This window comes from Saccopteryx bilineata, chromosome 1 (assembly GCF_036850765.1).
Source record: "Saccopteryx bilineata isolate mSacBil1 chromosome 1, mSacBil1_pri_phased_curated, whole genome shotgun sequence".
Lineage (NCBI taxonomy): Eukaryota > Metazoa > Chordata > Mammalia > Chiroptera > Emballonuridae > Saccopteryx > Saccopteryx bilineata.
In genome coordinates, this window is record NC_089490.1 from 228,473,349 (window position 1) to 228,761,706 (window position 288,358).

General features: G+C 46.9%; 4 protein-coding genes and 1 non-coding gene across 7 annotated transcripts; 3 read left to right on the forward strand and 2 right to left on the reverse strand.

The window, feature by feature from the left end:
* Positions 1-8,514: 8,514 nt before the first annotated feature.
* Positions 8,515-67,047, forward strand: CAPN8 (calpain 8). Its single transcript, XM_066252727.1, is given in 25 exon segments — positions 8,515-8,751; positions 12,671-12,740; positions 44,257-44,375; positions 44,889-45,022; positions 46,115-46,283; positions 47,294-47,377; positions 48,892-48,977; positions 51,334-51,408; positions 52,930-53,051; positions 53,054-53,094; positions 56,153-56,319; positions 57,341-57,356; positions 59,554-59,656; positions 59,659-59,764; positions 60,715-60,751; positions 61,645-61,713; positions 62,228-62,300; positions 63,052-63,091; positions 63,093-63,122; positions 64,443-64,509; positions 64,922-65,000; positions 65,548-65,664; positions 65,933-65,949; positions 65,951-65,992; positions 67,024-67,047. Coding segments are annotated over 25 exon segments (2,124 nt in total).
* Positions 67,048-129,356: 62,309 nt separating this feature from the next.
* Positions 129,357-131,192, reverse strand: CCDC185 (coiled-coil domain containing 185). Its single transcript, XM_066252728.1, has one exon. The coding sequence runs from the start codon at positions 131,190-131,192 to the stop codon at positions 129,357-129,359; it is 1,836 nt and encodes a 611-aa protein (XP_066108825.1).
* A 10,257-nt stretch (positions 131,193-141,449) lies between these two features.
* SUSD4 (sushi domain containing 4) lies at positions 141,450-239,542 on the forward strand. Its single transcript, XM_066237598.1, has 9 exons — positions 141,450-141,757; positions 142,367-142,555; positions 197,587-197,799; positions 209,724-209,897; positions 213,654-213,842; positions 233,448-233,639; positions 234,632-234,776; positions 237,156-237,538; positions 238,504-239,542. Exons 2-9 carry the CDS (start codon positions 142,402-142,404, stop codon positions 238,530-238,532), a joined length of 1,479 nt encoding a protein of 492 aa, XP_066093695.1. The 5' UTR covers positions 141,450-141,757; positions 142,367-142,401; the 3' UTR covers positions 238,533-239,542.
* Positions 187,247-187,353, reverse strand: LOC136321569 (U6 spliceosomal RNA). The gene has a single exon (XR_010728720.1). It is a non-coding gene; the product is annotated as a U6 spliceosomal RNA (small nuclear RNA).
* A 14,313-nt stretch (positions 239,543-253,855) lies between the features above and the next one.
* Positions 253,856-278,432, forward strand: TLR5 (toll like receptor 5). Of its 3 annotated transcripts, none has more exons than XR_010728306.1 (3): positions 253,856-253,920; positions 265,868-266,033; positions 277,478-278,432. XR_010728306.1 is itself a non-coding variant. In XM_066253507.1 (3 exons), exon 3 carries the CDS (start codon positions 269,694-269,696, stop codon positions 272,262-272,264), a length of 2,571 nt encoding a protein of 856 aa, XP_066109604.1. In that variant the 5' UTR covers positions 253,856-253,920; positions 265,868-266,033; positions 269,690-269,693; the 3' UTR covers positions 272,265-272,634. The 3 variants fall into 3 exon arrangements, 2 of the variants coding, with proteins under 2 accessions (XP_066109604.1, XP_066109605.1); XM_066253507.1 differs by lacking the exon at positions 277,478-278,432 and adding an exon at positions 269,690-272,634; XM_066253508.1 differs by lacking the exons at positions 253,856-253,920; positions 277,478-278,432 and adding exons at positions 254,342-254,447; positions 269,690-272,634.
* Positions 278,433-288,358: the final 9,926 nt, after the last annotated feature.

A 288,358-nucleotide genomic window follows, 5' to 3' on the forward strand; every position in this document is an offset into this window, starting at 1 on the left:
CCAGCTTGAGCCCAAGGTCACTAACTTGAGCCCAAGTTTGCTGGCTTGAGCAAAGGGTCACTCGCTCTGCTGTAGCCCCCTGAGGCACATATGAGAAAGCAATCAATGAACAACTAAGGAGCCGCAACAAAGAACTGATGCTTCTCATCTCTCTCCCTTCCTGTCTGTCTGTCCCTCTCTCTGTCTCTGTCATGAAAAAACAACAAACAAAAAAACCTCAGGACAAAAGATTCATTAAAATAGAAAGCTTTTTTTCCTTTAAAAATATTTTTTCTTGTAAGATGTAATAAGGGTAATAACAGTGGTCCAAGAGGACAACATAAACTTTTCTATTGCAAAAATATACTGTTTTTAGCATCATAACTATATAATACAATGCATGATATTTATTAATTTGATATTATGAATAATTATGAGAGTTTTTTGGCTCACTTTTTGGGAAATTCATATACGAGGTCATCAAAATGTCTACACTTTCACGATGGCGGTAGCAGAGCATTAAACTGAGCAGCTGTTGGTAGCGGGGCTCTCTGGAATTAGAAGCTGAGATATAGTTTGACATGCAGAGTGTTTATTGAGGACCAACATCTGAGAATAGAAGTAAGAGGAGGTAGTCTTTGTCAGAGGAAGAAGTCAAAATGTGATGCAGTTGTGACAAAATTTTGGCCAATCCTCTGGGGTGCTCTGGGCCATCCATGGCCCAGAGGCGATGCTAGGTTGGGCCACAATATCTTTATACTCTTGTCCCTGTCAGTCACTGAATGTGGGCTGCCCCAACTGGCTGATTGTATTATCATGGTATCATTTAAATTGTGTTTCTAACCCAGTGGCGTTTAATTGGGGTGATTTTGCCTCAGGGAACACTTGGCAATATCTGTAGGGGTGCTACTCACATCTGGTAAGTTGAAGCCGGGGATGCCGCTAAACATCCCATAATGCACAGAATATTCTCTCCCCTCTTCCCCCACAAAGAATTATCTGGCCCAAAATATCAATAGTACAGACATTGAGAAACCATGCTTAACCATTTATTTTCTCTAAAATGGCAGTTAGGTCTAGAAGTTCAATTCCATTCAAGTTCATTTTTTCAGAGAGGGTAGAAGGCTTCACAGGGACCCATGTTGTACATCCTATTGTGTCAGGTAAGAAGGCCATAGTATCCCATTTTTTTGTGATACACAGATTAATAAGTCTGTTCAGATGTTGTCAGCCTGATTAATTCATTATAAAATTCCTCATTAGCCTTTTAACTAATTAATAGGTTTATCATTAAGGGTTGGAAAGTGGTGACTTCTAATTATGTCACTTGTTTTCCTACTAGCTGCAGTTTTTCTATAAAGAAAAGCATTGCCTTATCAACCATTGACCCGAAATACAGTCCAAATGGGAAAGACAGGGTACACGCATGATTGTTTTTCCTTTATCAATTTTCAGAACACCCTAACCATGAAAAAATGTGTTTAAAATATTCTTTATAGGTGTTTTCACAAAACCATCCAGCAACCGCCCTCTGAGGTGAAAAACAGGAAAAATATACTGCTCGCAAAAATTAGGGGGTATTTTGAAATGAATATGAAGTGATAAAATATCCCCTAATTTTTGTGAGCAGTGTATTACTACACAACATACTGAACACTGCTTTGAGCCCACAAGGCCTGCTGGGAGGAAACAGGCCTATAGGGGGCAGCAGAGACCACTAGCTGCTGGAGCCAGGTCTCCTTGGGTTTTCAAAAAAAAAAAATTTTTTTTTCCCCCTGAAGTTGGAAACGGGGAGGCAGTCAGGCAGATTCCCGCATGCTCCTGACCGGGAGCCACCCGACATGCCCACCAGGGGGCGATGCTCTGCCCATCTGGGGCGTCACTCTGCGGCAATCAGAGCCATTCTAGCGCCTGAGGCAGAGGCCACAGAGCCATCCTCAGCGCCCGGGCACACTTTGCTCCAATGGAGCCTTGGCTGCAGGAGGGGAAGAAAGAGACAGAGAGGAAGGAGAGGAGGAGGGGTGTAGAAGCAGCTGGGTGCTTCTCCTGTGTGCCCTGGCCAGGAATTGAACCCAGGACTCCTGCATGCCAGGCCGACGCTCTACTACTGAGCTAACTGGCCAGGACCAAAAATATTTTTTTTTATTGTTTGATTTTTGAAAGAGAGGAACGGACAGAGAGAGAGAAAGAAAGAGAGAGAGAGAGAGAGAGAGAGAGAGAGAGAAACATGGATTTGTTGTTCCATTTAGTTATGCAGGAATCGGTTGATTCTTGTATGTGCCCTGACACTGGGATCAAACCCACAACCTTGGCATCTCAAGAAGATGCTCTAACCAACTGAGTTATCCTGCCAGGGCCACCTTGGCTTTGATAACTTTTTGGGGTTTGGGTTTTTTTTTCTGAATTTTTATAAGAGTTTATTTGCACTAAACTGATCATATATGCCAGGGAATAAAATCTAAAATGCTTCTTTGGCTTTGATACCTTTAAAAATTGCTTACTACTGACTGTTGCTGTCGGCAGCTTTAATGGCAGCTAGCTAGAATCTCAGCTGATCCCAGAGCCAACATCCGGGTTATGGTGGCAGGAAGGAGCAGGGCTCTTTCTGGTGCTCCTGGTCTTGGCTACCTGCTGCAGAAAGAGTGTCGTAGCAACCCTGTGGGGGTCTGTCTGTGACAAGAAAGCAGCCTCCACTGAGTTCAACTCCCAGGGTGTACTCTGTAGGATGATTTTTTCTCTTTTAAGATTTTATTTATTGGTTTTACAGGTGGTGGGGTGGGGTAGGGTAACGAGAGGTATCAACTCATAGTTGCTTCACTTTAGCTATTCATTGATTGCTTGTTGCATGTACGTTGATCAGTCAAGCCCAGCGTTTTGAACCAGCGACCTCAGCATTCTAGTCATGCTTTATCCACTGTGCCACCACAGGCCAGGCTCATTCTGTATGTCTTGAAGTGGTCATTTGTCTCTTTAAACAGAATCAACATGGTATCTTGGATAACAACATAGGCTTTCAAGTAAGACAAAATCCTTCTTCTACCACTTATGAAATGTGTGACGAAGCTCAGCTTTCGCATCTGTAAAACATGGGTGGTGATAGTTGCTATCACACAGGGTTGTCACTGCAGCAGCTTGATGGTTGGTGGGTGTGCGTGTGCGCACGCGCAGTAACCACAGAGGCGTGCCCCTCACCTTTGGGAGGTACTTGGCCCAGCTCCAGGGCTGATGGATACATTCAACTTGTCCAGGAGCTTGTCACCTCCAGGCAAATGTAGCTTCGTTGAGCGTATGACAGAGCTGTATTCGGGGCCTCCATGTCAGATGAGCAAAGGCAGACCTGTGGGAAAAATGACTTCTCCAGGTGACACGAGGATGGGACAGGGCGGAGGCTGGAATCTAGGTCTACTAGCTCTTGGGCTAGGGCTTTTAGTGGCTACTTCTAAATTATTATTTTCTCTTAGATACTATGAGCCCTTCTCAGAGCGTGAAATAAGAGCCCTTAGGATACACTAGTACTTAAAATCATATAATTATACCCACCTTGGGCTTAATTAGACTGTCTCTTGCCAATCCTGGGATGCAAGATACAAAGCTTGACTCGAACTCATGTTTAGCTAGTTATTTATTCATCAAATATGAACCTCTATTATGTGTCAGGTGTCCGGAAGTGGGACACAAAAAAGGGTTGGAGATAATGGAGGATAGAGGCGCATGCAAGTGATTTCAATTCTAATGGGAGAAGTGAAGGAGATACGGGCCCAGGAGGCAGACCAATGATTATAATTTGATGTGATGCACAGGATGACGTTGACCTTGGAAGCCTTTCTGGAGGAGTGTTATGTGAACTTGAACTAGGAAGGTGAGTCGTGGCAAAGCAGAAAAGAACAGGGTGAGTGGCATTTCAGTTAGAGGGAGCATGGGGTGTAAGTGGGTGTGGTGGATTTGGGGGCGTTTCTAATAGTTGCGCATGGAGGAAGCATGGGCAGGTAGGGTTGCTATGGTGATGGGGCTGGGGCAAGGCTAAGGGGATGAAGGTCATGGTATTGTGCCCTGGAGTTGGAATATCATCTTTAAGGCAAGATGAGAGGCACTGAAGTACTTTAAGTAGCAGAATCAGACAGGAGATGGCAAAGAGCTGAGAAATTTGGAAGGCTGGTGCCATGATCCAGGCTCGGAAGGATAAAGAATGGTATCGAAGCTATCTATGACTGTGGGATGGAGAGGAGAGCAGTAACTCCAGGGATATTTAGGAGAAACACTGGACAGGGCATGTGTTCAAACAGTCACCCTGGGAAGGCTCTACATCAATGTTTTGTAATCAACCTTGAGAAATTGCTGATGTGCCCCAGTAACCACCTGGCTATTACAGGGTCAGCTTGGGGGCATCCCTTTCAAGTTTGCAGGACACTAGAAGTCTAATAAGAACCTTTGCCTGCTCTTTGAGAACCCAGTAAAAAATTCAGTGTTTTCTTTATCCTAGTGATAGGGACAGCTGGGGAGGAGAAACTTGGCTGTTCCCTGCAGGGGTCTCCAAACTTTTTACACAGGGGGCCAGTTCACTGTCCCTCAGACCATTGGAGGGCTGCCAAATACAGTAGTCCTCTCACTGACCACCAATGAAAGAGGTGCCCCTTCCAGAAGTGCAGTGGGGGCTGGATAAATGGCCTCAGGGGGCCGCATTGCGGCCCATGGGCCGTAGTTTGGGGACGCCTGCCTAGAGTCTGCCAGGCAGAGATGATTGTGGTGCTGTGGACATTCCCCTCCCATCCCATTTGACTCTCAGGTCTGACAGGGCACCACAGTGATGAGATAGGAGTGACTTTGGGCAGGATTTTCAACCCATGAATAGCTCCCGCTCTGCCTGGTGTGGGAATTGTTTTCCCACTGTTCAAGTTCAAAATTGGATTAATTATAATCTTTGACTCAGGATAATTTCTCATCATTAGTCCATGCTTGGCTTTCATTAATTTCTTTGATTTATTGTTAATAGTATATGAACTCATATGTGTCTACCACCCCACCCAGGAATGAAACCATTACTTAAAACTTACATCTCTCTGGACTTCTCTCCCACCCCATCTACCCCTCTGCAAGATGGAAACGACAAGTATTCTGATCTTTTGTTTATCTTCCCTGTTTTGGTGTGTTTCTTTGTATTTGACCATTCTGCCTATCTTCTATAACCAAAACCATACAATATGTGGTCTTTTGTAACTGGCTTCTTTCACTCAGCATCATGATTTTAGGGTTCATCTATGTTACAGCAATGTTATCAGTACTTTGTTCCTTTTTATGGCTGCATAATATTCCATTGTATGGTTACACCACATTTTATTTATCCATTCATCCATTGATGGACATTTGTGTTGCTTTAGCTTTTTGGCTATTATAAATAACGCTGTTATGAGGCTTCGAGTTTTTATGTGGATCTTTAGTTTCAATTTTTATTTTTTCAATCCCCTGGAGTGGAATGCTACTTGGAGTTACAATTTTTAATAGATTTTTATATATTGATTTGAGAGAGACAGAGAGAGACACTAACCTGCTGTTCCACCTATCTATGCATTCATTGGTTGATTCTTGTACATGCCCTGACTGGGGATCGAACCTGCAACATTGGCATATGAGGATGATGATCCAATTTAACTGAACAAACTAGTCAAGGCCACATGGAGTTACATTTGAGGAGCTTCCAGAATGTTTCCAAAGCTGCTGCACCATTTTACCTTCCTACCAGCAATACGTGAGAACTGTGCAATACTCTTTTTTTTTTTTTTTTGTATTTTTCTGAAGCTGGAAATGGGGAGAAACAGTCAGACAGACTCCCGCATGCGCCCGACCGGGATCCACCTGGCACGCCCTCCAGGGGCGATGCTCTGCCCACCAGGGGGCAATGCTCTGCCCCTCCCGGGTGTCGCTCTGCCACGACCAGAGCCACTCTAGCACCTAGGGCAGAGGCCAAGGAGCCATCCCCAGCGCCCGGGCCATCTTTGCTCCAATGGAGCCTTGGCTGCGGGGGGGAAGAGAGAGACAGAGAGGAAGGAGAGGGGGAGGTGGAGAAGCAAATGGGCGCTTCTCCTGTGTGCCCTGGCCGGGAATCGAACCCGGGTCCCCCGCACGCCAGGCCGATGCTCTACCGCTGAGCCAACCGGCCAGGGCCCTGTGCGATACTCTTGAGGTGCTGTGGGTATCCCCTGCTTGCCTCAGAATTCCCAAATGAGAAGCCCAGGTGTGTGAAGGCTGATGGCCGCCTTCAGACCCCCTTGCTCAAAGTTACAGTTATGCATGGCTACAAGCCCTGGGAACTCTAAGTGTCTGAGATGCACACTTGGATTTGGGGGTGATTTCTCTTCCTTGCCGAGGGGATATGGCAGCCTTGCCAGGAGCAGGCGTCTGTGGACGGAGCTCAGCTGGTGGGCACACTAAAGAGAGACACGTTCACCTGCACTGTTTGCCAGAGAATTCTTGTTATGTACTTCGTTGGCCCTGGGCGCGTTTCTGCCCAGCCTCCTCAGCCTTTCTCATGGATCCTGGGCTTCCTGGAAGGGAGCTGGCATTGGTTCTATGGGTCTCTGGGGTGTGATGCTGGGGTGACATCTGTGGGTGCAAGCTGCTTCCTTCTGGGTGCCTGCCTACATGACAGGGAGATGTTGCGTTTTCTCAGGAGGGGTCGGGGAGCAGAAACCGGTCCTGACTCCGCTGGCTCTGGTCTTTGTGACTCGGTAGATGAGGGTTGTTTGCAGCATCTCAGACCTGCACCCCTCTGGAGAGAGGCTTGTTTGTGCAGCATCTGCGTGTGAGGAGCAAAGTAATATAGGCAGGTGGGGCGAGAGGGGGTCTAACCCTGGTAGAGTCCCTCTGAGATTGGATGGAGGAAGGACTGGTTCATTTTAGTCTAAGGGAATGTTTCTGGGAGTCATAGGGGAGAAATGGAGGCAGGGAAAATATCCCATGAGGTCTTTGCCAATTAACTAATGACCCTTCCTGGCTGTGTCAGGTCCCTTTACCCGGTGTGCATATATCCAACCGCAGAGCATCTCATACCCGTGGGTGTTCATTCAGCCAACAAATATTTATTCAGCCCCTGCTACATGTCTGGAGATTTCTAGGCTCACACTATACAGTGATGAGCAAAACAAACACAGACAATTGTCCTTGTGGAGCTCAGAGGCTGGTGGGGTGGAAGGACAGTATTTAAATCGTTGCTGGGCAGTGTGTGGCAGGCTGCTCTAAGAGAATGTAGGAGGGGATCGCTTCATATAGGGGGTCCAGAAAACTTTGCTAGGGGCACTCAGGGTCTGAAGGATGAGTGGGTGTGGGGGGTGGGGAGAAGAACATTTCTGGCAGAGGGCACAGCAGGTGCAAAACCCTGGAAATGGACAAGAGTTCCACATTTCAGGACCCACACGAGAGTCAGGAGATGGAGAGCAGAGAGGGAGGCGTGTGGGGGAGGGAGAGGGAAGGAAGGGCCAGTCTGCTTGGGTCTCATTGTCCTGCCGTCCTCCTGTGCGTACCCTCTCCCTGCTTCTTTCCCTAAGGGCAATGGTCAGCCGGGGTTTTAAGTTTAGAAGCGACAGTCAGATTTATGTTTGAAATAATCACTCTGGGTAGAATACCATGACTCATGGGAGTCAATCACAAGCTTCAGATAATTAGGCAGCAGATTCAAAGATAAAAATAAATACCGCTTCCTTTCCCACAGTGTTGCTAGATTTTTCTTGGAACCCAATGTGCATAGGAGGATTCTGTGTTCATCAAATGGAGCTGTGCTTCTGGTGTTAAAGGAGAATGGGCCACCAGGGTGAGACCAGGGTCAATGTTGGGGGCTGGTGAAAATGCAGCTGTGGACATTGGACAAACCTGATAGCGAGCGGGTGCAGACACTGAACCAAGGGAAATGGGTACCGAGGAGGGGTCCCCAGAGCATCCAGGGCCATAGCTAAGTCCTTCTGATGCATGCTTGGGCCTCTGAAGGTCACTCTGGCCTTGGCTTTCTGGTGCAATCTGGGAAACCATGTTTCATCCTGGATGCCTTCTCTCTATTTACCCAGATCTGCCCATCCAGCTAAGCTTTCTACATAGCAAGTGGAACCAAACTTTTCTGGAAGGAAAGGAGACCCACCGAACCCCTTGCCCTTATCCTGCTCAGAATCACTTCTCCAAACCTGGTGAACCCTTGTCTCACGCTACAAGACGGCTTCTATCTCAGCCCATGGGCCCCAGGGGTGGCTGGTAGGTTCTGCAAAGAGCTGGGGACAGCTGAGATCCTAATGAATTTCTTAGGGTAATGGCCTGGGAGGGGCCTAGGAAGTTTGTGGGGAAGGTGGGGTATATTCATTTGCACCTTGGGTACATATTTGCTCCTGGCCATGACTCATTTTCTTCAGGAGTAGCCTCAGGTGAAATGTTTACCTGCTCCACCTCCCCTCCATGCTGCCTTATAGCTCCCTTCCCAGTGGGGCAGACCTCAGAGAGCACAGAGCAGCCCTGCCCTCCTATCCTCCCCACAGAGCCCGCCCCAGCCCGCCCACAGCCATGGCAGCCTCGGCCGCCCGAGTCTCCAAGCAGCAAACCGCAGCTAAAGGTTTTGGCTCCAACCAGAAAGCCGTGAAGTATTTGAGCCAGGACTTCGAGACCCTCAGGCAGCAGTGCTTGGACTCCAGGGTCTTATTTAAGGACCCAGAGTTCCCAGCGTGCCCATCAGCCTTGGGCTACAAGGACCTTGGACCATACTCCTCGCAAACTCAAGGCATTGTCTGGAAGCGGCCTCCGGTAAGAAGACAGGCCTGTTGAAAGAGTGTCAGACAGTTGAGGGAAAAGGCCTGGCTCTGGATCCTCAATTCTTCGATCCTGTGTTTCGGAATACCTGTCTCCTTTTAGAGATCTTTTCAGAGACGGTGAGGTTAGAGGGAAGAGCATGCATTGGCTTTGGGACCCGACAAGTTAGATTTGGATCCTGACTCTGCCTGTGTGCACAGACTACATGGTAGACATTACATAGGCTCCGAGCAGGTGCACAAGGAACAGAGGTGCTAGAGGTGATGATTGATAAGGGGTAAATGGTGACCTCACTGCTGAAAGATGCAGGGTGATTTATAGTTGTGATGGTGTCATCGTTCCATCAGGGCTGGTGGGTGGGGATTTGAGGGCTGGGTCTGTGAATGCAGATGGATGCAGGGGCTCCTGGATACTGTCCCTGGTGCCACCCCAAACTCAAAGGCAGAGATTGAAGGACCATCCTCCCAGCACCTCTATTCATGACATGCTGCTGTGTGACCCTTGTCAAGTGATTAAACCTCAAGGACAGGAGCCCCCTCCGTGGAGTGGTTGTGAGAATTAAGATAACCTGCTCCAGGTCTGCCACATAAAAAGTCTCATGAGAGAATATGCTCAGTGGTCTTAGGCCAGGGAGCCATTGGACTTCCAGAACATGAGGGGAAAGTCAAGTCAAGGGACTACAGTGTGTCCGTAAAGTCATGGTGCACTTTTGACTGGTCACAGGAAAGCAACAAAAGACGATAGAAATGTGAAATCTGCACCAAATAAAAGGAAAACTCTCCCAGTTTCATACCTATTCAGTGCAGTTTGATGTGGGCTCATGCACAGATTTTTTAGGGCTCCTTAGGTAGCTATCCCATATAGCCCCTACAGACTTGTCACTTACTGAAGGCCTACCAGAACGGGGTTTCTCCACCAAACTGCCGGTTTTCTTTCACTGCTTATCCCACTGAGTAATGTTATTCCTATGTGGTGGCGCTTCATTATAAATGCGCCGATATTCACGTTGCACTTTGGTCACGGATTCGAATTTAGCGAGCCACAGAACACACTGAACTTTCCTCTGTACCATCCACATCTCGACTGTCATGGCTGTGGGCTGCTCTGCGGTATACACGGTGTTACGTCATCATCTGCGCATGCGAACATGCTGCCACATCATCCTACAGAAACTGGGAGGGTTTTCCTTTTATTTGGTGCAGAGTTCACATTTCTATTGTCTTTTGTTGCTTTCCTGTGAAGGGTCAAAAGTGTACCATGACTTTATGGACACACTGTATTTTCTTGGCCATGGTTGACAGGGAGGATGAGAAAATAATTCTTTGGATCCAGTCAAATCATCATTTAACTCCAGCTGTTTCTACCCCTTCATTTTCATTCCATCAGTTTTGCCCGGCAGTTTCTACCTCTGAGAGCAACTCCTCTGTCTGCCTCGCTCCTCCCAACCAGGCCCCTCTTCCCACCCCTCTGGAAACATATGGTGTTTCTCTGGGCGGCTGACAAAGTCAAGGTTGGGAATCATGGTTTTATAGTCTAATCTCAAGAGTTGGCAGCTATAATTCATTTCAACAGGCTTCTCTCTCTCTCTCTCTCTCTCTCTCTCTCTCTCTCTCTTTAGTGCGAGAGAGGGAGACAGGAAGGGAGAAAGATGAGAAGCATCAACTCATAGTTTCAGCACCTTAGCTGTTTATTGATTGCTTTCTTTCTTTCTTTTTTTTAATTTTTTTATTTTTCTGAAGCTGGAAACGGGGAGAGACAGTCAGACAGACTCCCGCATGCGCCCGACTGGGATCCACCTGGCATGCCCACCAGGGGCCGACGCTCTGCCCACCAGGGGGCAACGTTCTGCCCCTCCGGGACATCGCTCTGCCGCGACCAGAGCCACTCTAGCGCCTGGGGCAGAGGCCAAGGAGCCATCCCCAGCGCCCGGGCCATCTTTGCTCCAATGGAGCCTCAGCTGCGGGAGGGGAAGAGAGAGACAGAGAGGAAGGAGAGGGGGAGGGGTGGATAAGCAGATGGGCGCTTCTCCTGTGTGCCCTGGCCGGGAATCGAACCCGGGACCCCTGCACGCCAGGCCGACGCTCTACCACTGAGCCAACTGGCCAGGACCTATTGATTGCTTTCTCATATGTGCCTTGACCACGGGAGTCCAGCCAAGCCAGTGACCCCTCGCTCAAGCCATTGACTTTTGGGCTTAAGCCAGTGACACGGGGTCATGTCTATGATCCCATGCTCAAGCCAGTGACCCTGCTCTCAAGCTGGTGAGCCTGCACTCAAGCCAGCAACCTTGGGGTTTTGAACCTGGGTCCTCAGCATCCTAGACCTAGGCCAATGCTCTACCCACTGTGCACCGCCTGGTCAGGCACAACAGACACTTTCTTTAGACCTCTGTCTTGTGTCCAGTACTGGCCATGCACTGTTGGGGGGGTGACTGGAGCAGATGTATTGCTACAAACATGCACTTGGGGTTGGTGGAAGGAGAGGGGCATGGCAGAGACCAGGAAGGCACAGGTGTCAGCAGAGGCCCTGGCTTGTGAAAGTGTATTTAGAGCAAGAATTTTCAGAGAAAGGCAATAGTGCATCATGATTATGGGACAGAGAGCATTGTGGGAAACAGAGAAACAAGGCTGAAAATATCCAATGGGGCTGGATCCTGGAGGGATGGGGTGCTGGGATCAATGTGTGGCCATCTGGGTGGTGATGATGAAGAAGATGGTGGTGTCACCTGGTTTCCTGAATGCACAACCAAAGCTCCCAAAATGCCAAACATAGACTATCAGTTATGGTCTCTTGCTCTGTGAGCATGTTTCCAAGTTGCCATGGCCACCAAAAACATGCAGTTGAAGTCACCTCCTGCCTTGGATTCCTTACTGAGAGAGGGGGAAAGAGAAGCATCAATGCATTGGTTTATTTAGTTGTGCATTGATTGCATCTCATCTGTTCCTTGACTGGGGATCACCTGGCGACTTTGGAGTGGAGCCGGGTGACCTCAGGTTTCGAACCAGTCTGTGACCTCAGTATTCAAGGTTGGCTCTATCCACTGTGCCACTATGGGTCAGGCAGAGGTTGGCTTCTTTTAAACCTCTTTGGCTGCCAGATTACTGGGTATCTCTGACCTGAGTTCCAATAGAAAGTTAGCCATGGCGAGAAGGCTTTGGGGGTGCTCTTCCGGTATGATGCTGACATCTGTGGACATTCTGTGGCCCTTGAATGATTCATGACATATTAGTCATGGTATCTCTTGGTTGTTGTTTTTTTCCTAGGGGTAGGGGAGCATTCATTTTGAATTATGCGAAGAATAATATGTAGTAGAATGAACATTCCATCAATTTATAATCCTCTTAGCATCACCCTGGTTATAACACTTTAACTTGTTGCTGGCCTTTGCAAACCATCTGTCTTCCAAACCAAACTCAAAATTTTAGCAGAACTTGGTAATCTTATCCGATATGAATCTAAGGAGCTTATACCACACGAACAGTATGACGTGGGCAATTGACTATCCGGCTCAGGGGAGTGATTTGGGAAGAGTCAGCATATTCCATAGTTAGGAGTTGAAGCCACAGGTGTGGGTGATGTCACCAAGAGAGAATGCTTAGGGTAGGCAACTGCCATTGTCATGGGATCACTGCAGAGGGTTGAGGACCTGGCCCAGGGGCTCCCTGATTCTTAAGGGTGAGCAGAGTAGAGAAACCCTTGAAGATTGAGAAGGGGCATTTAGAGAGGTGAGGAGAAAGTCAAGGGTGAGTAAGGATACAGGAGCAGAGAGAAGAGTTTTAAGCAACAAGACAAGGGTATACAATAGGTGATTTAGGTCACTTTGAGGTCTGAATTCAATGACTCTAAAGTCATCTTTACCCTTGTTGCCACTGTCACTGGATATCTTACAAATTTTGTCCCAAATTGCTTTCAGGAGTTGTGCCCCAGCCCTCAGTTTATCGTTGGTGGAGCCACACGCACAGACATTTGTCAAGGTGGTCTAGGTGAGTAACTGGGGACAGTCCTATTTGTTTTGGGGCAGGGCAGGTGTGTATGTGTAATGAATAACGTCAGATTAAGCTGTAAGACTTGACCTACCATAGTTACCTTTAAGTGGACATAATTTCCTCTATAAAGTGGCACGTCTATACAATTAGGAACTGTCATAATAGGTGCTTTTATAATTAGTAAGAAAACAAGAATCCTATCTTTCTAACCAAGCTTTCTTTCATAGGCCTGGGATCCTGGAATTAAGGATCCAACTTTCCCAACCTTTCATACTCCCTCCAATCAGGTGCAGTGAATCTTCAAAAATGACTTATTTGTTTTTTTAAAAAATATTTTATTTATTCATTATAGAGAGGAGGGGGGGGAGGAGCAGGAAGCATCAACTCCCATATGTGCCTTGACCAGGCAAAGCCCAGGGTTTTGAACCGGCAACCGCAGTGTTTCCAGGTTGATGCTTTATCCACTGCACCACCACAGGTCAGGCTATTTGTTTTGTTTTGTAAGTTGCAGCCTCAGGGGTCAGAGACCCAGGTTCTCCATGGTAGCAGATTAACGCTCTTGGTACTAAGCCCTCCTTATTCCAGGACCTCAAAGTTGAGTTGTACAATACTGACATTTTAGGGGACAGCATGGCTCAGAATTGAATTCACTGGGCTTCCAAACCACCATCCAGTGTCAGCTGCAAAATAGGGACCTCCTGGATGCAATGAGGAGACAAATGCTACTTGGTAAAAATCAGTAAAACAAACAAAATCTCAGCATCCACACAGACCTGACAACCTTTATCTTTCAGAAGGTTTCCCCTGCTCCCCCTATTTCTCTCTTTGTTCTAGCCAGCAGAAATCTGTTTTTAACCTGCTGGAAACCTTTATGATTTTGAAAATCACTGGGCACTTATTTTAAGTGCCTCTCATGTTCTCTCCTTTAGTGAGAACAGCAAATATCCCCTTAGCCAGAGCTCATGGAGGGTGAGTACAGAGCAGTGAGAATGACTCAGGGTGCCACACACCAACATGTGTGCCAGTCCCTGAGACCACGGCCTCAGCAGTGGGGCTCACAGAGGGGGAGCGACCTGCCGTTTCCTGTCCCCATGAGTGCGGGGTGCCTCTGACTTCCTGCTAAATGTCCAACCAAATTTCACACATGTCTCCGGGAAGCATGACTTCCCGTCTCCATTTTTAGCAGCTCCTTGTTAGCAACGTTGTTACTTTGGAAAAGGTATTTAATAAGTGCCTTTTAACTGATCGCTTGGATAGGTCTTCCTGTGAACAGTTTTAAGCCAGGAGAAAAGAGGGTTTCCAAATAGAGGCCTGAGCGTTACCATGGTGAGTGAGGGCTGCTGACAGACAGAGGCAGTGGCTGGGAGCGCAGGAAGGGAACCTGTGCTCAGTTTTCTCAATTACAACCCACGGAGTCTGACTCCCACCCAAGTCCATGGGGCCTCGCTATGGGGGCCACCCACCCTGGGTCAGCTGAGCTGCGGAGGTGGTTTCTTCTTGTTTTTTTTTTTTTTTTTTTTTTTTTTTAAATCAGCATCATTGTAACCTCTTTTAAAATTTATCTATTATTTTAAAAAATTGTTTGACATTCAACATGATATTAGTTTTAAGTGTACAGCATAGTGGTTAGACATTCATGTAACTTACAAAGCGGTAAGTCTAGTACCCACCCGGCACCATACCTGGTTGTCACAATATCACTGATCATATGTTGTATTCTGAGGTGGTGGTAGTCCATGAATAGAGCTAAAGGGGCTGTTCAGTTCGACTTCTGGAAGGGGCCAGGCTCTTGGGATTGGCCCTCAGGGCTTGCTGACCAGAAGGAGTATGAACAAGTAGGAAGTGGGTGCCTCCTTGCACCAAGGAGCGAGCCGTGGCCGGGTCACAACAACCTGTGTGGCCGTGAGCTCTGAGCCGGAGGTGGCCCTGAATCATGGTGGGTGGTGGCATGATTGTGGGGAGAAATTCCTCACCCAAGAACAAGGCAGTGTCATGTAGTACTTGTGGAACCAGGGCGTGACGTGAACAAATGTTTGTTAAATGCTTTGTTGGTTTTTCAGAGTACAACGCAGGGCAGTGGGGTCTAGACTGGGGTAAAAATATTTTTAACAGTTGCTCTATGTAAATATGAAAATGATGCATTTTTATAGTTTTATGTTACTATATTTTATTCATGTGCTGAATGCACACCGTTTAAAAATCAAATGAATGGAAAGTTCACAGTGAAAATCCACTCCATTGCTCACTGACCTGCAACAACTTAAAAAGATTGTTTTAGTGTTCCTTTATGCAAAGTCAAGCCGATCTGAACACATATTCTAACTTTTACCCCTTTCTTGCATTGAGGGCAGCATGCTATAAACACTGTGTAGCACCTTGCCATTATTTACTATTATTTCATTTAAGAAAATATCTTGGTGATTTTCCCTTATCGATTGCTGAAGAGCTTCATTCTTTTCTAACCACAGAGAGTCCTGTATTTCAATGTGTGTGTTGGACCACAGTTGATTTATCCTATTTCCTACTGATGGACACAGGTTATTTTCTCAGTTACAAAAAATGTCACAGAGAATGTCCTTCTCTCTCTCTCCTATGGGACGTCAGCGGGTCCTAAGTGTGGCTGAGGCAGTCATAGTGGGTGCTCACTCTTCCTCCTTACTGTTTCCGCGAAGCCAGGCCTTCATCCTGAAAGTGTTAGCCTCTTGGCTCCCACCAGAGTTTGTGCTGACATAGAGTCCAGAAGCTGGAGACATAATTATAGGAAAATAAAGACAGAGAGGTCCCTACTGCTAAAGATTCAATTGACCCAATAATTCTTACTGTAGAATATAGCTTTTTGTTGGGTCGGTCAGCCTATTCAGGAGGGCAGTGTGGTTTGGCCACTATCCAGGTCACTGAATGGGCATCTTTTGATGAAATGGTCCACAAACCAAAGTCCTCCTTGTGGCTCTCTTCACCTTGGCACATTGAGGGGGAGTGTACCTTGCAGCTCTAGATGTTCCACACTCTGTCTTCTTGGTAAAACCCACATTCACCAGGTCTAGCAAGGGCCACACATACAGCGTCCCACTGGAGTGGGAAGAAATCTCAGGGCCACAGCACACGTAAGTGTGCAACTCCCTGTAGGATGCACCTGTGGGTGCCCGTTTCCAGAGTGTGTATGGTTGGCACACCACTTAGGACACTGCGGAGACCTTGCTGGTCCCTTTGCTGCTCCTTCCAGCACATTCTGTCTCTCCCTTGCACGTTGGCTCATGCATGTTCCCAGACTTCTTGAGACTTCGGTGGCCAGTGACACTGACTCTGTCCTGTGCATGAAATACACATTTCTGGCTTCGTACATCCCACACAGTAAGTCACACCTGTGCTGTCCGCCCACCTGCAGAGCAACACCGAGGCAGGTATTTGTTATCCCGATGGTTGTAAAAATGCGTGTGCACTGGACACTGCTTTAGTTATAAATGGGCCTAATGGATGCTACTCTACAACCATGGAAGACCTTGGTCTCCGAAAAATGAGTTTCGACTCTTGCTGCTTGCAGAAACAGGGAGCAGGTTTCCTTCTGTAACAAACGAGGAACAGAGACTTCCAGAATCTAGACAGCAATGTGGGGGGGGGGGTGTTTCTGAATAACAAATGCTACAACGTTTATCCAAAATTTTAATCTAGCAGTGGTTTATGGTTTATTTTCCACGCTGAGTGGGATTAGTAGCGAGATAAGCTTTCCTTTGAAGGGTTTGGTGGGTATTGGGGTTTCTCTCTCTGTGTCTGCCTTCCCCATCCATTTCCCCTCCTGTCTTGTTATCTCTACGGGCTCTGTGCTCCTGGGTGCTTCTCTCTTTCACCTTTTGTTCTGTCTTGATCTGATCTTTCTCTTCACCTCTGCAGACTTGATGTCTTTCTCATCTTTGTTGCCTTTACTGAACAGAGTTTTATATTCTGTACTCCTGTTTTGAAAAGGGAATGTTTGTCTATTTCACATGTCTTGACAGACAAAGAACAAGCGACGATGCCTTAAATTCAGGTGACTTCCCTGATGCATCCCTGGTATTGATTTTCCTCTGAGTCAGCGCAGCCCCTCTGAGAGGCCCGCCCTCCTGGAACAGGGGACGGAGCACATGGCTCTCAGCATCCGGTACTAGTGTTGGCATCTTTCAAAGCACTCTTCGGGAAGCTTTTGGTCTGTAGCCTCCTTCAAGGGCTGGTGCGAAATAAATCAATGAACTAGGACTGAGGAATTACTTTTAATGAGCAGTCAGGGGAAGCTTCAGTGAACTTGAAGGGCCAGACCCACTGTTTGATTCTGGAAAGCAGAGTCAGACCTCCAGGAAGCAGAAAAACAGCAGATGACAGTTCCTTGCTACCCAATCATATGTAACGTGCAGCAAGCTTGCTTTTGCTAACAGGGTCTTATCCTACTTGTGAGGGTTCCTCTTCTTTGTGGCATATATTTTTCTTCTATCTTGATCCTAAGTGTTTGGTGCCCTTATGTTTGATCCCACTATCACCACTGTCTTGTCTACTATGAGGAAAAAGTCCAAGGCAACCATTTACACTTTAGTATGAATTTGAGCCAGAGAGTTATGAGCATTGTTTCAAGAAGAGCTTGAAAAAATTCTACTTTTACATCTTTAGTAATACTACCCCTCACTAACTTATTTTCTTTGGCATGATGCAGGTAACAAAGCACAGTAATAGAAATGACAAATTATTTTTTTTATCACATTATAGTTGTTGCAAATATCTCAAAATATCACTTCTACTCATTGTTACCTCATAATTATATTATTTATGAGGCTCTACTCTAAATCCTTTATATAGAACATCAATAAAGGAGCAAAAATCTTACTATATTTTTCAAGATGTATTTTGATAACTGTTTCAATATAATTTTTCAATATAATTTTTATAGCCCTGTATTTTATTTTATGCATTTAGAAACATTATTCTGAGATCACCACACTGCCAAAGGGTCCACAGCCAGGAAAACTTAAGAACCCTGCATAACAGGAATGTTAGGTCTCTGTTGCCAGGGTGATGTTTTGTGTGTGCATGTGGAAAGGAAATTTTGCCAGCACTCTCCAATTTTACTTACTCAGAGGTGTCCTGACTGTTGCTTACTTTCTATGACAAATGCTTAAAGTACAGGTCAGCCTCCGAGTCCCCAGGGAGACTAACCCTTGTCCTTGAGGTTATAACCTTATACGGAGGTGGTAAGTAGTGCCAAGCCAGGGGGTGCTCTCTGAGCCCCACTCAGGCTGAGGTTTGGGTCTGGAGGCCAAGTCTCTGAGTGTGGCTGATTCCTACTCAGAGGGGCACTTGCTGAAATACTTCTGTCTTACGTTTTTAGAGGACAGTCATTTTTATTATGTTTATTGATTTTAGTAAGAAAGGAAGGTGGTGGTGGTGGGAAGAGAGAGAAACATTGATTTGTTCCATATGTGCCCTGACTGGGGCTCAAACTGGTAACCTCTGCACTTTGGGATGATGCTCTAACTAACTGAGCTATCCGACCAGGGCTAGAGGACAGTTATTCTAACATATTCCATGACCCAACAAGATTCCCTGCCATTAGGGACTGACTCCATGCCTAATAGCTCAGGGCCTGCCCACTGCTTAGGTTCCCACCTTGCAGGTATCACCGCGGGCCCCGGGGTGACTTCTCCAGCAAGGACAGGCTATGAGTCTTGGGCTACCCCAACCCTCTCTGACTGATTAGGGCACACTGCTGCCCTCACCTCAGCCAGCACATTCAGTCCAGCACACGTGGCTAATTAAAGGGCACAACTAAAGGAGACCAGGGGCCACCTGCCGACGGTGGTGTTGATGTAACGTCCCGGTCCCCAAGGCTGTGATGTAACCCTGTAGTCCCCACCACCCAGGGAATAGAAGCACAGCTCCTTCCTTCTCTTCCTCTGCCTCTCCTCCTCTCATGGGAGCCTGGTCCTCTTGGAAGCAGACACACGTCACCTGCTCACTGGATCCAGGACAGATGCCTCCTCTGTGCTAAGAGGTTGCACTGATTTGAAGAATGGAAACAAGCAAGGTCCTGGTTGCACCGGTTCAGGCCATTTTGTCAGCCTTTCTCAGACGCCACTTTCTTTCAGATACTTTCTCTTGGCTCTGTCAGTTCCTGTCGCCTCCCTCTGGCCTTCTCCACTGTCCTTGCAATCCCTCGCCAGCCAATAGAAATAGAAATGGTCTGTTCCCCAGTGTTGCTCTAACCCCACAGTCACCTTGTAAAATAACAGCTGGACTTTCTTTTTGGGTTAGAGCAGTGCTTTAAATTGGTGTGTCACAAGAATTTTTAAAACATGCTGTACCGGACTATTTAGTCAGGGACACTGACCTCTTTCCCCTTAGATTGTCAAATAAAAAAAATGACAATATCCAACACAACAATAGCTATCTGGTGTGAATGAATCAAAATTACACTATTTTTTTTTGTCAGATTGGCAAAAAATATATCTTTTGGTGCGCTGCAGAATTTTAGTAGTTTGTATGTGCCATGCAGTGAAAAAGGTTGAAAATTGCTGGGTTAGGGACTTGCATGAGGCTACTCATTCCCCTCCTCCCGCCCTGCTCCTTGGGGTGGGACCCTCTCCACTTTGCACATGGTTTTCCTTCCCACCTCCTGCTCTGAGAGTCTTCTTGTGCCTCACTGGGAGGTCCCACAGGATGGCTGTGCAGTGCTGGCTTTGTTCCTGGGCTTCGTGACCCAGCCCCTGATCCCTGCAGCCGGCATCCTTGCCTTAACTTTGGTCCTGACCTTCGGCTCCCTGGGCTCCCCAACCTCCTGCTATGTAGGAGAAAGGAGACTTGGGCTTCTTCAGAAAAACAGTGTTTCTCCATCACCTTCCAGACCAGTGACTGAGGAGCTGCCCCCAATCGCCTGGGCTTGGGGTGCCCAGGGTTACCCCCCTCAGTCTACACCATGGCCCTGCAGTGCCTGAGTTATGACACTGACCTTTTGGACAGTTTGTACTCTATTTGGCTGTCTTACCCTTCTGATCTGCATTGAACTACTGTGGGGTGTCCCTACTTTGGTCTTTGGAGAAATTATGTATTTTTGTTTTGATTTGCTTTTTGTCGCTGAGCCCCAGCCATGCCTGCACTGGCTGCTGGCTGAAATTGCTTTCTCTGTGGTTACTTGCCCACCGACCTGGCCAGGGCCCCTCTCCCTGAGTTTTTCTCCCTTCCTGTCTCCTTTTGCATCTTTCTGCTCTTAGGTGCTATACGGAGGGTGTTTCCCCAGCCTAAAAACACCTTGTTCTCAGTCTGCCGCCCTCTGCGGGTTCCCGTGCATTTTACATCTGCGTCCATGTCCCTTGTCTCTTGTTTGAGGCTGGGAACCCACCCTCCTCTTGCCAGGGAGAGCCTCCATCATCGTGTGTTTCATATTGGATGTCCTCTAAGGATCCTCGTGTACCTTGGGAAGCCTCAGGAGCCCCAGCTGTGATTCGGGAGTGCCAGACCATTTTCAGTCATTTTTGGAGGAGGTGTTTGCCAACATCCTGTGTAGCCTGCCCCATCACAAACAGAGAAGGACCACTATGTCTCTCACCATGTGGATTTGAACCTTGGCCAGAGTGAACGACAGGTCTTAGCACTCAACTTTTTTATTCCTTTCTCCATTAGACCTGGCTTCCAGCATTTTGTCTCATTTTTGCATCCAGAGGGCATTAGAATTAGACTCAGTCAGTATACCCCTTCCTTGAAACTGGCTCTCAGATGTTTTTACATGAGCCCCAAATATATTTGCTTACTGATATTTATTCTCTCAGTGAATCAATTCCATTTTTTAAAATCTAAGAAAATTTCCCTTCTTCATAGCATTAAAGGTCTCTTCTAGCCCTGGCTGGGTAGCTCAGTTGGTTAGAGTGCCATCCCAATATGCCAAAATTGCAGGTTTGATCCCCAGTCAGGGCACGTACAGGAATCAACCAATGAGTGCATAAATCTCTCTCTCTCTCTCTCTCTCTCTCTCTCTCTCTCTCTCTCACGCACACACACACACACACACATACACACACACACACACATCAGTTTTTAAAAAAACCAAACATGTCTGTTTTAAAGCCAAGGGGAATAAAGTAGAAAGTCTAGAGCAGTTTCATGCCATTGAGCCTTATTCCTTCAAAGTGGCAGAAGTTCGACCAGATGTGACCTGGGGCCTTCCTGAGAACCTGGAAGAGACTTGGAAGTCATTGGAACCAGTTCCGTCAGCTGTGGAGAGTTTTCTGTCTCCTCCCTCATTTTTCTCCTCATTAATAACTTAGAGGGAAAAGCAAGGCCGCCCCTGATTCAAAAGGTGATCTCTTTTTTTTTTTTAATAAATTTTTATTAATGGTAATGGGATGACATTAATAAATCAGGGTACATATATTCGAAGAAAACATGTCTAGGTTATTTTGTCATCAAATTATTTTGCAAACCCCTCGCCCAAAGTCAGATTGTCCTCCGTCACCCTCTATCTAGTTCTCTGTGCCCCTCCCCCTCCCCCTAACTCTCTCCCTCCCTCCCTCCCATGTCCTCCCTCCCCCCCCACCCTTGGTAACCACCACACTCTTGTCCATGTCTCTTAGTCTCATTTTTATGTTCCACCAATGTATGGAATCATGTAGTTCTTGTTTTTTTCTGATTTACTTATTTCACTATTTATAATGTTATCAAGATCCCACCATTTTGCTGTAAATGATCCGATGTCATCATTTCTTATGGCTGAGTAGTATTCCATAGTGTATATGTGCCACATCTTCTTTATCCAGTCTTCTATTGAAGGGCTTTTTGGTTGTTTCCATGTCTTGGCCACTGTGAACAGTGCTGCAATGAACATGGGGCTACATGTGTCTTCACGTATCAATGTTTCTGAGGTTTTGGGGTATATACCCAGTAGAGGGATTGCTGGGTCATAAGGTAGTTCTATTTGTAGTTTTTTGAGGAACCACCATACTTTCCTCCATAATGGTTGTACTACTTTACAGTCCCACCAACAGTGAATGAGGGTTCCTTTTTCTCCACAGCCTCTCCAACATTTGCTATTACCCGTCTTGTTGATAATAGCTAATCTAACAGGAGTGAGGTGGTATCTCATTGTAGTTTTGATTTGCATTTCTCTAATAACTAATGAAGCTGAGCATCTTTTCATATATCTGTTGGCCATTTGTATCTCTTCCTGGGAGAAGTGTCTGTTCATGTCCTCTTCCCATTTTTTTATTGGATTGTTTGTTTGTTTGTTGTTGAGTTTTATGAGTTCTTTGTAAATTTTGGATATTAGGCCCTTATCTGAGCTGTCGTTTGAAAATATCAGTTCCCATATAGTTGGCTGTCTGTTTATTTTGATATCAGTTTCTCTTGCTGAGCAAAAACTTTTAATTCTGATGTAGTCCCATTCATTTATCTTTGCCTTCACTTCTCTTGCTATTGGAGTCAAGTTCATAAAATGTTCTTTAAAACCCAGGTCCATGATTTTAGTACCTATGTCTTCTTCTATGTACTTTATTGTTTCAGGTCTTATATTTAGGTCTTTGATCCATTTTGAATTAATTTTAGTACATGGGGACAGGCTGTAGTCGAGTTTCATTCTTTTGCATGTGGCTTTCCAGTTTTCCCAACACCATTTGTTGAAGAGGCTTTCTTTTCTCCATTGTGTGTTGTTGGCCCCGTTATCAAAGATTATTTGACCATATATATGTGGTTTTATTTCTGGGCTTTCTATTCTGTTCCATTGGTCTGAGTGTCTATTTTTCTGCCAATACCATGCTGTTTTGATTATCGTGGCCCTATAATATAGTTTAAAGTCAGGTATTGTAATGCCCCCAGCTTCATTCTTTTTCCTTAGGATTGTTTTGGCTATTCGGGGTTTTTTATAGTTCCATATAAATCTGATGATTTTTTGTTCCATTTCTTTAAAAAATCTCATAGGGATTTTGATGGGAATTGCATTAAATTTGTATATTGCTTTGGGTAATATGGCCATTTTGATTATATTTATTCTTCCTATCCAAGAACAAGGAATATTTTTCCATCTCATTGTATCTTTTTCGATTTCCCTTAACAATGCTTTGTAATTTTCATTATATAAGTCCTTTACGTTCTTTGTTATGTTTATTCCTAGGTATTTTATTTTTTTTGTTGCAATCGTGAAGGGGATTATTTTTTTGAGTTCGTTTTCTAATATTTCATTGTTGGCATATAGAAAGGCTATGGACTTTTGTATGTTAATTTTGTATCCTGCGACCTTACTGTATTGGTTTATTGTTTCTAATAATCTTTTTGTGGAGTCCTTCGGGTTTTCGATGTATAGGATCATATCATCAGCAAAAAGTGATAGCTTTACTTCTTCTTTTCCGATATGGATGCCTTTTATTTCTTTGTCTTGTCTGATTGCTCTGGCCAGAACTTCTAGCACCACATTGAATAAGAGTGGAGAGAGTGGACAACCCTGTCTTGTTCCTGATTTAAGGTAGAAAGTCCTCAGTTTTATGCCGTTTAATAGGATGTTGGCTGATGGTTTATCATATATGGCCTTTATCATGTTGAGATATTTTCCTTCTATACCCATTTTGTTGAGAGTCTTAAACATAAAATTGTGTTGTATTTTATCAAAAGCCTTTTCTGTGTCTATTGATAAGATCATGTGGTTTTTGTTCTTTGTTTTGTTGATATGGTGTATTACGTTAACCGTTTTGCGTACGTTGAACCATCCTTGAGATTCTGGGATGAATCCCACTTGATCATGATGTATTATTTTTTTAATATGTTGTTGTATTCGGTTTGCCAGTATTTTGTTTAGTATTTTAGCATCTGTATTCATTAGAGATATTGGTCTGTAGTTTTCTTTTTTTGTGCCATCCTTGCCAGGTTTTGGTATGAGGGTTATGTTGGCCTCATAAAATGTGTTTGGAAGTATTGCTTCTTCTTCAATTTTTTGGAAGACTTTGAGTAGAATAGGAACCAAGTCTTCTTTGAATGTTTGATAGAATTCACTAGTATAACCATCTGGGCCTGGACTTTTATTTTTGGGGAGATTTTTAATAGTTTTTTTTATTTCCTCCCTGCTGATTGGTCTGTTTAGGCTTTCTGCTTCTTCATGACTCAGTCTAGGAAGGTTGTATTGTTCTAGGAATTTATCCATTTCTTCTAGATTGTTGTATTTGGTGGCATATAATTTTTCATAGTATTCTACAATAATTCTTTGTATATCTATGATGTCTGTGGTGATCTCTCCTCTTTCATTTTGGATTTTATTTATTTGAGTCGTGTGTCTTTTTTCCTTGGTGAGTCTTGCCAAGGGTTTGTCAATTTTGTTGATCTTTTCAAAGAACCAGCTCCTTGTTTTATTGATTTTTTCTATAGTTTTTCTGTTCTCTATTTCATTTATTTCTGCTCTGATTTTTATTATCTCCTTTCTTCGGCTGGTTTTGGGTTGTCTTTGTTCTTCTTTTTCTAGTTCCTTAAGGTGTGAAGTTAAGTGGTTTACTTCGGCTCTCTCTTGTTTGTTCATATAGGCCTGAAGTGATATGAACTTTCCTCTTATTACTGCTTTTTCTGCATCCCAGAGATTCTGATATGTCGTATTTTCATTTTCATTTGTCTGTATATATCTTTTGATCTCTGCGCTTATTTCTTCTTTGACCCATTCATTTTTTAGAAGTATGTTGTTTAGTTTCCACATTTTTGTGGGTTTTTCCCCCTCTTTTTTGCAGTTGAATTCTAGTTTCAAGGCTTTATGATCAGAAAATATGCTTGGTACAATTTTAATTTTTCTAAATTTGCTGATGTTGTCTTTGTGGCCCAACATATGGTCAATTCTTGAGAATGTTCCATGTACACTAGAGAAAAATGTATACTCTGTCGCTTTGGGATGAAGTGTCCTGTAGATGTCTATCATATCCAGGTGTTCTAGTATTTCGTTTAAGGCCACTGTATCTTTATTGATTCTCTGTTTGGATGACCGATCTAGAGCCGTCAGCGGTGTATTGAGGTCTCCAAGTATGATTGTATTTTTGTTAGTTTTTGTTTTAAGGTCAATAAGTAGCCGTCTTATATATTTTGGTGCTCCTTGGTTTGGTGCATATATATTAAGGATTGTTATGTCTTCTTGATTCAACTTCCCCTTAATCATTATGAAATGACCATTTTTGTCTCTGAGTACTTTTTCTGTCTTGTAGTCAGCATTATTAGATATGAGTATTGCTACGCCTGCTTTTTTTTGGGTGTTGTTTGCTTGGAGTATTGTTTTCCAGCCTTTCACTTTGAATTTGTTTTTATCCTTGTTGCTTAGATGTGTTTCTTGTAGGCAGCATATAGTTGGATTTTCTTTTTTAATCCATTCTGCTACTCTGTGTCTTTTTATTGGTAAGTTTAATCCATTTACATTTAGTGTAATTATTGACACTTGTGGGTTCCCTACTGCCATTTTATAAATTGCTTTCTGTTAGTTTTGTATCTAGTTTGATTCTTCTCTTTTGTTTTTCTATCATTTGTTTTTGTTTGTTTGTGTTCCATACTTCTTTCCTCTGTTGCTACCTTTTTTAAGTCAAGTGTTTTTGTGGTGGTTTTTTTAAGGGTGGTTACCATTAAGTAATGAAAAGGGTACCTACCATATTCATTGTAGTACCCTATCTTATAAGTATTTCTGCACTTCATCATCCTTTGCTACTGTTAATCTCCATCCTCTCCCCCCTTTTTTTCCTTTGTTGTCACAGTTTAAGTTTGGTTTTATTGTGTTCTTGGTGGAGCTGTTACTTGTGGTGTTGTTTTCTTTTGTTCTTTGAATCTGGTTGGAAAACCCCCTTTAGTATTTCCTGGAGTGGGGGCTTTCTGTTGATAAATTCTCTCATCTTTTCTGTATTTGTGAATGTTTTTATATCTCCTTCATACTTGAAGGATAGCTTTGATGGGTATAGTATTCTTGGCTGAAAGTTCCTCTCTTTCAGGGCTTTAAATATTGGGGTCCACTCTCTTCTAGCTTGTAGAGTTTCTGCTGAGAAATCTGATGATAATCTAATAGGCCTTCCTTTATATGTTGTACTCTTCTTTTCCCTGGCTGCCTTGAGAATTTTTCTTTGTCATTGGTTTGTGTCATTTTTATTATGATGTGCCTTGGAGTGGGTTTGTTGGGGTTAAGAAAACTTGGTGTTCTGTTTGCTTCTTGAATTTGAGGCTTTAGTTCCTTCCACAGGCTTGGGAAGTTCTCGTCTATTATTTGTTTGAGTATATTCTCCATTCCATTTTCTTTCTCTTCTCCCTCTGATATACCTATTATTCTTATGTTATTCTTTCTGATGGAGTCAGACAATTCCTGTAGGGCTTTCTCATTTTTTATTATTTTTGAGTCTCTTTCTTCTTCTCTCTGTTGTGCCTCAAGTTGTTTGTCTTCTATTTCACTAATCCTATCTTCAATCTGGGCTGTTCTGTTAGCTAAGCTTGTTACCTCATTTTTCAGCTCGTGAATTGAGTTTTTCATTTCTGTTTGATTTGTTTTTATAGTTTCAATTTCCTTGGTAATATATTCTTTGTGTTCATTGAGTTGTTTTCTGATCTCCCTATATTGCCTTTCTGTGTTTTCTTGTATATCTCTGAGTATTTTTAAGATTTCTATTTTAAATTCTCTGTCATTTAGCTCTAAGGCTTCCAATATGTTAAGTCTTTTCTCCATAGATTTTTCCACATCTATTTGTGTTACCTCTCTTTCTTTTGTATCCATAATATTCGATTTCCTCTTTCTTATCGGCATCTGAGGGTGGTCTTATTGATAGCACTAATTAGAATTAATAAAGAGTAAAAAGTAAAAAAAAAAAAAAAAAAAAAAAAAAGGTAAAACACCCCATAAAAAAAAAACAGTAATAATTTATTATTTCCCCCTTTTTTTCTCTCTTCTCTTTCCCTCCTCTCCCCTCCTCAGGGAAATATCGTGCCTATAATGGAGGGCCTGATTTGGGGTGAAGAGTTCAAGGGGCAAAAAAAGGGAGTAGGGACCTACTAAATGCAAAAAAAAAAAAAAAAAAAGGAAGAAAATCTTAGACAAGCATAAGATGATTTGCTTGTAAGTGATGGTCAACTAAGAGATATAATGAGAGGGATAAGAGGGAACCAGAAAAAAGGACCAAAAAAGAATAATAAAGAAGAAAAAGTAAAAATAATAAGTAAAAATCTGTTGTATTAAGTGGAGCGAAGACTAAATACAATGGAGACCTTGGGTTGGGAGGACCCAAAATGCCACAAAAATAAACAAACAAGAAAAAAAATAAAAACAAAAGCAAAAAGGAGAAATAAAGCCAAAAAAAAGCCTTGAGTCCCAAATTAACTAATTTGTTCGTGATTGAGGATTATATAGGAGGAAAGTAAAATGAGAAAAGAAAAAACGAATAGAAAGGAAAAAATAAGAAAAAGAGAAAAACGAAGGAAGAAATAAAATAGGAAGAGAAAAAAACAAAATAAAGCAAGACAAAAAAAACAAAAAACAAAAGAGGAGAGAGTGAGAGTTAAGTGTTTTGGAGTATAACCTTAAAGGAGGGTGAGGATGAAGAAGAAAAATAAAATGCAACACTCATGGGTAGTGTAGTTCAAGAAAGGGGAAGCATAAGATGGGCAGAGAATAGAAGGACCGAGGTGGAGGAAATAAAGGCAAAAAGATAGAAGAAACAAACAACAACAACAACAACAAAAAATTAGTGGATCAAGTTGTAAAGTCTGTGGGTTTTTCTTGATTTTGAGAGGTTAACTTCTTCCTTTTTCTTTTCTCTCCCTCTTCCTGGTTGGTGACTCTGTACCCCAGGCTCTGCCCCTGTGTCACTCTTAGGTAGGGATTTGCAGTTGATGGGATTCTATGGCAATGTCATATAATTGGCTTTAGTCTTGCTGGAAGTAAAGGCTTTTTGGCGTTTGCAGGGTCCAACAATGAGAGAGTTTGCTTTCCTGGATTCTCTCTCCTAGTCCCCCCTTTCTGAATTAGCAGCCTGGTGATCCAGCTATAAGGCTGCAACTGCTTCTGCCTGGGGAGTAAGAGGCTCAAAGAGCTGGGAAATCCCCACTCTATCCCCACTCAGTGCAAGGCTTTGGGAAAGGCTCTGAGAGTCAGGGCCTCCAGTGTAATCAGGCGGGGGTGGGAGTCAATTGTTGTCAAGGTGACTGTTCAGCGCCTATCATTTAGTTGGACCTCTCAACCCAGGCTTTCCACACTTTGTAGCCTGTTTTTGCAGGGAAGAAGAGGCACTAGTCTCTGCTTACGACTAGTGTAGTATAGACCTTATTATCTGCCAAGTCCTTCTTGTTAGCGTTTATCCCTGAATATGGAGGCTCTATCAATCAGAAGTTGCCCCCGCCCCTTTAGCGAGAGGCACTAAAAAATATCACGCCTCTTGTCTTGGATCGCTGAACTGAGAGAGATCTTATCAATTAGAACCGAGGGTGCGCAGATTTTATGGGTTAAGCTAATTTCAGTGATTGGGTCACAGCTGTGCTTCCGAAAGTATTTTAGGCTGCCTGCGCGCGCCCCTCCCCCAACGCTTGATTGTTAGCTTGAATGGCTGGGTGAGGTGCCCCGCCCACGGAGAGAATCTCCCAAGCCTCTCCCGCTCGCCCCGCCGCTGGCGGCTGGACCGCACCAGGCGCAGGATAATGGAGCCCCCTGGGTGTGCGGGCCAGCAGGGCGCCCTGGGCGCGTGGAATGCCCAAGGCACGCGCGTGAATGGGGCGCTCCGGGCACCGGTGGCCAGCGACCCCCACTCGCAGTGTGCGGGCCGCTGGGAACGTCAGCGGTGCTCAACTGGACCACGCGGCTGCTCGCGGCGGCTCGCGGTTCCCAAGTATATGGGCTGACTCACCACAGGCGCACTTCCTTGCAGTTTGAAAGAACGTCCCTGTGGTCGATTCCTCCACACCCTCGTCTCTCAGATTCAAGTGATAACAGTCCTTTCGCTATCAGTTTGTGTGGAACTCCGGAATGCTCCGAGGATAAATTTTTCTGTTTCTAGTTGATAAATTTGTTGTGATTTAGGGGAGAGCTGTCGGACGCGCTGCTCACGGCGCCATTTCCGTGACGTCCGGTGATCTCTTAAGAACTGTCCTCAGCCAAATGCTGCGATGTGTTCAAGTGCCGCGGCATCCAGCTGCCCCCTCACTGCTGTCAGGTCTGTGGGCAGTTTCTGTGTAACCATGGGAATTAGAAAGTGGAGATGTGAGCCGGTCTGTGGGGGACCACCAAAGTGGATTATTTAGTGTGCTTTATTATATGTAGTACAGCTGAAAATAAGTAATTTTGAGGGTATAAAAATTATAGTTGCCATAAGGAGTCATATCACCATTGCTTAGAAAATACCGGTAAGATTTGGGGCTAATCTTTGAAACTGTATTGGTAACACTTTTCCTAACTGACCCCAATATGCCATCCCCTGCTGAGAGTTTTGGGACCTCTGCCATGCCAGGGATTGATAGGGTCTGGGCTATTGCTTCTACAACAATAGTAGCTTGCTCTATGGCAACCACAACATGAGAGAGAGATTCCAGCGAGGTGTGTCAGAGTCTGAATTTTCAAATACCACAGGAAGTGGGGATCACGTAGTAGGTTCAGGGACAGCTTTGAACAAACCAGTCCTGTCTCTCCTCTCCTGGTAAAGAGAGTAGGGGGAAGGCTTGAGGCAGCAGAAAGAATTGAACAAAGGTCCTTCAGCAAGAAAGAGCAGGGCCCTGGGGAGGGGGCATGCAAGGAAGTGTCAGGGCTGGAGCACAGAGGGGTGGGAAGGGTTCACGAGGGCCTGATGCTGAGTGAGGAATTTTGGGCTTTACAGCTAAAGGCAATGTGGAAACATGGAAGGTGTGTCAGCAGGGCCATGTTCAGCCCAACTTGCTGCTGGGGTGGAGGGTGGGGATGGGGAGGAACGGAAACACCAGGCCTCAGACAATCACAACACAGAAATTCTCATTCTCTGAAGACAACTGGTGTTGGAAGAGGGCCGCTAGAAGCAAAACAGAGACCCAAGTTGTTCAGCAAACAGTTTCTAAAAATGTTTAGTTAGTGCAAGTCTCTGAAAAATGAAACCAAAAAATTATGATGTCATAATACTTATGTGATAGTTGCAGCTTTCTTAAAAAAGGATTTTGTTTATTTATTTTAGAGAGAATAGAGAGAGAGAGAGAAAGAGAGAGAGAGAGAAATGGGTGGGGATCGAGAAGAATAAGTCTTGAATAAGGAATGGACCGATGGTTGACTTTTTTGAGGGGTGCGCTTTTCCTGAAAAGGTTACAGGACAGAAGCATGCAACATCTCCCAATTCTCGCTTGACTTTCGAAGCAGAATCATGAAGATATTCAGATTTCATTACTTTTCCTCAAGGTCCTCTTCCCATACTTGGCTGCTCAAACCATTGCCAATCCTGCCGTGAGTTGGGCCAGTTTCTTTGTCCTTGGCTGTGATTGCTGTCATTCTGCCATGTGTCTCCTTGGGCAGGTATGCAACGTCACTTTCATCAGCTTCACGAAACCTTGCGAAGTTAGCCCCATGTTCAGTGTCACGTTGCATCGTTTTTGCATGGGCACGGCCACGATGGGAAGGGGCTCTTACTGGTGTGAAGCGGGAAGGATGTTCAAGTGCAAATGTGTGAATAGTTTCACATCATGGCGAGTTTGTTTCTTTCTGCGGCCTCCTAATTAGGGCTGTTGGATAATAAATATTTGGGGGAAGATGGTCCCTTATAGTCGGTGGGGGAGGGGGAGAAGGCAATGGCAGGGGTGTTGGAGTGGAGGGGATGGATTTGAGAGCTATTTAAGAGTAAAACCAAGACAGCATTTGGGAAGTAACTGGATGTGAGTAGAGTGAGGGGAAAGGAATTAAAATGACTCCCAGGCTGATGTAAGAGAGAGAAAACGGGGTTGGGGGTGGGGAATGGCAGGTGGGGGCATGTCCTACTTCATAGACCAAATATAGAGGGAAACGTACCAGCAAGTTCTTAGCGTGATTTCCATTTTAGTTTTCCCACAGAGTAGTAGACACTCAATAGATGTTTGCTGATTCACTTTGGGATCCCCTGTGTTTTTGGTTAATTTGTGTTGAGCAATAAGAGCTAATAATGAGGAGGTTTATTGAAAGCTTTCTGTGTGGCATGCACTCGGCTAAGCACTTTCCACATATTGTCTCATTTTTCATCTTCATAACAACTCCAAGAAGTAGAAACGATTTTACATTATTGCAACATAAGTAGATGCTTATTTTACGAGGTAGGTCCAAGGGTGAGCCAGATGTTAACAAGGGGGTGGGGTGGGAGGTGAAGGCCAATGGACAGTGAGGATGAGGAGGGGTTAATGAGAAGCCATGTGTGGTTTGAGGGGAGGATAGAAGGTTCCTGAAATTTCTGGTTCCTCTTGCCCCGGGGGTCTAGGGCTTGTATTTCAAATGGTAATAATTCTGTTTGTTTTGGCTTCTGTCTGAGTGGCTCTGGAGCTTATGAAAAAGATGCCAACCTTCTGATCTGACTAGTCCTGGCTCTGACACTAGTCCTGCCTGTCTGACCGTGGGAGGTTACTTAACTGCTCAGGGCCTCAGCTTTGCTCATCAGGGAAGTGGTGATTAAATACCTGCTTTACCTGGTGCAAAGCCTAAAAGACTCAAACACAGGAAGTCACTCTCTTGTGTTGTATGTAATTGAGGATGTGGCTAATGTGACCTCAGGGCATCTCTTGGAGGGTGAAGAGTTGAGCCTAGAATGCATTTTTTCCCCTCTCCTTTCCATTTTGTAAGAATTCACCCTGCCCAGAAACCACTGGATTAATTTACTTTAGGATTAGAAGGATTTATTGTGGGCCACTTCCAGATCGGCAAGGTATATTAACCTAGAGTACACCTGCAGGTTTGAAGTCATGCAGAACCCTGTGGAGGGTTCTGAAACAGTCTTTTTAGACATCACTCAGTCCTTTTTGGTAACCTGTTATTCTTCCAGAGTCTTCCCGTCAGCCTCTTTTCCTTTCCACGATGGTGCTGGAGGACTGGGTGGCTGTGTCCTTGCGTGCGTGCTGGCTGTGTCCACTCAGGTGCGATCCCTGGTTCCTCCCCTGGCCTTCTGCTGTGTCTCCTGCTGGCATCACGCTGGTGGCCTCTTGTCCTTTGTCTGTGGAGGTCACAAGGAACCTGAGGGGTTTTCTAGAGAGCCGATTAGGCACCCCTGTCCTCCGGGGCTCGCCACTCTCTTAATTCTGTGCAGGCTTCCCCTACAGGTGCAGAACTTCTCCACGGCATGGATTTTCAAATCACTCTTGTCAATTTCCTACCGACATTATTTCTTAAGTGAGCATTTCATGCGGGGTTCTGCGGGGAGTCTGGGGCCCACCGCCTGCCTCCAGTGAGCGTTGTCTCGCCAGAGATGGGAGTCGTCAGCAAAGCAAAAGTAGCTGCGAATGTGCATGGGGGTTTTAATATCTCAAAAAGGAGGACTTGTAAGCTGAGGCTGGAAAGGCATGTTCACCCATTCGCTGAAGGGAAGGGGAGAGGGAGGCTGGTGTGGTGATGGCTTCACACGAATGTGCAGAGCTGAAATCGCACCTGGGCATGAAGTCCCGGGAGCAGCCTTACACTGGAGAGCAGGTGAAGGACGCCTGCTCAGACGTCCTGCATCAGACATTGGAGACAGACTTTTACAAAACAGCTTTATATTAGCAGGGTCAAGATCTTTTTTTTTTTTCCACTTGACCAGTTGGAATTTTATTTTTATTTATTTTTAATTTTTTTAATAATTTTATTTTTAATGGGGCGACATCAATAAATCAGGATACATATATTCAAAGATAACAAGTCCAGGTTAGCTTGTTGTTCACTTATGTTGCATACCCATCACCCAAAGTCAGATTGTCCTCTGTCACCTTCTATCTAGTTTTCTTTGTGCCCCTCCCACTCCCCCTTTCCCTCTCCCTCTCCCCCCTCCCCCCATAACCACCACACTGTTATCAATCTCTCTTAGTTTCACTTTTATGTCCCACCTACGTATGGAATAATGCAGTTCCTGTTTTTTTCTGATTTAATTATTTCACTCCGTATCATGTTATCAAGATCCCACCATTTTGTTGTAAATGATCCGATGTCATCATTTCTTATGGCTGAGTAGTATTCCATAGTGTATATGTGCCACATCTTCTTTATCCAGTCATCTATTGATGGGCTTTTTGGTTGTTTCCATGTCCTGGCCACTGTGAACAATGCTGCAATGAACATGGGGCTGCATGTGTCTTTACGTATCAATGTTTCTGAGTTTTTGGGGTATATACCCAGTAGAGGGATTGCTGGGTCATCTATTTTCAGTTTTTTGAGGAACCACCATACTTTCTTCCATAATGGTTGTACTACTTTACATTCCCACCAACAGTGGATGAGGGTTCATTTTTCTCCACAGCCTCTCCAACATTTGCTATTACCTGTCTTGTTAATAATAGCTAATCTAACAGGTGTGAGGTGGTATCTCATTGCAGTTTTGATTTGCATTTCTCTAATAACTAATGAAGATGAGCATCTTTTCATATATCTGTTGGCCATTTGTATTTCTTCCTGGGAGAAGTGTCTGTTCATGTCCTCTTCCCATTTTTTTATTGGATTGTTTGTTGTTGAGTTTTATGAGTTCTTTGTATATTTTGGATATTAGGTCCTTATCTGAGCTGTTGTTTGAAAATATCATTTCCCATTTAGTTGGCTGTCTGTTTATTTTGTTGTCAATTTCTCTTGCTGAGCAAAAACTTCTTAGTCTGATGTAGTCCCATTCATTAATTTTTGCCTTCACTTCTCTTGCCTTTGGAGTCAAATTCATAAAAAGCTCTTTAAAACCCAGGTCCATGAGTTTAGTACCTATGTCTTCTTCTATGTACTTAATTGTTTCAGGTCTTATGTTTAGATCTTTGATCCATTTTGAGTTAATTTTAGTACAGGGGGACAGACTGTAGTCGAGTTTCATTCTTTTGCATGTGGCTTTCCAGTTTTCCCAGCACCATTTATTGAAGAGGCTTTCTTTTCTCCATTGTGTGTTGTTGGCCCCTTTATCAAAAGTTATTTGACTATATATATATGTGGTTTTATTTCTGGGCTTTCTATTCTGTTCCATTGGTCTGAGTGTCTATTTTTCTGCCAATACCATGCTGTTTTGATAGTTGTGGCCCTATAATATAGTTTGAAGTCAGGTATTGTAATGCCCCCAGCTTCATTCTTTTTCTTTAGGATTGCTTTGGCTATTCGGAATTTTTTATAGTTCCATATAAATCTGATGATTTTTTGCTCCATTTCTTTAAAAAATGTCATTGGAATTTTGATGGGAATTGCATTAAATTTGTATATTGCTTTGGGTAATATGGCCATCTTGATTATATTTATTCTTCCTAACCAAGAACAAGGTATATTGTTCCATCTCATTATATCTTTTTCGATTTCCCTTAACAATGGTTTATAGTTTTCATTATATAAGTCCTTTGCATTCTTTGTTATGTTTATTCCTAAGTATTATATTTTTTTTGTTGCAATCGTGAAGGGGATTATTCTTTTGAGTTCATTCTCAAATGTTTCATTGTTGGCATATAGAAAGGCTATTGACTTCTGTATGTTAATTTTGTATCCTGCGACCTTACTGTATTGGCTTATTGTCTCTAGTAGTCTTTTTGTGGAGTCTTTGGGGTTTTCGATGTATAGGATCATATCATCTGCAAAAAGTGATAACCTTTACTTCTTCTTTTCTGATATGGATGCCTTTTATTTCTTTGTCTTGTCTGATTGCTCTGGCTAGAACCTCTAGTACCACATTAAATAAGAGTGGAGAGAGTGGAAAACCCTGTCTTGTTCCTGATTTAAGGGGGAAAGCCTTCAGTTTAGTGCCATTTAATATGATGTTAGCTGATGGTTTATCATATATGGCCTTTATCATGTTGAGATATTTTCCTTCTATACCCATTTTGTTGAGAGTCTTAAACATAAAATTGTGTTGTATTTTATCGAAAGCCTTTTCTGTGTCTATTGATAAGATCATGTGGTTTTTGTTCTTTGTTTTGTTGATATGGTGTATTACGTTAACCGTTTTACATATGTTGAACCATCCTTGAGATTCTGGGATGAATCCCACTTGATCATGATGTATTATTTTTTTAATATGTGGTTGTATTTGATTTGCTAGTATTTTGTTTGGTATTTTAGCATCTGTATTCATTAGAGATATTGGTCTGTAGTTTTCTTTTTTTATGCCATCCTTGCCTGGTTTTGGTATGAGGGTTATATTGGCCTCATAAAATGTGTTTGGAAGTATTGCTTCTTCTTCAATTTTTTGGAAGACTTTGAGTAGAATAGGAACCAAGTCTTCTTTGAATGTTTGATAAAATTCGCTGGTATAGCCGTCAGGGCCTGGACTTTTATTTTTGGGGAGGTTTTTAATGGTTTTTTCTATTTCTTCTCTACTGATAGGTCTGTTTAGGCTTTCTGCTTCTTCTTGACTCAGTCTAGGAAGGCTGTATTGTTCTAGGAATTTATCCATTTCTTCTAGGTTGTTGAATTTAGTGGCATAAAGTTTTTCATAGTATTCTACAATAATTCTTTGTATATCTACGGTGTCCGTGGTGATTTCTCCTCTTTCATTTTGGATTTTGTTTATATGAGTTCTTTCTCTTTTTTCCTTGGTAAGTCTTGCCAAGGGTTTGTCAATTTTGTTGATCTTCTCAAAGAACCAGCTCCTTGTTCTATTAATTTTTTCTATAGTTTTTCTGTTCTCTTATTTCATTTATTTCTGCTCTGATTTTTATTATCTCCTTTCTTCGGCTGGTTTTGGGTTGTCTTTGTTCTTCTTTTTCTAGTTCCTTAAGGTGGGAAGTTAAGTGGTTCACTTGGGCTCTCTCTTGTTTGTTCATATAGGCCTGAAGTGATATGAACTTCCCTCTTATCACTGCTTTTGCTGCATCCCATAGATTCTGATATGTTGTATTGTCATTTTCATTACTCTGTATATATCTTTTGATCTCTGCACTTATTTCTTCTTTGACCCATTCATTTTTTAAAAGTATGTTGTTTAGTTTCCACATTTTTGTGGGATTTTTCCCCCTCTTTTTTGCAGTTGAATTCTAGTTTCAAGGCTTTATGATCAGAAAATATGCTTGGTACAACTTCGATTTTTCTGAATTTGCTGATGTTGTTTTTGTGGCCCAACATATGGTCAATTCTTGAGACTGATCCATGTACACTGGAGAAAAATGTATACTCAGTCAGTTTGGGATGTAATGTCCTGTAGATGTCTATCATATCTAGGTGCTCTAGTGTTTTGTTTAAGGCCTCTATATCTTTGTTGATTCTCTGTTTGGATGACCGAGCTAGAGCCATCAGCAGTGTATTGAGGTCTCCAAGTATGATTGTATTTTTGTCAGTTTTGTTTTAAGGTCAATAAGTAGCTGTCTTATGTATTTTGGTGCTCCTTGGTTTGGTTTGGTGCATATATATTAAGAATTGTTATGTCTTCTTGATTCAGTGTCCCCTTAGCCATTATGAAATGGCCATTTTTGTCTCTGAGTACTTTTGCTGTCTTGTAGTCAGCATTATCAGATATGAGTATTGCTACACCTGCTTTTTTTTGGATGTTATTTTCTTGGAGTATTGTTTTCCAGCCTTTCACTTTGAATTTGTTTTTATCCTTGTTACTTAGATGAGTTTCCTGTAGGCAGCATACAGTTGGATTTTCTTTTTTAATCCATTCTGCTACTCTGTGCCTTTTTATTGGTGAGTTTAATCCATTTACATTTAGTGTAATTATTGACACTTGTGAGTTCCCTATTACCATTTTATATCTTGCTTTCTGTTACTTTTGTGTCTTGTTTGATCCTTCTCTTTCACTTTTCTATCTTTTGTTTTTATTTGGTTGTATTCCATACATCTTTCCTCTGTTGCTGTCTTTTTTATCTCGTGTGCTTCTGTGGTGGTGTTTTCAATGGTGGTTACCTTTAAGTAATGAAAAGGGTTCCTACCCTGTTCATTGTAGCGCACTATTTTGTGAGTACTTTTGCACTCCATCGTCCTTTGCTACTGTTAATCTCCATCCTCTCCCCCCCTTTCTTTTTGTTGTTGTCACAGTTTAAATTTGGTTTTATTGTGTTCTTCTTGGAGCTTTTACTTGTGGCTTTGTTTTTTTTTGTTCTTTGTATCTGATTGGAGAACCCCCTTTAGTAATTCCTGGAGTGGGGGTTTTCTGATGATAAATTCCCTCATCTTTTCTGTATCTGTGAATGTTTTTATTTCTTCTTCATATTTGAAGGATAGCTTTGATGGGTATAGTATTCGTGGCTGAAAGTTCCTCTCTTTCACGACTTTAAATATTGGGGTCCACTCTCTTCTAGCTTGTAGAGTTTCTGCTGAGAAATATGATGATAATCTAATGGGCCTTCCTTTTTTTTGTTGTATTCTTCTTTTCCCTGGCTGCCTTGAGAATTTTTTCTTTGCCGTTGGTTTGTGCCAATTTTATTATGATGTGCCTTGGAGTAGGTTTGTTGGGGTTAAGAAAACTCGGAGTTCTGTTTGCTTCTTGAATTTGAGGCTTTAGTTCTTTCCACAGGCTTGGGAAGTTCTCATCTATTATTTGTTTGAGTATGTTCTCCATTCCATTTTCTCTCTCTTCTCCCTCTGATATACCTATTATTCTTATGTTATTCTTTTTGATGGAGTCAGATAATTCTTGTAGGGCTATCTCATTTTTTTTTAAAATTTTGAGTCTCTTTCTTCTTCTCTCTGTTGTGCCTCAAGTTGCTTGTCTTCTATTTCACTAATTCTCTCTTCTATCTGGCCTGTTCTATTAGCTAAGCTTGTTACCTCGTTTTTCAGCTCGTGAATTGAGTTTTTCATCTCTGTTTGATTTGTTTTTATAGTTTCAATTTCCTTGGAAACATATTCTTTGTGTTCATTGAGTTGTTTTCTGAGCTCCCTAAATTGCCTTTCTGTGTTTTCTTGTATATCTTGGAGGATTTTTAGGATTTCTATGTTAAATTCTCTGTCATTTAGCTCCAAGGTTTCCAATATATTAAATTTTTTCTCCATAGATTTTTCTTCATCTAGCTGTGTTACCTCTCTTTCTTTTGTATCCATGATATTCGATTTTCTCTTCCTTAATGGCATCTGAGGGTGGTTTTGTTGATAGTATTAATGAGATTTAATAAAGAATAAAAAGTTAAAAAATAAAAAATGGAAAAGAGTTGTTTTTTTAAAAACATTAACGAAATAAGGAAAAATAAAATAAAATAAAAATTTAAAAAAAGGAAATTATTTCCCCCCTCCTTTTTTCCTCTCCTCTCCTCTCCCCTCTTTCTTGAGAAAATCTTGTGGTGAACTGTGAATTATATTGTACTAAATAGAACAAACAGTGCCTGTAATGGAGGGCCTGAATTGGGGAGAAGTAATAAAGGGGGAAAAAAGGGGGGGTATGGACCCACAAAAAGCAAATAAGAAAAAAATTTGGGTCAAGAATAAAATTATTTGCTTTTAGGTGTTGGTTAAGAGTTATGATGAGAGGAATAAGAGGGAAACAGGAAAATGGGGGGACAAATTTAAAAATTACTATTGTATTTAGTGGAACAAGAACTAGATAAAATGGAGAGCCAGGGATGGGAGCACTGCTAGTGTGTTGAAAAGGTGAAGTAAAAACCCCCAAAATGCCATAAATGTAAGTTTGAGTCCCAGATAAGATATTGTTCGTTATTGAGGTTTGAATGAGAGGAGATGTAAAGGAGAAAGGAAGAAACTAATATGGAGGGAGAAAAGAAAGAGAGAGAGAGAGAGAAAAAAAAGAGGGAACCACTAAAAGAAGAAAAAAGAAAAAAGAGGAGAGAGAGAGAGAGAGAGTTAAGGGTTTTGGAGTGCAACCCTCATAGAGAGAAAGGAAGAGGAAAGAAAAGATAATGGGAGATGTAACACTTATGGGTAGTGTAGTTCAAGGAGAGGAGAGAGTAAGACCGGCAGAGAGTTAAACGACCAAATTGGAGGAGGAATAAAAAATATCAAGAATGAAGATAAGAGAAACAAACGAACAAATATAATAAAATGGGATAGGTTATAAAGTCTGTGTATTATTCTTGATTTTGAGAGGTTATCTTCTTGCTTTTTCTTTTCTCTCCCTCTTCCTGGTCGGTGACTCTGTCCCCCGGGTTCTGCCCCTTTGGCATGCTCAGGTAGAGGTTTGCAGTTGATAAGTCTCTATGGCGATGTCATGTATTGTGCTTTAGTCTCATTGGCAGTCGAGGCTCATTAGCATTTATAGGCTCTGCCAGTGAGAGAGTCCGTGTTCCTGGAGCCTCTCTCCTAGTCTTTCCTTCCTCAATTAGTAGCCTGATAATCCAGCTATGGGGTTGCTGCTGCCTCTGCCTGGATAGTAAGAGGCTCAAAGAGCTGGCAAGTCCCCACTCTATTCCCACTCAGCACAGGGCTCTGGGTAAGGCTCAGTCAGTCAGAGCTGCTAGCATAATCAGGCGGGGCTTCCGCCCACTCAAAGACCTCTGGCTCTGCCACTCTGTGGGATAACACAGGTGCGCACTGCTGAGGCACTTGGAGGAATCTCTCGCCCACTATCTGCATGCGCAGACCAGGATATCAGGCCAGCAGTCTCACACTCGGAGTGAAACCCCCACCCACACGGAAAAGTTCCAGCGTTGGAATTGGCTCTCGCTCCGTTCCTGTGCGTGGCTTTTCCAAGGCGCTGGGGCAGCCCGAGATTCCGCTTTTGGCCCACTCAAAGGCTCCTGACTCTGCTCCTCTGTGGGATAACATGGGCGCACACTGCCGAGGCACTCGGAGGAATCTCTCGCTCACTATCTGCGCGCGCCAACCAGGATATCAGGCCAGCCGCCTCACCCTCTGAGTGAAACCCCCACCCACAAGGATAAGTTCCAGCATTGGAATTAGTTCTCGTTCCCTCCCCATGCGCGGCTTTCCCAGGGCGCTGGGGCGGTCCGAAGATTCCGCCTTCGGCCCACGCAAAGGCCTCTGACTCTGCCTCTCTGTGGGACAACACGGGTGCCCACTCCTGGGGCTTTGGAAGGAATCTCTCGCCCACTATCTGCGCACGCTGACCAGGGGATTGGGGAAAATGGCTGCCCCACTTGTCTTTCTTTGTCTGGGTTTGGCGCGAGTGTTAGCTTGTATTGCCCAGGTTGCCACAGGAACAGTTTTTCCTTGGCTTGGATCTACATGCCACAGCCTGGTTTGGCCGTTTGTGCTGTGGCCTGGATCTATTCACCCCCTTTGCCCGCCTTAGTTTCTATATTCTCAGTTCCCAGTGAAAGCCGCCCTGTTTAGGTTAGTGAGGAAGGTGGAGCATTTCTTACTCCCTATTTCCTTCGGGGTTTGATTATATATTTAGCCAATTTTTCACTCAACCATACCTTCAGGTGTATTACGAAACATCTGGAGGCTCCAAGGATAGGTCTTTCTGTTTCTGGTTGAAGATCTTGTTGAGTTTTGGGGGAGATTTATCGGTATCGCTTCCTACCAAACCATTACTCTGACATCATCTCTTGGGTCATGATCTTTACATTACATTCAGCAGTGCCATCCACAAAGCATTCTTTATTCCCCATGACTGCTCAGTCAACTAGCCAATAAAGGGCATTTCTGCCTCTGCCTGTTTCAGGCTCTTGTCTCTTTTGGGTAAATGTCCCTCATTCAGTCACTCCATTTGATGGCGTCTTGCTTCTTAAAGGCCCCCTTCTGACCTCCCCAAGATAGTGCCTTGGAGATATAAGGAAGGGCATATGGCCTCTGGGATATGGGAGGAGGGTCCTTGGGTGAGCAGAGCTGTCCTCTAGGTCTTGGCCGGTCCAGGGGCCCTTTTCTTTTCTTTTTTTTTTTCTGTATTTTTCTGAAGCCAGAAATGGGGAGAGACAGTAAGATAGACTCCCGCATGCGCCTGACCAGGATCCACCCTGCACGCCTACCAGGGGGCGACGCTCTGCCCACCAGGGGGCGATGCTCTGCCCCTGTGGGGGGTCGCTCTGTTGTGACCAGAGCCACTCTAGCACCTGGAACAGAGGCTGAGGAGCCATCCCCAGCGCCCGGGCCATCTTTGCTCCAGTGGAGCCTCGGCTGTGGGAGGGGAAGAGAGAGACAGAGAGGAAGGAGAGGGGGAGGAGTGGAGAAGCAGATGGGCGCTTCTCCTGTGTGCCCCGGCCGGAAATCGAACCTGGGACTTCTGCACGCCAGGCCGACGCTCTACCACTGAGCCAACCGGCCAGGGCCCAGGGGCCCTTTTCTAGCTAACTGAGGTCCACCTCAGTGTTCACGGACACATCACACCCTCCATCCTGTTCCTGACCCCCACAGTGACCACAGCCTCTGCAGTGGGAAGACCTGCCTTTTCTCCTTGCCCTCCCACCCCCCCCACCCCAGGTTACCATCTGATGGCCAAGGGAACATTGGGGGGGCACTCTTTGCCATCTTCCCTCACCCCTCTGCCTAAGTGCTCAATGCCACCATTTTTTATTCTGCTCCGAGTCCCCACTGGGAAGCATAAGAGGAGTCCTCTCTGCTTTGGCTTCCTCTTAGAGTTGAAAACTATTGTTTCTGCTCTGGCTATTGTTCACCCTCAAGGTGGGGAAGGGGTTCCAATGTCTGGCATATTCTCTTTCTTTCCCTTCTCTCCATAGCCCAGAGCAACTCCACTTTCTCCCTTGGTGTATGGGAAATTCCCTTAAGTGACAGCCTGAGTTCTTGCTACCTGAGGCCTCTGATAACACTAGGGGTTCAGACCTCCAAGCTTTGATTGTAATATAGATAGGAAATGTTTTGAATGTGGAGATTTTTTTTCTGGCAAAGCCTGACTCAGGATTATTATGTCTTGGTTGACTTAAAACTTTCCCTGACAGAGCAGAGCACTGACTTCATTATTATGGTTGGGGTGCATCTCTGGTTTTCTGGAAGCCCTGAGCCGACTGATGCAATGGGTACAAGTTCTAGGGGATCATTGCTTGAGTAGAATAAAAAAATGTATGTAATTTTATTATTTTAGTACATATTAAACCCATTACACATGTAACCTAAATAAGGAGTAGGATGAACAAAGCTCAGGTGATTTCCCAATTTCCTGTGAAGTCAGTGACCCAGGAGACCACTCCCTGATTGGCCAAATCCCCAACCCGTGACCAGTCCATGTTGGAGGTGACTGCGGGGAGGGATTTGTCTATCAAGATTATTTCCCAGCATTTTTGTCCACCTTATTTACCACACGACTTGGTTCCAAAAGCCTCTTGGCTGCTTTTGAAAATTAAAACTATGCTCAAAGATCAAAGCTCTGTCCTCCACTGAGAAGAACCCAAGCCATGTGCCACAGGCTTCAAGGCAGATCCCCAAAACAAGCTCCTGGAATATTTTAAGCAACAGAATAAATGTTGATGCTCTCAAGAGGACTCTTTGAAGGGGAACACACTCATTTGGACGTGCTCCTTAGAAAAAGTACATTTGTCATAACAAACCATTCGCACCTCATATAGTCGCTGGCAGGGATCCAGGAGTGTGCGTGCCCGCTGCAGGTCCTGGGAGCTCTGTGCTCACTGTGAGAGCCAGGTGGGCGCTGGAAAGCCAGGGCTGAGGCAGATGAAGAGAAAATTAAAATCTCCTGCAGCTGGGCCGCTCCATTTGCTATCAGCAGCTGAGAGACTTTTTGTTGGTGTGCCTTGAATTGTAATGTATAAGGAGTGTTCTAGGCGGGCTGTTGGAAGCAGCTTGCACTGGCAGCAAGAATGTCTGTATCAGATGAGAGGCAGGCTGTGCCCAGTCATGAGGGCCATGTGGCTGCTTTTATCTCGGGGAGGGGGGGAGGCCACAGGCCTCAGAGAGCGTGACAGAGCAGTGGCCCCATTCATTCCCCAGAGACCTGGGTCTGCCATTGTCTTCCCTTGTTATCTCCCTCCGCCCAGAGCTTTGCAGGCAAAGGCCCCCAATGGTGGTAGAGGTGGACTCTCTCTGGTTCTTGTATATCCTGGCTGGGCTCCACCAGCAGCGAGATTCAGGTGTAAATGTGTCAGGTGCTGTTGGAGGTGTGCACAGGAACAAAATGAGTCTGTTGACTCATTGGGTCATTTGCTTATTTATTTTAGTTTTTTCTTAAGTTTTTTATTTATTGATTTTTAGAGAGAGAAAGGAGGGGGGAGAAAGAGAATGAATGAATGAATGAATGAATATGAGCTTGGTTGGGGAAAGGAATTAATTTGTGACCAAATCATGAATCTCTTTGCTGATAGAAGGGCAGATAGAGCAGAGGGCTTTCCGAGATGACCTGCTCATAGAGTTGTTCTGAGCAGATGACAGATACTTAGAGGTGGGTTTATGGGACTCAGTTTCCTTCCTGATTTCTCAGGCAACCTGAGGGTTCGCAACCCAGACTCTGTGCACAACTTAGGCCATTGTGTTAAAGAAAAATATGGAGCTAGATGAGGTCCTCAGAGGGTCTCTAAAAGGTGGAAGGGGCTTCCTTCTGAAGATATGTTGAATGATTCAGGTTTTGGGTTTGTTTGTTTTTTTAATCTGGAAAAAGAGACAGCTGAGACACACAGTTAGGATCTTGGAAGCATTTGGATAGAATGAGTGAGAGAAACTTGTTCATCACACCCCAAGCCCAGAGGCAGAACTCAGCAGGGCAACTAGAAAGAGGCCACTATTGGGCCAGTAAGAGGAAACACTCTCACACAGTGAGAAGCACACATAAGGACGATGAGATCTCAGAGTCAGTGTAGGACAAGCACTTACATGGAGGGAGGAAAGTCGACATCCATTCCAGGGTGATAGATGCATCCAGGGCAGGAAGGCAGGAAAGGGGCATCCTTGCATGTCAACCCTGGGAAGGGCATGACGCCTTCCAAGGAAACCCTGCTCAGTGGCACAGGTCGGGAAGGTCCCGCCTTGCACAGAAAGGACTTTTCTGTTTTCTTCTGCATTTACTTGGATCTTTAAGTGACCGTTATTCAATCCTCAGATTTGTAACCTCTCGACTTTTTATTTCTTCTGCCTCAATTTATGATGATGTGATGCTAATCGATATCTCAAGGCTGTGATGGGCAGTGAGGCATGGCAGCTGTCATGGCGAGCTCTGAAACACAAAGGGCAGACTTATAAACGAGCACGGAGAGCCAGCTTTCTGTCGTCTTCTATCATACAGGCAAGGAACACACACACGTTCACACCCACACATCCTGCGCTGGCAAATGGATTCAATGTTCCCTCAACCAAATGTTTTATCTGAGTAGCTAATAAGGAGCCAAAAATACTTTTCTTTTTCTTTCCATTTTTTCCTACTGGTTGAGTGCTTTGGAGATGTGAAATGGTCAGCATTCAGGACACAAGAGGGAGGAGCAGAGAAATCTCCATCCGAGGACACGGCTTCCAGGGAGGCAGCAGGAGCAGACGCTGCCTGTGACCTTGAGACTCGGGAGGAAGAGAGAGCCTCACCATCTGACTGAGAAGGGAGTGGTGTGAGGGTCAAGGAAATCAGGGGCCCTAAAGGCCTAGCCTGACCAGTGTGTGCCCCTTGACCCGGTGCAGGTGACTGCTGGCTTCTGGCGGCCATCGCTTCCCTCACCTTGAATGAAGAGTTGCTTTACCGGGTGGTGCCCAGGGATCAGGACTTCCACATGAACTATGCAGGGATCTTTCATTTTCAGGTATTGTGTGATGTTCACGGCCCTTGACCCTACTTTCCATACAGTCAGGTCCCACCCAGATCTACTGCATCGGAGCTGTGGGGTTGGAACTCCGAGCCTGTGATTTAACAGTTCATCCAGGTGGCTCTGATGCACACCTGAATTTGAGGACCACTGTCTTAATGCACCCATCCAATCACCTACACATCCACCTGCTGTCTCCCCTGTGTACTTGAGGAAAGTACTTTGGAGTGACTGTCAAAAGATGTGGGTCCGAGTCACATGGTGTCACCACTGCCTGATGCTGGGTGAATTTTCTTCCCCACAAACTCAGACCCTGGATTCAATGTTTCCTGACTTCTTCAGCACCTCCTGTATGCACGAAAGAGTAAGACACAAACCCTGCTCTTAAGGAGCTTAGGACTCACTAAAGGTCCAAGGCTTGCACATGGATCACCACAGAGGCTCCTTCTGGGGTACCCCAAAGAGGCTCGCTCCACCCATCAACCTATTCTCTGTGCTTTCCCATGGCAGTTCTGGCAGTATGGCGAGTGGGTGGAGGTGGTGGTGGATGACCGGCTGCCCACCAAGGACGGGGAACTGCTCTTCCTGCACTCCAAAGAAGGCAGCGAGTTCTGGAGCGCTCTCTTGGAGAAAGCCTATGCCAAGTGAGTGGGTACTGAGGCACTAGGAGATCCCACAGTCTTCCTGGAGGATCTCACCTGACCCCTCACCCTTCAAACTCAGTTTATCATGCCCAAGTCTTTCCCAGTACCTGGACCCCCTTGTGCTGTATCCCTCAGTAACCCAGTAACCAAGGCAAACAGAAATTGGAGCTAGGAGTTTAAAAGCTCAGCTCTGTCCCACATGAATGTGTGAATGGGGTCAAGCCATTTACCTACTTGGTTCCTTAGTTTTCTCTTCTTTGAAATCCCAAGGGCATTTCTTAGGTCCATGTGATTTTTAAGTGAATGATAAAGAAGAGGGAGAAGAAGAAGGAGAAGGAGAATAAGAAGAAAAAGAAGAAGAAGCAGCAGCAGAGGAGGAGAAGGGGGGAGAAGGATGGGGAAGGGGAGGGGAAAAGAGAGAGGAAGAGGGAGGAAGAGGAGGAGAGGAGAAGGAGAAGGAGAGGAAGAAGAATAAGAATAAGAATAAGAATAAGAAGGGGAAGAAGAAGAAGAAGAAGAAGAAGAAGAAGAAGAAGAAGAAGAAGAAGAAGAAGAAGAAGAAGAAGAAGAAGAAGAGGAAGAGGAAGAGGAAGAGGAAGAGGAAGAAGAAATACTTAGATACTAAACTCAACAGAGTCTACTGACCCTTTGTTTAAGAGCCATTCTGCTTCTCATTGGCATTCAGGGTTCAAAGCCTTTAACTAGTTTCATTTCCTGGCACCCTTTTCTGTAACTCCAGTTCCTTTCCCATCCTATTCCTATAGCAGGTCCCACAGGGTGCCTCTCAGCCTTGAGAAAGGATCCCCATCCCTATTCATGGCCCCCAATCTTCAGAAACCCATGGAGCTAGGGTCAGCGCTAGAAAGGTTATTCTAGAAGTGGGGGCCTGGTAGAAGGTGATCTGAGATTCGTTCCTGGCAAAGTACTGAGTTGGCCACCGAAGCTGTGGCCTGAGCACCTTCCTGTGCACAGCAACATCTGCAAAGGCTCCTCTTACACCTTCCAGACCACCCCATGTCCTAGCATCGTCCCTGTCCCCAACCCACGAGGTTGCTAATGTCTGTGGACAGTGCCTGTTTTCTTTTTCAACAGGCTCAATGGATCTTATGAGGCTCTTGCTGGAGGGTCCACCATGGAGGGGTTTGAGGATTTCACGGGTGGCATCTCTGAGTATTTTGACCTGAAGAAGCCACCAACCAACCTGTATCAGACCATCCGGAAGGCTCTTCGCGTGGGCTCTCTGCTCTCATGCTCCATTGATGTGAGCCAGGACAGCTTCTCTCTGTTCCCTTCCCCACATGGGGTAGGAGAGGGAGTGGGCAGGGGGGTGGGGAGCCCAGGAAGGTGTAGGGTCAGAGCAGAGCCTGGGACGTAATGGGAAAGTCCAGTGACATATTGGCCCCCAGCATATAGGAGCCAGTTAAGACCTAATAAGTGGGCGGGAACTGGGGCTGGTCTCATGGTAGGACCTCCAGTTTCTCCTAAGCAGTAGAGCCCCTTTGGTTCTGCAGGAATTGTCCTAGGAGCGTAACCCTGGTCCCTGCATCCTAGCCCTTACCTTTGCTGTGACTTTTTGCAAAGTAATTTTGGGATTTTGGAAAACAAATGTGATGACTGACAATACTTGATGGACTTTGAAAAAGCAAGAGGTTCTGAAGCCAGGGGCCACACCCTACCTGGGGGGGGGGGGGTTTGGCTGTAGGGAGTGCCGAGGTGGCATGGAGACCATCAACCCTGTGGTCTGTTATCACCTGCTATTTCCCTTTCTCCTGCCCATACCTGGTGCCCTCAGACCTGTGAATGGCGCATCTATGAAAATCCAGCAGGATGTGTGTAGTTTTGGTGGAAGAGTGACATGGGCATTGGGGGAGGGAGGCTGTGAACCAGGAAGGATGATTGGAAAGCTCGGTCAGTGAAAACAGTAGAGAACCAGCATTTGTCTGGGGCAGTCATCATGGATAATTAGTCTTCAGGCAGCATGAGGTCACTCTTGGAGAATAAATGACTTCCCAGTTTCCCGTGACGTTTTAAAGGCCAGCAATCATATTCTAGGCGTGGCAGTCACACAGCACCCTGCCTGGAACTATAGGCCTGATTAAAGAGGGGTCGAATGGTGAGGCTCCATCTACTTGAGGTCCATGGTCGCACCTGCACCCCCATCCCCACACTGAGGCCCCCATGGTTGTGTAGCATGTCTTTGGAAAGCCTTGTAGGACCAGTTCCAACAAGGTCAGGGGCAGCCACCCTGAGTGGACTTTCTTCTCAACCCAGGTCTCCAGTGCAGCCGAAACAGAAGCCATCACCAGCCAGAAGCTGGTTAAGAGTCATGCGTACTCCGTCACCGGAGTTGAGGAGGTACTATCGGGCTGGGGGAACGTGAGGGTAATAAGTCACGATATGACCCTAAGTCCAGGGCACCCAGGAGAGAAAGAGAAAGGGGATTACCACCAAGAGTTTTGCTGCCTGGCTGAGGCCTCTCTCTGGCTTCACAGAGCCCCTGACACCACACATGTGCAGTCATTTCTGCCTCATACTGATTTGTACCCACTCGTGATGGGGAGTGTGACCTGTTTGAGCTACAGCTAGATGAGTTCTCACTAAATGCAGGCTCTCCTCTGAGATGTGGCCAGAAAGAGGCAGAAGGCTATAGAGAAAGGTTGGAGAAATTGTCAATTAGATTCTACACTCATGCCAAGAAGTGTGTTTGTGGAGGTCAAGCAGTGGAAACCCACAGGTTCCCAAAGAGGAAAAAGGCAGTGATACCTGCTTTGACTGTCAGGATGGGGTATAGTAATGGGAATAAATACAGGTGTCCCTCACTTTCCAACCCAAGGGGAGCGGGTGGGCTGTACTTTTCATTATTTTTACTTACTGTATTTTGCCTATACCCCAGAAGGATTTGATGGGGCTTACAATGGAATCCTAGACACAGTAAGACCTTATAACTAAAGAAAAAGACACCAGACAATTCAGGCTAAAATCTAGGTTGAAAACTGCAGTAACACAAATGAACTTTGCTTTGGGTTTCCCAATGGCCAAGGCAAAAGGGAAAATGAGGAGGCATCTCAGCTCTTGGTATTTGTTAAAATGGCATGGATGTTCAATACATGTGTCTGTGTTTCATGAAGATGTTCTTTAATCAAGTCAATTCCCAAGTATGAATAGGTGTAAACACTGAGCTAGGGCATGAAAAAGACAATAAAGGTAAGTAAGACACTGAAGAGCCCACAACTCAAAATTTGTGTGGGGCTCATAGTGACAGTTCAGGCCAGCAATCATATTCTAGGCGTGGCAGTCACACAGCAGGGAGGGAGTATGTGTGAATTTATGAGTATGGGCTTTGGAGACAGAGGGTCTCAGTGCCTGTGCTCTGTTTCCCTCTTAGTAGCTGGGTAACTGTAGATGACTTAACCTCTCCGAGTCTCACACTTCTGAGCTGTAAAATGAAGGTAGTAACAGACCCAGCTCCCAGGATTGTCGTGAGGTTCAAATGAGGGAATAATGTATCTGAACTGCTTAGCCCCATGCTTAGTCCATAGTCTGTGCTCCATACCTGCTAACCGCTGTGTTATCGGTATTTATTGGAAAGGCAGAGATTATCATTATGTCTCATGCATTAAGGACCGAGTCAACTGTAAACTCTACACCCAAGTTGAAGCAGACATGAACTTGATTTTGTCAGTTTGCTCAACCGAATTGTGAGGAATGGAGCAGCTGGCCAAGGCTTGAGAACACACGTTAAAAGCAAATCAAAGTGTGGCAGTTGGGGGACATTTGAAAAACAAAATGGCAGCCTGAGGTGCAGACATGAATGCAGGGCAGCCGGGGGCCACGAGTGCCATTGTGTGTGTGCGTGCGTGCGCGCGCAGGTGGATTTCCGTGGCCATCCAGAGAAGCTGATCAGACTCAGGAATCCGTGGGGCGAGGTGGAGTGGACAGGAGCCTGGAGTGACAAGTAGGTGCTGTCCTCTCTCCCCCAGCCCTTGCCCCGTGGCGGGAAGGCATCACGCAAACACTCGGTCACAATGACAAGGATGGTGTAGTGAGCGTGGTAGTGCTCACTGTCCTCCAATTACACAGCCTGTTCTGAAAAGGGTAGTAAATGGCTTCAAGCTGGGAACAAAACCCACGTGGCCGGAGTCTTTGATTCCTGGTCCCCGCTTGGCATTTGCAAGTTCGGCAACTCTGTTGGACTTGGCTGCACGCTGCGGGGCTGTCTGTTCTCTGCCTGCCACACCATGGTGATCCAGAGGTGAAATCGATCAGTTATAATTGGGTTCTTCCCACTTCACAAACTCTGGTCACTTTGACAAAGGCTGAACCCCTCGGCGCCAACAGGAAATGACACTTAGAAAGTGGAACTCTATCCTGCAGCAGATGGCTGCAGCCGACAGTGATGAATGGGGTGGCATGCACTCTCCGGGAGCTCCTGATGGGGCAGGTGTTGATCTTGTCCAGCAAAGTCTTTAATGACCAGAGGCTCTGCCTGAGCAGGCCTCTCTGCTGGGGAGAAGAAGTCAGTATGAGATGGTGACTGGACACCAAGGCCTCCCCTGGTTTCCTTCTAGTTACCACTGCTGGCGGGAGGGAGGGGGCGTGGCAGGTAGTCACTGGGAAAGGAAATAGAATTCGTCAGTGTCATTGATGAAGAGCCATCAGAAATGGGAATAGTCATAATAATTCCCCCCTCCTAATGCATCCTTATGCCTGTGCATACCCCACATGCTGTCCTTCAAACCATGATACAGCTCGGGCTTCTGAAGGGAACTTGATTATATTTTATCACACGTTGTTACTGCCCAGAACTGTAATACTTCCCCTCAGGTTGGTGTCAATGAAGAAACATGTGTCTGGAAGGCCCAGGATCACCTCCTGTATTAAAGATTTCTTACTATATTGCCTAAGATTGAGCAAAACCCCAGACTCCAGTTCCACCAACTGCCCCAAAAGTGTCATGACCGAATGAAATTGAGACCTTGAACTTTGGCTACTCAAACCAACAGCTGTTTAATATATCATATTTTTTGCTCCATAAGATGCACCTGACCATAAGACACACCTAGGGTTTTAAGGAGGAAAATAAGAAAAAAAATATTCTGAACCAAATATTAAAATATTTAATAAAATACCGTATTTTTTGCTCTATAAGACACACGGGCAATTTCCCATCCACTTTTGGGAGAAAAAAAGTGAGTCTTATGGAGCAAAAAATATAGTAAGCCAAACTAAGCAAAAGGGCCCCCCTGAACAGGCTGGGACAGGTCCAAGGGTGGGAGGTGATGGCTGGCCTGGGGTATGTATGCATTGGCTGTTGGGGGTGGAGGGCGCTGTGTCACTAAAGTAACATCTCTAGGTTCAGCCCAATGTCTAGTTAAGATTAGAGGGAGACTTAAATCCGATCTAGAATTCTGCAAATTGTCCCCAAATCTTTGTGTATAGCAAGCACCTTCTGAGACTTGGATCTGATTCAATTCATGTTTCGATGAATTAAAGAGGCCCTAGCTCTCCTGCCTGGCCACTCGGGACTCCCAGAGGCTGCGCTTGGGTGTACCCCTGCTTTTATGAAGGAAAGGGAGGTGTTCACATTTTGCCAAAAGCATTCGGGAAAGAGATTTTTCATAGCAATGGAGTCTTGATATTGCTCCATCATTTAGGCATTGCATACATATTTCAGAAACCTCTAACTCTGTAAAGGTCAGGTAGCTGAAGATGGCATTTGAACAAAGTTTGTGGGTATTGTCACGGAAAGGCCATCAGCAGGTGGCTTCACAGGGTGACATTTCTTCAGGGATATTGCCATAAAACCTGGTTGTCATTCTTGCGGGCTCAGGAAGTGGACCAGAGCCATGTGCCCAGAGATGGTCAGAGCCTCCCACAATGTCTTATCCCCAGACCTATAGATAAGCCAGAATGACAGCTTGTTAATTGATACGGGCAGGCATGCCATTCTGGGGTGGGAGTTCTCACACCTCTCTCGGACTTCCCCACTTCTGTGATCAGGGGCCTGGGAGTCTTGTTAGAAATGTGAAGCTCACCTGGAGAGTGTAATTTGGGCAAAGCCAGGGCATGATATTCCTGCCACATGTGTGGGGTCACCCTGTTAGTGACCACGGAGTCCGTGTCCCTGGCCTGCGTCCTGTCCTCACACTGTGTGTTCCCCCTACATGGTCTGTCCTGCCATTTCCCCAAGATTCCCTCCCCCCCCATTTCTGGCCTTTTGGGGGAAGTTCAGCTGTAGCAAACAGGTTGTGCAGCAACAAACCCTTCAGGAACAAATTTTTTTAAAATTTATTTACCCCTCTTCCCCCCAGTGCACTGGAGTGGAATTACATAGATCCCAGGCAGAAAGAAGAGCTGGACAGGAGAACCGAGGATGGAGAGTTTTGGTGAGCAAGCTGGCCCGTAGCTGTGGGTTCACCCCTCTGTTCGGTGGGGCAGCGTATCTCTGGGTGTTCCAGAAATCTGACATGGCTCCTGGCCAGGGGGGCTTTCATTCCGCTCCCCCTTGTACCCTGGTATGATTCTGCCTCTATGCCAACACGTCCAAAGCCTGGGAATCATGAGATCCAGGCCCTGAACACAGGCTAGCTCCCACTTGTCCTTTTCACTTTCTGTATCTTAACAATGAAATAAGAGCGGTCCTTCTATGTCTTTGATCCGGGATGTAGCCTACCATCTAAATGAGATAACTTCCATTGTGGGTGGGCTAAGGAAGGTAATAAGGACACCCCTTGACTACGATGTGGCTTAGTGAACATCTCTCTGCTGGACATCGGTCAGAATGAAATAGGATGAAACCTCTTCTAGGTTTAGATGAGACTCACCCTAGAGGTAGGAGCTTTGTTCAGATTACCTCCTGGTGTCTCTTCTAGTTCACGGTTTCTTCTCTTTGCTGTGCTGTTTAGCCAGTTTGAAGGGCTCTCTGGTAAGCAGAGAAGCTATCAACAGTGAGAAAGTTAGACAATACCATATTTCCCCATGTATAAGACTCACCCTTTTCTGAAAAATTTGGGGTCTAAAAACTGGGTGCGTCTTATACAGTGATTATAGATTATTTTATTTGGATTTCTGGCTTTTTCATGCTGGTTTTTGCACTCATTGTTGAAGACAGTAACTCGTCATCAGACACAGATGAGGACAAGCTAATGGAAGGGAGTTCTGACAGTGATGGGGAGTTGTATGAATTTTATGATGAGTAAAAGTTGAGTTCAATAACTTTAGGTAATACATTTATTTTTAATTTTTTTAATTTTATTATTATTATTATTATTTTTTGTATTTTTTCGAAGCTGGAAACAGGGAGAGACAGTCAGACAGACTCCCACATGCGCCCGACCGGGATCCACCCGGCACACCCACCAGGTGGCGACGCTCTGCCCACCAGGGGGCAATGCTCTGCCCCTCCGGGGCGTCGCTCTATTGTGACCAGAGCCACTCTAGCAGCGCCTGGGGCAGAGGCCAAGGAGCCATCCCCAGCGCCCGGGCCATCTTTGCTCCAATGGAGCCTTGGCTGCGGGAGGGGAAGAGAGAGACAGAGAGGAAGGAGAGGGGGAGGGGTGGAAAAGCAGATGGGTGCTTCTCCTGTGTGCCCTGGCCGGGAATTGAACCCGGGACCCCTTGCACGCCAGGCCGACGCTCTACCACTGAGCCAACAGGCCAGGGCCGGTAATACATTTATTTTTTTTTTCAAATTTCAGGCCCCAAAATTAAGGTGCATCTTATACATGGGAGCGTCTTATACATGGGGAAATACGGTGGCTCCTATGTCTTTGTACACGTGGGTTGTAGCAAAGTGGAGCACCAGCCCATGGCCTTTTATTGTGCCCAGTAGGGATGCCTTCTGTCACCTTCTCAGCCCAGCTCTCATAACCGAGAGCCCCTCCCCCGCCCCATCCCTCTGCCCCCAGGATGTCTTTTTCGGATTTTTTGAGGCAGTTCTCTCGGCTGGAGATCTGCAACCTGTCCCCGGATTCCCTGAGCAGCGAGGAGGTACACAAATGGGACCTGGTCTTGTTCAATGGCTGCTGGACACGGGCTCCACTGCCAGTGGCTGCCAGAGTTACCCAGGTGAGGTGAGGGGCTGCCTGGGCCCGCCTCCTCTGACTTACCCTCATGAGCCGGGTGTCCTTAGAGGTTCACCTTTGGGCAGTGTCTGCGCACTCTGTTCTCTGGCTTCTGGAACCACTTGGAGGCCCACTGTCCCCTGGGGCTTGGAGGCCAGGGCAGCAAAAATGGGCAGTGCCTCTGCAGCCCCTCCCCTGAGGCCTGATCTCAAGTGATACCATTCTCCAGCTTCTCCAGCTTCTGTGTGTCCAAACTGGCCCTGCTTCACCCACCCACCCCCTACCTTCCAAGGATGTGCTTCTTAATACTAACCATGTCGTGGCACCTGGTGCTGAGGCCTCCATCCATTCCCACCTGACCTAGGTGGCAGGTCCCTGTCCCGCTGAGCTCTGGGACAGGCCAGCTAATGGCATGCTAGGGAAACACGGGCACCTCCTGTGCTGTCTCAATGGGCTGCACCCATCACAGCAGCGCCTGAGTCCGAGGTGGAGGGGCTGGACCTTGTGGGTCATGCATGACCACACCCAGGGCCCTTGAGTGGCCACTTCACACTCTCATGGTGGGAGTCTCGGAAGCTCCATCTCTAGTGGGGCTAGTCTGGTGCAAAACCATTGCTTCTGCACTAACCCTCGTCTTACTAAAAACAGGGGAAGCCTGCCCATTCACAAGAGATCACTAATACACTCATATATAGGCTCCTCCTAGGTCAAATCTGCTGAGGCAGCACCCCAGGAAGCAACTCCGAAAAAATCAACCCTCCATCTTTAAGGAGAATGAAGGAAGGCAAAATCCACCTTCTCCACCTTCTCCACCTTCTCCACCTTCTCCACCTTCCCCTTCCCGGCGCATGCTCCCTCCCGGCCTATGGTGATGTGTTGATTGACTTAGACCAGGGGTCCCCAAACTTTTTACACAGGGGGCCAGTTCACTGTCCCTCAGACCGTTGGAGGGCCGGACTATAAAAAAAACTATGAACAAATCCCTATGCACACTGCACATATCTTATTTCAAAGTAAAAAAACAAAACGGGAACAAATACAATATTTAAAATAAAGAACAAGTAAATTTAAATCAACAAACTGACCAGTATTTCAATGGGAACTATGCTCCTCTTGCTGACCACCAATGAAAGAGGTGCCCCTTCCGGAAGTGCGGTGGGGGCCAGATAAACGGCCTTAGGGGGCTGTAGTTTGGGGACCCCTGACTTAGACTATTCCCAGGGCGGGGTTGGCTGCTTTCTTCTTATGCTGAGCTCACTGTGGGGCTGTGCTATGGCAGCGGGTTGCCATGAAACCTCATGTGAGTGCAGGTCTGGGTCTAGACTGGTTGGACCCTGCATTCCCCATCTAACCCTGAGCTCCAACCTCTGGTGGCAGAGATGGGTGCTGAGCAGAGAGGTAGGAGGCGAGATCCTTTTCTGCTACTGTCACTCAGCCTGCCAGCTGTGCAAACCTGAAAGGGTTCCTTTCCCCAGCTTTTAGTTTCCTAGTCCTCGAAATGGCATGATAATACGCACCTTTGGAAACGCTCTGTAGATGAGGAGTGCTATCCAAATGGCATGCATTATCTTTATGGCCCATTCTCATCCTCCAGTTCTGTCGAGGAGTAAACAAAGAGTGCAGAGATGGCACTCATGTGGCATGTAGGAGACATTAAAATATGCTCACCATTAGCAAACTCTTAGAAAATGTGTAGGAAATTTGCATGGACCATTTTGGGAGCTCAGAGCCGCAGGGGGTACCTGATGTTCCACCTGTCGGCGCCAAATCACCAGCCCATCTGTGCCGCCAACTAGCTGCCGGGGAGAGATGGAGGGTCTGCTCTTTGCTAACCATGTGAATACAGAAGATTACAGAATCGTCTCTGCCTCCTCTGGACCCTGAACATATCTGGTTATAAAATACACACCCTTGTGCCTGAATCAGGAAGTGGAGGTTCTGGGCAGGTGAATCAGAATAAGCAACCTGATTGGTAAGAAAGAAATAATAATCAGTGGATCTTTGTCACCTGTGAATGCCTCATTATTTCATCAAGTCACACCCTTATTTCAAGGCTGTAAGAACTCCCAGTCTCTGCACCCCCCCACCCCCCCGCCGCACAGGGCACATCATTATTGAAATTAGTGAGGCCCCGTCTTTCACAATTAGGCTATGACACCTGACTCATAGAATGGCTGTGTGCTTGGGGATGACCCATCTGACCTCTCTATGCCTTGGCTAGTGTAGTCATTTATGTTGAGAGATTATAAAAAAAAATCTATTTGGATCAAAGCAGTCTTTTAAAATATCCTTGGGTGGTGTGACAGGCATCCTTCTTAAATGCCAATTATTACTTCTCTTGCATTATTCAGTGACTTACACCAGAAGGGAGTGTGTCTCATCAGTGGGCTGTGACACTGAAGCAATCAAGGGAGGTCCCCGGGCTGGGGGACAGAGGATGGGCAATTAGGACAGCTTCGAGCTGTGATCTGGAGCCGGGGCCTGTCTGAGAGAGAGCACGTGGCCTTTGGGTGGCAGTTTCTGGGGAGCGAGCGTAGTTGTCTTTAGAGCCTGTCTGCAGGGGCCTTTTAGTAGCTAGTCTCCTCCAGACTGTGTCCTCATCAGTCCCTGGGACATGCCAGCTACCCAGATGTCTCCCTTCCTCTAGAAGGTGAGTTTGTCTTCACAGACCAGGGGCTGAGACCAAGGAGATATGCACTATATTTCTGGGAAGACCTGGAAATTATTTCTTAGGGGGGTGGGCAATATAGCCTGGGATTGTGGGATACATTGACTATCCCTAGGAAAGCACGCCTGGGCTCCTGGTTGGTCAAATGGACATGTGCTAAGCTTCCAAATGCTATGAGGTGTGTCTGCAGGTGTGGGGTAGGGAGAGAGAAGAAAATGTCTCATCACCTTGTAAAAGAAACGCGCTGAGGCTGCAAACCAGACAGAGTTTGGTTAGAATTGTGCTTTTCTTGGGATGATCAAGGTTCTCCCCTTTCATTTTATTTTCCCCTGTCTCCTCACTCCCTGTGGGGAGAACCACCATCTCCTGGTGACTTCTACCCACTCCTGGGACTTCTAGACCAATCCCCAGTTCAAGATCCAATTGGTTGAGGTGGACAGCCACTGGATGGAAGGTGCTGGCAAACCCTGCTGCACCGTGCTGCTGGGGCTGATGCAGAAGAACCTCTGGCGTCAGAAGAGGCTGGGCGGGGGGCAAGCTGAGCATCAGCTACGCCTGTGTACAAGGTGCTCCCGAGCCGGGCCCAGCCTCTTACTGCACGCTCGATGTCTTGGGTTGGAATATTTTGGCCAGTAATTGGATCACATCTTTCTTATTGTTTGAATATTCCTCATCAAGCATTCTCCTTGCTCACCTAAATGCTTTTTCCAGTGGCCTTACTGTGGCTAAGTCTCTGCCATTAACATGGAGACACGTGATTCATTAAACTTCACCTGTCACTGAGGGCTCAGTGTCAAGGCGCTTATTAGATTCTTTCCCAATAGAGGCTTCACAGGGGACAGGAGCCAAGAGCATGGGGCACAAGGCATTTGAGGTAACATAAGGAATACGAGGGGGCAGCACAGAACAGGGGAAGGAAGGCTGGACATAGGAGTCAAAGACAAACACCCTTTCCTCCTCTGACAACCTTAGACAGTTGTTGGATCATGCAGGGCATAGGCAGAAGGGAGAAAAGCCGCATACCTGGCCATTTGCAGTTCTGATGTCTCTGGACTGGGGACCACGACTGACTCTGGTCTGAGGCTGCGGTGCCCGGCCCAAGATGCCAGTTGGCAGTGGTCATCACCCTTCCGTGGGGCTCATAGCCTCACAGATATGTTAAAGCAAGACCTCCGGGTCTGGACGAGCCTGGTCAGGAACAGATGGGAATCCACTTTTGTATATAGGCAGAGAGACTCCTTGTAACAAGTACTGGAGGGGTTCGTGGTGGTTGTTTTAATACAGTTTTGGTAAAAAGAACTTTCTTGGAAAAAATTCAATTCTAGTTAGGAAGGCCCAGAGCTGGCCAGAGGCCCGACATCTCAGTATAAATTACTGCAGTTGTTGATAGAAAAAGGACAGCCTTGCAATTCATCAATGGCTTTCCAGTTTCAGAATCGCTGGCTAGTGTCTCATGTTAGCACGGACCACGTCCCCAGTGGGCCAGGATCACACAGTCTGTCTGCAGGACGTGGGGAAGGACAGAAAGGCATGAAGGGGGGGGGCATGACACTCTCAGGTGACCTGCTGTTTTCCTCTGCCCTGTAGGTCCCCAAAGAGGTATGTGAGTGCCAACAAAGATTTCCTTCTTTTGGTTCAGACAGTGGCTGCCTTCACGACAGGCACCCAGCAGTCTGCACTTCCTCTGACTGCGGCCGGCTGCTGCTCCTACAAATAGACCACTTCCTGCAGGACCCGCTGAGCTGGTCACTCAGAGAGCCAGCGAAGATGCTCCCACCTGCCCGGCCACCATGGAAGGGGGGAGCAGTGGCCTCTGCCCACTCTGTGCCCGGTGGCCTCTGCCCACTCTGTGCCCGGTGGCCTGATCCGAATAAGATGATTATAGCACAGCTTGGGTTCCCCTTTATCTAGCCAACAGAGTAAATGCTCTGATCTATGATGAGAGAGGGAAGCACCTGCCTTATCTTTTGGGCTCCTGGCTTCTCCTGAGCCTCCTCATTGATTTATAACTAGGTAGGGGAGACATGTCATCACTGCCATACTTACATTCCCAGTGGAGGGGACTGGCATGGCTCAATAGCATCCAGTGCAATGTCAGGTCCCAGGTTGCGCTGGCCCCTGGAGCCTCCTCTCCTTGACTGCAAGCTGAGAACAGGAGAGAGCTTTCAGTGTGTGAGCAGGTGTGGGTGTACGTACACCCAGAGTGGGTCCTCCCTGGCACCCTGAACTTCCCAGGGCGGCTCCTCCAGCCACCCTGACCTTGAACTGGAATCAGAGGATTGGAAAATAATGGTCTCGCTTGCTTTTATTCATTCCTCTTTCTGAAATGTATACAGCGCTCACATTTATGCCAATATGTATTAGAAGAGATTTGGGTCTTTTTTTTTAACTGCTTTATTACTTCAACAAGAGAGTTTCATGGTTTATTTATTTATATTTTCATTGATCTGAGAGAGAGAGAGAGAGAGAGAGAGAGAGAGAGAGAGAGAGAGGCAGGAAGGGAGGGAGGGAAGATGGAGGGAACCTGGTCTTGCCTCTGTGTCCTTCAGTTCCCACTCTGGACTCCTGAACAGGCCTTCTCTAGTCTGTCCCATTCCTGGGTTGTTGCTAGAATTCACTTTGCCCCTTTCCTGGCCCAACCTGAATTAGTTTGCTTCCCTACCTCAGTTCCATGGGTACTTTCTCCTGCTGGCTCCCTGTTTCCTCCCCTTGCTGTCCTCAGGGATGGCAAGGTTGATGCCATGACACTTAGACTTTGGCCGTGGCCTTGCTGGCCACACCTAGCATTATCTGTCTGGTATGTCAACATTTTCAAGGGGATACCCAGAGCCGTGGCTGCCCCTGTACCCAGGTCTCAGCAGGGGCTGGGGATCTCCGTGGAGTCCTGACCAGGGCAGAGGGGCCAGGTGGCCCTAATTTCTTCCCTGCTTAGCAGGCTGGTACCCCAAAGAGGATCTAGTGATTATGAATGGACACTGTCTACTCCGGGGTGGTTATTCTGGCTCCGGGTCACAAAGAAGTTGCAGCCCTTGTGGCTTATTAGCACCTGCATTCTGTCACAGGCATCTTGATGAAGATTGGTCATAAAGATACAGTCCTCTGAGAGGCTTAATTACTGCAATAATGACATTGGCACCTGTGTTGTTGAATCACTCCGCAGTCCCTAATTAGCCTGTGCCACACACTGACAGCTTCCCTCCTCCTCCAGCAGACAGATAGGTCCTGGGGGACACCTCTCCCCCCCAGGACAGCAAAGGCCCTCCTGCCTCCTTAGGGGCTGCCTTGTTGCCCTCCCAGCCTGCTGGCCCTGGTCACCCTGCAGAGCAATTTTTCTAGATGGGCAAACCCCTCTGGTTGCTTTTGCTCCAGGACCAGAATTTAAAGTTACTTTTCTAGCCTTGGGACTGTACTGAGGTGCCCGATGCCACACCCCAGGCACAGCCACCGAATAGGAGCGTTGGATTCAGTGAGTGGGTGATTCATGCGGACAAATGCCCAGATCGAAGCTGAGCACTCCCTGGGGACCCTGCGGTCAGACTCTTCACTTCACCAGGGAGAGGGCATAGGGTCTGGCAGAGGTCACAGAGTCAAGGTCAGTGACCGAAACAGGGCCTGGCACCTAGAAGGTGCTCTAAATACACTTGAAAGGCTCCCTGTGAGTTCACGGCAGAACGCAGGTCCGCTGGCTCTTCACCCAGGGTCAACGACTACCCATCCCCAAAACAGGAGAGCAAAGCCGAGCCTCCGGCCCCTGTCTCGGGGCCTCAGTGGCACTGACTCTGACGTTACTCTCTCTGCAGCTGGAGGGTCACATGGGTGTGCGCCTGGACCAGCGCTTCTTCCTGGGCCACCAGCCCGTGACCTGTTCCAGCACCTATGTCAACCTGAGGGAGGTCTCCGCCCGGCCCGGCTGCCCCTGGGGGAGTACCTGGTGGCGCCGTCCACCTTCGAGCCCTTCCAGGAAGGCGACTTCTGCCTGCGGGTATTCTCAGAGAAGAAGGCCGGGGCCCTGTGTGTGCCCCCCACCCCGTGGTGTTGGGGTGGTCTGAATGCCTGGGTGAGGGAGGGACAGGCTCTGGGGCTATGTGTGACCCACCCTTGGCTCCCAGCTGATGCTTCCCAGAAGAACTGTGTAGAACACCATGGTTCTCACAGGCCGTCACTGGGTGCCCCCTCCTGCCCCTCTACTTTGGTCTGTAGAATGCTGTGGAATTTTCTTTAAAAAAACAGTCAAGGCAGGAGAGAAGACACATCAGTAACAACCTGGTTAGAGGGTGTTCCTCCTAGCAGGGCGGGCACCTGAGGCCCTTAGAGTGGGCTCTAGAGAGCACCACCTCCTCCCCTTACACACATACACATCACTCACACACCACACACACATATACACATGCACACACATACACATACATGTGTATACTCATACCATCCACCCACACCACACATACCACACCACATATACACACAGGCATGTATACACACCACCCACCCACGCCATGCGTACATGCATACAGCTTGCATACAGACACAACACTACATATCATGTATGTGTCTGCATGCACACTGGGATTTGATGGCTCATTCCCAGAGGCCCTTCAACAGAGATTCACAGAGTGGGTTCTCAAGAGAGAACAGTAGTAACTGGGGCAAAGAGGGAGAGAGTACTTCAGAAGGGTCGTCTACCAGGGAGAATATTCTAGATTCCATCAAGGTCCAACCAAACTTGGCAGTACTTGTCTATGGTAAAAACAAACAAAACCAAAAACCCCAACAACTCATGGTGAGGTGGGGAGGGATCCTGGCTAAATATTAGGTTTAAGCAGTTTGGTGCTGGTAGAAACAGAATGAGGGTCTTGTATAGGAAGACAATATCTCAGAAGGGTCAAAAACTTCCTAAAAGGACCTAGCCATTAGCTGTCATTTTACTTACTGATATTTGGTTTATTTCTTTTTTTATATGTCAGGGAAATTGGGGATGTGGTAGCTGGAAACCCATATGAGGTATGCAACCTTTTAGTATACTGAGCTCTGACACTGTTGCCTAGCAGTTATTCAGTGTTTCTCATTGATTTTGTGAGAGTTCTTTATATATGGAGGATGGTCCTTTATACTTTATACATTGAGGACCACATGGCTCTTCTTGATAAAGATGAGATAGAAGCAGTACTGGGACACATTCCTATCCTCTGAAGGGGGGGAATCTCAGTGTCCCCCCCATCCAGTCAGCTGGACCCTTAGCTAGAACACTGAGGCAGTTCATGCAGGCAGAGAAGGCAATGGGTGAAAGTGATCCAGTCCCTTGCTCTTAGTCTTTTAGGGGACAAATGATGGAAGTGTATTAAAAAGGTGACAGGATGCTCATGCAGAAGTGGATCTAAACCTGTGAGTGTACAGTCTAGGGGTGCTGCTCGAGTGAGTGCCTATTCTGGTCAGGATCCCTGGAGGAGGTGTTCAGGGCAGATTTTGGCAAAAGAAATGTACAGGGTTTGAAGTGTAGGTTCACTCACCTCACTTCTTGTCTTCCTCCCTCGTGTCCTCAATTTCCTGTCCTTTTCTTCAGATGATGTGCATTGAGGTGGCCATGTGGCTGCTCCCTGAGGGTAAGGTCATGTGGCCACATGGGCACTGGCTGGGGTGGCACAGGACTCCCTTTGCAGGGCACAGGTCCAGCTTTCACCATCCCATTCTGTCTACCCAAAGAGACTGAGGTATCTCTGCAGAGGCCACAGAGATTGGCAGTGGGGTACCCCCCGGCTGCCAGTCTTTGGCTGAATGGGTGGTGGGCAGACATATTGAATTGTTTTGCATATGTCCAGCTTGTAAGCTCCTCTTTCTGTGGATGCCCGAGCCAAATACGATTCCCACATTAACTACGCAATTGTCCTGCTTCTTAGCCACATCCCAGCAAGGGGGATCTGAATGATGGCCAGTTCCACCGCCTGCTGGAGAAGCTCACTGGGGAGGTGAGTGGATGAGTGGGAAAATGGCCAAGAACACTCAGGTGGGTACTCAGGGGTGAGACACTTGGGAACTGTGAACCCCAAGCAATTACATCCAATAGAAATGACAGATTACATTGCATATGCACAGGGTGCTCAGGAGTTTGCAAAATCACGGCTTATTTAACTCTAAAGTGAATGCAGAAGTATTTTGAAATTTTGAGGCTATTCTACATTGGGGTGTGGCCCACCACTGTTACTTCTATTATCAGAGACCCACTGAACTTGGTTGTCAGTTTAAGCAAGCTCCCCATGTGGCAGCATCTGCTTGGTGTGTTCCACACTCACATCACATCATTAATGCACACGTCCCCCCAGGCTGTGGGAACCCCAGACAAACAGAACTGAAGTTTTCAAAGATGTCACAGCCTTTTGAAATCACAGGGCCTGTGCACTGGGTGTCGGACTCTACATTAATTTAACATCTTGGAAAGCTTGTCAGGGCCTGACATGACATGCATTTGCGTTCTCTTTCTAGGATTCTGCGATCAGTGCCTATGAACTCAGGACTGGCATGAATGAGGTGTTTTCCAAACTTAATTTCTTTCTTGGTGCTTCTCAGAAAGTCCATGGGAGTCACAGAGATGCTGGGTTGGGGGTGAGTGTGAGGGTGGGTACTGGGTCAGGATCACTGCAGATGGGAAGAAGGGACCTTTGGCCTCTGACCCCAGGGGTCCAGGTTCCCTCTGGGCTGACAGAGCATCCAGCAAGTAGGAGGGGTTGGGAGGGGGTGCTGGAAATGTGGGGGGTGGGGCTGATGCTAGAGCCTCTGGGCCCTGTGGGATAGAATCTCGAGTCTTGGGAGAAAGCAAGCTGGGCTGAGAGTGACCTGTGTGAAATTCTCCCACAAAACTCATGACTTCGATGCCATGGAAAACTGCAGGTTGAAGATGGTGCTCTGTACTGTACCCTTGGGGAGGTGTGGAGGGATGCTCTGTCTGTCCTAGACAAGGTAGGTCCCCATCTCAGGCTTTGTTGCGAGTCCTCCTTCCACACCCAGGAGCAAAGCCTCGTTTCTCCCATCTGAACCCCAGTCCCACACGAGGTGGCATGGAGCAGGCTTCTTGTCTGGCCCAGCGATGGGCCAGGGGAAGTCTCCCAGCTGGCTGACTGTAGCTGGACCAGGAGTGAGAATGTAGGAGCAAAGCTGAGCAGCCAAGTTCAAGTTCCCCCGGAGCTGGGGTGGAGCAGCTCAGGGCTCAGAGCCCCAGCTGGATGGTTGCATGGCCTTCCCACCCTCCGCTCCTGCCTGTTACCTTGTCTTCAAATGATCCTCACCCCACCCCCCTTTCCTATTTACAGTTTTAGAAACCGACATAAAATTCGACGGATTCAACATCAACTTGCAGGGAGATGGTCAGCCTAATGGATATGTCCTTTCCATGACGGTATTTCCACCTTTCCCAGGGAGGAGGGGGGATGGGCAGAGAAAAGAAGGAAGGAGAAGGGAACCAGCACTTGCTGAATAGATGTCAGTGTCCTGCGTGAGTGCTAAAGAAAAATCTCATCTCACATTTGCTCCTCAATAGGCTGAAGATGATCTCCATTTTTATGGAAAAAACTGAGGTGGATAGTGTTTAAGTGACTTCTTTGAACACCTTAACTTTAGCAAATATGGAGCATCTGTGCCCAGCCTTCTGGTTAATCACGGTGCTCTTTCTTCTGGGGTGTGCTCCCACCTTCCTCCTTCTTCCCCTCCCCCTTCCCTATCTGGTCTTTGACACCAACTCTTAACACAGCCCTCCAATATTTCAGAATTATCACATGAGATAAAACCTGTTTGTTTCCTCTGGCCCAGTTTAACTCTCACTCCACACTGAAGGATACAGCCAGCATTTTCTAGGTGGACAGAGCAGCTTAAATAAAGGCACAGAGAAGAGTCCCGTGTCACTTCCTGAACACTTTACCTAGTGTAAGTTCAGGTCACCATGCTCCACAGCTCTGATGGCAAAGGCGGTTTCTTAAAAAATTGGAGCCTTGGCCTGACCTGTGGTGGCGCAGTGGATAAAGCATCGACCTGGAAATGCTGAGGTCGCCGGTTCGAAATCCTGGGCTTGCTTGGTCAAGGCACATATGGGAGTTGATGCTTCCAGCTCCTCTCCCCTTCTCTCCCTCTGTCTCTCCTCTCTCTCTCTCTCTGTCTCTGCCTCTCCCTCTCCTCTCTAAAAAATGAATAAATAAAATTTTTTTTAAAAAAATTGGAGCCTTGGAGGGCTCCCCTCAGTTCTTAGGGGCTCAATCATGATGCGCTCTAATGACCTTCGGGTGAGAGGGATGACTGATCTGTGTGGGGATACGCAGAGGGTTCTGGAGAGCCAGCACATGTATGTGGACCTCTGCTGTGGTTATCAGCAATGGGGCGATGATGCTATTCTTCTGGTTTCAGACCTTCAAATGCTGGGGCTCTTCAGCTGTGTCCTATTAGGCCTACATGGTAAACAATTTAATTTTGGATCCTGTGGGTCCACTCGGCTGCAAACGATTCCTTGATTGAATCATTCTTTTCAAACTTGCACCTAGACTCCCATTTACATTTGAGAGTGGCCTTGTGTCCCCACGTGTTGTTCCCAGTGGTCCTCCTTACTGCAGATATGGAAGTTCACTGAGGCCTTAGGACATTGTACAAGGCCACAAGAGAAAAAAATCTGTGTAGAATTTGGGTTCGATCATGTTGGTCTTTAACGTGTCTAGAGCAATAGCACGAGCACCTTGGGACTGGCAGAATTCAAGATGCTGCAGTCGAAGATTTAGAGATACCTGGTAACTCTTCTGTCCCTCTTGGGCATCCCCTGGGCTCTGGTCCCTCTCCCCTGTTCTGTGTCTTCTAGCCTCTCATCCTCCCTAATACTCTTTCCTAGTTTATTACATGCCCTCCTCTGAGTAGGTTCTTAATCATGGTCAAAACCAGCATAAAACCTGGATGCATTGTTCAGGAAGCACTAAGACTAGGCAATGAGAGACTGTGCCAATGCCTTCACTGGAAGCCCTACCATTCAGGCTTAAGGGGTGCATACCGGCCCTCAGCCCAAGGTCTTGTCTTTGCTCTGAACAGTTCTTGGAGGTGTCAGTGAGGTCTCCTCTTGAGTCTGTCCCAGCCTTCTAAGGAAGTGGTGGGTTGGAGTGAGATAATCCTGGAAGCAGCTACGAACAGCTGTTTTCTTTTTCTTTTTAGGAGATCTATCTGGAAACTGATCATAACCACTTGGGGACCATAGATGCCCACAAGATGAGGACAGCCCTCAAGAAGGCAAGTGAGGACACATACTGTAGACAAGGTCTCAGGACCTCGATGTGCCCATTTCAGTTTTTCTGTGACGATTGCTAGTGATCCTTGGTGGTGGTTACCTTATGCCGGACATCAGTGTGACAATGAGGTTTTGTTGAGCAGCTTCCCTGCAGAGGGAGAAGGGAATGTTGTGTGGTCTGTATAGTGAAACACTAGACATTTTCCACGGATGTTATCACTGGGGGTGACAGCAATCTTAGAGAGCTAGGCTGTGAAGGAGGAGGGCAGAAGACACAGTTCCTTCACCTCTACTTTGACCGCTGTGGCTAGTGTGATACCCAGCCAGTTAGTGTTGGAGCTACCGACTTCATCCTGGACCAGGGAAGAGGCTAATCCTTTGAGAATTCTGTCAAAAGAGACCAGTTGGACTCCTAGACCCATCTGGTGTCCCTTGAAGGAGGCAGACTCAGATATGGCCCCTGAAAGTTCAGCACCTTGAGTTTTAGTGGGGGCAGTGCTGAGCCCTCCGCGTCCCTTGTGACCAGCTGTGACCCAGGCTGCTCTGCCCACAGGTTTCACACTCAACAACCAGGTACAGCAGACCATTGCCATGCGGTATGCCTGCAGCAAACTCAGCATTGACTTTGATGGCTTCGTTGCTCATATGATCTGTCTGGAGACCCTGTTCAGTGAGTCACTCTCTCCTATGACCCCATCCTATTCCTCCCGAGGGGCAGGGAGGGGCAGGAGGCCCAACAGACAGGCTTTGGTAACTGTGGCACTTGTGGGCAGGGGGGGCAGAAACTGTAGGGGCTGAGGAAGTTTCCATTGGCCACGCCCAGCTATAGGGGAGGGAGAGGGTACCAGGTGGGTATGGGGTAGGCAGAGGCAGTTCTCTGACTGGACTGATGTCCAGGAACATTCCTATCAAATTTCATTCCTTTTCTGGTGTTTTAGAACTGTTCTGACTTCTAGGACAAGGACCAGAATGGCGTCGTCCGGCTCTCTCTGGCTGAAGTATGTGACTTGAGCTTTGATGAATTGCTTGCTGGCTGATGGTGCTTTGAAATTCTTGGACAGTATAGGTGCTGAGTGGTGTTTATTCATATTGACCCATCTTATTACCATGTGGGTACAACATATGTTCTAGGGCAGGCATTGCTGGGAAGATGATTGTCTGTCATGCAATCTTCTAAACATTTTTATTTACTTATTATTATTATAAACCTACACCTATATTTCAAATCATTTCAAGGCTGGAAGCCCTTGTTAATTTGAATGGAATTGTGGGTGGTGGGTAAATGGAAAGTGTGAGACTTCTAGGACCAGATGTCTTAGACTGACATATAGAAAGACATCAGAAACAAAAGTTTAATTGCAATGGAGTAGAATGCAAATGCAAAATAAAAGAGTGTCTTACTGTGTACAAGTTTCACAATGTCTTGTGCAAACCACACCATAGCACCTCCCCCGTGGGGGCTGCATCCTTATATGGGAGCAGCCTTGAACTGCCTGCAGGGATGCAGGTGAGGGGATGCCCTGAGGGTCCAGGCCAAGGGGGAGGCTTTGCCCTTGACCTGCTCTTGAGGCAGAGGAACTGGAGGATCAGGTTACTCTTGGCTCTGCCAAGTTGTGTGGATACTAGTTCTTCTCTAAAGTGTGAATGCCATTGACACCTTTCTAGTGATCTAGGGAAGGCCTTCCTAGAAACATATCTATGGGTGCCTGTAAGTACTGGACAATACTGTTGAACCTGACATTGTGTGTACATATGTACCATATATAGATGGCACACACACACACACACACACACACACACCTGGTTTTGAAAGTCCCTTTGTGTCTAAGGTTTTCCTAAGTCACTTTTCTACAGTGCTCTGGCTTAGGAGTTGGTGACTTAGTTAAGGACTGCCTATTATTGAGCAAGATGCTTACTAGGGGACAGAGATAGAGCAAGTTCATACTCACGAGGGGGCAGGAGAACAACTGGCAAAGTCACACCAGCTCCCAAAGGAGCAGCACGCTCACCTGGTGTTTTTCTTTTGCAGTGGCTGTGCTGTATGTTGGTCTGACCTAGGGTTTTGGACATCGGTGACACTCCCTGCCAGCCTGCCTGCCTCTTTTCTCCCCCATTTTTACAATTTTGTGGCTATTTATCCTCAAATGACATTCAGTGGTCATTCATATCTGCCTTGCCTTGTCATTGTCCCCTGAGATCCTGGCCAGTCCACCAGAGCATTTGAGGGACCTGGGACTCTTTCAGCAGCTTTGAAGTTGACCCTGAGGCCCAGTGGAGGAACAGAAATCGATTAAAGTTGGGAGCCAGAACCATTTCTGCCATTCTCTTGTGATAGACCATCTGGGCAGTGCCTTGGGCTTTTCGTACTTTAGGGAAGAAGATGTTCTTGAGAAATGATGTGTTCAAAGCTGCGGAAAGATGGAAAATGTGGGTGAATTTCTTGGAGGGGAGGTTCTTATAGACTGAGCTGCTTCTGGGGGCCGCCTTCTGGAAGGGTGTCCACTCCAGCCTTCCTGGGGAAGGGGGTGTAGGGGGCTGCCAGGAGAACAGGTTCGTCCTCACGTTCACACGGGAGAAACCGCTGTGCTATGTGCGTCAGCATCTGCTGAGTCTGAAGGAAAATTCTTGCCGAGGGGAATCCTTACCTGACAAATAGCTAGAGTGGAAATGCAATTCAGGTTCATTTTGCTCACAGCTGAACACAGGGATCTTCTTGTTGGTAAGAAAGTAGATGTCACAGCCTAGTGTCCTAATAGGTAAATAGGGACAGAGCTGGTGGTTCTCGTACGCAGACTTCCGAGCTGAAGTATGAAGGAAGATGAATGTCTTAGTCAGCTCGGACTGCTATAACAAAGTACAATAGACGGGGCGGCTCACAGAAAACAGACATTTATTTCTCACCATTCTGGAGGCTGGAAGTTTGAGGTCACGGTGCCAGCATGTTTGGGTTCTGGTGAGGACCCTCTTAAGTCACGGACAGCTGACTTCTCAGTTGTATTCTGACATGGATAGCAGAGAGAGGAGGTGAGCCCTTTCATGATTCTTATAAGGGCACTAATCCCATTTATGAGGGCCCCACCTTCATGAGTTCATCAAAGTCTCCCAAAGACCCTACCTCCTAATACTGTCACATGGGGTGTTTGTGTGTGGGTGTTCACCATATGAATTTGAGGGACACAACATTCTGTGCATAGCCCTGGCCAGTTGGCTCAGTGGTAGAGCATTTGCCTGGCGAGTGGATATCCTAGGTTTGATTCCGGGTCAGGGCACACAGGAGAAGTGCCCATCTGCTTCTCTGCCCCTCCCCCTCTTGCTTCTCTCTCTCTCTCTCTCTCCTCCTCCTCCTCCTCCTCCTCCTGCAGCCATGGCTCAATTGGAGCGAGTTGGACCTGGCTGCTGAGGATGGCTCTATGGCCTCACCTCAGGCTCTAAGAGGAATTTGGTTGCTGAGCAATGGAGCAACACCTCAGATGGGCAGAGCATGACCCCTTAGTGGGCTTGCCAGGTGGATCCCAGTCGAGGCACATTCAGGAGTCTGTCTCTGCCTCCCTTCTTCTCATTGAATAAAAAAAGAGAGCTACCAAAGAGAAAACATGCCATTTTACCCTGTATTTCACATGGCTAGGAAGAACATTTTATTACACCAGCATGATACTATTATCCAACCCAACAAAATTAATAATAATTCTTTAGTCACATCGAATAACAATTTATATTAAAATCTCCTTGATTGACTCCAAAATGTACTTTTAGAGTTGGTTTCTTTGAGTGGGCACTCCAGCAAGGTCCTCACCTTGCCCCTTTTGATTTAGAACAATCTTTTTTCTCTCATGCTTAATGGTTAATGAATAATTGGACTTTTAAGAAAGAACTGACAATATGAACCCGCTATGCATGCTTCCCAGTCTAATTGAATCTCACACAGAGTACCCGGCCGGCCAGCTCGGTTCCCCACCCCCATTCTAGGGTCATTCTGTAGGCAGGCCCGTTTACAGGGTACTGAATATGGGGGAAGGGTGTCTAATATCCCCTTCACTGTGGTTGTCATCCTAGGGCACTGTCCTTATAGGTAAAACTCTCGCTGGTGTCCTCTCAGCTCTGGGCGGGAACCGCCCCTCAGGCCACACCTGGGCTTTGCTCAGGCCGGTGCTTTCCTCTGAGCTGGAGCCTGGTCCTGGGAGGCAGGTCTCTGCTGGGAGCACTTCGCAGTCCTTTCTCCTTGCCACTCCGGGGAAAGCCCTGGAAAGAATTTCTGCTCTGGCTGCTGGTTTATCACAGAGAGCACTCAGTTTGGCCACTTGCTGATGACAGAGGGGAGGAGACTCCCCTGGAGAATAAATTTGAGGCCTTGGTGAGTTGTTCTGTGTGGAGGAAGCTACTCACTGGCTGGGAAAGGGAAAGGTGAGACAAAGGTGCCATTCCAGACCTTTCAGAAAGGGCTGGGGTCCTCTGGGCTGGAATGTCCTGTCGTTCACCCAGGTGAACGTGAATCACCACTCCCTCGCTCCATCTTCAAGCTTATTTCTATTGATTTCCTAGACGGTCAGGGTGTGACTCAGCTTCCTCATCTGTAGAGTGGGATAATAATGCACACAGACCTCATAGTGTTGTCGTAGGGATGAGTGAGGTAAATGAGAGCACACAGACCAGCACCCACACCTGCAGGAAGCATGCCATAAATATCAGCCATTATTATTGCTGTGCTTCTGACTAGAGGCAGAATTTGGGTCTCTTTTATGTATTTTGAGCTTTGCCTCCTGGGCTTCCCTTTGGTCCTGATTAATTTTAGGTCTAAGATAGAGGACCCTGAGATTCTGCAATATTTCCAGAAGCTTATAGTCTAATGGGGGAGACAGACTCATAAAGAAGTAAGGACAGCCTGATCAGGTGGTGGCACAGTGGATAGAGTGTCAAACTGGGACACAGAGGACCCAGGTTCAAAGCCCCAAGGTCCCCGGCTTGAGTGCGGGCTCATCTGGCTTGAGCGCTGGTTTGAGCGTGGGATCATAGGCATGACCCCATGGGTGCTGGCTTGAGCCCAAGGTTGCTGGCTTGAGCAAGGGGTCACTTGCTTTGCTTTAGCCCCCTGGTCTAGGCGCATATGAGAAAGCAATCATTGGACAACTAAGGTGCTGCAAGGAAGAATTGATGCTTCTCATCTCTCTCCCTTCCTGTCTGTCTGTCCCTATCTGTCCCTCTCTCTGACTCTCTCTGTGTCTCTGTGAAAAAAAAAAGTAAGAACAATTTGCAACAGTGAAACATCAAGAGAGGTACAGGAAGTCAGGTCATAAGAGGAAAGAGAGGTCAACGCTGTCTGAAGACAAGGAGCAGGCTTCGTGTACCTGGGAAGAAATATGAAGCTGGCACTTCATTCATTCATTCCTTTAGTAAATATTTGTTAAGCAGTAGTTGTATTCCAGGTATTGTGCAGACACTGATAAATGAGCGAGAAGTATGTTCTAGACCAGGGGTCCCCAAACTACGGCCCGCGGGCCACATGCGGCCCCCTGAGGCCATTTATCCGGCCCCCACCGCACTTCCGGAAGAGGCACCTCTTTCATTGGTGGTCAGTGAGAGGAGCATAGTTCCCATTGAAATACTGGACAGTTTGTTGATTTAAATTTACTTGTTCTTTATTTTAAATGTTATATTTGTTTTCATTTTGTTTTTTTACTTTAAAATAAGATATGTTCAGTGTGCATAGGGATTTGTTCATAGTTTTTTTTATAGTCCGGCCCTCCAATGGTCTGAGGGACAGTGAACTGGCCCCCTGTGTAAAAAGTTTGGGGACCCCTGTTCTAGACGGAGGGTACAACGTGAGAGAAGGCAAGTGCATAGGAAAAGATGCCAGAGCCTGTTTGGAGAAGCCCGGGCTCTTCTGTGGGATTCAGAGATGCACTGTGACTTTGAGGCCTTCACCGTAGCCCCACAGAACAGCCTGGGCAGGAAGCAGCTCTCTTTCTTGCTTATTTCTACTGTTTGTGTTATGATCCTGCATAAGGTGTTTTCTTTTTCTTTATCAGGGTAAAATCATTTGAGGCTCTTCCCCAGATAGGGCAACATCCTTGGGCTCCTGCGGTTCAGGCTGCTTGGTCATATCCCTCCCGCCCCACTCCATTCCCTGCGCTGGAGGGACCCCCAGGCACCCTCTCTTCTGGCAGCTGAGAGGCACCTTCCATGTCACTGCCCAGCAGTGGGCCCAGGCGCCTCCGTGCGGCTGGCTGTGGTCTCTGCAGCTGCCCTCAACCCCTAGGGCAGTGGTTCTCAAACTTTTGAAGTCAGGGCGCATTTAAAATCTTACAAATAATTATAGGTGCACTATATACAAATTTTTGAGAAATATGTTATAATAATTAAGTCAAATATTAAAGAAAAAATATAAAGTCCAAGCGTGCTTTTATGGTAATTAAACAAAATAAATATGACAAAATTAAATTTATTCTGACATTAAAGAACATTTTTATGTTACATTTTTGAGTTATGCTTTTTAGAATTTGTAAAAAAGAGGGGTTAAACAATAAAAAAACAACAAAAAGTTATCTTTTTATATATACAGATACATTCTTAGTAAGATTTAGTAAATTTGGCAGGTCCCGGTGTGAATGTGTTAAGTTTTTTCATTCTTGTGTTTATGAGAAACATGAGCTTGGTGTGTCCTAGAAATTTCTTCAATGTTTGGGCATATATTTGAAAGGCAAACTCTCATTTCCTCATCAATACATTGAAGAATTCCTCTCCTTTTACTCTTAATTGTGTTGAGGGTAGAAAATTCTAATTCACATAAATAGGATGTTGAAAATTGTAGTAAAATGTTCAAAACCTTTTTAGATATTGCCATGTATTCTTCTTTTATAGAAATCCAAAAGGCTTCAAGAGATAATTTCTTATGTTTAATCATCAGTCTACGATCAGTGGATATAGCTGCCAGTTCTTCTTCTTCTGTTAATGTTAAGCCAAAATCACTTGAAGCTTCCATGAATGAGTTTCTAATCCAATTGTATTGTTCAGTGTTAAGTGATGGAAAATGCTATAAATTAAATTCTGCCCATCAGCCTTCAAGTCCTAGTTTATTTACACTTAACTTTTTCTCACTTCCAGAATCGGATTCTTCAATATCACACTTCTTTTTGAGAAATCTACCCATTTTATTTGGGTGTATTTATCTAGAAATAATATAATGATGTGTTAATAATAAATATAATAAAGATGTATTAACAAAAAGAGTGGTATTTCCATAATGAAATGGTATAATAGAGTAACTATATTTATTTTTATATCTGGGTACATGCCACGAATCAGTGCAGCTAATAATTCCAGGTCCTGAGTGGGAACGGTGTGGAATTAAGAAAATACGTGGAATTAAGAAAATATGGGGTCAGGAGGGCCCTGTAATTGCTGCTGGCAAGAACAAAGCACGCCCCAACACCGCATCTTGTTTTATTTATAGGGCAAAGTGGGCCATTAGCAAACCAATGAGATCTTTGATCATATTTCCAAGGCAACCCAAGAATTTTACCAAGTACAGAAAACCCACACCATACATATCATCTTAACTTGACACCAAACAAAGGATAGAAGAAACTTGCCTCCAGTCTTTCTGGGGAAGATGGGGCGTAGTGTAAACAATCCAGCACCACAGCTTAACAGCCTTTTGCAACCTAATCAGGCAATTGAGGTGGGGAGTAGGGCAGACTGTCAGCTTACAGCCAATTCCCCACACCTCTGTCCCCTCAAAATCTAAACTCCAAAAACCCTGTTGGTTTTTTGGTCCCCAACAGGCACATATTTCTATGGAATACCATAGGGCACACCTAGAAATCTTCTAGGGTGCACCAGTGTGCCCTGGCACACACTTTGAGAACCACTGCCCTAGGGTGAAGAAGAAAGGGCCGCCCCCCAGGGTCACAGGTGGCCTTTTATGGACACCAGGTCATGGGGTGAACCCAGACATGTTCCCCTGGAGCTGAGAAGCAGTCCAGATGCATGGCTGATGGAGCACAGTAGGCCTCCACTTCCACCTGCATCCTTGAAACATTTACTACTAATTAATTTCTGAATCACATAACAGTGCACTTTCTAATTACACAGGGGGAGCACAAACAGCTCTAAAGGGGTCTTATCTATTGCACAAGAGACTCTAATAGACTGCTTTCCCAGAAATGAGAGAGGAAGAGAGGGGTTGATGCAGGGGGTAGGAGGAGGGGAAGGAGGGAGAGATGGAGAGATTGGGAACAGGAAGGACACTCTCCTGGTCTTGGAGGCTGGCTGTCACCAAGAGGAGCTTGGCTTCTGGGGACCTCAGCCACCCTTCCAGGAGACATATAGCTGTCTCTGGGCTCAGAGAGGAAAGGCTTCCTCGGGAACCCTGCCAACTGTGCAAACACCAACACGGAGATGTAAATAAAAACAGACAGGATGCAAACATAATTATAGCCTGCCATTATGAGCAGAGAGACTCACTGGGGACTGGTCCGTTTTCATCACTGAGTCCCGTTTGGCATTGTGGTGATTAAAGCAGTGGCTCTAGGTTCTCTCTTTCTCTTGTTTTCTGTTTTGTTTTGTTCTTACTGCCCGATGGATTTTTTTTTAATTTTTATTTTTTTTACTTTTACCAGGTTTTACACATTAAACCAAGAGGCTTTCGTATGGTGTTGGAATCTCTGGATTATCAAAAGTTTATTTGGGTCATGAAGCATTATTGAACACCTACTATATGCAAGGAAGTATGTGATAGGCAGAGGACTATAGACACAGTTGATCACAATATGATATATGATTATGATATGATATAATATGATCCCTGCCATTGGGTGGTGTGTCACTGTAGTCTGAGGAGAGGACAGGTGTAAGGACATGTGGCCTCAATCTGAGACAATGGGACAGCAGTGGAGACGGGCGTAGGAATCCAGGAGGGCCCTTGCTGCATCTTGGGGTTCAGGCAAGGCTATGTGGAAGAGAGTAGAAAGTGAAATAGGAATTTCCTCCAATCTTACCTAGATCCTGAGTGCCAGGGAGCCCTCCTCACCTAATATTCTGTGTTTGGGAAAATTATTACTGTTTATAGAAGGAGCAGCTTCTGCACTGGACCCCTTTCAGACTCCAGAGCAGGAAGCTACAGCCAGGAGGAGGCGGGTTTTACTATTGCAGGAGTAATTGTAAAGTGGATTGAACTGTTGCCAGCGCCCCCTGTTGGTAGAGCCTAATATGGAGCCAGATGATAACTAGTGATAACTAGACACAGCTAACAGATTCAGAGTGGGGTCATCCCAGTATTAGCGCTGGCTACCCCAGAGTTGTGCCCCTGGGGGAGCCTCCTGAGTGTCCATACAGCTCCAGCACTTGCCTGTTCTTGGGCTCATCTGTTTGTGACCTCTGGGTTTTCCAAGGTGATAATACCTTAAAGGGACAGCTCTGAACCTACAAGGGAGGCTTAGTGGCAATCCTGAGACCTCCCCCCTCCCTGGCCAGGGAAGGAAGCAAAGACACTTCAGCAGGGGTCGCAAGGCCGCTTTGCTGTGAAGGTGGCTGGCTTTGCGGGGCTGGGAGTCAGGAGATTGGCTGTGTCATTAACTATCCAGTGATCTTGGGGGCCCCAGTTCCCACAAAAGCTGCACTGGGAGCCCCTGTGTCCTAGACAGTCCTGAGGGCTGTTGTGGAGGGGCTTCTTCGGTGGCTATTTGTAGCAGCTTCCACCTGAGGGTGATGCCTCTCAGGGCAGAGTGGCTGTGCCCTGCACCGTGCCTGTCCTCACCAGCCTCTTCACCCCTTCCTCACAGCCTGGGGCTCTGCTGTGCATGTCAAGTGTGTCGGGTCGATTGTTAAGTTTGAATCCAGTGTCCACAAATTCTTTCATTTTGTTTACCTGCTGAGTCTCTGGAACCCAATATGCAAATATGGAAAGCTGCATGCAAATAAAGAGTGTAGGACATCAAACCTGCTGGAGAGGAACAGTCAGGGGACCCAGGCTCCCTGCGATGCCCTACTGCCATTGCCCCCCCCAGTGACTTTTCCAGGCCTCAGTTTCCTCATCTGCAATGTGAGAGTTAGGCTAGATTGCCACTTGGTTCCCTTTTCAGCTCTCCGAACCCACTGTTCTGTGTTTGGGAAAATTATTACAGCATCTGTGGAGGGAGGAGCTTCTGCAATGGATACCTTTCAGCAGGAAGGTCTTGGGCTACAGTGGGAAGCTAGGAACCTAGGGCAGTGGGGCCCCTTCCAATGGAACTTTTGGTCTTTCCTCTCTATCCCACTAAGGTGCAAAATTAACAGAATAACAACTAACAGTAGCTGAGTTTTTCTAGATGCCAGAATGTTTATGAACTGTTTTATGCACCATCTCATTTAATCAATCAGGCACTGGGGCTTAGAGCTGAATTGTGGCGGCGGCCACCTAACTGCAGGACCCACTTGTCACTCACTGGCTATGTGACCTCGAGCCATCTGTTCATTGGTTACCTTTCTGTCCCTAAATTTTCTCTCCTGAAAATGGGAATAATTAATGTACCCCCTAGCTACCACATTTAAGCCTGACTACAACCCTTGTGGTCAGGGTTAAATGAAATAGTCCATGTACTCAGCACATGGTAAGTACTCTATTAAAATCGAGCTATAAACACTGCACACAATAGCCCTCTCAACAGCCCTACCCAATAGGACTGTGGTTCTACTGGCCGCTGAGGAAATTGAGGCTTAGGGAGGTTAAGGGCAGGTGGCTGGCTGTCTTAGCTCGGGCTGCTATCCCAAAGTGTCACGGACCGAGTGGCTTATAAACAACAGACATCTGTGTCTCTCAGTTCTGGAGACTGGGAAGCCCGAGAGCAGGGTGCCACCATGGTCAGGTTCTGGGGAGGGCTCTCTTCTTGGTTGCAAACTGTCATCTTCTCATTGTGTCCTCACATGGTTGAAAAACTAAGATCTCTCCAGGATCCAGTTTATAAGGGCACTAATCCCATTCAGGAGGGCTTCACCCTCATGCCTAATTATCTCCTGATGCCCCACATCCAAACACCATCACATTGGGGGTTAGCTTTTAGCACATAAATATTGGGGGACACAAACATTAAGCCCATTGTAGAGGCCACAGTGGAACTGAAGTGTGTGACTGTCCATACGTGTCTACTCCATAACACTTGTGTTCCTGAAATGGCCTTCCCTGGCCTGTTCCACAGCACAGGGTCCAGGGCCAAAAAGTATGTGTCCCTGTCCCCTTCCCTCAGGGTTCCATCTGTCTGTTCTTTGAGACTCTTAAATTGAGAGGAAAGCGGTTGACATGTTAATTCACAGATTTTCTGACAGGACCAAAGGGAGAGGTGAAGGACAGAGCTAACCAGTGATGTAGCTTGATGTCACTCTCAGAGGCAAAGGGGGCTCAAGTTCATGACTGGAGTCAAGGGCTGTGGCCCTACGAGCAGTCACTGGTGGACCCGAGCATGCTGCCCAGCCACGGACTCCATCTCCCCATGGACTTGGGCTCCTGGCTCTGACCTACGTCTGCGTCGTGGGTTTGTCTATATCCAGTGTGGACGCGCAAGCACGTGCACACACACACACTCAAGTTTATCTCTAGGACTGATGAATTCTGCGAATGCGATAATCAGCAGGAATGGAAAAGCCAACCAGAGCTAATTCTTTCCAGAGTGCAATGTAACTAATTTAAAACAACTTATTTAGTAAAATGGTAATGATGAGGCTAATGTCATCTCCCCAAATGACAAAACCATTAGTTGTCTGGGGCCTCTGGCGGAAGCAGGGAAGCAGGTGGCCCCACAGAAGGATGGTCATCCTGCAGGCTGCCTCCTCAGCTCCCTGGCCTCTTTGCCTTGTCCTGTGGGATGCTAGTTCTGCTGCTTACCAGGACAGAGCAGTGGTGGGAGCCCATATCCCTCATTGCCACGGCCTGAAGGGACAAGCCCACAGAAGCCCAGGGATACCACTGTATCTGGAGGGAGGGCCACAGGTGGCTGATGGACCCTGCTTGTTCAGAAAGAAGTGCTGGCCCTAGAAGGGAATGATGGGAAACCCCCTTGATAATCTGTAGTTATAGCAAGCATCTTCTTTTTAGGCCTGGATTTAATCTTATCCCCACCTCTGGCCATGTGACTATGGACCAGTCACTCAACCTTCTGGTCTGTTTCCTCATGGTCAACTGGAAATTACTGCTCAGGGTCTCCTTCTCTCATTGACTGAGAGCAGGAGGTCTTAGAGATCAAGACTCTGGATAGCACACTTTGCCTTTTAATCTTGGTTTGTGTGCCCTGGTAGTTCTCTTTCTTCTTCTGTTTCTGCTTTTCATTTATACTAGTTGGTCTTTTATGAATAGTCTCATAAGATTTCTTAACCTATTTGTGGAATAAAGTAGAAGACAAATAAATTACGAGTAGTTGTGAGGATTAAGTGATAATTGCAAAGCGTCTATGCATCATGGGTGTTCCCTCTCTCTCTGTGATGGGATTCCATTGTCTGCTTCCCCTTCTCCCCACCCCCCTTTTCCTGGGCCACATGGAGGGCTGCACAGCTCCTAGGGGGACCCTGAGCCAAGGAGCAGACATGGGAATCAGTGTCTGAGGGGGCCAGGGTCTGAGCAGAACAGATGGTCCAAGAACTAGCTCACCATGAAGACAGATGGACTAAGCAGAGCCCAGGCATGAAGCAAGTAGGAGGGTGAGTTTAGGGGGCGCTGATGATAAGAAGGGTCAGTATGGGCAGTGCTTGGTGTTCACAACTATGGCAGCTCTTTTTGGAGTATGTAGGGAACTTTAAAGGAATTGAAGTAGGGGAGCCAGTTGGGACCCCACTCAGTGACTATGAGGTATGGAAGAATAAGCTGGGATGTTTCCGCATGCCCAGCAAGAATGAGGGAAGGCTGTTCTTGGGGAGACAGGGTAACGATTGAGCCCAGAGGGACAACCCCAGCACTGTAGCCTAGTGAGGGATTCTTCTGGACATAATCCAAGGGACCAGCCTAATTGAGTTTCAGCAAAGTCTTCTCAGCCAAACCAAACATGTTAGAGCAGAGTCTCAGGGTTGCATGACTTGTAGGGAGAGGTTGCCACCAAACCTTTAATCCTCAAGCCAGATGGAAGTTTAGCACATGGAGTTCCGATTCCCCTTGGCATAGAAACCGACATCAGGAAACTTGCACTCTGGCCCAGGAAATCAGTGAGCATCTCAATGGATAGGTGGTGTCTCTCTCTCTTTGGGCAGAAGTTTCGTTTTCTCAAGCCAGGTAAAAATAAAGTATTAGAAGCAGCCAACAGAGGACGTTGAGACAAAATTCCAGCAAAACGTCAGGATGTATATTGACTGAAAACTCGAGCTCTGACTCAGACACATTTTGAATCTCCATTTCCTAGCCACATGACCCTGGCCAAGCGACTGAGCCTCTCCAAGCCTCAGATTTCTCATCTGTGTTATCAATGCAGGGGAATTCATGGGGCGGGGCATAGTTTGGCCTTGAGCTGCTCTTGAAAATGACATCTACCTAATGCTAAACACCATGTTATTGGGGGAACAAACCCCCCTTTAAAAGGCCCCATGATGCTCATCAAGTAAAGAATGAGTAACCATAGATAAGATCACAAAGTAATGGTTATGTTTGATCGTCTCATATTTTTCCAGAAATTGAAGGCAATCCTCCATAGAATCGGTGTCCTTGTAAGTTTCATACCTTAGGGCTGCTTTAATATCTTAAGTGGCTGTTACTACGGTTGGCTTTTAAATTATACACGCACACACACATCTCCTGCTGTCTGCACGTGGCAGACAGGAAGTGAAGTCAGGGACAGTGTCTTTGCTGACATTTAATTCTCAGGGTCCTACGGGTACATCACTCCCAGAGACCTGCTTTCCTGACATGAATCTGGGTGTCTCTGCCCTTGGCAATCATTTTTTTTATTTTTTAAAATTTTATTATAATTATTATTTAGATTTTTATTTATTCATTTTAGAGAGGAGAGAAAGATAGAAGGGGGAGGAGCAGGAAGCATCAACTCCCATATGTGCCTTGACCAGGTAAGCCCAGGGTTTTGAACCAGCGACCTCAGCGTTGCAGGTCAATGCTTTATCCACTGCGCCACCACAGGCCAGGCCTTGGTGATCATTTTTTGGGGGCCACCATCTATAGCATTATATATATACAAGACAATCATTTACATGAAGAGTTCTTTACGTGGCACTTTGCAAAGTGTTTAAAGATACACCTTACGACGCCCTTGTGAGGGAGATCATGTCTACACGTCAAGCTTTAGAGCATCTGGAGTCACGATGCTTCTTGCTTAGGTCCCATAGAGGTCCTAAAGCAAGAATCCTGGCCGCCACCCAGGGCTGTCCATGGACTCTGAATATCTTCGTTGGTGTTGGAAGCTTCCTCTGCTAGAGACATTTCTGATTCAAATGTGAGACTCACAGGGATCAGAAGGACCATGGAAGCAGGTTGCTGGTGTTTGGCCAGCGCACAGTATTCAGGACATCCAGGGACACTCACCTGTGCCAGGGATCCAGGAACTTTGGGGCAGAAGAGCTCATCTCTGTGAATGATGACTCCCCTGAGGACACTTTTCTGAGATGGTCCATGGCGCTATTCTCATTTAGGTAATCACTGACTGCAGACATTGGGCTGCATACTGGGACATGAGTGGGTCCTCCCATCCAGGTAGTCCTGGGGAAAGTGGGTGAGAGATAGGTGGGGCTGGTGTCCTTGGTCCCTGAAGGCAAGAAGTGCTTCCACAGGTGGCTGCAGCTGAGGTGGGGACAGCAGCCTCCATGAGGACAAGCCCAGAGTGTGTGGTTTAGAAGGAGAAATGAGTGCAGATCCCACAGCAGGAGCTAGGCCCTGAGTCTCGGTGACTCTGTGGGGCCAAAAAGAAAGATGGCTACATGCAAGTGAGACAGAGGGAATTGTGCCTCTCTGGTTCCTCCAAGAACCACCCAGACTCTGGCTGATGCTTTGAGTGTGGGGACTCATGGTAGGATCCCCTGCCCACCTTCGTCCTCCCTCCCCAGCTGGCAATCGTGTTGGGGAAAGAGAAGAGTGTCTATGCTGTGACAGTGGTCAGCCTCTGGCTTCCCCCAGGGCCCCTGGGGCCGAGTGCGGGGAGGGTTAAGAAGAGAGATGGTTATGGAGACTTCCAGGTCTCGCTAGCACCACCACTACAGATCTCACTGTGTCTGGTGCTGGTCGCAGCCCTGTGCAGCCAACATCATTAACTCCATTTTCCAGATGAAGGAACGGATTTCAGAGTGGCTATGCACCTTGTCCAAGATCACACAACTCATTAGGAGTGAGCAGGGGCCATTAGCTTCTCTGATGAGCCACAGTGCCTGTGAGTCTCTCATGGGGCTGTAGTTTCCTTACATATAAAATGAACACGTCTGCATTCCTTCTGCCCCAACATGGCCTGTGGCCCTGTGGGCTGCACCTGATGGGAACAGGAAGAATGCTGGTAGAGCTGCTGAGATCACAAAGATTTTGTCACAACCGCAAATTGCAGAGGCTGTGCCATCTTAGTGAGTCCCAATTTGCATCTTGAGGAACAAGGGAGCGTCCTGCCCACAGGTTCCAGCTGGGGATGAGGCGCTCTGGGGGTCTGACTCTGTTCTCTTCAGACCTATTCTGCTTGTCCCTTGAAAGCTATTTGGTTTTAGCACTTCTAAAGGGTTGTGCATGAAGCATTTATTTTCCAGGACCGTGAACAAATCCTTCTATGTCCAGATCAGAGAGCAGGACCCCTTGAGGTCAAGCCTGGGACAGGCTCTCTCATGTCCCTGTCAGTCTGCAGGGTCTCCGGGCTTCCACCGCCTGGGCAGGTAAGGCTCTTGCATGAACAAAGTACTTACCTGAGCAAGATGATGTCACAGAAATGGCTCCTTCACTTGTGTCCTGGGTGGCTATTCCAGCCACATCCAGGACACAGGGGAGGAAGATGGGGCTGGCTCGTGGTGCCTGGGGGGAGGCTGCTGAGCCAAACTGATTGAGTTCAGTGAGCACTGGTCCCCACTATCTCCTGGATGTTTTATTGGGGGTGGCCACGGGGCACAGGTGTTGTAGGCTCACCCAGACTTGGGAAGTGGGCTCTGCACGCGCAGATTGAGGTGTGGCGCTGTCTGTTCCAAACACGCTCGCTGCTCTCTCTGGGCGGGAATCCAAGGGGGTTTAGCTTCTCCCCCAGCTTGTCAGCTCATGGTCTGATGCTGTGGCTCCCTCTTGAAGGAAATTCTTTCCATTTCGCTCACCCTCAACCCCTTGGGACCGTTTGTACGTCCCCAGTAAAACCAGGCCTGAAAGAAAGCATCGCTGGGCAGAGCTGACTCCAGGACCTGCCTCTGACTTGGTCACTTTGTCAAGGATTTGGTGTGTTACTTCAGCCCTATTTGTCCACATACCACATGTGGACGAATGTTCACTCACAGAGTGAGGTTCATCTGGATAGTAGCCCAACGATGGCGTAATTGGGAGTGTAACTCACAAAACCAGCCTAAGCGTCTTCCAGATAAGCAATGTCTGTGGTTTGGCGGTTACTCCTGGCCCCATCTCATCTGGGTGCTGCCTCCCATCTCAGCGCAGGTAACTGAGAACTGATGGGGGAGTCTTTCTGATCAGCTAATTGGTGATTATGGTTGACTTGAAAAGTGAATCAAAGCTTTGATGGAGAAGAGCCTGCAGGTGGGAGAGAGTGGCGGGGGGGGGGGGGTCGGAGCAGGCAGGCAGAGAAGAGGGGTGGGCAGGGAGTCGGAGCAGGCTGGCAGAGAAGAGGGGTGGGCAGGGGGTCGGAGCAGGCAGGCAGAGAAGAGGGGTGGGCAGGGAGTCGGAGCAGGCAGGCAGAGAAGAGGGGTGGGCAGGGAGTTGGAGCAGGCTGGCAGAGAAGAGGGGTGGGCAGGGAGTCGGAGCAGGCTGGCAGAGAAGAGGGGTGGGCAGGGAGTCGGAGCAGGCTGGCAGAGAAGAGGGGTGGGCAGGGAGTCGGAGCAGGCTGGCAGAGAAGAGGGGTGGGCAGGGTGGTGGGGCTTGCAAGGAGCAGACTGGGTCTCCCTGCAGTGTGTGTGGGCTGGACAGTGATGCCAGTGGAGGGCTGGGGTCCTTTCCAAAGGGGCCTAGGAACCTAGATAGGCATTGAGTTGGCCTTTTTGAGAAAGATTATACCCCATGGCATGTCCCCAGTGTGGTCCCAAGACCAAGCTAGCCCCAGAGAGGCTGCTGCTGGCTAGAGTTTCCAGCAGGACTGGGAGCCACCAGCCCAGACAGGCAGGAGCCCTCTCCTCCCCCACGTCTTGGACTGCCCCTTGGTCTGAGACCCCACCTCCGGCTACCTCCATCCCGAGAAAGGGTGACCCACTGTCTTATGGGAGTGGGACATCGCTCTCCCCAATGGACTTGCAGGTGCCCATGTCCCCTGCTGGCTGAGGGTGGGGCTGCATTAGACGGGAAAGGCAGAGGGACTCTACTGATGTCACATCCTCTCTGCTTCTCTATCTTTTTCACTTTGGGTAAAGATGGAGGCAAAGTCAATTAAATGAAAAAGTCAATATGGTTGGGCCGAGAAGTTAAATGGAGAACCAGACTGGGAAGCATAACAGTTCTTGTAGGAATCTGAATTGAACTTCATCATGGTCTTTGGGCTGGGTAGTGGGTCTGGGAATTTGGAGGCCTGCCAGGGTACCGAATTCTGAGTGTGATTTTCATCATTTCATATCAAAGGCATTCATAACAGTATGAGCCTTCTTGCCCAGGTCACTATCGTGAATGAGAAGTTACTCCCGAAGGATCTTATCTGGTACAATAAATGGATACAATTATTGAATTTATTAACATCTAAATTAAAAACTCCAAAAAATGGAGTTCTAATTAATCAGCCTGCAAACAGCTACCCGCAAGGATGAGATAACAGCCTCGTTAGCAACAGCCAGTGACTGCAGACATCTTTTATTTCAAAATAATAATAATACTTTCACAGCAGCGCCTATCTGAGGACTTCAAAGCTGTCCCATAAATGTTAATTATTTAAAGACTTTCTCAAACTGAAGCAGATAATTGCTGTCTTCTCAGGCTTTCTAATGAGGAGATGGCACTGAGGAGGGACGGGTGGGTGCCTTTGCCTAAGGTCATGGTGCTGGCTGTCGGGAAGAGGATCAGGAAACTTGCAGTTCTGTGACCTTGCTCCTCCTATGGCCTCGCGACCTCTGGCTTTCTGGTTCCTGCTCTGTGTTTGGTCACCAATCTCCCTCCCACCCACCCATTCACCTCTCACCCACTCATCCATCCACCATCTTGTATGACCACATGGGCCCTGCTGTAGGTTTCCCCAGCCCCCCACCGACCTGCCCCTGGACCCCAGCTTCCCCAGGTGCTCCTCAATGGCCTCCCACCTGTCAGGACACCTGCCAAGAGCCTCTGTGCAGTGCCAGGCTGGCCCTGCATCCTCCCCCAGGCTGGTGGGAATGCTCTGCCTTTGCCCACCTCTGGGAGCAGTGTTGGCCTTTGGAAAGGCTTTGCCCTCTTGTCTGGTCTGGTCTATCATTGTGCCGTGATAGCTGGTCTTCTGCGCTGTCTTCCTGGGGCCTCCTGCTCCCCCTAACCCCAGGGTACAGGGCCTGGTCCCTCCCTCTCCTGAGCTTTGCTAGGGGCTGGAGGTGGCTCAGTGGTCCCAGAAATGAGTGTTGCACTTTCCCTGTGAGAATGATGGAGGGGAAGCTGTGCTCTATGTAGGTAACAGTCAGAACATCTTCATATTTGATACCCCACCTCCCTGGCACCTGACCCCTTAGGGAGAGGCAGGCAGGACTAGTTCTATTTTATACATAGGAAGGAAACTAACAATTGCTGAATAATATTGTGTTGAGCAATTTATATATGAGATCCTGTTGCATTAGTTATGTTTTTCTACTTTTTAAAATAGGAAAACAGACGCTTAGAGTGCTTAAGAAATGCAGCCAAAGTCACACAGGTAATAAATGAAAAGGCCAAGATTTGAACTTAGATTCTCTTCCTGCGCACTTGAGCCCTTCCTGCTGACCTCCATCAATGGGGGAGGCAGGGTCATGTAACCTTAGAAAAAGCAACTAGTCAGAGTATACAGGCAATGGAGCAGGGATGAGAGGCCCAGGCTTCGCTGACACCCAACCTTCTCTATATTTCCCTGGTGGTGAGGTGAGGACCCATAAGAAAACTGCTGATGGTCACTGTGCAATCCAGCCAAGGCAGGGGGGTGGGGTGGGATGGGACAGGAGCAGCTTGGAGGGGGCTGGGTGGCAACTCTGGCTTCTGGGGGAAGAAGAGGCCCCAGCCTTTCTACCTGTGCAGGGGCAGAAGGACAGAACTTTCTGGGAGTGGGGCTTGTCTTTGTCACAAGTCAGTGGGAGTAATCAGACTCCTATTTGCCATGAGCTAATTAATTCTCCTGGCAAGCCATTCCCGAGGCGCTTTATCATCTAAAGGACTGTTGTGTCTGTGGTGGGAGGAGGTGACACAAGGAGCAGTCTCAATGATTCTGAATCCAGAGGGTCTGGGGCCCACACCCACCTGTGGCCATTGACCTCTGCTTCAGGCATGCCCCCTGCACCGCCCCCCTTTTTGCAAGGAAGGGATTGAAGTGACCTCCTGTTTTCATTGCTGTCTCAGTGCCCATTCATCTTCATTCATTTCCTTGGAGCATTCCTTCACTCTTTCTTGGTTCTCTTATCTCCAAAGTGGTATCTCATAGGGTTGTTGTGGGATTAAGCGGGATAATGTGTTAGGCCATTTAGACAATGCCTGGCACGTGGGCAGTGCTCAGTGAGAGTTTGCAATGGTTGGCATTGTTATTCTCAGCAGGATGGTTCATCATAACCTCCCTGAACTTCCTTTCCTGTTTCCTCCAAGGCCAGATGTGGATGAACATTCTTCTAGGGTTGTCGGGGGCATGAAAGACAATGTGAATAGGATACTTAATGTGACGTTTGACCAAAGTTGAGTCGTTCATTCACTCAGACACAGGAATATCGTGAGCTGCCTGTGATGGCTCGGGGAGGGGAAAGTAAAGGAAGTTTAGTTTCTCATTCATTCATTCATTCATTCACTCATTCATTAAAAAATTAATTGTTGAGAACCAACATGTTTCAAGCTCTCTACCATCCCCTGGACCAGCCAGTGTCTCTCAAGAGGTTTCAGGCATAAGAAATAAACCTGGACTCTGAGTTTGCCCGCCAAAAGGACCTGGCAGGCAGAAGTTCAAGTTTTCAGTGGCTTAAAAACATTTCATCCTCCTGAGGGATGCGGATCCCCCTTTCCCCACCCTTTGATTTAATTTCCACGAAAAAAAGTAGACTTTTCAGGTGAAAGAGAGAGCAATATAATGACTCATGAATTTTTTTTTTTTTTTTTTTTTGGTCAAAGTATCACCATGTGAATCAAGATAGGGTGATGGAGGACAGGGTGATGGGGTAGGAGGGCTGTCTGGGCACACGTGCAGTGTGGAGAGGACGGGGATCAGACTGGCTTCCACTCCAGGCCTGCCCTAAATGTCCTTCCTCCTCTTTGCTGTCTAAATGCTTTCCTTCCCCTCACTTCTCTCTTCCCTCTCTCATGGTGACTTCTTGGGTTTCTTGATATCTCCTTGCTTTGAAATTTTACTTCAGTTGGATTTAGGGCTACATTCTCTAAGGCAGTGGTCCCCAACCTTTCTTGGGCCACAGACCAGTTTAATGTCAGAAAATATTTTCATGGACCAGCCTTTAGGGTGGGACGGATAAATGTATCACGTGACCGAGACAAGCGTCAAGAGTGAGTCTTAGATGGATGTAACAGAGGGAATCTGGTCATTTTTTAAAAATAAAACATCATTCAGACTTAAATATAAATAAAACGGAAATAATGTAAGTTATTTATTCTTTCTCTGTGGACTGGTACCAAATGGCCCATGGACCGGTACTGGTCCGTGGCCCAGGGGGTTGGGGACCACTGCTCTAAGGCAATTGCTCTTTTTTTTTTTTTTTTTTTTTTTTTTTCTTCATTTTTCTGAAGCTGGAAACAGGGAGAGACAGTCAGACAGACTCCCGCATGCGCCCGACCGGGATCCACCCGGCACGCCCACCAGGGGCGACGCTCTGCCCACCAGGGGGCGATGCTCTGCCCATCCTGGGCGTCGCCATGTTGCGACCAGAGCCACTCTAGCGCATGAGGCAGAGGCCACAGAGCCATCCCCAGCGCCCGGGCCATCTTTGCTCAATGGAGCCTCGGCTGCGGGAGGGGAGGAGAGAGACAGAGAGGAAAGCGCGGCGGAGGGGTGGAGAAGCAAATGGGCGCTTCTCCTGTGTGCCCTGGCCGGAATCGAACCCGGGTCCTCCGCACGCTAGGCCGACGCTCTACCGCTGAGCCAACCGGCCAGGGCCGGCAATTGCTCTTCAATGGTTGGATGTCACGGACCTTATTTCCGCAGTTAGGTTAGAACCCCTCACGGGCAGGGCTATATCCTAACCCTCTCAGAACACTCACGGAGTTGCGCACAAACCACAGCCCCTCTCCAGTTGGAAAAGTCATGGCGGGCCCTGGAATCCCATCCTTATTCCCACGGCCCTGCCCTAATCCAGGCCCTCACAGCTTTCTCCCTGGACTCCAGCAGTTCCCTGATGAGCTCTCTGTCCCCTCCTCCTCCTCTTCCTCCTCCACGTCACTTCATTGTCCGGATCACCAGAACAGACTTTCCAAGTCATACCCCTGGTCCCCACCCCACCCCGCTTTACGAGCCCCCAACCCTCTCTCCTCGTGAACTGATATTCCAGCTCTCCCTGGCCTCTGGCTGTCCCGCCCAGGAGCCCAGACAAGTTGGGACACTGGTGCCCCTCTGCTCCCCTCCTTCCTGTTCTTCCTTCAGTCGGCCTGGAAAAATCCTACTCATCCTTCAAGGCTCAGCCGAAATGTCACATTGTCACATCAGAGAGGAAGCCCCAGGCAGAGTCAATTCCCTCCTTTGGGTTGGCTCTGTGGCACACCATCTGTTTTTACAACCCATTGCTAGGCTCGTTGGAGGGGTCAGTGGCTAAAGCCCTGTGTGTCCACGCAGCTCAGGGGGTCTTCTGGAGGCTTCAGTCCGCGGACCCCCAGCACCTTCGCACTCTGACATACATTCTTTTATAGATGTCACCTCTTTTTTACTATTTCTGTCAAATCTCCACCTTACAGAGATGCTGAGAAGACGAATGAGATAATATGTAAAACTGCCCCAAGCTCCGGAAAATGGACTGTATTATTATGGCTGTAAAGCTCTCTACTGGGGAATCAGAGTTGATGATGGTGAATGGGGTGGAAGGGAGAGAGGGAGGGAGGGAGATTCAGAAATAGAGGTAGAGATAGAGAGAGACAGAGAAAGAGATATGAGAGAGAGACACAGAAAGAGAGAGACAGAGAAAGAGAGATTGATAGAGAGAGGGTGCAGAAGGGCTGAGGTTGGCCATGCCAACTGTGTCCTAGACTTACTGACCAGAGAAATCTTATTCCAGGTTGAGGGGCAGAGCAGGGTCTGTGACAGGACATGACATGACTCTAGACAGGAGCCATCTCATCTCTAGAAGGGTCCACTGCTACCCGTTGCGTGTCTTGGCGAAAGCATCACTTTATATCCTTGATTTACAGTTATTACGGATATAAGTAGCTGAGGCCCATTACTTGCAGATCCACTTGGAGGTGAGCTCCTGTCCTCCAGCTGTGTGGGCGGACCCTGATCTCCCTGGAAACCACGGCTTGTAGAAACAAAGGCAGACAGGCTCAAGCTCCCGTCATGGATCATTTGGGGCCACCCTCTAGCCCTCTGTCTCTCTGTTGCAGCAGCTTTGCCCACAGATGATGCCAAGGACATGCTCTTCATTGCACAGGCGACTTGTTTCCCTTCAAGAGATCTTTCATATTCTTGTCACGTCAGTCTTAGTTGTGACTTATTTGGTGAATTCTTAAGTGGTGCGACTGGTCGGTTAGTGGGCTACACAGAGAGCTGCCCTGGCCTCAGCCAGGGGTACTGGGGGCACAGAGCCTCTGCATGGAGCATTTCTTTGGGAATATTCCTCCCTTGCCTTGGGAAGTGGCTGTTTGCAGAGGCCTGTTGGCCATACCACCCTGAACGCGCCCGATCTCGTCTGATCTCGGCAGAGGCCTGTAGAGGTCTCTCCTTTGCTCTGCAAAAAATGTCAAGCAAACATTTAAGGAATCAGAATCTTGTAATGATGAGAGTAAACACTGGGAAGAACAGCTGGAGGGAGCAGGGGCGGAGGAAAGGAGAAGTCAGTGGAAACCAGTGCCTTCACGGAGCCGGTCTCCTGGTGAATGGTGGCGTGTGAAGGAAGGGCATAGATCCGGACTTTTTTAAACTCCAAATTGCAGGCTACAGCCCCCCACCCCAAGCTTGCAGATGCCCCCAAGAGCCTCGATGCCCAGGTGTTTTCAGATCAAATGAGGACTTCCTCCTCCTGATTCTTAAAAATGCAGAGTAGATGGGACACTGAGACCAGAGAGGACCAGGTCTGTGGGCTCGAAACTGAATGGTCAGGCCAGCCTGTTCCCCTGAGAAAAAGATGAGGGGAGGGGCCAAGGAAAAGGAGATGGGGTCACCCTGGGGACAACCTCAGAGACTTTACTATAAAACAGGGAGTCTGAGCAGATGTCAAGGGCTGCCCACCAGGCATGGATGCTCTAATTCCTCCCCACTCCCCTCCTACACGTACACCACTGACCCTGTGCGGGCTAAGCCTAGTAGAAGGACCGTTTCTGAGTTCCCTGTCTGGTGGATCATTCGTTATTTTTCTCTGAGAATTGGTGCCTCCACCTCTCCTAAACAGTGAGGTTCAAATCCTAGTCCTGACACTTGTGGGCTGTTGGCCTGAGTTACTTCTCTGAGCCTTGGCTTTCTTATCTGGAAAGTGGGGTAATAGAGGACCTATCTCATAAGGTTGCTGTGAGGATTAAGTGAGGCAGAGCTTGGAAAGGGGTTGGCCTGGGGTGCAGTGCGCCTCAGTAAATGCTCTGTGTCTAATGACACTGATTGTTCCAGAAGGTTCGATGAACTCGTGCTGGGTGTAGACCTTGAACTAGCTGGAGGTGTTGGAAATATCTGGGCCTTTGGTTCCTTGGAGGAGCTGAGCTTGTGGAGACTTAACTTGGGAGGTAGCAGTTCATGGTGGAACTGCTTGGGAGACTTTTTAAAACACATCCTCCCCAGCGCCCTCCCTGCAGGGTGTTTGAGCATCTTGATTGGGGGCACATGTTGATGAAGCTCTCCAGGTAATTCTCATATACACCCTGCCCTTGACTGCAAACCACAGGCCTGCCAGGAACAGAGAATAAGCAGCAGGTAGTAATGACCCAGAGCATAGCTCCTGCTGGTAGACCACAATGCGAGAAAAGTGCACGGTCATGTAAGTGTCATTTCTGTTTACAAATGCTGTTCACAGACATGGCCTCACTGATGTCCAGTTGCACTCTGATGATCAAGCTGGCCTATCTCCATCTTTCCAGTGAGAAAGTTGAGGCCCAGATAAGATGGATACAAACAGTCAAAAAGAGAGAAGCCAGACCAAGAACCCAGCTGTTTTGACCCACAGTGTCGTGGAGAGGCCAGGAGAAGGGAGAGAGGTAAAGATACTTGTTTGTTGTAAGGAATTGGTTTGTAGAGGCTGGTGCGGCTAAAATCAGCAGGGTGGGCCTGCAGGCCGGAGCCCCAAGGGACAGCTGACGTTTCAGCTTAAGTCCTATGGGCATCTCAGGGGAGGTCACTCTTTTTCCTCTTAAGGCTTCAACTGGTTGGATGAGCTATAACCAGATTATGGAGGGTAATTGGCTTTTCTCAAAGTCTAACAATTTCCATGTTAATCTCATCTGAAATATACTGTCATAGCAGTATTCAGATGTGTTTAACCAAATATCTGGGCACTGTGGCCCAGCCAAGCTAATATAAAAATGAACCATCATAGCCCTTCATGTTGCACAATCTCTGTTCATTTTGGTCTAGGAAATGCATCCACATCCCATAATAAGCAGGCAGGGCGGCATCAGGTGAGAGGGGCTGTGAGCCCAGAAATGTAGTGTAATTGTCAATGGGAGACAGGTGTTCGCCCCCAGAGATTTACCTGTGTCATCATCTTTTCTTGTGAGTTTTGTACATTTTTATGATTGACAGCATTCATTTACCAGCGGCTGGCAAGCTGATCCTGTCAAAGGCTCAATATTTTAAGCTACGTGGGTCACATATGTCTCTGTTGCATAGTCTTTGTTTTGCAACTCTTTAAAAATATAAAAACCACTCTTAGCCTTCTAGCCACATAAAAGCAGGCTCAGGTCTGGACTGGCCTGTGGGCTATAGTTTTCCAACCTTTGACTTAAACTACGAACATTCCAGGTGCACCTGGATGCTTGTCATTCCAGACCACTTCCAGTCCTTAAGTGTACTCCTCCGACTGCTTCCAAATCTAGTTGTTCAACAGGAACCACGATGGCATTAAAGCTGCGAGGTTGACAGGAGCAGAAGGGCCTCCTCCCCTCTGAGCTCTAATGACCAGAACTCCCCCTAAAGATGGGGAAGGCTTCTCTGTCATCAAAGCTTTGTGCTGGGAGAACAAAGGGTCAGAGGAAGACCATGAAAAACACTGCCCACCCTCCCCCACCCAGCTGGTTCCCCAGCAGAGTCATCTCCATTCTGTGGTGCTTACCGGTCCCCAACAGGAAAGGCCACCCCAGTGGCCTGGAGGCGCCTCCCCCTGGCCCGGAGGAGGGTAGCCATGGGGGCATAGAAAGCTGCACGTGGCCAGAGCCCACTCCCCTGTATGCAGCTGGCCCTTCACCCTGGAGTGAGGCCACATCCAGGCAGTGAGGCCTGTCAGCCTCCCAGGTGCTCTTTAGTGACAAGGGTCACTGGATTATGAATCTTAGCTTTTTTGGGGGGTAGGCATGGGGATGGGGTGTTTTTTTATGAGTCACCCTGACCCTGTAAGGCTTGGGTATCTATCTCATTAGAGATGGAGAAGGATGTCATCAAGCAAGGTCAGAGAAAGGTCAGCTTTCTGTTTCACGTCCCCACAGGGCCAGCTCCGACACCATGTGCCTTCAGGCTTTTCCTGTTCTCCAACTCTGTGATGATTAAATCTCTGGCTTTGAACTCCCATAGCATTAGGTATATATCTCTCTCAAGCTGCACGGTGTTGTAAAGTCTAGCTGTAGACTCCTGAAGGCAGGAACCAGGCAGATCTGACAATTTTTGTATTCCCCCGCCATGGCCCAGGGAATAGAGTAGGAATTATTCACTCTTGGTTGATTTAAAAGCTCATAATATTAACCCACATCTATTGAAGCTGTTGCTATGTGACAAGCATTCTGAATAGCCTGTCTCATGTTGTCCTTCCAACACGGCCTCCTGGGCCAGCACTCTGATTAGTCTCCCTGACTAATCTTAAAGTGACACCCTGTGGTCATGCTCCCCTTTATTTATTTTTAGTTGTCATGGTAGAATATCTCTCATTTTAACCATTCTTAAGTGTACAGTTGAGTGGCATTAAGTACATTCACACCATTATGCAACCATCACCACCATCCATTTCCAGAACCTTCTCTTCATCCCAAACAGAAACTTCACCCCCACTAAAAGTGACTTCCTGTCCCCTGCTGACCGCCCTTGACAACCACCATTCTAGTTTCTGTCTCTGTGAATCTGATTATTCTAGCACCTCAATCTGAGTGGAATATGATAGTATTTGTCTTTGTGGCTGGCTTACTTCACTGAGCATAATGCCCTCAAGGTTCCTTTGTGTTGTTGCAGGAATCAGAGTTGCATTCCTTATTAAAGCTGAATAACATGCCATCCTATATTAATAAAGGGAAAATTATTCATGACAGTTGTTAAAGACAGCAAGGCAGAGTTTATTCAAGTTTATTCAGTGTCCTCACCTGTAAAGTGGGCACAGAGCCTGTGTCAAAATGCCCGTTGTAAGGATCATAGGACACTCCTGTCATTGAGCATGGCATTTTGTAAACGTTCTGTAAATGTTTCTCTCTCTCTGAATCCTTTTCTTTCTCTCCCTAATCTCAGAAGCCCTACCTTCCTGTGAAACAGATATATGCATGTAGGGAAAAAGTAAGAGAGACACAGCTGGAATCATGGGTCCGGGCCAATTAGAGAAGGCCTTGAATGCCACATAAGTAAGGTGACCAGTTGTCCTTTTTTAGAGAGGACAGTCTTTCTTTTGTAAGTTCTATCCTTCCTCGAAAAGTGTTCTCCTACATGTCCTCCTTTTTGATATTGGAAGACTAATCTATAAATGTCTGTATTCGATCGATGCAGAGTCGATCCATTATGTATGATGTGATGTATTTGTATCTAAATGAGTACTTTTTTTCTTACAGTTATTATTAAAAATTAATAGGCATGTAAGCATAATTACAATATAAAATATTACAAATGTTTTTATTATGCATTAATCATATTACAGTGTATTATTGCAGTGAATAAAATGTTTCTGTTATTTACAATATTGTTTTCTTCAATTTATTTTTTCCTCCTTTTCATTGTAAAAAAGTTGGTCACCTTAACATAAGGAATCTTAACTTTATTGTGTGGATGCCTGGGGTTGGGTTGAATTGCATCTCCCAAAATTCATCTGTCAAACTCTTAATGCCTAGTGCCTCAGAATGTGGTCTTATTTGAGAATGAGGTTGTATCAGATATCATTAGTTAAGTGAGAATGAGGTTGTTCTGAAATAGAGTGGACCCTAACCCCATATGACTAGTGTCCTTATAAAAAGGGATAATTTGGAGACAGAGATACATGCCATGTGAAGATGATGGCAGAGGTCAAGGTGATGCTTCTAGAAGCTAAGGAATGCCGAGACTGCCAGCAGCCCCCAGACTGCAGAAAGGCAAGGTACATATTCTCCCTCATGACCCTGAGAAGAAACCAACCCTTCTACACCTTGATCTCAGACTTCTAGCTTCCCGAACTGTGAGACAAGAGTTTTCTGTTGTGTCTAGCCTGTGGTGCTTTGTTAAATTCAACCTGTTGACCCCAAGGAGGAATAACCTGCCAAGAATGTCTCCTTGTAGGTAATTGGGCTCAAATCTCTAACCAGAGTCTAGTAGGCCTCGCCAGTGGAGGCCTCTCACCACACTGCACTTCAGGGGAAAAAGCCACAACCCAAGCTGCCAATAAAGGAGTTCCTGGAATTGTCCTTTAAACGATGAGCTGAAGCCCTGGCCCAGTAGCTCAGTTGGGTAGAGCATCGTCCTGATACATCAAGGTTGTGGGTTGATCCCAGCCAGGGCACATACAAGAATCAACCAATACTAAAAATACATAAATAAGTGGGACAACAAATCAATGTTTCTTTCTCTCTCTCCCTTTCTTTCTCTCTAAAATCAACGAATAAAAAATAAAACAAAATAAACAATGGGCTGAGACCTGCCCAGTCTAATTAGAACTGCATAGCTATATCCTCATTTGCATTTTTACTGGCCAATTAGAGCAGCTCCATAACGACCAATAAGAATGTGAAATTCTGACCAATCAGGGCAGTGCTATTCAGACCAATCAGGGTTCAGGGTAGGAACTTGATAAAAGTAGACTTTCCCTTTGTCTCAGTGCTCAAGAGCACTTTTGGTCTCCATCCAGAATGTTTGTAAAGTATTGAACCTGAATCAAGTTTCTCCTTTTACTGCACCCCAGATTGGGGGATGCCTGTGCATACTGGCCTGGTGGCAGCAAACTTCTGTTGACAAGCTCTAGCAAAAGAATCCAGCTGGGAACTTCTGCACAATGGAATATTTGAGGAAAAGAACCAAATGTAAAGGGAAGGTATGATTTATCTAGCCTTCCTGGAGTAACATCCCCACCGATTCAAGTCAAAGTCGAAACATTCAATAAGTACCTGCTATGAGCCACCTCCTGAAAAGGTGGACAGCTAAGGCCAGCTCACCACTGACTCTTAGAGGAAGAGCTTGAAGTAGGAGGAGCCCAGGGTGCTCCGAGCAGCAGGAGGTGGAGGGAAGTAGTCTCATTATCATCACTGCCACTTGTCATCATCAAAGGGTATTGATCAAGCACTTACTTGAGTCTGATCTTGTGCTTGTGTTTTCTTTTGCTTCTCAAAGCTCTTAATGACTAAATGATGTGCAAACAAGCAAAACGAAAATCCATATAAGACAAGTGATTTGTATCATTAATTTTTCTTTTCTCTCTTCTTTCTCTTCTAGCAGTTTCTGACTCACAGCTGGACTCTAATTACAGGTGGCTGGCTATCACTGAGCTCATGCTGACCTTCTTATAATGACCACCCCATACCTGTCCTTGTCCCCCCAACACACACAACCTTACAAACACACCACACTGCCCCACACACAAACATACCATACACATGTGCAGGTACACATATGGATGCCCCAAGCCAACACCCGCACAGGTGTCCCAGAGCATGCCCTGGCTCTAGGCTACCTTTCTTCCAGTTCTCTCTCTAGGATTCTACTTAGAAACTCTAACTGAAGGGGATGCCACACCTACCTGGAGGGTGTCCTCCAACCTCACCTTCTCCCAAGGACTTCATCCTTGAAGACATCCCCCATTCAAATGCCACCGTTTTCTTGAAGTTCTGTGAACCCCTTTGTGCAACCTTTCCTACGTCCTCTGAACTTGCATAGCTCATTGAACCTTCCTGTGGGACTGTAACCTTCAGTTTTGGGTTATAGATAGTTTCTATGTGGCCTGTACATGTATTTATTGGGTAAATAAATAAAATATGAATCACTCATTTTATTATTTTTTTGATTAAACAATGATGGAGCATAGAGTGTATCCCATTCATGGTGGCCAAGTGCTGGGGATACAGGGTTGAGAAGAATGGTCTCTGCTCTCGAGTAGCTTACAGTCTATGGAAGAGTCTAGAGAGTCAGTGATCATGGTGGCTTTCAGGAGCTGTATCCGTGCCTGTCTGGGTTAAATCAGACCCTGCATTTAGTCAATGCCAGGCTGCTACTGTGGACAGAGGTTGTTTAGAATCTGTGTGGTCCAGACCCAAAGATGCCAGGCAACTGTGGATCTGTTTAAGTAAAAAAAAGGTCTAAGGCTGGGGCATCTGGGTGCAGAGCTTACCCTGAGAGTCTACTTCCCCCTGTTCTCTCCCACGTTCAGCTCAATTTTTCCCACTTACTTATATATTCACAATTTTATCTCCATAAGTTCTCCAGGTTGGAGCATCATACTGCATTAGGACTATGCCTGCGATCCATGACCACCCTAATTCATCACACTGCTTTAAATGATGGGGGCTCAGAGCCCCATAAGTCAGCCTGCTCTTCCCAGCTCATGGCCTAATGAACAGGGAGCTGACTCTCTCTCTCTGCTCCCCTTGGCATTGTCTTCTCTAGGAAAGCTGACTTTCACCCTAACTTAGAAGCAAGGGTGAGTGCAGTGTGTGTGTGGGGATACTGTATTAGATTCCAGGTTCCCTCCCTCCTTCCTACCCTTCCTCCCCTCTGGTTTTTAACAACTATTTATTGAACATGTACTGCACAGCATTATAAGTACCCCTGAAATTCTAGTATCAAATACTTGGTTTTGGAATCTCATCCTTATACACTGCTCCATCCAAGGTCATTAGTCAATGCCGTCTCTGCTGAAGTACTAACCCCTGTTCACTGTGAGCACCTCAGCCCAGCATGAATTGGTTGACTTGATAAACCCTGGCACACCGGACTGGGATGTTCAGTGGAGGAGGGTGGCTGAAATGGTCATGGGTGACCCTGGCTCAGGAAGGTCAATATTGGGGGCTGGTCTCTGATCAGTAAGAAATGAAGGTCTCTGGCTTCTGGTAGACCAGAGAGGGGCTCTGAAAACATACCTTGTACCCTTTCTGGTAGTGCTAAGAGCTACCTCGTTAATGACCAATCTATGGCCATGGATGTTTGAGCACGCATTGAACTTTGGGCCCCAGAATTCACAGTCATCAGAAGAGGATGTTCTCAAGTATTTGAGCACATATATTATATATATGGATAGTGCATGTATATATGTGTGTGTGTGTGTGTGTATATATATATAGTATATATAAGGTCTACTGGAAAGTTCTGTCCGTTTTTGGAATAAAAGAAAATACAAATTTTTCTTACCGTCAATAAACTTTATTAAATAATATAATTGCATTATTAATGATTTTTTGCCAGCATGAGGGCAATTTGTATATCCCATTTTTGAAAAATGTTTTATCTTTTGATGCAAAAAATTGAACCAGTGCTTGTTTGATATCTTCTTCATTTTTGAATTTTTTGCCCTTCGAAAAATTTTGTAAGGACAAAAAACAAGTGATAGTCAGAGGGTGCTAAGTCCAGGGAATATGGTGGATGCGATAGACATGCTTCTGTAGCATTTCTTCCTTGTTGAAATTCGTAAAAATTACAGTGGTGTAAATGAACCTTATCAGTAGCCATGGGTACACTATCGCCTCACACATAAGACTAACATGAATCAACTTTGTTTTAGTTAATTTACTATGTCAGTATGTATACATTAAGTCAGGGGTCTCAAACTCGCGACCCGCGGGCTGCATGCGGCTCGCCAAACAATTTTGTGCGGCCCGCAGACTAATCCACGAAGTTCAAAATATTTTGGATAAAATTAAATAAGCCTAGGGACCTACTTGTATTTTTCATTTCTCTAGCATCCTAGCTAGATATTAGCTTAGTTAACAGCAGTTGTGATGCGAACTACAGTTTCTGGTCGTTTTGTGACACTGAGTAAACTGCATGTACGATTGTGCTTGTTGTACTGATTTTTTTTTGTTTTCAATTGCAGTGAGAAAAGTGTTGCATAACAGTTGCCTTTTGTAGACCTAGTGCAGCCCGCCTAACGGCTGTGATCTTGCTCTGCGGCCCACATGCTGAGTTGAGTTTGAGACCCCTGCATTAAGTGATAAAAATAGAAAGACACACATGCGCCAAATAAACATGTGCTTATGTGTCAAAACTTGTTGTGATAGAGATAGAAATGGACAGAACTTTCTGGTAGACTCTATATATATATATGGGTAGGATACCAAGACCAAGCATTTGAGACATGGAATTTCAGGGTTAGGTATAGTACTGGGCAGTATGGGCTCAATGAATATGATTCCTAAGGAATTTATCCTAAGAGAATAAACAAAAACTTATATATAAAGACTCAGCTATAAGGATGCATCACAGCATGGCTTATAATGGCCAAATATTGAAAATAAACAATAATACTAGGAAGCTAGCAAATTATAAGATGGTGCTTCTGATAATGGTACCTCCATAGAGTGAAGTTGAATGCAATCTTTGCAATCAGATAGCAGTATCTATATTGATATAAGTCTGCTTATCTACCTACCTACCTACCTACCTATCTATTTATATAGAGTGGGAGAGAAAGACGTGGAAATAATGGCGATGATAACACATATAAGTTTAAAGAGTTTCTAAACTTAATAGGTACTGTGTACTTCCATTGTGTTTACAAATATGTCTATGTGGATATCTAGGAAGAGAAAGGAAAAACCCGAAGAAGAGAGAGTGAGAATGCTTGGAAGGATAAATGCTGAATGTTAATAGGGTTGTCTCTCAGTTATAAGGTTAAGGCTTGTTTTGATGCTTTTGAATTTACTTGCATTTTCCAAACTTTCTACACTGAGCATAGGTTACCTGTGTAATATAATATTAAATTAAAAATGATAAGCACATAAACCAATGTGAATAGTGGCATTCTTCACAATTGCAAAAAGTAGAAGCAACCCAAATGTCTATCCACAGGAGCATAGAAAACAAAATGTGGTGTACTCATCCAGTGGAATGTTATTTAGCCTGAAAAGAAATGAAATTCTGACACATGGTACATCATAGACAAACCCTGAAGACAATACACAAGGTAAAATAAGCCAGATGCGAAAGGACAAATATTGTCTGACCTCTCTTATATGAGGGGCCTAGAATAGGTAACTTCATAGAGATGGAAAGTAGAATGGTGGAACAGGCTGGGGGAGAAGGTACAGGGAGTTATTCTTGAGTGGGTGTGAGTGTCTGCTTGAGAGGCTGCAAGGCTTGGAGGTGGATGGTGGTGACAGCTGCACAACAATGTGGATTTATTTAATGCCACTAAATTGTACACTTAAAATGGTTAAACCATAGACTTTATGTTTATTTATATTTCACCACGAGACAGACAAATAACTAAAGTGATAAAATGAGGGGTTCCACCAGGTGCTTCCTAACGGCCCTTTCAGGTCTAACTCCACAACGCTCTCCATCTCTGACCGTGATGTTGGAGATGAAAATGAGCAGCCAGCTCACATCCTCTGGCACCCAGTGGAGGGAGGTGGTGGCAGGCAGGACACCCCGAGCCCACTCTCCTCAGAGTGGCATCTCCAGGTGGCTGCGACTCAGTCTGCTGAGTTCAGGGACCTGCAAGCTGGAACCCAAGCAAGGAGCATTGTATTCACGAGGCTGATTAACCAGATGTCTTTTCCTCACGTGTGTCTGTGTTTTCACAGGTTTTGCTGCAAAGAGGATATCGCAGCTTTGGACAGATCTCTGAATAACCAGTGAGTTAGTGCTTATGGAAGTATACTGGTCAGCACTGCTACCCTTCACCCGAAAGCTTGCGGCTCTGCAGCCCACCAGGCACCAAGGCGCCCAGGAGAGATTTGTGGAGCTGACTGGAGATGTAATTCTAGAAATGTCTTCTCCTGCCTCAGAGAGACTTTATAGGCTCAACTCCAGTGCTTTCCATCATAGGACCATTGCCTCAGTTAGACCAGATTCCTTACTCTCCTCATCTATGCCCACCACCTCTTCTCGTCCCCTGCCTGACCTCATTGTAGGAGAACCTTCATTAGGGGCTTTCCCAGGGTGCCTTCCTTCCTCAGCACTGAGCTGCCTCTGATGTTCCCAAGGGTGGACCACTACAGCCACCTTCCTAAGTGGCCCTGACTCCCGGACACAGCCGATTGACCTTGGGGTCAACACGGATCCAGGAAAAGCCAGAGGTGAGGTCAAACCAGATTCTTTCTGCAGGGAGTCTGGAACAGAAACATAGAGAAAAGCTTTAGTTAGCTTCAGAATTCTTTTGGAACAATCTGACAGACTCTAACCCTGGCTCACTTAAGCAAAGATGTAGCAAGAATAAGAGTTTCAATCAACACAGGAATATGAGGACCTGGGACTGACTCAGACACAGAGCGGTCGGCTCTCCTGAGCTGCCACCAACGGGACTCTTCTCTACCTGCTCCAGTCACCACATCCCTCTTCTCTTAAGTTCAGATTTGCAGAAGAAACTGGCCAGCTCAGCGTGGTCAGGCATCTAGTGTTGGGACAATCAGTTCTGGGCAGTGGCAAGATTGGGGGGCAGAAATAGCTGTGGGGGGCTTACCTCTGAGTTTTAGGGATCTTCCCAGAGGAGATAGGCATTGTGGGCCAGAAAATCGCTTGAGAAGCATGTATGGAGGCAGCCATGGTGAAGGTGGGGTACAGAAAAGTAGTCCTCAGGGAGAGAGAGGGGACCCCAGTGCATGCAGAGAGGCAGATGCAGGAGATGACTCAACCCTTGATAAAACCATTCTGAATGTTATTTGATCACTTACTCTCTATGAGAAAACTTGGCTGCCTGTGAGTGTGAAGGCTCTTGTGAGACGTGGGCGGAAGGAAGGACTCACTCTTAATCACAACCATTTGCCTGGTTGTGTAGAGCTGTTATGCTGAATCAGTTCTGACGACAAGTGTGCCTGCCTGCCTCCCACCTCCTTCGGCTTCATCAGGCTCCTGGGAAGTAAATGTACAGAACTCTCTTCGACCCTGCTGAGACAGGTGGGGCGTCCCTACTGGACGTCCCAACCTCTTGAGAGCTCAGAATACCAAGTGCATAGCTGTTGCCACAGTTGGACACAACCAGGTTGTTCCAGGTACTTCTTGATATCTCTTATCATCTTGCCAGTTTCTGGATTCGAGGGCATGTCATTCCGCTTCTCAGCAAACTGCTTGCTGCTGTGATACCTTCCAACATCGACTAGAAGAATTTCTTCCGTGAGCATCTGAGATGGAGATAAAGGAGTTCTAGCCTTCACCTGGGTTGACTCCTTGAACAGAGCAGGATCAATGCTTCTGACATATGGCTGCATAGTGAGAATGCTACTTTGCAGAAAGAGTGAAGGGGAAGAACAGATAGAGAGACAGAGAGATGGGGGGGGGGCAGAGGCAAAGACACAAACCTAGGTAAAATAGTGATAAAATAGGAGGAGAGAAGTTGAGATGCTGACCTTTCTTGTTGTGGACCATTTCTGTCCCATGAGACCCCTCAAGAATGTCCTACATTCTCTTTTTTGTGTGTGTGACAAAGACAGAGAGAGATACAGAGAGAGGGACAGACAGACGGGAAGGGAGAAAGATGAGAAGCATCAATTCTTCATTGAGGCACCTTCACTGTTCATTGATTGCTTTCTCATATGTGTCTTGATCAGGGGGCTACAGCAGACTGAGTGACCCCTTGCTCAAGCCAGTGACCTTTGGGCTCAAGCCAGCAACCATGGGGTCATGTCTATTGTTCCACACTCAAGCCAGTGACCCTGTGCTCAAGCTGGTGAGCCCAGGCTCAAGCCAGATGAGCACATGCTCAAGCTAGTGACCTTGGGGTTTTGAACCTGGGTCCTCTGCATCCCAGTTGGACACTCTATCCACAGTGCGACTGCTTGCTCAGACAAGAATGTCCCACATTCTTAACAGGGGTGATATCACCCCTTAAAAGGCAAAATTAATTCTGTGAGGCAAAAAGCCCTAGATATTGCAATGACTTGGGGCCCTCCAAGGGCCATAGTGCGTATGGATACATAGTACATCTAAAGTATTAATATTTTATGGGGTCAGGGGACCTTGATTTTCACACAGAAATGTATGAAATGGCTCCTGAAGGTGGGTGATAATAATAATAAAAGATTGAGAAACATAGCTCTGAATCTCTGACTGTCTTTGATGTCACTGATTCTCTCCTCTGTCTGGCTAAACTTGCTAGTTTATTTTTCAGTTCATGTATTGAGTTCTTCATCTCTTTTTTTAAAGTTTTAGTCTCCTTGGTGAGGTATTCATTTTGTTTTCTGAGCTCATTAAGTTGCCTATGGTGTTTTCTTGCATCTTGTTGAGTATTTTCAGAACTTCAATTTTTGAATTCTCTATCATTTAACTCCAAGGCTTCCATGTGATTGAGATTGCTTTTTGGAGATTTTTCATTTTCTTTCTGAACTGTGTCTCTTTCTTGGGTAGTCATAGTATTTTTCTTTCTGCCTTGAGGGCATCTGAGAGTGGAATTGCTAAGAAATCAAGCAAAAAACAACAAAGAATAAAAATAAATTTAAAATAAAATAAAAATAAAAAACTAAAAAGAGAAAAATCACAAACATAAAAAAATAATTGAAAGCAAACAAAATAACACCAAAAAAACTAAAGAAAAACAAAAAATTAAAAGAAAATATTTCCAAGGGGTTTTTCTATATTTTTCCAGTAGGTGGCATGGATTACAAATTTTAGCTCTGTAAAATCCCAGGCAGAACTCTGCTGAGAAGCTGCTGTTGCAATGATGTAGGTGGGGCTGCAGTTGTGGTGATGGGCGGGGTGTGTTGTGAAGGGCTTTACTGCTTTAGCAATGGTGATCTCAGGCCTCTGGGCACTCCTCCCTGCATCCCTACAGAGCTGGGGACCAGACATAGAGCCCCTCTGTTCTCCAAGGGAGAGAGTGTGGCTCTGGAGAGCTAGCTGTGGGGTATAGACTCTGCTACTCTCTGTGCCCACAAGGGAAGGGAGGTGAGATCTGGAGGATGGGGGCCACAATTTGTATTTTTTATGTCTCTGTCCCAGTGCAGGCTGCCGGCAGACTGTGGGAACACTGGCAGTGACCCCACAGGGCTCTGCCGCTTTGGTTCAGTATCACACCAGATTCCTCCCAATCTCTCCTCTCCTCCCAGCAGAAGTAGACCCACTCACTTTGGGTCTCTCTCTTCTCTGGACCAGCCACAAGTGCATCTTGTCTTCCCCGCCCCCCTGCTATTTTTTACCTTTCCCACCTTTAGTCAATTGTGTGCACAGATCTTTCAGGCACACCTGTGAGCCCAGCTGGGGCTGAGTTATAGCTGTTCAATTTGTTGTAATTTCAAGGGGAGAGATCAAGGGTCTCTCACGCCATCATTACTCTGAATCTTCGGAATGAATTTTTCTCCCCACCTCTTTATTTTTTCTTTCTTTCTTTCTTTCTTTTTTTTTAATATTTTTCTGAAGCCAGAAACGGGGAGGCAGTCAGACAGACTCCCGCATGCGCCCGACTGTGATCCACCCGGCATGCCCACCAGGGGGTGATGCTTTGCCCATCCAGGGCGTTGCTCTGTCGCGACCAGAGCCACTCTAGTGCCTGAGGCAGAGGCCACAGAGCCAATCTCAGCGCCCGGGCCAACTTTGCTCCAATGGAGCCTTGGCTGCGGGAGGGGAAGAGAGAGACAGAGAAGAAGGTGAGGGGGAGGGGTGAAAAAGCAGATGGGCACTTCTCCTGTGTGCCCTGGCTGGGAATCGAACCCAGGACTCCTGCACACCAGGCCGATGCTCTACCACTGAGCCAACCGGCCAGGGCCTTTATTTTTTCTTTAGCCAGCTCAAGCCAAGTGTTGTGGCTTCTGTCACAGTAGCCCTGAGAAAAATGTCCTTGATCGGTGGCCATGCCAAAGGATTGGGGAGGAACAAGATCTCGGGGGGCCTGAGAGAACAGAGACTCCCTAAGTGGGGAGACCAGCATCAGTTAAGGGCTGGGCAAGGAATGCGTCCACCTGACCCTCAGGAGGCAGCTGGGACAGAGGGTATGACACCATAGGACACTGCTGAGGCATGTTCATTGGCAGCAGTTGTAAGAGCAGCTCCAACAGAAGAGGAACACGGACTCCGATGGCCCTCACCATCCTCATGGTCATGGAACCATGCCAGCTTTGTGTGCCTGTGTTTCCCGGTTGTGCCACACTTCTGAGCACTGAGGCTGGAGTCTGGTAGTGCTGGTCCCAAGTCCCCCTCCTACCCCAGGCACAAAGGGGGAGATGCAGCCCAGTTCAAGCCAGATGGAGCCCACAGAGACCCCAGTCTTGGCTCAGGCAGGTGTTGGCATCAGGGTCTGTTTTTTTTAAAGACTATTTATTGTTTTTTTCTTTTCTTTAGAGGGAGAGAGAGAGAGGGAGGGGGGAGTGATAGGTGAGAAACATCAAACTATAGTTGCTGCTTCACTTTAGTTGTTTATTGATTGCTTCTCATATGTGCCTTGACCCAGCAAGCCTGGGGTTTCAAACCAGCGAACTCGGTGTTTCAGGTTGATGCTCAATCCACTGTGATACCACAGGCCAGGCCAGTTGTTTACATTTATTTCTATTTATTATTTTTAAATTAAATTGAATGGGATGAAATTGATCAGTAAGAGTACATAAGTTTCAGGTGAATATCGCTATAGCATTTGAAATGTTGATTGTGTTGTGTGCCCTTCACCCAAATTCAAATCGTTTTCCAGTTAAAAAAAATTTTTTTTAAACAGTTTTATTGAAATATAATTCATATAACATACAATTTGCCAACTTAAAGTATTCACTTCAGTGACTTCTAGTATATTTGCAGAGTTATGTAACCATCACCACGGTCAATTTTAGAACATTTTCAGCACCTCAAAAAGAAAGCCTGTACAATTTAGTTATCAATCTTCCAACCCTTCATTCTCTTCCCAGCCCCAGGCAACCACTCATCTAATTTCTGTCTATAGATTTTTCTATTCTGGACTTTCATACAAATGGAATCACCCAATATGTGGTCTTTTCTGTCTGGCTTTTTTTAATTTAGCATAATGTTTTTAAGGTTCACCCACATTGTCATAGATGTCAGTACTTCCTTCTGATACCTGCTTCAGGTAGGCTAGAGAGGTACAGCTGAATACTCTCCCATTTATATTCTAAAATACAGAATAAACAATTTCATAGTTATAACTAAATAATATTCTGTTGTATGGACACACTACATTTTGCCTATCCATTCATCAGTTGATGGACATGTGAGTTATTTCTACCTTCTGGCTGTTATGAAGCATGCTGCTATAACCATTCATGTACAAATATTTACATGGGCATGTTTAATTTCTCTTGAGTATTTACTTAGGAGTGGAATTGCTCAATCAAATGGAAACCTGTGTGTAATTATTTGAGAAATTTCCAGACTATTTTCCAAAGTGGCTGCGCCATTTTGCATTCTCACCAGGCGGTGCATGAGGGTTCTGATCTCTGTACATCCTCGCTTACACTAGTCATTATCCGACTTTTTGGTTCTAGGTCTCCTAGTGGGTTTGCTCATTGTGACTTTGAACAAGTGCCCAGTGTTGCAGGTGGGAGGTGATAGCAGGAGGAGCTGAGCAAACCAAAATACTTGACAATGGCAGTCATGGTCCTAAGTGACCAGTCCACTGAGGGTGGGACCCAGCCAGGAGTGCAGGGGACAAGAAACTGGGTCGCTTTCCACTGCAAGGATGGAAGAGATTTGAGGCTCTAGTGATGAGGGCTAGAGATCAGGCCAGACTTTAGAGTCAACAGGGAATCAGAGCTTCTTAGGGAAACTGAGGCAGAAGCTCTGTCAAATGGATGGCACTCAAACACAATGTTCTGGGGAGTCGCTCCCAGTTGCTAGGGTTGGCACTGATTTGTCACTCCTAGACCAGAGCCACCAAAGGAGTGAAGAGAGGGAGACCATGACTCAGGAAACCCTTGGGGCTTAGGGCTGGAGTCTGGATGAATGCTGTAGCCCACTGGGGCTGGGGTGATGGCTAATGGACTCCAGATTTGGGCAGTAGAGCAGAGCAGGGGTGGGGGACAAGGAGAGGCTGAAACAGACTGCCCTCTTAGGTGCCCAAGGATGACCAGGAGGAGGCTGGTAAGATGATCACCTGAGGACGTGATGATCTTGCATGAGACGCCACTAGGCTTACGGGACCACATGACCTAGGGAGAAAGTTCACTCTATAGGAGTCTAGTGATGGGCATGGGCATGCCGCTGGGCAGTAAGAGAAACCAGCTGGGACAAGAGATCAATAGGCTCCATGGCCAGGCATCTCAGGCAATGCAGAACCAGGCCAGGAGGCTCCCTCTGGCCTCATTCAATGGAGGCAAGCACCTATCAGCGGGGACAGCAGGCAGTGAGGAGCACTAGGCTGGAAAGGGCTCGTGTACACAGAATAGCACCAATGCCCGAGAGAAAAATGGAGCTGGTCTAGGGGAAAGAAAGTTGTTGCAGAGGGAGTAAGTTTTACAAACACAGCTATCAAACCCAAGCAGAGGCTGAGTATTTCACCAGTCTCAATTCACAAAGCCACAGAGTGAATTTCTGGCCAGAAAAGTTCAGGTGAGGCTTATGAAATGCTCAGAGCTGGCATCCTCGGAACAACGGTAGAGGAGTTGGGATCTCCAGGTCTTTAAGTTGAAATGGCCATGGGGGAAGGGATTTTGTGAGCAGTTACTGTATTTTTAGTATCCTATTTTCCCTCCCAGGAATGTATTTGATAGATGTTCTGCTAATCCTTTCACAGAACTCATTAGACCTGAACACAATGAGGGTTTTGCTTGTGATATTATAGTCTTATCTGAAAAATAGTGTCTCAAGAAGCAAAACTAGAATCTAGAATCTCTGCTTTTATGAATTTATCCAGCAAACACAAGCTAAATTACCAACTGGGAATCTTAGAGGAGACAATGACCTCCAATCAGTGGCTTTTATTTTCCTTCTTGTACTGAAGTTCTGAACTAACTGAAAAATAAAACAAAGAATAAGGCAGAGGGAGGACAAACCATCACAATGAGTACTGATTGGTTGAGAGATGCAGCTTGGAGTAGGGGCAAATGGGCATGTTAACTGAATCTTCAAATTAGACAAGCTGACCCAGCCACAGAAGTGCTGCCCCCCCCCCCCCCCCCCGCTCCTCTCCACAGGGCGGGGCTGCTGACAGTAGCAGTGAGCAGTCTGGATCCCAAGAGGGAAAAAGGAAGAAATGGTGTCAAACCTAGGATGTCCAATGTATTCTTACCAAAACCTCTAATCAGACAAAGTCATGTCTCCTGCCCCAGGTGAAGCAAGTTAGAGGAAGAAAGGGGCAGTGACAAGGGTCTCACACCTCCACATGGAGAAACCTTCAGTAATAGGTAACAATTGTTTTCCACTAGACATTCCAGGGGATGGAAATAATAACATTAAAATAGGCTAGCATTTATTGAGTAATTAATATGTGCTAGGCATTATTTCAAGCACATTTATTTCTACTAAATAATTTAATCTTCAAAACAATTCTACAGGGTACTCACTTGTATTGTCCCTCATTTTACAGACGAGGAACTGAGGTGCACGAAGGGCTAGGAGCCCATCGAGGTCACACAGCCGGAAGGAGACGCAGCTGGGATTTCACTGTAGGAGACCTGACCCCAAAGGCAGCTCTTAGCTTCCCATACACAGAACATGGGTCTTGTGTCAGGATGGTGAGGAGATAATACTTGTTCATCAGTAGTTGCAACATAAGCTGGAGGATGAAGAGCTACAGGTATTCAGAGAAGGATGAGATCCCATTGGTGTAGTGGTCCAGGGGATCTATGCTATCCAAGGACAATCGGTTCTAAGAAAAGCCAGTTGGGATGGGGGCATTAACTAGTAAATACTGTGAAAGCAGTTCAATTGGGACTTCTACTTGAAACATCAGATAAAGAATTATGAATATGCCTGGCCTGTGGTGGCACAGTGGATAAAGCGTCGACCTAGAACACTGAGGTCGCCGGTTCAAAACCCTGGGCTTGCCTGGTCAAGGCACATATGGGAGTTGATGCTTCCTGCTCCTCCCTTCCCCTTCTCTCTCTCTCTCTCACTCTCTCTCCTCTCTAAAGATTAATAAAAAATAAATAAATAAATAAATAAATAATAAAAAAAAGAATTATGAATAGGCCCTGGCTGGTTGGCTCAGCAGTAGAGCGTCGGCCTGGCGTGCAGGAGTCCCGGGTTCTATTCCCGGCCAGGGCACACAGGAGAAGTGCCCATCTGCTTCTCCACCCCTCCCCTCTCCTTCCTCTCTGTCTCTCTCTTCCCCTCCCACAGCCGAGGCTCCATTGGAGCAAAGATGGCCCGGGTGCGTTGGGGATGACTCTATGGCCTCTGCCTCAGGTGCTAGAATGGCTCTGGATGCAACAGTGATGCCCCAGAGGGGCAGAACATCGCCCCCTGGTGGGCATGCCAGGTGGATCCCGGTCGGGCACATGCGGAGTCTGTCTGACTGCCTCCCCATTTCCAGCTTCAGAAAAATGAAAAAAAAAAAAAAAAGAATTATGAATAAAATGATTTTGACCTTTGATTTTACCCAATTTAAGTTCTAATCACAACTTCTCATTCATTGTTAGAATAAATGAAAACTGAATCCAGACTTGGCTTGAAAATTATTATTTTTTTGCACAATTGTCAGAACTGTATCATAGAAGACAATCCTCTTTCAACTTTCATAGACTAATCAGAAAGGTCCCCCAAAATGTTCAAAGCCTTTATTAATTTTTCCCAGAGGCCTCTCGTAGCTGTTTGGCATTCAAATCATTGTTTCTAAAGTCCCTTCAGAGCTATCCTCCTCTTTGATATTCTCTCCTTCCACTGTTACGTGTTGATGACTTGGTATAAGATTAGACTGTTCCCCAGCCTCCCTTTAATGGACTTCATGAAATTCACATCTTTCCAAAGAGTCCTGGCCGACCTCTGCAGTCAGCCTGCATTGTGTGTGCCTTGTGGGGTGGATGTTTACAACAGCTCCCATCAGGGACAGATTGAAGGGCACAGGCTGGGCAAAGTGAGTGCCGGTGTCCTCTGTGGTCATGGAGCACTCCTTTTCCTTTGTCACTCACTCTCTGCAAGAGGAGACGTCTTTACTGCCCCATGCCTGTGGGACACAGACATGAACACTCAGATAACACAGGTCTCCTGTGTAGGGGAAGGCCTTACAAAGGAGATGGCATTTGTGATGCGCCATAGGGAGCAAAGGATGGAGAAATGCAGAGACCCACGAGCAGGGCCTTCCAGCTGGGGGACACAGCATAGCGTCAGCAGAGGCAGAACTGGGCAAATACGGCATGTGTATCAGGGGCAACAGGTAGACCCAAAGGTGAACATAGAATGATGGAGACGATGTTGGGAAATGGAGGTTTGGAGCCAGATCACGGAGGACCCTGAAAAGCAGACTTTACGTCATAGGCGATTGGGAGCCACTGATGGCTCTGGTCCTGAGCTCAGGGTGGAGTTGGGCACATATTACAAGTTCAAAAACATTGTTTTGAAAAACTATTATTGGGGGTGATGGCTACTGAACTGAAGCATACACCAGTATAACAAAACCTGGATGTCAAAATTACCTACGTACAAACCCCAGTGGACTTGCTACTTAAGTGTTTGTCCGAAACCAAAGACTAGCTCTCCCCCTTGGAGTTTCTTGTGATGGGATTGAGTTCCATATTGGAGATGGTTCTTTTCAGAAGGGGCAATGGTATGTGTATTGTAGATAGAGGAGCTATTTTTTAAGCAAAGACTCAAATTGATTCAGCCCCTGCTGCCTCCTGGTGTGCTTTTTTGAGGCTGTTACTATAAAGTGTGAGCACCTGACCTCTCTGGTTTTGTGGGAGAGGACTGCAGGGCGTGGTCCTGCTTCCAGATCTAATTGAAACCATCTGTATTGCAAATTTCAGCTCCTTCTGATCTTTTCACAATAGTGCCCAGGTAGAAGTCCAAGTGTGGTTGAGCCCTCTCGTGCCAGCATGTGCCCGCAGATGCCCACCGGCATGTTAAGGAATCAAATATGAACACCAATGCTTAGGAGATAGCAAAGTCTTTTTGGGGAAAAGCAGGAGCCCCTCAAACTTTCTGAGGCAGGCAGACAGACAGACAGACACATGCAACTGCTGAACTTCACTGGGGAACTTAGCTTGGGATTAACAGATGATGTTTAGGCTTCTTCATCTCTGATTGTGATGATTCAAGACCTACACGCTCTCTTTTGGGTAACAAACCCAAAGGTATAGCAGGAAGAAAAAAAAAGCTAGAATTTGAAATATGCAATAGCCAATGCAAATGAATACTCCCTATGGTGACTTTTCAGGTGGGGAAGACGGAATAAAAAGCAATCAAAGCTAATTAGTTTACCTTTATCAAAATTATATCCAGCTCCTCCCCCCCACACCCCTTTCCACAGATCTTAAGAATTCAGAAGCAGGTTATTTCAATTTTACCCCTGTTTTTCAAAAATTAATAAGGGCTGTACATTACTGTAACATTCTGCCTGCTTCATAGAATATATTAGTAAAGGTTTTAATTACTGAAATTATACAGTCATAAAAAGATGATTTAATGAAAGCCATGATAACATTTGCATTCTGGACCTGCCTGCCTGCGGGCACCACGAGAAATGCTAAATGACTCTGAAGAGCAAACGCATGATTACGATGCTGTCATTCTGCCCGAGGACCCCGGCCCCAATGACTTCAGGTTCCCACTAAATACCTGCTCCAGGGACGTGGAAACCAGCACTGCGCAAGGAAGAGGATTAGAGATGACAATGGAGGCCTGAAACCCCTTTTCTTTCCCGATTCCCAGAGCTTGTCTTTCCTAGAAGAATCCATTATGACCTCCCGTCAGATAAGGGAAAATTAATTGGTGTGCTCTTTTGTTGAAGAGGGTTTTGTGGTGGTTAGGATCATTAGAGTCGAGTCTGGAAGTGATGGCTGAGGTATAAAAAAGACGGATTATTTTATTACCATTGTGCCCCTTCCCCCCGCATGCAACAGGACAACAGGTGGGTATGGGAAGTCGTGCACAGAGAAGGGTTGTGCCCATCCGCTTGCAAAGCCATATTCTATGTGTGGGCAGGTGGGTCTAGACCTGCCCCCAGGTCCTCCAGGGCTCTCCCCACAAAAGAGGGGGAAACACTGGTGAATGCCATTGAGGTCCCCACCAAGGGACCATCTGGAATTATTTAAGGTGTAGTGGTGGCAGCTAGTGGAAAGGGTCGGGGGCCTGAATGAATGGTTTATCCTCCTTAGATTTAGACCAACCTTCAGACGTGAATTCTGGTTTCGCAAGTTCAATTCTGCAAAGTCCCCTGCTACACACTCCTAATAAATTGTCCCCCACTCTCTGAACCCTAGAACGCCTCCTTTGAGATGCTCATAATGCCAGGACTTCAGAGATGAGGGTACACATAAGCCTTTTTTTCTTTTCTTCTGATCAAGTCCGCTGACAGTCATTGGAGACCTACTATGTGTAAGACCCTGTGCTGGGTCTTGGCCTAGGGTATAGGGGTGACATTGCCCCAGACCGTAATGCTTTTAATGCAAAGCACACATCCTTTGTACACCCAGAAAGGTAGAAAATCAGTGTGACAGTGACTTAATTATGAGGGAAAACCACATTTAGATGAGCTGAGGAGAGGTTTCTTGGAAAAGGATGCCTTGATGGGCAGGCAGGAGATAGGGTCAGAACATTGTTATTATTATTAAGCTGGGCCCATCATCTGTTCTTTGAAGATGCAAAAGTGAGGCTTAGAGGGATTTGTAGAGACCACGTGGCAAGAGCTGACAAGGCTGGAAGGAGCACTCACCTGTCTGCTGCCTGGGCTTCTGTGTTTCCTTCTCCCCAGCAACAAACAGCTGGAGACAGCCAAGGAAGGCGTGTGACTTAGCGCTCCTGTTTCAGCCATAAGTAAGCCGGCTGGGTCCTGAGAAGTGAGGTGACTTGGCCAAAGTTGGCCAGGGACAGAACCAGCGCTGAACTTTGGCAAGAGGATGGGAGTGGAGAGCAGTCCACAGAGGCCTCATTGTGTGTAGGAGGGGACTGCAGGCCAAACACGCTCTAAACTCCCAGCGGGGCGGGGGGGGGGGGGCACGCGTGGGCAGTGAGATACACGCTCCTTGCTCTGCTCCCGGTAATGATTAGAGAATGGGAAGGGGGATTGCAAAGAGAGATGTGACATTTCTGTGTTGCAACCTAGGGATAGATCAATAGAGACAACTCATGGGAGACTTGGGGTGCCTTCGTCGGCCTGGGAGGTCAGCAGTGCTGGAGGGGGCAGGGCTCCCTTGACACTAACTAGGTCAGAGGTGATTAGAGACCCAAAGACCTCAAGGATCCTGCCCCAAAACAAGTGAACCAGGTCTATTTGTTAGTGCCATGCGGTACAGGGTCCCAGTTGGGGCTTGCCCTGTGCCATCACTGGGGTCTGCATAGCAAGATGGAGAGGCAGGACAGTCATAAACCTGCTTGAGGACCTGAGGCGTCCCTGGAGAGAAAGCCCAAGGGCAGAGAGTCAGTTACCAAGCACGGGCTAGGGCTTGGAAGGGAGGGCAATTCTGAAAAGGAGTGACATTACTGAGTCTTCACTGTTCTGAGCATGGGACATACATTCATTTTTTAATTTTTCCCACCAACCCTCCGAAGGAGGAAGTATTGAAGCTCCACTTACTAGATAAGAAAATTGACACAGTTTAAGTAACTTGAGCTCAAGAACACATAGTAAATGGCCAAGCCAGGTTCCCAACGCGGAACCTGTGTTGTTAACCAGACCGTGCTTCTCCCAGGCACAGTGCAGTGGCTGTCACTTGGATCTGTCTCCCAGCCAAGTCTCCAGGCATGTCAGTCTGAGCCCAGTGGGGGAGCCAGGTGAGTAGGGAGCTGAGAATGAAGTTGTGAGGTTGTTTCCTTAGACGTTTCACAGGCTCTAAGCCTGGCTGCTTAAGTGCCTCTGTGACAAACCACAAAGAGGGAGAGAGGACAACATAAACCAGTCGTGGGAATTAATAATAGAAATTGAGGACACACACCAAAACCAACGACAGGAAACCACACAGTAAATGCCCCTGCAGTTCCTGTGGGGCTGAAGTTAAAATGATGACAGATCATCATTCAGAAAAAAAACCAGTCAAGAATTCTTTATGAGTTTATCTAAATCCTACCTTGATTGCCTCCCTGGGGAAGCCAGATAAAAGAACAAATTATTTGAAAGCAGAGATGTGTGTTGTCCTATGACTTTGGGCGGTTCCCTTCCCCTCCGTGACCCTCATCTGTGTGACAGAGGTGTACTCGCATGGCTGTTTCTGTGCTATGTTCCATGAAGCACTGGGGTCCCATAGACACGAGAAAAGTTCCATGATGAAGTTTGGGACAAGCTGCGTCCTGCAGTACCCTTTTGCATATACACAGTGCATATATGAAAGCACAGCTTCCGAGCATTTTTGACATTGCACATGTAGAAAATGGTGATCCTCTTATATGGCTCACTGGAGTAAACAAGCAGGGATTATATTTACATATATTACGTTTCCTTTCTAGTATATGCTTGCGATTGGGGAATAAAACACAAAGTCTTACTTTCCGGAAACAGTCTTTAATGAGAAACTGGAGCTTGCTTCCATGAACTTACTTTTTAATATCAGGTTTTATATTTGAAATGGCAGCATGTAAATCTTAATCAAAGTTTTAACAGTCCCCCTTGGGACACACGTTGTAGCAAATGGCAGACTAATATCTCAGTTCTCAGCAGGATAGAATTTCCCCCTCACCATTAGTCAAAATCTGTATAATTTGATTTCTTCAAATTGTACTTTAAGGGTGAGATGGTTCTCTCTAAATCCAGCTGCTTTATCTTTTTTTCTTTCATTGACAAATATAATATCTCACGATAATGTGGATAGATTTAGAATGCAATCAAACTTGATCAGATTGGGTATTTCTAGATAATAATGAAGCTTTCCCTTAAGCCTACACAGACGTTCTTCTATTGGTCTTCAATCACTTTTAGGATTCCTATATTAGTCCTGATTAATATCGCTGGTAAATCACATTAACCCCACTTATCCAAAGTGAGATTTTTTTTTTTGCTTTGAATTCATAAACTTTGTCCATACACATTCGTATGTTTTCTTGCTGCTTTTATACTTTTCAATTCATTTCCATCAGATAGATGCTCGACAACTGTTAATTAAATAAACCACTTAAAAAGTCATGAATTATTCTTTAATATATCTCCATACTATGAACAGTTTATAAACAAATATTTAATTCTTCCTTTTGTTCATAAATCCTGACACAATTCTTTCCCTGGCCAGCCAATACACATCAGTTTGGAGCAGCAGAAATGGGTATTATGCTACCATTTATTTAAAGCTTAAAACAGACGGGACTGTGTAGCTTGAATTTCATTAGATTCACCATGTTTATGGTATCATTCTGTATAAAATTCACATCTACAGGTAAACTACAGGTAAATAAAAGCCTTTGCCTTTTCCTGACTTTGCAGTTATACCAATAAGACACAAGCATGCATAGTATTTGGATAATATTTGTCTTAGTGCTTTCATTTGTCACTTTGACTATTTCATTGCCTATGCTTTGTTTTGGAACTTTTTTGCAATCAACATACAAAGATCAATTGCATTTCTAAACCCTAATAATAAACTATCAGGGGAAAAAATAAGAAAATCCCATTTACAATATCATCAAAACCAATAAAATGCTTAGGGATAAATTTTTTCTTTTTTTCCTGAAGCTGGAAATGGGGAGAGACAGTCAGACAGACTCCTGCATGCGCCCGACAGGGATCCACCCAGCACGCCCACCAGGGGGTGATGCTCTGCCCCTCCCGGGTGTCGCTCTGTTGCAACCAGAGCCACTCTAGCGCCTGGGGCAGAGGCCAAGGAGCCATCCCCAGCACCCGGGCCATCTTTGCTCCAATGGAGCCTCGACTGCGGGAGGGGAAGAGAGAGACAGAGAGGAAGGAGGGGGGGGAGTGGAGAAGCAAATGGGCGCTTCTCCTGTGTGCCCTGGCCGGGAATCGAACCCGGGACTTCTGCACGCCAGGCCAATGCTCTACCACTGAGCCAACCGGCCAGGGCTGCTTAGGGATAAATTTAATCAAGAAGGTGAAATATCTGTGCACTGAAAACTTTAAAACTTTGAAAAAATATTGAAAAAGACACAAATAAAAGGAAAGGTATTTTGCGTTCTTGATGAGAAGAATTAATATTAAAATGTCTCTACCACCCAAAGCAATCTACAGTGTCAACGCAATTCCTATCAAAATTACAATGACACTATTCACAGAAATAGAAAACCAATCCTAAAATTTGAAATCACTAAAGACCCCAAATAGTCAAAGCAATCTTGAGAAAGAAGAATGAAGCTGAATGCATCATATTTTTTTATTTTTTTTAAGATAAAAAAATTGTTGGCCCTGGCTGGTTGGCTCAGCGGTAGAGCGTCGGCCTGGCGTGCGGAGCACCCGGGTTCAATTCCCGGCCAGGGCACATAAGAGATGCACCCATTTGCTTCTCCATCCCCCTCCCTCATTCCTCTCTGTCTCTCTCTTCCCCTCCCGCAGCCAAGGCTCCACTGGAGCAGGGATGGCCCGGTCGCTGGGGATGGCTCCTTGGCCTCTGCCCCAGGCACTAGAGTGGCTCTGGTCTCGGCAGAGCGTTGCCCCTGGTGGGCGTGCCGGGTGGATCCCGGTCGGGCGCATGCGGGAGTCTGTCTGACTGTCTCTCCCCGTTTCCAGCTTCAGAAAAATACAAAAAAAAAAAATTGTTCATTTTAGAAAAGAGAGACAGAGAGAGAAAAGGGAGAGAGAAGGGGAGAGAGGAGTAGGAAGCATCAATTCCCATATGTGCCTTGACCAGGCAAGCCCAGGGTTTCAAATCGGCTATCTCAGTGTTCCAGGTCGATGCTTTATCCACTGTGCCACCACAGGTCAGGCCATTCCTTGATTTCAAACTGTGTTATGAGTTATAGTCATCAGAATAGTATGGAACCAACGTAAGAACAGATACATAGGCCAATGGAACAGAAGAGACCAAAAACAAACCCACACATTTATGGTCAACTACATCTTTACAAGGACTCGAACTCCCCTGGATTCCACATCAGTGAATGTTGTGGGGTTCTCTGCTCTGAAAACTGGGGGAAGTCTATGGCTACTTGGGGGCTGTTGAGGTCCTCTGCAGAGCAGACCACTGGGGACCACAGTGGCACCAACCACATGTCTGATACCTAATAGTGTCCCCTTTCTTCTTTGTTCCTAGCTATCTCCAGATGTTTCAGCCAAGCAATGCTGAACGATAGTCTCCATTTTTCACTCCCCTGTGTTACGATAAGTTCCTCAGTGGACTCTCAGGCCCTACAGAATTATTTTTATTGGTGGACTGCTATCTAATCACTTTTGTGGGGGAATGAAGTCTAGTACCTCCTACTCCACCATCTTGCTGATACTATTCTCTCATTTGCCCGTTTTTTAAAAGTTTGTTGTTGCTGAGTTGTAGAAGTTCTTTATATATTCAGATTATTAACCTCTGATCAGGTATATGTTTGACAATGTCCTGTGGGTTGCCTTTGGATTCTGTTGATTATGCCCTCGGATGGAAATTTTTAATTTTGATGTAATCCAATTTATCTATTTTTACTTAAAAAATTTTTTTATTTAGCAAGAGGATGGGAGGCAGAGACAGACTCCCACATGCACCCCGACCGGGATCCACCCAGCAACCCCACCAGGGACAATGCTTTGACCAGCTGGGGTCCTTGCTTTGTTGCAACCTGAACCATTTTTTAGTGCCTGAGGCGGAAACCATGGAGCCATCCTAAGGGCTTGGGGCCAACTGGCTCCAATCAAGCCATGGCTGCAGGAGGGGAGGAGAAGAGAGAGAAGGAGAGAGAGGAGAGAGGGGGAGGGGTGGAGAAGCAGATGGGCACTTTGGGAATCGAGCCCAGGACTTCCACATGCTGGGCCAACACTCTACCATTGAGCCAACCGGTCAGGGCAATATTTTTACTATTATTGTCTGTGTTTTAGTGTCATTGCTTCACTTTGAGAATGTGAATAGGACAAGACTGAGGAGAAAAATGAATGATCATATAATTTAATCCACATTTGAGGGAATTCACATTTTAGTGCCTCATATGTGACTTTAATATATATTTTTTAAACTACAGTTCTGCTTATAGATCTGATGGGCTCTGTCTGTCTGCACTGCAGGGGCACACTGATCAGACAGCTCTGTGTCAACGAGCTGAGGACACTAAGGGAAGAAGCAGTTTTGACTTTGTTTAACCGGGTTTCACCTAGAATTTTCTAAACATATTTATCATTTTATAGAACATTGTATGAGTTACTAAAGGTTCATGATAAAATCTGGAATCGTTGACTTTTCTACATTCCTGAGTTTAGAAATAACCCTTCGCTACAACAACGTTAAAAAAAAATTCTGCACAGACAACAGTATAGGGATAATAAGAAGGAAAGGGGAATTGGGGGGGGGAGAAGATGTTAAAAGAGGATAAATAGTGATAGAAGAGACGACTTGGGGGGGCGAACACCCAATACAATATACAGATGATATATTATAGAATTGTACACCTGTAATCTATATAATTTTATTAACCAATCTCACCCCAATAAATCCAATTAAAAATTTTAAAAAAAGAAAAAGAAAGAATTCTGATTTACACCTAGGCTCTGTGTCTGGCTCTGGATCACATGCAATTCATTGGGCCACATGCAGTAACCAATGAGACTGAGTTTAGTGGTTGTATCAATTAGCTGTTGCCACAGTTAATGCTACATAACAAACAAGTCATTTATCTTTATTAAATTTGTTCTGAATGCACACATAAAGATTTTGGCTCAGAGATAGATTTTTTTTTTTTTTTTTTTTTTTTTTTTTTTTTTTTTACAGAGAGAGAGTCAGAGAGAGGGATAGACAGGAACGGAGAGATGAGAAGCATCAATCATTAGTTTTTCGTTGCGCATTGCAAATGCCTTAGTTGTTCATTGATTGCTTTCTCATATGTGCCTTGACCGGGGGCCTTCAGCAGACTGAGTAACTCCTTGCTCGAGCCAGTCAGCTTGGGCTCAAATGGTGAACTTTTTTTTTTTTTTTTTTTTTTTTTTTTTACGGAGACAGAGAGAGAGTCAGAGAGAGGGATAGACAGACAGGAACAGAGAGATGAGAAGCATCAATCATTAGTTTTTCGTTGCTCGTTGCAACACCTTAGTTGTTCATTGATTGCTTTCTCATATGTGCCTTGACCGCGGGTCTTCAGCGGACTGAGTAATAACCCCTTGCTCGAGCCAGCAACCTTGGGTTGAAGCTGGTGAGCTTTTGCTCAAACCAGATGAGCCCGCGCTCAAGCTGGCGACCTCGGGGTCTCGAGCCTGGGCCCTTCCACATCCAGTCCAACGCTCTATCCACTGTGCCACCGCCTGGTCAGGCTCAGAGATAGATTTCTTACACTCACCACAAGATGATCACCAGCCAGAGAAAAAGTGTGGGCTGAGTCTCCAGGCCCAGCAACCCCACGCAGAGTGACACAGTGAGAGCTCTGTGTGGGTGGTTGTTTCCTTCTGTAGCCACAGGGTACAGAGAAATGAATCTTCGTGTCTATACACAGGAAAAATAAGCAGCTTTGTCCCCATTTCCTCCTGAGAAGGCCTCTTTAGAGTCTCAATGGAAGCGTCCTTACCCTAATCCTTTGATATGTAAAGAAATCTCTCTGAGGAAAAGATAAGCCTATTGTCTCCAAATTCCCAGACCTCAACTTCCCTTGAAATGTGCACATATCTCCAGAGTTAGGTAAATCTTTCCAGAATCCTCCCTCACCAGCTAATCTGTTGTAAATTGCCTTTCAGGGCTTGCTTTTAGCCCAGGAAACAAATCTCAATGAAATGTTTTTAGAAAGCACTACATGTGCAGAGCTTGGAACTGCTTTCTATACAACCATGCACCATCCCCAAAACTTAGCTTTAGAATGCTATTTATTATTTCTTGCAAGTGTACATGTCAGATGGGTGGTTCTGATCTGGGCTGTCTGAGCTTCTCAGTGGAGTTCATTGTGTAGTTGCAGTCACACGGCAGATTGGCTGGTGGTGGCCTCAGCAGGGATGTCTTGGCTCTCTGCTCTATGTAGCCTGTCATCCAGAGGTCCAGCCCAGCCTTATCTTCATAGCAAAAGCAAGGATCGGAGAAAAAGTGAAATACACAAGCCCTCTCGAAACCCAGGCTTGGATGAGGCATTCTCCCATCTGCCACGTTCTATCAGTCACAGTAAGTCCCAAGGGCAGTCCAGGCCCCAAGTGCAGAGACACAGACTTCAGCTCTTCCTGGGAGGGTCCGCAAGGGGATGGATACAGAAAGGAGTGCAGAAGTGGAGCCATTTTTACCATCCTTCTTCCACAGTGGCACTTGGGATGGCTTTCTAGTGAGACTCCAGCTGCCCGGCTTCAAAGCAGCGAGGCCACCCTGATTTCCATAATCCAGACAAGACACATTGACTCACTGCAGTCAGCATGGAACCTGGCCCCCAGCACTGCAGGGTGGGAGTGGATTATACTTCATACGTGACTCCCACTTTCCCCGTCGTAATCACGCTGCCTTCTCTCAACGTTTATGCTCCTGAAGGAAAATTAAAATGAACATCAAGGATAGCCCTAAAAGGCAAAAATAAATAAATAAAAATAAAAAAGTAAAAGGATCAAAGCTGACAAGTAGCATGAGAGAGATGTGACGCAGGAGTGGGGTGGGTGATCCGGGCCCATCCTTAATCCCTGCGGGTTTAAGGCAAGAATACAAATGGAGGCTTATGCACGAAATGTCCAAATATACAAGAGTTCTGAATTTAGCCAGAGCATTAAAGGAAATATGTTCTAGCCTCCTACCTGTTCAAATGTATCTTCATAATAGCTTGTGGTCCAGATTCGGATTTAAAACTCTCGAACACCTTGGAAGTCTATGCTGAGAGCAAGGGAGGAGTTGGCCCCAGGACCCCAGGTGCTGGCCATGGTCTGCCTCTTTCTCTTTTCACTTCTAAATGGAATCCATACTGCAGGGGGCCTTGTGTGCTAGTGTGTGCACACACATCTGTGCACACATATGAGGTTACCCTGTGAACACAGGCAAGCTCTGTTCACATCCTCTGCACACAGCTGTCCACCTTTGGCAGCTCAGATCTGGGGACATCCTATATGCAAGGTTGAGGTCACCTGGACAAGCAATGCCAGGGGCCCAGGTACTGAGAGTATGATCAAGGTCATGGTGATGGTAGCACAGGCATTGGGTGGGCTTCTTGTCCTATGGAGTGTGGTGTGGTTGGAGGCCTGGAGAGGGAACCTCTAATCACAGGGTTCAGGGCAGTGGTCCCTCTTTTCTGGTGTTAGGGTGGTCCCAGCTAGTGTGCTTAGAGTTGATTTCACTTCTTCTCTCCTTGATGACTATGTTCTCTAAGTTCTAGTCTAGTGACTAATTATGGCAGCAATGGAGTTTGGGGCAGGAAGGAGAGCAAAGCAGAAGCCAGGAAGGATCGCCTGAGTCAGAGCACCCCAGAGATGATGGTGACATTGACAGCAGCAAGCCAGCCTTGGCCAACTAGAGCTCTGGCATCTTGCTGGGACACTCACCCTTTAAAACATTCCTGTGGAGCCCGCATGCCCACACAGAAAATAAAGCCATTCCCACAAAACCAACACACCACAATCAAACCATGGACCTCATATCCAAACAAGGACTTTTACACAAATGTTTACAGCAGTTTTATTTATAATAGTTAGAAACTAAAAACAATCACTATCCATCAACCAGTGAATGAATAGACTGATCATGGCTAGTGGCATACTACCAATGGACTACTATTAAACAATAGTGATGGATAAAGTATTGATGTATACAATATCATAGGTGCATGTCAGTTACACTGAATGAAAAAAATCCAGACATAAAGAGCACATACTCAATGATTCCATATCTATAAAAGTCTAGAGAAAGCAAATTAATCCATAGTGACAGAACGCAGATTAGTAGTTGCCCAAGGATGGGGGTGGGGAATGGGGGAGGTAAGGAGTAGGAGGAAACTTTCCAGGGGTGATGGATAAGTTCATTATCTTGATTATGGTGATGGTTTCATAGTTGTGTACATGTCAACACTGATTGAATCACACACTTCAAATAAGTACAATTTATTATACCTCAATGAAGCTGTGCAAAAATAAAACTAGATAAAACAAACCATGTACCCCACACAACTTTTCCCTGAGAGTGGACCGTGATCACTTTGAGAGGAAGAAGTGAGATATTGTCATACCTGGTCTCAACTGTGTCCTTCTGAATAGGATGCTGTAGATAGATTGGGCTCCAAATGGTAGCATTTCTCCTCTCTGGGTTGAAGGAACCACTATGAGGGTTCAGGGCACCTTTGGATAGCTCAGATCCTCCTGTGACCTCCATTTTCCAGTAATCATCTCATCATCTCTTGGCAATGTTATGAAGGACTAATATAGTTCTGCTTAACTCTAATTGATGTGGCCCATTGGGAAGGCAGAGGCAAGCTTGTGTGACCTCCAGGCCATTCAGCTTTCCTCTTGGACCCCAAACCTGTCCGCAGACATGGGCTGGTGGGCCAGCACATCAGGTTAGGTAATATTTTCCCCTTGGCAAGAGTTCCCACTCAGCACGTGTTTATCTAGCTGACTGCTCCTGGCTGGTTTTGCTCTGAAACAAACATCAGTCCAGATCTAAGATGAAAACATCCAGAGTTGGCAGCCTAACGTGTCTACATCCACGTCAGCATCTCAGCTCCATTCATTGTTTCGAATAGGAAAATGAATTTCTGGTCCTGCGAATTACACCTGGCTGTATAGAGATAATGATGAATTATATGCCTTCAGAGAAGCAATCCTTTAGAGAGGGTATGCGTGTTTCATGGTATTTAAGTCACTATTTGAATGTCAAAGGAAGTGTATGTATGGGACTTTATCATAAATAATTTGACAGATTCTTATTTCTTACTCCTAAGATACCAAAGAGAGAAAAGAAATAATATGGATCCTTGGCCAGGTTGCTTCACCATATTTTTAAATCGCTACGTGGTGAGAAATGTGTGAAGGGAATGAGTTGGCAGAAAACCCCCATCAATTTTAAACGCATTGCTGTGTGGCATTTCTATGCAAAGAGGGCGCAGGGACACCCACAAATGGGCACCTGTCTTCCTGAGAATGGTAGGACAACCCTCCAAATTGTTCTGCTTGTAGAGTTGAGAATATTAGATGTGCACAGAGGGCTGAAACATGAGTGGACCTGCTGTTCGACCCACCTTTTAACCTGCCCTGTGGAGCCCAAGGCCCAGGTGTCCCACCCAGGCCTCAGTCGCCTATCCCATTTGCCCAGACAGATTTCCAGCCTTCTGTCGTGCTGGCCCTTCCCACCTGGCCTCTGTTTCTTTGTGGCCATGGAGGGTCTTCACTGGTGCCCATGAGCTTCTTCCTTTCTCCTTTGTGGTCTTGGCTACTATTTCCAATATTTCAATGAAACTCCCTCTCAGAGTGTACCGATGACTTGTTTGCGGAGCCCAGTGGTCCCTCTTGGTCCCTATCGTCCTTGGTCTGGCTGCAGCATTTGACATAAGGGTCACCACTCATTGACCTGCTATCCTCCCAACGTTTCGATAGCCCTGTACTTGGTTGGTCCACCAAAGAGAAATTTTCATCCCTGTTCTTTCTCAAACGTCCCTCACCATCTATATTGATTTATGGTGAGACTGACACAATACTATCACCTAATCTGCAGACCTTATACAGATTTCACCAGTTTTTCGGATCAAGTCCTTTAGAGCAAACATATTCAGTTCTTCTGATTCCTTAGTCTCTTTTATTTTCAAACAGTGATTGAGTGTGTCTTTCTATTCACAATATTGATATGTGTTCATAGTTTGGGCTGTTATTTTGTAGGATGTCCCACAATTTGTGTCTGCGTGATGTGTCCGCGTGACAGCGTCCAGGTCAGATGCTTGTTGGCGCTCCCTCACTCTGGGCAGCACCGTGTTCTCAGAGCCCAGAGCGGAAGGCGCGAGCTGTCATTCTGTGTCTTGACTGGGGATGTTAGCTTTGATCTTTGGGGAAGATGCAAATGAGCCATATTTCTTCAGGGCAGCTCCTTTTTCCCTTTTGGAGCGTTACTTTGTAATTAATAAGTATCTTCTGGGGAAAAACTTTGAGATTATAAATATACTCCAGATTCCACATGCTAGTTTGAGCATCTGCCAATAATTTTGGTCAGAATTCATGATAATGATGACAGCCACCAAATGCTGGTATTCTAAATCCACTGTTCCTTTTACGTGAATTTGTTGATTTCCTACTGGAAGGTAGTACTCTCTCATGCCCTCCCCCCCATTTCTGTATACATGCACGTGCGCATGGAGATATGCATGCATGCATGTATGTATGTATTCATCATCTCAGTTTTTTCCAAGAGAAACTGTCAGCATACAATTAGTCATGTTGACAAAAAATCCCAAAGTATTTCTGCTTGTAGGTGTTCTTCCTGGAGTTCTCGCTGAGAGTAAACATGTCTAGGCCTGTCTGGTGAGCTGGTGTCTGGCAGAAGGGGTCAGTTTGCAAGAACACAGGGCTCCAGTGTGGTTGGGGACTTGTGCCTGGCACCTGACAGCAAGCAGAGTGCAGAGGGTTGCAGGTGGTGGCTGAAGGAACTGTCTTGATTTATAAACAGTGAGTCTAAGAATGTGAACGACACATGTGTCTCAGTGACAAAGCAGGACTCACAGTGGGGGACAGGGTTGTTTACTTTACATATTCTGGGCTGCAGTGGCAGTATAAGGGAACAGGGACACTGCCAACCACTGTCACATAGATTTTCAGGAAGACAGGACAGAGATGAAACACCTCTGGGCTTGGTAGGAATCTCACATCTTATGTGAGCAGGTCTAGATATAAACCAATTGAAATGAAGGGGTAACTTGTGCTAGAAGCCGGCAAACAGTCCTTGGCAAATGGTCCCTGGAAAATTACACTAATTGCAGTGGAGGTGGGACTTGCTTGGATGCCAGCGCAGTGCCAAATTGGTGAGCTGTTCCATCTGCCAGCCTCCCAGGCTTGTCAACACAATTTGGTCATCTCCTGCTCTGTCATCGGTGTTTCCTGGGGGGTTTGAATGGCAGAGGAATAGCCATTCTCTCCCCTAGGTAGCCCCAAAGGACCTAACTCTGAGAGAGGCACATGCAAAGGGTGACAGATGCAGCAGAAGCTCTGTTCACAGGGGAACCCCCAGGCAGGAAGCAAAGGAGGCACACTTCCAGTAGGAGGTGTCTGCCCCAGGCCTCCCGGCTCGCTCCCAGGAAATATTCCATCCCACCTTTCAGTTTGCGGGAGTCATAGATATTATTCTGTCTGGCATATGAAGAAGTTATCGTAAAGAAAATGGGCAATGGCATTCATTTATCATCGACTCAAAGATAATGCAAGCTCCCTAAATTATACTTCAGTTGCATTTAAGTATCATGTCAAATCAAACCCCGTACGTCTGTCTTAAAGAATGAAGAAATAGGTTCTGGGTGAGGAAGCCTTAGTTTGAAATGCTGGATGCATTTCCCACTGTGGATGCTTTAGTAGTTTCCATCTGTAGGTGGCTGGTGGTGCAGGGTTTTCAACGATACAGTCTCCACGTCAGGCTTTTGAAAACATACCAAGATTTATAATGCCGGACAGCTATGCTTTTACAAATGTTACTTCTCAAGTGATTTGTTGGGGAACCTTTGAGACTATACTTCTATGGCAGGATTGGATGGTGCCCTTGGTGTCTCAGGTATCTGCCTGATCACCCAAAGGGTACCTGATCTGAGTCTCTCTTTACAGGGTGGGGACAGGGACAGTTGGCTTATCTGTGGTCCTTGTAAGCTGTATGTGTGACGGCCTCCAAACCCCGCTGTGCAGAGGTCATCCCACCTGGGTTGGGGACAGACATGGAGCTCATGGAACAGCTGTCAGAGCCCTGTCCTGACCAGCAGGGACCTTCCCACAGAATGGTTACAATTCAATTTCAGTAAATATTTATTGGCAGCCAACGGGAGAACAGATGCTTGCATATGTGAGTTCAGGAAATGCAAAACAGTACCGGCCTTCCAAAGATGGACAACCAACTTGGGCTCCAACCAACATTTTGAAAGGAAAAATGGGCCCTAGCCGGTTGGCTCAGTGGTAGAGCGTCGACCTGGCGTGCAGAAGTCCCGGGTTCGATTCCCGGCCAGGACACACAGGAGAAGTGCCCATCTGCTTCTCCACCCCTCCACCTCTCCTTCCTCTCTGTCTCTCTCTTCCCCTCCCGCAGCCAAGGCTCCATTGGAGCAAGGATGGCCCGGGCGCTGGGGATGGCTCCTTGGCCTCTGCCCCAGGCGCTAGAGTGGCTCTGGTCGCGACAGAGCGATGCCCTGGAGGGGCAGAGCATTGCCCCCTGGTGGGCAGAGTGTCGCCCCCTGGTGGGCGTGCTGGGTGGATCCTGGTCGGGCGCATGCGGGAGTCTGTCTGACTGTCTCTCCCCATTTCCAGCTTCAGAAAAATACAAAAAAAAAAAAAAAAAAAAAAAAAAGGAAAAATGGTTGAAAGTGAACAGAGCCTGGGGCTGGGATTACTTGATGTGTGTTTGGGCCTTGATCCTGTCACTTATGGGTTTTGAGGCCTCGGGCATGCTGCTTGACCTCTGAGCATGTCACAGCTTCCGTGTGTTCATCCTACACGGAGAATAAAAATTCCTATCGCACAGGTTTCTTGTGAAGATTGATGGGAGACTGGACACTAGCACTCAGGGTGGAACGTGGCCCACAATAAGAGCTCAGTGAACAATAGCTAGTTTGGAAGTTTTCCGGCGTACTGTGTACGTTACCTATGCAGCATCCCACCAAACTGTGAGCAGGGGGTTATTATACCCCATTTACAGATGTGGAAGCTCAAGGTAGAGAGACAAGGGGCTGGCTGGTAGTCAGCAGTTAATCAGAAGTGGGAATGCGCTTAACCAGCTACAGGTCTGACACTATCTCCATCCTGGCAAGATAGGTCCTTTTGTTGCCGTGACCATTGATGGAGAAGAAATATCCTGGCATCTTATCCAACACACCGCTGCTAACCATGGTTCCTCACCTTCGCATTATCCTTTTAGCTTTCCAAAGTGCTTTCACCTCTCTCACCATCAGCGCCCTGTGATCCCAAGAGAATCCTTTTTGTTCAACCTGCAACGTCACTTCCACTAGGACTTTTTCTGCCTGCAAGACTAAAGGACGGCAGAGTGGATGCTCTGGACCATGTCTTCTTTAGCCTGTGCACAGAGAGCATGGCTTTCTCCCAGTTTTATTGTGGGCTTCGTGCACCACTCCTAACCCAGTGCAACCCACTTCCAGTTCCTTCCTGCTTCATGTCAGGAACTAGGGGAGTGTTTCCTATTTTCCTCACTGCTGTAAATGCCTGAGACCCATGCTGGCATGCAGCATAAGTCACATTGTAGGATGCTTGGACCAATAGCTTCTTCCCGTGTCCTTTGAAGTGTGTTTATGTGTGGGTGTGTATGCTTGCTGCTTCCCCAAATGCCCTGTCAAATGAATGAAGCTTAGTGAACACTAATTGGTAGAGCTCTGCGGAGCTCTGGCAGTTCATGTTCATGGCCCCCTCCCAGAAGACCAGGTGTTGGTCCTCCCCGGTCCCCTCTCCATCTCTTTCAATGTGGCTCCAGGGTACTCCCATTTCTATAGTTTATATTAAATAGGCACATTATATTCCTTCTCTCTTTCAAACGCTGAGCACAACTAAGTATTCTAGAAACACTTTGCCAAAACAACCTTGTATAAAAACTGTACAATTCAAAATCTATTTTAGAGACTTTCATGAGCAGCAGGAAATTTAGGGGAGGGGGCTGTATTCTTCTCATGAGAGATGCCTGTCCACCCACGGGCTGGGGTAAGGTGGGAGGCTGCCTGATGATCCCCTAAGTGGTGTGAGAAGGCTTTCCAAACACAGCTGCTATCAGAATGCACGTCAATGCCCCAACTCTGATCATAAAGTCAAGAAGGAAGGGTCTGTCTGGCTGGTTCTGAGATTTGTAAGAAGCCCAGTAAAGCAAGCAGTTGAATTTGTATCTCAGGCCTTCCCCTTGCAGAATTTACTATTTGAAATCAGTGAGTGTGACCTTAGCAGGAGTTTCAGTGACAAAGCAACATCAGTGCGGGCTGAACGGGACATATCTGGGGTGTAGAAAGTCCCCAAAGCAGCTTTGGAGATAATGTCTTGCAATTTCAGCCATCTACTGAATGAAAACTCTATTTATTTTACCCCCTCCATCCCCAGGGAATCACTAGGCTCCTGGCGGACGGGTTATGAAGAGGTAACAACCATAATGCCCATTTTCCAGACCTTTCTGAGCCACAGAATTCACATACATGACCTTGTTCACAGCATTCCAGAAGGACAAGGACCATTATTATGCCCATTTTCCAGTGAAGGAAACTGAGTCTCACAGCTGGTGAATGGCAGAGCCAGAGTTTACGCTCAACACTGATTGACTCTACATCCCATGTTTTACTCCATGACTGCCTGCTGCGTCTCTGTACCCCTTCCAGCCATGAGCCCCCACCAAGGGAAACAAACCACTGTCCTGACTTACACAGCAGAGATTAGTCGTGCCTGTATTTGTACTTATATAAATGGAATCATGCAGTGTGTGCTTTTGGGTGCCTGGGTCCTTTCACTCAACATCAAGTTGGTGAGATTCACCCATTTTGTTAGTATGGCTGCTGAGCATTGGGTGACCAAGCCCTGATTTATTTATCCATTTTGCCATTGATGGATGTTGAATTGCTCTGGTTCTTGCCTATTACCAAAACAAACAAACAAACAAAATCTCTATTGTGAACATATAAGCTTTGATAGTGGTAATAAATACTCTATAAGAATGATCATTATCATCTGTGAATAGTGAGCGTTTTGAGGGCTTTCTCCCCTTTCCAAACTTTGTACCTTTTGTTTTTCTTTTTCCTTTCTGACACCGTTCCACCATTAAAAATAATGTTTGCTGTAGGTTTTTGGTAGACTCTCCTTATCAGATTAAGGAAATACCTTTCTATTCTGAGCTAGTTCAATTTAAAAAAATTATAAATAGGTATTTTGAATTTCATCAAATATGTTTTCTTCATCCATTGAAATAACCACATTGTTTTGCTCTTGTGATATGCAAATGTAGCAAATGATAATTACAGATCTTTTGAAGTTAAACTTTATATTTCTGGAATTAATCCAGCTTAGTCACGATATGTTACCTTTTTTCATAAAGTACAGGATTCATTTTGCTAATATTTGTGTAGCACAACTGCCTTTATGTTCATGAATGAGGTTTTCCTATGATTTTTCTTATAACATTTTTCGAGTTTTAGTATCAAAGGTAAAGTGAACTCAGAATAAGTTGGGAATTTTTTCTTCTTTTCTCAAATGATTTGTGTAAGAGAAATCATTTGTAGCAACAACATGGTTGGACCTTGAGAATATTATGCTAAACAAAAAAAATCAGAAAAAGCTGAAAATCATATGATTTTACTCATATGTGGTATGTAAAACAGAAACTCATAGACACAGACAACAGTACGGTGGTTACCAGAGAGAAGGGTGTGGGGGAGAGGTAGTAAAGGGTAAAGGGGGCTAAATATATGGTGATGGGAGATGTTTTGATTTTGGGTGGTGGGCACACAATGCATATACAGACCACGTATCATAGAAATGTACACTTGAAACCTATATGATCTTATTAACCAATGTCAAATGATTTGTGTAAGAAATGAATTTAATAAAGAAAAATATGAGAATGGGACTCTCACACTGACCTCTGGAAAAAATCCTTTGCTAGGTAACCTTTCATATCATTCCAAGAATACTAATGTGACAAAAATCTTCCAATGGGGCTTATGCTAGTTCTTTTTCTTTTAAAGGAAAATGTTATATTAGGGACGCTAAAAAAAAAAACCTTTAGGAGCTTTTGTTGGAGACTTTGAGATGTGACGAGTTAAATTCTACTTGGCTTGTGGCTCCTTATTTTAAAATGTCACAGTCCTGGATCATGTGTGCATAGTCATCATTCAGAGCCTAGTCAGGTTAATTAGACACAATGTTGGCAGATATAATGACATCACAGACCTCCAGCCAAAGAAAAAGAGGAGAAATGGGGGATGGGGTATAGAAGGATTCTAATAGATTTTTGTTCTGAAGGACTGGATAGTACTGACCAAAGGGGGGGGGGGAATAAAGAGCAAAAGACTGCAGTGAGCTCTCCAATAGTGTGTCCGTGGTAGAGTGGTCAAGCTGTAGTGCTAAAGAAATTATAAATATTTTCTGTCCATGCAGGGAGGGAAGACCAAAGAGGCTCACCATCTGGAAGGACCTAGAGAGAGCCATTTCCAAAAACATTTCACAGAACACCAATTCTATGGAATGATCTGAGAAAAAATAGAGGGGTCCATGATTTGTGAAAAACACTAGCTTGAACAGGTTCTTTCTTTCTTTCTTTCTTTCTTTCTTTCTTTCTTTCTTTCTTTCTTTCTTTCAAGTGAAAGTGGGGAGGCAGAGTGACAGACTCCTGCATGCGCCCTGACTGGGATCCATCGGGCAAGCCCCCTACATGGGCAATGCTCTGCCCATCTGGGGACGCTGCTCCATTGCTTGGCAACCGAGTTCTTCTAAGTGCATGAGGCTAGGCCATGGAGCCATCCTCAGTGCCCTGGGCCAGCTTGCTCCAAGCTAGCCATGGCTGTGGGAGGCAAAGAGAGAGATAGAGATAGAGATAGAGATAGAGATAGAGAGAAGGGAGAGGGGGAGGGGTGGAAAAGCAAATGGTCACTTCTCCTGTGTGCCCTGACCAGGAATCCAACTGGGACATCCATATGTGGGCTGATGCTCTACCAGTGAGCCAATGGGCCAGGACAAGTTAGTTTCTTTACTGCAGGCCTTTTCAGAGCCTTTAAAATTTTTGTGTGCATTATAAACTCCTAAGAGGGATGCAGTATGCAGGGTTCTCAAATCTGTTTAAAGAACATCCTTCCAAAAAACACACATACTTTTTTTTCTCCCTTGGGGATTTCTTATGACAGGTTCTTTACATTTCACCCTTTCATAAATTCTGGGAGAGGAAACAACATGACACAGAAATATTTCTCGTGCTGTAGAGTTTTCTCTGGTTCCTCCAAGATGTGCCTGATGGGTGCCTCTAAAATTACTTGAGAGCTAAATTAATATATTCTATTTAAATCAAAATTTACAAAAGCAAGTAATTCTCTTACAATCCCCAAACTTCTATTCCCAAGTTTCTCAGCTATCCAAATGAATCAATAAACTAGTCCATGAGAGGAAATTGCAGCTATTTTATAAGTTTTTAAAAATCAGTGCTCACTTATGATCAGATTATAAAATGATTCACGTCGCTACATCTCCCGCCTGGGCTGTAAGCTATTTGTTGTCGGGGTCTCAGTAGCTGGCTCTATGCTGACCGGCGTGGAGCTGGACCTCCCCCTCCAGCCCATCAAAGAAGCTGTTGGCAAGCTCTCTCGTGTTGTCTCTCCTGGAGGTCTTGGAGATCTTTTGGAAGTCCTCGAAGGTGGCCTCTTTCTCTCGGGACATCTGCTCCATCCTCTGCTCCTTTTTCCTAATAGCGTCCTTGATGCCCTCGATGTGGCACTTTTCCTCCTTCTCGGCTTTCAGCTTTAGGATATGATGGTTCTTCTCCCGCAGGATGTTGAGCTCTCGAACGTGCTGCACTTTGTCCCTGATGTTCTTATGCATGTTACTCCTGGCCTGCCGGATCTTCTGGTCTGTCAGCTCCATCAGCAGCTGCTTGTGCATCTTCCTCTGCTCCTCCGACTCTTCCGCTTGCAGCTTGACCTGCTGGTACTGCTCCCCCTCCCGCCGGGCCTTGTCCCTCAGCTCCCGCTGACGTTCCTTCATCAGGCCTCGCTGGATCTCTTGGGCTCGCTGGGAGCTCTGTTCCAAGGACAGCTTCCGGAGGAGCTCCTCAGCCTTTGTCTGGCAATCCTTGAGCATCTTCCGGGCCTCATAATTGACGACGGAGCTGAGACGGGCGTCCTGGACCTTCTTCTGGCCCTCCGTGGTGGACAGCTGCTTCTTGTGACAGGCCTGCTCCAGCCTCTGGTCCTGCAGCGTCTTCTCCTGCCCCTGCTCCGTCTCCTGCAGGCGCTGCACCTGGCCTTGCTTCCTAAGCTTGGCCTCGGGGCGAGTCCTCTCCAGTTTGTGCTGATACAGGGTCTCCAGGTCCTCCAGTGGCGCCTTCCCCTGGCTCTCCTGCTGGACCATGTCCTTGGCTTGGTTGTCCCGCGGCCGAGGGACACGCTGCTCCCGGCTTGGGCGAGGCTTGCGCTGCTCCTTCTCCGGCTGCCACTGGGCGCGGCTCTGCTGCAGGAGCAGCTTGCGCTCCCTCTCCAGGGTCATCTGCACCTTCTGGTCGGAGCGCTTGAGCTCCTCCCAGGCTACGGCGGCCTGCTGCTGCAGCTCCCGCATCCTCTGCGCCTTCTTGAGCCGGGTCAGCACCAGGGCTACAATCTTCTGGTCCCTGGAGGACATCACGGCCTCTTCCAGCTTGTTTTTGAGGAGCTGGGTGTGCTGGCTCTCCTTGCTGGAGACTGCCGGCTGAAAGTACTGGCTGGCTAACGGCTCCGCCATATCACTACAGTTCCATTTCGGGGTGTACACGCGAGCAGACAGCGTCCTGAACTCTTGGGAGGGTGACGATTTCTCCGTGGGAACTGAAGAGAGGGACCAGCGATCTAGGCTTCTGCAGATGGGCACTGCCCACGGGTCTCCGCTCTGCCCTTTTTCTGCCCCGATCGTTCCGCTTAGGGGGGTGTAAGCGCCCTCAGGGTACGGTGGGGGTGAGTCGCCCTGGGCTGGAGGGTAGTGCTGGCAGGCCGGGCTGTGCCGCCTGTCCCCCTGCGGTTGGGGCTGGGTCCTTGGCTCCCCCCAGGCATCTTTCAGGCGCCAGCTGCGGGGCCTGTGCTTCCTGGCGCTGTCCGAGGGCCTCTGGGCCACGTCGCTCAGGCTGCGACTTTCCCGCGGTGAGTCGGGGGACCGGTGCCGGCGAGGCCGCGCAATGGGAGAGCAGCGTGGGGGCCGCCAGGGAGCCGCGGCCTCGTTCCCCTCGCGGAGAGTCCCAGCCCAGGAGCCCCGCGACGGCTGGGTCTGCGCCCCGGGCCCGCGCAGCCGTGCGGAGCTTGCGCGCTCTCCGGGGGCTGGCAGGGGATTCCAGAAGTCCCGGTAGGGCCTAGAGGAGAAGCGGCTGCAGCTGTCCATGCTCCCTCCCCACGCACCCAGCGTCTGAATCAGGGTCCCGGGGCCTCCAGGGGGCGCTGCCGAGACCCGCTCTGTCTTCCGATCCCTGGGCGCTTGTGACGCTCCGGCTACTTCACAATGCTTCTGGCGCCACTCGGTCTTGCGGCTTTCGACCGTCACCCACCTCGGGCCCCCTAGAACTCAGCACCTCGAGGTGGGGGTAGTGGGGGGCAGGAGGCTGAGAGAGGGCTCAGGGGATAGGGGGGCTGTAGGAAATCAGGAGTGAACCGTAAAGCTGAGGTGCATAGTAAACCACCACCATTAATCTAGGCAGGGATTTGATCTTGTATGTGTACATCTGAAATGGCAGAGTCTTAAAAGAAAGTGGTGAAGGCATCACCTGCAGACTGGAAGGTGTGAGGAAGAGTCCAGGTGCAGTGGCAGGGAATGGGTGGAGTGAGGAGTCTTCTGAGCCATCCTTCAGTGACCTTGGGTCGCCATTCCCACCTCTGTGCTCTTCTACAGAGTATGCAAATTAAGTGGCCGGGGAAGCACATTCATGGAACACATCACACTTTTTGCCATTTTAAGCCCCAAGTATGTTTTGTTTACTTGTTTAAACTTTAAAACAGGAGAAAGACCAGTTTATTTCCCCCTTAATGTGGCAATTACTACTTTTGTTAAAATATGTATGAACATTTCTGAAACAGCATCATTGAACAACATGCTGGAACCATATTAATTGATTTTTGTCTTTTTTCTCCAATTTTGTGGGATTTTTTCCTTGTGGAGGAACCGTGGGCTAAAGGCAAAAGCATTAGATTGGAATCTCTGTCACTTTCCACCTATGTGGTCTTGGGCAAGTTACCTACCTCTCCAGACCCTCGTTCTGGAAAAGTAGAGTGGGGGAAGGGCTGTGGTCACCCCAGCGCTGCAGGGTTGTCCCAAAGGCCAGGTGAAATTATATATCAAGAGCTAGTCAGCTTATTGCATTTAACAAATATTTTGATGTTCTACGAAGCTTCAGTTAAAAATTTTAAGACTTGGCCTGACCTGTGGTGGCGCAGTGGATAAAGCGTCGACCTGGAAATGCTGAGGTCGCCGGTTCAAAACCCTGGGCTTGCCTGGTCAAGGCACATATGGGAGTTGATGCTTCCAGCTCCTCCCCCCTTCTCTCTCTGTCTCTTCTCTCTGCCTCTCTCTGTCTCTCCCTCTCCTCTCTAAAATGAATAAATTAAAAAAAAAAGAAAGAAAAAAATTTTAAGACTTAACACATGGGTTTATGAAAATTCCTATAGATTTCTAATTTAAGACAAAAAGAATGGAATTAAGGTAATCCTAAAACAGTTTGGGTAATGCGTAGCATGCTAGGGAGGGGCAATCTTCACACCCTGTCATGTTCTGTCCTATGGATCTTGGCTATATCTCTTCCCTTCTCTGAGGTGTAAGGTGGAAACAGTTCCAGATGACATTCTCCAAATAGGGTCACTCCTTAAAGAAGAAAAATAAGTATTTACTCACCCTGGTGGTCTTCAGTCACACCTCCTTGGAGAGCCATAGCTAGGGGGAACAGTACAATTGACAACATTTCCTTAGGGCAGATCTGACACTGGCCATGTTAACTGATTTTCCCTAAAGTCACTGGGTCAGTGACAGGACTTTTGACTTCAAATTCACTTCTCTTTCCATGACATCATGCCATCTCTCAGGAAAGCACTTAGTATTGACACATGTATATGGATTGAATGTTTGTGTGTCCCCCACCCTGCTAAGTTCATACGTTGAAACCTTACCCTCAATGCATTGGTGTTTGGAGGTGGAGCCTTTGGTGGGTAATTAGGTTTAGATGAGGTCATGATGAGATTAGTGTCCTTTTAGGAAGAGAAAGGGACCAGACTTCCCCTCTCTGCCATGTGAGGACACAACCATAATGTAGGTGGCTGTAAGCCAGTGAGCAGGCCCTTACCAGAACTGACTGTGCCAGCACCTTGACCTTGGACTTCCCAGCCTCCAGACTGAGAAATAAACATCTCTTGTTTAACCACCTAGTCTATGGTGTTTTGTTATAGCAGTCTGAGCTGCCTACAATGATATGCTTTTAAGAAAATTATGGCCAGATGTACACTGAAGGGTCATGGCAGCCATGTCCTTGAAGTCAGGTGGTAGCTCAGAGTGGCTGAGCCCACCCCAGGGCCCACTCTGCCTGGATGGAATTTCCTGTGCAGTCTTTGGCACATCTATAACTGAGGATAAGCGGTTTCTATCCTAGAGTCCTACTGGCACCACTCACACCATTCTTAGGGAAATTATTTTGTGATTTGTAATTTTTATGAGGAGGCACCGTTTTTGGGTTTTTTAAAATTAAATTTGGAATGGAATCATTTAACTTTAAGTTAGAAACTATCTAGGCATGAACTGAGTTGTGTTGTTCCCTGAGGATCGTATCTCAAATTACAGCTTTGTGAAACATTTTGCACATCCAAATGTGACTCTGGCCACTTCCTGTCACAGAGAAGCCTTTCCTGCCTCGGAGGAAGGCACATCCATCTGAGAGGAGTCCAGGTGTGTGCACAGCCAGGCTGTGGAATCAGAGGGGAGAGGGCCAAGCTGGAGTGGGCGGGGCTGGGGACTTCAGGGCAGGTTCTGAGGTCTCTGTCTCTCTCTGCTTCTGTCCCTGTCTCTCTGCCACCAGAACAGCTCAGATTTTATCTGTTTTATATCCTGGGGCTCCCAGTAACATCTCATTGAAAAAATTTGGGGTTCTACTTATAAAAACACAGAAATCTACTATGTAGACAGTGAGGGGTCAGGTCAATGAAAGTCTTGAAACCAAAAAAGTGACCTGATTGGATCTATATTTTAGAAAGCTAACCCTGGCAGCAGTATGGAGGATAAATTGGGGGAAAGAGGCAAGGGGGGCGGCAATTGGAAACAGTAGACCAGTTAGGAGGCTGGTTCAGTAATCCCTGCAGCAAGCAGGAAGTGTAAACCTGGACAGTGACAAGGGACTGGGAGAAGTAGATTCAATGGACAGTTCAAAGGTCAAGAGGCCAATGCTGAAGAGCTGGAGAAAGAGGGTTTCTAACCTGAGGATGGAGGCAGATGACGAGTGACCATAACAAGATGTCTCAATCTAGGTGACATTGAAAAGTAATCTTAGGAGTCAGGTGAAAGAAGCTATAATAACATGCAAAGGACTCACAGCACAGCAGACAGTCTCTGGAAGAGACTGAGAAACCAGAAAGAGACCCTCTGCCTCTGAAGGACTAGTTGGAGGAGGCTCCAGGTGAGCAGGGAAGGTCTTTGTCACCTGCATCTTAGCGTCTGATTAAGGCCCCTGGGAGGATTCCAGCTGGAAAGCCACATCAGCTCCCTCAGGAGGCAGATGAAAAAGATGTTTTGCAAATATAAACTGTGACTCATTCCCTTGATACTAAGCCTCCTTCTTATTTGGCAGAACAATCCTCAGTGTATTTCACTGGAGGCCCCAGAATTTGGGCCTTCTGCCAAATGAAGACCTGGGCCTCTTATCTTCATTCTGGAAACTTGGAAAAGATGGCAAAATGTGCCTTGCTTCCACAATTCAAATTAACCTGTGAAATAGGAATGTGCTCTGGGCTCTTCCTCAGGACGGCTGTCAGTTACCATAGTGACTTCCAATTCTGTCTCTTAGCAGAGCTCCTAGTTCTTGGATGGAGCAAAGAGCTGCCCTGTCCAATATGGCAGCCAGTGGCCACAGCTAGTTCCAACAGATATGAGCTGTAAGTATCAGGTACACCCTGGATTTCAAAAACTTATGATGGGAGAAAACAAGTAAAATGACCCAATGCCTTTTTTCTTTTTAATATTGGTTATTGTTGAGATGGTATTTTGAATACAATGGACTAAATAAAATATATTGTCAACATGAATTTCACATGTTACTTGTCACATCGTATGTTACAGAACGTGCAGCGAGCTTCCTTTGGATAGCAGTGCTGTAGAGAATTGAGTGTTCCCAGTGTTCGTGGGGTAGTGACAGCTTTCAACATGCAGGCAATTTTTTTATTTCATGTCAATATATTACTTTGAAACTATCCTTTTCTAAGAAAATAATATTTAGGTCCTAAGTCTTTTTTTTTCTTCTCTTAATGGCTAGATATAGGGTAAATTATTAGTTTTTGAAATTCAGCTTTGCAGGACAATTTTGTAGGAATTCACTTCTTTCATGCCCCATCTTTACAGGAAAAGTGATGCAGCCAAGTAACAGTATCTGAGAAGACAGAACAGGGCCCCTCTATACACGTGCCTATGATATATAGGGCCTCATTGAAAATAGCCGACACACAAAACAGTAAAAAAAACCCCAAAACATCTTACGTAAACACATCCAGGGCAGTAAATGAAAACACGTTAATATAGTGCTGAAGATGAAAATTGTGGATTATAAACTTCTTTTTTAGAAAAGCAGGAACTAGTGGGATAAGAGCCTAGAAATATGAAAGTTACGTTCCCATGGAAACAATCATTTACCCACAATGCAAATATTCCATGTGTGTGAGAGCTGGCGTGTGGAAAAATGATGGCATGATGGCTGACACATATTATGCACATGTTGGAGCGCTGCGCTAAGAGCTTTCTAGGTAAACGCCACCACAACAAGCTGAAGTGGGGACTGTCCTTTCCCGAGGTTCAGAGAGAGAATCCCAAGATCAGGTGGGCTGTGGAGCCAGGATCGAAGGCCGCCTCACCCCAGCCTCTCCTCCCCATGGTCTTCTGAGCTAGCGTTGCATAATAATAGCCAGACAAAGTCAGGGTGGACAGGGGAGCAGGAGAGGATTTTAAATCATTCTGGTTTGGTTGCAGCTTAAGATTTTAGTGTTTTACACCTTTGTGACCTTAAGTCCATCAACATTTGGAGAGAGTAATTAACCAATTCTTTCTTTATGAAGAAAGAAAGGATTGAGAGTAAGTACTTTCAGAGCCGAAAGTTAGTTCACTTCTGCCCTGAGATAACAGAATGTAATTACAGGATCACTCAACAGCGACACAGAAATACGGCACTGCACAATGAAGTTATTGATTTTTGAAATTTTATCACAAATAGTTTGTAATGTTAAACACATAAGAAGAGGCTTTCCTGTTGGAAAACTTGGGGAAATCATTGCACTGAATAATGTATCACATTTGGAGTTACTTCTTCGTCTTCAGTATTAGATACTTTTTAAAAAGAATGTGCTTTGGTGAAACTTTAAAAATAATGTGTGGATTTTTAAAAGTTCTGTGCTTTGTCTTGTTTTATTTTATTTTTATGATTTGGTAGAATTGAGTCTGGAGTTTTTAACTTCCGGGATTTGTTTTTTAGAAAGGTCTCAGTGAGGGAAGATCCTTTATAATGGTTTGGTGATGGGTGGTCTACTGTGACCGCTGACTCTCCGTGTACTGTGATACCCTGTGCATTGTGACTCCTTTGCCGATGTGATCATCAGTGTAGGCGCCCTCAGCCCACTAAAATTCCAGCCTCTGCATGCAGCAGGCTTATCCTACTTTAGAAAGATTTTCAGCAGGCATCTCACAGTGTTCTTTTCATTCAAAGCCATCCTCACATGGGGCTGGAGTAGGATGTTGACAACCATGGTAGCTATGTCTGCGAACTGCATGGCATGGGGCCCTTTCTTCAAGCCTCGGCTCAAGGAAAGGCTTCTCTGACCTCCCTGACCAGATGAAATCCCCCACGATCCACTCCTAGCTCCCCTGAGAGCACCAGCTTCTCTCCTAGGTGCTCTGTGTCCATTGCAGGGTTCCAGCGGAGGAGCTATGTGAAGACTTGAAGCATATGAGTGCATTGTGTACAAGATGGTGAAGTAAAATATATTTCTTACCACGAGTTGCTTAAAAGAGTTGTGTTTCTCTAGAACTTCCTACAGAGTTGAGAAGGCCAAGATAGATATCCCAGACAGATGTCCTCCAGCCCAAGTAAGTCCCCAAAGACCTGAAGGCTAGAGACTTACGAGGTTAAGTTTTGGGGTAGTGTGTTAGGTATCATGAGGAAGGGGGTATGCTCTTTAGATTGTTTGCCCCAGACCGCAGCCCAGGCCGACTGAATCTGGTTCTCTGCAGAAGGGCTAGGAATCTGCATGAATATCTCTGGGTGGTTCTTTTGCCCTCTGCAGTTAGAGAACCATTGCTCTTCGTCTTTTTTTACTAACTGCCCTTCCTCTCCCTTCCTTCTTTCCATTTCCTATAGTGCAGTTCCCAAAGGTTCTGTCCAGGGCCTCTGTTCTTTTTATTGGGCACTTGCCAGGCAAGCACATCTATTTTGCAGCTTTAAGGGACAGCCGTGGGGCAACTTGTGGGCCCATTCTCTTGCTTCCACCTTTCTGCAAAGCCCCTAGGCTCTAATTTCAAACTACCTGCTGGATCTCTCCAGATGGCTTTCCCTGCAGCTACTCAAATTCAACATCAAATTCATCACTATCCTCATAAAACCTCTTTTTTAATTGTGTTTCCTATTTTTATTAGAAGTTTACAGTTTGGTCTCTTAGACTCTATCTTCATATCATTTCTGCATTCTCTTTTTTTCCCCCTCACTCTCAAGCCATCCTGTCTGACAACACCCTTCTTCAGAGCCTCATGGTCACAGCCATGGCTTGTTCACTGTGGCCCATTGGGATACCTTCCCCATTGTCTTATCTCTCTACCCATTCCCACCACCTCTTCTGTTCCAACCTTCATTCTTCCTAAAAGACTGTCTGATACAACTAACCATGATACGTTCTTGCCCAAAATCCTTTGATGGTTCTCCACGATATTTTGAATAAAGTTTAAACTTCTTGTGTGATATGTAAAGTCCCTAATTGTGTGGCCCTAACAGGGCCTTCCACCTTTATTTCTAACAGTAACACCCTGTCCCCCAACATACCCCTAAACACACATACTCATTAGGCGCAAGGGATTATCCACAATTTCCCAAACATGCCTTGGAGTTTTCTGTATCGTCTCTCATATTACCATGGCCTCTATAGAATTAAAAGTATCCCTTGAGAATAAAAAAATTATAGAGCCCTTTGCAAAAATTACCTATGATGCCATCTTTAAGGGAGTCATCCACTTCTGTCCCCTCTCATGCCAGTCCTCAAACCAGAAGGGGAAATGGCAGCGGTGGTGTGCGGACATAAACCTCATTGAGATTCTGGCTACTTGGTTGACTTTATAGATAATGAAAATGAAAAAGGCATTTTCAGCTTCTGTGGGTCTTCACCTGCTTTAGCTACACTGGTTGTGCTTCCGTGAGAGAACGCTTTCATACATTAAGCCAATAGCATTTATTAACCCTGTTAATAATAACCTAAGCATTATGGTGCTATTAAGACCTAGTTTCTGCTCTTTGTCAATTTAGATGTACTTGGGGGACTGTAGTAGTTGCCAGAGAAACATACTAAAACATGAGGGGACTTTACAAGTAAAAGAATCCACGTGTAAGTTGTTTAAGCCCCCACCCCACCCCCAGACTGAGGTATGTTGTTAGCAAACTAATGTAGAAAATTAACATCATGGTACTCTGTGGCTACCCTCCAAATGCTTGTCTTCTTAAGTTGCAATAATAGAAGCAAATTATTTAAAATAACTTGTCAGTCCTGTTATGTACTGGTCAGAATTTTAAGTGTGAAAATAGTTCTTTTCTGGAAACACACTTTGATTGTTGCGGGGGGGTGGGGTGGCCATTGAGAAACTGGGACAGATCCAGAGGAGGCTCTAGGGCTGGTGAGGAGTCTCAGAATTGTCCCAGTGAAGGAAGTAGCTAAGTTTAACCCAGAGAAGGGAAGATTCAAGGGGATATGAAGCCATTCCAAAATGAAGTACTGTCTTAAGAAAGAAAAATTTGATTTGACCCAGAGGAAAGAGCCAGAGTCAGTGGTTGAAAGTTTCAAGGAGTAGCTCTCAGTTCAATATAAGGAAGGTTTTTCTAAGACAGCTGTTGGCAAATACAACAGGTTCCCTCCAGAAGTCTTCACTGGGGCTGGATGACCATTTATTTGAAACATCACAGAGGGGACTCAAGCATAGAGTTTGGACCAGATAAACTTGATATTCCTTGGACCAGATAATCCTGATATCTTCTGTACAAATGCATTGTGTTCCAATTGAAGAACAGATCTCAATAGCAGATCATGTGCATGATCAACAGATGTTTTTTGAGCTTTGTTGATTTTATGGCTATCAGAAAAGCTTTAGAAAATTTACTGAAAAAAAAATGAAATAAATATTCAGACTGTAGAAGTCAGTCAAAGGATCTTGGAAATATGGAAAGTTGCCCAACTAAGATTCCGGAGGCCCCCAAAGTATATACAAAGCAGGCATGAACTTGTGCTAGTCAAAATCTTAAACTGATTTTGTGTAAAACTGCCACTTCTAATTTTACAAAGCAAAAATAAATATACAGGGGGTCCTTAGGTTATGACACAGTTCTGTTCCTATGACAGTGATATAACCCGAATTTCGGTATAAGTCGAAACACACCCTAGCCTATGTCACTTACCTATCCTAACATAGTTGTAAAATCATAATCTAGAACAGAAAAACAACTAAGCCACAGAAAGAGGAAAAGGACATAAACATACTGTACTGTAGCCTGTATTGTATTGACAGAAAAAAATGACAAAAAAATAGTGTAAAAAGGAAATTCCTTCCCTTTATTCTTGTGGTTGGCTTGCACACTGAAGGGTCATTGCAAGGTGGGAGAGAGTGACCTATTGGGAGGAGGAAGCTGGAGAGGCAGGAGAACCTGCAGAAGGTGCTGGAGACACTGGGTCAGGTGAATCAGGATTGCCTAAGGAACATGCAGGAGACACTGGGGATGATTCTACCTGCACTACAGGTGTTTCATCTCGAGAAGCAGCTGATGTAGAGGGTGCAGGATCTGTTGCAAGCCTCTCTACCTTCTTAAAGAATTGTTCCAGGTTAATCTGGAAAGTTGATGACGTTTTCTCTTCCAAAGTCTGCCTTAACACTCATGTCTCAATTTTTAAAAGTTTTTATGGGAGTATCATAAATTTGAAACGTCAAGATTGCCATAATCCGAGGATCCCCCCCATATAAATAAAAATGCTGAGTTTGATACTAAAACTTAATCTATCCCGAAAGAATCTTGTTAAAATTCTTTCCAGTAAGCATTGACCCAATAGAAGTTGTAATTTCCCAACTCCCACCAGTACATGAGATTTGGGGAAAGCCTATAGAGGTTAGGGGTGATTTGATGGCAGTATCAGAAACACAATATTCATAGCCACAAATTGCTACAGAATAATGAGGTGCCTCTGGTTCTGATGTGCTCCCTGCTAGTATCACTTCATTAGCACACACCCCTTAACTACTGTGGCTGGAACTTTGTCCGGGCCAGGCAGGCCTGCTGAGAAACGCTAATCTTGGGAGGGACAGCTGGTGGCCAGAACCTGTGGGGACTAAGTCACACCCGCTGCCAGGCCAGCGCGGGCACCAGAAAGGGTATAGAGACAGCACTGACGGGGTGTACTTGCTCCACAGAGTGTTAGGAGAGCAAGCACCCTAGATCCCCTGTGGGTTCTGATCCACGGCCCCAGGGAGACCCGGTCCTCGGCACCCGACTTTCTGCAGCCCAGATCACCCTACCCCTGACCACGGGAGAGCACCCCCGGGCGGAGGTTCTGAGGGGCCAGTGCATCCCAAAGACAGGCTTCAAGAGTCCTGGCACAGGACACCCGCAGTTCGCTGGTCAAAGAGCTAAGGAGCTGGGGAGGGGGCGAGTTACCTTCGGAATCCAAGGGGACACGCAAAAACTTTGACCCTGGGGAGGGGAGGGGGTTACGGACAACTTTGGAAAATAAGAGGCTGCAGCAATGGGCGGCACCCTGCCCCTCCAACCTAACCCTGTTGGTGGTGAGGGTCAGGACCTGGTGACCCGCCCGGCAGCTCACTCCTGTCCTACGGTTTGGCGCTACCACAATGGTAGCGGCTTAAAGTGGAGCACACTCCTGCGCTGCGCGGGCGCTGGGGGCACTAGACGCCGCGTGGAGGCCGCAGCGGGCACCGGGCTCTCGCTCAACCCAGGAGGGGACCGCGGTCCAGCGCCAGGGAGGGGACGACCGGGACCCGCGCGCGTGTGCTAGAGCGGTGGCCTGCACTTCGCGCCCCGACAGGTGCAGGCGCGCCAGCTTCCCATTGGTCGCAGAGGCGGCGGCGGGCCCCCTTCCCATTCCCCGCCTGCGCGGGTCCCCTTCCCTCGCGGCCAAAGCGCGCTTCCGCTCCGCCCCTGTCACCTCCCTCTTTCCGCGCCGCGGCCGCGGCCGCCGCCGCGCGCTCGCGAGCTCAGGTAGCGGACGCGCGGGCGCCTTCTCGGGGGCGCGCGGCCGGGCTGCTGTCCTCCCCCACCACCCCGCACCCAGCGGCTCCGGGAGCCTCGGGAGGGAGAGCGCGGGCGGAGGGAGCCGGAGCCCGGCGCCGCCGCCGCCAAGGCTTCTGTCTCTCTGGCTCGCGCAGCGGCGGCGGCAGAGGTCGCGCACAGATGCGGGTGAGACAGGCGGGGGGAGGCGGCGGAGGAGGGAAGGAAGCTGCATGCATGAGACCCACAGGTAAGAACTAGAGCCCCGGAAAGGGCTTTGCATCCCGGGGAGGCGTGCGCAGGCCCAGGACGGGGAGTTGGTGTTTGGTAGTGCCTCCCAGGGAAGGAATTTTCTGACAGCGCAGAGCAATCTCTTTGGGGACCGGGCAATAGGACCCATCTCCATCCTGGGGGGAAACCAGAGAAGTATCCTGGGGAATCTGGTGCCACACCGTGAGATTCCTTAGTGATGGGTCTAGGCCCAGGGAAAAGTGTGTGTTTGTTTTTTTCAGCCCCAAGACACTGGAAGGCTTTAGACTTTCCTGTCATGGTCACAACCGCTGGATCCCGGGGACCGGCGCAGAGCCAATGTGCGCTACCCCCTGCCCTCCCTCCCCTCCTCCATCCTTCCAGCACGCGCAGCATCCCGCCGCGGCTGTTACTCAGTGTACCCGCGCTGGGGGGAAGCGGGGGTGGGGGATCGTGGGATCGTGCCGTGGGAAAGGGGGCAGGGGAGGACCAGGGATAGAACCGGGGAAGCCGAGCCTCCCCCTACCCCTGTCCCATGGTGGAGGAGCGGGAGCGTGGTCCCCAGAGCCCAGGCAGCCTGGGGTATTGTCGTGTTCATTCCTGGTTGCAGACTCTCGCAAGCCGGATGCCCTCTGTGGATGAAAGATGTATTATGGAATGAACCCGAGCCATGGAGATGGATTTCTAGAGCAGCAGCAGCAGCAGCAGCAGCAGCAGCCTCAGTCCCCCCAGAGATTCTTGGCCCTGATCCTGTGGTTTCAGCTGGCCCTGTGCTTTGGCCCTGCACAGCTCACGGGAGGTGAGTGACTCCGCTGTGACCAGGAGGACCCAGGGTGGCAGGGAAGGGGAGCCTGGTGGGCAGGACAGCCCTGCCACTCCCTCGTACACTCAGATTTCTGGGGTACCCGAGCAGCCCCTGTGTCCCATCCTAAGACCATCATCCTTTTTCAAACCCCTGGAGTGTCCAAAAAATTCCTCTGGAACCCGGGCAGCTTCACACACCTATATTCTGTCTGGAGCTTCCCACCAGCTGCCCAGCCCCGCTTCTCTGAAGGAAAGACAATAAGACTGGCCTATTATCCTCACTTTGGCAGCAAGACAGAGTGAGAGAGAGGGAGAGATTTGTGGACAGTGTGTGCTTGTGGACCTCTGACCCTTGTCGGTGCCCTCAGCAGACACAGGTCAGGTTTCCGTTGCGAGAACCACTTTTGCGACTGTGAAGGGTCTGAGAACACGGCCAGACTGGCTGCAGGACAGTTACTTGAAAGTTAACTTTCTCTTTCCTTGGGAGGTGATGCGTTCAGGCGTGTGTCTGTGTGTGGGGGGCAGGGAGGGGATGTGGGGTTTTTTTCTAGATGTGATTCAGGAGGGTTACGTGGCTTCTCCAGGCCTGATTTACAGAGGGAGTCAAGTCGAGCGCTTTTCTAAGAAGTGGAAGTTATCCAAAATAAAGGTGGTGGTGGCCTCAGACTCCATAGATGGCCAACTTATAACATACACGGTTCTGGGGGAGGGGCTGTCTTTGGATTGTGGGGGAGGGAGAGAGATGGAGGTCCTGTCTGAATTTTAGAGCCTAAGAATCTCTCTGCCTCCACGGCCACTGCTGTCCATCACTGCTCTCCCTCCCAGATTTTCTATGAGAGCTTGCTGATATGCTCCTGTTAAAAGGACAGAATTGTGTTCCAGAGCTGAGACACTGCTAATATATAAATACATTATAATTGGTGGAAAGACAAGTATTGATAGCTATACATAAATCATTATAGTGCTTTAAAATATTGCTATTTTTGAGAATTCCAAGGTGAGGATGGAAAAAAAATGAGTAAAAATTAGCAAAAATGGGGGAGGGGAATAACAGTTGGACCTGAACACAGAGTCATCAAGTAATACAGGACCTCCACTTAGATATCTGAAAGACGCCCAGATTATAAAGGAACTTTCCATCACGGGCTGGTCAAATTTAGTGAGAAAGCCCTTGCTTTGGATGGGGGCCCTATTTCAGTTTTTGGTTTCATTTTTTTTAGCAAAAAGTCACTTCCTTGGTACTCTTATTTTTATAGAAATGTCTCTGAGGCACAGGCTTCCTCTTCATAGAGGGCAACATCAAGGTGGCCCCTGCTACCAGGGCTGTGGTCAGAGCCTCTGTGGGGCCCTGGACGTTAGCTGCTCTCACGGGTGAGTGGGAATAGGTGGGCAGGACGGAACTGAGCAGAGATCACTCATTTCCTTCCCCCTTCTCTTCTCTTGCTTTCAGTTATTCCCTCAAACCAGGTCCAGTGATTCCCCTTCTGCTTGGTCCTTTTCTCCCACGTAGATGACGGGTTAATCAGGGCTCGTCTATGTATGTTTTGAGGGTTGTTCTTGGAGGTGTGAGGTCTGAGCACAGCTCAGACTTGAAGGCTGTGTGCTCAGTGCTGCCATTTGCTCTGGGATCTCAGAGCTCCATGCTATGCACGGCCCCCTTGGCCTCCTATTAGTCACCCACCCAGCTCTATAGCATGCCGTTCATGCCTCTCTTCCAAGGGGAGAAGATGTCAAGCACAGAGATCTAGAATCTTGCAGTAGGAAACTGGGAAGAAGGATTGCCTGTCACCTCTTGCCAGTTTCAAGATCCCTCTATTTAAGTGCTCATACTGCTTGATCTTGAACTTCTTCAGGCTCATACTGTGATTTCTGGAAGAACATTTATTATTCCAGAATTTCCCTATGAGTATACAGTTTGGGTGGAGAATGGTGGTGGGAATGTTCTATGCAGTTCACTATTCAGAGATGTCTTTCTTAGGAAAGAAACCTACATGGGTGGGAAGGGGGGGCTCTAAAATGGTAATAAAAGGAAATTCACCTTAATTCTAGACCAATGCTTCTAAAATTTGAACATGCAAACGGATCAACCTGCAATGTTGCTAAAAGACAGATTCTGGTTCAGTTGGTATGGAGTGGGGCCTGAGAGTCTGCATTTTCAGTCAGCTCACAGGTGATGCCCTTGCTGCTAGTCCAAGGACCACACTTTGATGAGCGATGTTTTAGACTAAGGCATTCCTTAAAATAAGTCATCTGACTCTAGATTTTTGGCATCACCCTCAGTTACCCAAATGCAGATGGTCTGGGAGGAGGCAGGTCTCACTCAGCGTCTCATCTCCAGGTGATACACAGAGCTGAAAATCAGCCTTCAGAGAGTGCTTGCTTTTATTTTCCCCATAAAAAGGTCCATATTTAATAGACTGTTCTGAAATGTGAATTTTCATTTCTGATTGCTTTCAATGGAAACAGAACACCACAATAGCAAGATATAATAGTCTTAGCCGGGAGAAAGAAAGATATGACTGGGAAAGCCTGAATGAGGAAGGGGGAAATTGAGAAAATGATCAGATGAAGAAAAGGCAGCGCGCGGTGGGGGGGGGGGGGGGACTCTATCAAAAACAAAATACTTTGTCCCCGGATGCCAGCGATTTGATTCAATTCTTTGAGCCCTAGGGGAGCTTTCAGGAGACTGAATTGGCTTCAGGTGACTTTTGGGTAGCTCTGTCCAGATTGTCTTTTGTAAATTAGGAAAAAGGATCCTCATTTGGGGCCGCTAAGACCAAATGCCCTGAGAGGGCTAACATCAGGTTGATATGGAGACACAGGTCCCCGCAATCTGCATGGAGCATGGCTTTGGCCCCTTTTCTCTTCCTTCATCCCAGTCCGTGTTACCAGATGCGGTATTTGGGGGACGAGTTTGAGGGCTGCCCGGAGTGGTCCATGTAGGCAGAGAATAAATCAGTCCTTGAAGGCAGGCTCATTAGCACATCCCAATATTATCAAGGGCCCAGGCCAGCTCTGCTACTTGATAGCTCTGGGGCCTTGAAAGGCTCAGTCTTTTCATCCATTAAATGAGGATGATGCCGTCTAACTTACGGGGTGGTTATGAGCAATGGAATCATGTAGATGCTCCATGAAGGTACGCAGTAGTAGTGGGGAGGGCTACAATCATGCTGTCACCACCTGGGCCTTTGCTTCAGTCATTGAATACATATAGCGTACCACCCCCACCCTGTTCCAAGCATTATTGTATATTATTTGTTTTACCTATAAGAACCTTCCTTTTACTCTTTTTTTTTTTTTTTGCCCAGTGAAAAGAATTCCCAGGGGTGGTGACAAAGTGCAGGAGTTTCATGGCAGCAGAGGCCACTTCCATTTGGAGGTGGCCTCGGAGGCTGGAGGAAATATCAGGATGGGCTCCAGAGAGGAGGTGGGCTCTGAGGGAGGGGATGGCTGGAGCACCTCAAAAAGATAAACTTAAAAAATGTTTTTTTTATTTATTGTCCAATTACAGTTGACATATAATATTAGTTTCAGGTCTACAACATAGTGGTTAGACATTTAAATACCTGACAAAGTGATTGCCTTGTTAAGCCCAAAACCCACTTGACTCCATGATTAGTTATGACAATATTATTGACTATATTCCCTATACTTTGCTTTATATCCCCATGACTGTTTTCATAACTGGCCATCTGTACCTCTCTTTTTCATCCTGCTCCCCAACCCCACTCCTATCTGGTGACTGCCAATCTTTCCTCTGTATGAGTTTGTTTCTGTTTTGTTTATTTTGGTTTTGTTTTTTAGATTACACAGATAAGTGAAATCATATGGTGTTTGTCTTTGTCTGGCTTCTTTCCCTCAGCATCACAGCCTCCAGGTCCATCAGAAAGGTTAACTTTGACGTAAGAACCAGAGAAGATGGTTTATGAAAGTTGCCTACTCTGCTGTCCAGGGTTAAATGGGGAGAACCTATGATGCTAAGTTTTTGGGAGGAATTTGGCCCAATATTTTCTCTTCTTTAAGAAGAAAGAATCCCACGCTATTCTGAGACAGAAGAAATTACCCGCTTAAGAAGAAAAAACAAATAGAAATAATTACATGAGTAGCTCACAAACTAGAATTAGAAGTGCATTTTAAAATAGCTTTTTAATTGAGAGGATTGGAATTGCTTTATTAATCTTAAACAAGGTAAACTAGGGACATCAGAGAAGTAAAACAAAATTATTCTTGATGTCATTTGGAATTGCCAGTGAAATTGGGAGCGCCGTGGTGGATGAGCCTCTATTACGCTACACCAGAGCGAAGGCACACTCAGGCCCCGGTGGGTAGGGCTGTGGGCAGACACGAATGTGAACCTGCAGAACAAATGCCTAGTCTCCAGACTTTTATTCCTAGAAATGAGAGGAACTGCAGAGCTCAGTAAACTTGATCAATGGTCATTTCATTACCCCATTAAATTGAGCTCTTCAAGAAAGGATGAGTCAGGCTTTTTTTTTGGAAACGAAGGTTTGACCTGGCTATCTCATGTTTCTGTTTGAAATTGGGGACTTTAATCTGCCGGAATTACCAGTGTGGGAGCAGAGCTGCACAATGAGGGTCAGTCATTGTGCTATATCCCCTTTTCTCAGCATAGCAAAATCCAGAGAGACCTTATTTCTTCGGTCTGATTGCATTTATCAAAGATACATGTGATGGAATCTGGTGAACCAGTAAGAAGGAGGTTCTTTTTTTTTTTTTCAGAAAGAAGGAGGGATAGACAGGGACAGACAGACAGGAACGGAGAGAGATGAGAAGCATCAATCATTAGTTTTTCATTGCGCGTTGTAACACCTTAGTTGTTCATTGATTGCTTTCTCATATGTGCCTTGACTGCGGGCCTTCAGCAGACCAAGTAACCCCTTTCTGGAGCCAGCAACCTTGGGTTCAAGCTGGTGGGCTTTTTTTTTGCTCAAACCAGATGAGCCCGCGCTCAATCTGGCGACCTCGGGGTCTCGAACCTGGGTCCTCTGCATCCCAGTCCAACACTCTATCCACTGCGCCACCGCCTGGTCAGGCAAGAGGGAGGTTCTTTTAAGAAAGAAATTAAATCCATTTTTGCAGGGGGTTCTATATGATCTGTGGGTGTGCAACATTGTTACTGATCTAGCTGGTTTCCAAATTCAGATTCTCAGTGTGCAGAAGAATCCTCAGGACTTCCCTGACCACTTACCTTCAGAAGATTCTGAGCCTCACCCGGCAGGAAACAACAGGACCTACTTGTTTTGTGGAAAATTTGATAGGTTTAGAGGATTATTCCTGTGAGAGGCTCTATGAGACTCCTTCAGTTAATGAACGCTAAGTCTCAGTAATCTAATCTGAGGACGCATTTTAACAGTTCTTTTGTGGGAGGGCATCTGCAGATTTAAGCCTTAGTATGACAGTGTATTCTGGATGGCTGATTGGGGCCACCTCTGTGTTTAAGTCATACTTAAAAAAAAAGAATGGGGAAATTATCTTTTAGAAACTTGTCATTCCTCTGGTGTAGAGCACTCCGCTTATGAATCACTATGTGGCCTTTAAAAAACTTACTTAAGTTTTTCCTGTTTTTTCTCTATTACCCTTCTGTTACCATCATTGTTTTGTAGATGGGAGGTGCTCACTGGCTTGTCACAATGACTTAGAGGAGGATATATTTTTAGTTTCTCCTGCCAAAGACCTGGAGAGGCATAACAATGTCCAGTAAAAAGTACACATGGCCACTTGCTACTGTTGCCAACTGGCTAAGTGGTAGTAACCTAATTTCTGCCTCAGTTTTATTATCACTACCTGTAAAATGGGAATAATACTTGCAATACCTGCCTCCCATGGTGGTTGTGAGAATCAAATGCATTGATGGGGAAAATATCATTATTTGAGGTACCAAAATCATCACCTGCAAACTGGTAATGCATGCTTGCTATTTGCACTGTGCTGAGTTACCACAAGCTTCCTTTATCCTGAAAAGATATAGCATGACAAATGCATGGTAATCTGCAATGGTGCAGGCCGAGATGGAAGTGTGGTATTGAGATTATTAGGTGGTCACTGATCTTTGGTCCCAGGAGTCCCACAGAGCTCTCTATCATGATATGGTGTCACAGGTCCCACAGCAGCCTAAAAGGATGACATTTGAGCTAAATCTTTTTATTTTTCCCATTTTAAAATTATTTTTATTTTTCAATTACAGTTGATATTCATCATTATATTAGTTTCAGGTGTATACCCTGGTGACTAGTCATTACATAACTTACTTAGTGATCATCCTGATAAATCTCACACCCATCTGATCATACATAGTTATGAGAATATTACTGGCTATATTCCCTATTCTGTACTTTCCATCCCCGTGACTGTTGTGTAACAACCAATTTGTACTTCTTAATCCCTTCCCCTTTTCACTTATCTCCCCAACCCCCACCTCCCATAAATCTTAAGTAATAAAATCATTTTCCAGGCAGAGCAGGTGTTGAGAAGTGCTGTTTTTCAGGAGAGAGGATAGCATAAGCAGACGCCCGGAAGGAGAAGGCACATGTATGGGTAACAAGGACCAGCTTGGAGCAGCCTTTGTGAAGGACAAAGAGTTTGAAAAGAGGCTAGACAGGCAGGTGGAACCCACACAGCAGCTAGGCATTTGTGTCGGCAGCCGGGAGCCTACAAATTAATCCCCAGGAGCATAGCATGATGGGATTTTTGTGTCAGAAAAGATGGAGGAGAGACAGAGGGGCCCTTACTCATTAACTGTTTAATGTACACCTGCCAGTGACTAGATGGAGGATATAGCGAGGACAAAACAAAGCCCTGCGCTTGGGGAACTTGTATTCTAGTGAGGGTCAGTTAAGACCCTCTTGCACTGGCCCAGGAGGGACATGATGAGGGCTTTAACTGGAGAGGAATATAAATGCATGTGAAAGAGAAGCCGGATGGATGTGGGGATGAAGGGAGAGCTGTTCCCAGAGCCCTGGCAGTGGTCAGTGAGAGAGAGGCTAATGAGTTCATTTTGGATGAGGACACTTGTGTTGCCTGCGGGATATCCATTTGGGCACCATCTGTCCATCGGGCGATTGAAAACCCGCTTTGGTGCTCAGGAGAGCGATGAGATGGAGACGTAGATTTGTGTGTTGTCTACATGAACAGGGTTGCCAGGGCTGCGGGAGGGGGTGGGCTTTCCCAGGAAGAGACTGTACAGTGAACCAAGAAGAGCATTTGAGGATGAAGCCCAGGAAACCTGCCCATTTAAGCATCAAGAGAGGAAGCCAGTAAGGAGGAGGAGCCATTGTGCCAATGATCAGTATTGGTAATAGTACGGCAATAACAGAACTTGATCCTGGCTGTTGATCACGCATTCTGATTTGGGGCAGGAGATTCATTCTTGTGTTATTGGTAGGATGGTGTAAGTCCTTTGAGCTCTAGATGGCCATAGAGACTGGACTGAAAGGGGAGCAGGGCCAGGGATGGGGAGGCTGTGGTTGGGAGGGTGACGGGTCTACATAGAGATGTCTGAGACTTGACTGTAGAGGGGTCAGAATGTTTTCCAGCATTCACTGGGAGGACACAGCTTACCAGAGAACTAGAGTTCAACAGTGTCACTAGGTGGCCATGGGGGGCTTTGAGTATTTCCTTTCTAGGGATGTTGAGCAGAAGGGACCCTGTACAGGAGTGTTGTGGTGGTGGGTGGAGGAGTTCCCCTCTGCTGTCACACCTCCCATATTCCTGGGGTGCTCAGTGTTTCCCATGCTTGTCCTTCCTCCACAGTCCTTGGGCAGCTCCGTGCTCCCTGTCCTTCAAAGATTCCTCTTCTCGGGCTGTCACTTAACTCCAAAGGTGCGATTGTCAGAGAGTGAGCCCTCTGTCACCCACACCGCCTGTGACAAGTTCTGTCACCTCCGCAGCAAGTCACTTAACCTCTTCATGCTCTGGTTTCTTCATCTGGAAATCAGGAGTAATAGGGATGTTCCCCTGCACTTCCCAGGGGACTGGATGTGCGCGGCTGGAGGAGGCAGGGTCAGAAGACAGGGTGTTTTATAAATATAAAACAGTTGTGATCACAGGCCTGGAAGGACACCTCTCTCTACTGTGCCTTGGGCCATTTTTGCCTTTTGCTTCCCTAAGTTGGAAGGGAGTGTTAGGGATGCTCTGCACAGCATGTAAACACCTCTCCACGTGCAGGTCCTGACCCCTGGGAGAACTCGTTTTGTGTGGACATGCTGTCAGGCAGCGGACGAGCTCTTTTGCTTCAGAATGGGATGTGCCCATCTGTGCTCCGTCCCTGCTGCTAGCGTGTTCAGTGAACAGCCGCATCTGGAGAGGGAGAAGGTCCTTGTGCCATTGAGAGGAACTTCTCAACAGCTGTTGGCCCAAAAGCACAGTCAGTCCCTTTTGTGGGCTCACAGAAGCCTGGGGGAGGGGCTGGGGAGAAACTGAACACGTGAAGCAGGTGAGTGATTCATTATAGGTGCTTCAGGGGCTTGTGAGGGAGGCAGGTGCTCCGTGTCCCTGTCTGCCTCCCCCTTACCCTGCATGGCATTTTGGCTACTGGAGGCATCTGGACGCTGTGGGCCAGCATCTTCAGGCTCAGGTGGGACCGTGGGATGGATGGGGAGCTGCATTTAGAGAGAGACTTGCTTTATTCACGTTGAATGCCTCCTCTTACCTCCAGCTGCCAGTTGTGTCTAATTCTTGAGGATCTCTTTATAGCTCTGCAAGTGGGATGCTGCTTTTGGGTGTCTGGGGGCTGGAGATGCTGGGATTCCTTGCCTTTAGCGGGAACACCTGGGAATCCTCTGTCTGTGTTCCAGCCTCAGAGGGAGCCCATCAGGAAAGCAGGCTGTCAGCCAGTTAAGGTCACCTCACTGCAGCCTCCTTTTAGGCCCTGACTGTCTTCAGTTCTTTACCACATATGAGCTCCTGGAATGCCAGGGTCTAATTTGGGGAAGGAGTTCTTAAAGAAAGACCTGATCGTTGAGCTTTGAATTAATACAGAAGGGTTTGGCATGGTTCAATGAAGTAGCCAGGCATTCCCACCCCTCACCTCCCATCCCTGCAGTGGCTTTGCTGAACCCCTGCCTCTGCAGATTTCATTTACATGGTCATGAGTATGCAGAGCTTCTGCCCTCTGTCATCGCCAGATGGAGAAAACCCAATTCTTTGGGGGCTCCCCAAACACACAGAGGCCCTAAAAGTGCTGATGAACCTGCCCTGTCTCTGTAGCAGTCACCTTTGGGCCTTGGGTGAGTCACAGCCATGTTCAAGAGCATATTCCCATGAGTCTGCTGTTGCTGCTGCTGTTAAAATTTGTTCTGTCTCAGCTTTCTCCTTGCAGCGTGGTTTCATCTAGCAGAGCTGGTAACTGGTCTCTATCTACCTGCACTTTGCTACATGGTTTGTGTACGTCTCACCTCCTACGTGCCTCGGTCTTCTAATAGTTGGCATTTTCTCTAGTACCTGCTGTGTTGATGTTGTTGCTAAACTGGGTCATGTTCCCAGTGAGGTAGCAGAAACTGACTTCCATGCAAACATGAGAGACAATACCAAGCCCATGTCTCCCTGGGCCTTCAATTTACATTTAAACTCTACTTTTTCAGTACTGTTGCCAGATTAAGCTAGTCACATGCAGTTGCTCTCCTAAAGTTCAAAAGGAGATGGCCCCATGCTCACTAAGAGTTTCAGAAGGTGCTGCACTAAGGATGGGCCATTGACCAGGAAAAACAAAGGCAGGGGGCAAAATTCAAATCAGACCTGCTGGTCCGATTAGTTCACTTTGCCTCGAGGTGCGGGGCGGGTTCCTCCAGCTGGCTGCCACACAGCCACTCCCATGCCTGGACTCCCCGTGTCCCCTTTCTGCCTTCATAGAGCCTTCCCATCCCTGAAGAGACAGCTTATAACTCATTTCCACTCTTTTTATGACCTTGTGAATGGTCCCTGGCTTCCCTAGCTCTGAGAATTCTCAGAACAGTGCAATCATGGATGTTGGGCTGGGAGGTCCAGGGGGTTGGTGCAAAGCCCCTTAGCTCTCCCACAGGGTCTACCTGGACAGAGTGGGGACTGAAAGGACTGAGCAAGCGCCCCTAAGCCCCCTCCTGCTTTCCCCTGGGTGTGCACCTGCTTTCCACCCAGTACCTCCTCATAACTTTTCACCCACCTATGAAAACCCTGCACCCAGTCCAGCCCTGTCATTCTAAAGAAGAGGGAAAAAGGTCTCTGTCACCCATGGGGCACATTAGGGTGGTCACTAAGAACAAGGATCTAGAGATAGACCCCCTAGGACAGGGGTCTCAAACTCGCGGCCTGCCGAACAATTTTGTGCAGCCCGCAGACTAATCCACGAAGTTCAAAATATTTTGGATAAAATTAAGTAAGCCTAGGGGCCTACTTGTATTTTTTATTTCTCTAGCATCCTAGCTAGATATTAGCTTAGTTAACAGCAGTTGTGATGCGAACTACAGTTTCTGGTCGTTTTGTGACACTGAGTAAACTGCATGTACGATTGTGCTTGTTGTACTGATTTTTTTTTGTTTTCAACTGCAATGAGAAAAGTGTTGCGTAACAGTTGCCTTTTGTAGACCTAGTGTGGCCCGCCGAACGGCTGTGATCTTGCTCTGTGGCCCAGATGCTGAGTTGAGTTTGAGACCCCTGCCCTAGGATTGAATCCCAGCTCTACTGCTTGGTTGCTTTAGATGGGGGGCAAACTACTTAATCTGTCTCTGCTTCAGTTTCCACATCTGTGAAATGGGCATAAGAGCCATTCCATAGAACTGTTGTGAAGATTCCATTGGTTCATATATGAAAAGCACACAGGCTAGAGCTTGGCGTGTAGTGGGATTTGACTAAAGTATTGACTGTCAGTCTCATTAACTTCGTCATTATTATGGGTGTTTTTTTGTTGTTGTTGTTTTTTACTTAGAGAAGCTTCTGGAAGCTAACATCCACAGCTGGTTCATGTTTTTATTTTTCCTTTTCCCTGACCATGCTGTGCATGTTCTGATACTCAGGAAACCTGCCTAGTGACTGATGAATGTGCAAAGCATTGGGAAGTTAGCAACCCTGATTGCAGGCGTCCGCAGTGGGTGTGCGGTCCTAGGGGGCTGTGACCTTGCACAACACCACCAGACGCCAAGTCCCAGGCCCACAGCCACAGCCTGTTCAGTGGGTTAGTGGACTCGGCATCCAGGTTCGGCAGCCAAGACCTCTTCCTCTCTGAATAAGAGCGTGTTAAGTGGAGCATTTGATTATTAGTAAACTCTCTCTTCCCTCTTGCTTCTGACATCTTGTTCAAGATAAAACAACAGCTGCATAAATGGCAGGAAGGACAATGGGAGGGTTGCCGTCTGGCTCTGCCTTAAACCTTGCCTGTTCCTCGATGAGTGACAGCACTCAAGGGTCAGAGTTTTCACCATGACCTGATGGGTTCACACATGGCTTTGAGCTCCTAGGGGTGAGAATGTGAGCAGGACTTTCAGCCTCTTATCTTCTATCATTCACACTTATGCTTACTTAGCAGGAATTTATTAGGCATTTATATGTGCAAGGATTTTGTTAAGTAGGCACTAGGACTAGAAATAGAAGTACGCTATAACCCCAGACCTCAAAGAGTTCAAGTCTATGTGTTCATATGTGTCATCAGTGCACTTGGGCTGCCACGACAAAATACCATAGACTGGGTGACTTAAACCACAGAAATTTATTTGCTCATAGTTCTGGAGGCTGGAAGTTCAAGATCAAGGTGCCAGCATGGTTAGTTTCTGCAGATGGCTGTCCTCTAGCTGTGTCCTCATGTGTCCTTTCCTTGCTGTGTGTGTGCATGGAGGGAGAGGGAGGACGGAGAGGAAGTATTCTGATGTTTCTTTTTATAAGGACACCAGTTATGTTGACTTAAAACCCTACCCTTATGACTTCATTTAATCTTAATTACCTCCTTATAGGCCCTATGCCCAAATATCCAGTCACATTTGGGGTTAGGGCTTTAATATATGAATATTGGGGGACATGATTCAGTCCTTAGCAGATTCTAAAGGAAGATATATGTTAATTCTGATGAAAAGATACTACTATATGGGGACTTAGAGCTCTTATCCTTGCCAAGGGAGATCAGGGAAGGCTTCCAGGAGGAGGTGTAAGAAGAACTGAATTTGAAGGAAGAGTGGCAACTAGGTGAAGAAGAGGAGGAAGAAGCAATATGAACAAAGGTGTAGCCACATGAACTTGCCTGTGTGTGTGTATGTGGTGGTGGTGGGGTATTTACAAGACATTCTTTTACCTATTCATGCCATTCATTAAGACATTCACCAAATGTTTTCTCAGGTTTGCTCTACACAGACCAGCATGTAGACACTTCTGGCACGGTCCAGAGATTATCTGGAAGCTCAAATTTGCATAGTTTCCCAAATACAGGGCTGCAGTGTTTGCTTTAACCTAATCAACTTACTGCTAGACATTCCCATTATTCGATTACAGCTGCTGGCCACTAAAAAGTCAATTGCGCGGGGTTCCCCAGGCCACACAGTGGGCCCAGCCCTGGTTTAGGTCAAGTAAATATTGAATTATTACATGGAGTTAGTCTGTGGAGAAGTGATTGGTTAATATCTACCATAATAGGAAGTTATCTCCGATTGTACTGCGAAGTCATTTTGAATTTCTCTTTTGTGGGACAATTTCTTCTCTCCTAGTCAAAACATTTTCTTTGTTCTTTTTCTGATGTTTTATATTGGAACAAATGGAGATCCTGAATGACTCTTGTGTGCTGGTTTGGCGGTGGTGCCATTCTAAGGAGCTGGTATTATGAGACCAACAGCTGTTTCCATTAAAGATGGGGTCTGAGCCGAGAAGGTGGAACCAAGGCAGCTAGGGCCTACCTCCCTTTGCTGACCATCTGTGTCCCCCACATTCTAGCACAGCGGTTCTCAACCTGTGGGTCGCGACCCCGGCAGGGGTTGAACTACCAAAACACAGGGGTCGCCTAAAGCCATAAAGCCATCGGAAAATACATATTTTATTTAAAATTGTATTGTATAATAAATATGTATTTTCCAATGGCTTTAGGCAACCCTGTGTTTTGGTTGTTCGACCCCCGCCGGGGTCGCGACCCACAGGTTGAGAACCGCTGTGCTAGCAGTTCTTAGCCCTGTGCCATGGACCACTTCTGGGGGGTCTATGAGCCGCCCCTCCCCCATCCTTGAGCATGCATACAGACTAGTGTAGGCACTTCTCTAAAGAGGATCTGCAGCTTCCGATGGGTTCTCAGAACACGTTCATGACCCAAGAAAGGTTAAAAAAGAAATAAAATAACTACAGGCTTAGGACCAGCTGCTCAGAGTGAGTCTGCACCTACAGACTGACATCCTGCAGTGAAGGAAGTTGTTTTCAAGGGCTTGAGGTGTGTGTGTGTGTGTGTGTGTGTGTGTGTGTGTGTGTATATATATATATATATATATATATGGCTTCCTCTTTAAGTTTTGGGCTTAAACATCTGTGGGCTGCAGGTCAAGGTGTACTGGGGAAAGAAAATATAAAAGCAGACAGGGTGGCTGACAAATTCATTTGGACTGAAGACCATCAGAAAGCTGCTCCTTTAATTTAACCCTTCACACACCCTGGCAGTTGCAAGCACTGTGCCATTTAGAACTCTGCTGTTAAGAGGGTTCTCTGTAGATAGTTTTAAAAAATAAATAGAGAAGAGGTAAGATGATCATTTATTCAACAAACACTTATTGAGCCTCTGTTGTGCACAAGGCATGGGCCAGGTGGGATGGAAGGGTCAGTGATGAATGACAGGCAGGACCCTAAAGCCTGTGCTATTACCACAATTATGTGTGGAAGATATACGTCTTTATTCTCCCCCCGCCCAAAAATGGGGACAGAAAGAGGTGTTTTCTAATAAACAGGGGAAAGCGATGCTTTTGTGTCAGTTATGTCTGTAATTCACCATGTTGGTATGACATATTGAGGCATTAGAGACTTTACAACTGTGATTATGCTACTGTTTCCAGTATTATAATATGATGGTTTTAGTGCATGTGAGAAAAAATTGTTTATTTTCTTTTATTTTTGCCATAAAGAGTATTAAAAACATAGTAAATGTCCCTGTTATTCAGATATCTGTTTGATTTAGTCTGGACTCTGGGTTAGTAGTTAGGCTATGGTAGTGCCTGGCAGGGGAATGGAGACCCGGGGAGGGGTGTGTGTTGCTGATTTCACAGCTGGTCAGTGGCAGAGCTGAGACTGGGACCCCTTCTCTCCGGGGGGCTTTTCTGTACCATCATTTGCTGTTCTTCGGACAACTGGGGATTCTAACAACAGGACTCATCTTTCAGGGATTGGATTAGATGAGATGCATGGAAAAGACTACAACAAGGCCTGGTCCAGGAGACAAGGTCAATGAGTGCCAGCCCTTATCATTTTCATTATTCCTTCTGTCCTCTGAATCTTGTTCTCTGTAAAGTCATTTAACCCTTCTCAAATAGGCCCCTTTCCCTTCTGTGTCTTGAGCAATGTATTTCATATGCTCATGAGCTGTTAAGTACGTTTAATTTCCTTCAAATACATTTGTAGTTACAGGGGACACTCAGATAGCCTTGCACATTTCTGGAGAATTTCAATATGCTGTTGTTTTCAGACTTCATTCCCCTGGGAGGGTCACTGTCTGTTTGCTCCCCTCTGTCTTGTCATCTTTCTGTATGCCTGACACTTTCCTTCACTGGGCTGGGGCCCTCTGGTCCCCTGAGGCTTGGCCAAAGGACACTGGCAGTCAGCTGCCCAGGCATGTGTGCTGGTCCATGGCCCGTGTGACAGGTCCCTTTCTGGTGACATCCACAGCATTGTTGACAGCTCTCCTGCCATTTCTGGCAGTGCACTGGGAGATGTTGTCCCCAGGGAGCAGGTGCTCCAACTCAGGTATTTTGTGTGGTACACAGATGGCTGGGAGCCCATTATTTCAGGCAGTTTGTGCGGTATAGGTTGTTTTCCCCAGGCTGGGCTCCCTCACACCGAAACCCAGGAGCATGCACACTCTGGAACCCTGCCCTTCACGCCGGGAACATCACACCCATGAACATGAACTGTGAGGTCTTACCCTGCCTTACTGCGGTGAAATCCGCCAAGCCAGTGCGGAAGCAGAAGTACCAAGCACAGTTACTGATCAGTGTGAGAATATTCACTCAACACTTAACATAGTAAAACGACCTTACAACTAAGAACTGAAAATTGAAAAACTTTCTTCTTACAAGTCTATGCTAGCCAGAATACCCAGCTCAGTATAGCAGAGGTCAAATACTCATATGTCTTAAAATGCTTGTCTCAGATAAGAAATCAGTGTGATAAACTCATGGCTTAGATGAATTATTTCATTTATGCATTTAAGTTAGAATTACTCAGTACTTACTCTGTGAAGGGAGCTATCTCAAATTCTAGAGAGGGATGTCTAAGCTATGACTTCTGCCCTTAGGGGTTGAGATGCATTTAGTTGGGAAATAATTCAGTCCCCTGTAATGACAGAAGGAAGTCTGTGTCGAGGGCTAAATCAGAATACTGTGGCGATCAGCTTGAAGAAGGCAGGATTGGTAATAGGGAAGTCATTCGAGAAGGGTGTACAATGTCAATGAAAAGAAACGAAGAACTGAAGAGTATAGAAGAAAGAGCATAACCCTAGGCATGGCCGTGGGCAAGCACAGGGGATGTTCCTTCCCAGGTGGGGCTCTCTTTGGCTTGAACTGAGAGCCTGTTTTGTTGACATACAGGCAGCAAGGCTAGAAATGTAGTGATGATATAAATGATAATGGTACTAGTAATGGCTAATATTTATCAATTGCTTGCTTTATGCCAGGTGCTTTTCAACTGCTTTATGCATATTAACTCGTGTAACTCTATGAATTAAGTACTGTTTTCATCCTCATTTTCAGGCAAGCGAACTACAGCAGAGAGAGACTAAAGGACAGACCCACGGTCCTAGAATTAGGAAGTGATGGGCTGGGGTTCCGATCCAAGCCTTCTGGCCCCAGAGCCTGACTTTCCACCACCACCTGCCTCCCCGCCACCAGCCTAGGGGTGCTTGGCCACCAGAGTCCCAGATGTCGGACTCAGATGAATTTGTCTGCTGCCCCGTCTACTTCTCCTCATTAGACTCTCTTTTCCCAGCACAGCTTGAACCCTAGCCCAAAGGGGGTGAAGCTTTAAACCTCAAGAGAAAGAAAATCATAAATAGGAAGCATCATTTCCTAATGTATTGAAAATTATTTCCTTCCTAAGAACTCATCGGAGGCCACTGGCGAGCCACTGAGAGTTTCAGCAGTGTTTGTGCCAGGTGGTAGGGCCATGGTCCTTAAATGGGGTGACTTTGCACCTCCCGGGACCTTTGGCAATACCTGGAGACCTTTTTGGGTGTCATGACTGAAGGGAGGGAGGAGGGTGCATTCCTGGCATCTAGAGGGCAGGACTGCTGCTGACCATCTTACAACACCCAGGGTGGCCCCCACAGCAAGGAGCTACCCAACCCCCCAAATGTCCATGGACCGAGGATGATAAGCCTGCTCTCGGGTTTATTCTGACATTGGGGGGGCAGGCAAAGTATACTGCGTGGAGGTGGAGACGGGCAGCCAGGAGGAGGTGTTCCAGATGAGGGGTGCTAAAAGTCCAGAGGACGTACAGGCGGCCAGGAAGACATTTCAAAGGATGAAGTCAAGAGAACAGGGGAAGATCAAGGGAAGAAATTGCAGCCCGAGGTTTCTTGTGTGGGTGTCAGAGAGAAGAGCAGGATCATTAACTGTAATGGAGATGTCAGGAAGAAAAGCTGATTTTAGGAAGATGATGAGTTTGGTCTTAAGATATTTAAATTTTGACACGCAGGTGGAATTGCCCTGCAGGCATTTGGGAATGATGGTGGAAGGAGAGAAGTTGGGGCTGTAAATGCAGATTCAGGGGTCATAACCTGGGAAGCAGTAATTACTGTGTGTTCAGTAGTCTAGAGAAGACTAAGGGACAAGGGGCCTGTGAGTGATGCCCCTGAAGGCTGCGGAGAGGGACAGTCAGAAAGCCTGGCTTTGAATCCCAGCTGTATCTGTTAATAAGCTTGTGACTTTAGACATGTCCTTGAACCTCTCTGAGCCTCCGTTTCCTAAAAGGAGACCAAGGGACTGTTCAGAGAGATTGACAGAAATCCGGGACAATGCAGTGTTGCCAAACCCAGGAACAGGAGCGTTTAGGGAAGGGGTGGTCAATATGTGAATTTCTGAAGAGCCAAAGAAAATGGCTGGGAGCTAAAAGCAACGCCTCTGTGACAAACACATTAGTGACTTTGGGGACCACATTCTCATGAGTGATTTGTGAGTGTCCCTTCAACATAAGTGGGCCTCACTACAACATCTGATTCTTTTTTTTTTACATAACAGAAGCTGTGTCTGTGTGTACTTAATAGTAAATTATTGGTGTCATCCCCCCCCCTTAAATAAGGGAAAGAAACTATATATAGAGAAAGAGATGAATAGATGAGGAGTTATGAGTGAGAGGAGAGAGACCACAGAGAGGAAGGTGTGAGTATTTCTGCAGATTCTGTCTTCCTTCTCAGCCTCAAACTCCCAGGCTGGAACAGAAGCAGTACTAAATGTTCTAAACTCAGGGAATCGTCCAGATGGACTCAAGGAAGCAATCTGCCTGCCTTCCGTGAGGACAGGTGCAATCCCTCCTGGACCACAGATAGGCCTACTTTGTCTTAGAGCCTTGTGCAAGGAGACTGTGCCCAGGCTCAAATGAGAGCTGTCCATCCTGATGACACCCGGGCCATGGGGTCAGGAGCAGACAGGACGGGGCTGGGAGTTTTTCTGGCATTGAAATCTGATGTAAGGCGCTCATACAGATAAGGAACATGGACAATGCCCTTGGCGGCTCTTCAAGAAGAAGCTTTGCTCAGCCACAAATAGTTCTTCAAAGCAATTCCTTAGGTGTATGAAGTGTAGCCTGGCTCTCTCCTTTCTTACAAATAATCAGGCCAATTGTATTCTCAGGAGAGAGAGCCCTGGGAAAGTGCGATGTCAGCACAGCCTCACTGTGTTAGGAACGCCAGACATGTGGGGAACTTGAACTCTCATCTACTTGTAGTCATGGGAGCTCCTCACCCAAGAAGCTGGGTCCCTATCCGCTCTACCCCTGACATCTGACTGTGACACTGTTACCTGCCTGGGTCTCCCTAACTCATACCCAGGGTATGCTGGACCCATACCATGCACCCATCTCGCTGAAATACTGTAAGAATGGTCTTTGCCATTCGATATCAAAACCTGCAAATGCCCCTTCTTCTATTTTATTAGGTGGTCAGCTGTCCACAGATACGCACTGAGAAGATATAGTTCTCCTGGCTAAGTGTAGACAGATCACCAAAGTTGTAATTCACATTCCATTTGAGCTGTCTTTGGGAGTCTGGCTACTTAGTGGGAAACAAAGGTTTTCTTAGAATGTGCTGTGCTCATCCATTTAGTTTGTATTTTCTGAAAATGGGTAATCTGGGGCTTAAAGGTGGCTAAACCGAGTTCTACCCGGCGCCTTGGAGCTGGGCTGTGTTCTCTTTCTTTCTGTTGGAGGAAGTAAAGATGAAGGGGCAGAGGAGGGTCAGGGTGAACCTGTGGAAAGGGACACCCCCTACAGTTCCTATAGACATGACACAGGGACTCTGTGGGTACAGGGAGAACTATAGCTAGTTTTAATCATTTTTCCTTATTTAAAAGAATGTGTGTGTGTGTGTGTGTGTGTGTGTGTATACTTACTGTTGAATTTTTTAAAGAAAATTTGGATAAGCAAAATTTAGAAAATAAACATCACACTATCCCTCTGTTAAAAATGTGATGTGTGTCTCTTTTCTATGTGTACATGTTTTTCCCTGAAATGGTACTAGGCGCATTAGGCGCATTATTTTGTGACCTGTTTTTGTAACTAAACAATATATCGTGATACCTTTTATACTCATATGAAAGTTAATCTTCAATAGCATCACTTTAACTTTAGCATCATCTATTAATAGCATCATCCATTTTATGTCTATCCCAGAGTGTATTTAACTCTTGCAATGCACATACAGTGATTATCAAAAAAGGGGAGGCAGTTTGTTCACTGGGAGAGACAATCTGAGAATCACAAAAAATAAATGTTTAATTACAAGCTGTAAAGAGTGCCATGAGGAATATGACTTGGTGTTGAAAGTGCTTACCTAGGAGGACAGGAAATCTGGCTTAGATTTGGGGGTGGGGGTATTCAAAGAAAGAAGGCTCTTCTAGGGAAGTTTGCTTTGAGCAGAGACTCAAAGGATTTAATCAAGTGAAGATCTAGGGAGAGGGTGTTCCTGGTAGAGGGAACAGCCTGTGCAAAGATCCTGTGTCAGGAGGTAGCATAGAATAGTCAAGAACCCAAAAGAAGGTCGGTGTGGCTAGAGGGAAGAAAGTGTCATGTCTTTCTTGGCCATTGGTATTTTCTGTTTTGAATCATTGGTTCATGTTCTTTGTAATCTCTCTTGATTTTTAAAATCCCTTCTTCATCCATTTGTTAAAACTCTTTAACTGCTCACCCTCTCACATATATTACGATAATTATTTCTGCTATTTCCATTTGCCTTTTAATGCATTTATGATAATTCTGTGAACTTCCCCCCCCCCCATGTTGTCTTCCATTTGGTGTCATGCTTAGAAAGTTCTTTGCCAACCCAAGGTTACTTAAATAGATGCCTCTCTTTTAATAGTTTATTTGTTATATTTAAACTTTTACTCGATCTAGAAATTCATTTCTGTGTCTTGGGGGAAATGAGGATATAGTTTATGTTCATCTAAATGCCTAGCTGGTTGCACCAACACTATTTACTGAGTCATTCTCTTGTTTTCCGCTGTTTTGAAATACCACCTTCATAATATATTAACATCATTTAGATATTTGGGTCTGTTTCTGGACCTTCTATTATATTCCATTGATTTAATTCTCTCCCTATGCCATTACCACATGATTTTACTACCGTTCCTTTAAAAATCTCACAGAGCAAATCCCCACTCATTACTCCTCTTTTTCAAAATGTTCTCAGCCAGTCCCATAAAATTATTCTTCCAGATACATTTTAGAATTATTTTTGTTAATTTTGTAGATTAATTCGAGGACAAGTGACATCTATTCAATACTGCTGCTCTCTGAAAAATGGCATACCTCTTTGTTATTTTAAGTCTCCTTTGGGTTAGTGGGTAGAGCATTTCTAAAGACAGTATCAGCCCTGCAGATACTGCAGTTTTATCTAGAAAATATCACGGACCCAGAGAACACAAGTGAAGTGGCAATTAGACCAATGGCAGGACAATGAGGACCCTCTGGTATCTCACTGTGACTGTGGCCCTCCTCAGCCTTGAGTTTGAAGAAGCCATGAAAGGCAGGTGTTGATTTATCGAGACTCCTTTACGCTGGGCACCCTTCTGATTGCTTTGCATGTGGCCTCGTTTACCTTTCACATGGCCAACAAATGAGTGATCAATAATTCTGTTTTATACCAGAGTGAGACCCCACAAAATGACAGAACTTGGCCAAGACAGAGCGGGGTCTTGATGAGCCAACAAGAGGCAGGTTGTTGACGTGGATTTGAACCCAGGCCTCTCTGAACACAGAGTCCCAACCCCTCCCACTGGACCAAGATATTTGCTTCCCTCCTTCAGGCTGAGTGGTCGCCTTGCTGGTCATTCACTGGGCAGGGAGGAGTTGGGAGCGCCCCCTATGGATGTGGATGCATGCACTCACAGTTATCATATTTAGGATGCAGGGGAGGAATGAGGGATGTTTTTCTGTTTGTGGTTTTAAACCAAGATCTGGAACTGCAAACACTCGGGTGCCCCATCGGTGGATCCAGGGACCACCGGCACCTCTAAGTTGGGTGTTCTGTGTGGGGAGGTTGATAGAATTGCCCCTTCAGCTTCCCACGCGCTGTCAGAGCTGGAAGGCGGGCCCCAGACGGGTGGATGGTGGGACCCTCTCTAGGCCCCGCTGGTAGCAGCTGCCCTGCCTCACTGGGAGCCTGGGCTGGCGAGATGCAGCCGCAGCCCTGCTATTTTTAAGCTGTCCGCTATGCTCCAGTGGAGGCTGTCCGCGTCTGATGCTGAATCATGATCCAGCTTGCTAATTGCAGCAGCGCCTGTGGCCTGCCAAGTACCCAGACAGGCACCTGGCTCTGCGTTCTGGGTTCTCTTGATATAGCGGAGGCAGGTAGGCTGATGAACACCCTGGAGACACGGGGAACAGGCAGACCCAGCACAGCCGTGGTTCTTGTATGTACCTTTAGGTTTTATAAATTTATAACAATGACACTTCCCTAAAGAACTCCAGATCATTACCGGAACTGCTTCAAGAGGAGGGCTTTGCAGTCAAACATGTATATTTTAGCAATCAAAGCTGCTTTCATCCCCTCTCTTAGAGCAGATTGCACCTACATGCACACCAGATTAAAAGACTCCACGAAACACATAGGGGGTTAGATATATGAGGTCAAGTATGTCTTTTTCTAGAAGTCAGTTTCGGCTTGGGTGTTTATTACCGTTCTGAAACAGGAGATTTAAGGAATGTTCCTACAGGGAGTGTGCAGCTTCGGCCTGACTGTCGCCCACTGCAGGCCCGTCTGCACGGTTCTCTCTCCCTCGCTAAGCACCTTACGGGCTTGCAGAACTGAGAGGGCCCCCATTTCACCTACTCTTTACCCCTGATCTCTTGGATGGAACCTCTTGGACCCAGCTCCCCAGTAGTTAAAGCAGGTTGAGGGGTGTAGCCTTTGGACAGACGCCTCCTTTTGCATAAGCAAGAATTTAAAGAACTAAGTGTTGACAGCCCCTTCTCACTTTTGAAGGTGGCATGTCAGCCCTCCAAAGCTTTTCTGCACAGGATGCTTTTCTTATCTCTCCTCCAACACAAGGGTGACTGTGTTGTGACTCCCAGCACCACACCCCAAGCAGAGACCTCCTGGGGTCAGGCCATCCCTTTGTGTCTGCTGCGACGCCCATCTGTTTGTGCCTCCTGTTTGCAAGGACAGACAGGCCTGTGGCTCTTCAAAGCTTCCGGAGCCTGAGTCCTTGTCAGTTCCAGTGGGTGGGGTCAGTTACACAAGAGCCCAGCTGCTTTCTTAGGAGAAGGAATGATGAGCACCCACGTGGCTCCCCTGTTCTCAGACAGACAGGGTGTTGAATTTCTTGGCATTGTTCATTGTTGTCTCAGGGGGCCAGGCCTGGCACCAAAGCCCGTGTGAGCAGCCAGAATGTTCTTTCTGACTTGACTCTATGTGGTCATCTTCAGAGGATGTGGCCCCAGCAAGTTGCCTTTGGGGCTTCGTTTCCTGCAGCCCATCCTAGCGCAGTTGGGCGCAGGAAGACACCTTTAAGGAGATGAAGGATTTCTGTATCATTACTCTGTCAGAAGAGTCCTGATGGATGACACCCCCATTCCCTGGAACTTGGCAAATGAGTGTCTGCTTCTCTTGGGGCTGCTGGAGATCACTCAGAACTGTGAGGGCAGAAGTGGGGGGGGCAGACCCAGGACCTGCTAGTCCTGGATGGAGGGTGGGACCAGCTTCTGCTTCCCACTGGCCCTTCGCTGCACTGTTCACAGAGCTTGCTACGCTGGTGATGACCCAGTGCATCAGAAATCACTGGAGAATTTCTGCAAAGATTACTTGTCGTGGCCAGAGGCTCTGAGAAGATAGATCAGGGTGCAGATTTATCTATTTAACAACTGTTCCCGAGGGAAGTGGCCACATCCCCAAGACAGACTGGCCAGTGGGAGATGTCATAAACCTTAAGAGGCCCGGCAGATGAGGTGGGGGCTGGCACCATGGAGATTATGGGTCCCTCTGTTCCACCTGACCACTGTGCCTCCTGGCTCTTCTCAGCAGCCGAGAGGCCCAACATTTCCAATCAAAACCCTTCCTTGATCCGGGCCCTTTCCTAAAGTTCTCCTTCCTCCAAAGATGAGCTCCTAGAGATAACAGTCCATTTTCAGTCTCTTCCCTTCCTTCCCACTCCCTCTTCAACCCACTGCAACATGGTTTCCACCCCCACCTCTCCACTGAAACTGTCCTGGTCAAGGTCACCCCCAGAAGACACGTCAATGCCACATCCATGGGCACGACGGAGTCTTGTCTTCTTCTCGTCTTTCTTGGGCTCTGAGCAGCGCTCCCCAACTTTTTCTTGAAACTCTCTCTTCCTGTGACTGCTAGAACATCACTGTCTTGGTTCTCTTCGCGGCCCGTTCCTAGTCTACCCGGGGAAGCTCACCTACCCGGTGACTTGAATCACCACCTAGAGCTGCATGTATTTGCCCCACTCAGGTTTTTTATGTTTTATTTTTCTGAAGCTGGAAATGGGGAGGCAGTCAAACAGACTCCCGCATGTGCCCGACCGGGATCCACCCGGCACGCCCACCAGGGGGCGATGCTCTGCCCATCTGGGGCGCCGCTCTGTTGCAACCAGAGCCATTCTAGCACCTGAGGCAGAGGCCACAGAGCCATCCCCAGTGCCCGGGCCAACTTTGCTCCAATGGAGCCTCAGCTGCGGGAGGGGAAGAGAGAGACAGAGAGGAAGGAGAGGGGGAGGGCTGGAGAAGCAGATGGGCGCTTCTCTTGTGTGCCCTGGCTGGGAATCGAACCCGGACTCCTGCACGCCTGGCCGATGCTCTACCACTGAGCCAACCGGCCAGGGCCCCCCACTCAGATTTTTTTCCAGGGCCGGATGAGGCTATGCAACTGCCTATTGGACTTTTCTAATGAGCTGTCGCCCCACTCAACTTGTCTAAAACAGAACTGTATTTTTCCCTTCTTCAAGTTCCCTATCTTGGTAGATGGTATTATTAGCTGCCTGGCCCTCCACACCAGATCCCGCCATGACCCCAATTCAGTTGACCCTGGTGCCTTCCCACCATAGGCTCCTGGAGCGTCGCCCCTCCTCCCGTCTCTGCTGCCCCCATACCTGCTCTCTTCCCATGGCTCCCAGACCACTGGAACAGCTTCCTCGAGGGCTTGCCTCCAGCTTTGCCCCTTGTAGTCCATCGCCCCTGCTGTTAGGAGGCTGTTCTGAGCTCAGGTTTGCTTGGCCCATCTTCCTGCTCACGTCCCTCACTGGTTCCTCGCTGCAGGCAGGGTGACAACTCACATGCGGTAGCAGAGCCCTCTGCCAGCTGCATCTGCCTCCCTGTCCTGCTTCCTTTCTGCCACTTGTCCCCCTTGGCCAGCTGTCCGCAGTGACCAAGGCTCCCGGGCTGCTGTCTGTAGCCCCCGATGGCTCTGACCACAAAGCAATGTGCCCACTGATCCCTCTGAGGACAGTGGCTCTCAGCCTCCTCCCCTCCGGACCCCTCCATGCTCCTCCACCCATCCTGTGTTCTGAAAGAGAAGGGCTACTTTTATTGAGCTGTAGATAACCCAGTTCTCCCATTTTTGATCAAAGATGTAACTATCTGCATGATCACCATGAGCAGAGTCTTTTCACTGTCCTGCATTTCCAACCAAACCACAATACCCACATGTTTACGTGGGCCCGTGCAGATTTGTCTTGGATAAATGTACTGTTTCCATTCACCTTTCAAAAGAAATGAAAAATAGTTCAGTGCCTGAGAGTCTGGGGACCTCGGGCATAACAGATCTCTGTCCTGTTTGTGAAAGAGCCCTGCCCAGAGTACTGGGTCAGCTCAATCGGACAGGCTTGCTCCGGCACCTGGGATCTTTCCTGAGGGATGCGGTGTGTGTTGGCCTCATTTTCTCACTCTAAGCCTCCTTTGTTTTTGCCTCTGTTTATGCAAAACAAAAACCCAAAAAAACAATAGCCCTGCTTCTTGAGTCCCAGAGCTAGCCTGAGTGGTGACTTTGTAAACCAATTGATCATGTAGCAGGTAACTACACAGCTGACAGCAGCGAGGAAGGGCCACATGTGATCTGACAATTTGGTACATAGCTCACGGGAGCACGCACGTGGCTCCGGGCTTTGGGCCACAGTGTCGTGATTGCCACTTTCTGAGCAGGTGGCGGTGTTAAGGGTTCAGAATAGTGTCTGCTGTCAACACGCAGAGGTGACAGTAGCTTCCGTTGCCTCCCACCCCTGTTTTTGGGGATGCATGACATGGGTCCTTGTATCATTGGTCCCTTGCACCTCGAGCTGAATTTAGACACGCTGGGCGCCATCCACTCAGCGCAGTCTGTGGGGAGGCTCAAGGAGGCATGGTTCCTGCATGACACTAATGTTGGAGCACTGAGGGAACTGTAGCGACTAAGACAGACACGGTCTGGCCTCACGGAGTGTCCAGTCCAGAGGGTGATGGCACTGAAACAATCACAGTGCATTGGGAAGATTTCTTTTAAGAAAGTACACTGTTAGGAGGACACATTGGCGGGGAGCAGGGCTGGCAGAAGGTGAGCAGTGGGACAGCTGATGTCAGGAGCCTTTCCTACCATCTCAGCCACACATTCACCAGGCTCTGGGCTCTTCAGGGACTGTTTCTGAGCCACGCAAGGTACCCTGGAGTCACAGGCTGTGGGGCACAGGGGCTCACACCTTTTTATAGGTACACTCAAGACGCCTCCAATGAGCCAGGATTTGGGGAGCTAGAGCTAGCATTAGGTTTGGAGTGCAGAGACCTGGCATTCAAGCCCACCTGGAACATGAGCTGGGTGAACTTTGTAAAGTCTTTCCAGACATGTATGGACTTACAGATAGATCTGGGCTCCTGTTACGGGGACACGGAAGAAAGGCTATGCCCAGATCTAGAAGGAGAGAGGCTCGAGGAGAGCGAGGTGGCGTGGAGTGGTGGGTGGCAGTTGGGGCAGTGTCCACTCATAGTGCCAGGAGCACGTGGCCAGGGTGGGGACATGTGGAAGATGGCAATGGTGAGGCACTCCTAGGGTGGTCCCTAAGCTCTACAATGCTCCTTTAGTTAGAAGGACCAATAAGGGACAGGGGCCAGAGAGTAAGGGACCCCATGTAGGACCACCAAGCAACCAAGTTTTAACCCCTGGTCCTGTCTCCATGTGGCCTGAAGAAAGAGAGGCTTGTATGACTTCCTTCATTCACCAAGAATTGTAGATCTCATCTGTTGTGCCAGGCCATGCTTCACTACCTGGAATATGTATTTTAAAGTTTCGAATCCAAATTATAGCCTTAAAAATAATGAATGACCTCTAGTTGAAACAGACAGGTCCTAAGAAACTTTATATATCTCTCTGTAATGAACTAGGAAGGCAGTTGTTAGGTAACAGGAGCCCCTGAAAATTGTTACCGATATCAGCAGCAGTAAATATCCATTTTTTTCTTTTTGCAAGAAAACAAGTAATTTAATCCCTTTGATGTTTGTTGGAATTCAGTTTTCTATGTCTAAATATAGATATGTCACTTATATATATACTATGATATTTTCTGTAGATATGTGGGTATATGGTCACATAGAAAACAAGTTGCTTCAAGGTAGCTTCACTATACTTGCTGATAACATCTTTCAAATAGTTTATGAAGCGAATCTCAGGTATTTTATGGCTGCATATAGCGTCCCTGACATACTACCTGGATGCTGCTTTACTTAGTAATTGGCATGTGACCAAGAGGACTGGAATTAGGAGCTGGAGAGAAGGGGAGGGGGCTTGTAACCAGTGCCACACAAGTGCCTCTGTCCCTAAGATTCAGCCCTCCCTGCAGGGGTCTGTGGAAACCCTGTTGAACTGCAGCATTGGGGTTTCATGAAACAGAGTGTAGGTGGGTGGTCAGAATGGAGGGGGTGGAATTCTGGTATTGCAAAATGTCCCTGTAGGATTTATGAAGGACTGTTCCTTCCTTCTCCATGAGCAGTTATTTTGTTACCTTTGCTGTTGTTTTCAATGCAATGTGGACATGTCATTGCTGTCCTTCAGTGGGTTTGTGGGGTGATGTCTTGGTGAAGACAAAGTAAGCATGCATCTTCCTGCCAGGCTGGGGTCAGGACTCCTGGGGCCCCAAGGGCTCCTCGGGTTCCTGCTTGTGGAAGCAGATAGCTGTGTTGGAGTCCCTCTGGCTGGCTCCAAAGTCACACAAAGTCATGTGAACGGAGGCTTTGCACAGTGCGAGTCAGGCCAGTTTCAGGCCCCAGCACCTCATTTCTGCCTTGCGCAGAAAGTGTCAAAGACCTTGGAGAGAAACCAAGGCCTTTTAAGTCGACAGTGTGGAGTGACTTATTTCCAGGCCAGGTTTGTGTTTGCTTTCTAGGGACTCCTTTAGTCGCGCTCAACCCAACCACGTGGGGAAATGGGTTCAGCTGTGTTTTGCTGGAAGTGACAGACTTTGCTGGCACACAGGTTTCACAGCTATCTTGGGCTGGGAATAAAGAGAAAGGGAAAACTTGCCATTGGGACCTCAGTGGCCCAGGGCATCAGTTACAGGCTAAAGAGCAGGTCTCTCTGTGATGCTGGAAGTTGAAGGCAACTTGCAAACTCTCTGAAGTGCCACCAATGCCAGTCTAAGACATTGTTTTCATTACCCTTTGGATAATGGTCAGTAGTCACCATGCTGAGCAGTTGTTATTGCCAATGCCATCAGAGAAAATAGTGCGAATGTGATCGGGGAGAAAGAAGCATAGGAACTGAACAGGCGACCTTTGAGTGGATCCATTAAAGGGCCTGAGTGGGCCTATCATAGAGAAATACCCTCTCCTGCAGTGAGTCAGTCTGTCATACCTCTAGCAGTTATGAGAATGGGGGAGCAGGCTGCAGAGACACTGAATGTGGGTGTGCAGGCACTTTCATTGGAACAAAGATCCCAAATCACCATTTGGCAGAACTCCTCATTCCATTCCCCTCTCTCTGCCTTCCTTTCATCTCTTATTTCTGGCTGGTAAATACTTCTGTGATGGGAGGCCCTAGCTGTCTACATGGGGCCGTTCCCCCCTAGGACTCTCCTGTTTTTTACATAAGACCCACCAGCTATGGTGACTAGTACCATGAGACTAAATGCTGCAATCAATCGTGTCTGCAATCTGTTTACTTGCATTTGTCTCCACTGTACTTGAACTCTGTGGCTCAGATTGCCCAGGGTACTAACTGCACATGAGCAGCAGGAGGCTGGAGACGTGTGGTGTTTATTTCTATTAATGCCAAGAAAGAGAGAAAGTTAAAAGCAGTAACTAAGACAAATGGCGTTGTTATTGGCAGAACCTCCTTTTGCTGTCAACTAACCTATTTTATTTTTCTTGCTTTGGTGTTTTCCAAATCTCCTTGTTTAAGACTTAACATGTGCTGAAAATAGGCAATGAAAATCTTAGGAACGAAGAAAGGTATTTCAAGAGAACTTGGAAAACATATTATGCAGGTGAGAGAAGGAAGACCTGGGGATTTTTCCAAACAGAAAACTCTTATTTTTTAAATATGAAGTGTGAATGGTGATGTGTAGGTTGTGGGTTAGCTCTTCAAATGTCAGACTTTTGATGGATGTCCCTTGCTGTGTAGCCTGCCCATGTGCTTTTAATCTAGTAGTGGCAGTAGAGTAATTGCAAAACTTCCTCAACTGAGAATGTGCTTAGGAATCAAATGAGCGTGATAATGAGGATGAATATATGAGTGGCTCTTCCAAAGAAATACAAAAGGAGAGTAAGTTGTCTTTGCATACATAAAGAAGAGTCTCCCTTTCTCCTCCATTTTTTCCATTTGTCTGTCATTCGCCCATCTGTCTATTCTGCCATCCATCCACCTGTCCACTCATCCATCCATCCGTGTATCCATCCATCCATCCAGCCATTATCCATCCATCTATCTATCTGGCCATCTACCCGTCTGCCCATCTATCCATTCATTCATTCTTCACTGGTCCATTCACTAAATTAACTTTTAATGAGGTCTGCCCATGTGAAAGGCCAGCAGTAAGCACTTTAGGCAAAAATAAATCAGGAATGTGTACCTTCTAAGAGCTTAGAGGCAGAGATGAGCACAGAACACAAACGGCTGCAAAATAAAGAAGATGAAAGAAATAAAGGAATACATAGATGAAGTTCTGGGGAAGATTGAGGAGGAAAGGTACTACCTTGGGAAGAAGGACCTAACAGCATTGAACAAATGGGGGAAAGGCAAGGCAATTTCAGGCAAAGGTGTTTTCAAGTTTTTTGGAATGAGATTTTAACTTATTAAGTCAGAACAGACAACTCACAATCATTCTTGTGCATTCTTTGATCAAGATTAGCATAATTTGGGGAGATAAAGGCCATACATAATCCCCAAATTTTATCTGTATGTATGTTAGCCTTCTCCCTGACTATAAATATACTGCTCACAAAAATTAGGGGACATTTCAAAATGAATATGAAGCGATAAAATATCCCTTGATTTTTGTGAGCTGTGTAGAAAACAGGACTTAAAATACCTCTTTTTTCACTCTTTTTTATACCCCTTGAGAAGGCTGCTGAGGGAAGTGAAATATCACCCCCAGAGAGTACAGAGAGCTGGAGAGGCACAGATGTTAGCTGAGGAGGTGCCCCGAGTACCAGGACAGGATCATCAGCTCTGCACAACTGAAGGTCGCTAGTCAGGACTGAAGACAGGGGCTGTTTTTTGTTTTTTGCTTTCCTGGCACAATCCAGTGACAGATAGATTTGGAAGCCTGGTGGAAGGTACATTGTACTGATAGTCATACAACTCTAAGCCAAAATAAAAGTCTGGAATGGTGATAGGCGTAGATATCTCTATAGCGAAGAGGATCCATTAGGAGCCGATTTTGACCCTGCCTGGTCGGTCCCTGATGGATTCTGAGGAGCCAGCTGGATTATCAGCCAAGGATGCAGTGACTGCCCCTGAGCCCTAGCTGTTGACATCTGGTCCTGATGGCACTGGCAGAGTCAGGTTTACACCCAGCAAGCCTTGCAGGTGCTCTTGAAGTCTGGACATGGGGAAATAATGAGGGACATGGGAAAAGGCTGGCTGGTGAATGGCATAAGCAGCTATATTATTGGTCGTTCTTTCCTTTGACAGGTGCACTGAGTCTTTGAACAGTGTGGGCAGTCAGGTGGGGGAAAAGCAAATAAAGAGGAACAGAGAGAGGAGTCCCTAGAATGTCTCACAAGACGCATCAGAAACTTTTTAAGAACAGAGATTGTAGATTCTGCACTTGGAATAATTCAGACAACCCCGCACTGACCATTGGTGGGTGGCCAGAGCAAGGGGGGCTGGTGCTGATCTTAGTTCTGGTGCTGTCACCTGTTCTGAGCCCATAAACAAGTCACTTAACATCTCAGAGCCCTGGTGCCTTTATGACGCAAGGGCCAGTAAAGAGGACTGAGACACCGCCCCTGAGAGCCCTTTGTACAGCGTGGGGGGTATTTTAACAATGGTCCTGCTTGGACAGTTTGATACTGTGAATATAAGTCTAGTAGCAGAGGTTAAAAAAATGCCAGTTTTCTTAAACGTTGTTTTTTTTTTAGAGAACACTAATGATTTTAGTGCTGACAGATGACATTGCCCCTGTAGTGTTCCATCTCCATCCAATCCTGAGTATGAAGGAAAAGATTTTCTTTGTGGATAAAGAGATTAGAATCAGCTATTGAGAATTCTGTTCTCTGCTTCTTGCTTCCCTGCAGACTACAGCCAACAAGAAATTGCTCCTCAAAAGATATATTTTCAGCAAACTATGCTTTCTAAATCAGTGGTTTTCAACCTTTATACACTTTGGGACTGGTGAAAATAGGAGAATTACTTCAGGGACCGCTAAGGCAGAAATCATCCTGAGCATAAATAAGAGCATTCGACTGAGGTCATTGGGTCTATAATCTTCATACAGCACTGGGGTGGTTAATTCTTTGCGGACCTGCTCAAAATTTCTGGCAGACTGGTCTGTGGACCAGTGGTTGAAAAACACTGTTCTAAATGGTTCAAGGGTTTGAATAAGAAAACTATGTGTGTAAATGTAATACCTTATTGCAGTGGTTCTCAAAGTGTGCGCCAGGGAGCACTGGTGTGCTCTAGAAGATTTCCAGGTGTGCCCTATGGTATTCCAGAGAAATATGTGCCTGTTGGGGTTTTGGAGTTTAGATTTTGGGGGGACAGAGGTGTGGGGAATTGGCTGTAAGCTGACAGTCTGCCCAACCCCCCACCTCACTTGCCTGATTAGGTTGTAAAAGGCTATTAAGCTGTGGTGCAGAATTGTTTACACTACCCACCATGTTCCCCGGAAAGACTGGAGGCAAGTTTCTTCTATCCTTTGTTTGATGTCAAGGTAAGATGATATGTATGGTGGGGGTTTTGGATTGATGATTAAACATAAGAAATTGTCTCTTGAAGCCTTTTGGATTTCTATAAAAGAAGAATATGTGGCAATATCTAAAAAAGCTTTGAACATTTTACTACAATTTTCTTTTTTTTTTTTTTTTTTTTTTTTAAACGAGAATTTTTTTTTTTTTTTTTTTTTCTGAAGCTAGAAACAGGGAGAGACAGTCAGACTCCCGCATGCGCCCGACCGGGATCCACCCGGCACGCCCACCATGGGGCGATGCTCTGCCCACCAGGGGGCGATGCTCTGCCCATCCTGGGTGTCGCCATGTTGCGACCAGAGCCACTCTAGCGCCTGGGGCAGAGGCCACAGAGCCATCCCCAGCGCCCAGGCCATCTTTGCTCCAATGGAGCCTTGGCTGCGGGAGGGGAAGAGAGAGACAGAGAGGAAGGTGCGGCGGAGGGGTGGAGAAGCAAATGGGCGCTTCTCCTGTGTGCCCTGGCTGGGAATCGAACCCGGGTCCTCCGCACGCTAGGCCGACGCTCTACCGCTGAGCCAGCCGGCCAGGGCTATTACTACAATTTTCAACATCCTATTTATGTGAATTAGAATTTTCTACCCTCAATACAATTAAGAGTAAAAAGAGAGGAATTCTTCAATGTATTGACGAGGAAATGAGAGTTTGCTTTTCAAATATATGCCCAAACATTGAAGAAATCGCTAGGACACATCAGGCTCATGTTTCTCATAAACACAAGAATGAAAAAACTTAACACATTCACACCGGGACCTGCCAAATTTACTAAATCTTACTAAGAATGTATCTGTATATATAAAAAGATAACTTTTTTTTTTATTTTTAACCCCTCTTTTTTATGAATTCTAAAAAGCATAACTCAAAAAATGCAACATAAAAGTGCTTTTTAATGTCAGAATAAATTTAATTTTGTCATATTTATTTTGTTTAATTACCATAAAAGCATGCTTGGACTTTATATTTTTTCTTTAATATTTGACTTTATTATTATAACATATTTCTCAGAAATTTGTATATAGTGTGCTTACAATTATTTGTAGGATTTTAAATACGCGCTCCGACTTCAAAAAGTTTGAGGACCATTGCCTTATTGAATCTTTGAGGCTGGTGACAACTCCCTGTGATAGGGTTATGTAGGTGGCCTTTGGCCCGAGGGTGCCAGGCCAGGAGAGGTCTCTGTTGATGGCTGGGCTCTGGCCTGGAACCCCATCTGCCTTTTCCCAAATGCACAGAGGCTCCCTATGGGCTAGCACTGAGTTAGAGGAACCAAAGAGCAAGCAGGAGCCCAGAGTTGCTCTCTAGAGCTCCACAAAGTCATGTCCCCAAGCACAGTGGAGTCACCCAGTCTGGTGTTAACCATATAAAAGAAAGTCGTTTTCAGCCCTCGCCAGTTGGCTCAGTGGATAGAGCATTGGCCCTGTGTATGGACATCCAGGTTCAATTCCCGGTCAGGGCACAAAAGAGAAGTTACCATCTGCTTCTCTCCCACCCCCTTCTTTTTCTCTTCCCCTCCCGCAGCCAATGAATGGCTCAGTTGATCTGAGAGTTGGCTCTGGGCACTGGGGATAGCACTGTTGATTGGAGCATTGGCCCTAGATGGGGTTATCAGGTGGATCCCAGTTGGGATTTATGCAGGAGTCTGTCTCACAATTTCCCCTGAAGGAAGGAAGGAAGGAAGGAAGGAAGGAAGGAAGGAAGGAAGGAAGGAAGGAAGGAAGGAAGGAAGGAAGGAAGGAGGGAGGGAGGGAGGGAGGGAGGGAGGGAGGGAAGGAGGAAGGAAGGAAGGAAGGAAGGAAGGAAGGAAGGAAGGAAGGAAGGAAGGAAGGAAGGAAGGAAGGGGATGGGAGGGAGGGAAGGAGGAAGGAAGGAAGGAAGGAAGGAAGGAAGGAAGGAAGGAAGGAAGGAAGGAAGGAAGGAAGGAAGGAAGGGGATGGGAGGGAGAGAGGGAGGGAGGAAGGAAGGAAGGAAGGAATGGGATGGGAGGGAGGGAGGGAGGGAAATGAAGTCATTTTCTTTCACTCTCTGTGGTGAACTGGTTGAAGCCATAGAAACCGTGTGCACAAACAAGCCTCAATGTGACTTATGAATTGTCTTTTCTTAGAATTTGGTAAAACTACCACCAGTTCCAAATCCAACCACCCCTGTCACTCTCAATACATTTCTGTTAGCGTCTTGTCTTTTCTGAGTTCTTCTTATGGCTAAATGCAATCAAACAATGGTATTATTGGGAGGAATTCTTTTATTTTTAATTAGCCTGTTTGTTTTTCTTTTAAATAAAGACCTCAGCATGCAGGAGGGTTTTTCCTTCTGGTGAGATAGGAGAGAAGAGATGCAGATGTCAGCCCACATAGCTTTGAAAGTCCCTTTCTTATCTCCATGGTATCTTCATGACATGCCTATTGGACCTCAATTTACAGCTACATTACACATTCCCCATTGGGCCCTTCATGCCACATGGAAGCCAAGTGACCCCTGTGGCTGCTCTGTTGGGCCCCTGCCTATCAGAACCCTACACATCACATCGCGTTTCCTTTCTGTTGCGGACATCTGTTGATGTCTGCAAGGTGGTCTGCTTCACCCAGAGTCTGGGAGGGACACAGAAAATGAGTGTCCTCAGCTTGTATCTTCTTCCCTCAACCAACCTCATCCCTTCCCTCTATCCCTCCCTCCCTCTGTCCCTCCCTCCCTCTGTCCCTCCCTCCCTCCCTCCCTCCCTCCCTCCCTCCCTCCCTCCCTCCCTCCCTCCCTCTCTCCTTCCCTTCCTTTACCCTCCCTCATGGTGAGGATCAGACCCAAGGAGAGGAGGGGCAGGTCTCTGGGTCCACCCTTTGCCCCTCACTTCTCTCTCCCTCCAGCCCCCAACCCAAAGGTGGGAGGGCTGTCCACTTCCTGTGCTGTTGGGTGGCAGGTGGCAGCCTTCCTGTTCATGTCCCCCTCCTTCCCTTTCTGTGGCCTTCCTTGTACTCTGCTCCTCTTCCTTGGGGAGTGTCTTCACTGTAGTTGCTTAAGGGCTATAGAGGACATGATTAAAAGGAAATGAAATATACATCAGTTTAATATTTTCAAAATAGCATTCCTGTTGCACAAATATAAATAAAACATGGTCTGTGTCCACGAAGAGCTTAGTCTAGTCAAGGAGATAGATTCATAACCTAGACTTTCAAAATAATTTTATAAATGCACAACTCTCATTGTAGGTCTCCATTCCCTGCCACATGCACGCACACACACATGCACGCACACACGCACACTCCCCCGACACACACACAGAGACACACATGCACACAGACCACCTGACCTTCCTGTCACTTATATTATGGCGTTTTCCAGTATTTATCTTGTGTTGCAGTTACTGTGTACAGATTTTGTTCTAGAAAGCAGGAGCCTCTTCTGATTTGTAATACTTGGCACAGTGTCTTAAGTTCATTAATTAAAAAAATGTATCTTAAGCCCTTCCTGTGTACCAAGCTCTATACTCAAGGTCAAGGTTCAAAGATAAATAGAACAATGAACTCTAATCAAGGTTCTCAAGAGAATTCACAGGGTCTGTGAACTTAGATTAGAAAATGTTGCTTTTTTATTTTTACTAACCTCTGGCAGAAGGAAGCATGGCATTTCCTTTCCTTATGGAGGCAGGGATAGCTCAGAGCCCTCTATGTGGCATGCTTTGGTGTGCTGTGCTTTTCCATGTGTTTTGGGTGCATGCATGTGAACCAGCAGTGGGGTAAGAGGGTGTCTCTTGGGGAGGTTGTTAGCTCAGCCCCACTGAGAGGGCCAGGGTCTGTGTGGACATTCATCTCATGTGCAGAGGGTGGGGCATTAGACAGAGTCAACAACTCCAGGGCAGCACAGCTAAGCAGATCTGGAGCAAGTGGGTTTCCTGGCCTCTGGAGAAACAGTGACTTGGGAAGGAAGGAAGGGAGGGAGGGAGGGAGGAAGGGACGGAGGGAAGAAAGGAGGGAGGGAGGGGAGAGACCTTTTGGAAGTAAAGGAGGAATGTGAACTGTTGGCAAAGACCACTTACCCAAATTTCTTGAAGACTTTCTGAGACACTAAATGGAATTTCAAAGCAAACTCTTTCCAGACACAGGTTGAGATCTGAGAAATTCCAAGACTCTGACGCTTTGCGCGGTGGCCTCCCCCACCTTGTGCTGATTCCCTTGGTTATGACCTCCTCACATAAGATCCCCACTAGTGGTCTCACCAGCTCCCAGGCCTTCCTGCCTCCACAGGCACCCTCCCTTGCCTTCCTACTAACCAGATCCTACAGTTCAGGGGCTCAAGGTGAGGTCGTGTAGGGATAGAGTGGGGCTGCACAGTCCTGAATTCAGATTTTGGTCCTGTGACCTACTAACTTGAGGACCTTGGGCAACTTACTTAACCTGCCTCAGTTTCCTCAGTTGTAAATTGGTATGTGGCCATGCACCCCAGGCCAGCTACCTTTTGCCCTCCACTGGGCATGGCACTGACCTGGTAGGTAGGTCCTGGAATTAGCAGAACTGTATTTGAATGAAGGCTTAATGAGAGACTGACTCATCCACAGGGAAGAAAAAGGCGGGTAGATAGATGGCTTCAACCAGTGTCAGTTACCAGGGCCGAGAAGAGAGTCCCAGTACTGCATGGTGTCTGTCATAGATTTTTCCTCATCACCCTTCCTCTAGGGTTCAGTCTGGCAGGGAGCAGGGAGGGGTCATGGTGGGGAGTATAAGACAGAGGAGCTGTCTTCAGTGAGAATTCCATAAGCCACAGGTGCAAGGCATCCCCATCACGACACTGTAAAAAGGAGAGACATTGTCTGTCACTTTTTCTCCCCAGAAGCACTTGACCTTGTGCCTGGTTCCTGGATACTGGATAAATGTATGAATAGACTCACTCTCCATCCCTACCCCACCAGATTTTGGTCCTTAATTTTGCAAGTTATTTTAGGTTTCATTCACTGTACTTTGCTGTCACCCTTCTTGCAAGCCCATGCCACACCTCTGTAGCCCCCATGGTTACCTCATGCCCTTCCATCCAGCCTTTGTATGCCAGTCGTAACATCTGAAGCAACTTTCCTTAGTCTGTACAGTTGGGAAGAGCATCATATTTGTGATGGAATCACACGATCTGTCTTTCCTGGAGTGGCTGAGCCCCCATCTGGGATCATCGCCTTAGCATAGACTATCTGGGAACTATCAAGACACATATCACTCAGGAAAATCCTAGAATTTAGAGGGGACCTCTTAGGGACCAAGGACAGAGAGGCCAGTGGTATTCTTCACTTTATAGCAGGGTCCTGTTTCTCTTCGCGTCTTGCCCACCTCCCCAGCTCTGTTGTTCTGTGTGGTCTCCGGCCTTCCATGAGCAGGTTAACACCATCCTGTTTCTAGGTCGAAAGTGACCGAGGAAACCTACTGACCCTCAGCCTCCATTTCTTCTGCTGTCTCACTGGTTGATGGGAAACACCATGAGAGAGACAGGGAGTAACAGAGGGGTTTTCCTGAAGTCTGTGAATGAGGGAGCCCAGCCTACCGGCCGCACCTCTGTGTAAATCCCTGCCCTCAGGCCTCAGTTTACCAGTGGGTCATTCTCAAGTTGCATTGGAATAGCCTTTTAGAATGTGCAGAGCACTTAGAGAAACCCTTCCTCCTCAGGTGCCCCATATCTCTGAGAGATACACAGGGTGATTCCAGATTCTTCTTTTTTTGGATAAGGGACCAAGGCTCTGGAACCTTCTGTAATTTGCTGAAGACATGTGTCACTGAGCTGATGATGTCACCAGCCTGGCACCCATGACATAAAGCAACCCTCCCACCCCCACCAGAGTGAGAGATTTGATCCAGGTCACGTATTCTGCTGGGCCGAGTTGGAGCTGAAACTGCGCTAGCTCCCGGCCTATCCTATTTGCCAGATAATGAGACAAATTGTAGGCTCCATAAAAATTAAATAGCAGCTGCTTCATGTTCCTTCCTCTCCAACTTTGAAATGATTTGCATGGCAGCGCAAGGTGTGACTGTCCTGGCCTGCAGGAGCCAAGGGTCCTTCAGTGTAACCAGAATCATACAGTTTATTTCCGGATTGGCGGGTCTAAAATGCTTTGAGCACCACCATTCAGGAACCGAACCATTAGTGATGCAAATGGAGCACGTGGTTTCGCTCTCCCTGTTGCCTGACAGGTGGAGACCCTCCCTGAGCCCTTCACTGCAATAAGAGCGGAGGGGTGAAGTTGAAAAATAAATTGAGCTTAGAGGAAATTAGCAAACAGCTGACTCCTAGAGCAGAAAGTTCTATGCTGTTCTTTCAGCAGTGAGAACAGACACACAAAGCTCCTGTTTCCCTAAATCCTAAATGCAGATTTTCCGATTTTACTTTCTGGCCATTAGTGATAGCACAGGCTGCATTTGGGCATGAGAAAAAGAAAGACGTAAGAGGTTTGAGGATTTTATAAAATTTTGCAAGAGGAATTTACAATAAGAGCTGATTCCGTCTGACCAGGCGGTGGTGCAGTGGATAGAGCGTCGGACTGGGATGTGGAGGACCCAGGTTCCAGACTCCAAGGTCGCTGGCTTGAGCAAGGGGTTACTCAGTCAGTCTGCTGTAGCCCTCTGGTCAAGGCACATATGAGAAAGCAATCAATGAACAACTAAGGTGTTGCAATGAAAAACTGATGATTGATGCTTCTCATCTCTCTCCGTTCCTGTCTGTCTGTCCCTATCTGACTCTCTCTCTTTGTCTCTGTAAAAAAAAAAAAAAAAAAAAGAAGCTGATTTCTGAGTAAATAAGTATCTCTTTACTTTTTTTTTTTTTTTTTTGCATTAATCTTAAATTTACTCATTCCTTTATTTGACTGCTCACGAATACCCTCTACCTCCATTACTGCTGGAACACGGCATTTTAAACCACAAATTAGGGCAGAAATCTACACATAAAAAGAGCCAATTTTTTGATGCCCTTTAGTGACTATGATTTTTTTTTTCCTTTGAAGTGAGGCAGCTCCCTGGCAGCCCAAGCCTGCTTGGAGAACATCTTACATCATCTGTAGTGTTTCTATCTTCCAGGTGGTGCATAGTTTAAGATCAGAGAAAAGGATATTTGTTTTGGGAATCAGTAGTATTTCATCCAGACATTTTCTTTATTGATTTGAGGGGGATGGTGTGGAGGGAAGCATCAATTTGTTGTTCCACTCATTTATGCACTCATTGGTTGATTCTTGTATATGCCCTGATTGGGGATCGAACTCACAACCTTGCTTGGTGCACTGGGGTAATGCTCTAGCCAACTGAGCTATCTGGTCAGGGCCTCATCTAGACATTTATGATTCACCTCATTTCTTCACAAATTGACTAACTCCATGGACAGCATATTTATAATACAGTGTTTTGGAAATTAAGTAATTTTAGATAGGATGTAATGGTTCATTATCAGTCCCTACCAGACAGCTGTTTTATCCTCAGTGTCCACCTGCTTTGCTTCTCTCCTTGTCTCACGGTGCCTGCCCAGTGTGAGCACCATTTATTTTCAGCGTGCCGGTGACCCTCTTGGGAAGGAGAGCTATAAACCACAATGGCAGCATTCTAGATTTCAACAGCCCTTAGACATTTCAGAGTCTGGGGCGCTCCCAGTTAGCTGCGCTCCTCCTGCAGGAGGATGATTTAAGGAAACCACTAAAGTGACGTTATGTTATTTGCAGGCATCTCTGTGGGATGTAATACTGTCAAAGCAGAGCTGGCCTCCAGTACCTCACTCCTCTAGAAGAACCTCGCTGTTCTCTTCTTAATATTTGGGACTGAACCTTATGTCACCCACCCCCAATATAACACATCTTTGCCATTAGAATACATTAGGAAAAAAAAACATTTGTTTTTTTATTATAAATGCTCATTGCAGAGAATTTGGAAAATACAGATATATATATAAAGGAGGATGTAAAAATCACCCATCAACCTTCAATCCCAAATAACCCAGTTAATATTTAGGCAGATTTCTTTTTATTTATTTCTATGCACACGCATCCCTTTTGTGTATTCATAAAACAAGGATCATGCTACAATACCCTTTTTTTGTATTTTTTTAGTTAACTGTATATGTGGGGAACTGTCCCATAATCATTAACATTTACTGGTTAGAAAATCTCCAAAACATAATATTAAAGGTTTCAGAGCACTTTATTGTATGAATAGATGTTAGCAATTATTTCGGTTCAGGTTGCTCCTGAGAAAAAGCTCTGTGACCAGCATCTTGATACACTGGGCGCTATAACATCTCATACAGGGGTTCCCATAGAAGAACAACAAGGTATGCACACTGTTCCCGAAGTCCAAGGCCTTAGCACCACTGTTGTGCTTACTAAAAAATTGCAGGCCCTGGCTGGGTGACTCAGTTGGTTAGAGTACCGTCCTGATACACCAGGTTGCAGATTCAATCCCTGTTGAGCTCACACACAAGAATCAATGACTGTGTAAAGTGGAACATCAAATCAATGTTTCTTTCTCTCTAAAATCAAGAAATAAATTTTAAAAAAATATCAGAATTGAGCTGTAGAGCTTGGATCTGCAGAGCACTGTCCAGGTTCACTGCCCTGTCTGTTAGGTTAAAGGCACTGTCCCAGGTCTGTCCGGACTGTGGGGAGGGATGGCCTCCCAGAACTGTTCAGTAAAAGATCAAATGTGCAGCCTTTGCGAGCCTGCATCGAGAACAACCCTCTCTAACTGGTCACTTGGGCCGCCAGTGAGGCCAACTCACCTGTCCCCGCAGGCCCTGGTGCTCAAGTCCTTATGTAGACTGGATGTAAGAACTCAGTCATGAAACGCTGGTGGCATGGATGTGACATTTCATAAGCAACATAGGTCGCACAGGGAAACCAAATTACCAGGGGTCTGTGAATAATAAAATGAGGTCGGAAAACTCTGCTAATCAAAGACATTTCAGCAGGTTTCCCTAAAGGACTGGTCCTTTGGCGAAATACATCTTGTCCTGGGGAGTGACTATCCCAGTGGGTACCAGAGAGCTCCTCCCTGTTTGCACCACACTTACATGCCAGGGATGAGGCTGCCTGTGAGACCAAGAGGCAAGAAGTGGCACCTGCCTGTGTTTCTGTAAATTAAATGTAATCTGCTTTGGACCCCTAACTGCCTAGCTAATGAGAACTTCATTGGTGTAGGGGGTACACAGGGAGGGGGGACTTCTGAGGCTCCTTTTCCACAGCTACATTCATGGGATCAGACAAGAAGGCTGGGTCCCACGCAGGGAAAGCCCCAGGTCATTACTCCTTACCAGCTTTCATTTTACTGTTTCCTCCTTGGCGATAGGCTAGTAGCTCCCAGAGTGGGCTCAGGCTGCCCCTTGAAGCACTCACTCCTACTCACCATAGCCCCCCAAAGCTGAATGCAACGCCAGACCCACCTCTCTGGCCCTTGAGTGACACCTGTGAAGCCCCTGCTCCCCTCCTGTCCCTGGGGAAGCTCTCCAGAACCTCTGTCCTCCCTGACACTGGCCCCTTTTTTGCTTCCCCGGACCTAGCTTTCTTCTGCTAGCAAAGATAACTGACAGCGAATAGGTAGACAGCACAGTGCAGGGTATAAGTGGAAAACGCTGCAGCCATTCCAGAGGAGGGGCTGATTACGTGGAGTGGAGGGCAGTGGCCTATAAGATGACCACTGGCATGACATGTTGACTTCTTTCAGGAAGGTTAATGTCTTCACCTTTTGGGCTCTCAGACAGTTTATTAGAAGAGAGAGAACAAACAAGTCTCTTTGTGCACCAGCAGGGTAACGTGTCCCAAATTGTATAGTCAGAAGAGCATAGTGTTCTCTAAGTCTGTTTGAAGGGGTTCGTACAGACAATATGGGTGGAGGTCTGAGGTGTCAGTGCCGTCAAGTCAAGACGCCCCTTCCAACAAGTGCAGCTCCTCTGTGATGTTTACTTTGCCGCCTTTCCGGGATTGGGATTCTGGACCCATGTTCAAATCCCTTTCTGCACTCAGAGCTCTGTGAGTCTGTAGTCATGAAAACTTTTTGGTCTCAAGTTTTTCAGCTATAAAATGAGGGAAATTACTTAAATGAAATCTACAATCCCTTCCAGCAATAACACTGTGTATTGCTGAAAAATCTCTGCTTATATGTCCTTGCCTATTATTTTGTAGTTTGCAAAATGTTTTCTACAAAGATCCCATTGCTCTTAAGTAAGGGATATAGGTGACAAAGCTTTGTGTTGAAAGTGTATTTCTATTCAAATAAGTGACCCTACCACATTCATATAAAAGATCTGCTAACACAATGCCAACAATTGATCCATGAGCAGTATTGTGGCTTTAACCAAAGACACCCGATTCTTAAGGGGACAGAGCAGAAATGGTGGCTGCTTGAACATCTGAGCAAGTTTTTTATGGTGACTATATCTAGGTGATGGGAGCGAGATTTCTCTTGAGCTAATCATCTTCTAAAGCAGGGGTCGGGAACCTATGGCTCCCGAGCCAGATGTGGCTCTTTTATTTTTTTTTTTAATCTTTTTTTTTTTTTTTTTTTTTTGAATTTTATGAAGCTGGAAACAGGGAGAGACAGTCAGACAGACTCCCGCATGCGCTCGACCGGGATCCACCCGGCACGCCCACCAGGGGTGACGCTCTGCCCACCAGGGGGCGATGCTCTGTCCATCCTGGGCGTCACCACGTTGCGACCAGAGCCCAGATGTGGCTCTTTTGATGGCTGCATCTGGCTCACAGACAAATCTTTTATAAAAAAAATAATAACATTAAAAATATAAAACATTCTCATGTATTACAATCCATTCATTTCCTACCACTCATGTTCATGGTTGCGGGTGGCTAGAGCCAATCACAGCTGTCCTCCGGGACAACACCAAATTTTTATTGGATAATGCGTAATGTACACAGGTCATTGTATGGCTCTTGTGGAATTACATTTTAAAATACGTGGCATTCATGGCTCTCTCAGCCAAAAAGTTTCCCAACCCCTGTTCTAAAAAAATGGGGGAGGGAGGGAGGGAGGGAGGGAGGGAGGGAGGGAGGGAGGGAGGGAGGAAGGAAGGAAGGAAGGAAGGAAGGAAGGAAGGAAGGAAGGAAGGAAGGAAGGAAGGAAGGAAGGAAGGAAGGACAAAAGAACATCAAATACAGCCCTAAGCTCTTTGTTCCTTGATTAAGTGTGTACTGAGGTCTACCTGTTACTAGGATGGAAGGTCATCTCTGTGGTGACAGAAGACAAGTCTTCTTGCATGATAGTCCTAACCTGGCTAATGGTTTCTTTTTCATTTTCTGTTCCCCATAGTACCTTTCTCTTCCTCCCTCTCCCAAAACCCTGAGAAAGTCCCAGTGGCACTTGAGAATGTAACACCTGTGATTTGGACTCTAGTTTGTGAATGAACTACTGTAGGGAGGGAATACGCAACATTCCTGACAAGATTGTTATTATTAACAGTTGGGTGTTCATAAAGTGACTGTGAAAATGAATGCTATCAAACCGTTCTGTTGATCTCACGGAGTTGTTATGGGGCGGAACTGAGGTCATGCACGTAAAACACTTCGTAAACTGTAAAGTTCATACATGTGGAAAGTGGCTTTGGTATGGCTCCACTGTTGCTCTCAAAAAAGAAATTTGAGTTTTTTTAAATGGCAAATAGTCGTAGGCATTTTGAGAATGTGGTCTAGGAATTTTGTTTGTTTAAACCATCCATACTTTTCTCCTGAGGGCTTCGGTTTGTTTGTGCTTTGGGAGTTTGTTAGTAATGTTTATCAAAAAGAGCCTAGACCTGGGATTTAAAAATGGAAGGGATCAAAGAAATCATCTAGTTGCCTTGTTTAGTGATAAGAAGTGAAAATTCTGGAAGGTCAAGTTATCTGTCCAGGGTCACAGGACTTAGCTAAACAGGCAACCTTATTATACTTGATAAGAATTTGCGTTTGACAAGAGTCAGATTTGAAACTTATGAATCAGTTTTTTAAATTCATCCTTCCCTTCTTTGATTGTTCCCCAACTGGGAAATCCCCACACCACCATCTTCCCTTATTTTGAATAGATAAAGTTTTATTCTGTTTTTCGATTTTGTTATGTTGTGAGACATGTTTGTTATGTTGTGAGACATGTTTTATGAAGTGCTATCATGAGACCAGAGTGAAAAATCGCATTATGAGTTTGCATTGTTATCAGTTTTATTGGAGCTAAGACTGAGTGAAAAGATTTAGGAATAACTGGGTAATCAAAGTGAATTAAATCAGGAGGGAGGAACGATCAGTCCTGGCATCAAATGGGGAATGCTATGACTTCCACATCTGTGGTCTCTATCCATTTTAATCAAGTCTAAATTATGCTATTAAGACTTATTTTTGTTATATTTTCTTGCTCAGAAACAGCAGACTTTCTGTTCATCTCTGGATCTTGCTTGAAACATGAAAACATTCTCGCCATTTCTAGGGAACAGTTACCTAACTTGATTGCCAACCAAATATTCAGAGTTGCTGTTATGTTTGTGACCAATAAGTATAATATTATCATGGCACCATGTTCAATGTGTACTCTGGGTTATAGAATCCAAAATGTCGACCTTTCAACACACACAGATAAATTCTTTATTCCCCAACTCATTTTTCAAGTGGTATCTTGTTAGTATAAATTTGCTGTGATTAATAGTATATTGTGCTCTTGTTGTGGCAGAAATATTACTATAGTAATGAGCTTGGTCATTGCTATGTTTCCTAGGGGACACTGCTTTTGTGGTGAAAAAATATTTTTAGCCTAATAAATGGTAACAGTAATCAGCTTCCCTTTTTTCCTCCTCAGATACCTCTTAAATACATAACTGATAATAGGCTGAATTATAGAATGACATAGCATTAAGTGCACAAACCAAATTCATTTAGAAATCTTTGGTTTCCTTTGTTGACATTTTTTGTGTTCTCTCCTACTGAAAAATTTGTCTTAATCTGGTTCTTTTGCACTGAGCTCTTTCTCCATGAATCTTCGAATTCTTGGGGCTTTCTGTTTGTTTGGTTTTTTTTGTTTTTGTTTTTTTTTGTTTTTTATGGGTTTTTTTTGTTTGTTTTGTTTTTGTGTTTTTGTTTTTTTTATTAAATTTAATGCAGTGACATTGATAAATCAGGGTACATATGTTGAGAGAAAATATCTCTAGATTATTTTGCCATTTGATTGTGCTGTATACCCCTCCCGCAAAGTTAAATTGTCTTCTGTCACCTTCTATCTGGTTTTCTTTGTGCCCCTCCCCTCCCCTAACCCCTCTCTCCTTCTTCACCCCCTCCCCCCTCCCCCAACCCCCCCCGCCCCTGTTGCCATCACATTCTTGTTCATGTCTCTGAGTCTCGTTTTTATGTCCCTTCTATGTATGGATTCATCTCAGTTTTTTTTCTGATTTACTTATTTCACTCCGTATAATGTTATCAAGGTCCATCCATGTTATTGTAAATGATCCGATGTCATCATTTCTTATGGCTGAGTAGTATTCCAAAAATATGGAACGCTTCACAAATTTGCGTGTCATCCTTGCGCAGGGGCCATGCTAATCTACTCTGTATCGTTCCAATTTTAGTATATGTGCTGCCGAAGCGAGCACTGTTTGGTTTTGTTTGACTCTCTGGCGCCTAGAAATGTACACGTTCTTGTTCCTGAGTCGGGGGTTCTGTGGAGCTGGGTCACTCACCCTAAGAGAGGGCACTGGAGGGGCTTCCACTAGGAGCCAGCTGCTATCTTTATAGCAAAGACCAGAGCTGTCTGTGCACTGAAATACTGGGTTTCCAAGTTCCCCTCCAATCCTGGGTCTCAGGTTAAAGAAATCAGAGTGCAGTTCTCTGGAGGTTTCTGTTACCATTAATGTCTTATGCTTGAATGTTGGCCAAGAGAAGGGTGCTGTTGTTATTCTTAAATTCAACAGTCATTTTCAAAGACACTTAATTCTACAGCAAATTAGGGGGGGAAATAAGCTTTGAATAATTTTAGGAATTAAAGTGCCTCTTGGAAATTAGGAGATTGCCTCTTTACATTTTTCTGTTCTTTAGGGAACTGGTTGAAAATTAATAACATAAGCACTTAACAGCCATTCATTGTGTACTTACCATGTGCTAGTCATGCTTTGCATGTATTTGCATCTCACTTAAATTTCACAGTAGCCCTAGAAGTAGGAGCTATTCTTACAATACACATTTTACATATAAAGAAACCTAAGATGAAGAGAGAAGTTAAGCAATTTAACCATGGTCACATAGCAGGAAAATGGCCAAGTCAGGATTCAAAACATATGGACTCATTTGGTTAGAACTGTAAGCCCCAACTACATCATTTGAAGTAAATTTATGTTTTTAAATAGGTAGAGTCTATTAAAGTGGTGTTTGTCAAACTTTTTTTTTGTATTCAGTGAGAAGAGGGGAAGCAGAGAGACAGACTCCCACGTGCCCCGACGAGGATCCACCTGGGAAGCCCACTAGGGGCAATGCTCTGCTCATCTGGAGTGTTGCTCCATACCTCAGCAACCAAGCTCTTCTTAGCGTCTGAGGTGGAGGCCATGGAGCCATCCTCAGCACGAGGGGTAGAGAAGTAGATGGGAGCACCTGAGCACCCTGACTAGGAATCAAACCTGGGACATCCACACACCAGGCTGATGCTGTACCACTGAGCAAACCAGCCAGGGCCTCACAAACCTTTTTGACTGTGAACCACTGACAGAAATATGTTTTACAGCGCAGACTGGCACACATGCATGAATAGAACCAATAAAACCACATAGAACGATACTCACCCTCACCATGTAGGATGCGCTCTGATTTTTCCTTTCTGGTTCATTTCTAAAAAATGCTGGTTATGACCCTCAAAATGAATTTCATGACCTTCTGTAAGGTCACAACTTGCAGATAAAAAGCTACTGCAAGTCCCAGATGTCAGCTTACCCGTCAGGAGGCCCTGGTTTGCATCCTCTGTCCTTTGTTGAGTGGATGCCTGTTGGGTCCTTTCCCCCCAGTGCCTGGCGCTCACTATTTGTTGACTGAGTGAATGTATAAAGAGATTATTAAATTTTTATTAAATTCTTTCCCCATCTCTATTTCTTTAAATTCCCTTCTCTCCTTTCCCCCTTTTCTTTTTAAAAACAGAGAGCTGCAATTTTACCAAACAGGGAGATGATTTAGGCTGAAACAGAGAAGGTCAAGGTATAATAATGATTTCATTATGGAACTATCAGTAATAAGTGATATTTCTAAAAGAAAATTCACATTTCCCCACTGGTGTTAATGGTGATGTGAACAGTGTTAAATTGCTATTTATATCATACTCTGGCTTTGGGATCCCCTCTCATTCCTATGAGGGTCTTCTGGGGCCCACTCTGGTCTCTCTCCTAGAGGCAGGTGAGTTTAGGGTAGGCTTGTTTCCTCTTCTGCCTTTACAAGAGTTGAGGCATTCAGGGCAGCTTTGGGGCATGGCTTACTCAGTTCTTCTAGAATTTTCTGGAAGATATTTGGCAGCTCATAAACTCTCTGTCATAGGGGAGGGGGGCAAGTTGTAGAATCCTTATGTTTCAGCCTAACCTTTGCTCAGAACAGACCTCCAGTATATGTAGTACTTCTCTAGAAACTTTGAGAAAACACCCCAATGCAGACATTCACCTTGAAGCAACAGCAAGGACCTCTAATGGTGGGTGGAGCATGGACCAGCCCAAATGGACAGTTACCTGGAAACTTCTGGCATGCCGGGTAGTTAGCAGCCAGGAGCATTGTGCTATTCAATATTGGTGTTAGGGAATCATTTGATTGTATACTTACAATCTGAGAAGTACTTGATTTTATTGTGTAACAAAATACCGGTATTAGAGAATTATGTAAGCTTATTTGCTGAATAGAATTCATCCAATTTGATTTTTTTTAATATTGCCTTTCTCTTCATCTTTTCATTACTGATGATTTGGTATAGATACAGCACCAGCTCAAATAGGTTCTAGAATAAGAAGGATATCGACACATGGTCGTTTAAAATATTAGTTAAGGTAGTTCTAATAAAAAGATTTCTGAGGTGATCGGGAAGCTCAGGGTAGCATGGGTGAGGCATGCGTTGGAGATGTTGGAGGGACCCCTAATCAATAAATCCTCAACACCTACACAATTCTACTTTGTGCTCAGAGCTCAACAAGTCCAGGTGACTAAACGTTCAGAGTCTTTAAAATAGGAAATAGGAAAGGTTTAGAGGGATGTGGATTGGGAGCACTGGATAAGAAGGGGAAAGGATTAGCCGAAAAACATATATACATAATACATAGACACAGTCAACCACAAGGGGAACACGAGGATGGGGGGAGGGAGATATATTCAATGGGACACTTGAATCTATGTAAACACAATAAATTAAAATCAATAAAAATTAAAAGAAAAACAAAACATATATACATAATACATAGACACAGTCAACCATGTGGTGATGGCCAGAAGGAAAGGAGGGTGGAGGTGAGCAAAGGGGGAGGAGGACAAAGGGGGGAGGGGGGAGGGGGGAGGAGGACAATGGGGGGAAATGGAGGGGTGGAGGTGGGGGAGGTGAGCAAAGGGGGAGGAGGACAATGGGGGGAAATGGAGGGGTGGAGGTGGGGGAGGTGAGCAAAGGGGGAGGAGGACAAAGGGGGGAGGGGGAAGGGGGGGAGGACAAGGGGGGGAATGGAAGGGTGGAGGTGGGGGGGAGGACAAAAGGGGAAGAAGGTGGCAGAAAGAGAGTACTTGGGGCAGAGGGCACAGGATGCCCTGTGCAGATGATGTTATACTGAGTTGTGCCCTTGAAACCTGTATGGTTTGGCGAACCATGTCATCCCAGTACATCAAAGATACATTTTTAAAAAGTAGAATATGGGTTTCATATAATTATATTGCTATAAATAAAGCAAGTAGAATTTAAAGTTTACTCTCTAAAAAATAAAAAATAGGAGAGGTTTTTGAAGAATTTTCTCTGAGACAGAAGGGTTCCTGTCTGTATATAGGATTATTGAAGCACAGTGGTATCTTACTAGTTGCTAGGTGGTTTGAAAGAATTTTATCAGCGTGGCCGGTGATGAGGAAAAGGCATATTTCAGCCCAGGGGCAGCTGGGAGTGGAGTGTTCAGCTCTGATGGAGAAAAGTCCTATGTGGTCCAGAGGGACTTTCTCAAGCTGACCACATCCTTCTCCCTTTATGCGTCCCCCGCTGCGGGCATTCTGCATGTCAGTTGCTAGCACTGCTTCTGATTCATGACGCCGGTATCTGGGGTCAGACTGGGATCCCCACAAGAGCGTCTGTCATCACAGCAATGCTCTGCGGAAGCATGTCATTGTCGATGGCGGGGTGATGGTGGACTGCCTGGATTCTCGGATGCTCTAAGTAACAAGTCAGGCTCCCCTGCCCTATTCCACTGAGACTGGGCACTGGCAGGTATCGGCTACGGGGGAACCATTTCCTATGGAATCATGAAACATTTCACCCTCACTGTATTTTAACAGATAAAGGGACTCAGATACATTTAGAAACGTTTATAATAACATCGTGAAGATTTGTATCATTCAGAAGCTGAAATATGACAGGCAAAGGCTAAGTGCAGGCAACATTGTAAGAAGGAAGGTCACAGGACTACAGAAGGCTCCAGTTTTGTTCCAACTTCACCATTAGCTGTCAAAGTGACTGGGGTGGCCGTGCCACCTCTCCTGGCCTCAGCATCCTCCTCTGGGAGATAAAGGGGTCATAACAGAGACCCCCAAGGTGACCTTAATGCCATCTCTAAGAGACTGACAGAGAGTGCAATGGGGAGATACGGGGGATGAGGATTGGGGGTGCTCTGATTCCAGTTAAAGTTTGCAAATGTGTCTGTTTCAACTAGAGCGAGGATGAAGTCCCGGGATCCTCTCACTAAGTAAATGCATAAAAAATCCATTTTTCTGCCTATATCCTGTTTCTTTCCCCAAAGACTCATCGAGCAGTTTACAGAGGACTTGAAACCCAGCCCCAGTTCTAAATTGATTTGGCTACATTTGATACACCCTTCCTTGCTAGAATACGACTTTACAGTTATAATGAGCCAAAAGATGGCTTTTCACACCTCTTTTGGTTTTCTGATTCTTTCCAAAGACTTCTTCTGTGGCTCACAGTAAAACTGGTAGGTTTCAGCAGACCCCAAAGTAACTAACTGGAAATGTAGAGACCTCCTAATGAGAATGAAGGTTTGATAAGTTCCTTTGTGTGAACCGGGGGCGCTCTTATTCCTTGTTACTACCATAGCTTTCGGTCTGGGGAAAGGGATGAGATCTTGCCTTCCATTGAGAACCAGACTTTTTCCTGGGATCACTAACACTGGGCAGGAAGAATAGAGCCAGTAATGGAGATGCCAGGACCCAAGAGGGTGACACAGGCCAAGGGAGCACCAGAGGAGACTAGAGGTTGGGTTCTATCCAGGGCTGTTCAGACCCCAGGGCCCATGCACTGCTCCCACCCTAACAGGCTGCTTATTTGAACTCAGGGGTCCAGAGAGAAATAGCATCCTCTGGAATGTGAGCACAATTGCAATTCATGTCATTCTCATTTTTAAAGAGCCTGAGTACCTTTAGGAAGACTATTAGTCTAGGTTCCCCAGAGAAAAGAGAACCAATAGGAGATTCTCTCTCTCTCTCTCTCTGTCTCTCTCTCTGTCTCTCTCTCTGTCTCTCTGTCTCTCTCTCTCTCTCTCTCTCTCTCTCTCACACACACACACACACACACACACACACACAAGGAATTGACTAATGCAATCATGGATGCTGAGAAAAATGGGAGTGAGAAGAGTTGGGACTTCAAGTCCACAGGATCCTAGGGTAAGATTATTTAGTGGGCCAGCATACAGGTTATTTTCCATCCCTCTTTCCCAACACCTAAGCCAGCCCAGGTCCTCAGTGAATACATTATCTGATGGGGCTGCTCATCAACGTTATAGAAAGACACTAAGAGAACAGCTCTACAGAAAAAGAAAAAAAAATGTCCCCAGTTGGTCCACTAGGAGGCAATTTGGAAGGTGGAATCTGAAGCTCTGGCTAGTCCTAGAAAATGACTGTCTTGCTCAATGGGATTAGTTGTCCAGAACAAAGAATATTTTCTTCTTATGCCTCCCCGCCTTCTGATTGCTTTCCTTTCACGGCTTGTTCTCATTCCCCTCTTCTGTGCCAGTGGCTATATCCCATGGCCGGCAGCATGCTGATGGTCAGCCCAGTCCCAGGCATGAACATAGAGTCAGAGGGTAACTATGGTTATGTGAAAGCAGAGAGACTGGATGGGGATTTTCTCTTAAAGGGGAGGACTACATAAAGGAGAGGTACAGAGGTGGACTCACAAGGAAATTCTGCTATTCTCAAGTCCTCGTGTTCATGGTGCTCTCATTATTTATTTATTTATGAGAGCAGGGGTCATTTTTCTGATGGATTCTTCATCTCCCCCTTGAATTACCTGTCCTTGAGAGAGGACAGCTAGGTTTGTGGTCAAAGATAGGGAGGTGTGACAAGCTGAAAAGCCTGTGCCTAGGACTCAGCAAGCAGTGTGGCTCATTGGTTAGGCTGTGGCTGGTCAAAAAGTGTGTTGTGGGGTGGAGGGGGGACAGGGAGACACAGATATCTCAGCCAGAGCCCTAGTGTACACCTGCCTTTAGCACTACATTGGAGAGGGAAGAGGAATGAGGTGTCTGGGCATGTGGATTGGAAGAAAGAATGCAGTCCACTCGGGTTAGGAGAAGAGAATGGGGTGAGAGGGTGTTTGGAGAGAGTGTGTCTGAGCTAGGGGAGGGCATGGCACACTGCCATTGCCTATGGATACAGAAGTTTTAGGACCTATCAAAGCGACGGTGGTATGGGGTTTGCCCAATGAGCCCAGTAGAGCAGATGGCATGTGGCTTCATCCATCTACCCCCCTATACCTATCCTCTATCCATCCACCTACCCATCTTTATTTATTTTCTATCCATACATCCATCTACCCACCTACCAATTGTCTACTTATCCATTCATCCACTATCTACCCAGCCACATATCCTCCATTCATCTATCCATACATTCATCTATCCTTTATCCATCCATCCATTCATCTATCCATCACTCACTCATTTATCCATTTATCCTCCTCCTAGCCATTTCTTTATCCATCCACCCATTTGTTACCCATCCATCCATCCATCCATCCATCCACCCATCCATCCATCCATCCACCCATCCATCCATCGATTCACCCATCCATCCACCCACCCACCCACCCACATATCCTTTATCATCCATTTATCCCACCTTTCTTCCCTCCTCCCCTCTTTCTCTCCCTCCATTCCTCCGTTCACTCCTCTTTTATTAGTAGTGCTTGTGCATACCTACACTCACAACGCACCATGCTAGGTGCGGAGGAGGGGAAGAGGAAGACCTGGCCCCGCCTCCAGGAGCTCACAGCCCAGTCAAGGAGACAGCTGAGTAGCCCAAGTGATGCCTATCAGGGTGAGGAGCACTCCCAGAGAGGTGACCCCGGAGTTCCCTTCTGGGAAGAGAGGCTTTCCGGTTAAACACCGAAGGGGGAGGGAAGGCCCCCAGGGGGATGTGCTATTTAAGCTAAGTCTTGGAGGATCAGCACATTAGGGGGTCATCCTTCCCTCCGTGGAAGTCTGGCATCAGCCCCCTTCTTGCCTCAGTAGAAGGCAAGTCCCTGCAGGGTTTGGGTTCCTTCCCAGCCCACATCTAGGTTGGGAAAACTTAGCCCACCTGCCAACCCCTTCTCTTCCTCCTCCCCCAGAGCCCCACCTACAGCAGGCCCCTATGCCAAGAGCCTGTAAGCCTCCGGGCCCCTCCCCACAGTGCCCTTGCTCTCTCTGTCTGGTCAGTATAGGCTCACCCGGAAGATTCCAGAGGCTTGCCCCATACTGTGCAATACTCGAGTTACCCTTCTGTGGCCACCTGGTGACAGATATCTGCCCTGCCCAATGCCATATGAGCAGGTTCTCGTTGACTTCCAGCGTGTGCATGAGAACCACTTCGCCCACAGGCCACTAGGAGCGTCCACCAGGGACTCTGCGCGTGTGCCGCAGGCTTTCTGGACACACCCTGAGACCGCCAAATGGAAGAAAAGCTTTGCCACTCATTGCTTAGGAAGCCCTTTTTCTTCCAAATAAAAACATAAAGACTGCACTTAATCAATGGCTGGTCAATACTTTGTCACCATGCCCTCCACCTCTAACAGGGGTGAATCACCCCCTGCCTGGCCGGGACACAGCCCGGAGGTCAGGGCGCATGCGCAGTCCCAGCGGAGGTGGGGGAGGTGGGGGAGGTGGGGGAGGTGGGGGGGTGGGGGGGTGGGGGGGGTGGGGGGGTGGGGGGGTGGGGGGGGTGGGGGGGGTGGGGGGGTGGGGGGGTGGGGGGGTGAGAAGGCTGGATGATGGTTCCTAAAAGCGTTCCCCATGTCACTTACACGTGGAATCTAAAAAAGCAAAACAGACTCACAGATACAGAGGACAGACTGACGGTTGCCAGAGGGGCGGGGGTGGGATGTGGGAAGGATGGGAAAGGTGAAGGGGAATAAAAGGTACAAACCCTCAGTTATAAAATGAATAAGTCACGGAACGTGATGCACAGCACAGGGAGTATAATCAACGCTGAAATAACTTTGTATGGTGACAGATGGTTACTAGGCTTATCGTGGTGATCGTGTCGTAAGGTATTTAAATGTTGAATCACTGTGTTGTACACCTGAAACGAAGATAATATTGTTTGTCAACTATAATAATAAAAAAGACCAGGCCTGCTTCTGCTTTGATAAAATACCAGGGCTGCTCCTACTTAAAGGTGCAGTCTGCTCTTCCTGCCTCCCTCCTTGGCTTGCCGCTCACTCCCCGTGCCTTGTGACCTCTGCACAGAGTGTGCTTGAACCATGACCTCTGGACATCCCACCACTGTGGCTTTCTGGAAAATGTCCAAGGTCATGAGGCCACTTGGGGAGGCAGCAAGTGAGTCCTACATGAGCACATAAAGTTGGGATGAAGTGTCACCAACCAGCTGAGGACATTTTGCAAGTTCAGTATTTTAGACAGGACCAAGTAGCTGATGAGTCCAATATCTGGGCATTACCTGAAAACCAGGGAAATCCTCCAAGATCTTCAGTGATACTGCCTTCTGGTCTGCACTGGGATTTAATCAGATGGTCTAGACCAGTGGTCCCCAACCTTTTTGGGCCACGGACCGGTTTAATGTCAGAAAATGTTTTCATGGACCGGCCTTTAGGGTGGGACGAATAAATGTATCACGTGACCAAGACTAGCGTCAAGAGTGAGTCTTAGACGGATGTAACAGAAGGAATCTGGTCATTTTTAAAAAATAAAACATCGTTCAGACTTAAATATAAATAAAACTGAAATAATGTAAGTTATTCTTTCTCTGTGGACTGGTACCAAGTGACCCACGGACCAGTACCAGTCTGTGGCCCAGGGGTTGGGGACCACTGGTTTAGACTGTTTCCTCTTGATGGTATCCAGGATTCCTGGCATGAGCATCTGTGCTGGAGATAGGGTTAGATGGGCACACCAGCCCCCATCTGGATGGAGGAGTTATGTGTGTCTGTTCTTGGTACCTATTCAGTGAGGATTTGTCTATTGATTTTGTAAGAAATCAGAAGCATGCTTCCCTTCCTTCCCTTTGAGGGTGCATTCAGATCATATGCATATAAGAGACCCTTCCTTATCCTTGGCATCCCCAGCCAGCCCACGACAGCCATGCTTGTTTCAGGGGTCTGCCTTCATCCCAGCCATCTGGGCATCTCTCTCACCTGTCCTCCAGTCAGGTGACAAGGGGGACCTGAAACTGAGATGCCTTGTACCCTTGTGCCCTTCTTGCCCCTCCCGCACTCCTTATCTACCCCACCTGTCGGCCTCCCGGAGCCCCTGGCCTACCCATGGGCTCCATACTGGCCTCCTCACTCAGCCTGGCTTCGTGGGGTCACCCCAATATGTCTCCAGCTTCCTTTTCCAACCCTGTTTATTCATTTGGCAAATGTTTCTGGAGCACTTCCTATGTAGGAGATTGTAAGAGATTCTGGGGATGCAAAGATAAGAGGCTCTCAGGACCCGTCCTTGAAGGGCTCACAGCTTGGAATGAGAGGCTGCTGCTCTCCAACCAATTCAGTGCAGGACTGTGTTCACGTAACAGTGGGGAAATGCAGAGGGGCTGGGCTGGGGAGCCTCCCAGACGAGGAGGACTTTGGCCGTGGCCTGGCAGATGAAGGCGAAGACCAAAGGCAGGGGCAGGGGGCAGGTTGGCATTCCCCACATACCTCTTCCACATGCCTATAGAACTCTCATGCCCATGTGCTGCTCTCCAGACATGGACCACCCTCCCCAGCCCCTGGGCCATCACCCATGCCTTTCCTATTGGAATGCCATCCATGCAGCCCTCCACAAAGCCAGTTCTGTCTGTAGAAATCTTACCCACCCTTCAAGGTCCTGCTCAGATTCTATCTCCTTCCTACCCTTTTCAACCACTCCTCCCTCCTTGGCTCCTTCTGTATTTTGTCTACCTGATGAGGCTCTCACCCTCTTGTGTTCCTTTTATTATGTACTTTTCCTCATCTCCCTGCTCCTGTGACCTCCTTGATAAGCTAACTTGACCATGGAACTGAAAACTGCACTGTTCTAAGCAAAGAGCAAAAAGCAGAGTGAAATGTGCACTAGAATGCCTATATTCTTGGCTTTTTGGTTGCTGTAGTTGGGTGGTCCATGGTGTCGGAGAACACAGCACCTGCCATTTACCTAGGAAGACTTTTGGCATTAGAGTATATTCAGAGACACCTTTTCTTCTCTGTGTTAATACAGGGTTCGATGACCTTAAGGTGTGTGCTGACCCAGGCATCCCCGAGAATGGCTTCAGGACGCCCAGTGAAGGGGTTTTCTTTGAAAGCTCTGTCACCCGATTTCATTGCCAAGACGGATTCAAGCTGAAGGGCTCTACAAAAAGACTGTGTATGAAGCACCTTAATGGAACCCTAGGCTGGATCCCAAGTGATAAATCCATCTGTGTGCAAGAAGGTAAGGTACTTAACCCACTCCCCTGTCCCCTGTCCCATGGAAACCTCTCACGTGGTCAGTTTACACTGCCTGGTTACAAGGTTACAAGGCCGTGTCTACCAGACAGGTCAGTACCATAGGCTGCTGTCTTTGTTTCGGGGCTAGACTTGGATGCTGATGGAAAAGCATGTGTGTACACATTATAAAGAGAGCTGGGGTAGATAAATTCATCTCAGCATTAGAAGTAATCATATTCCTTCTCTATCTCAATTACCATCCAATTTATCACCATTGTTGTCAATGCAAGAGAGAAACTCAGATAACATTAGGGTTATTTATTATCAGGCTGCCAACTCCACACTCGTTTCCATGTTAGTCAATAAAAAGCATAGTAAATACATTGGGCGAAAACTATATATAATGACACAGATGATGCCTGTTACTTAGAGGCTTAAATCAATTACTACTTATCAGTTCTCTGTTAGACATGATTCATTTAAGGAAAGAAAGAACTATGACAAGCAATGACAGACTGACAAGGTAGACATTTATTCTAGTAATCACCCCTAAATTTATTGGTCATGGCAAGATATTCTTTTACTTCTAGCAACTATCCCTAAATCAGTTGGTTGAAACAACTTTGTATATATATTGTTTTTGCTTTTTATAGATACTTTTAGAGTTTAACAAATGCATTGAGTTTAACTGATTGGAATGCTAAATTGTTGATTATGTATCTCCAAGGGCTGGCAAGGCAGAAGTAAGTATGAATCTAGAATTAATTCTAACCCCAAATTTCTGTGAGGCGTAGAACTTAACATTTTATTGAGTTCATTAGAAATGAGTTTCAGTTTCTCTTAACACCATTACTGATTTTATTTTTGGATGGAGCTTTTATAATAATATAAACTATTACTCTGATTTAGCATTTATCTCTTTATGAAACTTTTAAAATAATTTAATTTGACAACCATTTATTGTGAACTTCCTTATGAGAATTTTAAAATATGGATAAGATGGTATCTTCCCCTTAAAGTACTTACAATCTTTGCTCTTATTTTCAAGGTATTTCTTGAAACCAAAATTAGTATAAAGAATTAAGATTTAAAAAAAATTTAGTTTTCCTTTTATATGCAGCTCATGCAAGCTATGGTTTTCATAAGATTCTATTAATTAATAGTTTATTTGGTTTGTATATACAGACTTCCTTGATAAAACCCATGCCCTCAGATACCCAGTAATTAAAACCCAGAGAAGTTTAAGAACATCAGAGAACAAAAAAGAATTCCAACAGGCTTCCTGAATGTTGCCCAGGGATGAAGGGATGAAATCCCTCTTTATTTTGCCATCCTAGGGAGAATATTTTATCCATTTTTAGATGATCATGTTTCCAACTCTGTGTTAGTTACCTAACATATAGTAATTTCAAGACAGGGAGTGAAAAATCCCCTGGGAGTGGGAATCTTGGTTGTATAGGTGTGCATGCATAATTCTTCACCCATAGCCCCAGATGTTTGGTTAGGGGCTATGTAAGTGGGGATGGCAATGGTGGTCAGATCTGTTATTATGCATACTGAAATAAGACCACATGCATCCAAAGGAGGGTCCAGGGGCTGCAGTCTGGTCATCATGGTATGCTCTACTCATCATTTTTTAGAAAGTTTAGAAGAACAGGCATTGCCTTTCTAAGTATGATGGTATATTGATTTTTAATATTAATGATAACTGTGTTGGTCTTTGAAAGATCTGTATAAAGAGATTGCCTTTATTACCCTGATGGTGGAGAAAATCACCATTGCTAATGTCCTAATAACTCTTCTTTATTCTAAGCGGTTTACGGGGGGCAGGGAACCCCCTAGAAGCCTTCCTTTACCCTGGCTGTCATATAGCAGTGAAGAAGCTAAACATTCCCCCCCCTCCGATTTATAAGTGGCCTGCACTCCCTGATCAGGATTAATGCTGGAAATAATAGGGGCTGCTGAATTCATTTGTATCCCTTGTCAGGTAATTCTCAGAAGGCTAATGAATTTTTGTGTGGTGGTAATAGTAATAACAATAATAAATTATCTCATTTTTATAGGTCATTACTGGTTAAAATTTCATATTCACTATCTCATTTAATATGCCCAACTACCCATCAAGATAAGTCCTTTTGTTCTCATTTTCTTGGTAGGAAACTGAGGCTCAGAGAGGCTCCCTTACTTTGTCAAGGTCACACAGCTGATGGGTCACTAACAGAGCTGGAACAACATCTCAGCCAGCATTTTTTCCCGTACAAGGTTAAGTCTCCCTTTCTCTGTGTCACAAAAGCCCCACTCTAATCAGTTATACAACAGCAGCATGTCACAGTAAATGGCATCATCAAAGTTCAGGGTTGAAGGGACTGTTAGAAATCACATAATCCAAGCCCTCATTCCGGTTTAGTTTTGGTTTGACCAACAGAGAAACTGAGTCTTGGAGAAGTTAAGAGCCTTCCCAGAGTTAAATGACTACTTAGGGACAGACCTGTTCAGCTCCAGGTCTCCTCACTGTCACCTGGACTCCCTTCAGTCTTTCCCTCTGTCAAAGTTCTGCCTGAGATTAAAAAAAAAAAAAGTGTATGTGCATTAAAATGCTTTATAATAGCAAGTGCTCTGCAGAAGCCAGGTGGTTGTAGACATGCATTTTCTTGTTCATTTACATAAACTCCCTCTCTTACTTTCCATGTCATTCTGCCACATGTCTCAGCCATCTTCCTTCTCTCATGGTCCATTTATTCCAATCTAAGTGGTTTATTCCAAGTAAACTCAATGCATAAAAGCTTGGACCTAAGGGACTGATAATACAGGCAATGAATTAATTTCATGGCACCCAAAGCCTCCAACCTAGATATACACAGAGATGTCCTCTTCTCTAGGTTGATTCTGTGAGACTAGAGCCTGCCCATCCCTAAGCAGAGCTGAGGATGTTTGTGGTCCAGGGAGCAGGGCAGGTGACCAGTAAGGTGGAGAAGAGACCTTGGAGTTGGCAAAGACCTGAAAATATGCCCCGTGGGCACAAGGCTGCTGATGTCAATACAGTGACTGAAGGCCAGGGTGACAGCCACCATGAGAGCCTTTTCCTTTCCTAAACCACTTAGTAGGTCTACTGTGGGGGGCCACTTTCCCTCAGTCAATACAATTTTTTCCCACCTTTCATGAGAAAAGATAGACTTGACATAAATTCATTTTAGCAACACTGAGCATGCGTCAAATGTGGGAAGATGCTGTCCCAGCTTGCACAGCTTTGTAGGGGCAGGGACAGCGCTGGGGTGGTCCAGACTACAGTTTGCACAAAGAACTAATTTTTTTTTTCTGAAGTGAGAAGCGAGGAGGCAGGGAGACAGACTTCTCCATGTGCCTGACCAGGATCCACCCAGCATGCCCACCAGGGGGCGATGCTCTGCCCATCTGGGGTGTTGCTCTGTTGCAGCTGGAGCCATTCTAGCGCCTGAGGCAGAGGCCATGGGGCCATCCTCAGCACTCGGGCCAACTTTGCTCCAATGAAGCCTTGGCTGTGGGAGGGGAAGAGAGAGACAGAGAGAAAGGAGAAGGGGAAGGGTGGGGGTGGAGAAGCAAATGGGCACTTCTCCTGTGTTTCCTGGCCTGAAATCGAACCTGGGACTTCCACACACCAGGCCAACGGTCTACCACTGAGCCAACCAGCCAGGGCCAAAATAGTATTTTTTTTTTAAATCAATATAGCTAAGGCCACTAAAGTATAATGAATTCAAACCCATACGTGTTATGAACAGCCCAAACCTATTTATTATCAGCATTAATGGAAAGACTTCATTGCTTACCCGTCCCTGGTTCCGGCTGGGGGACAGAACACATACCAACTCTGATGGTATTAATTCTGAAGGCAAGATAGCAGTTTCAGGTTTTGTTTTCAAAAAGGAGATGAAATAAATCATGGTGCATGGTTACCGGATAGGGCAGAGCCTTCCTTAGAGGATGAGACAAAGTTTTACAGTACCAGGTCCCTCCTCCCCTAGGGGTCTCGCTCCTGGGGGGCACGATGTTGGGGATATTTCTGAAGGTCAGATGCCTCTAGCTAGAGCTTAGGCTTCCAGGTGGATTCAGGGTGTCCCTTGAGCACCTCTGGGCATAGACGACATACTCCTCCTGCAGAAACATAACTTTTTTTTGTCTTTGACTTTCCTCCTGGGCTGTGCCCTTGGGGAGGGGAGACAGACTGAGCTCACGCCATGGCCAACTTCCCTTTCCATGTGATGCGCTTTTATATCACAGGCCTTTTTTCACAGAGCTCTTCTCTCTAAGCCAAAGGGGACCTTTGTCTTTTTTCCTCACCTCCTGCCTGGAGCAACTCTGCAAATAGTCACTGGTCGCATAGGTTACTCAATGCAAGTAAACTTCAGATAAATTCACTAAGCCAATAAAAAGGGATTTGGGGGAAGCTGGAGTCCCACATGTTTCACGGACAGCCTAAGTATGAATCTTCCAGAGCGGGTTCCAGACCAGCTAGGACCGCTGGGATGCCCTGCTAAACAGCCCAGGATACGGCTAGTCCAGGATAAGGATAGCCCAGGATACGGCTAGCCCGGGATAAGGATAGCCCAGGATAAGGCTAGCCTGGGATAAGGCTAGCCCAAGATAAGGATAGCCCAGGATAAGGCTTACCCAGGATAAGGCTAGCCTGGGATAAGGCTAGCTCGGGATAAGGATAGCCCAGGATAAGGCTAGCCCGGGATAAGGCTAGCTCGGGATAAGGATAGCCCAGGATAAGGCTAGCCTGGGATAAGGCTAGCTCGGGATAAGGATAGCCCAGGATAAGGCTAGCCCGGGATAAGGCTTACCCAGGATAAGGCTAGCCCTGGATAAGGCTTACCCAGGATAAGGCTAGCCCTGGATAAGGCTTACCCAGGATAAGGCTAGCCCGGGATAAGGCTTACCCAGGTTACGGCTAGTCCAGGATAAGGATAGCCCAGGATACGGCTAGTCCAGGATAAGGATAGCCCAGAATAAGGCTAGACCAGGATACGGCTAGTCCAGGATAAGGCTAGCCCGGGATAAGGCAAGTATGAGAGTTCAGGTTGCCCCTGCAGAATGCACTGGTTTGAGAATGAACTGCCTGAGCAGAGGACTTTTCCAGAAAAATTCTTCCTCTAATTGGCAGTCAACTCCTTTTGGTCTGGAGAGGTTTTCCTCGTCCTGAGAATCTCCCTGACCAGTGTATCCCCTTGCTTGACATCTGGTAGAACCCGCAGCATCGTGGGAGTAGTCTGGGTGGAGGGAAACATGGTTGGAACTTCTGAGCCAATACCCTTGACCGAGATTGCTAGAAAAGATGACTAATTTGCTGTGAAGAAGTTTCTTTGAGCTTCCTGGGGGCGGGGAGAGAAAACGTACAATGTGAGTTGAAGTATTGTTATGACATTATAAATTTTTAATTAAAAGATGCAGCTTGACTCGTGAGTTAAAAGCTGGCGGTAAGGGTGGAAGGTAACTCCTTTCTTCATTGACACGGTGGGGCGCAGGCATTTTTCAAAAGCAGGTGAGGCGTGCTCGTTTTTCAGTTATTCCTGATATTAAAGTGAGTTGTCCCCCAGCTTCAGAGACTTCACTGAAACAGATGGAGGCTTTAAAAATATTTTATTTAGGATCCCTTCCTCCTCTGTCATCTAAAATTTTTTTCTTGATGCCTTAGACACGGGTTATCAGAAACAGCAACCTGTGCCCACCAGGGCAAGTATTTGCATGCCATCCCTAAGACCACCTTTTCTCGTTTTCCATCTTCTAAGATAAGGAGCAAGGGGCGCCCCTCCTCACCTACAGGACCACTGTCATTTCTTATTTATGCTTCTTGTAACAGAAGTCACTGCTTCCTACTCCCCCTTCCCTTGTGGGCTTACAGAGTGAGTTTGGTTTTTGTTCTTAAAAAGATTTCTCGAGCTTAAATGTGGTCATGACTTGAAAGGAAAATAATATATATCCAGAGGAAATAAGGTCAGGTTGGATGGGGCAGCGGCAGCAAAGATGAGTGACAGGAGCGATCAGCTATCGTGGTTGATATGACAGCTGGACTGCCCCCGACAAGGGTCCGGGAGCCTGTGCAGCCGACCCTCCCCAGACATGCAGAGGGAAATTCCCAATCAGAGCAGCCTTTGCCAGCGGCCCTGTGCCATCTCCCATGCCATAGGAGTGCATAGGAGTGCACTCTGTATAGTGCACCCTTCCTATACAGAGGCCATGGAGGTAGAGAGCTGCTTTAAGTCACAGACTGAGACAAATGCAGGAAAACAGCATCAGCATGTGTAGAGATCCTTGTCAGATCGCGTATAAAGGCCACAGTGTGATTGTTAGCAACTTTGAACACCGAGCTGATCGTGGCCATTCCCCAGAAAACAGTTGTCCATGATCTCTGCACGGACACAACCCAGAATTAAGTTGACTGCTTATGAAAAATGCAGGGCCACCCATGAGTATCCTTCCAAACTCACTGCAGATGAAATTTGTCTTCTCCCGTGCCAGTCTTGAGCATGGCTCCCAGTCAGCGTCTGAGAGTCTTGTCACTAATGTCAAGTTCCTCAAACCCCATGCTGGGCCTGTGGGTGCGAGAGGCCCCGGGTGCCAAGCTGCCTCCCAGCCTGTGCAGATTAGATTCTGTTCTTTATTGGATTTGTCTGACACACATGCTAAGGGGTGGGCTGGGGCTTGTTAAATCTGAGCCAGCCTCTGCATTTGGATGACTGTCTTCAATCTAATCCAGTAATTGTCAACCTTTTTCATCTCATGGCATACATAGGCAATTCCTACAATTGTGCAGCATGCCAAAAAATATATATTTCTTGTTGGTCTGATGAAAAGATATAATTTTGATTTATTCACACTTGGTGGCTATTGTTGTGTTGGTTGTTGTCATTTTTTTTATTTGACAGTCTAAGGGGAAAGAGGTCACAGCCCCCTCTCTAAAAAATCAGGTACTGCATGTTTTAAAAACTTGCAACACACCCGTTGAAAATTGCTGATTGATCACTTTGCCCATCTCATGCAGCAGTTCTTAATATTTGACTTCATGGGAATTGTCCGAGGGGCATGTTAAAGATGCACATTTCCAGGCCTACTCTTACAGGTTTTTAATGTGCCAGGAATCTGAATTTAGGAGACAGCTCTGGGAGATGCCTGTGCTGGTGAGCCTCAGCGCACACTTTGCAATACTTGCCATAGGCATTCAAACAGGAGAACATAAGATGGAAGATGGAACCTCCATGAGTCATCAGCCCACGAGAATAGCATTTGAAATGCCTTCTTTGATTTTTTTTGTGAGCTCAGCTCTGGCAACCAAGTGCTTTCTGTCACTTCCTTGTTGTTGAAAGGGAATGTTTCTTTAAAGGTAAAATAGTTCTGCTTATCAAATAAAAACAGGGAATCAGGTAGATTTGTCTTCAAGGGCAAAACTCTGAACTAAATTCAGTTTCTCCAACCATCTGTGTCTTTATATAAGAGGCCAAATTGCCTTTGGAAAACTTTCTGAAAAATAATCAAGTTTTTATGCTTTTGGAAATTTAATTGCCACCCCTGTATGTTTAGTCATTCATTCCCCCAAATCCTGTGAAACACTTTCTACTTACCAGGCCCAGAGATTCCTAGTTTAGTTGGGAAAATATGTCACTTCATTTCCGAGTTTCCTTAGTTTTCTTTCTGGATTAGTTTCACTGTTGTTGTTGTTTTAACCTTTGTAAAATTCACAAAATATGACATATGTCTATAAGTTCATGAAACCAAACAACCCAATGAATTATCACAAAGAAAACACCTATGTTAACACCATCCAGATGAAGAGGTCTAGAACATTGCTGACACCCCAGAAGCCCACTGCCTCTTCCCTCCCTCTCGGAGGTAACTTCTCCCCCGAGTCATGATGACCAATTCCCATGGTAATCACTTAGCTCATAATTATGCATCCCTAACTGTGCTATGATTTTAAGTTTCATTTACCTTTGACTTATGTGCTTAAGAGTAAGATCGTTGACTTCTTCTCTATCCCCAGGACCTAGAACATACTAGACCTAGAGAAGTGCTTGATAATTCACTGAGTGAATGAATAAGTGAATGAACCAATGGATGAAAAAAATAGTAAGCTTTACAAAGGCTGACTTGAGCAAAATTCATTCTTCACAGCGAGATGTGCAGAGCCTTCAATATGCTAATATGAATTTTGAATCTCTGAGTGTGTATTATGTATTCAAGTTCCTGGGAACATATTTTGAGGGAAGGATTGATGTCAAAAGTTGACATTTTTAAGAAATCAGATTTGTCTGCACATATAGCTAACATTTTAAAGAAAAGCAAATCTACCACATGGCACGTGCTCTTTAATATTTCTTTTACTATTTCTGTTTCATCCTTTAAGACTCTGCTTTCTGCTAACTAATCTGATAATCTTATCAATTAATTTGTTACTTATATGTAAATGTGTAATACTGCTTTAGGACCTTCAACTACCCCCTTTTATTTATTTGTTATATTAAATCCCCATTGTTACTAGAAGCAGAATACAAAACAATAATGACAGTGGTAGGCTGGTGAAAGTTATACCCCCAAAGTGCCCATTTGTGCTCTCTCTGGATAAGTTGTGATTGTCAACCAGGTTCTACGTGACAGAATCAGGTATTAATAGTCCTTTTTTTCATTGTCCTTGGTAACAATATTTTCAAGTGGCTTTCAAAAATTCTTCCTGGCAACCAGATGAATTCATGTTATAGAAAAATTATGTTATTTCTATTTGATACTTTAGAATTGATCAAGATTACACATTTATTTTCTGGTTGCTTTTTGTTCATCAAAGTAAGGTCCATAGTTATTTACTGCTACTGACAACTTTTTCCTATTCACTGGGAGGATTAGGTACCAAACCTTGTGGATGGAAAGATTGTTGAGGTTTCATTTTAGGCTTTGTTAGAGCTGATCAATTTCAGTTTTGTCCTGATACCTAGGGCCCAGCCTCTCCCAGCCTCTCTAACTTGGTGAAGTTTGAACTCCAACTTTTGAGTTCCCAGTGAATATGTGGCTCCTCTTACCTAGTAAATGGGTCCTGGGTCATTCCCTATGGCAACTCTTCTTTGGAAGAGTACATAATTGCTGGGATTTAGGAGGCTGTGAATTTCCTTTGAACTTTGTGTCATATGCTCTGTAGTCGTCCCCAAGTCCTGTTTATGGAAACAGAGTTCTAATTACAAGTTCAAAGCATTCTATATTATAAACCACTATACAGAGAAACTATCCTTACAAAGGATGCTTCTGCTTCTGGTCAGCCACTGTCTACATGTCTGCAGTGTCCAAATACATATTTCTGTCCTTTGAATTTACTCCCTAGAGCTGGCCACTTCCTGAGTTACTAATTAATTCTTGAGTAAGTTTTCTTCCTTTCTTTCTTTCTTTCTTTCTTTCTTTCTTTCTTTCTTTCTTTCTTTCTTTCTTTCTTTCTTTTCTGAAGTGAGAAGCAAGGAGGCAGAGTGACAGACTCCAGCATGCGCCCAACTGGGATCCACCCAGCAAGCCCACTAGGGGGTGATGTGCAGATCCACCCAGATCTGCACATCTGGGGTGTTGCTCCATTGCAACCAGAGCCGTTCTAGCTCCTGAGGTGGAGGCCATGGAGCCATCCTCAGCGCTCAGGTCAACTTTGCTCTAATGGAACCTTGGCTGTGGGAGGGGAAGAGAGAGACAGGGAGGAAGGAGAAGGGGAGGGGTGGAGAAGCAGATGGGCACTTCTCCTGTGTGCCCTGGCCAGGAATTGAACCCGGGACATCTACATGCCAGGCCGACACTCTACCACTGAGGCAACCTGCCAGGGCACTGGTTAATTCTTGAGTAAATTTTAAGTCAACCATGACAATAGTTGTTTAATCATGTAAATGACTGTCATAGGATCTATTTACAGCCAAGATTTTACAGACGGATGCCTTGATAAATGTGCTTTTATTTGCTTTAATCTTTGTAAAGTGATACTGAAAAAAATGGAATTCACATTTTCCAGTAAGAAGAAGGCAGTTTTTAACTCCAGTGTGGAGCATTCTGGGATTGATTTAGCAGAAATTCAGCCAGTCTAGTAGAAAAAGTATTGGTTGAATATAGAGAGTTAGAAAACAGCTTTCCATAGCCTGAAGCGCAAACATGAGAGGTAAAACTGAAACCAGGACACTGCTCTCCAGACTGGCTTGGCTGAAATCTATTGATATATTCAAAGGGCGGCCTGCTGCAGGGATTCCTCAGGGGAAGGCCTCGCCCCAAAGCCTGTTAATCAGGGTCTTGCAGGGCCATGGGTTTGAAGTTTCTTGGGCAGCGGTCCGTATGGCTCCCCTTAGCTTTTCTTCTGTGCCTGGTATATACAGAGGTCTGGAGGCTGGAGAGAATGTCAGAAAAAGAGGGTGACACAGTCCCTGCCCTCCGATTAATAGTGGCACGGAGGAATGAAATAAAAGCAGACCTGGTCTTGCCAACGTCAGACAGAATGGCCACCACCCTTTGACTGAGCTGTCAGGGTCCTCTTCTGCCAGGGAGGTCCCCTTCTGCCCCAACCTTTTCCATCACAGACATTCTGTTTTCTAGAGCCCCTTGCTGTCAGCTTCTTCCCCATTGCTCCCAGCAACCCAGCCCCATCCACATCAGAGCTCCTGGGACGTGCTCTTTTTGATGCCACCAGAGCCATTCACCAGCTGCCTGCTGCTTCTCTCCATCCCTTCCCGCTGCATCAGGACCCCCAGGGCTCAGCGCTTCTGAGCTGACAGCTCAACTCTGATAGGGACTCGAGGGTCAGGGTACCATTCCAACCATATGGTGAGTTCTATAGGCTTCGTGGAATGCCTGCGGAACCAACAGTCTTTTTGAGTGTTGAGAAATCTCTGGAGGAAGTTTCTTAGATTGTCAAAGTGCTGTCCTTGGATTTTGTCTTGTTTCAAAGAATTTAGAAAGAGCAGGCATGGACTCTAACTCATCTGTAAGTCAGGGTCTCTCTTCTCTCTGACTCTACAGGTAGAAATAAACAGCTCCAGCTTACCCGCACATAGACGTGGAAAATCAGAGATATTAAACAGATGTGCCAATAAGAGATGGAGAGAGACTTAGACAGGATTGATTGGGTAGTCTTTAGGGTGGGAGGGGGCAGAGGGAGCAAGAGCCTGACTTGGTAGCATAGGATGGAGAGGCCCGAATGGTCAACTGGATGTCGAGAGAGTCAGAAGTGGATGGTTATGATTGATTCATTTTATTTTATCTTCAGGTCATTTTGTTGCCTGGGCCTCTTGCTCCGCCATCGCCCTCCTCCCAACTCCTGGCCTTGCCTTTCCTCCCATCCATATGCATCCTGCTCTCCCTCTGTTTTTAGGCAGCAGTAGAAAGCTTGCTCTGAGCCTTAGTGAGACTGGTGATGGTGATGTGCTGCTCTCTTTATTGTCTTCTCCAGATCAGATGAGGTGGACGGAAATGCTCATAGCAGGTGCTACCTCGGCTCAGCCCCCTGCTGTTTATAAAGCACCTTTTCTCATCAGGCCCAGGTCCTCGCCCCATAGGCAATGACTGGGAGAGACCAGCCGGACAGGCTGCCCCATGCTGCATGCTGTCCACAAACGCGGCACAGTGTGGAATTGGGTGGATAGTTCAGGTGAATCCCCAACTCTGGTCTTACTTTGTGTATTTGCAGAATCGTCCATAAGCTCAAATGGACAGTGTGAAGGGTCACGGGCAGGAAACCAAGTTCCTTTCGTGACCAGATTCCCTCCCGCTTGGTCCCTTTTCCTGAGCCTCAGCTGCTTGTCATGGGGACCTGAGCCTACCAATAAATAAACAAATCCAATTGCTATGTAGGTCAAGACCAGGTCTGGAAACAAGAGCTTCCTTGTGAAGCCGTGAACCGCAGACCATTTTAAATTTCAAAAATAATGTGTCCTTTCTACACGATTGCAGATTGCCGTATCCCTCAAATCGAGGATGCTGAGATTCACAACAAGACCTATAGGCACGGAGACCAGCTGATCATCACCTGTCACGAAGGATACAAGATCAGTTACCCCGACGTGTACAACTTGGTTTCGTTATGCCGCAATGATGGAACCTGGGACAATCTGCCCATCTGTCAAGGTACAAGCCAGAGCTGTGTGGTTCACGGTGCTCTTCCTGCAGACTGTGCTGTAGGATGTGTGCACACTTCTCTATTAGACTGGGAGAAATGACGGAGGGGAGAAACAAAGTCACCACGCTGCCCACATTGTCCAGCTGTGTCTTCCTCTGAGCACCAAGTTCTGTTCTCGGGATTGTCACATTACTTCCTGTGTGGTTTCCTCCAGCTCCATATCCCCTGTTTTAAAGTATAAGTGGGAACAACCTTATCCTTTAGCACATTGGATGTCTCCTTTACTGCAAAACCCCAGGTAGGGTAAGAATTAGGAGACTCATAACTGGTCTGTGAACACGCTGATGAATTACTGCATGCTTAAAGGAAATAGCAAAACATTTATATTTATTTCAGTAACACTAAGAATACATTACAAACCAATCTTTCAGCGGCAATTTTCTCTTAATAATGGTCTCCCTTTTTATAATGCATGAGGAACAGAAAAATAATCAAATTCAAATTCCATCCAGACCACACGGTGAATATTTATTCTCGTCCATTTTTATTTTTTTTTTATTTTTAAATTAGCCTGGGCTGACAATACAGGGCCCTATTTGTGAAACTAAGTCCTCAAGTTCACATTAATTCTGATTTTATTTTGGACACGTGGCTTGGACCAGAGGACCTAGAAGCTGATGCATAATTCAAAATTCGGGGGAGAGGGAGAACAATTTCATTTGCACCCAAAGCTCTGGTGTGTGCGAGTGGAGACAGATGTTAACTTTGGGCTTGGAAATCATAACTGGCGGACTCTGGTATTACTTTGCATGCCCTATAGTTGGAAATAAATCATTTTCTTATGTGACAGCTTAAGAGTCATGGCCTCTTGAAAAAACAACAACAACAAAGGCTTCCAATGAGCACAGGGGCAGCCAGATCACCTTGCTCCTCCCTCTCTCCCCTAAAACTTCCTGTGGTGTTTAGCATGTTAGATATTATATTTTCCAATGAGACATGTGATTCATTTACATTTTCAGAGACAATCTGCAAAATTAGCAGCTTGCTCCTGGGTTGGGCTACTTATTCAAATGAACTTTATTAACCACTAATTCGTTCCAGTCCTGCGGACCTCTCTGAGTAATGGCAAAGAAAGTGACCTTCAACTCCAGGCACTTCTTGCTTTAATGTTGTCTACTTCTCCTTTTGTTCTCCTGCCTTTTCTATTTCCTTTTATGTCACTTAAATACAGTATCCTTCTTTAAGTGTCCTTTTTGCCCCAGTGATTTTATTTAAAAGTACCCTATGGTGGTATACATCCTGGGGTGTCATTTTCAGGAGTTCAGACAAGGCTTTCATTTGCTCTGCCTGGCCATTCTTGTCCTTCCCCCTCCATCACCCTTTACTCAAATCTCAGCCGGAATGTAGCTTTTAGAGTTCTTGCACAACAAAAGAGCTGTGTGGCCACCCTTGAGAAGCATGCTTCTTCAAACAACAGCATGACCCACAACCCACCTTCCTTCCTCCTCAGAGCCCTCAATCCCCACAAAGGAGGTGCCCCTGGTCTGTGCCCTGTTCTCCCCTCCACCCCCTGGACCTCACTGATGCTAATGCTACGGCTGCCTGAGGCTGCCCAACCGCCCCCCCCCCCCCCCCCCCCCCCCCCCCGCCACACCACCTGGGCACAGCCCGAGTAATGATGAGTCAGGTTGCCTTAGACAGCCTGACACCTCTCGAGCCCCCAGGGGGAATATAATTGGCCCTTAGAGTGACAATTTGTTCTGCAACTTATTTGCACCTATAGATCTAGGAGCTAAACCCTGAGGAGCCTTCTCTCTATTCTCTAGAAGTGCAAATAGAAATCATGTTGAACTATTGAGTGGAAGCCAGTTTTCTCCTGTTATATTTAGAACAGGCTGTCTCCAACCAAGAGTGAGCATATCTTTCCATCTCTGATTAACTGCCCGAGTTATAACCCCTTCCATTTCCTTTGGGGCGGGGAGGAGGGCTGTTCAGAGGCAGGGTCCTGATGCCTCCTGCTGGCTGCAGCTCAGTGTCAGTCTTTACTTAGGGAAGCTACTTCATCCAGGTGGGTAGCTTAGAACTACAGCATGCATTGGTCTAGGCCATTTTATATAGGAGCCTTGAACAGCCACAGATTTTGGTGTCCTCAGATTTTGGGGTCCTAGAACCAATCCCCCACGGATATTGAGGGACGACTGAAGTTTTTCAGGAGTCAAAAGTTGTACTCAGATTTTCACTACGTGTGGTTCAGTGCCCTTAACCCTGACGTTGTTCAAGGTAACTCCAAAAGGAGGAATGGGCACAGTCATTTGAGCCGACTTACTTGAACTATGCCTGTGACTCTCTACATTTACTTGTTCTAATATTAATTTTACTCAATTATTGATTGTTTTTTCCCTTTATTCCCAACCTCTCCCCTGCCCCCACATTTCACTTTTGTAAAGTTCAGAAAAAAAAATATCACGTAATGCCAGGAGGACTGCCTACAGGGACAGCTAAGAACCACGCATTTCAGACACAGCCCATCCTGTGCGTTGGCTAGTTCTGGGCAGTGGTCTGCTGGGCCATCAGAGCTCTGTGACACCATCACCCAGCAGTACAGGGTCAGCACTTGCACCCCAGGGTGAGCACCTCCCTAAATTCTGCCCTGATACTCGGACCCCCAGATACTGGGGTGCAGACCAAAGCAAACTGCTGCAACCAAACTCTTTCATGCTGAGCGTCCATCTCTAACAAAGCTCGCCCAGTAGAAGGGTTCAATCATCTGATATCATTTGTCCCTGGTGACTGGAAGGGAAACCAGGTATTTCCATGATCCATTATTTACTTCACACATAATTAGCTCTTCCCGGGAAGAGCACCAGCTCTGCGGGGTCATTATACCCTCCAGTGAAACTGCTGGAGCCGCCAGTAAGACATTGGTGATCACAGTGGGGGCTGCACAGGATGGGATTCCGTGCAGTAGGAACGATGCCCTGAGCTGCACAGGCTTCAAGACAAAAAAGGCAACTCCTGACTTCTTACGGAAGTAGGAACGTGGCATCAGGCCTCCCTCCCACTCAGAGAGCATGCAGATTTCCACCATGTTGGCTCCCCACAGCGGGGGGTTTCGGACCCAGCGGGGGTTCCACTCTGGTGCAGCTGAGGCACCACCACCTGGAAACCGTAGTGATGTGCATCCTGAGGCCCACACAGACCCCCTGAACTGGAAGCTCTGTGCTCTAACAGGCCCTCTCCCTGAGTCATTCTCAAGTTTGAGAACCACTGCACCCCAGGGGTCCTTACCTATTGCACATGAAACCTAACTAGATTTTCAAAAGCTTGAGCTCACCGTGTCACACCGGTGTCTGTCCCATATCCTGTACCACAACAGTGGGGTGACTTTTTCCTCTGTGTTACCTCAGTGGTTGTCAATCCTGATGGCACATTTGGATTATCTGGGGAGCTTTAGAAAAGATAGAGGTGACAAGGCTGTCCACTGACCCTGGGTACAGGGCATTTGGATCCTTGGCAACAGCCTCACTAACTGCTTCCCCACCCCTCTGACCCTCCAGTGCCATCTGCAACTATCCAGTCAAACTTCTGCCTTACAAATAGAATGGGTAAGCAGATGTGGAGTCTGAACGCCTAAGACCGATGTGTTCATTCTTTGGAGGCCACATGTGGAGTAGGGGAATCCGAGAGAGGTCCGGTGCTATGCTTATCTGTGCGGTGCACCAAGACGACTGAGACTTTTCTTTTTTCCATTTTACGTATCACAGGCTGCCTGAGACCACTGGCCTCTTCCAATGGCTACGTGAACATCTCTGAGTTCCAGACCTCCTTCCCAGTGGGAACGGTCATCTCCTATCACTGCTTTCCTGGCTTCAAACTCGAGGGGTCAGAATATCTCGAGTGCTTAAACAACCTTATCTGGTCGTCCAGCCCACCCCGGTGCCTTGCTCTGGAAGGTAACACATCTTATTCATTTGGCAGTTGAATCCTTGGATGATTAAAGTGGATGTTTCAATAGGTGGTGAAGAGCTGCGAGTTATGGTCAGCCATAACTTGCGTTCACTGAAGACACATTGCTTGCCTCTCTCTGGAGTGGTGGCAAGCCTGGTCGTGTGTCACGAAACCATACTTACAACCAAACATAAAATCCACTCCCTCTCCCTCCATCCTTAAAGTTAGGGAATAAAAGAGAAAAGTTTCAAGCATCAAAGGCTCACTGAGAAATATTGCAAAGTTAAATGAAATGTCTCCAGAAATTAATTTTCTCTGCACCCCGTGAAAACAGATTGTGTTACGGCATCGTTAATCTCCCCCCTCGTTTTAGCATTGTGTCAACGTTTCCTCCTGTTCCCATGCGTTTTATGGCTTCGTTGTGAGTACTTTTGCTACAAGCACACATGCAGGAGCCTCCCCAACTTTGTTAAGCATGTGTAATTTTAGAGTGTGCTTCAGTCATTATCACCAATCAGTGCTGTGACATTAGTGAGGGGGGCAGGCAGCCCCATGTCTGTGGGTATCGAGTCCCCAACAACTTCTGCCAGGCAAGCTGGATGTGCGGGCTCAGCCCTCACTTTAGTTCACGTTTTGAAATTGTGAGAGAAGAGAACAAACAGTCATGTGTTTCTTGGCTTCCATTGAATGCAGTGGGCGGGAGGGGCTCTTTATGGGGAAAGGTAAAAATGAAAGGAAACCCCCAGTCAGGAGGCCCTCCAAAGCCTTTGTGCAGCCTTTCTTGGGAAGCAAAGTAGGATACAATAGAATGTGGAAATGGACAAGTTCTTATAAAGCAGCATTTCCACGTGTACACCTCAGGGCAGAAGGTCAGATTAGGACAGCGGCCGGGAACCTATGGCTCGCGAGCCAGATGTGGCTCTTTTGATGGCTGCATCTGGCTTGCAGACAAATCTTTAATAAAAAAAATAATCACGTTAAAAATATTAAACATTCTCATGTATTACAATCCATTTCCTACCGCTCATGTTCATGGTTGTGGGTGGCTGGAGCCAATCACAGCTGTCCTCTGGGATAACACCAAATTCTTATTGGATAATGTGTAAGGTACATGGGTCATTGTATGGCTCTCACAGAATTACATTTTAAAATATGTGGCGTTTATGACTCTTTCAGCCAAAAAGGTTCCCAACCCCTGGATTAGGAGGTGTGCTGTGGAGGGGACAGCCAGAGAGATCAGAGAAGGCATGTCTTACATGCCAAAGCGGGACTTGGAGCGGGGTTGGCTGGAGCCATGGCATCATCTTGGAAAGGAGGGGAAGGGTGAGGGGAGGGGAGCCTGGTGCTCCAAGGGGTCATGATGCCCAGCCCAGGCCATTAGTTTGGCCACTCTCCGGGCTGATAAGTGGAGACCCTCCTTGCCCCCACTTCTTGCCCATCCCAGAAGCTCTAGGACAGTGGTTAGCAAACTCATTAGTCAGCAGAGCCAAATATCAACAGTACAACTATTGAAATTTCTTTTGAGAGCCAAATTTTTTAAATTTAACTATGTAGGTAGGTACATTGTTATTAACTTAATTAGGGCGTTCCTAAGCTGGCCAAAGAGCTGCATGTGGCTGACGAGCTGCGGTTTGCTGACCACTGCTCTAGGGGATAATGTCTGATAAAACACAGGATGCCAGTTGAATCTGAATTTCAGATGAACAACAAATAATTTTTTTTAATGTGAACATATTTAAAAATAGCATGGGACTTAGGTCAACAATTATTCTTTCTGTATCTGAAATTCAAATATAACCAAGGGTCCTATGTTTTTATTTATGAAATTTGGCAACCCTTAGGCCCAAGGGATAAGGGCAGACGGTCTGTTTCCACTGGAATAGCTTTTCTGCTGTCTGGACACCACTGGCCAGCTCGGGTGAGTGGGAGGCCACTGATGAAAGGGCCCTCTGGGTTCTGGAGGCTTCCCCCTGCTCAGGTAACCAGGAATCAAGATAAAGGGATCGTTCTTACCATTACCAGCATTCCCCCTGTTACAAACAAGATAGGTTCTTTGGGTTTGTCCTTAAGTCGAATTTGTATGTACGTTGGAACAGGTACATTTACCTGTTAAATGCAACTTTAGACAGATGTTTGTCTTCACATAGTATTTATTTTTACCTTTCTGAGCATATAAATGCTTAAACATTTTTCAAACCTACAGAACCGATCTTGTTCGTAACCTCGTGGACTGCCTGTATAGCCATTTGAAATGGCTTCTTTTAAATCTTTTCAAATTTGGTTTAAGTGCCTTTCCAGCAGCCGTGTTCCGATAAGCATCATTTGGGGGCTTCGAAAGCAGTTTTGATGGAGCCCACGAAAGGTGCTGTGAATAGGTACAAAACAAAATGGGACTTCCAGGGACAGCGGGCTAAGGTTGTGGACTGGGAGCTGTGACTGGCCTCTGACTGGAGCCGAGTCTCCAGGTTTAACAGGAGTCCTCTTCCTTCCGCCAGCCTGGGCTGTGGTTGAGGGAGGACATTGAGGACGCAGGTGACAGCTGCCTGTGACAGACGGTCACTTAACGCCTTTTTATCTCAGGGTGGTTTTTTTAAAATAATCTTTACTTTTTTTTTTTTCAATATACATCCCTTTAAACTATCTGCTGAATTCATTTGTGAGTCTTTTAAATGTTCCACTGGCTAAAGCCACTGGAGCCTTGATTCTAAACTGAGAGGCACAGAGTGGACTAAAGGGTTTTTTGTGTGTTTTGTTTTTGTCTTGGCTTGTATTGTTTTATCTCAAGGCTTGATAGACACTGGGTTAAATGTCCCTCTGAGTAGTAAGTTTTCTGTTAACCTTTGAGTGAGGATGTACATGAATGTTCGTACTACTCAAAGGGTTAAGCAACAGGTTAAAATAAGAGAGAAGGGTTCATGAAATTCTTATCCAGACCCACCTTGGTGCTGGTATTTGGTTAACTCATACTTAAATTGCAGGATGTCTTTTTAAAAGATAGTGTCTCGTTTACACAATGTTGTCATAGGGCATTCAGCATGGATGAGCTGTCCCGAGAGAATCGCACCCTTTAATATAGCACCCCTCAGTTTCCTGTGTCTCTCGGCACACAATTTGATTTTTTGTTTATTTGTTTGTTTGTTTTTTTGTAGGCATTAGTGACAATCATTGCACCGTGCTGTGGGATTAAGATGCTCTCAGGGGCTTTTCAATGTATTAGCTTTTTCCGACCCCTGACATGACTGGGACTGGGCAGCTGAGCTGTGGAAGCCTTTCTCCTTGAGCTTTGTATCCCTTTCTCTGTCCTGTCTCCCTGTGCACCCTTCCGTCCATCAGCTGTTGGTGTCCCTGTCACGGCAGCTTCCCATGCCCCAGCTTCTTTTCCAACTTGCTGCGAGCCAGGAGATGGGATCACAGGGTGAGCATGGAGACAACGTGGCACATGGATTAAGAGTGTAAACTGACATCAGACTGCTGGCTTCACATCCTGGGTCTCCTACTGAGTTGTTTTGACCTGGACCAAGCCACTGAGCTTCTAGCAGCCTCCATATCCTCAGCTATAAAGTGGGGGAGATGACCGTCCTTCCCTCGTGGGACTGCGAGGACCCGGTGGGATGACAGATATAATGCATTTTGTGAGGTATTTGGCATGTAGCAGGTGGCCAATCAAGTGTTAATCGTTATTCTTACTCTAAAATTATGTACAAACCACAGTAAATAAGTGGGCACCTGGGCATGACTGTGTGAATGAAGTACCCAGGCTTTTATGAACAGACATTGTGATACTATTTTTGCCGTTTAGATGCTATTTTGGTTACTTGCATACTTTGAGCTGAGTTTGTTTGAGATGAATCCCAGATAATGAGAGAAAATACGGAACAATGATAATTGCCCTTAATTTTGAGAGCTTGCTATGTGTCAAAATGTTTGACACAGAATCCATTGCCCTTGTGAAGGAGGTACTATTTTTAACCCCGTTTTACCGGTGAGCAAACCCTAACTTCTAAAGATTCAGCAGTTTGCCCAAAGTCACGCAGTTAGTAGGTGAGGGAGCCGGGACTCAAACTTGGGTCTTTATCACGTCAAAGCTTGTGCTCATAATCAACAAGATCCATTATCTAATTAACCTTTTGAGTAGTATGAACATTCATGTACATCCTCGTGCCTCCTGACCATCCAGAGTACAATTGTAACGAAAAATTTTATTTTAAAAATGTGTAAGGCAACATTAAAAAATAAAGGCAAATGTATGTTATTCTTGTTTCCACAATTGGTTATTAAACAAACATGATTTTAAGTTAATAAAACTGGAACTAGAACTAATTTCATTTTTTGAAAAAAACTCACTCCCAGGGGTCAGCAAGCATGAGAAAAACTCACTACCCAAAGGGTTAAGGGTTCTAAGTGCTTTATAATCCAACAGGGAAATGCTTTAATAGGTTGATAGCCATTTTTTAAAGAGTCAAAAAAATTTAAGAGACTTCTCATGCAGGAAGGGATTTGTCTAGTCTAGCTATTCTCCCTGTAGAAACCGCAACTTCAGGGGACCATGAGTCTAGAGGGAGACCCTGCTGCTCACTGGGTTGTAGCGAGCTCTCAGCTACCATTTATGTGCCCACAGGGTCCCACATTTAAGTGGGTCATGGATTATGCCTCCTTTCCCAGACCAGGAGACTGATACCTTGAAGGATGACCCGACTTGTCCAGACCCCCCAACCCTTGGTCCGTGGCTCCTTCTGCCACGTGGACCCTCCTCTCCTTAGTGAAACGAGGAGCTCTTTTCAAGGGCAGGCTTTGCTGCAACATTGAATGATAGCTGTCACACTCACATGTCAACAGGCTCATAATTGATGCCTGGCTTCACGAAGGACTTTCTAATGTGGAATAAAAAGCCCTGGCAGCCTCAGCAAAGGTGTGGGTCATGTATTATAAGGGCCTTGCTGTTGTAATGATATTATTTAGGGGCACGATCCTGGAGCATGAATGTTTTCCTGTCACTGTGTTGTGGGGGCAGAGCTCCCAAAATCAGAAAATCTTGAACACAGTGTTGGTTATATCATTTAAAAATAGATGAACGTACACGTTGGAACCCAGAAGGAGCTCCATGGGCTCCCACGTGCTGGTCTGTCTTCCTGTGCATCTGCTGCATCTGCGTGCTTTGCCTCATCTCTGTGTCTTAATGTTTCCCAATCTCTGTTTTTGAAGCTTTCTGTCTCATTTGCACATGCACACTCACACACTGACTCTAAAAAATCTTGTTTTGAAAAACAACCTTTAACAATAAAGGTGGGTATGTTCTCATTTGTAAGGGCCAAGAACTCAGTTTGCATTGACAGTGGTGCTTATTGAACACCTGCTAGGCACAGAACAGCAGCAAACTGGAGAGCTGCAAAGGAAGGAGAGGACGTAACTCTTTACTCCGAAGCGTTCATAGTCTCCTGGGGAGGAGAAGATGATAGGTCGCATTATCTGGAAACCAGCGCGTTCCAGAGGGCGTCTGTGTCTGCACCTTTGCCCAGGGGCACATGTGTGCTTCTGCATTTGGAAATGGTGAGATGAAAACTCTAGTTGGTGAAACCACAATTATATAATGAAAATTTCTATCCAGGGATTGACAGAGTTCTTGGTTCTTTTCCCCGGAGACGAGCCAGCAGCACGCTTTCTCTCCGCTTCAGCTTTGGGGAGAGAGAATGCGTCTAAACATCTCACTCATGCAGAAGAACCGTGCGTTGTGAAGCTCTGCAGAGCTTTTCAGCCCAGGCAGAATGCCGTGGCGTGTGTGAGGGAGGTTGGCCCGGGGTTTGAAAGATAGGGATATGGAAGGGCAGGAGGGGCAGAAAAATAAGTAAATGAACCAGCCTTGCAACTAACAGTCACAGGGAGGGCCGCGTCCATACATGGGGCAGTTTAAGAAGAGGCGCTAACTACCCCATGTTGCAAGGGATGCTGGCTACAGGCAGCGGCAGAAAAAGGGCTCTTTCTCTACATGAGGAAGAACCAGCCAAAAGCCTTAAGTGACTGGAACATTCTCTTCACATTCAGGTTTTCAGATAGCCCAGAAGTAACATAGGTGCTGGGTGTTTGGTAACAGGAATGCCTAGGGGCAGGTTAATGCCAGCTGGGGTCACGTCACTGCACCTTGGAGGCAGGAAGCAAGGAGCCAGGAGGACAGATGGCTCAAGACAAAACTTGGAATTAGAGTCCCACCCCCCACACTTAAAGATTCCTCTGTTTGCTCAGCTATTAAATTAGAGGACAAAATCCTTATATCAGAAGTCCTTTCAGTATGATCTCTAGAGGGAAAGACAGGCTCCAATCTAGAAAGGGCCAGCCAAGCATTACGTGGGAGTTTAAAAAGGAACCATGATCTCTTTTAAATAAATGCCTGTGAGATCCATTTAGTCCTTCAGTAAACACATTTGTATGTGCCTATAGGCCAACTGTTTTGCAAGGTGCAGAGAATACAGAGGCAGACACTTTACACACGTGTCCTATCCCTGGGCTCATATATTTAATGCGTTGTTCCTGAAATGTCACTCCTGTTCCAGGTGGAATTCCATTAGGGCTTCTGATGGTGAGAATGTGGTTCTATTCTCTGAGGCCACCCTCCCAAAGGGGTTCTAAAGAGGGTCTCTGTGATTTTGAAAGAGCGGAGGAGGGTAGTGTGGGTGAGTCCCCTTGCTGTGTTGGGTCTGGGTCATGATGTCTGGTGCTTATCTAGAAGGCAGCAGGGACACAGGCATTCTGGGAGTCAGGGACCATGGATCCAGGGTGCAGGGCTCTTTGTTGCATGGGTACGCTTCACTTCCTCTTCCCAAACGGAGAAATGAATCACTCCAGGAACCACAGGTACAGAACATTTCATTTGCAACGACTTAGGCAGTGGCTTCCAGGATGCTGACCTTTTCAAAAGGCTTGCTCAGCCTCTTGGCTGGCATTTCTCCCAGCAATAAACAAACCTGACCCCCTCAGAAGCTGAACATCAGCCATGCTTTGTTTTTAAACCTGACCCATCACCCAACTCAGAATGCCCAAAGCGATCTCTCCCCTTCCCATTCATTTTAGAACTCCTGCAGGCAGGAGATGGAAGTTTAATCAGTTTTAGATTCAATTACAGTAAATGCAGCTGTGTGATTTCCTAAGGACCTACCAGTGCCCAAGGGGTCCTTTCAGGCCTGTGTCCTTTATGTAAGAAAATAAATAACTGGAAAGCCCTGTGTGGCCAAATGTGAAAGGACTTGAAAGGTTCTAATCTGGGATCAAAACTCAAAGCCAGTTTGGACATGGAGGGCTCCCAGACCGCCTTTGCAGTGAGCTTTGTACCCAAGTCACAACCCAGTCAGGAACCAGAGACCACACCTGGATTTCTCCCTCCAGGAACCCTGCCTTCCTGCAGAACCACCTGGGGCATCAAAGTGAATCCTTTGCAGTGAACAGGAAAGACAGCTGAGAAACCAGGGCCTCACCAGTGGAAGACCGGCTGCCCTAGAGAGCAGCTGCAGCCCCTCAGGTGTAACTACAGCCCACCCTGTGCCCAAGTCGTTCCCATTCAAAGCACAAAACTGGAGTTCGGGTCTGTGCTGAAGAAGGTTACTGTAAATTATTGCCCATGATGAGGTCAAGTGTCATGTGTCAGTCCCCCAACCAGAGTGGGGACACCTCCCAGGCCAGCTGGTGCCCCTCTTCCTACCTTCTTGCCTGAGACCCTTTAATACGAAAGGGTCGAATTAGATTTCTTATTTAACTGGAAACTTCTGCATCGAAGTTTAAGTAGATCAAGGGAAATGACAAAACAGAGTCACATGGGTTTAAGGTGCTGATCTTGGATCACGGATCATAGAATCAGACTTTAGAAAGACTTAGGCATCACAGATTTCCCTTTCCCGCACCCTGCGCCTCTGCGCCCTGCTGCACAGCACCACACCCAGCACCTCCTTTGCAAAGATGAATTGTTGGTGCCAGGAATGAGTGGGCTTCTCCAAGGCCCCCCACCTGAGGGTGCCAGGTTCTCACAACCACACCCAGCCCTGGCACCATCCGGCCACCTGGCCATGGGAAGGGCCATGCCTCTCAATCTCCTCTCCCTCCCTCACCTACATTCTTGAGTAGGAAGAAGCAACATTCAGAAGCTCATGTTCCCAGGAGTCTCTTCGGGACAAAAAGCACCTGTTTCTTTCTGCAGTCCCCGCCTGGCACAGAGTGTATAAAATGGAGCTATTATAGCTAGAACTTCCTTTGATTCATTTGACAGTTTTGGAGGCCGTTGGGCAAATAAATTTGTAAAATTTGTATTTTTTGAGTTTGCTCACTTTTATTGTTAGAAAATGGCGCTGGGCAGCCACATGTGTGCTTGCCCTTAGAGCAGGGTAGTTGATTGCAAATTGCGGATTAACTTCCTGCTTGGGAGAGGCCATTGTTTTGCTGATGTTTGCTGGAGGAGAGGTTTTTGCACCAGAAAGTTTTGAAAAGGGAGAGAAGAAGGAGAGAGGCAGAGAGGAAGCCATGTTTGCAGAGTGAGAGAGGAGAGAATACAGAGTGCTGAAGAAGAAGTCATGTTGGCAGGGAAAGAGAAGGAGGGCAGATGGGGAACCACAGCTGAGGGGCTCTGCAAGCTCCACTGAGACTGGTGGGGCCTTTGATTCTAGGAGGAACCGGAGAAGATTCTCCTGGTTGTGGAACTGGAGAAGGTGTCAGGGATTTGGGAGCTCTGAATGAAAGGGAAGTGATTTTCCTGTATGTTTGCTCGTTGGCCTATGAGAGATTTTAATAAAGGAATGGCCCACCATTTTTTGGCTACACCGTTTCTTTACCATCTGCCTGAATCCAATGAAAATCTGCATGTGCCTGGCCACGACAGCCACAACTACTGGCCATACAGAGGCCTACTCAATGCCAGGCACTGTGGAGGTAACTTTCATCCACGATCTCTCATCCTCAAAGGTGTCACGGGCAATGAATGGTGCCCACTGGCAGATGAAGAAACGGAGGCTCAGAGAGCTTCCTTCTTTCCCAAGGTCACCTGCTCACAGGTGGCCCGCCTTGCACCTGCTGAGCCTACACTCGCTCCCCTGAGTGCCTGCTGGAAAGTACGGGCTAGGTTCCAGCCCAGCTCTGCTACCTGATGGCCAGGGAAGTCCATCTCCTCAGATGGGCAGGGGAGGAGCTGGCAGAGTTGGTCCCTGAAACTTCTTCCTGGCAACCACATCCTTGGACTCTACTCCTCACCGAACACACTGTCCCCAGAGCAGCTGCCCTGTCCTCGGGGTGGGGGTGATTGGAGAGTCTCCCCCTTGAAGCCTGCTAACAATGTCCCTGAGACATAGCTCATATAGTCACCCCTGGAGCCTTCTATCACCAGCAGGACAGTGGCAGGGAGTGGAAACAGGTGTTTGTTGAAGGTCATCTTGTTGTAAAGTACCGCACCCCAGATTCTGAAAGGCACTGTACCTTATTTCATCGAGTTCACGTAGAGACATCCAGTCCAGATAAATTTTGAAGAGTTTTATTAGAGGAGGAGATTTATTAAATATGCCGGCCTCATATGGGGCATCTGCAGGCCCAAATCGTGCAATGCAAAAAGTAGTTCAGGGGCTGTTTATATACCCTTGTTCACACGCCAGTGGGGGAGAGCAAGACATTATGGTACAAGCTGGCAACATTTGTTTAGGGGATACACAGAAACATTAAGACTCTCAAGGTAACACAATCAAAGATGTTTACAAATCTTTCAGGGTTCATCTTCCCTCACTAGCCTAGAGGTATTTTACCCTCAAGATTCCAGGAAGGGGGAGGAACTACAATCAATGCAAGGTGGTATGTAAATTCTGCCTCGCAAGGTGGTATGTAAATTCTGCCTCCTATTGAAAGAGAAGAAGTTTCTAGGTTAACCTTTATTTTAGATTTAAAACTGAATAACCCATTGTTCTTGCAAGCCAGAAACTTCTACATTCTTCTCCTCACCTCCCTAAAGGAGGGATGGGACAGGAAAGTCTGATAAGAAAGCCTGACCTTTCCTCCCAGAATATCAATATCAATTTTTAGCTTTTTGGTACTTTACAACAATCTGAGCACCAAGCACTTCACGTGTGATTTTCATTTAGCCTCCAGGTGACTCCAAGTGTTATTATTCCCTTGTCAACAATGAACAACAGACCCTGCAGCGTGGCCTCGACTGAGGTGCAGAGTCAAGAGCCAAAAGCATCCTGGCGTGCCTCTCTAGCTGCGCAGCACTGTCTTGCGTGAGAGAGGACATACCCTGCCTTCTAAAGAGTCTGCCCAGCTGCCCATGGCAACTTCTAAATGGTCCCTGTACCCTGGATTCTTATCACGTCAGAGGACACACTCTATGATTTGGCCCAAGCTGGACTGCATATAATGGTGGACTCTGGGAATTTTCCTTCCCTTCCTATCCCTTCCTTTCCCTTCCCTTCTCCCTTCCTTTCCCTTCTCCCTTCCCTTCTCCGTTCCCTTCCCTTCCCTTCTCCTTCCCTTCTCTTCTCTTCCCTTCTCCCTTCCCTTCCCTTCCCTTCTCCCTTCCTTTCTCCCTTCTCTTCCTTTCTCCCTTCTTCCTTCCCTTCTCCCTTCCCTTCTCCCTTCCCTTCTCTCTTCCCTTCCCTTCCCTTCATCCCTCCCTCCTTCCCAGGTCGGGCTCTGGTACCAACCAGAAAGGTACTGCGTGCTTGGGGCCATTGCTATGAGGAATTCAAATCCTGCTCACCTCACCTGAAATGATAATAGCAGTAGCCAACTGGTCACCCATACCCTCCCAGACCTCCCCCATGCAGAATGGACCAACTGGCCAGGGCTGTGGTCTCATTAGCCCCTCCCCAGGCTGCCAAGCTCCCTGTAGAATTGCCCTTGATCCTCTCAGCAGCCGGATCCAGTCTGAAACTAAATCAGCAGAAAATGAAAAGAGAAGCGAATGTCCCTGTTCTGTCCTCTCTGCCCAGGACAGCAGCGGGGCCTCTACTCGTGGGAAGGGATGGGGAGGGCTCTGCTTTTTCTGCCCAGCCAAGCCTACTCCTTTCTCTCTTCTCAGCCTAATGTAAGAGGCTTGGACCAGGTGAGGTGACCTTGGCCAGGTGGGTAGGGGCTCCAAGGCCCAGGGAGTTCCCCAGGAAGCCAAGCAGCCTATGTAGTTCGGTTCTGACTCCCACCCCCTGCGGCTCTGCTTCACATAGTGTGTTCCCACTTCAGGTTTATCTGCAGAAAGAGCCTGCCACTGTCAAGTAGAAAACTCATTCATCTTATTCCGCCTCCTTAGGAACTTGAGACTAGAGAAATGAAGTGATTTACTGGGTCACAACAAGCACCCCTATCTCCTCAGACTCCCAGCCCTCGAGTGAGTGAGTGGACCGCCAATTGAGAACCCTAACCAGGAACCCAGTCTCCATCAGTCAAGGTCTTACAGGGTTTTTAAAAAAAAAATTATTCTCAAAAATGAAAGAAGCTTCCATTCCCCTTGCAGAGAGATGTGTGTCCCCTGGGCCTGGGAATAAAGAAATTTTAGGTACTGCCCCTGCCACATGTCAGTGACATTACTTAGGGAAGCCCGTCCATAACAACACAGAGGTCATTGATTCTGTGGACTGCAGATGCGTTCTCGTTCTCCCGTCTAAGCACGTCGAATCAATGCCCAACACCCTCTGCTGCTTCGTTTCCTGTAAACATTTATTTCCGGCAAATTCCTCTATCCTGGCACTGTTTGTATTATAACCACCTTGCCTGTGACCCTAGCAGCGTTTTTTTTTTCTTTCATTAGAGGGAAATGCAAAACAGCAAGCCATCTTGTTAATGTATTGTTCACACGCAATAGTAAATTATCGTAATACCCTTCCTGTGCACTGTTGGTACGTCACTGCGGAGTGATTCCTGGGAAGTGACCGCCTACGTGCCGCACCCGCAGGTCTCAGGGATCCTGGGCTTTACTCTCTCTCTCTCGCTCTCACAATAAGTAATCGCCACTGTAGCTTCTTCCTCTTCACGGTCACACATCACTTTTGGACTCAAAAGTAGCCTGTGCCGTGGCATCAAGAAACGTCTTTTTTTTTTTTCCTATATTGAATCTAGAAACATGAAGCTTTCTGTACTAAGCAAACCAAGGGACCTTGTTCCTATTTTTCAAGTAGAACCAAGTTTTCCTGCTATTTCTTTCTAGGCTATTTTTCTCTTGGATCGTATGAGTCCCAGTCGGGTAGATAGCCCTGAACTCCCCCTCCCCCTCTCTCCGTGTCCCGGTCACTAGCCTTCGCCCCTTGGCAGGTGTCTCACTACTTCGCCTTCCTTTCAGCTGCATCTGGAAACGTGACCATCAACCCTCCAGCTCCCCTGGACCCCTGGAATGTTTTATTTTTTTTTACCTCGTTCACATGCAGAGATTTACGTTGACATTGAAGGAAGAAGAGAGGTGACTCTTCTCCCCACCAAAGGAAGGGAGCAAAGGTGGCAGAGTTCTGGAATGTTTTTTCCCATGACATTGAGAAATAAGAAGACCAAGGAAGACTCGAATAACCCCTCCCCTCACCACACGCTCACTCTCACAGATGGAGTCCCACCAGGCTCCAGCCCAGCTGCTCCCAAACCCCCCACCCCTGGGCTGTCACTGGGCAGGCAGCCTTTTGGGGGGGGCCTCCATTGGCCCAGGGGATACAGTAGATTGGAGCCCAAGTGCCACCACTCATGTCTTTATGAAATTGTCTCTTGGGAGCAAAGCGTGGGGATGGGTTGGCTCATTAGCGAATAAATCTAAAGATTGAAAACCCCCACGTGCTGTGGCTCTGGGGAAGCTCTTTGTAAGATTGTGCCAGACAGAATGTTGCAAGTTCTTTTGCAGAGAGCTGCTCGTCCGTGAGAATCCCACACACAAGCTTCTCCAGCGGTTCACCATTCTGAATGTATCTGAGCTCATACCCTCAGTGGCTGCAGAGAACTTTCTTCCATTGGGTGCGTGGTCCACCAACGGGGTTCGCACTTTGCCTTGTCGTCGTTGCCTCCTAGTGAGAAACTCACAGCCAGCAGAGGTCTTCATTGCATGAGATTTAAATGTCAGGTCACTGAAAGGTGCAGAGGAGCGAAGCGTCACAAGCTGGGACCAGTGTGGTTTGAGCCACTAGCTTGTACCAAGAGGGTGACTTTGTGATGCTCAGAGTATAGATGACCTATACAAATGGAAAAATCTCCACTTTCATCCTTAAACTCTAGAATATCTTCTCCATCCCTGCTCCAGGCAGAATTTATTTCCTCCTTTCGTCTCTGGGAATTTAGGGAACTTGTATTTCAGGGCAATAAAACTGCTTATAATCAGGTGCAACATAGGTTATAAATCCTTGAATCATTCACTCCCTGGGCCCTTTTTAGGGGAATTGCTTGAAAGTATTGGGCTGGGTGGTTTGGGGGTCATTCCAACCACCCCCACTTTCCTTCAAAAATGATTACCCAAATTCCCTGTCTTTGTTTTCAAGGTAATTAGATGTGTAGAGTGATAGGCAGGAAAAATGTTCACACCTTTTCACATCCCTCTTGGTTTCTCATGTGGTTCATTTTCTCTTTTTGTCCAAGAGGAGGGGTTTCTTTAGTTGTTGTTCCGGGTTTTGTTTTTGTAAAACAATGGTGCCAACTCTCAGTCACACCTGGATTTCTCTAGCGTTCATGTGTTTAGCAGAGACAGCGCTTTGACCGCTCATTGTTTCTTAGTAACCGCGGCTCCTGCAGAAAAGTCTGGGACCTGGGACCCATCCTGGCCAGTTTGTTCTTTGATGGATGAGAACCTAACGCATCTTCTAACCCGATCTCTTCCACTCCTGTGCAGGGATTTAATAAGTCTAGGCATTAAGGAGGTGGAAAAAAATAGCTGGAGGTATAAAAAAAGAAGCCAATTATATAGGAATTCAGATGTTAAAACTAGTCCTTACCTCAAGCAATCTCCAGCAAACAGCTGTGCCTACATCTATCTGTATTTTCATATCATAAATATCTTATTCGGAGGGAATTTTTTTTTAATGGGAGGAAAAGTAATTTGTAAAAAGCTGAGAAGCCAAGAATTCTGTAGACAACTATGACTAAGGTAGCTTATGAGAGGAGCCTTCCTCTACTGCTTGGCATGTTCAAAGAGATGGCTGCCCTTTGCATTAACTGTGGGTGACTGCTGTCCCCAAATCATAAAGCTCCCCAACCTGGTTCCTGCCAGCATAGCCCAAAGAGAAGAATGACTGACATCTCCCCAAGGATATTTCAGACTCAAGGCCTGGGGTCCAGGCTTCCTGTGTTACTGTATTCCACCCTGCCCACTGTATCGCATCTCATAAGGTAACCACTTTAGTGTACACGACTGTTTATTGTACCTCACTTTGAAGAAAGCACAGTGTCTAGTATCTTAGACAGATATCCTGTGTCCCTGATTTCTTCCCCTTTCCAAAAATTAAGACACCTGATTACCACCAAGAACTCCAACAGCAGGGGAGTTCTCTTTGATAAAAGGTACAAACATCAGTACACTTTGACACCATAGATGTCTCATCGTGTCCAGTCACTTTGCGGTAATAGAGGCTGTGCTGGACTCTTGGTGCTCAGGTCCCAGCAAAGAAGGAAGAGCAGCCTCATGAGAACCAGAAACACCTGTCAGCTTTTGATTTCAACATCAGCCTTCCCGCACTGAAAAAAAAATTTTAAAAACTGTCACCATTAATCACGGTTTGACATCTGTTCCCTCCTCCATGGCTTCATCCTGACTCCAAAACCAGACACACTTCAGATTTCTTAGGTGAAGCTATGTTTTCTTGGTGTGTTTTTTTGTTTGTTTGTTTATTTTTTGTTTTTGGAACTGAAGTTTCACAGTTGTCATCCGATGTATTCTACTTCTGCATATCTTCGGGGACACCCTAATGCGATAACTCAGAAATGGAAGGCAGATCTGAGCTCCTCCCTCAGGGTTTCTGGGTAATATTGATCTTAGATTGATCTGCCAGCACCCCTCTGAGCAAGTAAACACCACGCTCCCTCCAGCCTGGGAACAAGCAAAGCCCCAGCCTCGTCATCATTTGCTTCCTTGGTGGACACATTTATTGGCTTTCCTTGTTACAGGAAAACAGAAACAGACAGTGGAGTATGCTGTATAATGTTCATTGATTTTCCCTGAGCTAAGAGCAAAGTTTTCGCACGTAGCCTTGGAAACGGCTATGGCTCTGCGTGGAGGGTTTCGTCCAGCTGCCTGGAATCATTACTCAAACTCAGCTGGTGCCATGGCAGTTGCGATTATTAGAAGACAGAGGTTTGGGTGGCTCTGTCCACAGGAGCAGTGCCTGTACTGGTTCTGTGCTTGCTCTTGACATGATAAGATCCCCACTTCTTGCCATGGGGCCCGTGGCATTGCCACACACTTTTCTACCTCTCCACCCCCTCCCGGTTCCTTGTCGCACACGACCACCATTCCAGCTTCTCTGCATGCCTCCAACTTGCCTTCACATGTGTCGTTCCCTCTGCCTGGGCTGTCTCTCTCAACATTTTCCTTGACTGGGTCCTTTCTAGTCTTTGTCATAGGTCTGTTTATGCAGCTATGGAACTATCAGGGCTTCTTGTCTATCTGTGGAGAAAGAACCAGTGGTTTGGGTTTTGTTTTCCAGCACATTTCAGACTAATCTTCAATAAAAATGAATTATAGAAAAAAATAAAATAAAACAAGAAGACAGATGTAATACAAGTCCCATTTTTATTACTTGATTCACCAGTAGTAAAATTACATTTTAATAAATAGAAATAAAAAACACCCTTAGATGTTGTAACAAGGTCAAAATTACTACAAAAAGTTCTAAACAGCTACTCTTGACTTCTCTACTTATTTTGTTGTGGACTCATTACAAACCGTTTGTGCACCAGTACTAGTCTACAGAGCTGCTCTAGAATTCAGTTTAAATGCCACCTAAAATCGACTCTTCCACACCCATCCCCAATACTGTTACTGCATTGGTCTGCTTCCCATTGGTCTCCATCCGTCTATTGGCCAGCTGATGCGTGACATCTCCTGACTTGTCTCTGACTGCCATGTTCCCTGTTGAAGGTGCTGCTCATGCTGTGGTTTAGGGGAGGGGAGAGGGAGAGAATAGTGTTTCCACCTATTATCAGGAAACAACGCCTATTCCTCCACCAAGGCTTGAGCTGTTTCTAACCTCCAGTTCCAGTTGTAAAATCCAGCCTGTAGATTTAGGGTGGGGTTGGAGACTCAGGTGGGTAAACTGTATTAATCAGGGTTCTCCAGAGAAATAGCCAATAGAAGATAGGTAGGTAGGTAGGTAGATGGTAGATAGGTAGGTAGGTAGGTAGATGGACAGATAGATAGATAATAAAAGAGGATTTCTTTTTAGAGTGAGAGGTTTATTGATTGAGTAGGCGATGGGAAAGAACCTACTGCAGCCTCATCCCATCTTGCTCACTGGGCGGGTTAAGGGCTCTCAGGAGCTGGGAGAACAGGTATGCGGAAGCCCCAGTGGAGCAAGTTTTGATAGGAGGACCTTGGAACTTGGCCATGTATGATAAAGGGGTGTCAACACCAGATTTTCTTGGATAATAGACCCTTGGTTTCTGGAGGGTTCTGGGGTTAATGTTCCACCTGTGTTCTGGTCCTTTGGTTTCTTGGGGTAAGACTTGGTTCTCTCCTCTGTGCATGCTTCGGCTGCAGGACTTCCAGGTTTGGTCTGTTGTCTCTGAAAAGCAACTCAGTATCTCATTAAACAGGACGGGACCCTTCTGAGCTGGTTCTGAGGTTATGAAGCCTCCCTTTCTGTTGGTCCTTCCTCAGTCTCAAGGGAAATAGGGCAGTTGGGTCCAGGTTCAATTAAGAGGGAGGACTCTTCTCATTGTACTCCTCTCATCCAACTTTTACAATTTCACATGCCCACCTCTTTCTCAATAGTCCCTGAGCCTTAGAAGAAGCATTCTGAGTATTCAGTTTACAAGCAACGGCAGAGGTAAAAGAGAGAGACTATTTATTATAGGAATTGGCTGCATGATTACAGAGGCCAAGGAGTCCCATAATGATTATAGGAATTAGCTGCATGATTACGGAGGCCAAGGAGACCCATGATGTACTCTCTGCAGGCCGGAGACCCGGGAAAGCTGGCGGTGTGCTTCAGCTGGAGTCTGGAGGCCTGGGGACCAAGGAGATGGTGCCCGAGGCAGGAGGAGAGGGGTGTCCCTGCTCACGCAGAGAGAGCAGGGCCACCTTCTCCCATGAGTGAAAGGATGTAATCAGGGTGTCTGACATGCAGCCTGTCCAGTGCCTCCAGCTCCCTTGTCTGTGCCCATGTGGCTGTCAGCGTGCTAATGACGCAAAACAGGAAAAAGGTGGTTGGAGAATCGTTTCTTCCTCACTTAGAAGTGCATCAAACTTCCCTTCTAGCTTCACTCCACTTCAGGCAGTAGAATTAGTTGGCTTTCCCCGAGCTTAAACAGTGGGCATGGAGGCCTGGGTGGACAGAAAGGCCATAGGGGAGCCATGCTTTGACCACACACTGGTGGTGGGGACAGTGTGGGTTTCTGTTTCCAGTGCCCCCCAAACACAAGGTGGCATTTGCTGCCTGACCTGGGGACCTCAAGACACCCCCACAACCACCCTGTGTCGTGAACAGCAGTCACTGAAGAGGCTGGGAGTCACCGGCAGACTGATCAGGGGCTGAGATGGAAGTGGTGACTTGGGTGAGAGGGGAGCCCTGTCTACGAAGAGGAAGGTGCTGGTCCCCTCCCAGAAGAAACAAGAGAGAGGCAGTGGAAAGAGGCAGACGTTCCAAAGCCTCGGCTCCTCCCACCCTGTTACTTTGAAGTCAGCTTCCTGAGTTTATTATTAACCACACACTTGTTGTCTCTTCCTTCCATGGTAAAAGACTGGCCCCTACCTTCTGCTCCTACCAGGACACACAGGGGTTTCCCTTGCAGCAAAGCTAATGGCCAGCCAAGTGCAATCATTAGAAACACTACAAGGTGTGAAGATAAATGTTTCCACTTAGGGGGCAAATACGTCTCCATTGTGGCCGATTATGACAGTCTTGGAACCAGAGCCTCTCTCATGCATGGTTTGCAGTGGCCTCTGAGAAACGTGCAGGTGACACATACAGACCCTCTTGAGGGACGCTGGGGCTGGCCTGGTGCCACCCAGGTGTCTTGGTTGTTCATGGAGCCTGGCAAGGCCCCAGCACCAAAGGCAGGACAGGAACCCCAGCAAGTGTGGCACTTGTATCACCAGTTAGTAGCTGTTACGTATGAAGTGCCTCCTGTGTTCTGGACGTTCACCTACTTCTAACCCTCACCACAACCCTAAAAGTTAGGAAGTGTTTCCCTCATTAAGGGGACAGGGAAGCTAAAACCCCTGCAGCTCACAACATAAATTTGGGGACCTCCACAGCCTGTGTCCGGATGCTGTGTTCTGTGTCCTGCAACTCCCCTTATGACACGACTGACTGGTGTGGCCCCACCATTCTTTAGCACGCCGCAGGAGGGACCGTTTGCCCCCCAGTTCACACAGCGCCTTGGACAGTTCTTTATACTCCGGGCCCAGGGAGGGAACGTGCTGCTGACAGCCCACTGGCGTATGTTGGCCAGCCTCTTCTGACCTCTCCCGGGGTTTGCTGGGCCTTGAACATGTTCTGGTAATTTTCTAATACTACAGGGGGCTTGTTGAGAGGGCCGGTTAGGAGGAGAGCCCCTACTCTGAGTGCCCTTGACCAGGAAAAGAGCTCATCTCCCAGCAAAGTTCCTGCCCCCAGGAGCTCCCTACATAGCTAGGGGGCACTAATGGGGGTGCAGAGGAGCTAGGGTAGCTCTGTGGGCCACTGGGGTGGTAAAGGTCACTGTCAAGCTGGCCACACAGCAGATGTGGAATCTCCCAGTCTGCATTCCGCCTTTGCTCTGGTCGGCAGGGCACACTTCAGCCTGGAAAGGCAGTTCTGACAGCCTGTCAGCCTTCAGGGGTTGGAGTAAGGGGACACCCTTTCCTCCCTGGGTTCTGCCTGGAAACTGCATGGCGGGGCTGCTGTGGAGGGAGAAGCCCTCACTGCTGCGTCCCTGGTGACATCCTAGGACCAGCTAAATGTTGCCAGTGCCTTTTTCTCTCTCCCTCCTCCTTGCCTGCCCCAGCTGGGGTGGGCCCACATGCAGAACCAGCGAATCGCTGCCCATTTGCCACAGGCCAAACCCCAGCAGGGCATTTGGGAGTCAGGTTAGGGACACTGCTCAGAGGTTTGGCTAGTCGCTGTTCCTTTCCATAACTATTTTGTCCATAAATATCTTAGCTTTATTTACTAGGTTGCCTGGCACCTAATAGCATGCATTATTAATAGAAGAGCTTAATACTGTCTATTAAATAGGCATACCCCTTGCAATGGAAATAGAACCTCTCTTTTACAACGTGCTTTGTAAGACCATGTGACAGCAGCATGGGCTCAGAATATCGTGGGTCTCCCAGGGAGATTCAGAGGAAAGGACTGTCTCCAGGACAACTCGCTAGTCTGGTGATGAATGTGCAAGCACATCTCTAAGGGGTGTGGCCTCCTGGCCCGATTTTTGTTCTGTGGGGTCTGCACGTGGTGAGCACATGGTACTGAAACACTTATTCTCCCCCACTGCCCAAGTTTGTCCGCTACCTCCAACGGTGAGTCACGGTGATTTCGTCTGCCACCCACGGCCTTGCGATCGCTACAACCATGGAACTGTCGTGGAGTTCTACTGCGATCCCGGCTACATCCTCACCAGTGACTACAAGTACATCACCTGCCAGTATGGGGACTGGTTTCCTTCCTATCAAGTCTACTGTATCAAGTCAGGTGAGCACACGTCGAGGGCCTCGCCCTGGCCGGAGGGTCCAGGGTCCACAAAAACTGGTATTATGGTGGGTAAGATGTGCTCTTGCTTAGAGAAACGTAAGCCATTTGCAACCTTAAATTCTTCACAGTTCATAACAAGTTACTCGCCAACCAACTTTAGCACTGGTCTCAGGGCACCAGGATAGGGACCCCACGACAGAAACCAAAGTACCAGTGACACCCACTCATTGTCCCCAGCCCACCCGTGTTGGCGTTTTCCAGGTGTGCCTGTGGCCACCTGCCCTGAGCAGTGGGGATGGCTGCACACTTTGCCCTGGACACAGCAGGTGAGGCACTTGGCAGCCACAGGTGGCCATGTGAACCAGCCGGAGGAGGAGTGCAGAGGAGGTCTAGGGCGTGCTTCTGAGCAAGGCGAGGGGAGGGAAAAGGAATCGGCAGCAATGGAGGGTGACATGTAAGAGACAGTGTGGCTTGCATCCAAAGGACAGGACTCTGCTTTGAAAGGGTCGGCCCTTGTCCCCCCATACCCAGCAGATGTGACGGCCAGTGGGCATCACAGCCCTTCTAGCCTTCGGGGCCTCTCTTCAGCCCACCTCACAGTCTATTCCAGAACACACACAAGGGGCTTCCACTCAGCTCCCCATCCCCCGGCACAAGGACCCCTCTCTCATTCTGTGCCCGAGAAGCAGATACTTTATTTAGCCCCATGCCAGGCTCTCTCCTGGTCTGGAATGTCAGCATGCAGGTCTGCCTTCAACCCAGTGGAAATCCCACTGGAGACGGGTTTTAGTGCTTTGGGATCCCAGTGCCACAGCACATGAGCCAGCCTGGGGGGCACCCAGGGGCATGTCATGAGCGGCTCCTGTGCCAGGCAGATGCTGCAGACAGGCACGGGGGGGCCTGTGTACCTGTGACAGCCTGGTAACCTCATGTGCCCTTTTGTGTGCTCTCTCTCTCTCTCTCTCTCTCTCTCTCTCTCTCTCTCTCGGCAGAGGAAACGTGGCCCAACACCCACGAGACCCTCCTGACCACGTGGAAGATCGTGGCGTTCACGGCGACCAGCGTGCTGCTGGTGCTGCTGCTAGTCATCCTGGCCAGGATGTTTCAGACCAAGTTCAAGGCCCACTTTCCCTCCAGGTCAGTGCCACCCATGGCCGTTGGTCAGGTTCAGTGCAGCCACCTCGAGCAGCAGAGAAAAGACCGTAAGCTGGACCCTCGATGAGTGCAAAGTTGAGGTTCTCAGGGAGAATACAGGGAGAGCTAAAAACTTTGCTGGACATTTTGAATGCCTAGACCTCATTTCCCTCTTTTGCCTGCACCCCTACCGCCTGTGAGCCGTGAGAGGGAAACTCAGAAGTAGTGCTGTGCACCGGGCCTGTCCCCCAGGGGGCACCATATGAGTTGCCACCCTCACACATGTGGTCTTGGAGTCCTGTCCCCCAGAGCTTCCGGTCCACAGGGAGGGTAAGGAATATACAGAGCTAATCAGGGGACAAGGTCAAGGTGTGTGACCCAACAGAGGTCGAAACATAATGTGCTATGCGAAGTCTTGGGAAAACTTCTGGATGGGGGGTCAGGACCAGGCTAGTGAGACTTTGCCTCAAAGCAGGACCTGAGCATGCAGAGTGGGGCCTGTGCAGGGCAGCGGACCCCCTTCTCAGCTGCATGAAGGAGCTTAGGTTGGTGTCTTCATTGTCCCACCCGTCATCCCCAAAGAGGAGATTGTCACATTCTCTCACAGCACCCTTTGGGACAAAGAAGTGTCCCCTGGCCCTGCTGCTGGCAGATCACCGTTCTGGAAGACGTCATTTAGAAAGCAAAGGGACGGGTTCGTGAACACTAGGAGAAGGAGGCAGAGCGCCGAGCGTCATGGGACACGAGCCAGGGCTCACAGAGACAGCGCCTGTCACTGAGGAACCTCCCTTCCTTGGAATCTGTCCCCTTGTCAATCTCCTCCTTTTGGGACCTTCTGCACCAGGAAAGGGCGCTTGTTTTTGCCCACGGGGGCAGACTAACCCCCAGGGTCGTGCCTGCCATACTCTGGAGAAGAGAAGGCTGCTCAGTGAAGAAGGAGGGTGGCATGTGCTAGGTCTGGGGGCCACTGGCATCCCTCATCAGGCCCGGGAGTGTCACTGGTGTCCTGGCTCCGGAGCCAGCTCTGCTGACATGCCAGAACCATCTCTCAAACCTGCCACCTTCTCTCTCACTCTTCAGCCTTATTATTTATGAATCAAAGGACCATATTCTCTCGTGGAGCTCTTACACCATCAGAAAAAGGCCTGCGGATTATAAAGAAACGCGAAACTGCACACTGTGATTTATGGTACATTGGAGTCCATTAAAGTGGTCCAAAGAGCTATTTTTCTATGTATGCTTGGAAGAAAAGTTATATCGACTAAATATTAAGATTTTAAAAAATGTTCCCTCAAATTCTTCCACTTGATTTTTTTTTACTCCCTGGAGTAATTTTCATCTGACATTGTTCTAATTGTTTTTGGAAAAGTTGGGCTCATCTAGCCAAATAGATGACAAGGGCAAGACCAGAATGGAGTAGTTTTGTTTTTCTGTTTTTTTCTCCAGGTCCCACAGGTACAGACACAGAGGGCATGCTGATGTCTGTGTCTGTGGGAACTGAGTGTCATGGCTGGGACAAAGGGAGGAGAGACTGACCATTCATTCGGCACTCCGGTTAGGAGGTCAGGAGCCAAGGGTGGTAGTTGGACGAGGCTAGGGCTTTGGCTCTGCTTGGGCTCCAGTCCCCTGGGCTCAGATGTGCAGGGTGATGAGACTGAAAGGGGAAGGGCCAGGAGCAGCATGGATGGTACGTAAGGGACTGCCTGTGGAGATGACAGACAGTCTGCCCACTCCCAGGACCCCTTGCGGCAGGTGGCACATGTGTAGCTGATGTGCAAGCAGCCACCGGGTCAGCAGGTGGACGTGATTCCAATGTATCTTGAGTCAGGTGGTAAGATGGTGCTCCAAGCTCTTTTTCCCTGTTGTTTTCCTATCTTGACTAAAAATTAGTGATTTTTTAAAAATACTATAACAGGAAGCAAAAAAGCATAAACATCACAGGGGTTCCCCTTTCCCTGAGGGCACGTAATGTCCCAAGTTTCCTATACTCTTAGTGGAGCTGTTCTGCTCTGGCAGCCTTCCCAAGAGACACCAGGGAGGCCCACTGATGCTCGGTTGGAATGGGCCACACGGTCCCCTTCCCACCAGGTTATGACCAGAGGCCCAAGGGGGAGGAAGGAAGCATGAAGAGAGAGTAGAGGGGACAGGCAGGAGGGCACAAAAAAGAGGAGAAGAAACCTCTGCTCCCCTGAGGGGCCATGGCGACAGCGCCATCTGCCAGAGGAGGCCCAGGTGGGAGGCTGGTTCTTCCGCAGCACATCCGTGCTGGGGTCTGCTGTGCATCGTGGGCCCTGAGGCCCTCAGCTGCAGTCAGGGGCACTGGTGGCTCCATTCCTGGGGTGGCATGTCCCTGACAAAGTGGCCCCACTTTTCTTTGCACAGGGGGCCTCCCAGGAATTCCGGCAGCGACCCTGACTTCGTGGTGGTGGATGGTGTGCCCGTCATGCTCCCATCCTACGATGAGGCTGTGCGGGGCGGCAGGAGTGCCTTAGGCCCCGGGTACCTGGCCTCTGCGGGCCAAGGCTGCCCCTTGCCCGTGGATGACCAGAGCCCCCCAGCATACCCCGGATCAGAGGACACGGACACAGCCCCAGGGGAGTCAGAAACTGGTGACAGCGTCTCGGGCTCTTCCGAGATGCTCCAGAGTCTATATTCTTCTCCCATGTGCCAAGGGGGCACCCGCCCCACTTCCGACAGCACTGACCCAGTCGCCAGCACTGCAGGGGAGGTGGCATCCACCAGCCTGGGCATCGACATTGCAGATGGTAAGTGTCTGCCCCAAGGCCTGAACACCCTGGTGCACACAGGCATCTCCACCCAGCACCTGCATCTTCGAGCCAGCGCGGAGCCGAATCCATCTCTTTCCTCCCCACTCAGCTTAAATTGCTTCTTGCTCCCTCTGCATGTGGAAGCCACAGGCCAGGCCAGTTAGTAAGAGGAGTTGTCATCATCCCACAAATGATGCACCCATTGACTGAAGTTTCATGAGGCATAGAAGGGCACTGGGCCATCCAGAGCAGAGGGGCTCCGGTGGCTGGTACTTGGTTTTCACAGTATCTTTAAGATATAGGATGCTTTTCCCCTTTTCCCCTTAATTAGGCAGGGTTTCTAAAAGTGGTCCTTAGGATGAGGGTAACACACACGTGCCAGGAGGTGAGATCCTGGCCTGGTCCCGGAGAAGCTCTGTGTACACACAGGATATTTTTGCCAGGCGTGAAGTAGAATATATGTAATATATGTATGTCTGCTTGTCACAGGAAAGGCAGACCGTGGCTCATGTAAAGTAGGAAAAATGTTTCAGTCTAAATAGGGCTGTTTCCCGGGGGAGGGGACACCAGCCCCATTTTGCGAATGAGACACTGATTCCAGCTCCTAGCGGCAACAGTGGCAGTAATGCAGGGACAGGGGTCTCCTGGGTCACAGTGAGTCCTTTTGCTGCAGGTCCTGCTGCCTCTCTGCACTTGAACTTGTTTCCTCTTGGCTTATATGACCGTTAGGGGACAAGGTTAAAATCTAACATTTTAGTTTTTATAAGCTGGGTCTGAGATTCCCCAGCAAATAGTTGTTATGTGGAAGATTCTATTTCTTTCATTATTAACTGCTATGTGGAACTTAAAGTTTTCTTCTCCTTACTGATTTCAGGAGTTGTGGATATTCTAATAAAGCTTATAGTCGCAGACCAAGGTGGTGTGTTCAGTGTACTAAACAATAACCATCTCTTCTCTTATAGAGATCCCTCTAATGGAAGAAGATCCATAGCCAGGCCAAGTCCCCATGATTCTACTGCTCCTTTGGGGATGGGAACCTTGTACCTTGGTGTGAGGCCACAGAAGGACAGAGCATGGGGTAATGGGGGATATGTTCTAACTTGTCCACACAGGGACAGTGACTCACATCGTACATCACGGACTCAACGGTGGGTGACAAACACTGACAAACTACAGTGACAGATATTTTAAATGGAAGATTTGCCAAGACCAATGGGAAACAAAGGATGAGGGGAAACCCCCGTGTGGCCCTGGATTGAAGGTGTCAAGTGCGTCTCGTGCTGGGGGATAGGAGACAGGCCCACGCACGTGCCACTGAATCCCACGTCCCATTGACTTATGTCATGAGTACTACCTGCGTCCTCTGAAAGCATGTCACATTATGTAAATTTGCTTCCAAAAAATCTGCTTCCAACTGTCTCTGGATTCCAATTTAGGCTGGATCAGCCTCTGTGGGAAGTCTGGGTTGAGCTGGGAAGAGCAGCAGAGCGCCCCCTGGAGGCTCCCAAAGGGAAGGTTCTCGTTCGACATCTGGACAATCTTCCTGGATCGGGACACTTCTACTTAGAGCAAGACTCAAGCAGGAGGTGGCAGTCCCAGTGAGAAAGGCAAGACTCAGGCAGACTCTGCTTTCTGGAAGTTGCTTCAAAGAGTAGAGTTCATGCACTCCGTGCTGTCCTTTGGTGAAATAACGTTTGTATTTGTGTTCATGGTCTAGCGCCTGGGTTCATGGCTTTGGATAATAAGTCTTGTGACTTTACACATGGTCAGAATGTGTTCAAATACATCTCATGGTGGAGAAAGTAAGCGAGGTTTATGTTCTGTTTCGTCATTTTAGAAAGATTCCACTCGACACATTTATCTCAGAGTTGTGAGTCCTCTCTAGTTAACTATTAAGAATGTTGGCCCTCACTCCTAAACGCAGCCATATTTTTTTTTCCAAAACAGAAATTGTTTCTGTAAACACATTTTCCCTCCAAATAAAGTCTGAGGTTGAATTTATTTATTTTTTCCCTCTTATTTTGTCCTGAAAAGTCCTCAGGCCAGCCTCCCAGCCCAAAGACGGCTGTGCCCGCCTCCTTCCAAGGTTTCCGGCTGCCTTGCCCATCTGCCAACCTGCCTTCCTGCAGCGAGGGCTCCCGGGGCCCACTGGGTGTTGTTCCTAAGGAAATGATTGATAACAAAAAACAACAATGGTCCCAAGTCCTAAAGTATCTTTCAAATACAAATCCATACGTGGAGTCAGTTCCTTTCCTCCCACTGGGTTTTAGAGGAAGGTAAACAAACTGACCCGTCGCCTTGCTACACGATAGAGCTGTGCGAACCAGAAGCGCGAGCAAATCCTGTTCTTGACACAGACTGATTAAAAATTAAAAAGCGAACGTCAGTTTGAAGTGTGACTTTCGTAGTGGCGTGGAGTTGGGTGGTCAGGGTGGGGCACTGACAGCGATCACGGGTGACGGAGATAAAGTGTTGAGACCCTGAGGCCCGGCCCGGTTCCCTGGGGAGTGAGTGGCTCTGTGGGCAGCACCAGTGTGCTGGGCACATGAGTCACTGTGTTTAGTAATTATAACTGTTCATGGATGGTCTCACCTGCTATAGGCACAAACTTGTACTACAAGCCCCATAGAAGGAGATGATTTTCGTACCACCTGGTTTGCTCAAGGAGAAATGACATTGGAAGGCTGGGTGGGAGTGGGGGACATCCAGGGCTCATTTTGAGCCCACCTCCACCAGGCAGCCCTCCCAGCATTCCTGTCAGTCCAGGTCTCCGCTCTTCCCCATGCCTATACCTGTCCTCCCTTCCATGTCCCCTAAATGGAGGGAGTGTCTTAGAGACCACCAGGTAAGTGCCTCCCTTCCCACTGAACAGGTGGGATGGGGCTTATGCGGCTATCTCCAGGCTGGTCTCATTTCCTTCCAGGAGCCGTTCTCCACCCCAAAGCAGACAGCAGCAGCATGCTGCTCACCTGTGAGCCAAGTGCATACATGCTGCTGTCTAGCCCCCGCACCTGAGAGACAGGTGCCACAGATGCCACATACATCCATGTATTCATGCCAACATTGTTCTAAGAACTGAGGCTCGCAGGAAGGGATTATCTGCTCTTTGACCTCATCAGACAATGTCTAACCTGAATCCCCACCTCGGCGATTCCTTTAGTCTGTGGCCACATCAGCGTCTCACCTACAAATGTTAATTATGGTGATTTATTTATTCTTTCATTGTAGTGGGCTGCAGTGGCAGGAAAGAATCTTCATGATGCCCTAAGCATGTCCCTATTCTGACTCTTCATTTCAAAGCTCCCGGAGGCCATCTGGGTATGAACAGAATCAATCTTTCTTTTTTTTTTTTTTTTTTTTTTGTATTTTTCTGAAGCTGGAAATGGGGAGAGACAGTCAGACAGACTCCCGCATGCGCCTGACCGGGATCCACCCGGCACACCCACCAGGGGGCGACACTCTGCCCACCAGGGGGCCATGCTCTGCCCCTCCGGGGCGTCGCTCTGCCGTGACCAGAGCCACTCTAGCGCCTGGGGCAGAGGCCAAGGAGCCATCCTCAGCACCCGGGCCATCTTTGCTCCAATGGAGCCTTGGCTGCGGGAGGGGAAGAGAGAGACAGAGAGGAAGGAGGGGGTGGGGGTGGAGAAGCAAATGGGCACTTCTCCTGTGTGCCCTGGCCAGAATCGAACCCGGGTCCCCCGCACGCCAGGCCGACGCTCCACCGCTGAGCCAACCGGCCAGGGCCAGAATCAATCTTTCTTGAACCACCGCAGGCATTAGTGGCTGTGAGAACACACCAGCCATGTTGTGAATTGAGCCTGGAGGTGTGGTATGGTGAGAGGACATCCCTGGTGAGCGCAGCCTGCTCTGGGGAGGGAGGCGCCTTGGGGACTGAGGTTGGGAACCTGCAGAAGGAAGCCCCAGGGTGTCTGTCTGTGGCATCTGCCTGAGGTGTTTACATAAGTGGGTACTTCAAGGAACCATGGAGCAATGAGTTTCTGACTGATGTGTCCCCTGTCACAAGCCCAGCAGAAGTCACAGTACATCTTCACACTTTGCTTCCACATAGCTTTTTTTTTTTTTTTTTATTGCAAGGCTATGGCTTGCTGGTGTGGGATCTTTAGGGCCATTCTCACCTAATTCTAGCCATGCCAGCAGCTGGCACTCGGGCAGCCTGCCCCTTCTTCCTGCAGAAGTGGTGTGCCCCGGCCACACAGCAGGCTGGACAGGTGGGTGTCCAGTGCAAAGTCTTGTGGGCCACACTGCTGGGTGCGGACACTTCTCCACTCCTTTGCTCCCTCCTCCTACACCAGGCAGTGCTGGGCAGCCCTCCCCGCACGGCCTTGGTCCCTGTGAATCCCCCACAGGGGCAGCGAAACAGCTTGTGAGAGCTAAAGCTGTGCAACGGGAGACAGCTGACTTCAAAGCTGGACTCTGCCACTAACTGGTGTGTACTTGGACGAGTAACTGCCCTTCCCGGGCCTCAGTTTCTTCACGCAGAGATTAGAGATCGTTCACCTCTGCCTTCCTCTGGATTATGGAGAGGATGATAGTTGCTCTAAGTGACAGTGCACAGTAAGCACTTGGTAAGTGACAGCTGTGTTCCCAGTGTGATGGAGGGTATCGGTGGGGTGATGCATGTGTCCCTACGCACCATTGACCTGCCTTTGCCCCTGCCCGCCTCTGACGTGTTTGCAGAAGGAGCTGGTTTGGAGCTGCCCCAAGCGGATGGATAAAATGTGTCCTACCCAGTCCCCTCAGACCTCGCCCCGGAAGCCCCTCCCTGGCTTCTATGTGCTAAGCTTTCTGTGCAAAGAAAAATGGTCAATCCTTTACCCTCGGCCCTCTGCCCTCCCCTCCCCCCCAGCACTGCCCTCCCTGAGTGCCACAGGAAGTTCTGCTCAGGGAGGGCAGGACAACCTCAGAAGCCTCCCCAAGGCCTCTGAAGGACTCAGGCCTCCTCCGTAGGCAGCCCTGGGGATCAACACTAACCTGCTTCCCTAGTTTTATTGTCCATTTTGGATTTAAAGCATAAAAGTTAATGCCTATGCGTTTCCAGGGTGATAAAAAGGAAGGTCCTCGGTAAAGATGCCTGGTCTCGCAGAACAGGGCCCCCGAGAGCCGCAGTCACTTGTCAGGGCGAGCACTGCTGCTCACATCGGCTCCGGCACCATAAAACTTAACATTGAGTGTGGGGTTAAGTTGTGTTTAAATGCCGTGACAGGCAGCATGCCGGCTCCACGCTGGGCAGAAATCAAGTTTGGGGGACCCACGAGGCACAGTGAGTGTCCCAGATACCTAAGTAGGAGACTTACCAATGTACTCAGAGCCTGCAGGGACCCCAGACCCTGGTCCTCCAAGACCATGGGATAAAGAAACCAAATGCCAGCCGATGCACATAGAGTTTTGGGGCAAGGGGGCAGGCTGGAGCCTGAAGAAATAGCAAGACTAGTATTTTCTGCTTGGAGCCAGTGAGAAATATTTATAGACCCAGTTACAGCTAATAAATAGTTATTAAGCACCTGCTGTGTGCAGGGCCTGCCTGTGTTCTGTAGTCGTGTGGGAAGTGAGGACTGGTGAACAGATAGCTACAAACTGGGAGCACCAAGCACAGGACCCGGGCCCCAGGCCTGGCACCCAGGGAGGTGCCCTCGGGCAGCAGAGCAGAGCTGGTACAGGGGGTATGTGTGTGTGGGGGTGTCAGAGGTACAGGAGAGCTGGAGAATGGGGTTGGAAAGGAGAGAGTTCTGTGCTTTAGGGCCGTAAGGTCCCAGGTGGAGAGCTGGCTGAGGGAAGAAGGAGAGGCTATGAAGAGGGGGAAAGGGGGGACAGAGGTGGAACCGAAGAGGTGACTCAGGGCCAGAGCCCAGGGGTAAGCTCAGGAAGTAAGTGGTCACTTAGGAGAATGAGAAATCACTAGGGTGAGATGGAGAACCATGATTTTGTGGAGTACGGGCCTAGGAGTCGGGGTCACCCAAGCACAGCTTGGGGCTGCCACTAGGGGACCCCTCCAGGCCCCAGGGTCCTCATTGGTACATAAGAGAGCACAACAGATGGTCTCAAAGATCACTTCCAGCTCTGACAGGGTGAAAATTCTTTTTCCTCGCTTTAAAAAAAAGTTTGTTTTTTTTAAATCCAGAGTCAAATACTTGCTTCTTGCTTTTTCTGTCCCCACCAACAGTGTGTGACACTCCTTCCAGCTGCTTCTCCCTCTGGCACGTGGGGCTCAGGAGCAGCCCCCCAGCAGCCCTTTAGGAGGGTTCTACATTCTAGAAACTCAGCAGCCACCTTGGTCAGGATAAGGGTGGGGACAGGGACACCAGCCACAGTAGTTCTGGCCTCAGTGGCAGTTCTTGACCCATTGGTCAGAAGGGGCAGACATTAATGGTACCCCCCCCATTCCCGTATCCTGGAGTCCCAGAAAATTCCTTAAATCAGTTCTGTCCCAATTGTGTAGCATTTCCTATTCTGTGAAGCAGGTGCACCCACTATGTATTTTGTAGGAGGGGGGTAAGGGGGAAGGAAGTAGATATTTCTCTCAATCAGTCCTCACAGATATCAGGAGACATTGGAGCAGACCCCCTGTGGAAAGCTGTCTACAAGAGCATCTCCGACACCCCCGAAACCATCAGGAGAGCAAAACCATAAAGAAGAATGAGGTTAGTCTGGTGTGACCTGTTGTTCGTTCATTTATAACAGGCGTAGTCAACCTTTTTATACCTACCGCCCACTTTTGTATCTCTGTTAGTAGTGAAATTTTCTCACTGCCCACCAGTTCCATAGTAATATGATTTATAAAGTAGGGAAGTAACTTGATTTTATAAAATTTATAAAGCAGAGTTATAGCAAGTTAAAGCATATAATAATAATTACTTACCAAGTACTTGATGTCGGATTTTTGCTAAGTTTGGCAGAATAAATCTTTATAAAACAACTTACTATAGTTAAATCTCTCTTTTTATTTATACTTTGGTTGCTCCGCTACCACCACCATGAAAGCTGGAACGCCTACTAGTGGGCGGTAGGGACCAGGTTGACTACCACTGATCTATAATATAAAGTGGTTCGTATCAACCACCATGTCTGTATCTAGGGCTTATCAGGAATCCTCTATTTAAGAATTGAGTCAGATGCTTGTCTAACACCAGCATTGAATTCACAAGTCCATAGGTCACAGGCTGCCTTCTCCATTTTGGTCCAGTACCATCTCGGACGGGCATGTCCAGCCTCTCAGGAGCGCTCTGGCCCCGCAGACCCTCAGGGGCCCCCAACGCTGGGTTAGCCATGCCAGCTTTGGGTTTTCTGGGCACCTGGAGTGGGCACTTGGACAGAACTGTCTACTTGAACTCCTGGGCATTGAAACTCAGCAGACCTGGATTTAAATGTCAGCTCTGTCACTTACAAAAGCAAAGTCAGGCAAGATCACTGACACTTAAGCCTCCCATCCTTCCCCCGTGAGTGAGGATGCTAACAGCACCCAGCTCACAGTTTGCTGAGAGATTAAAGACAATGAGATAGACTGCTTAGGACAGCGTCTGGCAGAGTCCACACGCCCACATGGTGGCTGCTCTCCATATTCGAGTCTTCCTCCTTCTATGCTCTGAAGGAGGCAGGTGCACCTACTTCACAGAGGGTGGGCAGAGAGGGAGAGCTATGGAACCAGAAGCAGTCTTACCACCTAGGCAGGGTATCTGATGCCACACACCATGGGCCGCTCGGTAAATGTGCAATGAGGTCTCTGCTAACCCATGATCACAGTGCCCAAACCCACTGCACGTTCCATCTGCCCTGACTTCTCCTTCCTCCTTTTCTCCTCCTCTTCTTCCTCTTCCTCTTTCTCCTTCTTTCTTTTCTTTCTCCTTCTTTCTCTACCTTTCTACTGCCTGCTGTCAGGATTGATAGCGATCGCCTCTCCATCCAACACCCATCCCCCTTTCTAACAAATACTTATTCGACATATACATGGTGGCTCTGCTCTGGACACAGAAGACAGACCTTCACTCTATAGGAACATCCCAGGCTTAGCCATCGCTTTGCTTTTAAAGAGGAGAGAATCAGGATGTACCGACCTAGAGAAAGGAACAGGAGGGAATTCACATGTTGCCCTTCTACTACAGCATTTCTAGGTTCTGCACTTTAGGGGTACCTTCAGTCACTGAGTTGAGACTTGCCTGCCCCTTCCTCTGGACTTGCTTTAACCCAGTCAGTCCTGCTTGAAGTGATGCTCTCAAGTGTGGCCACTGCCTAGGTCTGGTGTTCAAAGACTCGGCACCTGACCTCGTGCCTGTTGGGTTTCCAAAGGGAAAACCAAACAGCTAATAGTCTTTCTTTTTCTAACAGTCAGGAAACAAATTCACGCAGGGCATCTATCAGCACAAAATAAGTAGGCACAATAAAGGGTAAAGCTGCATTGGTATGCGCTGTGTGGAATTGGAGGCCCCCTTTAAGCCATGATTTGCATTTTCTCCCTTGCAGAGTTATTTATCTGAGGATGTTGAAGTTCTCTGTCTGTGGCAAACTCTTTCGTTTGGCATTATATAAATGGACTCCCACGGGATCCGTAGGTCTCAGGGAGATTTCTAGGAGTGGGCAGCGTGTTCTAAGGAACAGCTTTTCATAATTCTGTAACAGCTGGCTCCTGTAGAGAGAAGAAAAGCTGAACTTGACATCAAGCCTTTCTCATTGAGAGAACCCCGGAAGAGGTGGCTAACACCTCAATCCCAGAGCTTGGAGCAAATTCACATCCTTCGGAGGGACTGTGAGAACAATGTCACTCAAAGGTTATGCTCAAGTTCGGGAAACTCTTTCCCTAGCCGAAGTGAAGGAAATTATTAGGTAAATATTTAATCAAGCAATAGAAGGCAGTGAGCAAGGAGATATGTCCGACTCTGGCTTCAAAATCATCCAAAGAAAGCGGCCAGACTCCATCGAAGTCAAGTTAATTAAAGGTTCCAGGGCCAGATGTGTCTTCCTTGTGTCACTGTTGCAGCCACTTGGCAAAAGCCACTGGTTTAAGTTATGAACTTAACTCGTATGATGCCATTTGTGAAGGTCACTCTGGGAGTTGACACTAGAGACACTCAAGCTGCAGATGTCTCTTTACTTCATTCCAATGTGATCACACAGACTAGCTACCAAGGATTTGAGAAGAAAAGTGTGGCTGTAGGCATGACTGTGTATATCGGCTAATGGGCACTCTTGAGCCAAATGTGCCCAGAATATGCTGATCTGCATAAGGACTTGATCCCATTCAGAAACTTTAATATATATTTTTGCCTTATAGTGAGTCTTATATCACCAACCAGACTGTATGTTCCTTAAAAACTGGACAGTAGCATTTCAGACTTCAACATCCTCTAATTCCTCGATGAGTGCCACGCTCAATAAATGCTACATCTTCATGTAGCCTGAGAATTACTTGTAGGATATATCAATCTGCTGGAGCTGCTCTGTCTTCCCCTCCTTCTAAAGCTACAAATCCCATCGTGAGCGACCTCGGTGTGCTGGGACGATGCTCTATCCAGTGAACCACCCAGCCAGGACCTCAATCTACTCTTAATTGTCTCCTGGACACCCCACCTCCAAATAACATCACATTGTGGGTTAGGGCTTTATGGTGAGATTTGGGGGATCACAATGAAGTCCATAGCATTACAGGAGTTCCTTTGGGTCAGCTTCAGAGCAGGGAGGCTGCTGGCACAGGGAAGGGTATGAGGGAGGGGGAAACATGAAGGTCTAAGAGAGAGGCTTCAACAGAGAAGGGGACTTTGAAGGAGGTGGAATCAAAGAACCAGCCACAGAGTAGAGCTAGTGAAGGAAACGCTTAACCTCCTTGCAAAGATGAACACCCATTCCCAAATAGAGTTTTCACCCCGGACATTCCAGCATGTCCCAGAAGTCATCTCCCTGCCTCAGGGACACAACTCTGAGGGAGTAGGTTTGTAGCACATCTCAACTTCCCAAGGCAGACCAGAGAGGGGAGGCTGGGCTCCGCAGAAGAGCCTGTCCCTCTCCCCAGAAGATCTGGTTTAATTTCCGGTGCCCCTCTTTAAGAACAGGATGCCTAATCACCCTTACACTCCGGACCAGGGGGTGTAAGATGTGAAATTTCAAAGGCAATCTTCCCTGAGAAGTAGTTTGTGGTATCCTGTGAGGACGAGGGTAGACACAGACTGGCCGGGAGTTTGGGGGTGGGCAGACAAACCTCAAAGTAGGAGAGTTTGATTCTGTTTTTAAACAGGGAGGGAGATCAGAAATACACATGGGGTTCAGAGGCTTCTCTCTGTGTCTGTTTCACACATGCACGTGTACACACACACACACACACACACACGCAGACACCCCTTAGCTGCCTGACTGCTCTCAGGGACCCCTTGTTTACCTGTATTATTGTCAACCTGCCCTCTTTAGCTTATCATGTCCTCCTGCATCCTCTCTTCTTGCTGACACTTGAGCCCCTCCCAGGCCCTGCTCGCTCTTCATTTAATTTCAGAGCCTGTCATGGTGCCCTGGTTGTAAGGCAGAGGGAGGGCAGAGTTATTTATAAAGCCTCCCTGTCTCTCTAGCCACATGCTCTCCTCCCCAGACCCCTCCCTGGGCTGACAGGCTCCCAGTGTCCCCTCCGTGCAGGCCAGATGGGGTGGATGGAGTCTTTCCTGGTCCAGCAGGCTGTGTTTCTACACCCTCCTCTAGATTGAAAAACAAAGTCTATAAAAAATCTGTTTCTCGTGGCTGTGCTGAGCTAGGGCCATGCTGAGCCAGGGCTCCGAGGGATTGCAGTGATGGGGTAGGGGGGACAGCAAGAGCTGCCCTTTCTGCCTTCTGCTTATAGGGGTTATTTGAACATGTGCCCATTTTGAAAACAATACAGCATGTTCTCTGTGAACGGAGATCTTGGCGGTGGTGTACACTCTGGCTTGGCCGGCGCCCTGCTCAGTTTGTTGACATTTCTGTTTTATTCTTGGGCTTCCTTCAGGGCATTCAGGATGTGGGCAACTTGGCCACTGTGACTTCCTAATTTCTTGTTCTTAGATCCTTGAAACACAATGGCTGACAGTACCGGAGGTTTTCCACTCGAGTGGAACTCAAGTCCCAGCTGTGCTACTGGGTAGAAGTTATGTCACCCTCCCGTTCACTTGCAAAGCAGGCACGCGGGGTGGAGGCAGTGAAAATATATATATGTGTGTGTGTGTGTGTGTGTGTGTGTGTGTATATATATATATATATATATATATATATATATATATATATATAGCTCAAGCAGGTGCCCTAAGTGTTAGCAATGGACATTAGCATAATTTTGGAAAGCAAGGTTCCAATGGCAGAATGAGACCTCTTGAGCATCATGGGACCTTGATTAATGTCCAGTATTTTTAAAAAATAGAATAGAAGGGATTAAGAAAAAATACCAAACAACCTCATAGTCACAGACAATAGTATGGTGATTACCAGAGGGAAAAGTGGTGGGAGTAGAGGAGAGGAAAAGGGGAATACATAATGATGAAGGGAGACTTGACTTGAGGTGGTGAACACACAGTACAATACTCAGATGATATATTATACAACCGTACACCTGAAACCTATATAATTTTATTAACCAATGTCACCCCAATAAAGCCAATAAAAAATTTAGAAAGAAGAAAATAAATCAATGGAATAGGATAGAAAATTTCAGAATGCACTGCACATAATAAGAGAAGAGACTATTTCATGTAACTTCTGTATCAATTGTGTGTGTGTGTGTGTGTGAGTGTGAGTGTGTGTGTGTGTGTGCACGCTTGCTGACTACTGGTGTAAAATGTATTCTTTGGTTGGGTCACTGTCAAGAAAAATTTGAGAAACACCCTATTAAATATTGAAATCTATACTGATTGCTGACTGCTCTCTTCAGAGCAAATATTCTTTTATAATCACCCTAGTTATTCTGCGCTGGGGAGTCAGCAGCTCCCCTCCACTGCTCAGTCTGGTGCGAAGATGTTAAATGCTTCCCAATCTGCTTTCATGACAGGGCAACCTCCTTCCAGCTCTGACAACTCCGAGGCCTCCTCACACCTTACAGGGCGAATGCAAAATCCCAGTAGCTCCTAACTGCCTACCTTCCTAGCTGTCTGGTCTCCAGTTGCTCCTGCCAGAGTTGTCTTCTTGGGTCCCTTCCCTCTGCCCAAGAGGAGCGTGCCCTCTATCTCTAGTCCATCTCATGCCTCTAAGCCCCGAGCCCCGTCTGCATTTCACTTCCCTCTGAGGCTGTCCTCACTCACAGACGGTGGTGATGCCACCTTCCTGTGACAGCACAGCATTTCCTGGGCAAGGAGTCGCCGGGGATCCCTGGTCATGGATTGTCCTGGGCCAGCTGCTGCATTGCTGCCTTAGAAACCTCACTCCCTGACACAATGTTCTTATGAAACAAGCACCATGCTGGTGGTAGGATACAATATTAATAACCAGTGTTTCGAGTGCTTATGATGAGTCCTACTGTTTTAAGCACTACACATGCATCGAGTGGTTGAATTTTCACCACAACCCTCTGAACCATTATCATCCTCATTTTACAAGTGGAGAAACTGAAGAAGAGGTTGTGTAACTTATGTGTTACATAAGTGTGGTTACCTTGGATGAGTTTTTCAATCTCTCTAAACCTCAGTTTCTTATCTGAGAAATAGGAAGAATAATGCCTACCTTATCAAACCATTGTCAATATTAAAATAATAGCTGGCCTGTCGCACACACATGAAAAGATGCTCAACGTCACTCATCGTCAGGGAAATGCAAATAAAAACCACAATGAGATATCACCTCACACCTGTTAGAATGGCTGTTATCAAAAAGTCAACAGATAACAAGTGCTGGCAAGGATGTGGAAGAAAGGGAACCTTTGTACACTGTTGGTGGGAATGCAGACTGGTGCGGCCATAGTGGAAAACAGTATGAAGATTTCTCAAAAAATTAAAAATAGAGCTGCCATGTGACCCAGAAATTTCACTTCTGGATATTTATCTGAAGAAAATAAAAACACACTTTGGAAAGATTTATGCACCCCCATGTTCTTTGCAGCATTATTTACAATAGCCAAGCTATGGAAGCAACCTAGATGTCTGTCCATCAGTGGATCAAGAAGATGCGATACACATAACCACGCACACACACACACACACTGAAGTGTTAATATTATAAAATGCTTAGCAAAATGGCTGGCATAGGGCAAGGGCAAAGTAAATGGCACAGGGGTTTTATAAATCAACTGTATTGAGGTATAATTTACACATAGTAAAATGCAGTGGACCCCACAAATTATGTAGCTGTGGCCTATCCTACCATTACCATAGATTAAATTAGCCTTTCCTACAGTTTCATTGGCCAAAATGAATGAATATCACTGTTCTTATTTACAATCTGATTATCTTTTCTGGGGAGGCAGTCAGACAGACTCCTGCATGCGCCCGACTGGGATCCACCCAGCACGCCCACCAGGGGATGATGCTCTGCCCATCTTGGGCCGTCGCTCTGCCGCAATCAGAGCCAATCTAGCGCCTGAGGCAGAGGCCACAGAGCCATCCTCAGCGCCCAGGCAAACTTTGCTCCAGTGGAGCCTTGGCTGCGGGAAGGGAAGAGAGAGACAGAGAGGAAGGAGAGGGGGAGGGGTGGAGAAGCAGATGGGCGCTTCTCCTGTGTGCCCTGGCCGGGCTTGGACAATAGCAGTAGCTTCCTAACTAGGCTTGTTTTCTAATGATCACCCATTCCCTTTCCCCCTTTAGTCTATACACTGCTGTTAGAGTTCCACACCTAATATGCAGATATAAAGGTGTGATGTCACTCCATGGCTTAACACCATCTGCTGGATCCCCCGCAGCAGTTCCCCAAGTGAGCCCCCTCCCTTCTCCCCTCATTTCTTTGGCCAGGAATATTCTTCCTCTGTCCTATCCAGCTGACAAAATGATCCTTATCTTTTCACCTGACGCAACAGCATCACCAGGTCCCAGATGCAGGGGTTTCCAGACAAAGTTAGGTACATATGTTATGCCCATCCTCCCCTCTGAGCAGTGAGTTCCTTGATACCAAAAGACAAATTGTATTCAGATTTGTATTTCTAGCAAGAAGCTCAGGGTCTGTAGCTGAAGATGTGATTGCTGGTTAGTTTTTAAAAGTCCGTGATCAACCTTGGTATCTGTGCTACCCTGAAGCTTGTTTGGCCATTACCTTTTCTTAGAAATAATCACTAATGCTTGTTACCAGTTTTTTGAGTTCTAACTTTTCCTTTACAATGAAGACTGCTAATATCACTCATTCGTTCATTCATTTGGCAACAGATATTTATTGGGAGACACTTTTCAGATACTGGATTTGATGTAGTAAGTAAACAGATCAGATATAACTTCTGTTCTCATGAAGCCTAAATATGGAATCTGGATTTTATTCTCAGCGCACAGGGAAGCTACTGAAGGTTTAAACAGGGCAGTGACACAAAACCTCTAAAAGGCTCTGCCTGGGAGTGCCTTGTCATGCCCTGAGGGTGTGTACACTATTCTGGATTTTAATGGACAAAAAGCAAGTAATGGCCCCTTCGCCCTAACCAGCAACGACATTGATCACTAGCCCTTCCCTGCCACACTGGAGAGAGAACCAATGCTCATATCAAGGGCCACAGGTTTGATCCTAAACTGTCCTGGCCATTCAGGTTGAAGTTATCATCTCCCCAATGACCTCACCTGTTGAAAGACAGAACCAGGTAGACAGGACATAAGGGTCTTCTCAGGTCTGATGTGAGTCCCTGGGGTCAGGTGGCTGGAACCCATATCCAAAACCAAGTGTCAACCTGGGGAAAGGGCTTTGGAAGTCCTTGGGAGGCCAGAAGACTACCTGGAATGTTCGTCCCTTCCCTATATATTCCCAGTGCTCTGGCTTATGTGGTAATTAAGGCCCCTGCTGGTCTTGCACTGTCCACGTGGGAAGCAGGGTCAAGCAGGGTAAGCAGGTGCCATGTATCAATCTCCCCACCTGTGCTCTGGGTCCCACCCAGCAAACAGGGAAATATGGGCCCACCCCCACAAAGTGTGGCTTACGGTCAAGGCCTGGGGCTGAGGCTGCCAGCTCTCAGCACTGCCTGGGTGCCCTTATAGAACCTTCCCCACTCCACCCGCACAGCAGAGTGGGGGCACCCCTCCATCTCCACTGCTCCCCAATGGGTTTGGCATGGAGAGAAGAGGCAGTGTCACTCCTTTGCACACAGGCCTTAGAGACCTACTTGAGGCAATTTGTCACTCACACTTCAAGCTGCGAGCCTAGGAGGGGAACCGAGAAGACTCTATAATGAGATCTTTGCGCTGTAATTAAGTGCCTCCACACCACCTTGCCTGATCAGACCTCCAAGCTTCACTGGCCAGTGAGTACGGCGCCAGATGTTTTGTGATCACACCCCAGGTCCCAGAGGTAGGCTTCTGGGGGAGGGGGCTCAGCCATCTGCCCCATGACTTACTCAAGACAGTGCCATATCTGTCACTGAACTGGGTTTCAACCAAAGAGCCGCTGTAATTTCTCATTTTCACCTCTCTTTAACCCTTTGTTTGCTCTGGCCTCTGGGGAGCCAGGTTCCTTCCTTTGACAGGTCCCTCTTGCTGCAAAGCCCAGCAGTGGACAGACAGGTAGGAAAGAAAGAGAAGGCCAGTCAGAGCACTGTGCTCCTGGGACAGAATGTCTGTCTTCTCTCTGGTTGTCCACCAGACTCTGGGCCTCCACCAGACTCTGGGCTTCTTCCTCAAATCATCACAGCTCCCAAATACACGCAGCACTTGCTGACTGGCTGTCATCAAGATCTTCACAATGTCTCTGGATGTTTGGTGCAGCTGAAAGAGCACTGCTCTGGGCATGAGGTCAAGTCCCTCTTTGCCAGCCCTGGCTGTGCCTCTGGACAGTTACTCCAGGTCCTGGGGCCCAGGGATCCTCCTCTGACCGGAGAAGAAGGGCAGGGGCGATGCTGCCCCAGAATGCCTCGATGGACATTTTGGATAACTGCAGAGGTTGCAGCTCTGCGCCCCTCTCCAGCCGTTCCTCTCGGATCCAGGGAACCCCCCCCCCCCCCGTACACCCAGTACCTGCCCCCTGCCCCCTAAACCCACGGGCCCCTCTATTCTTCCTTGGCAGATGGACACCTTGTCGGGTTCCCGCAGCCACAGGGTCTCCGGGGCTAGTCCAAGGCGCCCGAGGGTGGAGCTCTGGAGGTCGCCCCAGTCGCCCCAGAGCGCGAAGAGGTTACCTGGACGGCGGGTCGGAGCGGGTCGGGGCGGAGCGGCCCAGGTGGGCGGGGCCGGCGGGGCTTCTGGAGCCGGACCGCAGGCGCCCGTGCCGCGAGGAGGAGCGAGCCGAGGCCCGGGCGGATGTCCCCGGAGGTGAGCGCTCTTCAGTGGACGCAGCCCGACGGGTGGGGGCAGGGAGGCCTAGCCCCAGCAGGGGACAGCGCGGGGGCTCGGAGTCGCGGGTATCGGGCTGCCCGCGACGGGTCGGGCGTGTCTTTCCCTCCTGGGGGGTCCTGAGCTCTTTCCAGCTCCCGTCCCCGCGCTGGGCTTCCCATCCCTGGACCGCGCGCTCTGCCCCCAGCCCGGAGGTCCTTGGGCGGTGTGGGGGTCCCTTGGCCGGGGAGGGGGAAGGGGAGTAATATGCATACTTTTTGTGCCCGGCGGGCGAGACACAAGGAAAAGCTACTTGTCCTTCTTTGAACAGTCTTATCAGACTTTGTTTTCACTTTGTCCCCACCTTTGAAAGGGGCAAGTGGCTTCACTCTCTTCCTTGGAAAAGGGGGACAGCCACCTCCAGCAGGGCCGTGGGAATCCCAGATGGTGCCTGAACGGCTCCACAAAAGGCCTTGAACCCGTCCACCGCATAGCATGTGGCAGAACCCTCGGGCAGAGGCTCCAAGGTAAACCTGGTTGACCTTCATGTTAAAAATAATAATAATAGGCCCTGGCCGGTTGGCTCAGTGGTAGAGCGTCGGCCTGGCGTGCAGGAGTCCTGGGTTCGATTCCTGGCCAGGGCACACAGGAGAAGTGCCCATCTGCTTCTCCACCCCTCCCCCTCTCCTTCCTCTCTGTTTCTCTCTTCCCCTCCCACAGCCAAGGCTCCATTGGAGCAAAGTTGGCCTGGGCACTGAGGATGGCTCTGTGGCCTCTGCCTCAGGCACTAGAATGGCCCTGGTTGCAGCAGAGCGACGCCCCAGATGGACAGAGCATGGCCCCCTGGTGGGCGTGCCGTGTGGATCCCAGTCCTGCACATGCGGGAGTCTGTCTGCCTCCCCGTTTCCAACTTCAGAAAAAAACCCCACAAAATAATAATAACAATAATCTAAGAAGATAAAAGCATGGTGGCAATGCCCTTGGAAAATCACAGGTTGGGTGACATTTTCTCAGGATGAGGGTGGGTTTGCCCGATTGTCCTGGGGGTGAGAAGCGAGGTCTCAGTGAGGCTGCGAGGCCCCCCTTAGTGGGAGCTGATGGTGGCTTCCTCTTTGTCGTGGGTTCGCTGTGTAGTCCCCGACTGTTGGAACCCCTATGCGCCCCTGACCCACACACAAGCCTCCAAGTGATATGGTTGCTGAGCAGCGACCCAGTCAATATCATGTGCTGTTTGGACGTTAAGTGCATCTGGGATGCCATCCTCTCACTCAGCCCTGGAAGAGTGATGGGCAGTAGTAATGAACAGCCGATGATGCGTGTGGCTGCCCTGGTAGCAGCCAGGCCCTAGCCAGGCACGTGTGGTCTGATAGCTTTTCCCTGCATTTACTGGGTCAGTCTGAGCACTGACTGGTCTGCCTAAGGTCTTCTGGACTCCCTGACTTGGATCACCCCTGTGCATGGAAGACAGTGGCCAGCAGCCTCCTCGTAGGCCAGGAAACCCTGGGCTGAACCCTGGGAGAAGGTCTGGTGCTAGACACTAACCTCTCAGTTGTGGGCTTGGGGGCAGGTCCCCTGGGGTTCCTTAGGAGGGGCCCAGGCTGCAGTAATAACCAAGCATATTTCAACAATCAGTATGCCCACACCCGTGCATATCAGCCTGTCTGGTTCTCATCCTGAGGAAAGTCATGGGATCGTCCCCTTGGGCATTATAGCTCTGAGCAAAGCAGGAAGCATTTAGATTCCCATGTCCAAATGCAAAGTCCACCCTGCAAGTGTTTGTTTTGTGTCTGAGGAGGGGAGACCCCGAGGAAGCTGTGTCCAGCTTCACAGAGTCGCCTGTCTTGAAGTTCCTTCCTGAGGAAGTTGGCTTTGCTGAGTGTGGAAGTCAAGATGGGCCTGTTTGCTTGTCTCTGCGTGCACCCAGACTACAGTAACAAGAAACCCCTGGAACGTAGGCTTACTGAATCCAAGTGTGTCTGTTTCCCTCTTAGTTTGTGGAGAAGAATGCAGGTGGCAGATCTGACTCTTTAGTCAAGCCTCAGGCTTGGGGAATCCCTGGGGCTGGTTTTTGCAGCAGCGCCCCCTGCCCCTCCCCACACTGTGTAGGCCAAGTGTACTCAGTAGTATGGGACCAACTCAAGTTCAAGGCATTGTTCCTGCCCTTCGGAAGCTTCCAGGTTTAGGTGGGGAGACAAGCGCAGTGCCTGAGAGACAGTGAGCGCACCATTAAGTGGGTTATCATCTGCTGTTTCAAAGAAGACAGCCGGTGAGGGCTGGAGAAGGTGGAGAGGGCTTCCAGAGCAATTAGGTTTCAAGTGGCATTTAGAAATGACAGGCGGGGACAGAGCCAGGCAGAGGGAAGGATGCTGCAGTCTTATATGAAGCTCAGAACAAGCAAAGAACTCACTGCCCACCAGACGCAGCCCTATTCCCCTGCCTCCCTTTCTAGCTCTGTCCCCTGTCACTCTCTTTGTCCCCTGCCACACTGACCTCCCATCAGGTTCTGTCCAGGTCTTCCCTGTATGCCTGTTGCTTTGCCCGTGCTTTCCCATCCTAGAGTGTTGTTGGGGACTCCTCTACCTTTTCAAAGAAGCATCTCAAATGGCACCTTCTCCACTGAAGACTTCCCTGGCTGTCCCCTCATGCCAGTCTTCAAGCAGAACTGGAGTTCCTCCTCTGCCCTCATTGCCCCTTGCATGCGCCTCTATCAAAGCTCTTACACCCTGTATTGCCCATTGGAGTTGAAGGGTCTCTGGCCCACTTGCTGAGTCGGGGCTGGGTTTCACTCACCTTACAATCCTCTGAGCCAGAGTTGGTGGTGGACACACACAGACATTTGGTAAATGATTCTGGACTGAAATTCAGCCTCATTATAGGGCATAGGGAGGCGCCTCACCTACTTGGGGCAGAAGGCATGGGTTAAGTATTATTATTGGGAATTTAAGATTAGATAAGTTTGGGAGAGCTAAACCCCAGAGGCCTTAAGGAGTCTGCATTCAGTGCTGTGGCAGTGCTCAAACCCTTAGCAGCTCCTACTGTCCAGGATGGGGTGGAGGGTCCTTCTTGATGGGGCCCAGGGTATCCTCTGGGCTCAGCTCCCACCAGCTCCCACCTTGAACTCACACTTGTGCCTTCTGAGCCACCTGTGGGCCTCCCTCCCTTGACCATGCTTTGGGCAGCCTCTGCCAGGAATGCCCACTGCTACCTCTAGCTTGTTCTTGATTCTTAGGACTCAGTGTCTCTGTCCCTGGGGTGTGGCGGTCCCTCAGGCTGGGTGTGCTCCTCCTTGGCTTCACAGCATGGGTGCACATCCTCTAACACCATCCCGCCCTCTTGAGACTGCCTCCCTGCTCACAACTTAGCTCTCTGGAAGGCAGTAATTGTGTGTTTCCCTGAGGACGCCCCACTGGCTACCATCTTTCCTGAGAGAGAGTGCTCAGCAAACATGGATGAGAGGGGAGATTGAACCAGGGTGATAGAAATGTAAAAGGAAGGACAATGTCTCTAGAGACACTGGAAGGGAAAGAAGTAGGATCTGGTGATTCATTCTAGAAAGAGTAAAGGAGAAGGTTGGTTTATGACCTTCAAGGCCGGTGGAGGTGGTGTCACCCACGAGTTGGGTCCCCAGCCGAGTGCAAAGTCCATTTCTGATTGCTGTGCAAACGTGTTTCTGTTCTCTAGGGAGGTTTCAAAATTCAAAAACTATTAAGTCGCTTTGGGGCATATTGAAGCTGACGTTATTAAAGGACATCAAAATAAGGATGCCCTTTAATCAGCCGAAATATTCACATACTTTGAGTACTGGTGAGGTCAAAGCCAGAGGGAGATCTGGGGAGTGTAGTGGGCAGACTCCAACTTGTGAAAGCGAATGTGTCTGCTGAGGGGAGAAGCCTACGGTCTTGGGCAGAGCAGACAAGCTAGAGCAGGTGAGAGAAAGAAGGAACTGGTGGTAAAAAGAATGACAGAATTGAGAAAGATAGGGAAGAAAATCAGGTACCGGGAAGAGATTTTTCAAGAAGAAAAAGCTGCCTATGCTAAAAAAGAGAACAGGAAGTTTAGACAAGAATAGACCAGAAGGAGGCAACTTTTGAGAGGGTAGCTCCCATAGGAAAGCCAGATCTCATAGAGTCAAAAAGAGGCTAGTGAATGGGCAGTGGAAACATCGGGTAGAGTTGTTTGACTTCATGTCTGAGCAATTTAACCGTGAAAGAAAGGATAGATTATCTCTCAGCAAGGACGGAGGGACGTTCTTGCCAAGAGAAGACAATAGAGATCTGACTACAGAGGAATGGAGGAGAGAAGAAGCCTATTTATGCTAAGGAATTTGGATAAACGCCCCTGTCCACATTAATTATATTTTGTGTAAACTTTCTTCCCTTCTCTTTTCTTCCCTCCCCCGCAAATGTCCCAGAGAACTTTCATTTTGGGTAATCTCCAAAGTCATGATATTGCTAAATCCAGTGATGGGATATTGCAATGCTGAAATGATTAGGCCTCACCTCTATATCCCATGATGCACTTGTCTCAAATGCCCCCTGACTTGACTTTCCTTCATAATGGTGCTGGCCAGACATTTCTTCCTATACTGTACCCAGAGTAATAACACCATAATGACAGCAAACAAATAAATAGTATTTACATGGAGCGAGACACTGGTCTGAGTATGATAAGAGAGTATTGTTATTGTTCTCATTTTCAGACAACAAAAAGAAAGTTCATGCTTTAAAATAGATTGATGTTCACGTTCCTGATGCTGCTACAAGATTCATAGTCCTGACACTGCTGACAGCATGACTGGCCCAAGGTCACCAAACCCACGATCTCTCTAGACCCAGTTTCACTGTGGGTTAGATTGGCTTTCACAGTCAATAAGCAAATGAATAGTCAACAAGTAATCTACTACATGCAAAGCGTGGCAGGAACCCAAAATTATGAGCTATATGTCTCTTCTCATGTGATCTTCAGAACTCATTACAGGGCCTTTCCGTTTTGTAGGCAGTGAAACTGAACCAGCCCTTGAATGCAGACAGACGTAATAAAAGCAGGAACCAAAGGCACTTTCAGCTCCAAGTTTCTGTGAATCTGAACTTCCTTTGCATCCTAGTCAGAGACATAACTAGTTCTGGATACACACAGTTTTCGACTTGACAGCAGTGCATACAACCGTTCTGTTTTTCACTTCCGGTACAGTTGTCTATAAATGAGGTGAGATATTCAATCCTTTCGTGGGCTTTGTGTTAGGTGATTTTGCCCAACTGTAGGCTAATGTAAGTGTTCTGTGCACATTTACAGTGGGCTAGGCTAAGCTATGATGTTTGATAGGTTGGGTGTATTAAGTGCATTTCCAACTCCATGGGTGTATTGGGATGTAACCCCGTCGTAAATCGAGGAGCACTTGTAGTTCCAAGACTGATTTTATTTTCCTTCCCAGCATGCACAATAAAAGGAGAGAGAGAATGAATCTCTAACGTGCTCAGGTCTGAAGAAATGCTGCCTCTTCTTTTCTTTTCTAGATATCAATTTAATATTAGTTTGAAGCCTTTATCTCATCAGGTTGGGGGGAATAGAAACCACTGCTTTGGTGTCACAGCATCCAGATGTTATACATTGTCAGGACCCCGGGGCAGAGGTGGGGGTGATGCTGCTCACCAGTGTGGTCCACACGGGTTACCAGTGAGCACGTTCTTGTCCCCGTCCCCTGGGCTCTGCTCCTTCTGGACCACACCACAGGGTGGCACTCTGAGGTCTTGCCAGGGTCTTGTCCTCCGGTGACTTGCAAACCTACTTTCTCTTCCCATTTCTTCCCCACACTGCAATTCCTGGAAAAGCCTCTGAGCCCTTGACCCGAGGCCATATTTCAAAAATCAAAGGCAGAAAAACATACAGGCTTCTTCTGGTCACTATCCTGCCTCATACCTGGCCTGGAGCAATGACGTGGGGAGGTTGCAGGTGTGAAGGTGGGTGGGGAAAGATAGGGAGGAAGCTTTCTACCCTCAAAATAGTATTATCTAGCCCTAAAAGCAATCCCCTCTGAGAGTAAATCCTTAGGAGAGGGGGGAGGATTTTCTATTTAAGGTCAGACTATATATGGATCCATTTTATTTGTGCATTTTATTGGTACATTAATAACATTACTTTCCACTAGATATTTTCAAGAGCCTCTATAACAGACTCACACATTTGCCAAAAGGGAAGGTGAATATTCCACTCTTAGGAAGATTGTGCCCTGGTCTGTGATTGCTGTCATGACACTCAGCAAATCTCATGAGATAATTTTAGAGTTTCCAGGGAGACAAAAAAATGCTTGCAGCTCACACTCACCATTATACACATACAGGAACAGAACAGGGGAACCAAACTCGTCAAGGTGCCCAAACGATGGTGGAGGAGGTCTGGAACCCAGGTTTCTCCCCTCCCAGCCCAGTGCTTTTGCCATGATCGCAGGCATCTTGGAAGTTACCACCCACAGGTAGTCAGAGCCAAGTCTCTGTGTGACGCCACCCACACTCAGAATGGAGATCAGCCACCCCGGGCACCCTGCCCAGGGCAGATTCCTCACTCCATGCACGTCCCTGGGGAAGAGGAAGAATGGGTACTTCCAGGAAGGGTGTGGTTCCCAGCCCTGCCCTGTCCCTGCTCAGGGTCCCTGCAGCTCAGCCAATGGAATCATCTTTCCTCTTCTGCATCTAGCAGGCATGGAGACCCTGGACTCACTCCAGCTGACCTGACTCCCTATCCCCTCCTTAACCCTGAATGAGGGGGTTTCTCTGTCAGCTACAGAGCAGACTTGATTCTGTCCACTCAGGGAGGTTTCTCTGGATGCCTTTACCAGCCTAACAGACTCCAGACCCCACACAGGGTGGTTCTCCAGGGTTTTATCATCTCTTCTCCCATTTCCATTCTCTGTGTCTAACATCTCAATTTAATAAGGTTCTTCTTTCCAGTGCCCCATCCACCCAGCTGCTTCCAGTGTGCGTCACAATCCAAATGATTTTTGCTGCTCTCAGCAGATTGTCCGTGTCATTACTTTCTGGGGATGCAATACCGGACTCCCAGCTCCCATCTGGTCTGGCTCCTGACCTTGCAGTTGCCCATCTTTCCTGGCAATTTGCTTTGCCCATCAACACACCAGCCTCAGCTGAGCTCCATTCAGGGAGGCTCTTGGCACCTGAGACATTAATTCTCTAATTGAGAATATCGGTGCTGCCCGAACCTGAAGACAGGTCAAGATATGCAGTTCCTTGGTGAGCTCTCTTTCCCCAAGGATTTTAAATGTACCGTGCTAGTTGTTAGTTTTTAGTAATCGCTCAGATGGAGTTATTTCTTTGCAACAGATGCTTTAAATCTGCATGCTAATGAGCTCGTAATGAGCAGACAGAAGAGTAGCCATCCTGTATCTAAACCATTTGGGTTTTCAACATCCTGTTTTTTGAATATCAGTGCCTCTGACTGCTGTTTTTGTTGTTTTGTGGTTCTGCAAAGGGAACCACCTGAGATATTAAAGACAGTAGGGGAAGCCTTTACAGAATTTCCCATGAGTGCAGACAAGTGAGACAAGTTCACCCCAAGCTCACCCCAGTGTATTGAGAAATTCCATTGTTTTTCTCTCACTGTTCCCCTTCAGTGGTTTCTAAAAGGAAAACATTTCCAGTGAGGTGCCTGCAGTTCGATAAATGATGTCTCTACTTATGCAAGTAAAAAATAACAGGATTATGCACCAATAACTGATTATCTGGCTTGGGCACCAGAGGGTCCTCAGAAACCCACGTAAATGCTTTCTAGGTGGGGAGGGCTAGTGAAAACTGCTATTGGTGCTATTGTATATAGGTGATTCAAATGAAGCTCAAGAAAGGTTAGGCACTTGCTCAAGGTCACATATCTATTAAATTGTGGAGCTAGAATTGGAAGCTAGCTGCGAACTTCGTTGTCGTTTTGATCTTTCGAAGAAGTCAAAATTGTGTCCACTGCAAAACTGAGACAGCTTCAAAGGGTGCAAGGGGTGGAGGGTGGGTGAATTCCTTCTAAGGTGCGTGCTCAGGAAGAAGAGACATCACAGTCCTGTTCTGAAAGTCAGTAGTGATTTCCTCTCCCTGCAATCTTTGGGAACGGCCTGCCAGCACTGTAAATGTAAACGAGCAAAACAGGCTTTGCCGTAGAGCTCAGCTTAGAGCAGCTCTTGCCGCCCCCCGCCCTCTCCATACCCCCAAGCTCAGCCTCTTCTACATGCAGGCTCCTCCCCTCGGTCTCTGCCTTTGGCGCGCCCCCTGCTGGTCTCCAGGAGAAGCGCCTGCCCTGGAACCAGAGAAATTACACCCAAGCTCTCCCGTTTCCATAGCTCCCGAGTAAAACTATATGACCTGTCCAGCTCCTCCTCCTCAGAAACCTCGGATGAATCCTCTTTGAGCAAGCACTGATCCTTCACCCTTCAGGGCTGAGAATTGGGGGTGATTGTCTTGAGGAAGCTCTCTTCTCAAAAGTGATCATGGCGCATCCGAGTCATGGTGCATTCCCAGGAGGAGGCAATTTGAGTTGTAAGCAGTGGCTCAAATAACGGGTCACCTAAGCCCCTACCACTCACATTGTGGTCAGTGAACCAGCAGCGTCAGAATGCCCTGGAGGCTTGTTAGAAACGCACAATTCAGCAAGTACTCCAGGTAATTAATATGCAAAGCACCCATTGAGGATCTGTAACTGTTTCTCCATATAGTCGGGTGTTGTTGTTTTTTTAAAGATCAAAAGTGACAACTAAGTTTGCAAGTGGATTCAAGTCCTAGCTCCACAATTCAATAGATTTACGACCCTAGGCAAGTGCTTAACCCCTGTGAGCATCAGTTTAACCTTCTATGAAATAATGGAAAGCAATATACGTCAGTTCAACTTCCAGGATCCGTCTCATCCTAAATCTGAGACCTAGTAATTACCCAACTCCTACTCAGCCATAATTTACCTAGTCGTGCTGCTTAGAAATGTCCCACTCTGGTGGTGATCTTAGGGGTTTTTCACTAACCTGCAAGTCTCTGCTCACTGTAAACAGTGCATTGTCCACACCCGTGTGCTTGAGTCCCCAGTAACCAAATGACCACAGAAATGTTGTGAAAGGGACTTCTAGGTCCAAGGGAGACACTTCACCACAGTGATTTAACAAAAATGGGCTGCATTATGATAGTATAGAGCAAGGGTCGGGAACCTATGGCTCATGAGCCAGATGTGGCTCTTTTGATGGCTGCACCTGGCTCACAGACAAATCTTTAATAAAAAATAATAAAAACGTTAAAAATATAAAACATTCTCATGTATTACAATCCATTCATTTCCTACCGCTCATGTTCATGGTTGTGGGTGGCTGGAGCCAATCACAGCTGTCCTCTGGGACAACACCAAATTTTTTTGGATAATGCATACTGTACACGGGTTGTTGTGAGGTCAGGAAGTAAACTTCCCTCCTTTTAATCAAGTAGTCAGCTAGCTAATTGCAGAAACCCTTTTGACGAAGAAGATGGCTAAAAGAAAAAAAGATGAAGAGTATCATACTTTTCAGCAGGAATGGACAGAGGAATTTGCCTTTGTGGAGAGAGCAGGTTCTGCAGTGTGTCTAATATGTAATGATAAAACTGCATCGATGAAACGGTCAAATATAAAGTGGCACTTCAACACACGCCATACTATCAATACATTTGCATCAAAATATCCAGCAGGGGACAGCAGGAAGAAAGCATGTCAAGAGCTACTGTGCAGAGTGCAAGCTAGTCAGCAGCAACTCCATGTTTGGACCCAACAAGGTGACTGGAATTTGGCTAGCTTTGCTGGTGCTTTAGCAATTGTGAGAAATGGAAAGCCATTCACAAATGGGGATTATGCCAAAACACTCATGCTTGATGTTGCCAATGAACTTTTGACGACTTTTTGGATAAAGACAAGATAAGCAAATGAATAAAAGACATGCCCCTGTCGGCAAGAACTGTTCACGATCGTACCATCATGATGGCAAATCAAATTGAGGCAACACAAGTGAAGGACATAAATGCAGCACCATTCTTTTCTCTCGCTTTGGATGAGTCAACAGACGTAAACCATTTATCCCAGTTCAGCGTGATTGCAAGGTATGCTGTCGGTGACACACTACGTGAGGAAAGTCTTGCTGTTTTGCCTATGAAAGAGACAACAAGTGGGGAGGATTTATTCAAGTCTTTCACTGAGTTCACTAAAGAAAAAAATCTACCGATGGATAAACTTACTTCCGTGTGTACTGATGGTGCTCCGTGCATGGTGGGGAAAAACAGAGGATTCATAGCACTTCTTCATGAAAATGAAAAGAGACCCATCCTAAATTTTCACTGCATCCTACATCAGGAGGCGCTTTGTGCTCAGATGTGTGGTGAGCAGCTTGGTGAGGTGATGTCGCTGGTCATTCGGGTGGTCAACTTTATTGTTGCCCAAGCTTTAAATGATCACCAGTTTAAAACACTGCTGGATGAAGTTGGGAATAATTATCCTGGTCTGCTTCTGCACAGCAATGTCCGTTGGTTTTCAAGAGGGAAGAGGCTCAGCCATTTCACGGCTTGTCTGAGCGAAATCTGGACTTTTTTTGAAATGAAAAACATCAAGTATCCTGAGTTAGCTAACACCGAGTGGCTCCCGAAGTTCTATCTTGTAAACATGACTGAACATCTGAACCAGCTCAATGTGAAAATGCAAGGCTTTGGAAGTACAGTCTTATCCCTTCAACAAGCAGTGTTTGCATTTGAAAACAAACTGGAACTCTTCATCGCCGACACTGAAACAGGTCGTTTACTACACTTTGAAAAACTGGGAGAGTTTAAAGATGCATGCACAGCAAGTGACCCTGCTCAACATCTTGATCTCCAGCAGCTAGCAGGCTTCACATCTAATCTCCTGCAGTCATTCAAAGTGCACTTTGGAGAATTTTGTGAGCACACTCGTCTTTTTAAGTTCATCAACCATCCACACAAGTGTGCGGTGGACAGTGCCAACCTGAGTTACATCCCCGATGTCTCGGTCAGAGATTTTGAGCTACAAGCTGCTGACCTGAAGGCCTCAGACATGTGGGTGAATAAGTTCAAGTCACTGAATGAAGATTTGGAAAGACTTGCACGACAGCAAGCAGAGTTGGTGAGCAAACACAGTGGGGAGAAATGAAAAAACTTCAACCTGCGGACCAGCTGATTGTCAAAACTTGGAACGCGCTTCCCATCACATACCGCACACTGCAGCGTGTGAGTATTGCTGTACTGACAATGTTTGACTCTACATATGCATGTGAGCAGTCTTTCTCACATCTAAAGAATGTTAAGACCAACCTACAATCACGTTTAACGGATGGAAGTCTCAACGCCTGCATGAAGCTTAATCTCACCACGTATCAACCAGACTACAAAGCCATCAGCAAAACCATGCAGCACCAGAAGTTGCATTAATGGTAAGAAGTACTTTATTCATCATTGGTTAGCAACAGCATAACAACGTTATTAAAAAGAATTCAGAGACTTATTATACTTTAAAAGTGTTGGTCTTACATAAAATGCACACATTTACTTGTATTTAGTGTTAAACATATTGTATGGCTCTCACGGAATTACATTTTAAAATATGTGGCATTTGTGGCTCTCTCAGCCAAAAAGGTTCCCGACCCCTTGTATAGAGTTTCCCCTTCCGGCGTTACAGATAAGAAAGTTGCCCATCTGACCGACTGGCTTAGACACTCGCATTCTGAACCAGAGGCTGGACCTCAGATTTCTGAAGATCTGAGGTTCCGCATAACTTGATTGACACAATGACTTTGATCTTTTCCGATTAAAATTCTGCTCAATAAGAGACACACCCAAGGTTTTAAATTCTCCTGCAAAAATAATTGATGTGTGGCATAGAAAAACACCTATGTAATGTTTTCTGTTTCTCCTTCCTAATTGGATTCCCTGCTCTTCCTTAGGAAAACAAAAGCTGTTTCTCCTGATTCACTAAGAGAACGCTGACCACCATCATCACTGTGATGATGTTCCTATAGTCTCAGGAACTGAAGTCCTTAAACAACCAGGGGAGCTGCACCCCGAGACTAAGAAGAACGTATTAGATGCTCCTTGTGTTTGGACTGGGAGGTATGTACTCCTAATAAAAATACATCTTATTCAAAATGTTCATGGAGAAAGAAGTACAAACTTCCAGTTATAGAATAAGTCATGGGGATGCAAAGTGCAGCGTGGGGGACATAATCAATAATATCGTCACAACTATGTGCGGTGACAGATGGCTACTAGACTTACCGTGGGGATCCCATGGTAAGGCATATAAATGTCGCATCCCTTTGTTGTACACCTGAAACTAATACAATATTGACTATCAACTATAATAAAAAATAAAATTTAAAAGATAAGTAAAATGATTGCAAAAACTACTAATGGCAGAAATATTCCAGGAGTGCTTAAGTTGTGCTATGTACTTCAGGGTCGTTGTCCTCAAGAAATTTACCATCTGGGGGTGGGGGGGAGCATAGCATAAAGAAAGCGCTATCGTGGCGCTGTGAACAGACTATGAAGGTGGGAGCTCAAGTGTGCCTGCAGGAAGATGAGAGCTAGTTCATGGAGGAGCTGGCCCCTCGGATGGGTCATTTGGAATTGAATGAGCAGTGGGACAAATGTAGCATTCCAGCCCAGGGACCAGCCTGAGCAGAGGAAGCTGATGGAGGCCAAGTTCTGAGAAAGCTAGCTATTCTTGCAGCCCTGGGCAAGACTGCAGACTTAGCCGGGAAGGCAGGTTGGCTTGACTTTCACCCTTTGTTAAATGAGAGAGGTCAAGCGCTAAGGCCCTCTCTAATCCACCATTCCAGGATTCAATTATAGTCCACGGGAGGCCCCTGAACTCCTGTCCTGAAGAGTCTGACCTTCACGGGCAGCAGAAGCTGGCAAAGGGCTTCTGATCACCACTGTGCTCTGCAAGCCCCTCGGGCAGCTGAGGGAGAGATGCGTGTGTCTGGGTCAGACTTGCTGGGGTCGTCAGCTAGGAGACCCAGGAGAGGGTAGCATACAGAAGACAGGGATGTGTGGTCTTAATTAGGTGATCTAAATTCCCCGGGCCTTAGTTTCCTCATCTGTATAATGGGGGTAACATGAGTACCTTTCAAAGACTGAGATAATAAGAAAAAGGAGGAAGCTCAGAGCTGTGTGGGGATGAGCGTATAGGTGAAGGTTGCCCAGCAGATGGTATCGTAGGCATTAGTATATATTTCTGTCCTCCCTCCACACCCAATCCCAAGTGGTTCTCAGATGTGAGTATGCATCAGCGAGACCCAGAGGGCTTGATCCAACAGCCTGCCAGGCCCCCGCCCAGGGCTCCTGACTCAGCAGGGCAGGCTGAGCTCACCAGCCCCGGGGGATGCCAAGGCTGCTGGTCTGGGACCCTTCTTTGAACATGACTGCTCTAGAGCCTCTAGGACCGTGAGCCCCCTGCAGGCAGTGACACGTCCACATCTAGCATAGTGACCCCCGCACAGTAGGAGCCTCAGCCTAGCAAGACTTCCTCAGGACAAGTCTGAATTCTAACTACAGCAGCTGGTCTCCATGCAGAGGTGGGGTTGAATGAAAAACAGGTCGCTCCAGAAGTGCCTCAAGGTCATCATGGTGGTTATGAAGGGAGCTGCAACTGTAGTCCACATGTTTTCTCAGAACCATCATGGGAGGCAGGACGCTGGGCTGGGAGGACTGCGGCCTTAGCAACGTTTGGGACTTCATGGTGCCCACAGCTGGTTGTACCGACTGGCTACTGGATTCTGCATCTAGAGAACACATGTGCCCTGTGTGATGTTCACCTTGTCTGTCCCCTGGCCTTCAGCCTTTATCCAAAGCTAAACTTGCATTTCGCATCCATTTGGATTCAGCCCAGGACCTTTAATGCTACATGAACTTTGGGGAAACGGGGAAACTGTTCCAAGCGCTCATTTGGAAATGAATTCGACGTACTCAGCGAGTCCTCCATGCGCATGCTCCGGTCGCCTACAGGTGTGGGCCACCACTTGTCAGGAGAAGCGTTCTCTCCACAGCCTTGCAGCCCAGCTCAGAATCCCCGGGCCTGCCAAGGAGCCCATGAGTACTATTATTTGTTAAGGATCAAGCGTTATATTAGCACAGGAATAGTCCTGGCCCCGGCCCGAGGGATCTGTGGGCTCACGCTTCCGCGGAGACACCATGGCCCATAACTCAGCCAAGCTCAGGCGAGCAGCGGTGATGTCCCGGCAATTAAGGCAAGAAAGGGAATGTGCTCCACTAATGGCTGGGAGTTACGCTAAATGGATTCCACTCGGATGAAAGAGATGCTGACCCTTCTCCCTCAGGGCTCATTATCTTAATTAACAGCACTTGGCAGGAGTAGTGAGGCTGCTCCGTTACCCCTCAAAGCCCTGGATACACGTTAGCCCAGCCTTCGTAATAAAGCCCAGCCCTCAGCCACCCTCTGCGTCCTTCCTCTACGAGAATCCCGGGCTTCTGAGTGTTTCTCACATCATAGTCCAAGAACTGCTTGCTTCAAAGTACAGTACTTGGGGATTTGGCTATAAAATGTACGTTCCAGGCTCTATCAGACCCACTGAACCTGCATTTCTAGCGCTCAGGCTCAGGTATCAGTAGTGCTGGGTTTTGTTTGTTTCTTTCTTTAATTATTTTTAAGATTTCATTTATTGGTTTTACAGAGAGAGGAGAGAGAGAAAGGGGGGAGCAAGAATTATGAACTCATAGTTGCTTCAATTTAATTGTTCATTAATTGCTTGCTTGTTATATGTGCCTTGACTGGGCAAGCCCGGGGTTTTGAACTGGTGACCTCAGTATTCCAGGTCGGCACTTTGTCCACTGTGCCACCACAGGCCAGTGGATTTGGAAATCATTATCTATTGGAACAGAGGTCGTTTGGGGCTCTCTTTCATGACTAATTACCACACATTCAAGGTCAACACCTAGTTAAGTGTCTACTTGTGGAGCGGCACTGAGTCGTGTATGAAAGATAGGAGTGAAACTAGAAACTTTAGCTCTGTTGTTCTGAGCTGTTCTCACTCCTGTGTCTCTGCAGGGATTCTTCTGTTTGGTTATAAAAGATGAGAATCCATTCTGATGCTTGGATAAAACAGCAGCTGTCAGCAACTTGGGGCCACATTAGCTCTTTCCCACAACTGCGGGTAGTTCGAAACATGTCTGACTAACACTTAAAATCTTCACTTGTGAAATCAAAGTTTCTGTTCTCTTTTTTTTTTTCTAGAACAGAGGTTGGCAAACTATGGCATTTGGACTGCCATCCTAAAATATTTATCATCTGGCCCTTTACAGAAAAAGTTTTCCAAGCCCTGTTGTAGAATATAAAATGTGGTGGTTGTTCTATATAAACTAAAAGTTTCTTGATGTGAAGTTGAAAGGGGCAGGCTTCAAGGGGTCAGTGAACCCCCTGAAATTCAAAACTTGTTTTGATGTGCAAGTACATTATTGGAGGACAAGAAATCAGAGCTATTATCAGATTCTCGAAGAGGTCCATAACCTCAAAACAGTTCAGAACCACTGCGGCATGTAGGAAATGCAATGTAAGTGATAGAAAGAACAGCTCTGTCTACCCTAGACCATATCTGTCAACAGCCATGTTCATGGAGCCAGAAGATCAAAGGGTCTAAGAGAGCAGGCACATTACATTAACGCTCAAAGGATCTCCCTAGTGCTAAAAACCCACGTGCAATGCCTCAAGCTTAGATCACTGTATTTTCTTTCTCCCTTCTTCTTTGTAGGATCATGGGAGATCACCTTTACCTTCTCTTAGGAGTGGTGCTCATGGCCAGTCCTGTGCTTGGAATTTCTTCCTGCTCCTTCGATGGTCGGATAGCCTTATATCATTTCTGCAATCTTACCCACGTCCCCCAGGTCCCCAACACCACTGAGCGCCTCCTGCTCAGCTTCAACTCTATCAAGACTGTCACAGCTACATCATTCCCCTTCTTGGAGAAGCTGCAGCTGCTGGAGCTTGGGGCTCAGTTTACCTCCCTAACGATTGACAAAGAAGCCTTCAGAAACCTGCCCAATCTTAAAATCCTGGACTTGGGCTACACTTCGGTGGCCTTCTTGCATTTAGACGCTTTTCAGGGACTGCGCCATCTCTTTGAACTTCGACTCTTTTCCTGTAATCTCTCTGATGCTGTGTTAAAAGATGGTTATTTCAGAAATTTAGAGTCTTTGTCTCGCCTGGACCTGTCCATAAATCACATTCACAGCCTTTCCCTTCATTCTTCATTCTGGGATTTAAATTCCTTGAAGTCCATTGACTTTTTCCTCAACGAAATAGCCATTGTGTGTGAACATGACCTCCAGCCCCTCCAAGGGAAGACACTGTCCCTCCTAAGGCTTGCTGCTACTCACCTGTACAGCAGGGTCTCGGTGGACTGGGGAAAGTGTGGGAACCCCTTCAGAAACATGGTCCTGGACACCTTAGATGTTTCTCAAAATGGCTGGACTGTGGACATCACAAGATACTTTAGCAATGCCATCAATGGCAGCCAGATCTCCTCTTTGGTTCTTGCCTCCCACATTATGGGTTCCGGGTTTGGATACCATAACCTCAAAGATCCTGACCAGAACACGTTTGCTGGCCTGGCCAGAAGCCCAGTCATACAGCTGGACCTCTCACGTGGCTATATCTTCTCCTTGAACTTCCGACTCTTTAAGACCTTCAAGGAGTTGAGGGTCCTGAACCTTGCCCACAACAAGATAAACAAGATTGCAGATGAGGCATTTTATGGACTCGACAAACTTCAGGTTCTCAATTTGTCATATAACCTTCTGGGGGAACTGTATAATTCGAACTTCTATGGACTACCCAATGTCGCCTATATTGATCTGCAAAAGAATCACATTGGGATCATTCAGGACAATACATTCAGATCCCTGGGAAGATTAAGTACCTTGGACCTCCAGGATAATGCTCTGAAAACAATTCCTTTTATCCCAAACGTATCTACTATTTTCTTGGGTGGCAATAAACTGATTACTTTGCCAAACATCAAACTTGCAGCCAACTTTATCCAATTATCAGAGAACAGGCTAGAAAGCCTGGATAATCTCTACTTTCTTCTCCAGATTCCACATCTCCAGATTCTCATTTTAAATCAAAATCGCTTTTCCTTTTGTCCCCAAACTGATGCCCCTTCAGGGAGTCTCAGCCTTGAGCAGCTTTTCCTTGGAGAAAATATGTTGCAACTTGCCTGGGAGACAGGGTCCTGTTGGGATGTCTTCAAGGGGCTTTCCCGTCTCCAAGTCCTATACTTGAATAGTAACTACCTGAATTTCCTTCCGCCAGGAGTATTTAGCTCTCTGGTTGCATTAAGGGGACTTCGCCTCAACTCTAACAGGCTGACAGTTCTTTCTCCCAGTGACTTACCTCCTAATTTAGAGATCCTGGATGTATCCAGAAACCAGCTTCTCTCCCCGGATCCTAGTGTGTTTGTATCCCTTAGTATCTTGGACATCACTCATAACAAGCTCATCTGTGAGTGTGAACTTAGCACTTTCATCAAGTGGCTCAATCAAACCAATGTCACCATATTTGGGTCTCATACAGACATATACTGCACATACCCCAACTCGCTCTCTGGGACTTCCCTCTACTCTCTGTCCACAGAGGGTTGTGATGAAGAGGAAAGCTTGAAGTCTCTGAGGTTTGCCCTTTACATGTTCTTCACTGTCACTTTGATTTTGTTCCTCATGACTGTCCTCATAGTCACGAAGTTCCGGGGGTCTTGCTTCCTCTGTTACAAGACAGTCCAGAGACTGGTGTTCAAGGAACAAACTGAGACAAGACAATTAGATACATACAAATATGATGCCTATGTGTGCTTCAGTAGCAAAGACTTTGAATGGATACAGAATGCTTTGCTAAAACACCTGGATGCTCAGTACAGCGACCAAAACAGATTTCACCTGTGTTTCGAAGAAAGAGACTTTATGCCAGGGGAAAACCACATTGCCAATATCCATGATGCCGTGTGGAGCAGCAAGAAGACTGTCTGTCTTGTGAGCAGGCACTTCCTTAGAGATGGGTGGTGCCTGGAAGCTTTCCGTTATGCCCAGAGCAGAAGCTTAGCTGAGCTCAACAGCGCCCTCATCGTGGTGGTAGTCGGGTCCTTGTCTCAGTACCAGCTGATGAAACATGAGTCCATCAGAGGGTTTGTACAGCAACAGCAGTACCTGAGGTGGCCCGAGGATCCCCAGGATGTTGGCTGGTTTCTTAATAAATTCTCGCAACACCTACTAAAAAAGGAAAAGAAGAAAGACAAAAACATTCCATTGCGAACCGTAGCAACTGTCTCCTAGTCAAAGGAGCAGTTTTCAACTGATCTCAAGCCACCAATAACTCTCCGCTTTGTATTTGCCCTGAAGTACTATTTAGAGGTCCTTTTTTGAAGTTTCTTTTCCCTCCTATGAAAAAAACAGAAAGCTCTTGATTTTCATGGCAACACGATGTTTTGTCTCACTGACCTCCAAGTGGAAAGTAATAGATCTAAAAGATTGCAGCTGCCCCCAGAGGTGTCCACTCTCCCCTGATTCCCTTTCAGACTCAATAATACCATTCTCTCCTGTTGTGTCAACTACAGAATATTTCCTAGTCCTGGGAAGGATACCTTTTCTCCAGCATTCAGTTCCAGAAGGGGCTGGCCAGTAACTCTGAGCCCTTTGTGCTCTGCAGGACAGCACTAAGTAGAAATAAAGAAGGAAGGAAGGGAGGGAAGAAGGGAGGGAGGGAGGGAAAAAGGGAGGGAGGGAGGGAGGGAGGGAGGGAGGGAGGAAGGAAGGAAGGAAGGAAGGAAGGAAGGAAGGAAGGAAGGAAGGAAGGAAGGAAGGAAGGGAGGGAGAGAAAGAGAGAGAGAGAGGAAAGAAGGAAGGGAGGGAGGAAAAGAGATACTTTTTCTACTTCTGCCATGGGAACAGTGCCCTTGTTGGGCCAAGGTCATGCTCTGTCTCAGGGTTAAGAGGTGGCCCCAGAGGAGCTGAGATGAGAATAACTTGATCTCTTGTGGCCACAGCTGTTTTCCTGGTCTTACCTTCGGCTCCTCCAGATGAAACCCTGGTGGGTTATGAACATTTTTTTGGCAGGCAACCTTTATTTCAGTCTGGTTTCCAAGACCTTCTGTGATTTAGCACCAGCCTATCTAAGGTTTATCTCTTTTTTTTATCATTTATCAACCACCCAGGCTCCTGGGGAAAAACTTAGCCTTCGAACACAGATCCTGGTTTGAGTTCTGATGCTGCTGCTCATTAACTCAGTGACCTTGAGCATGTTATATACCCATGATAAACCTCAGTCTCTTCATCTGCACACATGATTGTATCTACCTTGTAGAGTTGCCGTGAAAACTGAGTTGGCCAAGGATGTCAGGGCTCCTCAGATCTGGTTCCTTACTTGATCCAATGGCCACAAGAAGATACAAACACGGAGGGGACTTCTGGGGAGTCAACATTTCTTTGAAGTTGTATTATCATCAAAGAAGCCTATATGTATTTTGCATTTTGTTTTATTTTTTAAATGTTTGTTTTAATATAGAAATGTTTTTCTAAAAGTATTAAATTTAAAGCAAGGAAGGTTTGCCAAAATTACCCCACGGCTTGACATACAGCCTTGTCCAAGTTCAACAGAGCCTTAGGTCAGGGGCTACTGTTTGAGGACAAATATCACTCCCTTCCCCTGTCTGTGCCTCCCAAGTGTTAACTCCTCCAAAACACACACACACATGCGTGCACGCACGCACACACACACAAACTAGCTACTCTCATCCTGGCTTTTTTGGCCCCTCTAATCCATGAGACTGAGCTTGCCCTGCACTTACTATTTTTATATTTGAACAATGGCTGTGCCCGTTAGCACTGTTCCTATGCATAGCACACACACACCCTATTCTACCCTTCCTTCTTGAATGTTCTCCCATTTCTGTACATCGATCCAACCTGTTCTTCAAATCCCAGCCCACCAAGCCTCCTGGGATGCCTCCAACGCAAAGTCCTCTTTCCCTTCTGTGCAAACTCCTAGCACTTTAGCTGTTCTTTTTCAACAAGCACTACTGCCTACCCCCTTTGAGAGGGTGAGCCTGTCTGGCTGCCCACTCCTCTGGGGTAGAAGTGCCATGAGTAAAGACCCTTTCTTCTGTGCCGCACCCCCAGCAGCTGAAATTCTTTCTAAGGCCACTTTTCCAAGTCTCACTTCACAAGAGTCTCTGTATGTATGGCGAGAGCAGAGCTCAGCAGTGAGCTGTGGGCACCAGGTGGCCCACTGGGGTGCTACTTGCTCCTGAATTCCACTGCACAGCAGCGCCAAGTCAGAAAGTTGATTAATTCTACATAGTGTGGTCCTTTGGTGGAGCTCCTAAATAGGAAAAACCACCACAATTCAGTCTAAGAAGGGCAAAAACTTGCTGTATTTAACATTGAGACTCTTTGGGGAAAATCTAGAATGTTGTTTGGGGCCGCTGAAAACTTCAGAGAGAAACCGACTCATTGCCCCAAATATAACTGACTTTGAACATTTCTTGTCAACCACTTGAATCGGCACGGACTCATATTTTAGATAGTTTGATATAAGGAAAAGTAAACGTGATTGAAAGTTTGAAATTATGAAATAACTCTAGTGGGGAGGATAGGAGAGTATGAAGTTCAAGTGTAAGGTAGATAAATGCTCACCAACCACAGGACAAAATCAATATAAAATGTCTAGAATGTTAGGTCAAGCAATAGCATCCTGAGTGTACTTTAAGAAATATGAAATGCCAGAAGAAAGAACTATACAAATTAATGGTGATTGCCAGAGGGAGTTCTGCCCAATTTTTCCATTGGAAACATCTAGAAAAGCTGAAGAAACTATTTTTTAAATCATTTTAGCGGCACTGGAGAGCTGCAAGGCAGTTAAGAGGCTGCTACGATCCAAGGGAAGAAGGAAATCAAGAGAGATGACCGCATTTAAAGAAAGACCTTCTATTCATCAAAAGAGATCATCAATGACTAAAAAGACACAGCATAAGCACATAAAAATAACACCTGTATCCGGAAAGGACTCATTGCAGAAATATGAAAGAACTATAAATGAATAAGAGAAAGACAGCCTGACCAGGCGGTGGCGCAGTGGATAGAGCATCGGACTGGAATGCAGAAGACCCAGGTTCGAGACCCCGAGGTCGCCAGCTTGAGTGCGGGCTCATCTGGTTTGAGCAAAAGCTCACCAGCTTGGACCCAAGGTCACTGGCTCAAGCAAGGGGTTACTCAGTCTGCTGAAGGCCCGAGGTCAAGGCACATATGAGAAAGCAATCAATGAACTATTAAGGTGTCGCAACGAAAAACTAATGATTGATGCTTCTCATCTCTCTCTGTTCCTGTCTGTCTGTCCCTGTCTATTCCTCTGACTCTCTCTCTGTCTCTGTAAAAAAAATAAAAATTTTAAAAAAAATAAGAGAAAGACAACACAAAAGAAAAATGGACAAGAGTCTCAAGAAGTCCCCAAAAGGATATCCAGTGTCCAAAAGCAAATGAGAAGATGTTCAATTTTCTGTAGTCATCAGGGAAAGCCACACATTCACCATAATGGCTACAATGAAAATGACAGACTGTATCAAGCATTAGCAAGGATGTGAGCAATTAAAGATTGACCATGTGGTTGGGATGTAAATTGGTTTAACTTTAAAAAACAGCCTCTCATCCCAAAGTGCAGAAGTAGCTGGCTCGATCCCTGGTTGGGGCACATACAGGAACAGATCTATGTTCCTGTCTCTCCCTTCCTGTATTGCTAAAATCAGTAATAAATAAAAACAAAACAAAAGAAAAATAAATGAAACAAAAAACAGTCTCATTATCTTCTACAGTTGAGTTCACACATGCCCTATGACCCTGCAGTTCAGTTCGTAGGTTATATACACATCAGAAATCCTAACCCTAACCTTAACCCTAACATGAACCAGAAGACAGAAATGGTATGGCAGCATCATTTGTAACAGCCGATATTAGAAACAAACCACGTGTCCATCGACCATAAGATGGGTAAATAAATTATGGTCATTAAAACCTACATATAAATAGCCATCCACCAATTAATTACATGCAACAACATGAGTAAATCTCACAAAAATGTTAAGTCAAACAAGCAGAAGCCTAACTTTTACATACTGAGTGCTTCCATTTTCAGAAATTTCAAAAAGGCGAAACTCATCTGTAACGATCGTGTGGACAATGGTTACCTTGGGGAGGAAGGCTGCGGAGAGATGCAGGAAGGCGCTTCTGAAATGCTGGCCATGTTTCATTTCTTGACCCTGATGGCACTAGGGTGGGTGTGCGCACCTTGTGACAACGCATTTTGTCTGTACCAATTAATTTGTTCACTTTTCCATGTGGTATCACTTTTTGATTGAAAACGAATTTTTGTGTGTGTGTTTTTCTGAAACTGGAAACGGGGAGAGACAGTCAGACAGACTCCCGCATGCATCCGACTGGGATCCACCTGGCACGCCCATCAGGGGGTGACGCTCTGCCCACCAGGGAGCAATGCTCTGCCCCTCCGGGGCGTCGCTCTGTTGCGACCAGAGCCACTCTAGCTCCTGGGGCAGAGGCCAAGGAGCCATCCCCAGTGCCCAGGCCATCTTTGCTCCAATGGAGCCTCGGCTGCGGGAGGGGAAGAGAGAGACAGAGAGGAAGGAGAGGGGGAGGAGTGGAGAAGCAGATGGGCACTTCTCCTGTGTGCCCTGCCCGGGAATCGAACCCGGGACTTCTGCACGCCAGGCCGACACTCTACCACTGAGCCAACCGGTCAGGGCCTGAAAACGAATTTTTAAGGAGACAATTTTTTTTAAATTTTTATGAAAGGAATAAAAGACAAGTAGTAGACCAATTCATGAAGAGCTGATAAGACATCCACTGCGCAACTGCCTTCTCTTTGTTAGGGGTGGGCTGTGGTCTAAGTGTGCTTCTTAGCTCCAACAAAAGGAGAACACCCAGTGATTGTGCTGGGGTGGGGTGGGGGGCTGGAAAGATCAAAGAAGGCTGGGGTGGCAGGGGAGTGGAAGCTTTCATATGAACCAGTGTGTTATTTAATGTTTAACTCTATGTGTGCATCTCATTAATACTTTAATAATAACAAAAATAAATAGTCAATGTATGCATATATAAAATGGGGTTAACTTCTGTCCTGGGGAGAGATAGAATTAGCCAAAAATTTGAAGTTAAAACACCAACAAAGAGAAACAACATTATTTCAACAGGTGAACTATATATATATATATATATATACACACACACACACACACACACAAACACACACACATATATACATATGTATCTATATATACATATATAGATACACACATACATATATACACATATATACATACATATATATACATATACAAACACAATGTTTTAGTCAATTTTATTTTTCTTAAGAATAAAGGGACTTTTCATCTGTTTTACTCAGCAGTTAATTTTTTTTTCTTCGTGATCACAATACCTTCCATTTAGACAGACCTTTTCAGAAATGAAACGTTCTTATTTTACAGACAACTCCCAGGAAGGACATGCTCGGGGTCCTCATTCTGCCCAGGCGCTGCAGCCCAGGCCAGTATGACAAGGCAGCTTTATTCCTGAATCTTGAAGACCTAATCCAACGGGTTGGAAAGCTTGTGTTTTCTTTCCCCCTAGCTTGGGCACTTTACCTCCACGAAGCTTGTTTTTCTGTCTCCTCTTACTGAAATGTGATAAAAACCAATGACATCATGTCTCATTGGGGCTGCAGCCCCTTCAGGAAGCAGGTGCCTTGGCAGAGGGGAGGCTGGGCACATGTTGGCTGTGCTGACCCAGGTCTGCCGCTCAAGGAGCCCTCAGGGCCTAACACTTGAGGCTGCTTTCATGGTTTTTCCAATGACCTTGACCATTAATTGGCTCCTAGCTTGCTCCCCATCTGCAGCTGTGTTATACGACCAGCGTCTTCCGGCCTGTGGGTCGTGCCAAGCCCTACGGGATTTGCAAAAATAAGTCACCAGTGTTTCTTGTGTGCTGGTCCATGTGAAACAAGAGAACCGCTTTAGAGAGGGGACCAGAATTAATGAGCAGTGCGTCTAAGAAAGTTCTTCAGGCTTAGGTTTCAAATAAAGGAGGAAAAGTTGGTGTGTGTGTGTGGGGGGGTCACTGGCTGGTGAAGGTGCCACCTCTGGTCTTGCTCAGGCTGGAGTCCCCAATGAGCTGGGGGCAGGCACTACCTAGCTTGCACCCTTCCCAGAGACATCCACAGAAAAGACTGTCCTCTGAGTCAGAAGACTCAAGTTGTCACCCGACCTAGAGCTGTGTGTTGTTTAACTGCTTGGAGCTTCGGGTGAGCTACAACCTCAGCTCCCAAAGGAATTGCTTGATTGGCAGATTTTTCATTGTCGTGAAGCCAGACGACTGTGGTCTTGCCCAATGGAACCTCTTGTTCAATTAATGTTCAGGTTGGTTATAAAAATAAAGTACAGTGATACCACCATCTCTAAGATGTCATGGATTGTAAGGTGCTCCTTTGTTTGGTGTGCCGCTAATAAATTTTAAAAGCTGTCATTTAAATAATGGCACTTGATTGTATAATGCCATCTGATTGTTCAACATTAAATATGAGGCAAAATGTGTTTCAGAATTGATGAGATGCAGGAAAAAAAAGACACCCTTGTAGATGAGCCCAGGCACATCCTCCCACACAGGCACCCCCCATGGTGACAGAGCAGGTCTCTGATGTCCCTTTCTGCTCCCACATCCTATGATCTCGGTGTCAACCCTTTCTTGTGGGAGGTTCAGAGTGCTGTCTGCTGTCCATGGGCTCAGTTCCCCCCACCCCTCACTGGAAGAGGAAGTCCCTTAGGGTAGCACAGAGATTCTCCAGGTTTTTCAAACATCAGGAGACAGCGGGACCTGGCATTCGTCCAATGGAGCACACCTGGAATATTGCAACTTACATGAGCTGAGTGGCTGTCAGCTGCAGAGACCATAGGTGGCAGCAGTAGAGTTAGGATTAGGGCAAAGGCTGGGGGAGTTGATCCCAGCCTGGGGAAGCCACCGGTTTTGCTCCTGGAAGGGGGAGAAAAATAATTTTGTCTCTTCCCTTCTGAGTTGTAGGCTGAGGCTCCTGCAATAAAAGACAGCTTAATAAGAGAAAAACAAATTCAAGTGCATTAACATGCATATCTCTTGTATAAGTGGGTGATACCAAGGAAGAAATGAGGAACTCAAAGAGGTGGCTTAGAATTCAGGTTTAAATACCATGTTAATAAGGGAAAGAGACAGTACACGTAGACCTTTTAGGGGAGAGTAAATGATTTTTTTTAAAAGGTAAAGGGCCCTCAGAAGAATAGATAGGAGCTGTGGTATAGTTTGTGACAAAACTTGTCTGGGTGTCGTGTCAACTTTAATTATCCTCTTCTGTGATGGGAGTGAATCTTCTCTGGTTGATGAAATTCGAGGGGCAGGGATTTGAGATAGCTGAGGTCCATTTGGAAGATCTGTCTTTCAATTGATAAGGGGATCTAAGAGAAAGCCTCTTCTGCATTCACTGGTTTTTAAGTGCCTACAGCTCAAAATAATCAGTAAGCCAAAGCAGTATATTTTGGGGTGATGTGTTCTGCTACCATTTACCCCTTGATCAAGTCAGGAGAGCAGGATACCGCATGGCCTTCCAGTTCTTAGACCCTCCTGTGCAATTCATCCCCGAGCTCCTGAGTGCTACCTCCTTAAAACCTGCATCTCAACTTCCGCCAGCCCCCTCTGGTTCCCTATGTCAGGTTGGACCTGGGCATTGTTTACAAGTTCCCTAGGTGGTTGCCAGGTGAACCTGAATTAGGAATTAAGATCACTGTTCTCAATCTCAGCCAGAGAGGGACAGTGGGTTCATCTGGTAACTTTTAAAACCCCTGTGGCCTAGGTCACCCCACAGACAAATTGCACTAGGATCCCTAGGATGGGGCCCAGGGCTTGGCACTGCTGCTGTGGATGCTCCTGTCTTCTTATTCCTCCCCCACACAGCAACCAGGGGACTGCTGCCACCACAACCCAATCCTGTCACCCTCTAGCTTAAAATCTTTAAATGGGACCTTATTAAATTTAGGATAAAATTCAGAATCTATTCCTTGGCTTTCGAGGCTGTTACAGAGATGTGTCCAGGGTACCCACCAGCCTCCAGCAGGGTGCTCGGAGGTGTCCTGGAGCAGAGTCCCGCCACTGCCTGCCCCTGAGGATGTGAGGTGGACCAGAAAGCAGGCAGCTGAGGCGGCGAGGGTATGGGAGGCAAAGAGAGCAGACCTGTGAAATGCCAGGTCTCTGAGTGAGTCGACGTGGAACCTGGGAGGTGTGCCTGTCATTGCAACACTTGCCACACTCTATTAAAGTTGTTCTGGAGGGCTGACCCTCCCCACTCATCTGGGAAGCCCATGAGAGCAGGGGTCCTGCTCTTTGCTGGTGTGTCCATTCATCTCTGTGTTCTCAGTGGTCAGCACAGAGCTTGTCTAGCTCATACCAGAAATGCATGTAAAGAAGAAAGAGGGAGATGAGGGAGGCTGACCTTGAACTTGGGCAGGGCAGGAGCACACACATCCACCGTGCATCCGGGCTGCCTGGGGAGCGGGAGAGCAGAGGTTAGAGAAGCCAGCAGGGCCAGTTCCAAGCCAAGAGTTTAGACTTTGTCCTGAGAACAAAGAGGTGTTTTTGAGGGGTTTTAAACTAGAAGGGACATGACCAGATTAGTGTTTTGAAGAAATAATTCTGTGGCGGTGAAGAGAATGAGTTGGAACAATACCCTGAAGGAAGAGGGTTTCAGTTAGTAGACTTTTAAAAGAATGTTTTTTGGAAACTCAGGCAGACAGGACTGAGGCACACAGGAAATGAGGCTCTAGCAGGTAAGACTGCCAGGACTCTGATGTGGGCTGGGTTCTGGGAACACAGTAAGGTCGGCAGTTGCTCTGGGGTTGTGAAGTGAAGTCCAGGGGTGGCTGTGTAGGAGCCACAACAAGCTGGAAGTCTAAGAGGCCATACACATGAAGGCCCAACAGAAATCACTTAGGGCTTCAGTTTTTCCATCTGTAAAATGGGATGCTGGTAATGAGCTCACAGGGTTTGTGAGGATTCAGTGAGACGACACCCATAAGGCACTTATCTCAGCACCTAGTATATAATAGGCACTTGTTACATTTTAGCCATTATTATTTCAAAGCGAAGGTATACAGCTGGGGTCAGAAAGAAGTAGGCACACTGGAAGTAGAGTGGGTGAAGCCCTGACACTCTCGAGGAGTACTGGGATCCAGTCTCCGAAGGCATAGGGAGCTGTTAAAGGGACCCCACTCTTTTGCTCACAAGGGAGAGATTTGATGTTGACAAAAAAGAGAGGAAGGACTCAAGGATGACCCTCATGATCTGGAGCCATTCACTGATCATAGAGTGACGATGACAATGTAGACTCAGAGACCCTAATAGGAAGGGCTCAGGAGACTTCTGGAGCTTGGGGGAGGGGCCCACACTGGAGACAGAGCTCTGGGTGTCATCAATACCCAGGGAGAAGTGGGGGCAGAGTGGGAGAGTGTGAAGAGGGAGCAACCCCAGGGTCAAGGGTAGAGCCCTGGAAAGCACTGATATTTGAGGGCAAGTAGAAAAGATGCTGAGGAAGAGGACCAAGGAGAGGTGACCGGAGAGGTGGGGGTGGACCAGGAGAGAGCTGTAGCACAGAAGCCAGGTCGCCAGTTCTGAAAACAGATGCATCAGCTAACTGTGTGATGGGTAAGTGAGTGGATGGATGGATGGATGGATGGACAGATGGATCAGTGGATGGATGGACAGATTGTCATTGTCAAATGCTACATGGAAATTTGACAAGAGTAGGCCTGCCTTTGGCTATGCAGAGGTCACTGAGGAGCTCAGAGCAGTGCTGGCAACCCGTACAGCACTGGTTGGGGAATGACTAGTGGGCGAGACCGTCGAGACACCAAGTGGAAGCTAGCCAGTGAACAGGGTAGAAAAGCCACAGGGTGTACAGGAGGGAGAGGGGGTTAACGGAAGGTTTTTGTTCCATTTTAAGATGGCAGAGCCTTAGGGTGTTGATGTGCTCATGGAAAGAAGACCTAGCAGTGATGGGAGAGCTGAGGACCTAGGAGAAAGCAAGGATCCTGATTGGTGGTGGGTACAAAAATGGGTGTGAATGGAGTAGCTCCTCGGGCACTGGAAGGGAGCACCCAGAGCAAATGAAAAGAGGAGAGGAGGCGTGGGGAGGAGGGGAAGAAAAAGACAAACTCATAACCCCCCCTCCCCCCCGTGCAGATACCCATGGCTGTGCTTACAGACAGGCCGTGAGGATACTTGTGAAGGGGAGAAGCCAGACAGGACTAGGACAGAACCCAGCCTTCACAGCACTGGCTGCTCCCCCGTGTCAGTGAAAAGCACGTAAGCTCTTCTACATCGAGACCTCTCAGCCATCCCTTTCAGCACACAGCAAATTTATTCACAGCTGACCTGATTTCTTGTTTTATGTGTGTTTAGGAAACTTTCTTCATTTATATTTTCAAAGAAGTGTGTGTGTGTGTGTTTCGTCATGTTTAAAGTTGCAGCTGGAAACATTGAGCCTTATAGATCTGTAATGGAAAGAAATGTTCACTTCTCATAAGAACCTAGATGTGGACAGGAACAGGCTGTGACTCTGTCACCTGTTTTATTTGTCAGCCATGGTGTAACTGCCGTTACCGGGAACACTGAGGGATTCTTTCTCCCCAGCACTCCTTCCTCATTTGCTGTGCTTAGCGTTCATGGAAAAAATGTTCCTTGACATGTTCCATAATCTGAGTCAGTCTTGTGTGAATCTTTTTTTTTTGGGGGGGGGAGTGAGGTAAAATGGCTACGACTGCTTTTGACTGATGCGATGATTGAATGCATGCAGGCGTGTGCGCGCGCACACACACACACACACACACACTTTCTTCTTTAAAAGAGACAAGGTTGTGGGGGGCATTATTGACCTATTTTTACACTCACACAAGTCACTAACGGGGGAAAACCACATCTGTGAACTTGAGACTTGGCAAGACCAGGGCTGACATCTTTGAAGAGGCAGAGCCCGCTGGCTCAGAGGGAAAAGGCCACTGGCATCACCTAAGTTGAAAACCCAGCACATCAGTTGACAGAGGGAACATTTTCTACCCAGAATTTCAGCAAACCTCATTATAGGAACCCCACTAAAAAGCTTCAGGGGTGTTTCCAACTGCCATTTCTTCTCATGAAAAACAAGTCCGAAAACGGAAAGACAAAGAGGAAAAACGCAAAAGCAATGAACCAGTTATCACTCAGCAGCATGATAGGAAGGTGACAAATTCCTGAGCCGGACTTCAGAGTCCTCAGCTCCTGCAGACACCTTAGCAGACTCTGGAGACAGTGGCCAGAGCTCTTCTGGACACACGCATTAGAAGGCACAGACAGTGAAATCCCAGGCATAAGACTGAATATGGTGCCCATGGAAGGAGTAAAGAGACCAGCAGATTACAGTTCCCAGGTGCACCAAAAATCTCAAATATGGTAATTCTCTCAAGTTCAGAGCCCAGCTCTGATAATTATTTGGACTCTCTGAGTCTTGGTTGTTTTCTTTGCAGGTCTCATGGGAGGCCTGGCACATAGTATGTGTTCAGTAAACAGGACCTGTGGGTAGGAATGATGGGAGTCAAGGTCCCAGAGCCACGTGTCCGACCTCTGATATTTCACTTCTTGTGCTTCAAGCAGTCTCAACTTCTTCTAAGCCTCAGTGTTCTCATATGCAGAACAGATGTGATGACAATCCCCACTCTTATCTAAAGGACATTTCATGGCTCCTATATGTGCCTTGATGGTTCCTGGGAGCACTCCCTCTCCCCATATTCGGGATCAACTAATTAATACACAAAAATAAGTTGTAAGCTGTAAAGTGCTGTAAAATGTTTGTTTATTTTTATTATCATTATACGTAAGGTAAAAAAGTAATGTGTAAGGCACACTGCAGGAGTATTTATGCAGCAAGTGTGCCAAGGGCCGATTTTCTCTCCCACCAGGCCTGTGGTGGGCTCCCCTCCTGCTTTGAATGTAGGCACCTTACAGTCACAGGGTCCTCTGAGCACCAACACCCCATTGCAGTGGCCAATGGCAATCACTGTTACTAGTTAATGCCCACTGTCCTGGGCACCAAGGGCTCTCATGACTTGGTTTCCTGGAACAGCCTTGAAGAGAGTCCCCTCTCCCTCCCCCTCACACACACACACTGTCCCTCATGCCTTTGTAATGTCCTGATGCTGGTTTCCCCTCCATGTCCCTCGCTCACTGCATGGTCCTGCTCCGGCTCCGGGTTTTTACCTCCCCAGAGTGTAGACGGGCCGCGTGTCTCCGCAGTGTGGCCAGGCTGGAAGCCTGTGTCAGCAGGTCTGGGAGACTGACTCCATCGTTCTCTAAGCCCTTACAACCTATCTCTGAACACATTGTCCCCAAAACCATTGTCATCCCCTTCAAACAGAATTTATTAAGTGGGAAGAGAGTCTCGGAGGCCTTTAGGAAATTGCATCTGTTGGGCACCCAAAGAAAACCAAGGACACCCTCTTTTCTGCCTTCTTTTCCTGGGGGCAGGCTGAGGTCAATGGGAGCAGCAGCCACAGCATAGTGTTAAACACAGAACTCTTCTAGGAACTTCCAAACCTCCTAGGCACGTGACCAACATTTATGCGAAGGGGGGTGTTTGAAGAGGACCTTGGGGTGAGCTGCTTCCAGACTGAGGATGTACAACGTGTGGGTCTTTCTTCCCACATAACACTCCCGGCGCTCAGCACGTATTTGGGAGCCCTGAGTGTGCACACACGCAGCACCGAGCCAACGCAGGCATTGGAGGCCTGACCCTCCCACCGTCTACAGTTCACAGAAGCATGCGTTGAGCGCCTGTTGTGTGCAGTGTGGTGTGTTAAGCACCACAGGGTGAGAATGAGGGAGAACTTGGCGCGTCTTTGCGTCCAGGTTGTCAACCATTTTGGACACATGTACGCCTGTCAAGGTCAGCCTAACAGCTTGGGATGTGGTGCTGGAAACATAGCTGATCTGCTGACTGGAAGGCACTGGTCTCTAGAATAAAGCACGCTCAGGTGTGCAGGGAAGGGGGCTGTGAGCTGGTCACAGAAGGTTGAGTAGAATCTAGATCTGGCCCTTACACCAACCTGGGTAGCCTCACCTTGCATCCCCAATACAAAGGTAACTCCGATCTAGGGATAATAAGGTCATCTTTGCTAAAGTTTTCCTAAGGAGATGGAAGAGAAGTGTCCCTTACATCCAGAACAGCAAAACTTTCCCCTGAACCCGTTTTTTCCATCCACTTCTAAACACCTGCCCTTTCAGAATCTTCGTTCCAGATTCCACTTAGCAGAAGGAAGAGCCCAGGACTGTCAGCTACATATGGTTACGGGCTGAATTCTGTCCCCACAAATTTCCTATGCTGAAGTCTCAAAGCCCAGTTTCTCAGAATGTCTTCACTGGAGGTCTTCAGAAAGACAATCAAGGTAAAATGAAGTCATCAAGCTGGACCCTAACCCAATATGACTGCTTTCCTCATAAAAATGGAAAATTTGGAGACAGGCATACCTACAGGTGGAACGCCATGTGGGAAATACACAGAGAGAAGACAGCCACCTACATGCCAGGGAGGGTGGCCTGGAACAGACTCTCCGTCACGGCCCTCAGAAAGAACCACCCCTGCCAGCACTGCAATCTTGCACTTCCAGCTTCCAGAACTGTGAGACACTACATTTCTGTTATTTAAGGAGCCTAGCTGTGTACAGAAGGCATCAGCTCATCCTGCTGCTTGGAGAGGAGCCAGCAGGTGTCCTGCTAGAGAAACAGTGAAAGCAAAGAGGTCTGGAGACAGAACACATGGGAAGGCTAGCGGCCTGGCTCTCGGATGGGTCATGGGTCCATGCCCAAAAGCATCCCTCCCTCCTCAGAGGACCACCTCATGGGGAGGCTGGCTGGTCCCTTTGGCTCATCCTCCAGTGGCCATTCTACTGGTCGCCCCCAGGTGGCGCTGCAGGACCACAGCCCTGGGCCGTCCTCTGCCCAAGGCTCCCCAGGAACCTTTCCTTGTGGAGGAGAAACAACGGACTGAGGCAAGGTCGGGCCTTCCCTGGCACCCCAGTACTGTGGGAAGTCTTCCGAGTCATCAATGCAAAGGCATCTAGTGTATCTCTACCAGCTGACATCAGAAGTGACCCAGTGCTCAGAACCTGACTGTGGGCATGCACGCTGGGACGGCACCCTGAAGATCCAGCCTGCCCCCACCCTGTCTATCCCTGCACCCAGGGGACCACCTTCCCCTGTGCCTCTCCCGCCTCCACAAACCCTACCAACACCACAGCCACAGACACTTGGGCTTTAGGGAGGAAGGCCTCTGTGAGTCTCACACTCATGCAAACAAACAAAAACAAAGAAAAATAAACAAAAACTAAAATCACAAAACAGTCTTCGCAGATGAAGCCATCTGGCAGAGACAACAGCTCCCTCCCTCCGCCTACGTTCCTTCTGTGATTCCTCCAAACTGGAGAAGGACCCGCACATGCACCACAACAAACACACAGACCACATACACACAGCACACACACACACCACAACTTACAAACTCACACTCATACCCTAACATATACACACACACCACAGGCACACTACACACATACACTGCACATCACATAGTAGCCTTTTTCCCTAGTCCTGGGCTACGGAGGAGGGTGAATTTTCTTCCCTTGTTTTACAGAGAAAGGCCTGTGTGACCAGGGACGGTGTTTTGCCAGACCCCCTTGCTTCCTCCCAGGGGCTCAATGCCACGGTCACTGCTTGGCAGCCTGCTGAGAACAGGGACATGAGACTGCTGAAGCCAGAGAGTCAGCTAGACCAGCGCAGTGTGGGGACCAGGGTCGGGACCACCGGCCTCCAGGCCTAGCTGCTGCTCTGTGTAGCGAAGGGGGAGTGTGAACTAGACAGGAAACTTGGATAGATGCATGGGCCACCCGCCAGGAGTGGGCTCCTTATGGAACCGGGAGGCCTGGGGCCGGTCCTTGTGGCTGGGGACAGTGGCAAATGGAAGCGTGAGAGGCAGCAGCTGTCAAGGTGCCCGTGGAGAACTCAGAGCTGCGTGTCCTTCTCACCCCATCTCAGCCACAGGACCACGCAGAGAGGACACGATGGCTCCATACACACTTCTGCAAAGTTGTACATCCCTTGATGTGCAAAGTTCGCTGTCATAATAGAGCTACTCAAAGCCACTTGGACCCAACTGACTAGTTGGTCACTAACTTGTGCCCGGGCAGGTAGGGCTTCTCCACAGGGACTAGGTACTGCCCCCAAAATGAAGATTGCCAGGATGTGCAAAATGGTAACTGTCACCACATAGGGTCTGGACAGTCAGAATGAAGGATTAGAGGTGCACGGGATTTTGAGAATCAGAACCCAGCCTCTCCTAAACTGCAGGGGTTTGTTCTAAATCTTCTGACAGCAATGCTCCAGCTTCCTCTTGGATACTCCTAGGGATAGGAGGCTCCCTTTTAGAAATCAGGTTAGTCCATTCTTGAGAAGTTCATCCTCCAATTCTACAGTTGATGCGAAGTCTGCTTTCTGGAATTTTTACCCACTGGTTCAACCGAGTTCTACCTCTGAGGCTCCACAGAAGGTTCTCTTCTTTCATCCAAAAGGCAGGATGACCCAGATCTTGGTCACTGACCACTCTTTGTGAAGGGGGTCTTGTGAGGGACCAGCAGTTGCTTAGACCAAGGCCGCCTGCCTCGCTGGTTCTGGGAAAATCGCCCACACCATGTGGCCTGTGGTGGGGGCAGGGGTGAAGTATTTCACATTCCATGGAGGGATAGATCCAAACTCTTGCAGCCCCAGAAGTGAGTTTCACAGTGCCTGAGGCTCAGCTGTCCCTGTGAAAAGGCTCACACCCTGCGTGTCCTGAGACATGACCTAGTGTATAGACAGTCTCCAAAGATGGCCTCCGAGAGCTGTTCCCTTCCCTGTCCACACTGCCACCGTGACTTTCCCCTCCCCCGCCGACTCCGCGGGGCTCTGTGGCCTGCCCTGACCAAGAGAAAACAGCAGACATGAGTGGCGGGAAAAGGCCCACCAGTTAGTTTCCACTGTCTTTTGGGGGGAGTCTGGCTGCCATGCTCAAAAGCAGTTGTGACAAGTCCCTGAATGATGAGACCCCTGTGGAACAGAAGCTTCAAGCCCCCTCTCCCTGGGCCATCTGCTGTCATGGCTCAGGCCTGCTCTCCCCCAGCAGGCCCCAGCCCGGCCTCAGACCTCTGCTCCCTCTATACCCTGGTCGGTTGGCGCCTGTCTGAGCCCACCTGCCTTCCCTCTGCTGTCCCCTCCTCTGCCTCACCCGGCGCAGG

Bases quoted from the DNA above. Each gene is read 5' to 3' on its own strand.
- CCDC185 (XM_066252728.1), bottom strand. From the start codon at position 131,192: ATGGACAGCTGCAGCCGCTTCTCCTCTAGGCCCTACCGGGACTTCTGG.
- SUSD4 (XM_066237598.1), top strand. From the start codon at position 142,402: ATGTATTATGGAATGAACCCGAGCCATGGAGATGGATTTCTAGAGCAG. The intron at 142,556-197,586 runs GTGAGTGACTCC...GTGTTAATACAG, and splicing joins CCCTGCACAGCTCACGGGAG to GGTTCGATGACCTTAAGGTG. The intron at 209,898-213,653 runs GTACAAGCCAGA...TACGTATCACAG, and splicing joins CAATCTGCCCATCTGTCAAG to GCTGCCTGAGACCACTGGCC.
- TLR5 (XM_066253507.1), top strand. From the start codon at position 269,694: ATGGGAGATCACCTTTACCTTCTCTTAGGAGTGGTGCTCATGGCCAGT.